General features: G+C 38.3%; 1 protein-coding gene across 2 annotated transcripts; it reads right to left on the bottom strand.

Moving 5' to 3' along the window:
* Positions 1–97078: 97078 nt before the first annotated feature.
* GLRA3 (glycine receptor alpha 3) lies at positions 97079–280152 on the bottom strand. 2 transcript variants are annotated; one of them, XM_070292284.1, is made up of 10 exons: positions 280067–280152; positions 243906–244033; positions 232807–232874; positions 191766–191989; positions 175475–175557; positions 135841–135978; positions 133477–133691; positions 116525–116668; positions 114283–114327; positions 97079–97357 (listed from the first exon to the last, which is right to left on the bottom strand). In XM_070292284.1, the coding sequence occupies exons 1-10, from the start codon at positions 280135–280137 to the stop codon at positions 97079–97081; spliced, it is 1395 nt and encodes a 464-aa protein (XP_070148385.1). In that variant the 5' UTR covers positions 280138–280152. The 2 variants fall into 2 exon arrangements, with proteins under 2 accessions (XP_070148385.1, XP_069435542.1); XM_069579441.1 differs by lacking the exon at positions 114283–114327 and having other exon boundaries at positions 280067–280137.
* Between the last annotated feature and the right edge of the window lie 8206 nt (positions 280153–288358).

Raw genomic sequence — 288358 nt, 5'->3', positions numbered from 1 at the left:
TGGCTCAATTAATGGAAATAGATTTGTGGCGCCTCCACATAAATCCAAGGAATTCTAGAAACCAAGCCAAGTCAACCACTATAAGTGGGAGCCAATAATAAGTGAAAATAGCTCCTTAGGCCACTAAGTACTACTTGGCATTGAATAGCAATAATTTGATTTATATTGCCTTTATGTTTTTACAAAATCAAAACTCCTTTTTTAAAGAAAAAAATTTTTTTTCAAATATACTAAGGGGAACCATGAACAATCTCTTTAGCCAAGGAAATCTTGGGAAAGGTGTTGTGCCAAATTATTCAAGGATAGGGTAGAAGATTTTTTTTGCCTTTGTTTCATGTTTTGATCTCAATAAGCCATTTGTTTTCCCTTTTCTAGGCATTTAGGTAAAAAAAAGATTTAACTATTTCATAATAGATAATGTCCCCATCTCCCTGAAAATTTCAGACACTATTACTTTTCAGTGTAATTCTTAAAATCCAAAATGCAATTTGGATTTGCATATGCATTTTAAAGGGCTTCCCAGGCGGCTCAGTGGTAAAGAACCCACCTGCTAACACAGAAGACATGGATTTGATCTTGGTCAGGAAGATCGCCTGGAAGAGGGAATGGTAACCCACTCCAGCATTCTTGCCTGGGAAATCCTAAGGATGGAGGAGTCTGGTGGGATATAGTCCCTAGGGGTGCAAAGAGCTGGACATGACTGAATCGGCTTAGGACATGCGCATGTATTTAAAACAAGATGATGAGGGGTAGATGGAAGCAACTGATATCAGGACACCCTTCACAAATCCTCTTCTATCTTCCAGTTGACTCCTAGTTGATTTTAAGTGCATTTTGAGGAAACATTAAATGTAGGTATTATTTTATCAGTGATATAGAAGCAGAGAGAAGACCCCCTCCAAATATTTAATATAAAACCTAGAAAAACATTTTGTTTAATCAGGGTAAATAAGATGAAATGCAGTGCACTGGACTTTAAGGAAAAAGTAAAAGTTAAGATTTATTTAGGTTTAAGCTTTTTGCAAGGAATGCTGTATTAATAGATAATTGCTTATTATCTAAATAATTGTATTATTTAGGTAATTGCTAGGATTTCCTTTTTTAAATGTTAACGTCATCTTAGTCAAAGTGATGAACGTGCACAAATTTAGAAAATAGAGAAAGTAATGAATAATTATAAACAGCTTCTTGTTCCAGTGTTCCAGTTTGGCATCCAACTCTTTTCCTCAGAGGAATGTATTGTCAAATCGTTTAGCTATTTTTAGCCTTATTCATGGGCTTCCCTGGTGACTCAGATGGTAAAAAAATCTGCCTACAATGCAGGAGACCTGAGTTTGATCCCTGGGTTGGGAAGATCCCCTGGAGAAGGGACTGGCAACCCACTCCAGTATTCTGGCCTGGAGAATTCCATGGGCAGAGGATTCTGGCAGGCTACAGTCCTTGGGGTCGCAAAGAGTCAGACGGACTGAGTGACTTTCAAAAAAAAAAAAAGAGCTTATTCATATATATTATACTAGCTGATATTAAGGGTGAGAGAGACAACAGATACTGACTTCCCCTTGTGATATTAGGGATTTAGATCTGTTATATAACATCTAGTATCTGATTAATTTGAAAGAGAAAATGAGAAAAATAATTCTAGTACTTTTGTTTATTGATGCTTTTGAACTGTGGTGTTGGAGAAGACTCTTGAGAGTCCCTTGGATTGCAAGGAGATCCAACCAGTCCATTCTGAAGGAGATCAGCCCTGGGATTTCTTTGGAAGGAATGATGCTGAAGCTGAAGCTCCAGTACTTTGGCAACCTCATGCGAAGAGCTGACTCATTGGAAAAGACCCTGATGGTGGGAGGGATTGAGGGCAGGAAGAGAAGGGGACCACAGAGGATGAGATGGCTGGATGGCATCACCGACTCGATGGACGTGAGTCTGAGTGAACTCTGGGAGTTGGTGATGGACAGGGAGGCCTGGTGTGCTGCCATTCATGGGGTCACAAACAGTCGGACACAACTGAGCAACTGAACTGAACTGAACTGAACTAGCATGCAACAATGAAGAATCTGTACCATTTAAACACCATGTGCCCAACACATCATTAATAAAATGTGTACATTGTTGGGACCTAACAAATGCCATGATAGGCTTCAGGGACTAAGGTAGGACTCACGGGAAAGGCTGAGTCATTGCCCAGTAAGGTCATCCCTGCGGATGCCAGGACTTGTCTAATCAGCATACTCCCCATAACCTGGTTTGAGTTTATCAGGACGTAAAAGACATCCCCCTGCAGCCAATAGCCAATTAGTAAATACCAGGAAACCCCTGCAGCCAATGAAGACTAGCCAATTAGTAAATACTGGGAAACTCCTGCAGCCAATCAGCCCTTGCCAACTCTTTGTTCTAAAACCTATGAATACTGCTGTAAATCTGGGCTCGGGGCTCCTTGCTCCATTCCACTGTGTTGGATGTGGTGGGAGCCCTAGCTCAAGCTAGAAATAAAACCCCTTCATGCTTTTGCATTGCTGTGGATGTCTTATTCTCTCAGTTTTGGGGACTCGGACTCTGGGCATAACATTTGGGGGCTCATCCGGGATCCCTTTAACTGGAAGAATAACACTCTCCCGGTAGAAGGGGTTTCCTCACTAGGAGGAAAGATATTTGAACATCGGTGTTAAGTCTGATTAAGTCCAGCATAAGGCCGAGGCCCAGCATACGCACTGGAAGGCAGCTGGCTCTTGTTAGGCCTAATCAGAGGTGAATTAGTTGTCCTAGCCAGTGTAAGACTGAGGCCCAGTGAGCGAGCTGGAAGGCAACTGGCAGCCATCATAAGACCGGGGCCCAGCATTCACGCTGGAAGGCAGCTGGTTCTGTGATGGATTGGGAAGGAACATCTCTCCCGACTCCAAATCTGGTGGGCAGTGGACGCCCTTCGGTGAGATAACATTGGGAAGCAAGACAGCAGTAACCTGGGATAGACCTAGTTCTGTGTTTTCGGCCGATATTTGTTTGTCTTCTGTCTCTCGCCTTTCTTTGTGTGCGGCGCCATTTTTGTTTTTTGTGTGTTCATTGTGAGCTCCATCATTATGGGTCAAAGCTCTTCCACCCCTTTGTCTGTAATAACTGACCATGAAGATCGGGAGAGTCAGAAGAAGAAGCCGATACTCCAGGAATCCTCTTTATATCCTAGCCTGATTGACTTAGACACTGAAATCTCACCTCCCCCATATATGCAGCCACCCTTGCCCCTGCAGGTACTGCAGGTGTCATCCATAGAACAAAGGAGGGACCCAGAACCCTTGGCTCCGCCATGGGAAGGGGGGCTGGCCCAAGGAGCTCGTGGAAGGACTTGAAGGGGCAGAGACTTGTCTGAGGATGGAAGCCGGGAGGCTCTTTCATCCACTGTTCAGGCATTCCCTGTCCGGGTGGGGCCAGCAAATCCTGGTGGGGAGCAAACATACCAGTACTGGCCGTTTTCTACGAGTGATTTATATAACTGGAAAACTCAAACCCCTTCTTTTTCCAAAAAACCCCAAGGTCTTATTGATCTCTTAGATTCTATCTTGTTTACTCACAATCCTACTTGGGATGATTGTCAGCAGCTGTTGCAGGTGCTCTTCACCACGGAGGAACGGGAGTGAATTCTATCGGAAGCATGAAAACATGTTCCAGGAGTGGATGGAAGACCCACCACGCAGCCCCACCTAATCGAGGAGGTGTTTCCTTTGATGCGACCAAACTGGGACTTTGAACGCACTGAAGGTAGGGAGCATCTCCGAGTGTACCGCCAGACTCTGATGGCTGGCCTCCAGGCAGCCGCCAGGAAACCAACGAATTTGTCTAAGGTAAATTTGATAAGGCAGGAGCCAAATAAGAGCCTGGCAGCCTTTTTAGAGAGGTTAATGGAGGCTTTCAGGCAGTATACGCCCATGGACCCTCAGGCTGATGAGTCACGCGCAGCAGTCTTGCTAGCCTTTGTTAATCAGGCAGCTCCGAATATCAGGAGGAAGTTACAGAGGACAGAGAGGCTAGGAGAACAGTCAATACAGGATCTGGTGAGGGCAGCTGAGAAAGTGTTTAATAACAGAGAGACCCCTGAGGAGAGGGAGGAACGAATTAGATGGGAGGAAAGGGAATTTAGAGCTAAGGAAAACTGAAGAAATCAGAAAGAGCTGGCTCAAATGTTCTTTGCGGGGACGAGACTGGGACCTGATTCCCGGAAGAGTCAAGACACCCAGCCGAAAGGAAGGGAGAAACCAGCCAGACCAACCCTAAAGAGAGACCAATGCACCTATTGCAAAGAGCAAGGGCACTGGAAAAATGAGTGCCCCAAGAGAAACCTGAAAAAAAGGACTGTAAGAAAAGAAGAGTCTCCCTTGGGTACCCACATTTTATATGCAGGAGAAGATAGTGATTGGGGGGGTCAGGGCCCAGCACCCCTCCCCGAGTCCTGGGTAACTATTAATGTGGAGGGGAAACCGGTCAGCTTCATGGTGGATACGGGAGCCCAATACTCGGTCCTCTATCAAAAATTCGGGCTGACGTCCAAGAAGACTAGCTTGGTCCAGGGAGCCACTGGGACAAAAAGATATTACTGGACTACTAGATGAAAAGTGGACTTGGGAGCCCAACCGGTGTCCCACTCATTTCTGGTGATCCCGGAATATCTGGGCCCTTTATTAGGAAGAGACCTATTATCCAAAGTCAATGCGCAAATTCACTTTGACTCTGGAGGGATATCAGTCACAGACGCGCTTGAACAAAAAATCCATGTTTTATCCCTGGCACTGAGAGATGAATACAGAATATATTCACCAAAACCCCCTGCAGCTGTGGACCCGGCTATGCTACAATGGATCCAAAAATACCCTCTGGCCTGGGCCGATACGGCAGGAGTAGGACTGGCAAAACAAAAACCTCCTGTCATTGTTGAATTAAAAGCAAATGCTACCCCTGTGAAGATAAAGCAGTACCCCATGAGTCAGGAGGCCCGGCAAGGAATCACGCCACACATATAGCGTCTCCTGAAGGTAGGGATTCTTAAAAAGTGCCAGCCCCCATGGAATACTCCCCTGCTGCCTGTGAAAAAGCCCGGGGGAATGGACTTTAGACCTGTCCAAGATCTTCATGAAGTCAACAAGTGGGTGAGTGACATTCATCCCACTGTCCCTAACCCATACACCCTCCTGAGCGGCTTGCCACCAGGCTACATCTGGTATACAATCTTGGACTTAAAAGATGCCTTTTTCATTTGCCTCTGTCCCCCCAGAGCCAAGAGATCTTCGCATTTGAATGGATTGACGAAGACAGTCAAACTGTAGGACAGCTGACCTGGACTCGCCTTCCACAGGGATTTAAAAACTCACTGATGTTGTTCAATGTGGCTCTAGGCGAGGACCTCTGTGTGTACCGGAGTTGTCCTGTTGCAATATGTGGATGACCTCATGCTGGCCGCTACTACAAAGGAGGTATGCCTAGAGGCCACAGGTGACCTCCTTCAGACTCTGGGGACATTGGGGTACCAGGCGAGTGCAAAGAAGGCCCAAATTGCTAAACAGGAAGTCATTTACTTGGGGTACAAAATAAAACAGGGGCAAAGATGATTGACTCAGGCTATGAAAGAGACTATTTTACAGATCCCCAAGCCAACGACTCCTTGGCAAGTGAGGGAGTTCTTAGGGACTGTTGGGTACTGCAGGCTATGGATCCTGGGGTTTGCTGAAAAGGCCCAGCCTCTATATGAAGGAAGTAGAGAAAATAAGAACTGGACTTGGACTGAGCCAATGAGGCGGGCATTTCAGGAACTCTGGCAGGCATTGCTAGAAGCCCTGGCCCTAGCTCTCCCTGACCTGGCTAAGCCAGGGAGTGGGAAAGGGAGTCCTGACACAGCAATGGGGACCTTGGAGGAAGCCTGTGGCATACCTCTCTAAATGGCTGGACCTGATAGCTGCTGGATGGCCGCCCTGTCTCTGTATCATCGCGGCCGCTGCTCTCCTTGTCCATGACGCTGACAAATTGACTTATGGACAGCGCCTCCTGGTCTACACTCCCCATGCCGCAGAGGGGATCCTCAAACAGCCACCGGGTAAGTGGATTTCTAACGCTCACTTAACCCATTACCGAGCCCTGCTGTTAGATGCTCCCCGGATACACTTTCAGACACCTTGTTTTCTAAATCCTGCTACTCTCTTGCCCATCCCGGAGGAGGATGGGCCCCTCCATGACTGTGTTGAAGTTTTGGCTGAGGTAACTGCCATACGAAGAGACCTCAGTGACATACCGTTTAAAGACAGTGAGCTGATATGGTTCACAGATGGGAGCAGTTATATAAAGGATGGGCAGAGAAAAGCGGGGGCAGCCATAGTAGATGACACTGGGAGGGCTGTCTGGGCTGAGGCATTGCCCCCGGAACATCCGCCCAAAAAGCAGAACTGATAGCTGTGACACAAGCACTAGAGAGGGCGAAAGGAAAATGATCACCATTTACGCTGACAGCCGGTGTGCATTCGGCACCGTGCATATTCAAGGCCCTACATATAAAGAATGGGGGCTTTTGACGGCAGAGGGAAAAGAGATTAAGAACCTACCTGAAATACGCAGACTCTTGGCAGCGGTCCACTTGCCCTGGGCGGTATCCATAGTACATGTCCCAGGACACCAGAAAGGAGAAGATGCCAGGGCCCGAGGCAACCGTGCTGCTCATGCAGCAGCCCGCAAGGTGGCCGCTGGGTACTGCCAAGCTCATGTGCTGGCTGTAGTATTACCACCGCCGGGGATGGGGACTCTCCCCCCAAGCCCCATATACTCCCCCTCCGATTTAAGCTGGATGCAGGATAACACCAACCACCCTGCGGGCAAGGACGGATGGTATCGGGACCAGGATGACAACCTGTTGCTTCCTGGCAACCTGGGCAGACATCTCTGTACCCATTTACATCAAACCACCCATTTACGAGAGAAAAAGACTTTGACGCTTCTACAAGCAGCGCAGCTGCGGTTTCCCCGTCAAAAGAAAACCATACAGGACATGTCTGCACCTGCAAGGCCTGTCAGATGATGAGACCGGGAAAAGGACAGCACACGGGTGTAAGATACTGGGGGGAAAAGGCCAGGACAGCACTGGGAGATAGATTTTACAGAGGTAAGGCCAGGCAAGTATGGCTATCGTTACCTGTTAGTTTTGGTTGATACATTTTCTGGGTGGGTAGAAGCTTACCCCACTAAAAAGGAGACAGCAATAATAGTGGCTAAGAAGCTCCTAGAAGAGATAATACCGGCTGCCGGCATCTATTGCCTCTGATATTGGACCTGCGTTTGCGAGCAAAATTGTTAAAGGACTGGTCTCAGCCCTGGGGACCAAATGGAAGCTACATTGCGAGTACAGTCCCCAGAGCTCAGGACAAGTAGAAAGAATGAATCGGACCCTAAAAGAAACTTTAACAAAGCTGGTAATAGAGACTGGCGGGGACTGGGTAACCCTCCTTCCCTTTGCACTTTTTTGGGCACGCAATACCCCATATAAACTAGGTTTGACTGCCTTTGAAATTGTATATGGAAGTCTACCCCCCATTTGTTCAGTGTCTGAGGGAAAGACTAAACCATCTCTCTCGCTATGCACGTTCCAACAAGAGATGCTGGCTTTAAGTAAAGTGAATAAACATATGTGGTCACTGATACGAGAAGTTCATGAGGGCCAGAGTAAAGGAACAATCCCGTCCCATGATATGGGCCTACAAGTTTGGGTCTGGGTTAAGAGACACCAGTCAAAAACCTTAGAGCCAAGATGGAAGGGCCCCTATGTTGTTCTCCTTACCACCCTCACTGCCCTAAAGGTGGATGGAATTGGACCCTGGGTGCACTGCAACCACGTGCGTCGTGCCACCCCAGAGGAACAAGAAAAGGCCCAAAAAGAATGGAAGGCGATGCCGCATCCCACCAACCCCTTAAAAATGAAGCTCGTCCGCCAGCTGGCCCCAGACGAATCCCCCTGACTCTCCTGTTGGTGGCCCTCCTCCACTCCGGAACTGCTGGTGCTAACCCACATCAACCTGCTAAGATCACCTGGATGCTTCGTAATGGGCTAACCCATGAGGTGCTCAATTCGGCTACTGGAATCCCCCCAATACTTGGTGGCCAGATTTATTGTTCGACCTTGGACCTTTGTAAAAAGAACATATCAGTACAGTTCAAGTGATGATGCTTGAGACAACACTATCAGGCAATGTCTCAGAATGAAGAGGAGGATTCCTCTCCTTGATCAAAGGACAGGGGGAAATGTTGGGACCTAACAAACGCCATGATAGGCTTCAGGGACTAAGGTAGGACTCACGGGAAAGGCTGAGTCATTGCCTAGTGAGGTCATCCCCGAGGATGCCAGGACTTGTCTAATCAGCATACTCCCCGTAACCTGGTTTGAGTTTATCAGGACGTAAAAGACATCCCCCTGCAGCCAATAGCTGATTAGTAAATGCCAGGAAACCCCTGCAGCCAAAAAAAATTAGCCATTTAGTAAATACTAGGAAACTCCTGCAGCCAATCAGCCCTTGCCAACTCTCTGTTCTAAAACCTATAAATACTGCTGTAAATCTGGGCTCAGGGCTCCTTGCTCCACTCCACTGTGTTGGATGTGGCGTGAGCCCTAGCTCGAGCTAGAAATAAAACCCCTTCATGCTTTTGCATTGCTGTGGAGGTCTTATTCTCTCAGTTTTGGGGACTCGGACTCTGGGCATAATACGCATGTGCTTAGTCAGGTCTGACTCTTTGTGACACACATGGACTGTAGCCCACCAGGCTTCTCCATCCCTGGAATTCTCCAGGCAAGAATACTGGAGTGGGCTGCCCTTTACTACTCCAGAGGATTTCCCCACCCAGGGATTGAATTCCCTGCTCCTGCATTGGCAGGCGTAGTCTTTAATACTGCACCGCCTGGGAAATCCCATTAATAAAACAGACATATAAAACACTCCACTGTGCAAACTTAAAGTTATTTGCACTATCCTGAAAATAGCAAGAATTTTACCCCTTTCTCTCTCACCCTAGAAAGCATATCTAAATGGAAATGATTGTGAGTAAAATTATTAATAAATTTAATGTATTAAAATTTGTGCCTTAAGCTAAATAATTTGTCCATTGAGGGAAAAGGTTACTACCTACCTTATATCAAAAATAAAACTAATTTCAAATGGATTGTCAATCTAAATATAAGGCAATGCACTAAAACTTCTGAAAGAAAATACAACACAATTTTTTCACATCTTTGGTAGAGGAAAAGATTTCTTAAACAAGACACAAAATCCACTGTGCATAAAGAAAAATATTGAGAAATTGAACTATATTAAAATTAAAGATTTAAGGGCATTTTTATTAGATTGGATAGACTAGAAACCGATTTGCAGAAAAGATCTGAAAATTATTTATCTGACAAAGAACACAAAGAGAGAATATTGGCTATCCAAGAAATCAGTAGGAAAATGCTGAATCCCTAATAGAAAGTGGGCAAAAAATTTGAATGGGAGCATCACAAAAAGGGTTATCCAAATGGCCAAAATATTTATGAAAAAATGATCAGCCTATTGACCATCAGGGAAATGCAGATGAAAACCACAATAAGATATTACTACACACATACATGGTCAAAACTGAAATCAGATTGATTATATTCTTTGCAGCCAAAGATGGAGAAGCTCTATACAGTCAACAAAAACAAGACCAGGAGCTGACTGTGGCTCAGATCATGAGCTCCTTATTACCAAATTTAGACTCAAATTGAAGAAAGTAGGGAAAACCGCTAGACCATTCAGGTATGACCTAAATCAAATCCCTTATGATTATACAGTGGAAGTGAGAAATAGATTTAAGGGCCTGAATCTGATAGATAGAGTGCCTGATAAACCATGGAATGAGGTTCATGACATTATACAGGAGACAGGGATCAAGACCATCCCCATGGAAAAGAAATGCAAACAAGCAAAATGGCTGTCTGAGGAGACCTTACATATAGCTGTGAAAAGAAGAGAGGTGAAAAGCAAAGGAGAAAAGGAAAGATATAAGCATCTGAATGCAGAGTTCCAAAGAATAGCAAGAAGAGATAAGAAAGCCTTGTTCAGCAATCAATGCAAAGAAATAGAGGAAAAGAACAGAATGGGAAAGACTAGAGATCTCTTCAAGAAAATTAGAGATACCAAGGGAACATTTCATGCAAAGATGGGCTTGATAAAGGACACAAATGGTCTGGCCCTAACAGAAGCAGAAGATATTAAGAAGAGGTGGCAAGAATTTACAGGAGAACGTACAAAAAAGATCTTCACAACCTGGATAATCATGATGATGTGATCACTCATCTAGAGCCAGACATCCTGGAATGTGAAATCAAGTGGTCCTTGGAAAGCATCATTATGAACAAAGCTAGTGGAGGTGATGGAATTCCAGTTGAGCTATTTCAAATCCTGAAAGATGATGCTGTGAAAGTGCTGCACTCAATATGCCAGCAAGTTTGGAAATCTCAGCAGTGGCCACAGGACTGGAAAAGGTCAGTTTTCATTCCAATTCCAAAGAAAGGCAATGCCAAAGAATGCTCAAACTACCGCATAATTGCACTCATCTCACATGCTAGTAAAGTAATGCTCAAAATTCTCCAAGCCAGGCTTCAACAATACGTGAACCTAGAACTTCCCTGATGTTCAACCTGGTTTCAGAAAAGGCAGAGGAACCAGAGATAAATTGCCAACATCTGCTGGATCATTGAAAAAGCAAGAGAGTTCCAGAAAAACATCTCTTTCTGCTTTATTGACTATGCCAAAGCCTTTGACTGTGTGGATCACAAGAAACTGTGGAAAATTCTGAAAGAGATGGGAATACCAGACCACCTGACCTGCCTCTTGAGAAATCTGTATGCAGGTCAGGAAGCAACAGTTAGAACTGGACATGGAACAACAGACTGGTTCCAAATAGGAAAAGGAGTATGTCAAGGCTGTATATTGTCCCCCTGCTTATTTAACTTCTATGCAGAGTACATCATGAGAAACACTGGACTGGAAGAAACACAAGCTGGAATCAAGATTGCTGGGAGAAATATCAATTACCTCAGATATGCAGATGACACCACCCTTATGGCAGAAAGTGAAGAGGAGCTAAAAAGCCTCTTGTTGAAAGTGAAATAAGAGAGTGAAAAAGTTGGCTTAAAGCTCTATTCAGAAAACGAAGATCATGGCATCTGGTCCCATCACTTCATGGGAAATAGATGGGGAAACAGTGGAAACAGTGTCAGACTTTATTTTGGGGGGCTCCAAAATCACTGCAGATGGTGATTTCAGCCATAAAATTAGAAGACGCTTACTCCTTGGAAGAAAAGTTATGACCAATCTAGATAGTATATTCAAAAGCAGAGACATTGCCAACTAAGGTCCGTCTAGTCAAGGCTATGGTTTTTCCAGTGGTCATGTATGGATGTGAGAGTTGAACTGTGAAGAAGGCTGAGCACCAAAGAATTGATGCTTTTGAACTGTGGTGTTGGAGAAGACTCTTGAGAGTCCCTTGGACTGCTAGGAGATCCAACCAGTTCATTCTGAAGGAGATCAGCCCTGGATGTTCTTTGGAAGGAATGATGCTGAAGCTGAAACTCCAGTACTTTTGTCATCTCATGTGAAGAGTTGACTCATTGGAAAAGACGCTGATGCTGGGAGGGATTGGGGGCAGGAGGAGAAGGGGACGACAGAGGATGAGATGGCTGGATGGCATCACTGAGTCGATGGACGTGAGTCTGAGTGAACTCTGTGTGTTTGTGATGGACAGGGAGGCCTGGCATGCTGCGATTCATGGGGTCGGAAAGAGTCAGACACAACTGAGCGACTGAACTGAACTGAACTGACACACATACCAGGATAGAGTTGTCAAATTTAGCAAATAAAATATAGAATTCCTAGATGTAGGTTAATTTTAGATAAATAGTGAATAACATTTTTGATGCACGTATGTCCCTTGCATGTGTGCTATGCAACTTTTTGTGACCCTATTGACTGTAGCCCACCAGGTACGGAGTGGGTGGCCATCCCCTCCTCCTTCCCAACCCAAGGATTGAACTCGCATCTTTTACATCTTCTGCATTAGCCAGTGGGTTCTTTACCACTAGCGCCACCTGGGAAGTCACATATTTCAAATGTAAATGGAAGTCCTGTGTTTTCTCTGATAACACTAATAAGAAAGGCTAAAATATAAATGATTAGTCATATCAATCGTTGATGGCAATGTGGAGCCTCTGGAACTTTCCCACAGTGCTGTGTGGAGTGGCAATTGGTGCAAGACTTCTTGGGAAAACTCATAAGGAATTATGTATTTAATTCAAACCCAGTAAGTCTTAGGACTCAGCAATCCCTCTCTAAGGAAAACAAAATCATATGTACATGAACATTCACCACGCCATTCTTTGTATCAGAACTATTTTCAAAAAGGAAAACAAATAGATGTTTATTAATAATACAATAGACAAATAAATTATATTAATATAGTAATATAAAGATACGTATGCTTCCCTGGTGGTTTAGGCAGTAAAAAATCTGCCTGCAATTCAGGACACTCAGGTTTGATCCTTGGGTCAGGAAGATCCTGTGGAGAAAGGCTTGGCAACCCACTCCAGTATTCTAGACTGGAGAATCCCATGGACAGAGCAGACTGGCAGACTACAGTCCACAGTGTCACAAATAGTTGGGCACGACTAAAAGCAACTTCAAACAGCGCAGCATGTAGAGCCTTTTAACTTGTGTCCATTTCTTTGTACAGGTTACTTCATCAGTAAAAATTTTTTTTTTTTTAAATCATTCACGAAGTTAACAATTTGTTTTGAGTGGTAGAAAATTATTTGTCATACACTTGACAAATGATTTACCTGGTTCATTGTGATGATGTCTTTGAGGTGAGCCGCTGGGAAGCACTTGACCCTCTGTGAGAGAGGGCTCTCACACTCTTCCTGTCCCAGCAGGGTGAGGGGAAGAGAAGCAGAAGTGGCTGTTCTGGGCAAACACTCACAGATGCACGTGTCAGCTTGTGGAAAATAACTGTTCCACAGGTTCAGGTCATTCTACTGTAAATCTGTCTCCTTCAGTCTATCTTAAACTTTACTCCCTCTCTGGTGTGCTCTCTCTAGCTCTTGTCCTTTGTCTGAGTTCCTAGCAGTTGGCTGGGGCTTTGGCTTCGCTTTGAGGCTTAAATGGTTCCCTTTTGTCTGCCTTGGCTTCATAACTCATTCTTGTTAGTACTTAGGGTAATCCGAATTGATACCTACACCCCTCCTCCATCCTGTGCCCTGGGATGCTGTCTTTCTGGGATGCAGTAAAACTAAAAGTATCACCATGTAGAGAAGGAACATTATTACCCAAAATATTTTAATGATGGAAGAAAATCTATGATATAATTGTAATTTGTTATTGTTCAGTTGCTAAGTTGAGTCCAACTCTTTGCGACCCCTGGGACTATAGCCAACAGGCTCCTCTGTCTATGGGATTTCTCAGGCAAGAATACTGGAGTGGGTTGCCATTTCCTTCTCAGGCAGTCTTCATGACCCAGGGATCGAACCCTCATCTCTTGAATTGGCAGGTGGATTCTTTACCACTGAGCCACTAGGGAAGACCCTGAGTTGTAATACGGTACCACGTTTTTATTATTGAACATTTATATAGTTCCCAGGTTTTATTATAATAAGCACATCAAGAAATTTCTTTACACATAAATCAATATATATAGTTATTATCATTGCCTTAGAATGTATACCTACACTGGCTGAATTGAGGATCAAAGTGCTGTGAACATTTTTGAGCTTCTTAAAATATACACATGTTTAATTTATTTTCTAGATTCCACCAGCAACATATGAGTCTCATTAATGCCGAACCCTACCAGATTGAGTTGGACCATAAGGCTGAGTACCAAAGAATTTATGTTTTCAAACTGTGGTGCTAGAGAAGACTCTTGAGAGTCCCTTGAACAGTAAGGAGATCAAACCAGTCAGACCTAAAGGAAATAAACCCTGAATATTCATTGAAAGGACTGATGCTGAAACTGATGCTCCAGTATTTTGGCCACCTGATATAAAGAGCTGATTCACTGGAAAAGACCCTTATCCTGGGAAAGACTGAGGGCAGGAGGAGAAGGAGGCGACAGAGGATGAGTTGGTTAAATGACATCAACTACTCAATATGCCTGAGTTTGAGCCAACTCCAGGAGACTGTGAAGGACAGGGAAGTCGGGTGTGCTGAAGATCATGGGGTAGCAGAGTCAGACAGAACTCAGAGACTGAACCACAGTGACTAGATTGAGTATTGCTTTTTAAATTTTAATAATTTCACACATGAAGATGGTATTTTATTGTTTCTATTTTTATTTCTCTGATAATCATGCTTTGAAGTAACTTCTGTTTATAGCACATGAAAGTCTAAGCCACTGGAAAGATTCAATCTGAAGCCGCCTTACTCAAAATGATATATTTAATGAGAATCTTTTCTAGTGTTTTTGTTTTTTAATTGTATTTACTAGGATGGTTGATTGGTAATTTTTATCTGGAAGTCTGGACCGAAACCATGTCCCATTTCTTCTGATGTTCTATAACTTTATGGCATTGCTTTTTCTTTTTTAAAAATTCATTTATTTTTAATTGGAGGATAATTATAATATTCTGTTGGTTTCTGCCATGCATCAAAGTGAACCTGCCGTGGATTGTTAATGACTTTTCATTTCTTTTGTGTGCAGAAGAGAACTCAACTATCTTGTAAACATAAGACTGACCGGTTGGGAGCCCACTCTCTGTCAGTTCCGCGTGGCGCCAAGCCCGTGTTTCTTGCCCCCTTGCCTCTCCTGTGAGAGTCACCCTAAGGACTGCCTTCCCCTACTGGCACTAGTTCTTCCTCGTAACAGCAACTGAATCCCATTTGCAGCTTTTCCAGAACTTGCAGAACTAGCTCCATCACATCTCGTATCACTAACTGATCCACCAGGAATTGGGGTGCCTATCCACCCTCCAAGGAGTTCGCCAAGCTCAGGGAACCACCATCAGCTGTCAGCAAGTTCCTCTTCTTAAGAAGTGTTGCTTCACAGAGCTCCTCCTGTAAATCTCTACATTTCAAAAAGCTTAACCTTTCTTCTTGTTTCCCCAGCAGTAAGGTATAAGCCGTTTCTTGCAGTTATCTCCTCTGTGGTTACCTTCCAATTCCCTTTTTATCCTTTTGTTAACTAGTTAATGACTTTCTATCTAGTTAGCAATTCTGTATATTAAATTATTTTCCCTTTAAATAACTGGTGAGATTTCTTTCACTGGACTGGACCTTGGCAGGGGCAATCTAAAAAAGGCAGTCACAGAAAATATGATCATATTCTCTTTATTGAAAATAAACATTGTATTGCAGAAACCAGCACAACATTGCAAAGCATTCTTCAATTAAAAATAAATTTTAAAAAGGGTAATGCAAGTGAAAATACTTTTAAAAAGAGAAAATGAAGGGCCAGATGCCTACTACAAAAAAGGGTCAGAGAGTTAACATTTATTAATGTGTAGAAAACTTTAGGTTAAGTTTGCATTGTATAGTTTAAAGCATGTAAAATATGAAAGTATAACACCTTTTAAAGTTCTGAAGATTAAAATGGCAAAACTAAATTAGGAGTTTCATTGGGTTCCCTGAACTGAATTGCATTTTCCCCAAATTCACATGTAGAAGCCATAACATCTGGTGTGATGGGATTTGGAGATGAGACCTTTGGGAGGTAATTAAGGTGAAATGGTATCATGAAGGGTCCTCATTCTAGAACTAGTACCTTTTTAAGAAGAGACACAGGGAGTTTGCTCTCTCTCCCTGCCATGTGCATATACAGAGAGAAGGCAGCTGTCTGTAAGCCAAGAAGAGTTTTCACCAGAAACTGGCCTTGCTGGCACCCTGATCTTGGACTTCCCAGCCTCCAAAACTGTGAGAAAATAAATTTCTCTTGTATAAGTCACCCTGTCTATAGTATTTTGCTATGACGGCATGAGTAGACAATTACAGCAGAAAATGTTCTACCTCATTGGAAAGAAATTATTAAAATTTGATGGTTTGGAAATGAAGCAATGAATGAAAATGTTTTTAGGGAGAAATCCAAAGTGGGGAAATGTTTTTACACTCATTGGCTCAGAGGAATTCTGTGGTCTGGGATGTCAGAAATCTAGGAGATTCTTACAACTGACAGTCATTAATTGAAATCACTGTGATATTTTACTCACTTATAAACCTATACCATTGGCTTTCTGATACGGTCTTCCAGGGATTGTGCTATATTTTCTCAGACTCAGTCTTACTCTCTCAAACAGTCCACCTCAGTGACCAAGATGCTGTAAGAAATTATTGAAGAACATATGGAAAGGGGTTGCTTTGATCAGAATCTGACAGAGGCTGCAGCTGCAGTTTCTTCAGCACTGTGCCCTACTTGGCTGAGCCTTGAAAAAAGAAAGCGTTGGTCACTCGGTCGTGTCCAACTACAGGCAACCCTATGGACTATAGCCCACCAGGCTCCTCTGTCCAAGGGATTTTCCAGATAAGAATACTGGAGTGGGTTGCCATTCCATTCTCCAGGGGACCTTCTTGATCCAGAGATCAAATCAGGGTCTCCTGCACTGGGGACAGATTCTTTATCATCTGAGCCACCAAGGAAGTGGCTGACTTAGCCTTAATTTGTCATATTTTGGTATTTTGAAGGGCATGATCAAATTTTTTGGATTTGAGAATGCTTACCATTCTGGGAAAGAATTTTAGGTCACAGGACTCTGAAAGGCAGGTTAGAATAACCTTTTCTCTGACAGTTAACATAGCCCATCATGTGTTAAGAAAAGAACAGGAAACAGAGCACACAGAAAGCTGAAAGAAGCATCTTGGGGGTACCATTTATTACCAAGTTAACAACGTAGGAATAAGGCTGCAAAACCTCTGCAAACCTGCAGAGGGGAGAAACATAAGAGAGCAAGTCCTGGAGTAAGATGTTTGGTTAAGGAAAAATAACATATAAATGAGATAACCGTTAAAAAATGAGCAAACACTTATCAGTACACATTGAGATGTGCGCCACATTCTGGGTTCTGAGAAAGAGCTGACATTTCAGCCTCTGGTCTTCTGGGGTGGGGGGTGGGGCGTGTTCTGTGGCTATGGTAGGGCAAGTAGAGCAGAGAGAGAATGTGAATTTGTAGCTGTGATTATCCTCTTTGGCTTTTCATTTTTATAGTTAAATCCAGGTTAAGAATAAACAACTTTTATGGCAGAAAGCGAAGAGGAACTAAAGAGCCTCTTGATGAAAGGGGAGAATGAAAAAGCTGGCTTAAAGATCAACATTCAGTGAACTAAGATTGTGGCATCTGGTCCCATCACTTCGTGCCATATAGATGGGAAAACAATGAAAATGGTGAAAGACTATTTTCTTGGGGTCCAAAATCATTGTGGATAGTGACTGCAGCAATAGTGACTGCCATGAAATTAAAAGATGCTTTTGCAACTTTGAAGAAAAGCTATGACAAACCTAGACAGCGTGTAAAAAACAGAGACATTCCTTTGCTAACGAAGGCCCATATAGTCAAAGCTATGGTTTTTCCAGTAGTCATGTATGGATATGAGATCTGGGCCATAAAGAAGGTTGGGCACCAAAGAATTGATGCTTTTGAACTATGGTGGAAGAGAAGACTCTTGAGAGTTCCATGCAAGGAGATAAAACCAATCAATTCTAAATGAAATCAACCCTGAATTTTCATTGGAAAGACTGATGCTGAAGCTGAAGCTCCAATACTTTGGTCCCCTGATGCAAAGGTCCCATTCACTGGAAAAGACCCTGATACAGGGCAAGATTGAAGGCAGGAGGAGAAGGGGATAACAGAGGACGAGATGGTTGGATGGCACTACCAACTCAATGCACATGAGTTTGAGCAAACTCTCAATTCAGTTCAGTTGCTCACTCATGTCCTACTCTTTGCAACCCCATGAACTGCAGCACTCCAGGCCTCCCTGTCCATCACCAACTCCTGGAGTTTACTCAAACTCATGCCCATTGAGTCGGTGACACCATCCAACCATCTCATCCTCTGTTGTCCCCTTCTCCTCCCACCTTCATTCTTTCCCAGAGCAAACTCTGGGAGATGGTAAAGGACAAGGAAACCTGGTATGCTGCAGTCCATGGGGTCACAAAGAGTCAGACATGACTGACAGACTGAACAACAACAAAGAATAAAAATATAGTGCAATCTGCAATGCTATACATTTTTTCTAGCATCTGAGCTAAATAAGGTGGTTTCCCACTTTTTTTTTTTTTTTAAGAAGAAGGCTATACTTAGAGCTATCATTTCACAAATCCAGAGATGGAGAGATAGAGAAATAGAATGCTGGGAAAATAATAAAAGCATTTATATAGTAGTACTTTGTGAAAGCTTAATTTTTTTTGGAATTACGTAAAACTAATCTTTGTCTTATTAAATCTTTCTCAGTGCTCCTTCATTTGAGATCTTATAAGTCACAGTCAGCACACATAATATGGTGTTTCTGCAACAACTGTATGGCAGTTACTGGCAGAGTGAGTTATCAGTATCCTCTTATAAACTATTAACAGATTCACAGTATGGCATCACTTGTTCTCAATACAATACGTGAATGAAGAGGTCTTGAGTTGTGCCAGTTTGTGTCCATGAGCAGACCACCCACCACTGTCCCAAAACCAGAGTGAGAAAAGGAGCAAACCCCAGGGTCAAAAGACAATGAGTAGCTAGGAAAGATTCAAGCTTTCCTTCTATAATTGAATGTTCTATTTGCTAATCTATCAATGATCAAGCATTGGCTCCTGGTTGGAAATTATCAAGAAACTCTATCCAGGTTTTGGAAATCTAAGTAGGAGGGTAGGATTACATGGATCAGGGAATGTATAAGTTAATACAAGCACATAAATGTCAGGCCTGACCAGCAGCTGGTTATCTGAAGCAAGTCAGCAAAATGTATTTTACTTATTGAAAACCTGTGTGACTCATGAGCCCTCTTAAATGAGATTATTAGCTATTTCTCTATATCTGATCTACAAACATATAAAGTGAATTGTGTTTCTCCTTATTTCTTTATTTGCTTATTTATAGTAAAATTACACAGACAGATGCATAAAAATGAGGGAAAATAAATCACCTGCAAACCCAGAAAGTAATCTACTATTCTTTAGTTGATTTTCTCCAAGTTACTTTCATATACATATTCGTATAACAGAAATCTTGGTGAAAATATAATTTTATTTTAGTAGTTTATAAATTATTGAATTAAAAATTTATTTCAATTTAATGACTATATAACATATACCATAACTATATATATTACTATGGTGTATGTAGGATATATTCTGTAATAATTATAGGCTATAATTTAAATAGTCTTTTTTAGTAAACAAAGCTTCCATTTTGCTTCTATTAGAAACAATAGTTCTACAAATACCTTTATCCTTTTTTTTATTTTACTTTACAATACTGCATTGATTTTACCATACATACATGAATCCACCACGGTGTACACGTGTTCCCAATCCTGAACCCCCTCCCACCCTTCTCCCCATACCATCTCTCTGGGTCATCCCAGTGCACCAGCCCCAAGCATCCTGTATCCTGCATCGAACCTAGACTGGCGATTCGTTTCTTATATATTATACATGTTTCAATGCCATTCTCCCAAATCATCCCACCCTCTCCATCTCCCACAGAGTCCAAAAGACTGTTCTATACATCTGTGTCTCCTTTGCTGTCTTGCATACAGGGTGCTCAACATCACTCATTATCAGAGAAATGCAAATCAAAACCACAATGAGGTACCATTTCACACCAGTCAGAATGGCTGCTATCCAAAAGTCTACAAGCAATAAATGCTGGAGAGAGTGTGGAGAAAAGGGAACCCTCTTACACTGTTGGTGGGAATGCAAACTAGTACAGCTACTATGGAGAACAGTGTGGAGATTCCTTTAAAAACTGGAAATAGAACTGCCTTATGGCCCAGCAATCCCACTGCTGGGCATACACACCGAGGAAACCAGAATTGAAAGAGACATGTATACCCGAATATTCATTGCAGCACTGTTTATAATAGCCTTTATTCTTTCACTTTTGGGGCTTATAGTTTTTACTTGTTACCAAAGACAGCAAACATGAAAGTCCTATATGGAAATAAAGGCTGTGGCTTGGAAAACATTACTGTAGTAATGGGATTAACTGATATATATGTTATACATAGGATATATATGTTAGCTAGAATTTCTAATGTATTTTTCATTAAATGACCTGGTGCTTTTTAAAATATGAGTTGAAAGAATTATAGGACAAAACCAGGAGTCACTTCAGGCAGATTCTACTTCTCAGCTTCAGTTTCTAACTCTTTATAGTTCCCCCATTTGCTTCATGGAGCCCTTGGAATACTGACCACCTTGGAAACTGAAAATAGGGCTGGGGTGGGGGTGGGGGTGGGGTGGGGGTGAGTGTGAGAGTTGGGGGAGGGGTGGAGTCTAAATGGTGGTTATTTTGGATGGGATACTAGTAGGCTCATTGAATAAACTTAAGGTGACTTGGAAAGATAAAGAAAATGAACCTCAAGAAATTCCAGTGAAGGTAGAGAGAACCTGAGATAAGAAAAACAAATTCTGGGACGTTTTTCTTCAGAGACTTTTAGATTTCATGACCAGAATGGTGTGAAAGGAAGCACAAAGAAGAAAAGGAAGAAGACATTATTAGTGGCATTTTAGCATCTCCAACTGCCATGAAAGTATGTGGTGTAGAAAGGAAGCCTATTCTGTCTAAGTCCAAGAGAAATTAATTTTGATTCAGTGGGGACTATTTAAGACAGACATCTGGCTACTTCATAGTGATCTGAGACCAACAAAATCTGTTTTTCCCAATTTTTCACTAGCTCAATTTGAATCAAATTGCCAAAATGTTATTTTATGAATTTTATTGGTTGACTTCAACTCTAAGCTAAATATAAACATACTACATCTGTTGAACCTCAGTTTGGTCTTATTTATAAAATACATATGCCTCATATATATTAAAAAAAATCTTCCAGTAACTGAATTTATTAAGATAAGTTGAATTTATGGACTAGGTTTTTCCAAGAAGGGTTTCCATGGATTTTTGAAAATAAACTTAAATGTGACCACAAAAATAGGACATTAGTAAGATATTCTTCCTGGTCCTCCTTTTACTCTTTCCAAAACAAAAATTGAAACTTAGTTTGACCCCTTGTACCATGGTGTTTGCCATGTACTCCAAAACCAATTATCATCACAAATAAAACATTCACTAAAACAGCTGCCATGGAAAACTGACTTTGAATGAGATGTTCCAGAGTTACGTCTTATCCTTAGCATCAGCTAATACTTGATCCCTTCACAGGGTGTTTGGTACTCTAATTGGCTGCGTGTGTGGCTGCGTGTACGTGTATACACACACACAGCCACAAACACACATACACACATATATATACAATTTTTAGTAAAGTGCAATAATATTATTTAACATAATATTAAGTAACACCACTTTGTTACCTAAATGTAGTTTTTAATTTTTTATTGAAGAATAATTGCTTACAATATTGTACCAGTTTCTGCTGTGCAACAAACGTGAATCAGCTATATGTCTCTGTGTGTATATATGCATATATATATATATATATGTGTATGTATATATATATATATATATACACTCCCTTTTGAGCCTCCCTCCCATGCCACCCATCCCACCCTTCTAGGTCACAGAGCACCAAGCTGAGTTCCTTGTATTATACAGTGGATTCCTAGCACCTATCTATTTTACGCATGGCAGTGTATATATGTTAATGCTGCTTTCTCAGTTCATCCCACCCTCTCCTTCCCTACCACAACCGCAGCTCATTATTTACACCTGCATCTCTATTCCTGTCCTGCAAATAGGTTCCTCAGCACCGTTTTTCTAGAATCCACACGTGTGTGTGCACTGTTGTGTCTGACTCTTTGTGACCTCATGGACTGTAGCCCACCAGGCTCCTCTGTCCATGAGATTTTCCAGGCAAGAATACTGGAGTGGGTTGCCATTTCTTCTCCAGGGGAACTTCCTGACCCAGGGATGGAACCCACCTCTCTTGAGTCTCCTGTGCTGGCAGGCCGATTCTTTAACACCCAGCCACCAGGGAAGCCCTGCTCATGATTTTAAACATTGTTCCAAACTTTACCACAATTTAAATGTGGCTCAGGGAGGCAAAAGGTAATACAGGACAGTTTAACCCATGTGGACCTTGTCACTTTAAAATCCCTGGGATGTCCTGTGATACCTTCCATAGGCCATCATCTCTATGTGACTGTGCAGTAACAGACACCAGTGTCACAGAGGAAGGAGAAGAGCGCACATGAAATCCTCATCAATTCTAAGGAAGAATACATTGGAATTTCATAGCAAATGGCTGCAAACAGTCAAATTTCCATCTTAATCTTCCTGTGTATCTAAATGCTTGTGTAGTCTAAAGGTTTTCAAGTTATTAGATACTCTTCCCTAATATAAATTAGCAGAGATTTTAGGGGTTCAAAGTAAATGAATAGCTAAGCGCAATAAGAAGTCCTAAGGTAGATAAAATGTTTCTCTCTAAAGAAAGAAATTATCTTTAAAAATAATATTTACCTGAAGTCTGTTATCTTGTAGGAAATTCTTTTCATCTCCTTTCTCTCCTTTCTAGATCAGGAAATTGCAAACACTATCAACCAACTGGGAAGACATTTCTTTCCTTTGAGCAAGTCCCTCCTCCTCCTGCTGCTGCTGCTGCTAAGTCGCTTCAGTCGTATCCGACTCTATGTAACACCATAGACAGAAGCCCACCAGGCTCCTCCATCCCTGGGGTTCTCCTCCTGCAGCCCTTGTCAGTCTCCTAGCTAAGTGTCCATTGTTGTTATTGTTGTTGTTGTTTGCTCACTCCGTTGTGTTGTTTTTGTTCAGTCTCTCAGTTGTGTCTGACTCTGAGACCCCATGGACTGCAGCACACCAGGCTTCCCTGTCCTTTACTATCTCCCAGAGTTTGCTCAAACTCATGTCCGTTGAGTCAGTGATGCCATCCAACCATCTCTTTCTCTCTCACCACCTTCTCCTCCTACCCTCAATCTTTCTCAGCATACAGTTGCAACAGTTACATCAGGTGGCCAAACTACTGGAGCTTCAGCTTTAGCATCAGCCCTTCCAGCGAATATTCAGGGTTGATTTCCTTTAGGACTGACTAGTTTGATCTCCAGCCAAGTATCCATGGCTACTCTTATTTGTCCATCCTTATTGTTCTCTAGGACTCTGACCTTCCCCTAATCTGGATCAATTCCCCAGCCTTCATTTTTAAGACTTATATTTGTGATAATGTATGTGAAAGCATTTTGTGCAATTGTGGACCCATAGTTTTGCACAATTACAGGTGTGTGTGTGTGTGTGTGTAAGAAAGGTTCATGGCAGTCATCTTTTTGAAGGCAGTAACTAGGGGATTTATCTTGGAGCTGTGTGTGCCTGGAAAGTACTTGATTTTACTGACATTTCATGTTTATCTGTGGCAGATTTGGGAAGGCTATTGGAGCATGTGGAGGGACTAGAGGTCACAATGATCCTCTCCTAAATTAGTGAGAGTTTTCTTACCCAAAAACAAGTGTTTTAGAGTTTGTTGAAATTTATCTAAGCCATTGATATGAAACAGGAGATCAAAATTTGAATATTTGACAGTAAGCATGAAAAGAATGATAGAAAACATATTGGTTAGCTTTCAGACAATGAAAATTGACTTTTTTTTTTCTTAATAGAACAGTAGAGCAATAACATGGGTGACATTACTGTTTAATTTCTCATCTGTTAGTATTAGCAGTGTGTCTCACAATTATATTCATTGGAAGGACTGATGCTAAAGCTGAAGCTCAAACACTTTGGCCACCTAATGTGAAGAGCTGACTCATTGGAAAAGGCCCTAATGCTGGGAAAAATTGAAGGCAAAAGGAGAAGAGGGCAACAAAGGAAGAGATGGATAAGTAGCATCACTGACTCGATGGACATGAATTTGAGCAAACTCTGGGAGACAGTGAAGGACAGAAGAACCTGGTGTGCCATAGTCCATGAGGTTGCAGAGAGTCACACATGACTTAGCGACTCAACAACAACAACAGCAAATCTTACAGTTATAGCAGGTTCCATATGTAAAGACTCCTTTTACTCAGCTGACTTGTGTGAAATGATGGCTCCGAGTTATAGTGGAGACTGTGTTCCCCATCTGTGCCTCCATCCTGCCCTTCCTTTGTTGTGCAGCTGCTATGTAATTTGAGTCTACTCATCCTCTCTCCAACTCTAGGGGTGAGCCCTGATTGTTCCAAGACAACCAGAGCAATCCCAGGTCCTTTCCCCATGGAGATCCTTTCAGAAATCCATTGATTCAGACCAAAACCAATCCTCACATGGCTCCAGAGTTCAGGGTTTGAATCAGAAGTTAGCATCTTATGAAGAAGGAACTGATTAGAATTGAGCTTGGAATTGTTTTCCAGAATTTGCATACACTTCTTCATTAATATTTACAGGGGTTTGTGCACAGCAGTCTATAGTTTTGTGATTATCTTTGCTTCAAAAAGAAATTGTGATACAGAGAAATTAAGCAGTTTTTTTCAGTTTAATCCATAATTATGTAGAGTTAAGAAATTAACGAAGAAGTTGTACAGGAAAATAGAGAGGAAGAGTTGAAATACACACAGTAATTTACATGGGGCGAAAAAAAAAAACCAGAAATGGTATGGAAAAAGTTTCTCTTTTTACAAAATTAAAGAAAAGCATCTGGGTTAGATCTTATGGTTGAAGAGAGAACATTTATGTCTCTAGTCTCATTTTAATGCCTCAACTCCACAATAATTACTTTCCTTCAAAATTTAACATATTGAAGTGAAAAGGAGCACACAGAGTCTTAGCTGAAAGCTGGTGCTAAGAAGGATAATCAGTCAAATGATAAGATGATGAGCTTCTTAATATCTTTTTTATTATTCCAATTTTTAAAATTTGTCATGTTCACATTTTATGAGTGAATAAAAATGAACAGTACTTTTTCTTCTCTAGTAAGCTGTTATCTGATTGTAAGTTATTTAAGGAATCCTGGCTCAGAGTGATATTCCTCCCCAGACTGAGGGTCTAATCCAGGAGAATGTTTCTCTAGTAAACGGAAGAAACCTGGACAGGGGGCTGCGGCTACGACCTACCACCAGGTCAGCTTCTAGTTTTTATTTTAAGCGCATGACTAGAGACACAAAGCTGTGTTGTGTGTCACTAGCTGATGGTCATTCTGTTGCTAGAACTTTCCATCCTGCAAATGTCAACATTAGAGTGCCCAAAAGTCCCAAGAGATTTCAGAATGAGTTGCCAATTAAAGCTCAGCATCTGTGTGGGTTAACAAGAGAGGAGACACTCTCCAGAGTACTAAAATATGGGCAGTTTGAGACAAGGAGACATGTGGCATTATCAGTCTTTTTTGTAATTACAAAATGTTGAGTCTCTGTTTGCAGCTGACATCCACATTGCTACAATTTTCATAAGACAAATTGTATTATTTGAGATATTTTTCTTTACCCTACAGTGCCTCTAAAATACAAGGCATTAATTTTCAAAAGACATTAAGACTACTCATGTTTGGCTATATGTAATAACGAATCATCTTATTAATATTAATTACAAATAGTTTCCTGGAAAATTACTAGTTATCTGTTGTATTCAAGGACATTTGCCACTTCTATACTTTAAGCCTTGAAAGACACTGTTATTTGCATATAAAAGCTCATGATAAAATGCATGTATCAGTATTATTCTCTAGGTAATGCAGATGGCACAATTCATATCTCTGACCTTGACCAAAAAGATTTCATTGTTTTATTGCTCATGATTGTAGAAGTATTCAGGTGTCTGGTCTTCCTTAATTCAACCTGTTTTAAAAAATTGAAGTATAGTTGATTTACAATTTTTACATATACAGCAAAGTGAGTTAGTTATACACATACATGTGTATACACACACACACACACACACACACACACACACAGGCTTCCCTGGTGGCTCAGATAGTAAAGAATCTGCTTGCAATGAGGGAGACCTGTGTTTGATCCCTGGGTTGGGATGATCCCCTGGAGGAAGGCATGGCAACCGGCTCCAGTGTTCTTGCTGGAAAATCCAGCGAGAATCCCCTTGGACAGAGGAGCTTGGCAGACTACAGTCCACGGTGTCACAAACAGTTGGACACGATTGGGCAATTAAGCACAGGAAATAGGCAGATATTGCTGCTGCTGCTAAGTCGCTTCGGTGATATCTGACTCTATGCGACCCCATAGACGGCAGCCCACCAGGCTCCCCCGTCCCTGGGATTCTCCAGGGAAGAACACTGGAGTGGGTTGCCATTTCCTTCTCCAATGCATGAAAGTGAAAAGTGAAAGTGAAATCGCTTAGTCATGTTCGACTCTTAGCAACCCCATGGACTGCAGCCTACCAGGCCCCTCCATCTATGGGATTTTCCAGGCAAGAGTACTGGAGAGGGTTGCGAGTGCCTTCTCCAAGGCAGATATTAGATATTCTTTTTCAGATCCTTTTAAAAATTTTTTATTTTATATTGGAGTAAAGTTGATTTACAGTGTTACATTAGTTTCAAGTGTAGAGCAAAGTGATTCAATTATATACATATATGGGCAAGTATCTATTCTTTTTCAAATTATTTTCCCATTTGGTGTATTACAGAATATTGAGCAGAGTTCCTTGTGCTATACAGTAAGTCCTTTTTGCTTATCTATCTTATATATAGTACTATGGCACCCCACTCCAGTACTCTCGCCTGGAAAATTCCATGGACGGGGGAGCCTGGTGGGCTGCAGTCCATGGGGTCGCACAGAGTCGGACACGACTGAAGTGACTTAGCAGCAGCAGTCCATCAGTGGGTGAATGAGAAAATAAGTTTAATCAATACATACTGTAGAATACTTTCTAATCACTAAAAAGAAAATAAGTAGATCTATCTGTACTGAAAATACACACACATAAATACATAGAATATATATATATATATATATATATATTTAGAATAAATATATATATATTTGGTGGCTCAGTGGTAAAGAATCCAACTACCAATTCAGGAGACACAGTTTGATCCCTGGTCCAGGAAGATCCCCCTAGATAAGGAAATGGCAACCCACTCTAGTATTCTTGCCTGGGAAATCCCATGGACAGAGAAGCCTGGTGGGCTACACAGTCCATAGGGTCATAAAGAGTTGGACACAACTTAGTGGCTAAACTACGATATATACTTTTGGGGACTGGGAGAATAAATGCTGGAACTACTGCTTAAGGACAAAAGAGAAGTTGCTAATTGATGACCATTTATCTCTCAATCTGTCCACTTTTTCGTGGACAATCTTGGTAGTAAATGTCCTGGATTTAGTGGGCAGTGTTGCTATTCCCCCAGATTTCTTGGATACCCTTTTAAGTCTTCTCTGAGGATGGGGATTGTGCCCTGAGATCTGCATTCAATGGCCAGGGTCCCCCATGAGAGAGCTGCTCTGGGGCCTCTGGAGCAGATTTGCCAGCAGATGCTGTGAGCAGAAGTACCTGGAAGCTTCCTACTCTTCACCCAGACTACTGGTAACAGTGGCTGTTGAGTAGGAGAGTTCATGAAAGCCTGGCTTCCTCACCTCTGGAATACCTTTTGAGGTGTCACTTTCATTCCTGTTGGTCTCTGGGATCAGGCTAAAGCTTATCCAGTGGTGGGACTCATGCCTGTGGTCCCCTCTGTGCTTGGCTTCCCCTTTTTACTCTGACCTGTTTCCCTCATCTCCTTATCTACCCATCTCCCCCAGGTGTCCCTCCTTAAGGAATCCCTTGCAAGTGAATCCTGGTCTCAGCATGTGCTTCTGGGGAACCAGACCTAAAACCCTCTCCACTCACATGCTGGTCCCATGCAAGAGCTGCTTCCTGCTAGCCTGCCTTCGCTAAAATATGGTAAGACCTTAGACAATTCCAGATCTCTTAAAATATTTAATAAGAGAAAACAAAAGTAGTTAATTCAGAGGAGACGGTGCAATTCTATCTTTCAAAGTATATGAACATTGTTGCCTACCAAGACAAGTTCCAACTTTAGATGTTAGCCTTTTCATGATATAATGCCAAGTTCTCATGAAACGATGATACGATAGGACTGCTCAGACCAAGATGCTGGCCTCGCGCCTTCCTTTCTGGAATTGCTCAGCCAGTGGATCAGACATAGATGCCTTAGGCCCTTTCTTTGGGCTTTCTCAGCTTTCTCTGCCAATTATGCTTTGGTTTTGTACCATTGTTCATCAGGAACCAGTTTACAGCATTTAGTATCAAGCAAGTGCCAACCAACAAAAGTGGATAATGGAATTCTAGGCTTTGACCCAGCACCTTTTCTTTTCTTCCCAGGGATGAGAGATGCATGGTTAAGAAGAACCAATTTCATGAGTAATTTCTCAGCTCCATCTGGTGACTTTTAGTAATCACAAGGTGAAAGTGTGAAATGAGATTAGATTGTAGGAAAAACAATTTTTGTTGCAGCAAGTTTGGTGGTCTCTGCTGACGCTTCTTTAATTATTCCAAACAGCTTTATCATGATCCTATTTGATAGAATACAAGCTAGCACAAGAGCTTGTAGCCTGTATAACACGCTTGAGACTAAGCCAAATATATAATTAAAGTCGTTTCATTCTATGGGATTTCCATTCTATGGAAAATTTCTTTTCCACCGAATTTGTAATTTGGGGTGTTTTGCAGTCACTACAGAAATTGTAGTGTATACAAATTGTGCATTGTAACCTATTGTCAGTTGCCACCTATTTTTTAAGGTAAAAGGTAAAGGTATACAAAAAGGTATATAATACCCCAAAGGTAAAAGTATACAATTTCATGAGCTTTGAGAAATGCTTATACCCATGCAACCACAACCTTATCAAGGTAGAATGTTACTATTTCTGGAAAATTCCCACATGCCTCTTCTTGGAGAGTTACCACCTCTCCTCACAACCAGAGGCAACCAATGTTATGTTTGCTTGACTCAGTTGTTGTTTATACCATTAACTAATTTTGCCTGCTCTAAAGCTGCAAATCAATGGACTCATATAGTACATACACTTTTGTATCTAGTGTTCACTTAACATAATATTTTGGAGAGTCTTCTATGTTTTTGAATGTAGCAGCAATTCGCTTCTTTTTATTACTGAGAAACCATCCATTAAATGAAGATTCTAACATTTGCTGGTGCAATATGTTGTTGATGGACATTGGGGTTGTTAAGAGCATTTGTCTATTATGAATAAGCCTGCCACGAACAGTTTTTGTGGATGTGTGGTTTCATTTCTTTTGGATAAAAATATAGGAATGCAATGGCTGGGTCATACTCTACATATTTAATTGTGTAAGAAACAGCCAGGTCTTTCCCCAAGTTTATTGTATCATTTTACATTCTTACCAGCCATGTAGAAAAGTTCTGATTGCTTGCAACATAGCATAAGATGTCAGGATTTCCATTTTAGCCAATCTCATAGGTGCATGGTGATATTTCACTGTGGTTTTAATTTGTATCTCTCTGATAAGTAATAATTTTCACTCCTTCCTAAGTGCCTTTTAATCATTTATAAATTCTTTCTGAAATATCTATCAGAAGGCTTAGAAAATGGAATTACTTGTCTTTTCAACTATTGAGTGGTAGAGGTTCTTTATGGGCTTTCCCAAAGGCTCAGTGGTAAAGAATCCACCTGCAATGCAGGAGGTGTGGGTTCGATCTCTGGTCCAGAAGATCCCCTGGAGGAGAACATAGCAACCCACTCCAGTATTCTTGCCTGGAGAATCCCATAGAAAAAAGGAGTCTGGCGGGCTATAGTCCATGGAGTCTCAAAGAGTCAGACATGACTGAAGTGATTTAGCACACACAGTACAGGGGTTCTATAGTCTGAATATAATTTTTTTTCACTTTTGAATTTTATAACTATGTTTACAAATTCTGTGGCTTGCTTCTTCATTTGATTAATAGAACATTTTGATGAAAATATTTTAATTTTAATAGTTTTTAAATCATTTTTTGCTCAATGTTTACTGCTTTTTATGTCATACTTCAGAAATCTTCACCTACCCGTAGTCAAAAAGACACTCTCCTATGGTTTTCTCCAGATTTGTGTCTTTAGCCTTTATGCTTAGGCCTATGATCCATCCCAAATTAATTTTTTCTGCTTGGTATGATGCCTGAGGCTGGAGGTGAAGTAATTTTTTTTTTAATTTTACTATCCTTAGAGGATAGTATTTCAACACTATTTGTTGATAAAAAGTTTCTATAATTTCAGGATAGCTGACGACAGCAGTTGCTGCTTTGGTCCCTGTCTTCCAATACTTCTTCCTCAAATACCACAGAAAAATAAAAGGATTTGAGAAAACTACCTCCTCTCAAACTTGAAGACAGAAAATGCTATCCCACAACATAACTGGAGAATTTAAATGCAAAATAGTAAAATTCTAGTGAACAGTCTGTCCTTTGCTTATCCTGCTTTAAAGTTTTGTGGCAAGAAAAAGCAGGCCAAGAAACTGTGGGAAGAAACCAGGGAGAAAGAGATGGTCCTAGAATTGACCTTAACCATCACCAAAAAGAGGAATGTACTCTGAGTCTGAAGAAAATCAAAATACAAAATGAAGGAGTTTCCAGGACTTCCCTGGAGGTCCAGTGGTTACAGGTTTGACCCCTTGTCAAAGAACTAGACCCCACACACTGTATGATGTGGCCAATAAAGTAATTAATTAATGCACTTACTTTATTTTTTAAAAATGAAGGCATTTCCTGGTAGACCAGACATGGAAGAGACGTAAACATATGCATGAAAAAAATAAAATTAGAAAATAAGCATTTTGTAAAGTGACCTTTGAAGCACAGCTTCTAGAGAGGAAAAATGTCAAACCCAAAGGGAGAAACAGCACTTCAGAGTTCAGTGGTGAAGGAGGAAAAAGCAAAGACATGAGACAGCAAATATCAGAAAACAAGCCATCCCTCTCCCCTCTGTCAGAATAACCCACTGAAGAATTTCGACTTTGCCTCACTGAATGAAGTTAATACCTGTGAAGCAGGAATCTTGCAAACCTTTCCAGTGCTATAGACATGAAGAGAAAAAGAAATAAATCCTTACAGAATTTTGAAAAATTAGAAAATGAATTCCAATACACCTTGATGAGGGACAATTCTCCCCTCTAAAAAGAATCATGAAGCAGAGTCATCCAATAATCCCTCAGAATGGTAGATGACTTTATAGTTTGCAGACCGAAAGGGATTTACTATTTAGTACTGCTATGGTCTGAATGTTTGTGTCCCCTCAAAATTTAGAAATTGAATTCCTAATCTCCAAGGTGATTAAATCATAAGGTAGAGCCCTCATGAATGAGATTAGAGCCGCATAACCAGTCAATCCTAAACGAAATCAACCCTGAATATTCATTGGAAGGACTGAAACTGAAGTTCCAATACTTAGGCCACGTGATGCAAAGAGTTAACTCACTGGAAAAGACTGTGATGCCAGGAAACATTGAAGGCAAAAGGAGAAGGGGGAAGCAGAGGATGAGATGGTTAGATAGCATCACTGACTCAATGGACATGAATCTGAGCAAACTTGGGGGAAGAGTGAAGGACAGAGGATCCTGGTGTGCTGCAGTCCATGGGGTCAAAAGGAGTTGAACATGTCTTAGCAAGTGAACAACAACAAATTTTGTGCTTTAAGGAAATGGACGTCTTCTTCCATGATATGTCATGGTTACTAGATACTAAATACCAAATATTCTTTCTGGCTTACTTCACTCTGTATAATAGGCTCCAGTGTCATCCACTTCATTAGGACTGATTCAAATGCATTCTTTTTAATGGCTGAGTATATGTACCAAAGCTTTCTTATCCATTCATCTGCTGATGGACATCTAGGTTGCTTCCATGCTGTGATGAACACTGGGGTACACGTGACTCTTTCAATTCCGGTTTCCTCAGTGTATATGCCCAGCAGTGGGATTGCTGGTCATAAGGCAGTTCTATTTGTAGTTTTTTAAGGAATCTCCACACTGTTCTCCATAGTGGCTGTACTAGTTTGCATTCCCACCAACAGTGTAAGAGGGTTCCCTTTTGTCCACACCCTCTCCAGCATTTATTGCTTGTAGACTTTTGGATCGCAGCCATTCTGACTGGCATGAAATGGTACCTCATTGTGGTTTTGATTTGCATTTCTCTGATAGTGAGTGATGTTGAGCATCTTTTCATGTGTTTGTTAGCCATCTGTATGTCTTCTTTGGAGAAATGTCTATTTAGTTCTTTGGCCCATTTTTGATTGGGTCATTTATTTTTCTGGAATTGAGCTGCAGGAGTTGCTTGTATGTTTTTTAGATTAGTTGTTTGTCAGTTGCTTCATTTGCTATTATTTTCTCCCATTCTGAAGGCTTTCTTTTCACCTTGCTTATATTTTCCTTTGTTGTGCAGAAGCTTTTAAGTTTAATTAGTTCTCATTTATTTTTGCTTTTATTTCCAATATTCTGGGAGGTGGGTCGTAGAGGATCCTGCTGTGATGTATGTCGGAGAGTGTTTTGACTATGTTCTCCTCTAGGAGTTCTATAGTTTCTGATCTTACGTTCAGATCTTTAATCGATTTTGAGTTTATTTTTGTCTATGGTGTTAGAAAGTGTTCTAGTTTCATTCTTTTACAAGTGGTTGACCAGTTTTCCCAGCACCACTTGTTAAAGAGATTATACAGAGTGAAGTAAGCCAGAAAGAAAAACACCAATACAGTATACTAACACATATATATGGAATTTAGAAAGATGGTAACGATAACCCTGTATGCGAGACAGCAAAAGAGACACAGATCTATAGAACAGTCTTTTGGACTCTGTGGGAGAGGGTGAGGGTGGGATGGTTTGGGAGAATGGCATTGAAACATGTATAATATCATATATGAAACGAATCGCCAGTCCAGGTTCTATGCATGATACTGGATGCTTGGGGCTGGTGCACTGAGATGACCCAGAGGGATGGTACGAGGAGGGAGGAGAGAAGGGGGTTCAGGATGGGGAACACGTGTATACCTGTGGCAGATTCATGTTGATGTATGGCAAAACCAATACAATATTGTAAAGTAATTAACCTCCAATTAAAATAAATAAATTTATATTAAAAGAAATAAATACCAAATATTTTCTAACAGTGGTACCGAGTTTTTCTCAATGAAAATCCAGACCAAATATTAAAAGAATGGCCAGAAAAGACTTTGATACTGGAACTAAAATTCAAGAGGAAATATCACACAGATGAGGACAACAAGATTTTACATAAAATAGACTGGGAAGACTTCCACCTAAGAGAATTTAGAAACTTGTGCTACCACTAAAATTTGAAAAATATTCATATTTCAAGGAAGATGCAAATCTAGGTTGCAAGTGATAAGTCACTGTAAGTATAATATTGGGAATTGCAATATGACATTTTCAAAGGCAAACCAAAGAATGGTTTTCATATTGTCTAGGAGGACACGACTGAGCGACTTCACTTTCGCTTTCCACTTTCATGCATTGGAGAAGGAAATGGCAACCCACTCCAGTGTTCTTGCCTGGAGAATCCCAGGGGCAGGGGAGCCTGGTGGGCTGCCATCTACGGGGTCGCACAGAGTTGGACACGACTGAGGTGACTTAGCAATAGCAGCAGCAGGAGGACATGAATGTTTACTAAGAATTTGTCAGCATTATATAATACAGACATAACAACAGTCTTCTCCTGTTTGGAGGACACAAATATTCAAGTCATTAAGCAATATGCCCTTTGAGGAAGAAAGGCAGTTTAACACTGTCATGTTTCCTAATTAACTGTTCAGTTCAGTCACTCAATCACGTTCAACTCTTTGAGACCCCTGGACTCCAGCACAACAGGCTTCTCTGTCCACCACCAACTCCCAGAGCCTGCTCAAACTCATGTCCATCAAATCAGTGATGCCATCCAACCGTCTCATCCTCTGTCACCCCCTTCTCCTCCCACCTTCAATCTTTCCCAACATCAGGGTCCTTTCCAATGAGTCAGTTCTTCACATCAGTGGCCAAAGTATTGGAGTTTCAGCTTCAGCATCAGTCCTCCCAATGCATACTCAGGACTGATTTCCTTTAAGATGGACTAATTTTATCTTGCAGTCCAAGGGCCTCTCAAGAGTCTTCTCCAACACCATAGTTCAAAAGCATTCATTCTTCAGCACCCAGCTTTCTTTATAGTTCAACTCTCACATCCATTCATAACTACTGGAAAAACCGTAGCTTTGACTAGATGGACCTTTGTTGGCAAAGTAATGTCTGTGCTTTATGATGTGCTGTCTAGGTTGGTCATAGCTTTTCTTCCAAGGAGCAAGCATCTTTTAATTTCATGGTTGTAGTCACCATCTGCAGTAATTTTGGAGCCCTTAAAAATTGGAGAAGGCAATGGCAACCCACTCCAGTACTTTTGCCTGGATAATCCCATGGATGGAGGAGCCTGGTAGGCTGCAGTCCATGGGGTCACAAAGAGTTGGGCACAACTGAGCGACTTTACTTTCACTTTTTACTTTCATACATTGGAGAAAGAAACAGCAACCTACTCCAGTGTTCTTGCCTCGAGAATCCCAGGGACGGCAGAGCCTGGTGGGCTGCTGTCTATGGGGTCGCACAGAGTCGGACACGACTGAAGCAAAAATAAAGTCTCTCACTGTTTCCACTGTTTTCCCAACTATTTACCATGAAGTGATGGGACCAGATGCCATGATCTTACTTTTCTGTATGTTGAATTTTAAGACAACTTTTTCACTCTTCTCTTTCATTTTCATCAAGAGGCTCTTTATTTCTTCTTTGCTTTCTGCCATAAGAAATGTAATTAAATGTTTTTAATAATATATATTTATATAAATATTATTATATTTATATATAATATATATAATTTTAAGTTAACATAATTAACTGTTACTATTGTCTAAATGATGTGCAAACATAAGAAACATCCATCTTCCCACTGTTGATTCAACATGTATTCAACCACCAAAACGACTACACTGTAAGAAATTGAAGGTTTGGTTTCTCTTATCACTGCAACATCAGTGCCAGGACACTGTCTAGAAACTAACAGGCACTCAATAAAATTAGTTTTTAAAAAAGAACACAAAGAATAACACTCAAGCGCTCTTGTTTTCATCTTTTTACCTCCATTACCTGGCATCTGGTAGCAATTCAGTAAATATTCATGGAATGATCCTAACCTGGTTTCCTTCAAATGGTGAACTAGAAACTGTAAATTTAAAATAGGGATATACAATAAAATGTCAGGGGTCATTGGCCAAGAAAACCATGTTTTGATAGGAGCCCTAAAATATGACTTTATTCTGAATAATGCACTGAACTTATGCTACTAATGCTTTTTGATAATTATCTAATTTAATCTTTGTTAATAAAGGCCTACTTATTGGTAGAAATTATGTTGATGAAGGTTTCTACCCCTCAACTGTACATCTAGTAAAATCTAGTGTTTTCATTAATAAATCTGATGTGTTTTGCAGCTTTAATAATAAAAGAGATGTGGATTTTGAGTGATCGCTCCACTCGTGTGGTTGTATGAACCACATAAAAGCTAATTGTTCTACAATCTGTATGTTCAATTTCTGCTTCTCTCAAGTTCTACACTTATCAGTCCTGCAGACAAAGGGAAAATTTCACTTCCATTCTTTATGAAACACACCAGATGAGCCCAATGTGGAATTTGCTATCTTCCTCCCAATCATTCTTCAGGGTCTAGTGTCCCCAAGCCAATTCATGGCTTCAACAACTTCCCTAAGCTAATAATTTTCAGCATCTTTTAGCTATTTCCCTGAGGATTACCCTTCACTGGACCTGGAGTAAAACATATTAACAAGGTAATGTGGTACAAAGTCAAGAGATGTCAGATGTAGGAGTTGATAACTCCTTGTTCCTTCCCAATTTAACATTGACTCTTTATAAAAATCTCTCTTGGAGAGTGGATCAATACCTGAATTCATTTAGTTGCCAAATACATATGGAAGGACTGTACTTAACAGTCAATTGCAAAAAACTTATTAATGAAGAGGAAAATCCCTAAATTCTCTTTTGATCTGTGGGTTTGTGTGAACAAAACTTGGGTCTGCTTGCCCACACACAGTAAAGCCAATGTACTGACATTTTAAGTTGTGATGAAGGAAAGTACAGCATTCATTGCAGGTATGAATACAAGGAGACCAGGATAGCTAGGTGCTCAAGAAGCCTGAACCCTCCAGTGGACTTTGGCAAAACATTTTTTTTTAACTTTTTATTTTGTATGGATGTGTAGCCAATTAGCAAAGTTGTGATAGTTTCAAGTAAACAGCAGAATAACTCAGCCATACACATGGAAAAGAAATGCAAAAAAGCAAAATGGATGTCTGGGGAAGACTTACAAATAGCTGTGAAAAGAAGGGAAGCGAAAAGCAAAGGAAAAAAGGAAAGATATAAACATCTGAATGCAGGGTTCCAGAGAACAGCAAGAAGAGATAAGAAAGTCTTCTTCAGAGATCAATGCAAAGAAATAGAGGAAAACAACGGAATGGGAAAGACTAGAGATCTCTTCAAGAAAATCAGAGATACCAAGGGGACATTTCAGGCAAAGATGGGCTCGATAAAGGACAGAAATGGTCTGGACCTAACAGAAGCAGAAGATATTAAGAAGAGGTGGCAAGAATACACAGAAGAGCTGTACAAAAGAGATCTTCACAACCCAGATAATCACCAAGGTGTGACAAAGCTAGTGGAGGTGATAGAATTCCAGTTGAGCTCTTTCAAATCCTGAAAGATGATGCTGTGAAAGTGCTGCACTCAATATGCCAGCAAATTTGGAAAACTCAGCAGTGGCCACAGGACTGGAAAAGGTCAGTTTTCATTCCAATCCCAAAGAAAGGCAATGCCAAAGAATGCTCAAACTACCGCACAATTGCACTCATCTCACATGCTAGTAAAGTAATGCTCAAAATTCTCCAAGCCAGGCTTCAACAATACGTGAACCGTGAATTTCCTGATGTTCAAGCTGGTTTTAGAAAAGGCAGAGGAACCAGAGATCAAATTGCCAACATCTGCTGGATCATGGAAAAAACAAGAGAGTTCCAGAAAAACATCTATTTCTGCTTTTTCTTTACTATGCCAAAGCCTTTGACTGTGTGGATCACAAGAAACTGTGGAAAATTCTGAAAGAGATGGGAATACCAGACCACCTGACCTGCCTCTTGAGAAATTTGTATGCAAGTCAGGAAGCAGCAGTTAGAACTGGACATGGAACAACAGACTGGTTCCAAATAGAAAAAGGAGTGTGTCACGGCTGTATATTGTCCCCCTGCTTATTTAACTTCTATGCAGAGTACATCATGAGAAACGCTGGACTGGAGGAAACACAAGCTGAAATCAAGATTGCCGGGAGAAATCAATAACCTCAGATATGCAGATGATACCACCCTTATGGCAGAAAGTGAAGAGCAACTAAAAAGCCTCTTGAAAGTGAAAGAGGAGAGTGAAAAAGCTGGCTTAAAGCTCAACATTCAGAAAACGAAGATCATGGCATCTGGTCCCATCACTTCATGGGAAATAGATGGGGAAACAGTGGAAACAGTGTCAGACTTTATTTTGGGGGGCTCCAAAATCACTGCAGATGGTGACTGCAGCCATGAAATTAAAAGACACTTACTCCTTGGAAGGAAAGTTATGACCAACCTAGATAGCATATTCAAAAGCAGAGACATTACTTTGCTGACTAAGGTCCATCTAGTCAAGGCTATGGTTTTTCTGTGGTCAAGTATGGATGTGAGAGTTGGACTGTGAAGAAGGCTGAGTGCCGAAGAATTGATGCTTTTGAACTGTGGTGTTGGAGAAGACTCTTGAGAGTCCCTTGGACTGCAAGGAGATACAACCAGTCCATTCTGAAGGAGATCAGTCCTGGGATTTCTTTGGAAGGAATGATGCTAAAGCTGAAACTCCAGTACTCTGGCCACCTCATGTGAAGAGTTGACTCACTGGAAAAGACTCTGATTCTGGGAGGGATTGAGGGCAGGAGGAGAAGGGGATGACAGAGGATGAGATGGCTGGATGGCATCACTGATTCTATGGACGTGAGTCTGAGTGAACTCCGGGAGTTGGTGACGGACAGGGAGGCCTGGGGTGCTGCAGTTCATGGGGTCGCAAAGAGTCGGACACGACTGAGCGGCTGGACTGAACTGAACTGAACTGAACTGACACATGCATGTATCCATTCTCCCCTATGCTCACCTCCCAGTGAGGATGAAAGTGAAAGTGTTAGTTTCTCCGTTGTGTCTGATCATTTGTAATCCCATGGATTCTAGCCAGCAGTCTCCTCAGTCCATGGAATTCTCCAGGCAAGAACACCGAAGTGGGTTGCCATTTCCTTCTCCAGGGAATCTTCCTGATCCAGAGTTCAAACCTGAGTCTCCCATATTGTAGGCAGATTCATTACCATATGGCAAAGCATTTTTTAAAGCCAGGTGAGGGAGGGGGGTTTCAGGGTATATGATCAGCTCATGCACAGTTCTCTGATTGGTTGGAAGATGTGGTAACAAGACAGTGTCACACTGGGGTCAACATTATCAATCCTTAATCTCCCATAGGCTTGGGGGCTACCTGCTCATGGTCATCAAGTAGTTAATTTCTTTCATTGGATGGGAATTTGAGCATCTGTAAAACAACTCAGGAAATGTGCATCAGATACTACTAGGTGGGTACTTCAGAGAGGAGCTACAGCCAAGGATATGGGGGAGGAGGTCTGTCCCCCTAGGGTTCTGCTTGGGTACAGGTTTTCAAATATTTTTGCAATTTCCTCTTCCCTGATGATGGAGTCTTCTCATGTTGAGGACCAAAGAGGACTGTTTCCTCTAACTTCTGAAATCTGACTGTTCCTTCAAGGCTTACTCAACCTGTCATGAAGCCTTACTGAATTATTCAAATCTTCCCTGGGACTTCAATGCCAAAAGTAATCTCTACCAATTAAAAGACACCAATCATATACCACTTCTTGGATGTTAGGCTCCTGAAGGCAGGGTTATATGTGCGTAACTCTAGGTGCCCCACAGCTGCAGAAAAAGAATTTATACAAAGGAAGAATTTATTCAATGCACTGAATAGTTTGGTTTTTGTGTTTTTCCAGGGATGGCCAGATGGTTTTTGTTTCACTGTGGTTATACCTATCTTTTCCTGCATATTCCTTTCTATAAATTCTATAATTCTTTCTATAAATTCTGGCTTGAATTTATTTGTTGGATAGTTTGTGAGATAGTGCCGTGGTTCAGAGGGAGGCAGGCTGTGCACATAGCATCTACAACTGGTTGTTGCCATTGTTGTTTAGTCACTAAAGTTGTGTCTGACTCTTTGCAACCCCATGGAATGTAGTTCATCAGGCTCCTCTGTCAATGGGACTTCCCAGGCAACAATACTGGAGTGGGTTGTTATTTCCTTCTCCAAAGGATTTTCCCAACCCCGAGATCGAACCCCAGTGTCCTGCATCTCCTTCTTGGAAGGCAGATTCTTTACCACTGAGCCACAAGGGAAGCCCTCTAAAACTGGAATTTAGCATAATGGTCTGTCCTTAAACAGATGGAGCTGCTGTGTCATAGTTAGGAAAACTGCAACAGAAATTCTGTCTTTGACTAAACTCCAATATGATTTTTGGAAGCGGAAGACTGTCTCAAGTTGTCCTAGCCCCCGGCACCACCTGGAGCTCCTGCCTGGAAAAGCTTAAAGCCACCAAAACAATTTATCTTTGTTCCAGCTCACACCTGAGGATAGGCCCCCAGAGCACTTATTAACAAAAACAAACAAACTGACTATAGTCAAGTCTTCCTCTGTCCCTTTGAGATACATATATATATATGTCTCCCCTACAACCACAGGTGTCGTTTTCAAGGACTTGAAAGCCATTCCTTTGAAATGTAATCATCAGGAAGGATGGGGCCCCTGTCTGCTCTTTGTGGGAAGACAGAATCTCAACTTCAATAAGTGCTAGCTGGAAGGCACAGCTGGCCTCAAGGCAGCCTTGACATTGACCTCTTACCCATTTTTAAATAATGTTTCAATTCCCTGACTCCGCTTGGGTCTCTGCTTATCCCTACTCCACTCCCTCACTCTTCCTTTAAAATCCCCAGTTATCTCCTCACCAATCCAAGTAGAGCTAAGCTTACTCTTCAGTCTTTCCAACTGCAGGAGTTATCACTATCGAAGATGTTTTTACCATCTTTAACTAGTATCTGGCTTTGTCTTTGACAGGCAGCTGTTGTGCAGCTTGTGGAAAATACTTTGCTGAATTGCTTTGTATGGTTAACTGTACAATCCACTGAGAGTCCACTTTTTGCCCTCTATGTATTTCATAGTCTTGTAAATACTGTTTGCAATTAGCACAGTTTTAAATCTGTCCTTACCACTACTATTCAGACACTACTAGTCTAATTAATCTTTCTAGTTATAGATTTGTAGAACTCTCAACTATTGGATGTAAAAATATTTTCTCTCCCCTTTAGTGATCAGCAGAATTGAGTTATTCTGCACATGGCTTTAAGATTGGTAAATACTTCCTCATTTGGAAGCCAATTGTTTGTGTTCAAAATATGCAGATTATTTGTTGCAGTTATGTGGTAATTAGAGTGACTATTTCATGTCTGATACCCAATAAGAAACTATTGCTAATGTGATCAATGGAGATTTGTTCTGCTAACATAAACACATGTATTTTGCAATTTTTAATATGACCCAAGAAAAATATATCTATATAGTATGTATGTAGGTCTGTATGTTTGAGTGTGTTTTGCTTTAGTGAGGAGGTAAGCAGAATAGAACTTGTTAAGCTTTAAGATTTACCATAATAACAGATGTTATTTATTAATTTTATACTGTGAGTATATTATATACATTTATGTACATCATACTTAGTCATTACAACAGAAAAGTAGGCAGCACTTTTCCAACTTCAAAATAAAGGCAGTGAGACACAAGAGAGGCTTGTAGTAAAGAATTTAAACCTAAATCTGTACTCTTTCTACTATCCCTCCGGACTAACCTATAGTCAGTAGTTTGAAAAGTAAAAACTTTTTGTTGAACTGTTCTCATGAACTTGCTGGCAGAGTCCACAACATTGAAAAACTATAAAGGGAAATCCCTGACTCAAACTTAGGAACCAAAAAAAAAAAAAAAAAAAAAGCATTTATTAGCTGTTGCTTAACAAACAGAGCCAGAATAATTTCAAAAAATAATTTAACTACATTCTATGATGACTGTTTATTCCAGATTTAGAAATCCAGACAACTGTGGAGAAAGGTGAAAACTTGGCTGTTTTGCACACATAGAATGAGTATGTTGTATACTATTTTTTAATGTTGCAAAGAACTTTCCTAAGAGGCATGTTAAAATTAAACAAAGGAAAAGACAGCTGTGCCAAAGGAAATTGGTGAGAAAATAAAATAAAAACAAAAATATCATCCATAAATAGAAGTTAAATATTCAGCTTGTTAAGTTTTGACTCTTTTATGGTCGGTAATTTATTTTCTTCTCAGATATGGTGCTACAGTACAAATAACTCTGCCTTTTTTTTCCCAGTGTGTTATTACTTACGTTTGCCTCTGCTGCGGCTTACACGTCTCTGTAGTTAAACTTCACTAACATACTGAGAGCAGTAACAAATGTTCCACACCTAATAAAAAAATAGTTTGCTATAAGCTGTCCCTGGGACTTCCCTGGGGGTGATCCAGTGGTTCAGACTCTGTGCTTCCACTGCGGGCAGTTTGGGTTCAATCCTTGGTGGGGAAACTAGGGTCCCCATGCAGCAGTTCAGCCAGAATAAATAAATAGATAGGTACACAAATAAAATATTCTTGAAAGACATAAGAAACAACTCAATTTTTTTAAGTTGTCTTATCCAAAGAATTACTAGTCTTATGAATAAAATATATATTATACCAGAGTTTGTCATAACTTTCTAAGGTCAAGTGTGACATAAGCATTTTTTTCAAGTCAGGAACTGAATTTTATATCTCTGAAGGCTTCTAGATGAGACCACTAGATGGGACTTAATCTTAAAGATCATATTAAAATTAGAATCCCTAATAAGAACTCTCTTAGACTTTAGAATTAAACATAATTCAGCACAATTGTGGAATTTCTCATTTTGGCCTTTGTTTTTCATCGGCCGTCTTAGGTTCATCATCTGGAACTCTATACATTAAACTGGTGAAAAATAGATTGCTAAGAGAAAACATGAACAGAATTTTAGTAAGGTGCGTGAGAGTGAGAACACTCAGTGAGAGTAACCCAAAGGAGTGATTAGAAGTTTGGTGGTTTTTTTTTTTTAATCTTTATTGAAAATGTTGCAATAGTATTGTTTCTGTTTTATGATGGTTTCTTTTTGGGGTGGGAGGGCCTGAGGCATGAGGGGTCTTAGCTCCCCAACCAGGAATCTAACCTTCAGCCCCTGCACTGAAAGGCGAAATTTTAACCACTGGACCACCACGGAAGTCCCAGAAGTTGTGTTTGTACACCATCCTAGGCTAGAGGAAGTAAATGGGTTTTGAGGGTTGGGAATTCTGAGTAAGCACAAGTCATGGGAAGACACCCAAGAAAAGTATAGTGAACAAGGATCATTTAGCACTTGTAACGCAGACCCATCAGAGTCTACTGGTGAGTTGAGCTGTCTTTTTCCTGGTACAGGAAAGAAATATACCTTTACAAATGGAAATTTCCTTTACACAGGGAAAACTTGTGCCCCATTTTTACAGCTCTTCCCCAGTTTCATGGTTCTCATTGGCTTTAAGCTGAAAATAAGTGAAAATGTGAAAATGTTAGTCATTCATTCATGTCTAACTCTTTGTGACTCCATGGACTGTAGACAGCCAGGCTCCTTTGTCCATGGAATTCTCCAGACAAGAATACTGGAGTGGGTAGACATTCTCTTCTCCAGGGGATCTTCCTGACCGAGTGATCAAACCTGAGTCTCCTGCATTACAGGCAGATTCTTTACTGTTGAGCCACCAGGGAAGCCCTGGCTCAAAAAATCTATATGCTACAGAGGCAAATTTTGTGGTGGGATATTCTGGTACAGTTCAGTTCAGTCACTCAGTTATGTCTGACTCTTTGCAACCCCATGGAGCTGCAGCACGCCAGGCCTCCCTGTCCATCACCAACACCCGGAGTTTATTCAAACTCATGTCCATTGAGTCGGTGATGCCATCCAACCATCTCATCCTCTGTCATCCCCTTTTCCTCCCTCCTTCAATCTTTCCCAGCATCAGGGTCTTTACTGACTAAACAACAACAACAATCTCTTTAAATAACCTAGAAAATCCTATTGGTTGTTGTTTTATCTTTTTGCACATAAAGGCAGAGCAGTAGAATGACTGATGAGGGAGTCTTATATCTGTCAATGTTCTTTATTGCAGGACTCATGGACGTCATGGCAGCTTGGCTTTGGATGTCTAACTTTGGTTTGAGACAAGAAATATAACTGCACTTTTTTTTTTTTGCTTCTTGTATAATAATATTTTTTTCATTTTCTCTGTTAATAGGAAGCTTCTGCTTAGTTTCATAGTTCTTCATCAAATGCTTTTTAAATTTCTCATGCTTTGTATCTTCTTATTGTATTTTCTAATCAACCTTTAAATTGAAATCATATCATTCATGGTGAAAAAACCAAAAAGCTGAAATAATTTCCACTACCAAGAAGGTTATTTTTTCAGTCTTGTTTCCTTCCTCCTCCTTTCTCTGCCTCCTTCTCTCCATTCTTCTGCTCACTTCTTTCCTTCTTTCCTTATTTCTTTCCTTTCCCCATCTCGACACTTTTTGAATATATTTCAAGTACACACACACACACACACACGCGCACACACAAGTCTGTCAGTCACGTCTGACTCTTTGCAACCCCGTGGATTGTAGCCCACCAGGCTCCTCGGTCCATGGGATTTTCCAGGCATGAATACTGGAGTGGGTTGCCGTTTCCTTCTCCAGGGGATCTTCCTGACCCAGGGATCGAACCCAGGTCTCCTGCACTGTAGGCAGATGCTCTACTGTCTGAGCTACCAGGGAAGCCCATATTTCAAGTACATTGAATGTTAATGTCTTCTGGACTTTTGACTTTGTCCCCTCCCTCCCTCAAGGAATCTAATTTCATCTTGAAGAGTTCTCCCAATTGTCCTGTTTCTCATTGCTCTCTTATTCAGCACACGTTATAACTAAAAGAAGTCAGGATTAGCATTGTATGTGATATAAATTAGCTGGGTCCTCTAACTTGATTACTTAAAATGTTCTCAATTATCTCTGCTCTTGACTTTTGTCCCTCCTGTCCTTGACCTTATTTTACTTTCCTTGTCCTATGAAGTTATATGTAAACATATTTTAAAGAAGACAACTTTATTTTTAAACTTTCTCATTGTTGTGGTTTCTCAAAAACAGAAACAAGCCCTGGTCTAAAAGCCCTAGTTGGGCAGTGTGTGGACTCTTTGTTACCCATGGATTGCAGTGTGCTGGGCTTCCCTGTCCTTGGCAATCTCCTAGAGCTTGCTCACACTCATGTTCATTGAGTCAGTGATGTTATCCAATCATTTCATCCTCTGCTGTCCCCTTCTCCTCCTGTCTTCAATCTTTGCCAGCATCAGGGTCTTTTCCAATGAGTCATTTCTTCTCATCAGGTGGCCAAAATATTGGAACTTCAGCATCAGTCCTTCTAATGCATATTCAGGGTTGATGTCCTTTAGGATTGACTGGTTTGACTCCCTGCAATCCAAAGGGACTCTCAAGAGTCTTTTCCAGCACCTCAGTCCCAATCTCCCAATTCAACCCTTCCCCCTCTCATTTTCTAGCTTTCTTATTTCTTCTCTCTCCACCTTTGCAGAATAATGTGATTTGTTTACAGTGTGTTATATAAAGCTTCTCTTTTTTTTAAGGTCTTCTTCACATATATATATTCTTCTTTTTCCAATACTTATTTCTGGATTTTATTCAGTGGGATATATTTGACTTTATGCTCTCAGATTTCATACAAATGCAGTCTTATAGACCACAAAGGAATAATTATTAATTATATAAAGTGACTTTGCAGGAGGGAAATACTTAGATACCTAAGTAGAGCTTTTAAGGACCTTCAAGATATAATGTACACCACTTTGTCATCTTTTTAGCAATTCTCTTACAGATAAATTTACTGTACATTTGAGGAGATGGATAAATATAAACAGAAGATAGAGATTAACCTAACTCAGGTTGACTAAGAAAAAGAAGGGGCACTTAAATTGGTCTTTAAGGGATGACTGAAATTTCAGTAACTCCAAGTAGATTAGTACTATCCCAGGTGTGAAAAACTATATGAGCAAATATTGTATGACGTTTTGTCAAGATATCAAGTTTCCTGGTATGGTTTGTTATCAAGGTAGTTGTAGAGGTTGGGTAAAGAGAAATATTTCTTGCTTTGGGTTGGTCATAAAAAGCCTTGAAAACATGCTGAGAGGTTAAGACATTACTCCATTGTCTCCAGAAAAATCATCAAATATCTAGAATGAGGAGAATGATACGATTAAATCTGTACTTTGAAAAAAAAAAAAAAACGCTCTTTTCTTAAGCCCTTGGTTCAGTTCAGTTCAGTTCAGTAGCTCAGTAGTGTCCAACTCTTTGCGACCCCATGAATCGCAGCACACCAGGCCTCTCTGTCCATCACCATCTCCCAGAGTTCACTCAGACTCACTTCCATCGAGTCAGTGATGCCATTCAGCCATCTCATCTTCGGTAGTCCCCTTTTCCTCCTGCCCCCAATCCCTCCCTGCATCAGAGTCTTTTCCAATGAGCCAACTCTTCGCATCAGGTGGCCAAAGTACTGGAGCTTCAGCTTTAGCATCATTCCTTCCAAAGAAATCACAGGGCTGATCTCCTTCAGAATGGACTGGTTGGATCTCCTTGCAGTCCAAAGGACTCAAGAGTCTTCTCCAACACCGCAGTTCAAAAGCATCTTTGAACTTTTGGCGCTCAGCCTTCTTCACAGTCCAACTCTCACATCCATACATGACCACAGAAAAACCATAACCTTGACTAGATGGACCTTAGTCAGCAAAGTAATGTCTCTGCTTTTGAATATGCTATCTAGGTTGGTCATAACTTTTCTTCCAAGGAGTAAGTGTCTTTTAATTTCATGGCTGCCATCACCATTGCAGTGATTTTGGAGACCCAAAATTAAAGTCTGACACTGTTTCCACTGTTTCCCCAGCTATTTCCCATGAAGTGATGGGACCGGATGCCATGAGCTTCATTTTCTGAATATTGAGCTTTAAGCCAACTTTTTCACTCTCCTCTTTCACTTTCATCAAGAGGCTTTTTAGTTCCTCTTCACTTTCTGCCATAAGGGTGGTATCATCTGCATATCTGAGGTTATTGATATTTCTCCTGGCAATCTTGATTCCAGCTTGTGTTTCCTCCAGTCCAGCATTTCTCATGATGTACTCTGCATATAAGTTAAATAAGCAGGTGGACCATATACAGCCTTGACGTTCTCCTTTTTCTATTTGGAACCAGTCTGTTGTTCCATGTCCACTTCTCACTGCTGCTTCCTGACCTGCATACAGATTTCTCAAGAGGCAGGTTAGGTGGTCTGGTATTCCCATCTCTTTCAGAATTTTCCACAGTTTCTTGTGATCCACACAGTCAAAGGCTTTGGCATAGTCAATAAAGCAGAAAGAGATGTTTTTCTGGAACTCTGTTGCTTTTTCCATGATCCAGCGGATGTAGGCCATTTGATCTCTGGTTCCTCTGCCTTTTCTAAAACCAGCTTGAACATCAGGGAGTTCACAATGCACATATTGCTGAAGCCTGGCTTGGAAAATTTTGAGCATTACTTTACTAGCATGTGAGATGAGTGCAATTGTGCAGTAGTTTGAGCATTCTTTGGCATTGCCTTTCTTTGGGATTGGAATGAAAACGGACCTTTTCCAGTCCTGTGGCCACTGCTGAGATTTCCAAATTTGCTGGCATATTGAGTGCACCAGTTTCACAGCTTCATCTTTTAGGATTTGAAATAGCTCCACTGGAATTCCATCACCTCCACTAGCTTTGTTCATAGTGATGCTTTCCAAGGCCCGTTTGACTTCACATACCAAGATGTCTCGCTCTAGATGAGTGATCACACCATCATGATTATCCAGGTGGTGGGGATCTTTTTTGTACACTTCTTCTGTGTATTTTTGCCACCTCTTCTTAATATCTTCTGCTTCTGTTAGGTCCAGACCATTTCTGTCCTTTATCGAGCCCATCTTTGCCTGAAATGTTCCCTTGGTATCTCTAATTTTCTTGAAGAGATCTCTAGTCTTTCCCATTCTGTTGTTTTCCTCTATTTCTTTGCATTGATCTCTGAAGAAGGCTTTCTTATCTCTTCTTGCTGTTCTCTGGAACTCTGCATTCAGATGCTCATATCTTTCCTTTCCTCCTTTGCTTTTCGCCTGTCTTCTTTTCACAGCTATTTGTAAGTCTTCCCCAGACAGCCATTTTGCTTTTTTGCATTTCTTTTCCATGGGGATGGTCTTCGTCCCTGTCTCCTGTACAATGTCATGATCCTCATTCCATAGTTCATCAGGCACTTTATCTAGCAGATCTAGTCCCTTAAATCTATTTCTCACTTCCACTGTAGAATCATAAGGGATGTGATTTAGGTCATACCTGAATGGTCTAGTGGTTTTCCCTACTTTCTTCAATTTGAGTCTGAATTTGGTAATAAGGAGTTCATGATCTGAGCCAGTCAGCTCCTGGTCTTGTTTTTGCTGACTGTATAGAGCTTCTCCATCTTTGGCTGCAAAGAATATAATCAATCTGATTTCGGTGTTGACCATCTGGTGATGTCCATGTGTAGAGTCTTCTCTTGTGTTGTTGGAAGAGGGTGTTTGCTATGACCAGTGCACTTTCTTGGCAAAACTCTGCTGCCTGTAAAAGACTATGCAATTTATTTATGTACTATGTTTATTTTCTGTTTTTTAGTGTGAACAAAAATTTTTTGTCTGAGTTTTAAAAATGCTTCCACATAGCCAGTACATGCATAGTTCAGAGAAGATACTCAGGAAATATTTGGTAAATAAGAGAACAAATACACACTTTGGGAAGTTAATTCTGGTGATAAGGTGAAGGGCATGCACATACACATTGTCGGGCGATCCTGATTTTATTCAGTCTCCAGCTGGACAGGTTCACTTACTCTTCAACTCACATCCTGCATTTCCTTCTTGCTAATCCTCTCCCTTTTACTCATTGGAAAATTTTTAACGGCCCAACCCTGCTCATCACCTGCTTGATTCTCACCCATGGGAAGGAATAGCTTGAAGCTTGTACACCTGGGTCGATACTTTTTTTATTTTTTTGCCTTCTTAGGGAAATTACTGTACCTATGTGTGAAATGTGCACAGGAATACTACTTCATAGAATTTCTATGAGGCTAAAATGAGAAGTCTTATAAAATTCCTAGGAAAGTATCCAGCATATTATATTATTGTTGTTTGGTCGCTAAGTCACATTTTGTGATCCCATGGACTGTAGCTTTTCTGTCCATGGGATTTCCCAGGCAAGAATACTGGAGTGGGGAATACTCCAGAATACTGGAGTCCCCTTCTCCAGGGGATCTTCCCAACCCAGGGATTGAACCGAGGTCTTCTGCATTGCAGGCAGATTCTTTACCAGCTGAACCACAAGGAAGTCCAATAATACTGGAGTGGGTAGCCTTCCCTTCTCCAGGGGATCTTCCTGACCCAGGAACCAAACCAGGGTCTCCTGCATTGCAGGTGGATTCTTTACCAACTGAGATATCAGGGAAGCCCTGCATTGCACTACTTTACATTTAATCTTCCTAACATTTTATTCTTTCAGTATTATCAGGTTGAGCAAAAAATTCATTGTGGTTTTTTCATAAAATCTTACAGAAAATCTCAAATGAAACTTTTGGCCAACCCAGTATTTACTGAGACCCTACTATCTAGGTTCATTCATTTCATTCATTTCAGTCACTCAATCGTGTCTGGCACTTTGCAACCCCATGAATTGCAGCACACCAGGCCTCCCTGTCCATCACCATCTCCCGGAGTTCACTCAGACTCACCTCAATCAAGTCGGTGATGCCATCCAGCCATCTCATCCTCTGTCATCCCCTTTTCCTCCTTCCCCCAATCCTTCCCAGCATCAGTCTTTTCCAATGAGTCAGTTCTTTGCATGAGGTGGCCAAAGTACTGAAGTTTCAGCTTTAGCATCATTGCTTCCAAAGAACACCCAGGGTTGATCTCCTTTAGAATGGACTGGTTGGATCTCCTTGCAGTCCAAGGGACTCTCAAGAGTCTTCTCCAACACCACAGTTCAAAAGCATCAATTCTTCTAGTAATGGAGATAAAATATTTTCTCTACCTCATGAAATTTACAATACCATAGAATAATATATACTTTTTTTTTTAGCAACTTACTCTTATTACTAATGTAACTGCTTTAACTATTTGCAAAGAATTCTCTGGAGAGCACACCATGAAATTTCAATAATTTCAATAAACCTTGCTGGGTTTTTATCTGAAGAACAACACAAGAAAGTTAGATTGTGTTCTTACCAATTTTTTTTGCATCTATTTGCTGCCCTTGTTATGTAGATTTCAGGTCTTCTGGGCTACTATATCAGTATTCAGTGATACTGGTTTTGCATTCTCATTGTTTTTCAGTCACTCAGTTGAGTCTGACTCTTTGTAACCCCATGGACTGCAGCACAACAGGCTTCCCTGTCCCTCACCATCTCCTGGAGCTTGCTCAGACTCATGTCCATTCAGTCGATGATGCCATCCAACCATCTCGTCCCCTGCCATCTCTTCTCCTCCTGCCTTCAATCTTTCCCAGCATCAGGGTCTTTTCCAGTGAGTCAGCTCTTCGCATCAGGTGGCCAAAATATTGGAGCTTTAGCTTTAACATTGTCTTTCCAATGAATATTCAGGGTTGATTTCCTTTAGCATTGACTGGTTTGATCTCCTTGCAGTCCAAGGGACTCTCAAGAGTCTCCTCCAACACCACAGTTTGAAAGTATCAGTTCTTTGGTGCTCAGCCTTCTTTATGAGTGTGAGATTATTTTGGCTTTCATTAATCAAGTCTTAAAATTATTTGAATAAGAGTATTAGATCTAATTCTGTCAGAGGTGAGTTGCTCTTCTTATTCTAGTTGCTATGTTAACATATATGTTGCTTTTGTCGGACACGACTGAAGCGACTTAGCAGCAGCAGCAGCATATTATGTGAATTTATGCATATACATATTTATACTGTATGCTTATTATTTGCTATTTCTTCATTAAATTATGAGCTACTTGAGAACAGGTACTCTATTACTCATTTTATAAATCATTTTAGCTTTCTTCAAGATGTCACATTTGAAGTAGATGGTCATTTCCTCTTAGAAGTTGTTGATAATTAAAGATGATAGAAAATTTATTTTTCTCTTACTTGAGAATTCATATTTTAGCTATGTACTTGGAGTAAGGAACATGAAGATGGATATGATTGTTTATTCTAAAATTTGTATTTCTCAATGTTCATTTGAAATTTAAAATCTTAAGATCACAATTCCCATTTATTACATTGTATTCTACACAATAAATGTGCTTAATTTCTATATATTAGAAATTCAGAAAGCCAATCAAAATTGTTTTAAATTTAGATTATAATAAAGGAGAATTATTATCTAACTTTTAATACAAGATGAAATATTCATTTCTGTTCTTTTAACCAGGTTTTAACACAAACAAACTGTGCTTTGAAAAATATTATTATACAGTAGTATTAATAGCTCAATTTTCTTAAGTTACCTTTAAGTAAATCCAAGTTAGAGAAATATTCTGATACTTGAATGGTACTTTTAAAGCAAGTGCAATAAAAATCTACAAAAAAAAAGTAATGATTAGGTGTTTTTAATGATGGCAATGTATCAGTTCAGTTCAGTTCAGTCACTCAGTCATGTCCTACTCTTTGCGACCCCATGAATCGCAGCATGCCAAGCCTCCCTGTCCATCACCAACGCCCGGAGTTCACTCAGACTCGCGTTCATCGAGTCAGTGACGCCATCCAGCCATCTCATCCTCGGTCGTCCCATTCTTCTCCTGCCCCTAATCCCTCCCAGCATCAAATACATCTTCTGAAAGTTGGCATAAATATCTGTTGTTCTATGAGGAAGTTAATGAAAAACCATATATGAAGACTTTTTTTTATCAAACACTTATTTAAATAGTTAGAAAAAAAGTTGTCTTAAAAATAAGTTCTGTTAATTGACTTCTCAAAATTATATATATATATATATATATATATATATATATATATATATATATATGCCTTGTGTGTATATATGTATCTGTGGGTATATCTGTATATCTACATGTATTTCTTTTGTGAGCTGGTCTATGATTTTTGCCAGACCTTGAAAGAAATTCCAGAACCTCTGCCTTAGATGAAGCTACAAAAGTTGCAAAAATGAAGAAATGTTCAAAACCAATATTTAACATCTGTGTACAGAGATTGAGATGGCTAATTGAAAAGAAAAAAATTAACTGATTAGCAAAGCTGGTGAAAGTAGACCAGATATTTTGGATATTCAGTTATTGTGTCCTTGATTTTCTATTTTGCTTGGAAAAGAAGAAAAGTACAGGACCATAGGAAAGAAAAGACATATGAAACAGAGAAATCAGTAAGCTTATGTGAAAACACCTTTCTTATAAAATGGATTCCTGTTCAATCTAGACATAACAGAGAGTTTTAGGGCAGCAAAACGTTTTTAACAGCAGTAATGGATAAAATTTGACAGACCTCTTTACAATGAGAAGCTGAAAATACTTTTTTTATAGATTAGATGAACACTTAGAATTACAACAAACACCCATTTTTACAATAAGTACCCATTTTTGAGAAGATACCAACTTATTTGTGGGCATTCATGCAGCAATAAACTTTGCTAGGAATTATATATCATAGTTTAATCAAGCATTGATACTAATGCGGGGAGGGATAAATTCAGAGTTTGAGATTAACATATACAAACTACTATATAGAAAATAGATATCAACAAAGATATACTGTATATCATAAGGAACTAGACTCAATATTCTGTAATAACTTATATGGGAAAAGAATCTGAAAAAAGAGTGGATATATGTATAACTGAATCACTTTGCTGTACACCTGAAACTATTAACATTGTAAATCAATCATACTCCAATATAAAATTTTTTAAATGTAAATTCATACTAATAAACTTTTAATTTTATGCTATTAAAAATATAAAATATTTTATCAGAATTAAACATTCTAAGACCTATTTTCCACCTCTCAAGAAAAAGTCTACTCTGATTTCCCAGGCAGTTCTAATCAGGTGGGTCTGCTTGGCCACCTTTGTGCCTTCATTGCTTTTATTTCAAGAACGCTTTACTGAGTGTGAATTGTTTATCAAGCATTAATTAGATGCTAAACTTCTGCCTTCAGGGAGTTCAGTCCAGGGCAGACAGAGGAGAACCACAATTACAATGCATTGCTGTAAGTGTGAGAAAGGAATAATGAGGATAATTGCAGGGATCTGGGAACCAAGAAGAGAGAAATTCAGTCCCCAGATGGAGGATGCTGTGACTGGTAGTGGGTGTGCCATGAGGAGGGGGCAGACTCTGGTAGGTGATGATGCCTGAGATGAGTTTAAGGAATCAGAACACCTGGCCAGTTCAGAAAGGGAGCAAATTTTCAGGAAATGGAAAAATACACAAATACAAGGTGGTGTGAAGTGTATGGAAAATTTAAACATGGTAAGAATGACAGGGACGTAGGGCATGGCTAGTGCAACTGGAGCTGGAGAACTGGGGAAGTCGGACCACAATCTACCTAAGTTATTCTGCTGAGAAATTGTTGTGAGGCTTCCTGTTATGTTCATGACATTTTCCACAGCCTTAAGTGTGACATCCAGACCTCACGACCTCTCTCTCAGTGTCACGTCACTGTTTATCACTGGGACCCCTCTCATCCCCATCTTTCTGCTTCCTCCCATTGGTACCTGAAGGGCATCCCTAGTGGCTCAGAAGGTAAAGAATTTTTGTGCAGTGCAGGAGACCTGGGTTTGATCCCTGGGTTGGAGAAGTCCCCTGGAGAAGGGAATGGCAACCCACTCCAATATTCTTGCCTGGAGAATTCCATGGACAGATAGAGAAGTGTGGAGGGCTACAGTCCATGGGGTCACAAAGAGTTGAACACAACTGACTGACTAACACGGTTGGTTATCCATTTTAAATATAGCAGTGTGTACATGTCCATCTCAAACTCTATAACTATCTCTATCTCCCATCCTTCCACTTTGTTATCCCCCATTCTTTCTCCTTGAAAACCCTAAGTTCTTCTCTAAGTCTGTGAGTCTGTTTCTGATTTGTAAATAAGTTCATTTATATCATTTCTTTTTAGATTCCACATAAAAAAATGATATTATATGATATTTCTCTGTCTGACCTACTTCATTTAGTATGATCATCTCTAGGTCCATCCACGTTGCCACAAATGGTATTATTTCATTCTTTCTAATGGCTGAGTAATATTCCATGGTATGTAGGTACCACATAGTCCTTATCCATTCATCTGTCGATGGACATTTAGGTTGCTTCCATTTTAGGAATCTCAATAGTCAACTTGCCCAGATACTGGGCTTTGTTGTATTTGAAAGGTATTAAACTGTTTGGAGAATACTTTTTTTTTTTAGTATTTAAGTAATTTATTTATTTGGCTGAGTCAGGTCTCAGTTGCAGCATGCAGGATCTTCGTTGTGGTCCATGGACTATCTAGCTGTAAGCAGATGGGCTCCAGAGTGCTCAAGCTCTGTAGCTGTGGTATGTGAGCTTAGCTGCTCTGAGGCATGTGGGATCTTAGTTCCTTGCCCAGGAATCGAGCCTGCATTCTCTGCTTTGTAATGTGGATTCTTAACCATCGGACCACCAAGGAAGTCTTTGGAAAATGCTTCTTTTGTAAAGGTTTTTTATTTAAGTCTGTAGGCTTATTGGGATCTCCAAAATCTTAAATCTAAAATGTCTCAATAACAACAACACTTACTTTACATTTCCATTGTTTGCCACCAATGCTAAACTACCCTGGAGCAAAATCATGTCGTGGGCAGAACAGAGATGAGGTGAGTAGAAGGAAACGCGAAGGAAGCAAAGCACATTCATCCCATCCTGTACATCTTACCAAGCTGTGCTGACGAGGCTGTGGTGCTGGGAGGAAGGGCACAAGGTCCCAGGGTGTTGACCTTTTGATAATAGAGGTGGAAGTTCATGAGGGAACAACAGAGTGGAACTATAGCAGGAAATACTTCAAAACCAGAAAGGGCCGGAGCTGTTGCCATAAAGCAGAGCAAGAAAGTCAACCATGAAAAGGAAACATTAAATTCAACTGAGAAGCTCAGGAAGGGCAATGTCAGAGCAGGATTACTAAAGGCACCCACAACTTCCCTGAATACTTTAGCTTCCTTTACAATCAGTCAATGATATTACTCAATTGTTTCTCTGTGTTTCATCGGAGGAAAGATTTATGAGAGAAAATAATTAGATGGTATGGTACTCCTTGGGCTTCCCTGGAGGCTCAGATGGTAAAGAGTCTGCCTGAAGGATGGGAGACCTGGTTTCGATCCCTGGGTTGGGAAGATCCCCTGGAGAAGGAAATGGCAACCCACTCCAGTACTCTTGCCTGTAAAATCTCACATATGGCGGAGCCTGGCAGGCTACATGGGTTCGCAGAGTCAGACACAACTGAGCGACTTCGCTATATATGTATGATACTCCTTAAAGATGGTAGGACGAAAGGTATACATTGCTAGCTGGGATGATATCTCTTCTGGTCTTTATATAAGGAAAGCACATTGACAAAATTTAGATTAGGTCTTGATCATAGCAAAGGCTTTCCTGGTGGCTCAGATGGTAAGGAATCTGTCTGCAACGCAAGAGACCTAGCTTCAGTCCCTGGGTTGGGATGATCCCCTGGAGAAGGAAATGGCTACGTACTCCAGAGTTCTTGCCTAGAGAATTCCATGGACAGAGGAGTCTGGTGGGCCACAGTCCATGGGGTTACAAAGAGTCTGAGCCTCTAACACTAAACACTAACTAATAATAAGCATATGCAATAGAATGAAAGCAAAACAAGTTCTATGTCTTAGACTTTTGAGCCTAAAAGCCTATGCTGAAATTTAAAATCGAAAGTCAAAAGACTGATCCATGGGGAGAAAGTATAATGATGAATACCAGAATGATTGTGTTGAAGGCTTTCATCTGAGTTCGAATCACCTGGGATTTTGTTAAAGTGTGGATTCTGGTTTGGTAGGTGTGGGCAGGGCTTGAGCTTCTGCATTTCTCATAAGCTGATGGCCTTAGTCATAGATGACTTTTGAACAAGATGCTGAAGAAAAGCTCTTGGAGAGACTTAATTGGCCTACCTGGGTGTCAAAATTGTCATGGGTGTCTTTGGACTTGCATTTTTCCAAATGAATTTTAGAATTAGATTATGTAGTGAAGGTGGCAGAAAATGCTATCCTAAAATATGCCCGTTGGCATAGGGATTATTTTGAGCTAAAGGCACTTGAAAAACAGCAGTTATCCTCTTTCTGCCTGAAACTGGAAGCTAAAACTCCGATATGAGGTTTGCCTTCTCTGTAACAGGAGAAAAGAAACATTCTTATCACCAGAGAAGCTGAATTGAGCCCTAGAAAAATCTGTGCAAATAGACTTTGAAGCATAATTCTTATTTTCCATTAACCTCCCTATACATTTTAGCTACTTCTTTCTTTTTGTTTTTGGCTGCTACTCTTTGTTTAATACATCATGGCAAATAGACGGGGAAACAGTGGAAACAGTGGCTGACTTTATTTTTCTGGGCTCCAAAATCACTGCAGCTGGTGATTGCAGCCATGAAATTAAAAGACACTTACTCCTTGGAAGGAAATTATGACCAATCTAGACAACATATTAAGAAGCAGAAACATTACTTTGTCCACACAGGTCTGTCTAGTCAAGGCTATGTTTTTTCCAGTGGTCATGGATGTGAGAGTTGGACTATAAAGAAAGCTGAGCACTGAAGAATTGATGCTTTTGAACTGTGGTGTTGGAGAAGCCTCTTGAGAGTCCCTTGGACTGCAAAGAGATCCAACCACTCCATCCTAAAGGAGATCAGTCCTGGGTGTTCACTGGAAGGACTGATGTTGCTGAAACTCCAATACTTTGGCCAGCTGATGCAAAGAGCTGACTCGTTTGAATAAATCCTGATGCTGGGAAAGAGTGAGAGCAGGAGGAGAAGGGGATGACAGAGGATGAGATGGTTGGATGGCATCACCAACTCAATGGACATGGGTTTGGGTGGACTCCATCACCCATGGAGTTGGTGATGGACAGGGAGACCTGGTGTGCTGTGGTTCATGGGGTCGCAAAGAGTCAGACACGACTGAGTGACTGAACTGAATACATACATGTTTGGTTCTCGTTGCTCCTTCTTTGGGTCTTTATTTTCTTATGGGACTGTGATGTACATGAAAATATCTGTATATTAATACTTTTCTCCTGTGAATTTGTCTTCTCAGGGCCAGTCTAAAACTCTAAGAGGGTCCAGGGAAAGTTTTTCACCCTCTTTCAGTAGCTTCGTGAATAATTCACTGGATATTTTGATTGGAGTTACATTTGATTTGTAGATATAGTGAGTAGAAATGGAAATATATATAACATTAAATCTTCCCACTCTATTAATGGCTTTCTTGAATTATCTAAATTTTATTTATGTCCATCTGTGAGATTTTGTAATTTTTCTGTATAGCAGTTTTACATTTCTTTTAATAATTTTTTCCTCTAGAAACACCATGTTTGTTGCTACTATCACAAATAGAATCTTTTTATATTATTGCATTTTCTAACAGGTTATTGAATCACAATAAACTGTGGAAAATTCTGAAAGAGATGGGAATACCAGACCACCTAACCTGCCTCTTGAGAAATCTGTATGCAGGTCAGGAAATAGCAGTGAGAACTGGACATGGAACAACACACTGGTTCCAAATAGGAAAAGGAGTATGTCAAGGCTGTATATTGTCACCCTGCTTATTTAACTCAGATGCAGAGTACAACATGAGAAACGCTGGACTGGAAGAAACACAAGCTGGAATCAAGATTGCTGGGAGAAATATCAATAACCTCAGATATGCAGATGACACCACCCTTATGGCAGAAAGTGAAGAGGAACTAAAAAGCCTCTTGATGAAAGTGAAAGAGGAGAGTGAAAAAGTTGGCTTAAAGCTCAATATTCAGAAAACGAAGATCATGGCATCTGGTCCCACCACTTCATGGGAAATAGATGGGGAAACAGTGGAAACAGTGTCAGACTTTATTTTGGGGGCCTCCAAATCACTGCAGATGGTGACTGCAGCCATGAAATTAAAAGACGCTTACTCCTTGGAAGAAAAGTTATGACCAGCCTAGATAGCATATTCAAAAGCAGAGACATTACTTTGCCAACTAAGTTCCGTCTAGTCAAGGCTATAGTTTTTCCAGTAGTCATGTATGGATATGAGAGTTGGACTGTGAAGACAGCTGAGCACAGAAGAATTTGAACTGTGGTGCTGGAGAAGACTCTTGAGAGTCCCTTGGACTGCAAGGAGATCCAACCAGTCCATTCTGAAGGAGATCAGCCCTGGGATTTCTTTGGACAGAATGATGCTAAAGCTGAAACTCCAGTACTTTGGCCACCTCATGCGAAGCGCTGACTCATTGGAAAAGACTCTGATGCAGGGAGGGATTGGGGGCAGGAGGAGAAGGGAATGACAGAGGATGAGATGGATGGATGGCATCACTGACTCGATGGACGTGAGTCTGACTGAACTCCGGGAGTTGGTGATGGACAGGGAGGCCTGGTGTGCTACGATTCATGGGGTCACAGAGTCGGACACGACTGAGTGACTGAACTGAACTGAACTGAATGGGTTATTGCTGGTGTGTAAAACATCACCCGCTTCTCCATATTGATCTTTTCCTCAGAATTCATGCAAAACCCTTTAGTTTGTTTTAACGGATGGTTTACATATTTTTTCAAAATTTTTCTATGAAACCAAGTGTTTACTTCTGACAGTTCTGTCTCTTCCTTTCTTCTCGCCTACCTTTTATTTCTTTAATTAAAGAATTTCTGTTTTTAACTGGTGAGGAATTCCAATCTGATGATTTTTGTTGATATAATCACAATAGACATTGTTGCTCATTCTTCTCTTAATGGGTGATATAGCTATTAGTTCCTAGAAAAATTAAAATTATCTACTTCAAGAAACTTTCACCTACCATTTCCACTGCCAAGGATGCTGTTTTGTTCATATTCTTCTCAATTCTTTCTTTTGGGTCATCCATGCCAAAGCTGAAATCTCACCTGTGAATAATTCATGACTCTTCCATGAATAATAATACAGGAACCCATGATAAGAACTAAGTAACTTAATCAATTGAGGGGTCATGTATTGGCCTCAACCTGAAAGGCACAGAGGTGATTGTGGCTTTACTCAGACTGGTATTAAAGATTTCCTCTTATTCTCTTTCATTTCTTAAACAAATTAGTTCAGGGTTGTAAACATGACCGCAGCTTGCTTTTTACGTTTACCAGCTCCTTGAGATGGGAACTTTTTCTCTGTTAAGGTATCTGATTCTGATTGCCTTCTTTGGGATTAGGTGCTCATCCCCAAGCCAATGACTGTTACAGGGGAAGAGATCCCATCCTATCTCCATGGTAGGTGGAATAGGCACCTTGGCAAATAGTCTGTCCAAAATTTTTCAGCACCAAGAATAAATAGCTCACAAGTCATGTTGGATAGACCAAGATATCTGAGGTCCACTAAACTTGATCAGAGGTATCTTTCCTGACACCAGCTCATCCTTTAATTTTTTCCTTAAGCAATCCCTGAATCTGGAAGATCCTCTGGAGAAGAGAATGACCACTGCAATCCAATATTCTTTCCTGGAGAATCCCATGGTCAGAGGAGCCTAGTGGGCTACAGACCATGGGGTCGACAAAGAGTTGGACACGACTGAGCGACTAACACTTTCATTTTCCCTAAGATCTTTATGACCTATATATCACTGGTCCTGATTTGGAATCTAAATTTAGGCATATGACCTGAATTAGAATGTAAGCTCTATGACAAAAGGGACTTGGAGTTCCTTGTTACCTATTGCATCTCCAGGGTATGTGCTGATGGGTGCTACATGGGATGAACTCAATAAATCTTTTGTGAAAAAGAATGACTTCCGTAAGTTCAGTTCAGTTGCTCAGTCATGTCTGACTCTTTGCAACCCCATGAATCGCAGCACGCCAGACCTCCCTGTCCATCACCAACTCCCGGAGTTCACTCAGACTCACGTCCATCGAGTCAGTGATGCCATCCATCCATCTCATCCTCTGTCATTCCCTTCTCCTCCTGCCCCCAATCCCTCCCTGCATCAGAGTCTTTTCCAATGAGTCAGCGCTTCGCATGAGGTGGCCAAAGTACTGGAGTTTCAGCTTTAGCATCATTCTGTCCAAAGAAATCCCAGGGCTGATCTCCTTCAGAATGGACTGGTTGGATCTCCTTGCAGGCCAAGGGACTCTCAAGAGTCTTCTCCAACACCACAGTTCAAAATTCTTCTGTGCTCAGCCGTCTTCACAGTCCAACTCTCATATCCATACATGACTACTGGAAAAACTATAGCCTTGACTAGACGGAACTTAGTTGGCAAAGTAATGTCTCTGCTTTTGAATATGCTATCTAGGTTGGTCATAACTTTTCTTCCAAGGAGTAAGCGTCTTATAATTTCATGGCTGCAATCACCATCTGCAGTGATTTTGGAGCCCCCCAAAATAAAGTCTGACACTGTTTTCACTGTTTCCCCATCTATTTCCCATGAAGTGGTGGGACCAGATGCCATGATCTTCGTTTTCTGAATATTGAGCTTTAAGCCAACTTTTTCACTCTCCTCTTTCACTTTCATCAAGAGGCTTTTTAGTTCCTCTTCACTTTCTGCCATAAGGGTGGTGTCATTTGCATATCTGAGGTTATTGATATTTCTCCCGGTAATCTTGATTCCAGCTTGTGTTTCTTCCAGTCCAGCGTTTCTCATGTTGTACTCTGCATCTGAGTTAAATAAGCAGGGTGACAATATACAGCCTTGACATACTCCTTTTCCTATTTGGAACCAGTGTGTTGTTCCATGTCCAGTTCTCACTGCTACTTCCTGACCTGCATACAGATTTCTCAAGAGGCAGGTTAGGTGGTCTGGTATTCCCATCTCTCTCAGAATTTTCCAAAGTTTCTTGTGATCCACACAGTCAAAGGCTTTGGCATAGTCAATAAAGCAGAAAAAGATGTTTTTCTGGAACTCTGTTGCTTTTTCCATGATCCAGCAGATGTTGGCAATTTGATCTCTGGTTCCTCTGCCTTTTCTAAAACCAGCTTGAACATCAGGAAGTTCACAGTTCACGTATTGCTGAAGTCTGGCTTGGAGAATTTTGAGCATTACTTTACTAGCGTGTGAGATGAGTGCAATTGTGCAGTAGTTTGAGCGTTCTTTGGCATTGCCTTTCTTTGGGATTGGGATGAAAACTGACCTTTTCCAGTCCTGTGGCCACTGCTGAGTTTTCCAAATTTGCTAGCATATTGAGTGCAGCACTTTCACAGCATCATCTTCCAGGGTTTGAAATAGCTCCACTGGAATTCCATCACCTCCACTAGCTTTGTTCCTAGTGATGCTTTCTACGGTCCACTTGACTTCACATTCCAGGATGTCTGGCTCTAGATGAGTGATCACACCATTTTGATTATCCGGGTCATGAAGATCTTTTTTGTACAGTTCTTCTGTATATTCTTGCCACCTCTTCTTAATATCTTCTGCTTCTGTTAGGTCCATACCATTTCTGTCTTTTATCGAGCCCATCTTTGCATGCAATGTTCCCTTGGTATCTCTAATTTTCTTGAAGAGATCTCTAGTCTTTCCCATTCTGTTGTTTCCCTTCCACAGGCATGGCTTAGCTTCATTGAGTTAGACAAGGCTGTGGTCCTAGTGTGATTAGATTGACTAGTTTTCTGAGTATGGTTTCAGTGTTTCTGCCCTCTGATGCCCTCTTGCAACACCTACCATCTCGGGTTTCTCTTACCTTGGGCATGGGGTATCTCTTCACGGCTGCTCCAGCAAAGCGCAGCCACTGCTCCTTACCTTGGATGAGGGGTATCTCCTCACTGCCGTCCTTCCTGACTTTCAGCATGAGATAGTTCCTCTAGGCCCTCCTGCGCCCATGCAGCCACTGCTCCTTGGACGTGGGCTGGCTCCTCCTGGCCGCCACCCCTGACCTTGGATGTGGGGTAGCTCCTCTCGGCCGTTCCTGTGCCATCACAGCCTGGCACTCTCGGCTGCTGCCCCTGACCTCGAATGTGGAGTAACTCCTCTTGGCCGCTGCCCTTCGGGCATGGGGTCCTCCAGCTTCTGCCCCTGACTTCGGACGTGGGGTAGCTCCTCAGCCGTGCTTAGTGTGCCGGTCGCAGCTGAAGATGGGCAAGTCATGGTGGAGAGGTCTGACAGAATGTGGTCCACTGGAGAAGGGAATGGCAAACCACTTCAGTATTCTTGCCTTGAGAACCCCATTAACAGTAGGAAAAGGCAAAATGATAGGATACTGAAAGAGGAACTCCCCAGGTCAGTAGGTGCCCAATATGCTACTGGAGGTCAGAGGAGAAATAACTCCAGAAAGAGTGAAGGGATGGAGCCAAAGCAAAAACAATACCCAGCTGTGGATGTGACTGGTGATAGAAGCAAGATCTGATGCTATGAAGAGCAATATTGCATAGGAACCTGGAATGTCAGGTCCATGTATCAAGGTAAATTGGAAGTGGTCAAACAAGAGGTGGCAAGAGTGAACGTCGACATTCTAGGAATCAGCAAACTAAAATGGACTGGAATGTGTGAATTTAACTCAGATGACCATTATATCTACTACTGTGTGCAGGAATCCCTCAGAAGAAATGGAGTAGCCATCATGGTCAACAAAAGAGTCCGAAATGCAGTACTTGGATGCAGTCTCAAAAATGACAGAATGATCTCTGTTCGTCTCCAAGGCAAACCATTCAACATCACGGTAATCCAAGTCTATGCCCCACCCAGTAACGCTGAAGAAGCTGAAGTTGAACAGTTCTATGAAGACCTACAAGGCCTTTTAGAACTAACACCAAAAAAAGATGTCCTTTTCATTATAGGGGACTGGAATGCAAAAGTAGAAAGTCAAGAAACACCTGGAGTAACAAGCAAATTTGGCCTTGGAATGCAGAATGAAGCAGGGCAAAGACTAATCGAGTTTTGCCAAGAAAATGCACTGGTCATAGCAAACACCCTCTTCCAACAATACAAGAGAAGACTCTACACATGGACATCACCAGATGGTCAACCCCGAAATCAGATTGATTCTATTCTTTGCAGCCAAAGATAGAGAAGCTCTATACAGTCAACAAAAACAAGGCCAGGAGCTGACTGTGGCTCAGATCATGAACTCCTTATTACCAAATTCAGACTCAAATTGAAGAAAGTAGGGAAAACCACTAGACCATTCAGGTATGACCTAAATCAAATCCCTTATGATTATACAGTGGAAGTGAGAAATAGATTTAATGGCCTAGATCTGATAGCCGGAGTGCCTGATGAACTATGGAATTAGGTTCGTGACATTGTACAGGAGACAGGGATGAAGACCATCCCCATGGAAAAGAAATGCAAACAAGCAAAATGGCTGTCTGGGGAGGCCTTACAAATAGCTGTGAAAAGAAGAGAGGCAAAAAGCAAAGGAGAAAAGCAAAGATATAAGCATCTGAATGCAGAGTTCCAAAGAATAGCAAGAAGAGATAAGAAAGCCTTCTTCAGCGATCAGTGCAAAAAGAATGACTTAACTCTAAATAATAAGAATCCATAATTGAGAAGAATAACCTTCTAATACTGAGATGACTCAATATTTTAGTCTTCTGAATCCATAATTGAGAAGAATAACCTTCTAATACTGAGATGACTCAATATTTTAGTCTTCTGAATCCATAATTGAGAATAACCTTCTAATACTGAGATGACTCAATATTTTAGTCTTCTTTTTTTTTTTAAGTTGATAAGAGAAATTAGAACATTAGCTTTTTGGTTCTCTTTTGAAAGATAATCTGTTGACAGTTAGATGTCCACTCTTGGCCTAGGAGAGCTATGACTGTCACCATGAACTTGAATAAATGAAAGGCTGATCTACATGCATAATTTTTAAGTTTTATTATTTTTATAACTATATCTTGCTTTAAACGCAGATATTTAAATATATGTGTTTACGTATATGTGTTCTTGCTGTTATCTTCAGTATGCTAACTTCTCTAAAAGCCTTCATTGTCATGTCTATAAAAATGGAGTCTTAATGCCCACTTCATAGAATATCATGAAGATTAAATAAAACAATGTATTTTTAAAAACTAAGTGCAATACTTTGCAATAGTGGGATTTTTTTTAATGATCATTCTTATTGTAATTGTTTCTTGCCTTTTGATATATCGTGTATTTGGGGGGGTATAATTTGTTTCAACCATGATAGAGGTGGCTTCCCACATAAACCATCTTTGATATATAATCTTTGGCAAGTATAATGCTTATATATATAGCATTTCTGGTATAATCCTTTGTATTTAGGTTAACAGCTTCTTTTATATGGCAATTTTAGTATATGTGCTGCAAACTGAGCACTAAGAATCATATTGCAGAGGACATGATGACTAAGCAGAAAAGAGAAAAAAGAGTTGGGGTCATTTTATTCTAAGATGTCAGTGCTCAGTGGCAGGCATTCAGGCCTCGGGAATTTGGATGTTCACGTGGGTGGTGGAGGACAGGATACTAGGAACTGAATTTCCATTTCCCATCATCCAAATGTCATTCCTTTCATCTGGCTCATAAAATGTTTTCTAGGGCTATTACAAATCAACATATTAAGTGGGTTTATCATTAACAAATCAACATATTAAATGGGTTTATCATTAAAGATATTGGCTTACATGTAGCATCATCTAAAAATACCAAGCAAAACAGCAAACAAAAACAAGGGCAAATTGTTTCAAGTAGCAGCAATAGTCTGAGCTGCCCGAATCTGCTTAATGGATAGTTTCATTTTGGAAGGGCCACTCCTTCACCTGAGCCAGATACATTCTTGCTCCCAGATTCACCACTTAGCTTTGCCCTTCTAGAACTTTCCAAATGAAGACATAAAAGTAGGCTGAAAAGGGAGTTCATCCAGTGGGATGAGATATCATCATGGGATATCAATTTTACAGGGAGACCTTCCTGGATGTGAAAGTCCTACAGGAAGGTGAAAAATACCTGGAACCAAAAGCTAGAGAGGCACACAGTATCGAAGGCCTAGCTTCAGAGCAAAGACCTGCTGGACAACAGAGACAATCAGAGAAGCAGGTTAAGATGTTCCAGTCTATTCCTCAAAACAGATTTTGTTGTTTTTCCAGGTGGACCAGCGGTAAAGAATCTGCCTGTCGATGCAGGAGACAGGTGGTCTATCCCTGGGTTGAGAAGATCCTCTGGAAGAGGAAATGGCAACCCACTCCAGTATTTTTACCTGGAAAATCCCATGGACAGAGGACCTTGGGAGTCTACCGTCTATGGGGTCACAAAGAGTAGGGCATGAACTGAGTATGCACACAGACACACACACAAAGTGTGCATTGCAAGAATGACAGAGACATACCAGCAGGAAGCAAATAAAGGAAGTCAGACGGAAGCGTATAGGGGCTATCGGTCTGTAAGTTCTGTCATTGGTGCTATGCACCTATTGTTTGATTTTCCAAAGTTAGGATTTCCTATTTTTCTTTTTATCCTTATTTATCTCTAGCCACTTGGGTGCTTTCCTACTGCATAAGGGTTTGATGTATCTTCATCACAAATTTCACGTTTTCTCCTGGTCTTTTCTTGTTCATTCACTTTATTTCCTGCTTTTCAGTTTAGAGACTTTTCTCATTTTCTTTTATTCCGATGCTTATCCGGATGTGGGTTTCCTGTTCATCGTGACCTGTGATGCCCGTTTCAGCCTGTTAAGTTTTGTCTGTGTGATGACTCATTTCCTGGATCATGGGTCAAGGATAGGTGGATTTTTCAAACCCTGCAGTGGGCAGTCAGAGGAACTGAGAAGTAGTGTGAAGGGCCCTTGGGGTGGATGAAAGGGAGAAGCTTCTGCTAAAGGGGGAAAGTAACTGTTTTCCAAAACCTTTGGCTCTTACGTACTTTTATCCAAATCCAGCCTGGCTGATCATAATTTGTTTGAATTCATGCATTATCCTCCTAAGCGGCCTTTCTGTGACCACTTTTTGTAATTCATCTATCAAAAAGAAGCCTGATGGTTTTTTTTTTTTTAAAACAAAGCAAGTGTGGCTCTCCTCCAATAACACGTTTTACTTGCTTTCCATTATCTAAGAGAAAACCCTCTTATCTCTGTGAAATCCAAGCTTGACTATCAGGATCTTCACAGTTTTACCCCACCACCATCTTTCTAACCTGTGAAAGTGAAAGTCACTCAGTCGTGTCCAACGGTTTGAGACCCATTGACTATATAGTCCGTGGGATTCTCCAGGCCAGAATACTGGAGTGGGTAGCTTTTCCCTTCACCAGAGGATCTTCCCAACCCAGGGATCAAACCCAGGTCTCCTGAATTGCAGGCAGGTTCTTTACCAACTAAGCTATCAGGGTAGCCTTCCAACCTAGAATCTCACCAAATCCATCACCCTTCTTTCCACTCCATGGACTTGGACTTGCATCCAACAGAACTTCTCCAGGCCACTTGTGCTAGTTTCTAATCTTTCAACATCACACTTGTTCCCTAAACCCAGGATAGCTTTCTTCTATTTCCTCACTTCATCTTTTTTCCCCTTATGTTTATTTGCTGATTGATTTCTGGCTGCACTGGGTCTTCACTGTTGCTCTCGGGCTTCCTCTAGTTGTGGAGAGCAGGGGCTACTCTTTTGTTGTGGAGTACAGGCTCTAGGAGTGAGAACCTCAGTAGTGGTGGTGCAGAGGCTTAGTTGTTCTGTGGCACGTGGGATCTTCCTGGATTGGGGATTTTGAGCCCGTGTCCCCTGCATTGGCAGGTGGATTCTTAACCACTGGGCCACCAGGGAAGTCCTTCACTTCATCTTTTAAAGCTCAAAGATCGCCTCTTCTTCCCGCACTAACTATTTGAAATATTTATTCACATTTACTGTGTTTTCTTCATACCTTCTCTGACAGTTGCTCTCACCCTCTTATCCTTCTCATCCTTCTCTTTCTTCCTTGCCATTTCTTTCTTTCAACTGTTGACAAAAATAGTCAATCTATAATTGATTATAATAGGAATAGAAATGAGTTTTATTTGAGTCAAACTGAGGACTATAGTTTGGAAGACAGCCTCTCAGATAACTCTGAGGAATTGCTCTGGAGAAGCATGGTTTTCAGCACAGTTTTAGATCTTGTCAGAACACAGAACATCAAACAAGTCAGGTGTACATTCTTTCAAGTTTTCATAAGAATAAAAAAGCATATATACAGCGAGTCAGTAAGACCAGTATGACATATGAGAAGGGAGTTTTATCATTGAAGGAGGACCAGCATTAGTGACCCAGAAAGGGAAGCATTTAATTTTTATTTTTAACATGAACATTCTTTGAAAAAGTGAAAGTAAAGTCATTCAGTCATGTCCGACTCTTCGGCGACCCCATGGACTGTAGCCCACCAGGCTCCTCTGCCCATGGGGTTTTCCAGGCAAGAGTACTGGAGTGGGTTGCCATTTCCTTCTCCAGGGGATCTTCCCAACCCAGGGATCAAACCCCGGTTTCCCACATTGTAGGCAGACGCTTTACCGTCTGAGCTACCAGGGAACATTCTTTACTTCTGGTCAATGCACTCTTTCCTTTAATTAAAGTAGGGGTACAATGTATGTTTGATAGCCCACAAAAAGGCAATTTTAGTTAGCTAAAAATTCAAATTAAATCATTAAAAAACAAAATTAGTTCCCCATACCTGAAAATGTACAAATTGCTTTTATAATGACAGATATTTTTGGAGCATGTGCTCTGCCAGATGGTGTGTTAAATGGAAGCCTGTGATCCCCAGCCTCAAGGAGCTCACAGTTTCAGTGCAACTCATCATTTATTACGTGTTGTCTGCCACTAGTTGTAAACTACTTGCAGGGCAGGAATTGACCTGTTGTTTTCACATTTTCAGTAACACTCAGTACAGTAGAGCCCACAGAATAGATTGCCAGAAATATTCCTGGCAAGAATAACCAAAGAAGTTAATGGAGTTTTTAAAATAAAAAGTTTTTTTCTCAGACTCATAGACTTAGAGAATGAGCTTATGGTTGCCCATAGGAGGAAAGAGGGGAAAGGATATTCAGAGCATTTGGGATGGACATGTACACACAGATATATTTACAATGGATAACCAACAAAGACCTACTGTATAGCACAGGGGACTCTGCTCAATGTTACGTGGCAGCCTGGATGGGAGGGGAGTCTGGGGGAGAATGGATACGTGTAAATGTATGGCGGAGTCCCTTGACTGATAGTTCACCTGAAACTATCACAACATTGTTAAACAGCTGTACTCCAATACAAAATGAAAAGTTAAAAATACTTTTTCTAGCTGTATTATGTATTTAATATGTCTTTCTAATCAATTTGATAAAACAGACAAAAACAAACACAAACACTATCATTTAGGTCCTGAACTGTGCTCGTACATGTATGATCTCATTTATACTTCACAGCCCTCTGAAAAAGGGCACTATTACCCTTATTCTGTAGTTGAGGAAGCCAAGGTATAAGTGGCCACTTACAGAAGACTTTAGCTCCTGAGATCGCAGTCTTTTGCTCTCTCAGTTGTCTCCAGGATGTCTTCTGGCTGTTGTTCAGTCACTAAGTCTTGCCGAACTCTTTGAGATCCAGTGGACTGCAGCACACCAGGTTCCTCTGTCTTTCACTATCTCCCAGAGATGCTCAGATTTATGACCACTGAGTCGGCGATGCTATCTAACCGTCTCATCCTCTGCCTCCCTCTTCCCCTCTTCTGGTCTCTCTTTGTTATCACTGGAACTATTGAAAACAAAGTACTTTGTCATGTATGTACGTTAAATCTCAAGCGGCCTAATACTCATCTAATGTATTGTGATTTTTTATGAAAGAAGAAATGTCACATCTCAGAAAGAAAAAAGGAACATGGAATGTTATATTACTAAACACACAAATCATTTTAAATATTGAAAACAAGAGTGCATAAACAAGGTCCTATTATAGAACACAGGGAAATATATCCAATATCCTGTGATAAACCATAATGGAAAAGTATATGAAAAAGAATATATATATATGTGTATAATTGAATCACTTTGCCATACAGCAGTAATTAACACAACATTGTAAATCATCTATATGCTGATAAAATAAATTTTAAAAGAATGTGTGATAAAGCTCCCTTAAGGTGTAGACCAGAGTTATTGGTTTCTTGAGACCATCTCAACCTGGTACAAAATGTTCTTACTTTAAATTTCGAACAGGTTCACAGTTAATTTCACATTTGTCACCTTGCTTTAAGTAATGAGCTTCTGGAGCCTTACACCCACTGGGTGTGTCCTAATGATGAGGAAATGCCTAATGAAAGTACAATGAATCTGTACCAATAGAGGTTGGGTGTTGCCAAGGTACCATTGCAGGAAGATTGGTTTTACAATTTATTCTGCTGTTATACTCTTCTTTAATTTGGTCTACATGCTGCTAGAAAGTTAAACAAATGCTATTAACACATTTTTAGCCTGTTTAGTGCTTGCATATACTGATTTAAATCTTAAAAGGAAACACATTGCTTCAAACATATGGAAAGATGTTTCTGCTGCAAATATTAATATTCATAAATATTATGAGTAAAGGCAAATGTATAATACAAATACAAAATACAGTATGAAAATGCCTATCTTGCTCAACTTTATAATCAGTGTTATAGTAAAATTAATATAAATATACATAAGTATATGTCAAGCAAGGCTTCAACAGTATATGAACCGTGAACTTCCAGATATTCAAGCTGGATTTAGAAAAGGCAGAGGAACCAGAGATCAAATTGCCAACATCTGCTGGATCATAGAAAAAGCAAGAGAGTTCCAGAAAAACATCTAATTCTGCTTTATTGACTATGCCAAAACCTTTGGCTGTGTGGATCACAACAAACTGTGGAAAATTCTTCAAAAGATGAGTATGTCAGATCACCTGACCTGCCTTCTGAGAAATCTGTATGCAGGCCAAGAAGCAACAGTTAGAACTGGACATGGAACAACAGACTGGTTCCAAATAGGAAAAGGAGTACATCAAGGCTGCATATTGTCACCCTGCTTATTTAACTTATATGCAGAGTACACTATGCAAAATGCTGGGCTGGATGAAGCACAATCTGGAATCAAGATTGCTGGGAGAAATATCAATAACCTCAGATATGCAGACGACACCACTCTTATAGCCGAAAGTGAAGAAGAACTAAAGAGCCTCATGAGGAAAGTGAAAAAGGAGAGTGGAAAAAGTTGGCTTAAAACTCAACATTCAGAAAACTAAGATCATGGCAACCGGTCCCATCACTTGATTGCAAATAGATGAGGAAACAGTGGAAACAGTGTCAGACTCTATTTGGGGGGCCTCCAAATCACTGCAGATGGTGACTGCAGCCAGGAAATTAAAAGACACTTGCTCCTTGGAAGAAAAGCTATGACCAACCTAGACAGCATATTAAAAAGCAAAGACATTACATTGTCAACAAAAGTCTGTCTAGTCAAGGCTATGGGTTTTCCAGTGGTCATGTATGGATGTGAAAGTTGGACTATAGAGAAAGCTGAGCACTGAAGAATTGATGCTTTTGAACTGTGGTGTTGGAAAACTCTTGAGAGTCCCTTGGACTGCAAGGAGATCCAACCAGTCCATCCTAAAGGAAATCAGTCCTGAATATTCACTGGAAGGACTGATGCTGAAGCTGAAACTCCAATACTTTGGCCACCTGATGCGAAGAACTGACTCATTAGGAAAGATCCTGAAGCTGAGAAAGATTGAAGGAGGGAGGAGAAAGGGACAGACAGAGGAGGAGATGGTTGGATGGCATCACTTACTCAGTGGACATGAGTTTGAGCAAGCTCCAGGAGTTGGTGATGGACAGGGAGGCCTGGTGTGCTGCAGTCCATGGGGTTGCAAAGAGCTGGACACAACTGAGCGACTAAACTGACTGACTGGCTGATATGTAAGTATTTATATATCTATTTAACATACAGATTATATGCTATAAGGCTGAATGAGGTGGGCATTTTATATTATACTTTTACCTTTCTTGAGGGCCTACTATGCTTGTCTCAAATATGTTCCCCATTTTACTTGTTCAGAAATATTTATGGAGTGTAACTAACTATTAGCTGATGTTTTAGTCACAGGTATACTGATATAAAAAAAAATTAAGTTTGACCTCAAGGAACTTAGGCTTCCTTGATAGCTCAGTTGGTAAAGAATCCGCCTGCAATGTATAAGACCCCAGTGTGATCCCTGGGTAGGGAAGATCTGCTGGAGAAGTGACAGGCAACCCATGCCACTATTCTGGCCTAGAGAATTACATGGACTGTGTAGTCATGTGCTTGCAAAGAGCCGGACACGACTGAGCGACTTTCACTTTTTAAGGAACTCAGGAAATTTGGCAAGATAGTCAAGAAAATAATGATAACATAGAGAAAAGCAGTTTTAACAGATATATACATTGAGTATTTCGGAAATCAAGAAAAAGAGACTCAGAGAAAAGCCTGTGTTTACTATTAAACATATTCAACATGCTTCTATAATTCATCTGATATCATTTTCCAAGGGGAATTTAGAATTGTAAGATGATAATGACATGATATTAACTGCACATATTAGAATGCCAAACTCAGAATGACAGGTATAAAAATGCCCTGACGTCTAGTAATATTTGGAAATTTGTAAGTAATTTAATATTTTTGGAGCTAAAGATATGTATAGGTCCCAGGTGAGAGAGACGGCTGGAGTAGTAGGATGTCAGTAACAGAGTTCCAGTGGAAAATTTTAAGCAGTGATGTGACATGATCAAAGTGTATCTTTCTTTTTTAGAATTAACCTTTGGGACTGGTTTAGGGGTGACTAAAACCTGCAATATGGAAATGATTTAGAATCCATATGAGAAAAGATCAAGATCTGAATGATAATCATGTCAGAGGGAATAGATACAAAATTACTAAACCACATAGAAATGAATAAATCAAAGAGTGGATGGTGAGAATGAAAACATTTCCGATAGCTTGAACATTTAGGGCACCATTTAGTGATGCTTATGAGAGAGAACGCAAGAAGTTGCATAGTTTAGTGAAGTCTGGCATTATGCTGTGTGTTCAGTCGTGTCTGACTCTCTGCAACCCCATGGACTGTAGTCCGTCAGTTCTTCTGTCCATGGAATTTTCCAGGCACAAAAATACTGGAGCCAGTTGCCATTGCTTACTCCAGGGGATCTTCCAGATCCAGGGATCGATTCTAGGTCTCTTGCATCTCCTGCCTTGGCAGGCAAGTTCTTTACTGCTTGCGCTACCTGGGATGCCCAAGTCTGGCATTAGAAATGAGTTTAATGTTAGTTTAATGAATTTGGAACCCAGGTCAGGGAACTGCGCTGTCAACAATGATCTGAGAGTAGTTATCACATGGGTGATAGTTCTTTTTTTTTTTTTTTTTTTTGGATGAAATTTTCTGAGAATTACACATAATGTGAGATGAAAAGAGAGTTAGGATTGAAGACAGCTGCCATTGAAAAGTCCATGAAAATCAAGGATTAAAATGTCTATTAGGTTTGACCATGTTAAAATTGCCTTTGGGAGATAAATTTAGATAGAGTAAGTGGAGCTAGCACCAGATATGAGTGCGATATAGATATTAATTACTGATATATAAAAATCATTCTTTAATATCTTTTATTTTAAAGCAACCTGATGCCACTTTAATAAATGAGAAAATTTATGAATAAATATGGCAATGCTATTATTTTATGTCTTGGAGATCATTGTCATGCTCCATGTAAGTAATTGAATGACTCTCAAAAAATATTTATCATATGGGAACAAGAAGTTTTCCAAACTTTTATCAGCATTTGAGTGGTGAATTCACCATTGGCTGATTTGAGGAGCACCAAGCACTCTGTTTTGAAGATACTCTATATTACAGCAGGAAGCTTACTTCAAAATCCAAGAGTTCTCAAGATTAGGGAGGATTAGTATTAATGGAGGATTAGGGAGGATTAAGGATTAGGGATTAGGGAGGAATAGGTCTCTTCTCCAATGGAAGTAAAAATTTCCCAGAAGAACAGCAAGTTTCATCAGTGTTCCTTACCAATGAAAAAGTTAATAGATTTTCTAGTGGATGAGGCTTTTTTTTTTTCAAACCATAGAATTTGAGTAGGATTGCTGGTTGTGTTTATTTCTCTTTGTTTATTTATTTATTTGCTGATGTGTTTCTTGAGTTCAGCTCTTATTTCTCTTCATGAAACATCCAAGAGCAATAACTGTGTTAAAAGTCTTAATTTATTCCATTTGGGTGTTTTTCCTGATGTTTTAATTCTTTGTTCTAAGCATATCTTTTCTTAGTTGACTTTTGTATCTGTTTTCATGGAAACTTATTTTCTCACTGGATATTCTGTATACTTAGACTCTTTCATCATTTATTTGTTCTGGTTTTTCTGATTTTGGATATTATATCCAAACAGATACATGGAACAAATCTCTCACAGGGAAAAAAAAAAAAAAACTTTGCAGTCACTGTAATAGCATGGCAAGAAAGTGCAAGGTGATCAAAAATAAACCAAAAGATTGAATCCTAAAAATTTAAAGTATAAAGTTTATAAATAAATCAAAACCTAAAGTAACCAGTAACTAAGTAATAAGACTTAATTAATGGGAAATAATTGGATTTACTTTTCTGGACTTAATGTTCAAGAGGAAAAATAAACTAAGTATTTATGTTTATGACCTATATACTTTTGGATCTCTAACAACAACAACAAATTTTAGGATAATTATCTTTCAGTATCTAAATTCTCATATTTTCAAACAACATAATTTTGCTTTCTTACTGTATTATACTTGTTGTTGTGTGACTAAGTCAAGTCCAATTCTTTGAGACCCCATGGACTATAGCCCACAGGCTCCTCTGTCCACAGGATTTTCCAGGCAGGAATACTGGAGTGGGTTTCAATCTCCTTCTCCAGGTTATCTTCCCGACCCAAGGATCAAACCTGCATCTCCTCCTGAATTGCAGGCAGATTTTTTACCACTGAGACACCACGGAAGACCTTTCTTACATTAATGCTCAACTTTAAAAAGTTAAATAACAAGAAATCTCATCCTCCAAGCATAAAAATTGCCTGCAACTTAACTATGTCATGTATATAGAGTACGTGTTTAGTAATTTATGAAATAATTTTAATACATGACAATCTTATTTCACTGCCTTAGAATGGTCATACCAAGTAGCAGTGGATATATTTACACCATGGTCAAAGTCTAGTACATCCTCAGGATTCAATAAATATGTTTTTAAGAAGCTGAATGTATTACAGTCTTATAATTTGACTAATAATGCAGATATGACTCAATCCCAAAGAATATGAGGAGCACGATGACTGCATTATGTCCAGATCACCCCTGGTAAGACATGTGAGATCCACAAGAGTTTAGATTGTACTCATCAACTGCTGCTGCTGCTAAGTCGCTTCAGTCGTGTCCAACTCTGTGCGACCCCATAGACTGCAGCCCACCGGGCTCCCCCATCCCTGGGATTCTCCAGGCACGAATACTGGAGTGGGTTGCCATTTCCTTCTCTAATGCATGAAAGTGAAAAGTGAAAGTGAAGTCGCTCAGTCGTGTCCGGCTGAAGCCTCTATTTAACAAGGAAAACAAAATAAAACATAATTTTCAAAAATATGAGAAGGTTAAGAGTCACTATTATCAGAGATCTTACCTTTTGAACACAGTATACCCATATTGAATGCATTTCTGAGATGTGTGTTCAGTTGAATCAAATTTTGAGCTGCTATTTTTAGCCTCTTGTTAACTGAATTGACTGACCTTTTTAGCCCAAACAGTTGAGCCGTGTTTGCTTGTAGATGGCATTTTTACCAGCTATTCTTGGACTGAAAAGCACTCTGCACTCTGTGGCCTCAGCAATTCTGTTTATTGTATTTCTAAATGCTATAATAAAAAATCAACAAGTGCTATTCTGTTTATACAATGAACTATTATTTTGCCATAAAAAGAAGTAAAATATTGATTCATTCCATAACATGGATGAATCTTGAAAACAGTGCTTAGTAAAAAAACTCAGACACCAAAGGTGTCTAAGTGAATTAAATCTAAGATTTAATTTAATCTAAGATTTAATTTACACAAAATGTTCAGAATATGCAAATCCACAGAGATAGATCACTGGTTGCCAATTGGTAGGGGAATGGTGGGAGGAAATGGGGGAATGACTGATAGCAGGTATGGGATTATTTTTTAAGGCAATGAAATGTTCTGGAAGTAGATAACGATGGTGGTTACATAACTATGAATATACTAAAAACCACTGAGTTGTACAGTTCAGTCTGTGGTATGGGAAAGATATTTCAATTAAATTTTATAAAAACTAGCTAGAGCTTTACCTTTCAACTATTAAGCACTGGTTCACTCAAGTGTATCTTTAACCTGTTTTGCAATTTATCCTTAAAATGTGTTTTTCCTAAAGGTAAATATGTGAGGTGGCAGCTCTGTTAACTCGACTGTGGACCTCCTTTTACAATGCATACGCATATCAGATCATCCTGTCATAGGCTTTCTATACTTCAGTAAAGCTGGTGGGGAGAACAATCTAATGAGACAAAAGAAAGACAGAAAACTGCAGCCAGAGCAGAGAGGGTTTGGAAAATATAGGTAAATGAACAGTAAGTAGCCTGGTGAAAAGTAATATATGAAGGAAATAAAAGATTATTTAGGGATTTCTTCTATGCTTCTAAAATGCCATCTTAATTATGACAGCATAGATCACTTTCAGAGAAGGCAATGGCAACCCACTCCAGTACTCTTGCCTGGAAAATCCCATGGGTGCGGGAGCCTGGTAGGCTGCAGTCCATGGAGTCGCTGAGAGTCAGACACAACTGAGCAACTTCACTTTCACTTTTCACTTTCATGCATTGGAGAAGGAAATGGCAACCCACTCCAGTGTTCTTGCCTGGAGAATCCCAGGAACGGTGGAGCCTGGTGGGCTGCCATCTATGTGGTCGCACAGAGTCGGACACGACTGAAGTGATTTAGCAGCAGCAGCAGCAGACCACTTTTATTTTCTCATATTAAAACTTCTCTACTCAGGAACTTCCCTGGTGGTCCGGTGGTTAAGAAACTGTCTTGTAATGCAAGGGACATGGGATTGATTTCTGATTGGCCAACTAAGATCCCACATGCCACGGAGCAACTAAGCCCACTCATTGCAACTAGAAAGGCCATGAGCTGCAACAAAGATCCCACTGCTATGACTATGGCCTGATGCAGACAAACAAATAAATATTAAAACAAAACAAAACAAAACAACTTCCCTGCTCAAATCAGAAACATCCAGGGCACATTAAAGCAACAACAGCAACAACAACAACAAAAAGAATGTATTTTTCTTGTGCTGATCATAGTACTTAAGTGGTATGAATTGGAAACCCTGTGGTCAGGCTGTAACAGATGCAATTTGAGGAAAAGTTCAACTTAAGGAGCACCCCAAGAATGATACTGGTGGTAGTTTTGAGTTATCAGGACCTGTTTCAATAAGTGCTATGAAAGATGTAATGTATGGTGAAAAAAATAGAAGTGCTCTATTGAAGCGACCAAGGTGGGAGTTTTAGTGGACAAATGTGTGCCAGAGCTAGACTTGGTTTGTGTACCACATCTATGGAAAAACAGCTCCAAATTCGACAGTTAACTCTGTTTGAAGGCTCTTCATATGTACGAGACTGGATCAGCAAAGGGCCATGCAATCCCTGACATCTGATGTTATTTCCAAAAGTTTTTACCAAGTCCCATTTTATGTTGGTGACATGACTGGTGAAAAACAGGATAAGTCCTCCTAAATGAATGTTTTACTTCTCTTAAAACTGGTGATGGAATGATTTATAAACTTTTCCTTTACCCATAAATGGTTGCATCTCACCAGTGACACTGTTCATCATTTAGAATACTTTCGGGTTTCACCCCCTTTCCTAAAATAAACCTTTATGTTTTCTTGTCTTACTTGTTGTGACTTCCCTGGTAGCTCTGCTGGTAAAGAAATTGCCTGGAGGCAGGAGACCCTGGTTCAATTCCTGGGTTGGGAAGACCCATTGGAAAAGGTATAGGCTACCCACTCCAGTATTCTTGGGCTTCCCCTGGTGGTTCAGCTGGTAAAGAATCTGCCCTCAATGCGGAAGGCCTGATTTCAATCCCTGGGTTGGGAAGATTTCCTGGAGAAGGGAACGGCTACCCACCCCAGTATTCTGGCCTGGAGAATTCCATGGACTGTATAGTCTATGGGGTTACAAAGAGTTGGACACAACTGAGTGACTTTCACTTTCACTTACTTTTATATTGGTGTATTGTTGCTTTACCATGTTGTGTTATCACTATGGAAAACAGTATGGAGGGTCCTTTAAAACTAAAAATAAAGCTACTTTATAACCCAGCAATCCCACTAGTAAGCATATACCCAGAGAAAACCATAATTCAAAAGACACACACTTCAAGTGTTTATTACAGCACTATTTACAATAGCCAGAACATGGAAACAACCTAAATGTCCATGGACTTTATTTAATATTTTATGAATTTGTCTTGGATAGGACAAGTAAACATTTTGCTGTATATTGGGTCCTTTTCTGGAGAACTCCAAATGACTGTTATTCTTACAGTCTCCTTAAACTTTTCTTACACACAGATTATATGTTCTAGCATTCCTATCACTATATTAGATGACTCTTTTATATTGGCCACAGCTAATGAAACAGGCTTGGTTACCCAAGCCAAATTTGGCCAATGTAATAAAGTGGATAACAGATTAAGACCTAACAGAGATGCAAAGTTCTGCCCACTTGAAGCAGACTATATTGGAATGTGATGGTCCCAACCATTAAATTCTTGGTTTTGTGGAGTTTAACTAGGGGACCTAGTCAAAACTAAGAGGGGAAAAAAAAATCTAGTATAATCAAAGCCAGTTTTTCCAGCAGTCATATATGAATGTTAGGGAAGAGCTGATGCTTTCAAATTGTGGTGCTAGAGAAGACTCTCGAGAATTCCTTGGACTGCAAGGAGATCAGACCAGTCAATCCTAAAGGAAATCAACCCTGAATATTCATTGGAAGGACTGATGCTGAAGCTGAAGCTCCAATACTTTGGCCACCTGATGCAAAGAACAGACTCACTGGAAAAGACTCTGATACTGGGAAAGATTGAGGGCAGGAGGAGAAGGGTGCAGCAAAGGATGAGCCAGTTGGATGGCAACACCAACTCAATGGACATGAGTTTGAGTAAACTTTGGGAGATAGTGAAGGACAGGGAAGCCTGGTCTACTGTAGTCCATGGGTCGCAAGGAGTTGGACATGACTGAGTAACTGAACAACAATGACTGAGGAGCTTAGTAATTGGTAATGACAACCAGGAGGCCAAATAAGGAGATTAGCAGTTGATAATGGGAACAGAAACTGGCCGTGTAGAGACATGACAAGTTTGAAGCAGCTACTACACATGGAGAAAAAGCAAGGGGAGAATAACTCAGTCATTATTCATGGAAGCAGTTGAAATAAATTAGGAGTATGTTTGAAAGCCAGAGCCTTGGAATAGTGAGCCACAGAGAGTAGGAAGCAATGAGGAAGCTGTGAGGGTGTGACCAGCTGGTGACAATTACCAGTGTTCCAGTGTGTGTTTTGGATGGCTTCTCAAGGTCTGGGAATACTGATTTAGAAGGCAATGGCACCCTACTCCAGTACTCTTGCCTGGAAAATCCCATGGACAGAGGAGCCTGGTAGGCTGCAGTCCATGGGGTCGCTAAGAGACGGACACGACTGAGCAACTTCCCTTTCACTTTTCACTTTCATGCATTGGAGAAGGAAATGACAGCCCACTCCAGTGTTCTTGCCTGGAGAATCCCAGGGACGGGGGAGCCCGGTGGGCTGCTGTCTATGGGGTCGCACAGAGTCAGACACGACTGAAGCGACTTAGCAGCAGCAGCAGTATTCATTTCTCATTCCACAGATACTTATCAATTGCTTCTGTGCCAAGTGCATATGCATGAACAGGAGAGAGTTCTTAGCCCTGTGGATTTATATTCCAGCAGCATTGGATTATTTTTATAATTTTCTCCATATTTTTATAACAAAACTGTGTCACCTGAATTAATACAAATGTGCCTTTTTTCCTTTCAGTCTGAAGGAGTCTAAAAACATGTTATCACAGAGGGAACTCTGCTCAATATTATGTGGCTGCCTGGATGGGAGGGGAGTTTGGGGAAGAATGGATGTGTGTATATGTATGGCTGGGTTCCTGTGCTATTCACTTGAAAATATCACAACGTTGTTAATTGGCTATACTTCAATATAAAATAAAAAGTTAAAAAACAAAGCATTATGGTTATCAGTGGACTTTGATTATACAGGTTAGCCCTATTCCTGCAGATAACTGACAGTTTAAAATCATAAATTACTTACAAAAATATAAAAACCATGTGAAAGTAAACTCTAAAATTATAGCAAATAGGAAGGAGAATGAAAATAAATTTATAAGACGTTTGTATTTCATTTTCATAAGCATTATTTAAAGTTTTTTTAACAAATAATAATGTATTAAGTTTTCATGATAATTCTATTAAAATATCTAAGTTTTACAGAAGAGGAAATAAGGGGAAAGCAAAGTTTAAAATTTTCATCTAAGATAGATGGTGCTGGTAGTTCCACGGACAATCACTAAATGGTGCAGCCAAGTTTTTAATCAGATAGTTAGGCTCCAGTGTTTGTGTCTTAGCTACTTTTTCTGCTACCTTTTAAAACATCTGTGGTAGAATACCCTTTGTGTCTGAGTAACTACATTTATATGGATATGATCCTTCTCAAAGAATACTCACCTCGTATCTCATTAATTTTCTGGAGCACAGGGTTTCTATTCAGTCTTTAACATACATATCTTCACAAGTATCTCTACATAAGGTATTATAAATATTATGGGAGGATGAAGTGATAGTACTGTTAGTAATGTTGGTCACCAATTATATCAGAAGGTAATCATTTTTCTTCCTTGAAATCTTCCCAGAACCATCAATCACTATAGAAGCACACATTGTCACACATAATAACATCATGGTGAATCACAGTAATTCTCAGAGGGAAGTGCATATTAATTTCTTCTATTCATCAGAAGCTCTGAGTCATAGGGGCGAATGGACATATCACAGCTAGCCTCTGGGTACTATGGCAATTCCTCTGAAAGATGACTTGTTTGTAATATAACACCTTTAAGAAAGTTTTTCATGTGATTCTCACCTTTGCTACATAGTAAATCTCTACTGGCTCAGATACAGTTATGTTTTTGCATCTCCTTTAGATTGTTTTGTTCTGTGGAATTATGCAAAATGGTTGAAAATATGCAAATGATTGAAATCCATACACAATACCAGTTGACCTCACACTGTCTCTTCAATTTACAACAGTGCTGACACAGAACACAGAGGATTATGTTCACAGTAAATTACTTACATACATGTTTTGAATATCATCTGTCTTCTCATTTTTCTTTCAGTTTATTGAATTTTGATGGAATTCTCCAAGATCCCCAAAGTTACCACAGATGTTTTTGATATATACTTAGGAGGCCCTTGGAGTAACGTTTGTTGAAACTTAAAGATGAACAAATCCCACTGAAATTCACTAGTGCAAAATGATTAAAATGTTTAAAATGCTGCAGGTGGCTTTCAGATTTATTCCCTGAGGTATGAACTTGTTTCCAAGGCAACCTCTTGCAAATGGTAGTAAATGTCTTATTGAGTTGCTTTTTCACCTGTTCCCCTGGTTTGTATATACCCCAAGCACATTCTGTAGAGTGCTGCTGACAGTTTCTATCCTGCTATATTTATGAATAAATTATAGCCCCCCCAAAGAACTAAGCACAACTGTCTAGGAGAAAATTCTCCTGGTTTTATTTTCTGTGAGAAAACAATAAATAGAGGATCACATTGATTAGGAATAGTTTCACTGATTGAAAAAATCTGGATAGAGTCAGAAGGAATTTAGAATAAACCAAAAGGAAACACAAATTCAGCAATTGTAGTGGTAACAATATACAAACTAAATCATACTAAATAATCTGGATAGTGGCAAATGATTGTTGATAATTTGGGGAACAGTGTGATTAACAGACTAGGTATGAATTAAAGTTCACCTTATAATAATATTATTTGGGGAGGGCAAATAGAAAACTATTTTAAATTTTAAGTGTTTTTCTATTACATTGTTTACTATAAAAAATTCATTATTATATTTAGTGGGTCAGATTCTCTTCTACTCTCAACTTCCCAAACTCAAGGTATGTATGGGACCATAAATTCTGAACGTGAGAGACATCTAGAGCACTAAAATGCCTTCTTTTATCAACTACAAAAACATAATTTAACTCCAGCTAATAAGAAGGACATAAGCATAAAGCATAAATATTTTTCCAGTAGTTGTTTCTAGGTATGAGAGTTGGACCATAAAGAAGGCTAAGGGCTAAAGAATTGATGCTTTCGAATTGTGGTGCTGGAGAAGACTCATGAGCATCCCTTGGACTGTAAGGAGATCAAACTAGTTAATCCTAAAGGAAATCAACCCTGAATATTCACTGGAAGGACTGATGCTGAAGCTGAAGCTCCAATACTTTGGCCACCTGATGTGATGAGCTGACCCATTGGAAAAGACCCTGATGCTGGAAAAGGTTGAAGGCAAAAGGGGAAAGGGGAGCGGTAGAGGATGAGATGGATAGATTGTATCACCAACTGATAAATTTGAACTAACTGTGGGAGATAGTGGAGAACAGAGAACCTGGGGTGCTTCAGTCCATGGGGTCACAAAGAATCAGATACAACTTAGTGACTGAACAACAGCAACAAGCATAAAGCAAATTAACTGCCATAGACTGGATTGGTGCTTATTTCTATTCTGAATATTTATATTTAATTTTTAAAGGGAATTATTAGGGAAGCCAGGTTAGGAGCATTCTGACAGCTCATTATATGCCTCAATTTCTACAGTAGCCAACGTTTGGTACTTTGCTATAGTTCATTAATTTATTTATAAAGCAATTATATATTGGTTGATCACTTACTAGATAAGTACTTGATGTTAAGGTTACAAAACAGAGTGAAGTAAGTCAGAAAGAGAAAAACAAATATCATATATTAACACATGTACGTAGACTTTAGAAAAATAGTCCAGATGAACCTAGTTCCAGGGCAGGAGTAGAGATGCAGACATACAAAATAAACATGTGGACCTGGGAGTGGGAAGGGGATGATGGGATGAACTGGGAGATTAGGATCGACATAAATATACTGCAATGTGTAAAATGCAGAGCTTGTGGGAACCTGCTGTAAAGCTCATTCAGCTCAGTGCTCTGTGATGACCTGGGAAGGTAGGATGGGGCGATGGGAGGGAGGCTTAAGTTGGGGGGGGGGAATATATGTTTGCATATAACTGATTCATTTTATTGTGCAACAGAAACTAACATAACATTGTAAAGCAATTATACTCCAATTTAAAAAAAAGTCTCTACTTTTAAGAATGCAGTTCTATTGGGGATATTAGAAGATTTATAGTTGCGTGGTATTAGAGATATGAATTAGGGAGAATGTGTGTGTGTTCTGTTGATCCTGATCTTCATTTCTAGACTTTTAACTCCATCAATAGATTGTAAAAAATATTAGTCTTGTGTATAAGGAACAGCTTGCTCATGGCTTCATGTGTGGAGTGACACTAAGATTAAAGAAAGGTGCAGAGAGACACATCTAACACTAGGTAGTAGGCTGTGATTTTTAGCATCTATACCAAAGGCCAAACCACACGGTTTGGGCCTCGAGTACTCTTTTTTCCACACCTCTTTTGTTGTTGTTATTGTTCGTTTTTTCATTAGCAATGACTAGAGAAAATTAATCTGGCTCAGAGGCAACTGGACTGCTTCTTGACCACTCCCAAGGTTTAGGTAGCTTTTACATGGGTCGATGATCTCTTTTCGTGTGGTACATATAAAGCAGGAAACCTGAATATCATTAATCTCCCCTAGATTCTAAAACCTGGTGGTGACATAGGCAGGTATAAATTTTGAAGAAGCAGATAATGTATTTATCTTGAAATATTTCAGTGAAACTCAATCTGACTTTATTGTGATGGCTTCTAACTTGCCAGAAGAAGTCATATGAAAAATATTATATTCATTGAAAATTCTTGTGATTTATTTCAACCATGACTATGGCTTGATTTATGTGCTTGCTTTTCAGGTTTTGGAAATGGCAGCTAAGCAACAATATCGTAAGGAAATTTTCTTAGTAAATGTACAGAAAGTAAGAGTAAACTCATAGTTTCAGCTTTTATGCTGACCATCAAACAAGCAATAAAAATGTCATAGATTTATTGAAGAATAATACATACTTAAAGAAAGACATAAAGGTGAGTAATAAAAAGCAAAGAGGTTCCTAGTTTAACTTTCAAACATTACGTCAATTCAAATAATTTCATGTTTGCTTTCTTTTTCCGATGCATGTTTCTACATATTACAGTTTCAGCAGGTTTAGCATGGTATTTCAAGGCTGCTGTCAATTCCTATGTTTTTAAATTATTTTGAAATTGGAGTAAGTCACCTATAATTTTTTCCTTAAATTAAAAATTCACCATGTAAAAAGTTGACTTGCAATGTATTTATTTTTCTTTGGGATGTCATAGAGCAGAGATGAATAAAGAGATTTTATCTAAATGCTTTTCACACCCAGGGATTTGTGCATGAGATGAATGTTTTTAATGTCTAATTAAAATAGCCTCCTTTTTATTATTAAATTGAAACTGAAATTACAAATGAAATGTATCCATATATTGAAAGCTAGAGAGAAAAAGTAAAAGGAAAGATGTAAATTAACAAGTTTTTGCAGTTTAAGGAATATGATTGGGACACTGTTGCTTTTTTGAAAGTATAGATTTTAAATCCTGCATTGAAACAGACAAATAATATGCCTCATGACTGAACTAAAACTAGGTCATCTTGAAAATGTATTTTAATTTTCCATAGATCATTTCTCTTAAATATGTGATATGTGGGCCTATGACTTCTACAGTATGAGTGGCCAGGTCACTCAAAGAAATTAAACCAATCATGTCAGTGTTTTAAGATGGAGTTGCTTCATATGCTGGGATAGTATAGAGACAGAGTAAGAGCTTTCGTCTTCTTTCCTTTTTTTTTTTTTTGTCTCTACATGTACCATTTCCCGGTGCTACATGGGGCTTCCATGATGACTCAGTGGTAAAGAATCTGCCTGCCGGAGCAGGAGACCCAGAAGCATGCGTTCAATCCCTAGATTGGGAAGATCCTCTGGAGGAGAGCGTGGCAACCCTCTCCAATATTCTTATCTGGGAAATCCCATGGACAGAGGAGCCTGGCGGGCTACAGTCCATGGGGTTGCAAAGAGTCAGACATATCTGAGCAACTGAGCACACATGTAGCATTTCCAACTGTCTGGCATCCAACCAATTGTGGAAGAGTGAGATGACATGAAACAAAGCACACAGAAGTGGAACTTGAAATGTAGATGATGTGAGACCCCTACATATGTTTTCTTGTCTTCAGATTTAATATATATCCCCAGTGGTGCTGACTCTGTATTTATACTCCTTATATTAGCTCAGGAGCAACTGCATGGCTTCCAGCAAGAATCCCTGATAAAACTGGAATGGAGTTGAAATTGCAAATAGAACTACCTTATGACCCAGCAATCCCACTGCTGGGCATACACACCGAGGAAAACAGAATTGAAAGAGACACATGTACCCCAATGTTCATCGCAGCACTGTTTATAATAGCCAGGACATGGAAACAACCTAGATATCCATCAGCAGATGAATGGATAAGAGAGCTGTGGTACATATACATGATGGAGTATTACTCAGCCATTAAAAAGAATTCATTTGAATCAGTTCTGATGAGATGGATGAAACTGGAGCCGATTATACAGAGTGAAGTAAGCCAGAAAGAAAAACACCAATACAGTATACTAACACATATATATGGAATTTAGAAAGATGGCAATGACGACCCTGTATGCAAGACAGCAAAAAAGACACAGATGTGTATAACGGACTTTTGGACTCAGAGGGAGAGGGAGAGGGTGGGATGATTTGGGAGAATGGTATTCTAACATGTATACTATCATGTAAGAATCGAATCGCCAGTCTATGTCTGACGCAGGATACAGCATGCTTGGGGCTGGTGCATGGGGATGACCCAGAGAGATGTTATGGGGAGGGAGCTGGGAGGGGGGTTCATGTTTGGGAATGCATGTAAGAATTAAAGAGTTTAAAATTAAAAAAATAAAAAATAAAAAAAAGAAAGAAAAATAAGGTTTCTCTCTGTGACTCTGGAATTTCTCTTTAGCATCTGATACTCATTTTAATTTTAAATTTCTTTCATGATATAGGTGTCTCAGACTCTATAGTGAAATTGTCACTCCAGAAAGATATTAATGTTTATCTTAGAACTTCTGATCAGAGCAAACCAGGGTCTTCTTATCTCCATGTGAAGATCAAGAACAAGGACCAACTGAGAGGACAGGTCTGGGATCCGAAATTTAGCCATTTCTGTAGTTACTGGGATCCGAAGCATGGAGCAAAATCACCTGTATCTTTAGGCTCCATTTCATCACTTGCAACATAAGGGTTTTGAATAAGTTATCCCTCAAAACTCTGCTTAGTAAAGCTGTTAAAGAACAGGATTATACTGATTTGTACAATTTATTTTCAGTCTATATAAATACACTCTTGTATGAAAATCTTGCCCTAAATACTCAATGAAGTGACATTTAAAATTCCCAAACCAATGGGAGGGAGCCATCTTGTGGCTTAGACCCAGAGCAGCTTACATTTATAAACGGAAAGAATGTATATTCTTTGAAAATATAATAAATAACAAATATATATATATGTATAATAATAAGTACATTATGAACATAATCTAAAGTCTTCATTTACAGGAAATTTAAAGAAAATTCTGGATATGGAGTAATTATTCTTTAAACAATTCTGAGAACTTATTTGAAACCAAGGGTACATAGGGCCTAGTACAAGATGGTTGTGATTTATTTTCTTATTTAGCAAAGACAAGTCGGTATGTACTGAGTTAGTAGTTGTAATGTTTACTGAAGATGCCAAAGGTGTTTTGGCCATTTCACTTAGGAAATAATGGAGAATAATGATATTAAAACAGACAATTATAAGTTACCTTTATATTCTGTAATTACTTTTCTGAGTCATAAAAATCAAGCACATTGACCAGAGAGTTAATTATGCTGATAATGGCATGTGAGCTTGTCATATTTTGTTGCTTAAGAATACAATGTATAACACATATTAAAAGGCATACATGTTTATCATAAATAATACCAATGTAATATAAAAGGTAATACAAATATGTTAATAATATTAAATACTATCACATTAATACTACTTCTTAAATTTCCCTTTTAGAAACTATATTGTCTGTCAGGTGAATAAATAATATGAATATATTTTCCCTAGGTGTGTTTCTTTAAATAAATAAAATAACATTTTTTATATATCCCAGTATTTCCACTAGTCAACTTTGCAGACAGTATGAAAAAGACATTTTTAACATAACCAATTTAGCATCAGCAAATAGGTTCTGATTTTTCAGACTCAAAGTATATTACAAAGACTATATTATTTCTAGTTATTTCTCATGCTTCCTCTTTTTCATTCAACGTGGAAAAATGGAATCAATATATGAATTAGAAAAGTATTTTAATTTATTAAATGCAACACATTAAGTTCCTTAATTTTAGAAAAGGTTGAGTCTTGTATAGAGATTACTTATTGCTCATAAACAGTACTGACATGAAGTGTGCATGAAATAAGCTTCTGATCCATGACACATGGTTCCTGCAAATGTTTTCTTTCTTGTTTTGCTCCTGAATGTGGAAGCAGCTTTCCTGCTCACCGCCACTTGGGGTTTCCACTGCCTAATCAGGAGGGACTCAGGAAGATTTGTTGATGATGATGGGAACAAAGAAAGACAGTATTACTCAGAGATAATATTACCAACAGGTAGACTTCTGGTATTTACTAAATATGAAGTAACCAATTAAAACATTATTTCTTTCAAGGGATGCAATAATCCATTGTCAACCTCCTAGCAGCAATTTCCTAGCAACTAAAACAAAACAAAACAAAAAAAAAAAACAAAGAAAAACTATACTGTTGGAGTTTCTACTCTGTTTTAAATAATTTGGAAATTGAATTCCCTTGCTTTCTTATTTACATTTCATTCCATATTTTTTGACTAGTCACTTAATAAATGCAAGCTTGCACTCACAAGAATGATCTTTCATAGAATAAGTATTTCAAGCTAGGTCATTCTGTACAAAATTAGTTTTTTGGAGAAAAGTAACTGTTTCAAAAAAGACCCTATAAATCTATAAATATGATTACTTCTGTAACTATTTAAAAGAGCCTAATTTATTTATTTACTCTGAAGAAAATGAATCTGACATTATCTCAAAAGAATGATTGATTATTTTTTGGATGGCTTAAACAGAGACCCATTTGGAAGACCAGGGGCCATGAAGCTAGAAAAGCAGATGTTGTCATTAGATTTCTAATTAGTATACCTTGTTTGGAGAATAGTCTTTAGGCCGCTAATGCCTCTTGTCACATCTAGGACCATGAGTGAGAACAACCCCAAGTTCCCAGTGTCCTGAGTGGGCTTTTCAGAGCAGCACACCACTGGGGTAAAGACTACTTACTGAGAAAACTTAGTAAGACAGCACACAGGGTCAAATATAAGGAAACAATAGCAAGATAGCTACATATTTTCACTGTACCATGGTTCAGTTAATGACAGTCTCATTCCAATTTAATTTTTCCATGAACAGGTAATTAGCAATGGAAACTGTACAAAGTTAGAAACAAGAAATACATATATAGAGGGAAAATAAGTTGATCAGGAAAGTAATTGTCAGCAAGAGTAAACTGGAATAAAATACCAAGAAAAAACAAACAATTCAGTGGTACTGAAAATAGAAAATATAAGAGAATAATAATATTTTAAACCATGAAATACACATTGATTGTTTTAAGTTATAGTTTATCAATAAGTTGTGCACATGATGCTTATTCATGTACATTTTGGTTAAATGTCTTTCACCCAGGTATATCTCTAGCACTTAATACTTAGAGATGACCTTGCTTGAGTCTATGACATGAAAGAATAAACAGGGAGTTAAACTATAACTTATGTGGCCTTCAGGGTCAAAGAACAAAATGATCATTAGCCGTTGAGTAATTAAGCAACAGTAATCAATAACAAATCAGTAACTAAAACTAATACTCTTATCTATAGATTTTCCACCAGAAAAGTAAAACATGTCACTCTGAGACGCCAGTTGAGAAACCATCTGGGGTCGGTTTTCCGACCCCAGGATCATATCTTGTTTTCAAGATTATGAACTGTCCCCTCTGGACTGGTTCCAAGAGTCACATGCCTTATAGCATCCAGTTTATCAATAATTATAAATTTATTTTGCAGCCCTTGCTGGGGCCTGCTTTTCTTTTATTCTTCCTGTCTCCTACAATGACAGCATTTCAGTCAAGAGTTTCCACTGACACTGTGGTATGAACCATTCAACTGCGACTCAAGAAGTTAGTAAAGGCCAGGTCATTAAGGAAAACACAATGCCAAAGTAGCAAGCGATTTCCAGTCCATCAATTTTCCTGAACCTTGGGCATTCCATAAACATAAAACTACATTTAAATTACAAGTACTTCGAAAATGAAAAACCAATTGTCACAGATCATATTGCAATAATTTCTTAATTTCTGACACATTAATTTTCTTTATTTCTTTGCCAACTATTGTATTATCACTAAACTCTAGCATCACCATATGGAGGAAAACACCACACCAAAATTCTAAAAATAGAAAAGACCAACATTTTATTCTGAAATGGTCTCTATGGGCAAATTAAATAAAAGTGGTTTATTCAACAAAGAGATTTTAAGGAAAAGACTTTCAAACAAACACAACTTATTAAAAAATAATGTGAAATAATTTTTCTATATAGTCATACATCTTCTCTCATTCTATTCTAAGTTGAAAAGTTCCATTCACCAGCCTCTTTACTGTACTTTTTCTGTAATGATATACATATATTCAGTCTTCTCTGAATGGTGTATTACCAAGTTTGTAATCTCTGTATAATAACTTCCATCAGAAATGCAGAAAACATGACCCTTTCATAAAACTCAAAAAAATGGGACAAAAGAGTTATTCATATTCTTGAAAAGAGTTAATTTTTATTGTTTCTGATCAAATTATCTATACTTACATGATAAATATTATATATTGTACATGAGTTAATGACTCTGATTTGAGAATTTGTAACTTTCAGAATTGAACTAAAGATCATACAAAGAGGAACAAGCTGATAAAACAATGCATACAATTTTAAATATATTTTCAGCATAGTTTCCTGAAAAATATGACATCATCTGGACAGGAAAGTAGACAGACATCAGACTCAGGAAGACGCATTTTAAATCTACAGAAAAAAATAAATAACACCATAGAATAGCTGTACTTTTTTTGGTAGTCTTTTAGACATCTTGGCTCAGGAATAATAAACCACTGTATATGACATTATAATAGTACATTGAAAATATATGGCACATTTTCTTTTCATTTTGTTTTCCACAGCAGGTTATATAATATTCATAGAAAGGCAGTCTAGTTCCATCTTTCCCAAGTATCATAATCTATCTTACATTAAAATACAAATTTAAGGAAAAGCCATTGCATAATTCATAGAGATGAAGGTGAAGGAGTGCAAAATTATTCAAGCATGTTCATTACAGTCTCACTCTGAACCTTTCCTGACCTTTGATCCACAGGGTCTTACTCTTCATTTACATTACAAGCCAGACTGAATAATGAATATGTAGTGGGTTTGCCTGAAGACACCTTGGCTAAAACCATCCCAGAAAATAAAAAATCAACAATTAAAACAACTTCATTCATTAAATTTTTATTATATTAATAGCTTTGCTCTGAAAATATTCAGTTCAGTTCAGTTCAGAAAATATTATGTTTCACTGATACAGTGAAAGTGTTAGTCACTGAATTGTGTCTAACTCTTTGAGACCCCATGAACTGCAGCCCATCAGGCTCCTCTGTCCATGGGGTTCTCCAGGGAAGAATACAGGAGTATGGGACTTCCTTGGTGGTCTGGTAGTTAAGACTCCCAATGCAGGGAACCCAGGTTTGATTCCTAGTCAGGGAACTAGATCCCACATGCCACAACTAAGACATGGTGCAACCAAATTTTAAAAAAGAAAAGAATACTGGACTGGGTAGCCACTCTCTTCTCCAAGGGATCTTTCCGACCCAGGGATCAAATCCTGGTCTCCTACATTATAGGCAGATTCTTTACGTCTGAGCCACAGGGAAGCCCCACTAGGGTTTTGTTTTGTTTTTTTTTTTAACAGATTCATATCATGAAATACATTGTTAAACACTTAATTGAAAATCATTGCCACATTATAGGAACACATTTAAAGTTACTACAAATGATTTACATAGAATTTTATCAATTTCTATTTATTGACAAAGATAATTTTAAATTTCATTGTTTTATGCACCTGAAGCATCTCATTGTTGAACACAAGTGTATCAATAATTTACTTAAATTAGAATAAAGCTAGTGATAGGGGATTAAAAAGGAATATTGATGAAGCCGCCACACAGGAAGTAGATAGGAAAAAACACATGATGCACTGTGCTTAAGGGGATGGGGGAGACTTAGTTGGAATATATGAAGTCAAAGTCATTTCTTGATAAACTTTTTTTTTAAATCACTTAAAGCTGTGTTACAGTGGAAGAGGCTGCATTCAGGGTAATGAATTCTCTGCTGCTCTAAGTGTGTCACGAGAATGTGGATAATTTTGTACCAGGAATGTACCAGAGATGGTGAAGATTCTGACACTGGAAGGAAAGGTGAACTGAAACAACTCAAAGGTTTATTTTTAATTTTTAATTATAAGGATACAAATGAGGAATAATTACAATGAATATGAAGAAAGAAACATTATAAAACACTCAGTGATAAATTGAGTATTATATGAAAAATAGGTTTGTGTATGTTCATGTCAATTGTTCTCACTTGTGGAACTCTTGTCAATAACCCAGAATTCCATACTTACTCTGAATATACTGAATTCAACACTCACAACAATGCCAGGTACCTAGAAGGTACTTCAGGAATGTTTGTTAAACCAATGATTGAATTATAAACTCTCACATTGAACACCAGCATGTATACATGTTCAAAAATGTGTGTAAAGGATATTAAGGTACAGCCAGGAATCAAAATCACTATTTTTTAAAATAATACTCTACCACCATCAAAACCCTTTTAGTGTGTTTTATACGTAGTACTAGTCATTACTGATTGTCTTTTGGAAGAACTGTTTGGCAAATATTTAGTCATTCTTCAAACACAGTCCAAGCAGTGTTTTAGAACTCTATCATTAATAGTTGGAGAAAAATTTGACCCACATAGCTTTGTTCTTATGTTGTTGAGCCAAAATATTCTGGTTTCATAAATAAGAGATGGCCAAATCAAATGACTACACTGTTCGTATTTCCCACCAGAAATCACTGATATTACAAAACACATCACAGAATTAAGAGCATCTTCCTAGAAAAGCTGACTTTCTTTGCATTTCCAATTTGAAGACATTTATCCCACAGCAGCAATGATAAGTGTGTGTGCACACACACGTGTGTGTTTGTGAGAAGGGAAGGAAAGAGATGAGGGTAACATAAAAATGGTGGAAGGAAAAATGAGTAAGAGTATCCTAGCAACTGGCTCAGGATTCTGTTTTTAGGCTGATTTCTGATAGAAGCTTCTCCAGAATATTTTCCCTGCCCAAGTTATTTTCAAATCCTTGGGGGCTGTATTTTACACATGGACTCTAGGCATCCTTGTTATCACAGAACATGTGCTTCACTTTTTTAGGTAATTAGAACAACAGCCGTTTCCTTATGGAAGTTGAGGATATTTTAAGAGGAATCGTGGCTGGGATAAAAGTTTAATTTTAAAGTTATTAAACTGACACAGTTCCTTCCTACTGTGTCCTACTCATTTACTCAGAGAGTTTATATAGCAATAAGAATAAAACTAGGTTGCTATATTTTATCACTCTTTGTTGGGCCTTCCCTCGTAGCTTAGATGGTAAAGACTCTGCCTTCAATGCAGGAGACCCAGGTTCAATCCCTGGGAAAAGGGAATGGCTACCCACTCCAGTATTTCTGCCTGGAGAATCCTGTGGACAGAGGAACCTGGCAAGCTACAGTCCATGGGGTCTCAAAGAGTCAGACACGACTGAGTAACTAACATTTTCACTTCACTTTTCATCACTCTTTGTAGTACTTGAACCAGAAAATAAAAACCAATGCATCTGCTGAGGAAGGCAGATCAGATATTATGGGTATTTTTATTTGTATTCAAGCAAAGGGAAACCTGTGTGTTCATATACACTGTAGTTTATGAAATATTTAATTGAAAAGCACCCCACTGTTTTCCAGACACAAACTTTAATTCTTATCATTTTTTAGCATCCTTCATTAAAGAGATGAGATGGTGAACTTCGAGGTCTAAAATACACCATGGAAACTGAGATGGTGACTGTTTGTTTAGTTAAAGGTTGTTACTCACTGATCACTGGGATGGACAAGATTGTTTCTGCACTGTTATGAATGGTCCCAAGAAGAGGATACAGTAAGGAATTATGTAGGCATTGTGGAGAATAAGATTTGGTTGCCATTATATTCAAAATTTCAGTCTTTTTTGGAATTCTAAGCCTCATGGTCTTACCTTTCCACTGCCCATTGTTCAGGAAGGTTCAGCTAAGGAAAGTGGGCTTGTCAAAAAATATTGGAAAAACTGCACCAGAAAATCCTTTAGTTTTGCTTCAGCAAATTAGACAGTTCAGGATACAGCTTTAAGATATATTGAAATTTGTCACTAAAAAGTTGTGCAATTTTTGCAACTCAATTCTTCTCTGAAACGCACATGACAGTGGCAAGTTTTTGTAGTCTGCCAGAGCTGACGATGGTGCTAAAAGTTCCAATACCTCCATAATCGCATGTAACTCAGTCCAAAAGCCAAGGGCAGGCAATAAAATGATCTAGTTTAAAAACTGAATACCCAAATGAACAAGCAAAATGTCATTACCATATTTGTGCTTGATAAGTAAATATAACCCAAAAGACAAATTTACAATTACACAGGTGCAGAAACAATTCTTTGAGTCACTGAGACAATTTCCAACTAATCCCTTAAATGAACTAACATAAATATTAATGCATAGGCTCAGTTTCATTGATGATATTTTCCTTGGATAGACGGTTAAAATTAAAATGCCTTGAGGTGGAACCTATACTTATTCTCTTAATGTGTTTCAGTCAAGTTCATTACCTTGAAGTCTTTGCCTTGTCAGCATTAATGAGTATGGACAGACAGACTATATAAAAGTCAGTGCCGTGTCCTTAGGGTGTTTTGCTTTTCTTTACTAGGTCAGCATCAACTAGATGAGAAATACAGATGGTATATGCTCGTAAATTTTGAGAACTTTTCCTGTTATCTATGTTTCAAGGTCTGTGAAATCTATTTAGAGTTGGAGACAGGACCTCAAAGATTAATAATGATTCATTGGTCTAAGAACTGTGGCTTATATGCCTTCTGAGTTTCATTCTGAGAGGGCTCTACCAGGTTGTTAGGGGACATCTGTGAATGTCAGTGTTGCCCACTTCCTATTTATTTAATATTGAAAGAATTTTCTATGTTTAATATTGGCAAGTCCCATCTTTCCTTGAGTACTTTTCATGGAATGTGTACTTTGTAGATGAAAGAACGATTTAGCTGCCAATATAACTCAGTCTTCCAAAGTGAAGCAGGTTGAGGTATATCATGTTAAGAATAGAAAAGTATATTCTTAAAAACAGCGTGAAAGACATTCAGAAAAGGGAATGTATAGTATGGAGGATACACTTATTTTTCTCTTAAAATCTTAAAAACTACATGAGTTGCACAGAGTGCTAAAACAGTTAACAACTTTCTCTCTTCCATCAAACATGCAGCCTCATTTGCTCACTGTTTTGCCCTAAAATTTCCATTATCTTCCATAAGATCCTGGGAATTTATAAGCACAATGCATGTATCCATATTTTAGGGATATATAGATTGAAAGCATCTGTAATTTAAAATTAAAGTTGTTAGAATGAATATACCTATAGAATAGAAATTGACTATAGGATAAGTAGTCAGAACAGTCCCTTAAATTCAGCAGCTGCGAGTGGCATAGGCTCTCCAGGTGAGTAAGTGTTCTGGAGAAACAACCAAAAAGTATGGAGACATTTTAGAAAACCTTGGCTTTCTGCTTCTACAGCAACTTTCTGGAATCTGTTTTAAATAGTAAAGAAAGCTCTAGGTCCTCACTATAATTAAACTCCAATTCTAATAGCTGGAAAAGAAAAAGATGTTATACAGTATATGTCAAGGTATCAATACAAGGTTTCCTAAAATTCACATGCAACCACAGATTTCAGTGGTTGAGATACAAAATTAGAAAAAAAGTGAAGCAAACTGCATGTAGGAAAATAACAAACTTCCTAATGTGACTATTTCAAAATGCTTCAGAATATCCATATTAGAATTTCAACCTATGTGTGGGTACTCAGGGCATATGCACACATTTTAATTTGCACATCATTAACAGATTTGCAATTGGTTTAATTTGAAATATCAGGGTTTGACACAGGGCTCATTTAGGCAAATACTGCCTTAGGATGCTAATTACAATAAAGTTTCACCATTTTAAAGGGTATCTAGGAGTTCATTTTAAAGGGTATCTTCGGGAGTTGGTAATGGACAGGGAAGCCTCGTGTGCTGCATTCTACGGGGTCACAAAGAGTCGGACATAACTGAGTGACTGAACTGATCTGAATTGAGGAGTTCATTGAAGGGGACAGGTTCCTTTAAACCTTTTGCATTCAGATATATTTGCGATGTCACTGTTACCATATGAGTGAAACATCAGAGTATTTTATTTATTTATTTATTGGCTGTACCATGTGGCATGTGGGATCTTAGTTACCCTATCAGAGAGTCTGAATCACTGGACTGCCAGGGAACTGCATTTTAAATTAAAACAAATTTTTTTCAGAGTATTTTCTCTGCATAGGGAGACAATGTTAAATATATATACCTAAGTAAAATTTAATTCTTTTGAGAAAGAGAGATTTCAACCATATCAACACCCTTGTGGCTAGTATTTTTATATTCCAAGTTTCAAGCTTTTAAAAAAAGATACTTTTAATATTCTCAAATGTAAAAACAAGTGATGTTCATAAATTTCTTTAGGGGCATAGGTTCATTGCCTATGTCTATGTATGTCTAAGCAAACACTGTACATTTGCTTCTGGCAGAATTCATATAATTTAAGCAATGATGAAGAACTTTAAAAATAAGATGTATTAAGTATAGAAAAATGTGTTCAAGTATTTCAGAGATATGTTGAGACAACACATAGTTTATCATCGATTCAAACCCACCAGCTTATCCTCAGAGAACACGAACAACATATCTACCTTTAATCTACCTTTAGTACAAGAATATATTTCCATGATTTTGGTTCATAAACACTCGGTGAAGAAGGACATGTTTAACCTCGAGATGCAGAGTCCTCAAAATAAAGTACATAGTAGTATCTTCTGCTGTGGCATTTTCATTTAATGGCAACCCTTTTTTCCCCCTAATTGTACTTTAAAGTACCTACAAAGTAAGAAAATTTGGTGTTTTAGTAGCAAAAAATGCCAAATATGCATTATTTTTAAATTTACTTTTTTAAAAGTACAATTAGGTAGACCAAAGTCCAATAATATTGAAACATTTTAGCTTTAAATGGCAGCTCTTGCTTTTAGTTTAATAATAGTTAAAGATCAGAAAATAGTAGTGTCTTGTTCAAAAGTGCCTTATTTATCCCTCTTAAATCTGAGTTAGTTGTTTTTTTCATGATTAAACCTTTCTCCCTCAGTAATTTGGCTTGCGTTTCCATCTAGAGAATCTGACCAGTAATTAAACATTTTTAAAAAGGATTATAGAGCTTTTAAAAAATACAATATTTATGACAAAAATAATCCAAAAAATAGCAAAACTGGAAAAGAATCTGTCTGGTTTAATTTAACCCCAAAACTCTGTCATATATTTTCACTTAATTACACTGCACGAAATGAGTTAATGCCCCATTGTAGTTGAAATAATTCCATGGGGTTGCTGATAAGTTTTAAGTAAAATTTTTATTTAGAATTATTCACAACTAGTGGATCTCTTATAGATTGAAACTATTAATTCAGAAATACAAAACAATCAATTCTTATTTATAGAAGTGATTTATTTATATAATTTAGAATTAAAATCTTCCTTATATTTAGGGCTAGGATTTGGAACGCATATAACTTTGATGGGAAGTCTGTTCTTATTTTAAAAATATCTCCCTAAATCTATTTTCACTTTTATTAAATTCATTTTTACCAAAATGTAAATACTATAATCCCATTGAATTTTAAAGTCTCATTCTAAACTAAAATATAAAAGTCTTACTGAACTTTGTTCAACTATATCAAAACAATAAACATAATTACTTACAGATGATTAAGCAACTATTAAAAGTCTAATAAAATAAAGACGCTGGCTTGAACTTTTTCAGTGTTTGGCAACAAAGAAAAATACATAGCTATAACACTTTTTAAAAACAATTATGTTTTTAGTATATCTATATTCATTCACAGATATATAAAGTTAAGAAAAGTAGAGTTTATGTATAATATGATTGCTTTGGCCATTAAAAACATTTCCAAAGAGGGAAATTTGATATTTTAAACAATTAAATTTAGTACATAAACAATAAAAGTTTCTTGCTTTAATCTTCTGATTTTAATTTTCTATTACTTAAGTTGGTTCTATAGCATTCGTATGTACAATTTCGTACTATTATTGAGTGAATTTGTCACTTAACTATCTATTTTTCTATTTTGTAACTACAAGTATAAGAAAATATTTTAAAGCCTAAAGCTACATTTTAAAAATCTTCAACATTTCCTGTTTTTTCTATTTAAAAGTTTTCTGTGCAAATTTTACTTTTGTGTTATTTAATACTGAATTGAAAAATCAAAGAATTTCAAAGCAGTTTTCACATGTACTATTATGTGACATCATATTACATACAAACACATTGACAATAATATGTCCACTTGTAAAATTTACTGTGACAGAACAGATAATCTTAATGAACTAGAATCCCAATAATACATATATTTTGTATTCATTAAAGGAATCATAACTGCCTCATGACTTTGCATAGCAAGTCATAATAACACCTTTCTATATGTCACTTGAGCACAATGGTCATCATTTGTATACCACACACACACACACACACACACACACACACACACACACACCCTTATGGCAAAAACCTTCCCTCTGAGTTGACACACTGAATTTGTACACTTGCACACTCCCCAAGACTTAATCTTGCTGCTGATGAATATCCTCATGCCTAAGGATTTTATAGATAACCCAGTAGAAAATATTAAAAATCAAAAAGGCTAATGGGAAGCAGGCTCGTGAGATGGTGTCAATCTTCTTGGCCCGGTCGATAAAGACCTTCCTCATCTCATCTGGGCTCTTCGGCATTACTTGGACAGGATGGTTGGGGCCCTTTGGAGTCACACCTTCTTTGGTTTGCAGACACGGCCCCATTCCATAAGCTGTGAAGCTGAACCGGCTTTCCCTTATCTCATCATCCTGTCATAAGAAAAATAGAAGCACTGAAGTCATAGAATCAGGCAAGGCATGTATAACAAGTGCTTCAGAACCATTACTGAGGCTTTATAATGATAAATGGTAACATTATTATAATGAAAAGATAAAGCATATCAAGGTGAGTTGACTTTTGTTCCTATTCAAGTTTTAATGATTTATCCTGCTGTATCACATAGATGAGTCTATTCCATAAAACTCTCAAGTGTTATGTTTTAATGGAAAAACTAAATATTTCGGTATTCTCTACATATTGCCAGACCACCTAAATAAACTGGACAAGAAAAAATTCTATGTGGCTAATAAGTTATCCAACATCTGTTGGGTCACTGAAAAAGCAAGAGAGTTCCAGAAAAACATCTACTTCTGCTTTATTGACTATGCCAAAGTCTTTGACTTGTGTGGATCACAACAAACTGGAAAATTCTGAAAGAGATGGGAATACCAGACCACCTGGCCTGCCTCCTAAGAAATCTGTATGCAGGTCAAGAAGCAACAGTTAGAATTGGAAATGGAACAGACTGGTTCCATATCGGGAAAGGAGTACGTCAAGCTGCATAGTGTCACCCTGCTTATTTAACTTATATGCAGAGTACATCATGAGAAAAGCTGGACTGGATGAAGCTGGAAAGCTGGACTCAAGATTACTGGGAGAAATAACAATAACCTCAGATATGCAAATAACAACACCCTTTTGGCAGAAAGTGAAGAAGAACTAAAGAGCCTCTTGATGAAAGTGAAAGAGGAGAGTGAAAAAGCTGTCATAGGGTGATGGTGGCCTCATATAATGAGTTTTGAAGTTTACCTTCCTCCGTGATTTTCTGGAAGAGTCTGAGTAGGATAGGTGTTAGCTCTTCTCTAAATTTTTGGTAGAATTCAGCTGTGAAGCTTGCCCTGGGCTTTTGCTTGCTGGAAGATTTCTGATTACAGTTTCAATTTCCATGCTTTTGATGGGGTCTGTTAAGATTTTCTATTTCTTCCTGGTTCAGTTTTGGAAATTTGTCCTTTTCTAAGAATTTGTTCATTTCTTCCAACTTGTCCATTTTATTGGCAAATAGTTACTGATGATAGTCCCCTATGATCCTTTGTATTTCTGTGTTGTCTTTTGTGATCTCTCCATTTTCACTTCTAATTTTGTTGATTTGATTGTTCTCCCTTTGTTTCTTGATGAGTCTGGCTAATGGTTTGTCAATTTTATTTATCTTCTCAAAGAACCAGCTTTTGGCTTTGTTGATTTTTGCTATGGTCTCTTTTGTTTCTTTTGCATTGATTTCTGCCCTTATTTTTAAGATTTCTTTCCTTCTACTAACCCTGGGGTTCTTCATTTCTTCCTTTTCTAGTTGCTTTAGGTGTAGCTGCTGCTGCTGCTGCTGCTAAGTCGCTCCAGTCATGTCCGACTCTGTGTGACCCCAGAGATGGCAGCCCACCAGGCTCCCCCATCCCTGGGATTCTCCAGGCAAGAACAATGGAGTGGGTTGCCATTTCCTTCTCCAATGCATGAAAGTGAAAAGTGAAAGTGAAGTCGCTCAGTCATGTCCGACTCTTAGCGACCCCATGGACTGCAGCCTACCAGGCTCCTCCACCCATGGGATTTTCCAGGTGAGAGTACTGGAGTGGGTTGCCATTAGGTTATTTATTTGACTTTTTTCTTGTTTCTTGAGGTAAGCCTGTATTGCTATGAACCTTCCCCTTAGCACTGCTTTTACAGTGTCCCATAGGCTTTGGGTTGTTGTGTTTTCATTTTCATTCGTTTCTATGCATATTTTGATTTCTTTTTTGATTTCTTCTGTGATTTGTTGGTTGTTCAGCAGTGTGTTGTTCAGCCTCCATCTGTTGGAATTTTTAATAGTTTTTCTCCTGTAATTGACATCTAATCTTAATGCATTGTGGTCAGAAAAGATGCTTGGAATGATTTCAATTTTTTTCAATTTACCAAGGCTAGATTTATGGCCCAGGATGTCATCTATCCTGGAGAAGGTTCTGTGTGTGCTTGAGAAAAAGGTGAAATTCATTGTTTTGGGGTGAAATGTCTTATAGCTATCAATTAGATCTAACTGGTCTATTGTATCACCCTAATACCAAAACCTGACAAAGATGCCACATACAAAAAAAGAAAACTACAGGCCAATATCACTGATGAACATAGATGCAAAAATCCTTAACAAAATTCTAGCAAACAGAATCCAACAACATATTAAAAAGATCATACATCATGACCAAGTGGGCTTTATCCCAGGGATGCAAGAATTCTTCAATATCCACAAATCAATCAATGTAATACACCACATTAACAAATTGAAGAATAAAAACCATATGATTATCTCAATAGATGCAGAGAAAGTATTTGACAAAACTCAACATCCATTTATGATAAAAACCCTCCATAAAGCAGGAATAGAAAGAACATACCTCAACATAATAAAAGCTATATATGACAAACCCACAGCAAACATCATCCTCAATGGTCAAAAATTGAAAGCATTTCCCCTAAAGTCAGGAACAAGACAAAGGTGCCCACTCTCATCACTACTATTCAACATAGCTTTGGAAGTTTTGGCCACAGCAATCATAGCAGAAAAAGAAATAAAAAGGAATCCAAATTGGAAAAGAAAAAGTAAAACTCTCACTGTTTGCAGACAACATGATCTTCTAAAACCCTAAAGACTTCACCAGAAAGCTACTCAATGAATATAGTAAAATTGCAGGATATAAAATCAACACACAGAAATCCCTTGCATTCCTATACACTAAAAATGAGAAAACAGAAAGAGAAATTAAGGGAAAAAATCCATTCACCATTGCAACAAAAAGAATAAACTATTTAGGAATATATCTACCTAAAGAAACAAAAGACCTATATATAGAAAACTATAAAACATTGGTGAAATAAATCAAAGAGGACACAAATAGATGGAGAAATATACCGTGTTCATGGATCAGAAGAATCAATATAGTGAAAATGAGTATACTACCCAAAGCAATCTATAGATTCAATTCAATCCCTATCAAGCTACCAACAATATTTTCACAGAACTAGAACAAATAATTTCACAATTTGTATGGAAATACATAAAACCTCGAATAGCCAAAGCAATCTTGAGAAAGAAGAATGGAACTGGAAGAATCAACTGCCCAACTTCAGCCTCTACTACAAAGCCACAGTCATCAAGACAGTATGGAACTGGCACAAAGACAGAAATATAGATCAAGGGAACAAAATAGAAAGCCCAGAGATAAATCCATGCACCTATGGACACCTTATCTTTGACAAAGGAGGTAAAAATATACAATGGAGAAAAGACAATCTCTTTAACAAGTGGTGCTGGGAAAACTGGTCACCACTTGTAAAAAAAAAAGAAACTAGAACACTCTCTAACACCATACACAAAAATAAACCCAAAATGGATTAAAGATCAAAAAGTAAGGCCAGAAACTATAAAACTCCTAGAGAAAAACATAGGCAAAACACTCTCCAACATAAATCACAGCAGGATCCTCTATGACCCACTTCCCAGAATATTGGAAATGAAAGCAAAAATAAACAAATGGGATCTAATTAAAATTAAAAGCTTCTGCACAACAAAGGAAACTATAAGCAAGGTAAAAACAAAGCCTTCAGAATGGTAGAAAATAATAGCAAATGAAGCAACTGACAAACAACTAATCTAAAAAACATACAAGCAACTCCTGCAGCTCAATTCCAGGAAAATAAACTACCCAATCAAAAAGTGGGCCAAAGAACTATACAGGCATTTCCCCAAAGAAGACATACAGATGGCTAACAAACACATGAAAAGATGCTCAACATCACTCATTATTAGAGAAATGCAAATCAAAACCACAGTTTACCATTTCATGCCAGTCAAAATGGCTGCTATCCAAAAGTCTACAAGCAATAAATGCTGGAGAGGGTGTGGAGAAAAAGGAACCCTCTTACACTGTTGATGGGAATGCAAACTAGTACAGCCACTATGGAAAACAGTGTGGAGATTCCTTAAAAATAACTGGAAACAGAACTGCCATATGACCCAGGAATCCCACTGCTGTGCATACACACCAAGGAAACCAGAATTGAAAGAGACACGTGTACCCCAATGTTCATTGCAGCACTGTTTATAATAGCCAGGACATGGAAGCAACCTAGATGTCCATCAGCAGAAAAATGGATAATAAAGCTGTGGTACATATACACAATGGAATATTACTCAGCCATTAAAAAGAATACATCTGAATCAGTTCTAATGAGGTGGATGAAACTGGAGTCTATTATACAAGTGAAGTAAGCCAGAAAGAAAAACACCAATACAGTATACTAACGCATATATATGGAATTTAGAAAGATGGTAACGATAACCCTGTATGCAAGACAACAAAAGAGACACAGATGTAAACAGTCATTTGGACTCTGTGGGAGAGGGCAAGGGTGGGATGGTTTGGGAGAATGGCATTGAAACATGTATATTATCATATGTGAAACGAATCGCCAGTCCAGTTTCGATGCATGAGACAGGGTGCTTTGGCTGGCACACTGGGATGACCCAGAGGGATGGTATGGGGAGGGAGGTAGGAGGGGGGTTCAGGAAGGGGAACACATGTACACCCATGGTGGATTCATGTCAATGTATGGCAAAACTAATACAATATTGTAAAGTAATTAGCCTCCAGTTAAAATAAATAAATTTTTTTAAAAAGCTGGCTTAATACTCAACATTCAGAAAACTGATATCATGGCATACAATCCCATCACTTCATGGCAAATAGATGGGGAAACAATGGGAACAGTGTCAGACTCTGACACTGAGCGCTCCAAAATCACTGCGGATGGTGACTGCAGCCAAGAAATTAAAAGACGCTTGCTCCTTAGAAGAAAAGTTATGACCAAACTAGACAGCATATTAAAAAGCAGAGACATTACTTTGCCATCAAAGGTCCGTCTAGTCAAAGCTATGACTTTTCTAGTAGTCATGGATGAATGTGAGAGTTGGACTCTAAAGAAATCTGAGCACCAAAGAATTGATGTTTTTGAACTGCGGTGTTGCAGAAGACTCTTGAGAGTCCCTTGGACTGCAAGGAGATCCAAGCTGTCCATGCTAAAGGAAATCAGTCCTGAATATTCATTGGAAGGACTGATGCTGAAGCTGAAACTCCAATATTTTGGCCACCTAATGCGAAGAATGGACTCATTTGAAAAGACCCTGATGCTGGGAAAGATTGAAGGCGGGAGAAGGGGACATCAGAGGATGTGATGGTTGGACGGCATCACCAATTCAATGAACATGAATTTGAGTATGCTCCAGGAATTGTTGATGGACAGAGAAGCCTGGCGTGCTGCAGTCCATGGGATCACAAAGAGTCGGACATGACTGAGCCACTGACCTGAACAAAAGATGTATAAGTAATTGACTTTTGAGTAAATAAGTCTGAAGTGAATGCTGATGACCCTATGTACACGTAGCTGTTGTAATCTTACAAAAAAACTGGAAACTGATTTTCTAGTAGTCTTTATAAAGGCTGTTCATTTATACTGCCAATAGTTTTCACTTATGTGGGATTGTTAAGGGTAAATAACTGTTTTCTTTGATTTTCCTTTTTCTTTATGGAGAAATAATTGACACAGAACTGTATAAATTTAAGGTGTACTGTGTGATGGCTTGACTTACATACATTGTGAAATGATTACCACAGTAGGTTTAGTGAACATCTATCATCTCATATAGACTAAAAGAGAGAAAAAAATTATCTTTGTGGTGAGAACTCTCAGGGTCTATTCTGTTAAAAACTTTCCTATATGTCACATGTGCTATATCTTACAGCAGTGTTAACTACAGTTGTGTTGTACATTATGTCCCTAGGGCTTATATATTTAAAACTGGAAGTCTCTACCTTCTAACCCTCTTCCTCCACTGACCATCTGTTCTAGAGAACTGAGTATTTTCAAACCTTCAGAGAGCTCCCCACATAGACTCTAATCTCAAAACAGAGAAAATCCTCTTCAGATTTAACATATGTCATGAACAGCTATATGTTTCTCATCTGTGTCTTTCCAGCGAACTGTGAGTAAGGGGTTAATGCCAGGCCTGGCTGTTGAGGACTGCAGAGAAATACTAGTTCTTCCAGCATCATTTCCTTGGAAATAACAATGGCCTTAAGGTAACAGGAATGAGGAGTGTGTGCCCTGTGCTGTGGCTCCTGCCCTGGGGGAGCTGTGTGGTGGCCCAAAGAGTGTGGGGCCAAAAACGCTCTTGAGTGGCTGCCCCCACCCCCACTCCCGAAATGGAGATGCTGTGTCTGGTGTGTTGCCTGCCTTGTCTGCTCCTAGAGGATTGAGTAAACACAATATCAGGTTAAAGTCTATTGTGTCTGGAGGGTCTGACTGACAGTTTGAACCCAAAACCTCAGCGGTGATGACAGAAGGTGATTTGGCTTTCAGATCCTTTCAACCTCAATGTGGCCCAAGTTTCTGGGAGGGAGTTCTGATGAGAACTTGACCCTATCCTCCCTGAGTTTGAGATAGCAAACCCTGCAGGGAAAATACTGGGGATAAATTGTACTGTTGGGAGGCGGATGACACAGCTGTATGCCCCATTGAATTGGCAGGAGGGTGACCATTGAGAGAAAACCAATGGGAAACTAAGTTATAAAACAGGGGAAAGTGGCTCAAGATACAACTGATAACTGATAATCTCTGTGCAACTTGGCTTCCCAGGTGGCTCTAGTGGTAAATAACCTGACTGCAGTGCAGGAGACATAAGAGATGCGGGTTCCATCCCTGGATCAGGAAGATCCCCTGGAGGAAGGTATGGCAATCCACTCTAGTATTCTTGCCTGGGAAATCCCATGGATAGAGAAGCCTGGCAGGCTACAGTCCACGGGAGTCTCAAAGTTCATTGCAGCACTGTTTATAATAGCCAGGACATGGAAGCAACCTAGATGTCCATCAGCAGATGAATGGATAAGAAAGCTGTGGTACATATACACAATGGAATATTACTCAGCCATTAAAAAGAATACATTTGAATCAGTTCTAATGAGATGGATGAAACTGGAGCCTATTGTACATAGCGAAGTAAGCCAGAAAGAAAAACACCAATACAGTATACTAACGCATATATATGGAATTTAGAAAGATGGTAATGATAACCCTGTATGCGAGACAGCAAAAGAGACACAGATGTATAGAACAGACTTGTGGACTCTGTGGGAGAGGGAGAGGGTGGGATGATTTGGGAGAATGGCATTGAAACATGTATAATATCATATATGAAATGAATCGCCAGTCCAGGCTCGATGCATGATACCGGATGCTTGGGGCTGGTGCACTGGGACAACCCATAGGGATGGTACGGGGAGGGAGGAGGGAGGGGGGTTCAGGATGGGGAACATGTGTATACCTGTGGTGGATTCATGTTGATGTATGGCAAAACCAATATGATATTGTAAAGTAATTAACCTCCAGTTAAAATAAACTTTAAACAAAGAAAAAAAAGTCAGACATGACTTAAGTGACTAAACAAAAATTAATAATAATAATAGAAGGAAAATAAATTAGATTCCTCAAGCCTTATCCTCTGACCTACACTCTGGTAGACATGGTGATTCAGGGACTCCCCTAGGCCTGGGTTCCCAGGTGCAAAGAAGGAGGGTATGTATGATTTGGGCAAAGAAGGAGGGTATGTATGATTTGTGGAGAGGTTTACCCTAGCAGTTGACATGCTGGGTTCCACTGATGGGAAAAAAAAAAAAATCTGGGCCATTCAGAAGAAAGACCTTGGCCAGAGGAGAATCTATCTATCAGCTCTCATGAGGTGACTTTTAAAACTCAGACTGAAAAGAATGAAAATTGACAGGATTCCTATGAAAGGTTTCCTGGCAGGTTGTCACCAGTCGGGAGGAAGGAAATGGTTTCAAGTTCCTGCAGCTGCTTCCCTTAAGGAACCCCATTCAATCTGCTATTTTCATCTCAGAAGTTAATCCAGTGATGCCAATGCAAATGCAAACAAAAGGGGCTGACAGGGTGGCTGAATTGACTCCATCTGCAAAGACAGAAAGAAGTCCGAAGGCCAAGTTCTCCTTGCCCAGTTCTGAGTGGGGTCCCAGGCTGTGCCATGGTTAACACAGAATAGCCGTGGGTGGTAAACACAGCTCTTTGGAACTGTGGAAGCTGGTGTACCATGTGCAGTCAGACTGTTGAAAAATGGGAAGATGATATTAAGAATAATATTGATAAGCTGGTGGGGCACAGTGATGCTGGGTTTGTAGGCATCATGGTCATAGCAGATATGGACACACAGATAGGAAAATAAGGAAATAAGATATGTCCACTGGGCTTCCCTTGTAGCTCATGGACAGAGGAGCCTGGCAGCCTACAGTCGATGGGGTCGCAGGAGCCAGACACGACTTAGCGACTCAACCACCACCTAGACATATCCCTGATAGCTCAGTTGGTAAAGAATCCATCTGCAAAGCAGGAGACCCTGGTTTGATTCCTGGGTTGGGAAGTTCCTCTGGAGAAAGGGAAAGGCTATCCACTCCAGTATTCTGGCCTGGAGAATTCCAAGGCCTGTATAGTCCATGGGGTTGCAAATAGTTGGACATGACTGAGCAACTTTCACTTTTCCTTTCAAGATATGTCCAGTAGGTCGCATCAGCCAAAGACTAAATGTATTAATATAATTGGAAAGGATGTGACCACGGATGAAGGACCTGGCCATTTTCTGTCTTGAGCCTAATCTTGGGCTATTGTTCCTTGTGCCTGCTGTGTGCAGTCATATCCAGCTCTCTGATGGCTGAACACTTGAGTTCACTAAAGAAATCCCCCCAACAGCCTCTACCAGGATAGACATGGCAAAAACTGTTTAGGAGTTTCATTATAGGAATTCCAGGGTAGAATTAATTAGGTGATAGAGTCCCCATCTAGTTGCTGGCTCAGAAGGGAACTATGTGCCAAGGCGATGTCTTAGATTGGCCTTTGACATAGTCATGGTGGTGTCCAAACCATGAGGCAATGGATATAACATGTCCCTCTGTTGACCACTGAAGCCATTGATGTAGTCAGAACTTGTCCAGAATATTAACAAGATTTAAAAAAAAATTGCTCGGGATTGCTTTTGGGTTGAATCTCCCGAGGACAAGTGCTAACACAAAGCTGACAGATGGAATGCCACTAGGGTCTTTGCCCAGGGCTCTTGGAGGAGTCAACTGACTATAGACAAAATAGGGCTTCCCTGGTGGCTCAGACGGTAAAGAATCTGCCTGCAGTGTGGGAGATCTGGGTTCAATTGCTGGATTGGGAAGATTCCCTGGAGAAGGGAATGGCTACCCACTCTAGTATTCTTGCCAGAAGAACTCCATGGACAGAGGAGTCTCACAGGCTACAGTCCATGGAGTCACAAAGAGTTGGACACAACTGAGTGACTTTGAGACAGAGAGTCCATATTTGGCTTTGCTTACACTATAACAAAAGCCACAGCTGAAAATACTATTTATGGCTTGAAACAGGTACTTTCATATCAGTCTGGGCCCCTAGAATCGATCTCTTTGGATAAAGGAGCACATTTACAAATGGTCAGTGTATAAAATGGCCCAAGAGCACAACATAGTAAGAGTATATCAAATTCCATCAGCTCACAGAGTAGTGGTTGAAACAGAAATTAAAACCTTGCTACTAGGGACTTCCCTGATAGTCCAATGGATAAGACTCAGATCATAAACAATAGAAGCTATATTGAAACAAATTCAATAAAGATTTTAAAAATGGCCCATGCACAAAAATAAAAATCTGAAAAAAAAAAAAGAAAGAAAGAAACACCATTATCACTAAATACAGGATGGTCAGGACATGAACGGTTGCCTGGTTGGGTCACTGGATGAGTACGCAGACCACACAGTGACAGTAAGAAGCAAACGCCTTTAGAAAGGTTTCTGGTTTCTGGTAGTGGACATGTATGTGTTTGGCAGTAAGGGGTCGGGGGATAGGAAGGCTATTACTTAACTCTGTCCCACCTCACAGGTTTCCCTTTTCTATCCTTTTGTATCACCTGATATCGTGGTTTTGGGTCCACAACTGTCTTTTCCAGTTGAACGGCTCATTTCTACTCATCATACTATATGTATTTATTTAAACTAGAAAACCATTCATGCTCTCTGTGGAAGAGGGATCTAAACGTCCTATGTGCTTGAGTAGCTGAAAAGTCTCCCACTTAGATGAAAACACTTCATCTGCTGTCTCTCTTGCTTCTTATCCTATTGAAGAGCTGAGCAAATGCCATATGAGATCAAAGCTTATTTCTGTCTTGAAAGTACAAATGCCTCCTCAAACCTGTAATCAGAGCTATGGAGCTGCACTGACAAAGCTACTTTACTTTGGATATTGATTTTAATAGAGAATGACACCTTTGAAAAATTGAAACTTCAACATCATCATGCAGCACTGGCCTGGCATGAAAGCTGGCCACAATTTGTAACATGACCATATTTTATGTGCATGCAATAATGACAGTCCAGGCCAGGACAAGACTTCTCACACTGAGGTCCATGCAACAGCTGTCTCAGAATCATCTGGAGTGCACAGATTTGCACTCATTAACATTTAGGTTGACTCTGTCATCTGCATTTCCAAATTCTCCAGGTGATCATAATGCTCAAATATGTAGAAACAAAAATTCCCAAAAGACACAATGCAGCTATCCTAGTTAGCTAGAATTCATGGTAATGTAACATTTTTTGAATTCCTCTAACACTTTCTAATTTAAATTTAAAGTGGTAGTTTATGAAAAACATACTCTGTAATGACATTTGATGCTTTTGAATTCCGGTGTTGGAGAAGACTCTTGAGAGTCCCTTAGACTGCAAGGAGATCCACCCAGTCCATCATAAAGGAAACCAGTCCTGGGTGTTCACTGGAAGGACTGATGCTGAAGCTGAAACTCCAATACTTTGGCCACCTCATGCGAAGGGTTGACTCATTGGAAAAGACCCTGATGCTGGGAGGGATTGGGGGCAGGAGAAGAAGGGGACAACAGAGGATGAGATGGCTGGATGGCATCACTGACTCGATGCACATGAGTTTGGGTGAACTCTGGGAGTTGGTGATGGACAGGAAGGCCTGGTGTGCAGCGATTCATGGGGTCACAAAGAGTTGGACACGACTGAGGGACTGAACTGAACTGAATGACATTTGGGCTAGTACTGAGGTATTATTTTTTAACAATTCTTGTTTTTAAGTAAGGCTGTGTCTAGGAGAGGCTGTATGTGAGCCTATTTATGTGAACTATATCTTCATTCATTTTTAAATTTATGATGGACCAAAGAATTTTTTAAGAATAGAATTTTGACAGTCACATTTTATAATGTAATTTGGTGCTGCATTGTTTTCAAAAGCATCTGGGATATGATTTCATTAACAAATATACCACTAGTGGCTTTTCTATTAATTTTGGAGGTGAAGAAATAGAAATATTCCATTTCAGTAAAAATATTTCCCTTGTTAAAACCTGTCATTCAAACATTTACCGGGGGCTTCCCAGGTGGCACAGTGGTAAAGAACCTGCCTGCCAATGCAAGAGATGCAGGTTTGATCCCTGGGGAAAGCAGGTCCCCTGAAGTAGAAATGGCAACCCATTCCAGTATTCCTGCCTGGAAAATTCCATGGACCGAAGAGCCTGGTGGGCTACAGTTCATGAGGCTGCAGAAAGTCAGACATGACTGAGCAACTAAGCACCTAACTAAAAAGTACATCAAGTTATTTTATGACAACTAATTTTTCTGCTTTGTAAAACTCGGTCAAAAGATTATCCTGTGTTTATGTATGTTTACAAGTGCAGTGATATTATTTATTCCAATTAGCACTCAAATATTTTTTTGAGATAATTCAATTTTCTGGAGTTACCTTCAGCTTGGCTTTCTAATAGAGTGAAGGGCACAAAAGCAAGGTTTAACAAGCATCTAAAACTTTTGACTCACTATAGGTTAGCTAGTGTTTAAAGTTCATGAAATTAAGCCCCTTTATAACTCAAAATATAGACAATAATAAAGATTAAATAGAATGAGTTAAAAATGAACTAAAGAACATGGCTGATTCAAAAAGTAAAATTGAAGAAACAGCTTAGTTTATCCACAAGTCAATCGTCTCAATATGCTTCAAGCAAGTTAGGATAGGCAATAAAAAATATAAAACATCATTTTGTTGGTGTATAATTCTTTCTACAGAAGGACCTGTTTTCACTAAATATGGAAATGAGAAAAATGTTTCAGTAATTAAGCAACAATACCATACTGTGAAACATTCTCAGTGCTTTTCCACTTTATTTAGAGAATTATGCCAAAGATTGACTCATGTAACATGCATATTATAACTAGAATTATTACAGAAAGAAAATTCATGGGCAGATATAGTAATTCAGTTGAATTTCTTCATCTTTATCATCAAACATGATATACTATCATATATATGAGAAAAGAATTAATTTCCTATCCTCTTCGTAGTTTTAAAATAGCAACAAAAAAATCTTATTTGTTTGCTGGCATGGTGAAAGCATGAAGATTGCTAGTGAGTAATTACAAATCATTAATCATATACAACAGCCTGAATGATGATTAATTATGACAATTGTTGTGAGATACAACAGCATTAAATATGTTATTTTCATCCTTATGTTTTCCCTCTAGTGGATACCTTTGAGATATTCTTTATACAATGAAGATGCTAAGTAAATTATCCTAAAGGTTGTTTTGTTTAAATAACTTTCTGTAACTTTTAATTGTCAAGTAGGAAAATGACAGAAGAAGGAAAAGTAAATTGATATTAATTCACATTTATATGATTTCAAAGTATGTAGATTTTTTTAAATGTTTTTTAAATTTTTTTGAAAATTGCTAATTAACAAAACAATGGCTTGTTTTTGTTGAGAGAAATAAGCATCACTTAGAAAATTTTAAGGCAAGGTGAAGTATGTGAATGACTTAAAAGTTGTTCTCTAGAATAAGTGTCAGCCTAAAACAAAAATCCTGTTTAATACATCTGTGTACATTTCTGTATCACCCACCCATATATGGAAGGCTTAAAAGAAGACAACTATGTATGATGTTAAAAATACTTTAGACTTACAAGTCAATTGTCAATATAAAACTCCTTGAAATTTAGCTCCCAGGAGAACCTTGCATTTATTATAAATGACATATGAATTAGCTGGGCTTCCCAGGTGGCTCAGACAGTAAAGAATTAGCCTGCAATGCAGGAGACCCAGGTTCAGTCCCTGGGCCGGGAAGATACCCTGGAGAAGGGGATGGCTACCCACTCCAGTATTCTTGCATGGAGAATCCCATGGATAGAGGAATCTGGTGGACTACAGTCCATGGGGTCATAAAGAGTCAGATACAACTGAGCGACTAACACTTCCACTTTCATTAAGTAGTTATAAATTAGCCAAATTTATGCTTGGTGTATTGAATTTAGATTCAGAAATGGTTTGGAGATTATTGAATGGTAAAATATAAGCTTAAAAGGATGAATATTTTAGGTGAAACTTTATGAAAATATGATATGTATACATACATAGGGGAATTGAAAAGTCAATGAAATAATATTTTTTAAAAATCTGTATATCTGTTTCTAACTTAATGTTCTAGATTCTTTCAGTGCCAACTTATCATCATAGGGTGACATAAGATAATATTTTACTGTAGCATATATAAAAAGCGGTGTGCCTATTTTATTTAACTGTGTGATGGAAGTCACTATATAGCATGTGAACTTAAGTAGAGACTATATTATTGTACTGAATATTATTTTCCTAAACAGATATTTCAGAGGGGATAGAGCTCTAAGAAATAGTTGTATTTAACATACACTCGGAATACTTGTTGCAGGAAATAATCAAATTTTTATAATTTTTCTTTTACATAAGAAGAAATTTCTAACCCCTGTGCATCAGTCATTCAAGTAGAATTTAGTTTGAAATTGTTGAGAAACTACTTTTTTTCAAGTATATATCAAATACTTACCTATTGAAAGAATATCTTCTATTTTAGAATATAGCATAAACTGACCTCCAATGGAAACTTTCTAAAATAATTCCGTGTATACAGGTACTACATTGCTTCCAACCGTGAAGCCTCATCCCTTCAACCAAAATAGTATACTTATAATTGGGCTTCCCTGGTGGCTCAGTGATTAAGAATCTGCCTGCAATGCAAGAGATCCAGGTTCCATCTCTCAGTCAGGAAGATTCCCTGGAGAAGGGAATGGCAATCCACTCCGGTATACTTGCCTGGAAAATTCCATGGACAGAGGAGCTTGGTGGGCTACAATCCATGGGGTCACAAGGAATCAGACACAACTGAGCAACTAACACTTTTTTTACATTTTTCATATTTATATCTGTCCTAAATTTATATTTCATATTTATATTTATATTCTAGACCTCACAAAGGGTATTAATACAAGGCAGAAAAATCAATTATTTGTTATTCTTAATAGTTACCTTGAGTTATTTTTTAAAGTAATACAGGACATAAACACATACATAAATGAGTTTTTGTACAGATAATCAATATGTAGTCAATTATTTTAAAAAGAAAACAAGCAAAAATATACACTTGGCAATTAGTTTTTGAATCTAGAATTTGTGGTCCATTCTTATTTCATTTGCATACACAAGTAACAATTAATATACAAGAATAAGCAGGAATATATACCAGAACACCACGCATATGTATTTTCGCTCAGCAAACTTTCATTATTACACTGCAAAGCAAAAGCTGTATGAAATGCATTAAAGCAATCCCATATCATCCATATTTCTCAACAAGTTACATATGTTCAGAAATATTTCAGCATGTGTTTAAACCCTCTAGGACTAAAGGAATGATATCATACATGGGAAGAGCAACTTCTAACCAAAATACTTTTGTATCATGCATACACCCACACACACACACACACACACACAGCACTAGGGATAAGCATTTATGGCAAGGTGCAGTGGTGTGTGATTGGCACACAGCAGGCTAGAACAGTGTGGGGTGGGGAAATTTGGATACAAGTGCGAACGTGTATTCTTTCACAGTGTACAAAAAGGATCCCTTGTACCTTCAGGGGAAAAGGTAAGGCATAAAAGATCACATGCAGTGCCTAGGCCAAATGCTAAACCAAGTTAAAACTTTCCCTGGAATAATATGTTCATCAGTGAAGTTTTCTATAATGGGGCAATTTTATTTACTGCCTCTTCTGCCAAATTAAAATACTATGAAAAACATGCAAATCAGTACTTATGAAAAGAAAGGATATTCAATTAATTTTTAGACTTATCTTGGTTATGTTAATTTAATGATTTAGATTGCTTAGACTGTCATTAAGCAAAGTACATACTTTTTTTTTTTAATGATGAATTCATTTGGCCCAGAGGACTATTAGGTTGAGAAAAATTGTTTTCAAAAAGTGAAAATGATCAACCTTAATTATCATCAACCTGAACGATAATTAGAATGTTATAAAAATAAATGTGATGAATATATTTCCAATCAAATGTATTTGCATTTATTGTATTTGTAAAATGTATTTGCATTTTCTTAAATAATATAGTTAGTTTATTTTTTAAAAAATAAGTATTTATTGACTGTTAGCAAAGGAAATCTATATTTTCATCAGAGTTATTTTTGTACTGTTTTGTCAGGCAATATCTAATTGAATATATATTTCATACTAACATTCCTTATATACTGTTTGGTTACTGAAAATTTAAATACACACCTCTCCCAAAGAGGCAACTATGTGTTATTATGAAAATTCAAGGCAATGAATTTTTAAAGAAAATGAGTTAGGATAATCACATAAAACTAATTGGATCATGTGAATTTTTCCCCCAGGGATGAAAATTGAAGAAGTAGGTAGCTACAGTGGGAACAACTATGAAATTTTAGTAGAAAAGAAAAATAGTTGAGGAAGTATTATAATATAGGAATATATAACATAGGAATATAATTAATAACTGCTTTAAATAATCTTTGGTCTAGATACTTGTTATGAAATAAAGATCACTTCACTGTTCCTCTAACAGTAGTCTGTTGTGTGTTCACCTAGTTATGTCTATTCTTAACTGAGATTTGTGGTGAAAATCATCTGGAGAGGTATTTTTAATTACACTTTATTCCAGAAATTTTAATTTAGTAGACTGTACTGTTTGGATATGATTTCCCAAGCTAAATGCTCAGCTTTGGGTATATTTAAAATTTAATTAGAGTGAATATTGTGGATCTCCAAGCCAAATTACTAATATGCTCTACTGTAGATTACATTTCTAAACACAGCCATTCTAATTGGAGGTGTGTCCTTGTTATCTATTTTAAATCAAACATTTCTAAGAATGCTGAAATCAAAACCAAAATCATTCATTTACTCTAAAGAATCTCAACATATATTAACATTAAAAGTAGTTTCTAAAGATACATAAATTGGATAAAGCATTTTATTTTTGACTTATTTTTAGGTCTCTATTTTCTGGCAAGAGGAGCTGTTTTTAGAACTTATTTGTACAAATAAATGTCCCATCTATTTTGCAACTACTTTTGTCAAAGTGTATGATTATTTTCTCTGCAGAGAATATTATAAGATACATGTGATATTTCTGTTTAATATATATTTTTTAATTATTTTAACCAAACAAATAACTCTGTTCATAGAATGAAAGATAACATTTCAATTTTTTTTTTTACTGAGTGAAGAGAGACAAAGGGAATTGTTAGAAAAAGAGAATATCCTTAGCTGAAGGGGATTGATGGTTGTTCAGCTTTAAGTGTGCAGGGGTCTGTGTTTCCCCACCCAACACTGCCTGAGTGCAGAGGATGCTGTCTGCTTTTTTTTTTTTTAACTGATGACCGCATTCTTCTACTTAGAGTTAAGAAAATGAATTTACCGTGTCTGAGAAACGGTAAAACTTCTCCAATGCAAAAGCTTCTGTCTGTGGGAAGGTAAAGTGGACCAACAGGGATTGAGAAACCAGAGAATCAAGTCATAGATGGTTAAAATATAATAGCACAATTGGCTTTCATTGCACAGATCATCTTAACAAACGTATATATCAATTAATAGTTTCTCACATACACAAGCTATCCAGCCCCAGAGTATGAAGTAAAAAAAAAAATGAATTTCTTTACTGCACTATATCTTAATTACAATATATGTTCACTGAGTATTTCATATGGTGATTAGAAATATAATCAGATGTTAATGTTTTTGCACTTTGACACTTTAGAAAAGTGCCAATCACTAGAAAAATTAATCTTGCTGTCTTTCGGTGAGCTAAATAATAAACGGTGTCAAATATCTTTATCCCAATACACTTAGAGGTGGTAAAACTGAAAAAAGAGTTGGTATGGATTTTTTTAAGGAGGAACCAGAAATGAATGTCTAAGCTTGTAGAGCATTGGTGGGTGCAGAAAAGGTCTGAGCTCTCATCTCCCCTTGGAACACCACCTGCGTACGACTCCTCATTTCTGGTGTTGGCAGCACGTGGCTGATACATCCTATACTGAAGGAAGGAGGAGAAAGGTAGAAAAATGTAAAAGAAATGTGAAAAAGTGAATCAAACTGAGAGGGGGAAATAAGTATTGCTTTACTTTTGATTCACGATGTTGGAAGGAAAAATTGTCTTGATGAGTCATTCAGTGGGGAAAAAAATGACCACACCTTCACTCCTGGGATACGGAATGCTCTGTCTCATCACAGTGTTTCAGCCTGTGCCAGGCATCATGAGAAAAAGGAGCAAATGAGAAGTAAGGGAGGTTAGAAAGAAGTGGAGGGGTAGAGGAGAGGGCAGAGTGAGAAAAGTGTAAGGACACCCGCAGACTAGGAGAGGTTGGGGGCAGGAGATAAAGTTAATCTCTCCACGAAAATATATGTTAACATATAAATGATATGCTTTAATGTTTATTTTAAAAAATGGTCAAATACAAGCTCTGGCATTGTTTTTCTGTCAGCCGTCTTACCCAGAGTATTGCAATGCTGAAATTTCTCCCATGCTACAGAGTCACGGGATGTTTACTGGAGCAGGTGATGATTCTGAGGAGTCAGTTAGACACTACTGAATAAATTATAGCTTCAGATGTTTAAATTGAGTAGACTCAGCACTGAGAGATCATGGCTTAGGGATTTTTAAAACATTTTATAAATATATAAATTACAGTCAGTCCTTCAGAAATTCCTTAAAAATTAAATTCTTAAAAATGCATGCTATATATAAACCAGACTATTCATTTTAAGATTTGAGCATGTTTCGACTTAACTATCTCAGTATATTGGGTTCTGGTCACAGTTTTCCCTGTAATATATGACTTTGCCATTTCTCTATAGCTTGAGACCATTTGCTTTTTTAAAATGTCAGCTGGCACATTCACATTAAAAGTAAACTCAAAGATAGGTTGGCTGATAGAAACTCTTTCAGAAAAGGATAAGGGTTGATTGAAATTATGTGCATATAAAGAGAGATGACATTATAAGTCTTATTAGAGGGGAACAACCTCATCCTGTACATCCAAATCCAATTAGAAGATTGTTTCTACAGTTTCCTGTGGTCTCCCAAGGATATTCCTGATTTATCAGGTGATAGCAAGGCAAAAATACACCTTACTGTGTTTCCAGTGGGGATCCAGAAGAAATGTCTCAAAAATACAAAAATACATATAAAAAAGAGACCACATAGCTTTATGTGAACATCAGAGTATTATAAAATAAATAGATAACATTTGATAAAAAAATTCAAGGAATTAGTTCAAAAAAAGAAAAAAGTAATAGCAATAGTTTATGACTTGTGTCAAGTAAAGCCATCAGAAACATTACAGTGATGCAAATAAGAAATGATAGATTTTACTAGTTGAAGCAAAAAATGATGTTGTTCCAGGACAGATATTAGAAAGCAGTCAATAAAGCTCTCATGTCACCAGATCTGCTGTGTAAAGTATTGTAAAGCAGCTAGATGTTATTATTTTCTCCCTGAAGCAATTTTTGACAACGTAAGTTTCAGTTGGACAAAATCAAAGAACAGTCATCTCTTTGAGTTTCTGTCTCCATTTTCTTTCTGTACATCCCTATTAAACATAACAAATTCACTTTCCAGGGAGAATTGTATCCCAAGGAACTTCATGCATTTAATCACTTACCTTACTCCTTCTCTTTCGTCGAAATCTCAGAAGTTCTTTGTGTTGTCTTGATACAAAATTTACCGCTGCATATTCCAGAAGTGCTGAAAACACAAAAAGGAGGCACACTGCCATCCAAATATCAATAGCTTTGACATATGAGACCTAATCAGGAAAGAGAGAGTGAGAAAAGTGACTTGTTACCTCCATGGAGAACAAAAATGGACATCTGTTCCTAAATTATACCATTTATATACTAGTAATTTTTTACTTAAAATTTTTGCAAGTTTTATGTATTAGTTGTACATTAAAATGTGTATTTCTTGCTAACATTTTTTTTTTCAAATGAAGCACTAGACCAAATATATGATGAAAGAAAATAAGATGAAATGTAATTTTATCTTCAGGGTAAGATAGTATCATACTTGAAAAGTATGCAGTAACATTGAAAGATACCTGCAGAGTAGCAGAACGCTTGAGAAAGTCTGAAGCAATATTGAGATATAGAAAATACTATTGAACTTGTAGCTTCATATTTTCTTAAGTAAAATTTATTTTTTACTTTAAAATAATTTTAAACTTACAGACATGTTGATGGAACAACTGGGAGTAAAAAGAACTCCCAAGTTCAACAGTTGTTAATGTTTACTTACATTTCTCTCCCCTCCCTTAATCTCGATCTCATGTTTTTCTCCCTGAATTATCTGACTATAATATGCAGACATGATGCCCTGATACCTATGTGTTTTTCTAAAAGGACACTCTCCTACACACACTCAGTTGACCCTTCAGGGCTCAGGATAAATTTTGCCAAAATCTGATGCAGAATCCTATGACATCTGTGCTTACCTGAACACACTGCACTGTAATTGCTTATTTCTTGTTTTCTTTTTGTTTAGAGTGTGAACTCTTTGAGGACAGATGGCATTCATTTTGTTCACCACCACAGTAGTGTCTGACCGATGTGTGCATATTTGCTGACTGAATGAGCAGATAAATGAAGGTGCAAAATGTTAAAACACCAGAGAGGAGGGAGCCATAGATATTGATTCATGTGGAAATTCCCTATCTCGAGTGATGCTCTGTTAATACCTTGAAATGAATTGATTTTCTTTTAAAAAGAAGTGTCAACTTACACCACTTCCAATGGTGTCAATTTACATGTGAGATGTGCCAACATGCAGGCCCTTTGCAACTCCTCCTGTATCTTAAATGTGATTTCTGCTGATCAGAAAGAACTCTACCAAGCAGAGATGTATGCCCTCAATTTATTCCATGGTTATGCTAATTGTCCATATGTTTGTAAAGCGTAGATTTAAATCTCATGAGTTCTGCGATTGTGTCAGAAATTTCTGGCTGCCCTCAAATGCATATGATCCCAGAAGATGTAATACAGTTTTTTTCCTTGGGAAAATAGGACTCATAAAGTGTGTGTGCATTTTTTTCAACAACCTGGATCTATAATGACATGAACCAAGAGATCAAATAAGAAATTTGGTTTTCAAATGAACCTGACAACTGTTTTCCTATGACAATAGAACTATGCAAACATCATCTATGCAGCCCACATTCTGCTTCTTGTGATCAATACTTGATTGCTGAGACTGAAAAGTCAACTCTCCTCATCCTCTTCTCTGACTCCCACCAACTTCAATTCTCTCTCTCCTCCATCCTCACTGACCCTCCAAAGCCAGCAAGCACAGGCCCTGGAAGGCTTGGGACTCTAGCACTAGTAACTTTAAAATAACACAGCAGTGGGCCTTCACTGGTGGTTAAGTGGATAAGATTCTGTATTTCCAATGCAAGGGGCATGGGTTTGATCCTTGGTCAGGGAATAAGATCCTATATGTCATAAAGTGTGGCCAAGAAATAAAAATAAATAAATAATTTTAATTATTCTACCTGTTTAAAAAAATAAATAAAATAAAACAGCAGTTTCCTCACCAACACATTGACAACATATTCATGACATACGACACTCATCGCCTGTGATTCTGGCACCACCTTGTTTCCACCCACTCCTGCCCCTGTCCTTTGTGGCAGCCTCATTCTAATCCAGCCAATCCCCCTGGACCACCTTGCCATGGCCCCATCGTTCACTGTGCTATTGGAAACTTGACCTTATTTTAAGTAACAATCTCTCCTGGGTATTATTCCTTGGGTACAGGAGTATGAGAAAAGGAAGCGTAATGTTTGCTGACTAGACACACTAGTCAGGAGGACCGTTGTCTTAGAAACCAACCCAAAGCCATGTGTGGAAGACTGCTTCCTTCCTGAAGCTCGTTCTTCCCCTGGCTCCTTGATCTGCATTCTCTGGTTTCCTCCCTCCATCCCACCTGATTCGGCTCTCTAGGCCTTTCCTCTTCTTCCTGAGATCCTCAGAGACAGGGCCTGGGCCCCTTCTGTTCTCACACTGAAAGTTCTCACTTTCAGCCCTTAACTATTACTTTGGATCCAATTTCTCCTTTGCACTCAGGGCCTCCCATCTCCGTTTCCTGACTAAACCTCCCCCTAGCCAGTTTCTTTAGTAGCCTTTGGATGTCTCATGCTCTTCACACTTCATTTGACTGAAAAAGAAGCTAGGAATCTCTACTGGACTCAACCAGCAAACACACACAACTGCCTCTTCCTCCTCATTAAAGGCTAGAATCTATTCATCTCCAAATCTCACATCAAAAAACCAAGTCTGGGAATCCTGATGCTGCTGCTGCTGCTAAGTCACTTCAGTCGTGTCCGACTCTGTGCGACCCCATAGATGGCAAGCCCACCAGGCTCCCCTGTCCCTGGGATTCTTCAGGCAAGAACACTGGAGTGGGAATCCTACCTTTTAGCTATTTCTGAAATTCATCGTTTTCTGTCCTTTCTTACTGACATCGTATTGCGTATTGATCTCAACCACCATAATCTGTTTCTCAGTTTCTCTTAGGGCTGAAGTTACAAAGATAGTAAGACAAACAAGGTATATCTTTTTTTAAATTGGGGTACTATTGCTTTACAATGTGGTGTTAGTTTCTGCTGTATACAACAAATGAATCAGCTATGTGTATACACACATGTATTCCCATCTGGGACCTCCCTCTTACCCCTCATCCCCCTCTAAGTCACCACAGAGCACTGAACTGAGTTCCCTGTGTTATTGGAACCAACATTCTAGAGTGGGGAAATAAACAGCGAAAATAATCACATAAATAAAGATAAGAGAACTGCAATAATGAAACCCCTGTAAGGTCATGGGAAAGGGACAGTGTGACGGGGGCTGTTAGGTGGGTACAGTTCCTGAAGGCCTCTCTGAGGGTGTGATACAACGACCATCTCAGGCCACTTTCTTACTTGCCCATCATTCTTCATGTTTCTTCCCCTAGTTCTTGGCAAAGAGACCAATGGACAAGCTCCATCCTGCCTCAGCAGCTTTGAACTCCCTCTTACTTCTGTCTGAAACACTCCTTCCTCTATGGAAACCTTGTTAAATCCTTCAGACTTTGGCTTAAAAGCCGTGATTTCAGGGAAACCTTCTCCAAATGCTCAGCCCTTCTCACCTTCTTACCTCCACTTTCCTCCTTGAACCCATCTCTCAGATGACTCATTGCAGTTGTAAAGATATTCATCTGTGGGTAGTTCTTACAAGGTGACTACTGGAGAGCATCATTTAAATGCCACCCCCCCTTCAGCTAATTACTCTGTTCCACAGCCCCTAAGGGCCATTTTCCTAAAACTTTGGGTGGAGGAATGAAAAAATGAATATGTCCCTGAGGATTTCAAGGTGAAATATCTATACTGATATTTTAGCAAACTATGTGTTGACAGCAAACACCAAATAATTAATCTTATTATTGGCCTTGCCCCACTGTATCCTCATTATCCATTTACATATCTTTCTCCTTTTAGACTAATGTATCTTGTGAGTTTAGGCAAGGGCCAGGTCTTATTCACCTTTGTGTTTCAAGGACCTAACACAGTGCCAGTTATATGACGGGCTCTCAGATAATATTTAATTGATTGAACCCTGTGGAGTGATTTGCAATCACTGGCCATTTATTATTAGAGAAATAATTATAATAACTAGCATGCCAGGAATGTTCTTAGGAGTGTCTGTAGAACTACTGAGCATTCTTAGTAATGGTCCGAAAGTAACACTTTTAATCCGCACAACTATTCCTCTTTTAAAGGTGAGGAGACCGAGACATGTGAAATAACTTGTCATTATATACACTCAGTTCAGTTCAGTTCAGTTCAGTAGCTCGGTCATGTCCGACTCTTTGTGACCCCATGGACTGCAGCATGACAGGCTTCCCTGTCCACCACCAACTCCCAGAGCTTGCTCAAACATGGCCATTGAGTCAGTGATGCCATCCAACCATCTCATCCTCTGTCGTCCCCTTTACACTACCCTGTGTAAAACAGATAGCTATTGGGCAGCTGCAGTATAACACAAGGAGCTCAGCTCAGTGTCCTGTGATGACCTGGAGGGGTGGAGTGGGAGGGAGGTTCAAGAGGGAGGGAATATATATGTAAGTATAGCTGATTCATTGTTGAATCATTGTTGCACAACAGAAATTAACACAATATTGTAAAGCAATTACAGTCCAATAAAAAAATAATATCACATAGCTACTGCTATACACTGAATATGGTCCTTCAAAAATCCTGATGTTGAAATATACCTCTAAGGTGATGGTAATAGGAGGTGGGATCTTTGGGGAGTGGTTAGGTCATGAGGGTAGAACCCTCGTGAATGGGATTAGTGTTTTTATAAAAAGGACCCCAGAGTGTGTGTTGCCTCTTCCATTATGAAAGAACGCAGCCTGTAGATTGCCATCTATGAACAAGGCAGTGGGCTCTCACCAGACACTGAATCTGCCAGCACCTTGATCTTGAACTTCCCAGGCTCTAGTTTCTATTGTCTATAAACCACCTCATCTATGATATTCTATCATAGAAACCTGGACAAACTTAGGATGCTACTAAGTTGCAAAGCTAGGATTTGAATACAGGTCATCTGGCTAAAAAATCTGTAAATCAACTACTATTCTACATCACCTGGTTATTAGGCTCCTTCTATTTAAGCTACCACCATAAGTTAACAACGGTGAGCACACTAAATAGAAATAAGTATCTGTATCTTAATATTCCAGGCTCTTCAATTTTTACATGATAGTTAAGGGTTAAGTCATTACATAGTATACACATTGGAGGGTTCTGTATGTTTGCTGATCCTAAAATCCGACAATAAACTTCCTAGTAGACAACGTAGAAAAGGAGTTGTGAGAATGTAATTACCACATTAAAAACCAAGTATTTGCTCTGCAGAAGCGAAACTCTATCAGGGAAACATTTTATCCTTTGAAATACAGTGAGAGTCCCCTCAACAATATTCTTACATTAGTTCGGGTGAAGTGTTTTTATGAGACAGTTGTCTACTTGCCACGTGATATTCTGGGAAGAGATCAGCTTGATAAATTATCACTTGAATGTACAGATAGCTGGGTTACGGCAAAGCCTTATCTTTTTCATGTTAAAAAATTAGTTTTATAATGTGAGGAAGGAATATATAAGCATCATTGATTCTACAGACTTCTTAGATCATGTGTTTTTTTTTCCAGAAAAATTGTCTATTTATTTTAATCTGAATGAACTTTTTGGCCAACCCAATACTTTGCAATGTCATCATTAGAAAACAGAGAAAATCTGCTTCTGGAGTCCTGAAAAGATGCATATTGGATTTTATCATTATTACTTATCCTGGTTATAAGGATTGGGATCTAGTCCCCTTGACCTTGGGAAGCATTCATGTTCAGGAAACTTGCCTAAGCATGAATTTCTTTATATCTTTTTCCAATGATTCAAAGAAGTGGGCATAGGAGGATTCAAGCTAGGATTTGATAAGAATAACAAACAACCCCAAATCTCACTGGCTTGAAACAGCAAAGCTCAATCTATGTCCACTCAGAGCTGATGGAGACTCTGGACAAGCGTCGTCACACTGTGACCTCAGCTCCTAGTGTGGTCACTCTCTGGAACACTGGTGGTGACCACAGCAGAGGAAAACTAGGGCACAGGTCATCTCACATTTGGTAATAAATACTCCAGGCCAGAAGAGGCACAGATCATTGGGCTCAAAACTCATTGTTTATGTGTTTGTGCCTGTATGCTCAGTCATGTCAGGTTCTTTGTGACCCTATCGGCTGCAGGCGGCCAAGCTCCTCTGTCTATGCGATTCTTGAGGCAAGAATACTGGAATGGGTTACCATTTCCTCCTCCAGGGGATCTTCCAGAGCCAGGGATGAAACTGAGTCTCTTGCCAGAACTATTTACAGTCAACATGACAAGAACAGACCTGGGAGGTGCAACCTCATCGTGTGTCTGGAAGGAGACAAAGTTCATAGGTGGCAAAGTGAGTGGAGGTGGGGAAGGGTCTACTCTGTGCTTCTGAAAACAAACAAACAATAAAAAGGATTCTGATAAGTCCAGCATTGAAGACAAGTGTGGACTGTGATCTGCTCACCGTGATATCTTGAAGGGAGAACTAGAGCAGCTTTCAGTTCTGTTCAGTTCAGTCTCTCAGTCATGTCCAACTCTTTGTAACCTCATGGACTGCAGCATGCCAGGCCTCCCTGTCCATCAGCAACTCCCAGAGTCCACCCAAACCCATGTCCATCAAGTTGGTGATGCCATCCAACTATCTCATCTTCTGTCATCCACTTTTTGTCCTGCCCTCAATCTTTCCCAGCATCAGGGTCTGTTCAAATGAGTCAGCTCTTCGCATCAGGTGGCCAAAGTATTGGAGTTTCAGCTTCACCATCAGTCCTTCCAATGAATATTCAGGACTGATTTCCTTTAGGACGGACTGGTTGGATCTCCTTGCAGTCCAAGGGACTCTCAAGAGTCTTCTCCAACACCACAGTTCAAAAGCATCAATTCTTAGGTTCTCAGCTTTCTTTATAGTTCAACTCTCACACCCATACGTAACCACTGGGAAAACCATAATCTTGACTAGACAGACCTTTGTTGGCAATGTCTTTGCTTTTTAATATGCTGTCTAGGCTGGTCACCATCTGCAGTGACTTTGGAGCCCCAGAAAATAGAGTCTGACACTGTTTCCACTGTTTCTCCACCTATTTGCTATGAAGTGATAGGACCAGATGCCATGATCTTAGTTTTCTGAATGCTGAGTTTTAAGCCAACTTTTTCACTCTCCTCTTTCACTTTCATCAAGGGGCTCTTTAGTTCTTCTTCACTTTCTGCCATAAGGGTGGTATCATCTGCATATCTGAGGTTATTGATACTTCTCCTGGAAATCTTGATTCCAGCTTGTGCTTCTTCCAGCCCAGCCTGTCTCATGATGTATTCTGCATATAAGTTAAATAAGCAGGGTGACAATATACAGCCTTGACGTACTCCCTTTCCTATTTGGAACCAGTCTGTTGTTCCATGTCCAGTTCTAACTGTTGCTTCCTGACCTGCATACAGATTTCTCAAGAAGCAGGTCAGATGGTCTGGTATTCCCATCACTTTCAGAATTTTCCACAGTTTATTGTTAGCCACACAGTCAAAGGCTTTGGCATAGTCAATAAAGCAGAAATAGATGTTTTTCTGGAACTCTCTTGCTTTTTCAATGATTCAGCAGATGTTGGCAATTTGATCTCTGGTTCCTCTCCCTTTTTTAAATCCAGCTTGAACATCTGGAAGCTCACGGTTCACGTAGTGAAGGCTGGCTTGGAAATTTTTGAACATTACTTTACTAGCATGTGAGATGAGTACAGTTTTGCGGTAGTTTGAGTATTCTTTGGCACTGCCTTTCTTTGGGATTGGATTGAAACCTGTTTCAGTTCTGTGACCACTGCTGGGTTTTCCCAATATGCTGGCATATTGAGTGCATCACTTTCACAGGATTTGAAATAGCTCAACTGCAATTCCATCACCTCCACTAGCTTTCTTTGTAGTGAGGCTTCCTAAGGCCCATTTGACTTCACAATCTAGGATGACTGGCTCTAACTGAGTGATCACACCATCGTGATTATCTGGGTCCTTAAGATCTTTCTTGTACAGTTCTTCTGTGTATTCTTGCCACCTCTTCTTAATATCTTCTGCTTCTGTTAGGTCCAGACCATTTCTGTCCTTTATTGAGCCCATCTTTGTATGAAATATTCCCTTGGTGTCTCTAATTTTCTTGAAGAGATCTCTAGTCTTTTCCATTCTGTTCTTTTCCTCTGTTTTTTTGCATTGATCACTGAGGAAGGCTTTCTTATTTCTCCTTGCTATTCTTTGGAACTCTGCATTAAAATGGGTATATCTTTCCTTTTCTCCTTTGCTTTTTGCTTCTCTTCTTTTCACAGCTATTTGTAAGGCCTTCTCAGACAGCCATTTTGCTTTTTTGCATTTCTTTTTCTTGGGGATGGTCTTGATCCCTGTCTCCTGTACAATGTCATGAAGCTCTGTCCACAGTTCATCAAGCACTCTATCAGATCTAGTCCCTTAAATCTACTTCTCACTTCCATTGTATAGTTGTTAGGGATTTGATTTAGGTCATACCTGAATGGTCTTAGTGGTTTTCCCCACTTTCTTCAGTTTAAGTCTGAATTTGGCAATAAGGAGTTCATGATCTGAGCCACAGTCAGCTCACAGAGCAGCTCTGTTAAAGGGCAAAACTCACTGCTTTAGAGAGAGCAGCTGTTAAGTAATGAGAAGACGACAGAGGGGGCGAAAAAAAAAAAACAGTGCTGATCTTTAACTCCACATTTGTTCAAACCATGTCAGGTCAGAGTTCAGTAAAATTAGTCATAAGCAGGTTACAAAAGAATCCAGATAGGGCTCTGAAGCGTTGATTTAATCTACTTAATCTAGCAGAGATTATTCAGATTATAAAGACAGGCAGGCTGCCAGGTAAATTTAGGCATGTGAATGGTGTGCTTGTACCACACAGGGTCTCAAAAAAAAAAAGAAAAAGACTGTGCCTCCAAGTACGGACCACACCTCAGGCTGTATTCCTCTTTGATTCAGAGGAAGAGATGGCTCGCACGTATCTCAGGCAATTCTTCATAAATCAATTTTGTAAGGCAAGTTTTTGGTGAAATAATTAAGTAGCAACAATTTTAGATTATATTTCTTTACAAGATCATTGACTGAGCTAAACTATATGAATGGCACCATCTGCTGTAGTTGAGAGGCTTCTTGTCAAGATACATAACTTTATCTTACCATGCATAGAAATGATCAAATGGATAGCCTTAGGACAAATACTGTCCTGGTGGTAGATGATAAGACATGAATGGGTAAATATTGATTAGACTATAAGCCAGACTACTAAGTTATAGCAAATTATACTTACTAATTTATAAGTTATAACCCAGACTACTATTAATCAAGAATTTCTAGAAATAGAAATTTATAGTGCACTTATAAGAAGCACAGCTTTGAAGGATAAGAAACTGATTAAACCAGAAAGTGGTGTGAATCTCCAAATCCAATGCAAACCAACACACAGGCACTCTACAGGGTTAATATCCCAGGACAGTGAGCATTTTCTCAATTCTTCTCTCAGTTCAAATTTGCTTTTTATTTGAGAAAGAGGTATAACAAACATCACAGTATATTGCTTTTGATTAGCTAAAACAGTCCTTTCAGTAGGGTGATTCATTCTCCATTGGATGATGACCAATCCTGGTAAATTCTCCCAGTTCCTGTGAATTGTCGAATCGATGAGTAATTCTGGCTGTGGAATGGGCAAGTGGCTCAAAGGATTTTTTCTGAGTTATGCTGAAAAATTCCCTGCCTGTGTCATGGCTTTTATCCAAGGAGGGGAGTAGGGGGGTGTTTCAGGTCACATTGGCATTTATTTATCTTTCGATCTGTAAAACCCTAATTGTAGTACACTTAATCCCTCATTTCTTCCAGTGTAAAAGCTGTATAAGAATTTTGAATATTGTAATGCTTATAAGAAAAAATATTATATTAGTTTCAAAATTATTTTGAGTTTCATTTAAGACTAAAAACCAGAGAGATGAAGGAAAAAAAATAACTTTTTTAAGTGTTAAAGTAAAATGAAGCAAACGGAAAAAAAAAATGAACTGTCTGCAGAACTGTGTTCTTGGAATTCTAGGTGGTGAATCACGCAGATTTTGTGAACTCTGATGTTTATCATCCTGGAGGGCAATTCACAACTGCAGAATCCTACACGTTACGTTCATACTAATTATGATCCTCATAAACTTAGTAAATGAATGATGCTTTGCATAGAGTCTTTATTTGCCATGTAAAGGCTTTTGCTTTAAGAAATGAAATGTATCAGAGAGTCATAATGGCAGAACTGCATTATATCCTAAGTCATGAACTTGACAAATCTTTCCAATCACCAGATGAGAAAAACACAATTAAAAAGGGTAAGGTATTTTGAAAGGTAACTCTGACTTTTGCTTCAGTTAAGGGAGCTTTATTGCCATCTTTTCTATAGGACATGATTCTTAAGACTAGCAAAAAAAATCTAGATGTTGCTAGAAATGCTACTTAGGTGCACATTGTTACTGACATTTGTTAATATTTTTTTGTGTGTGACCTGCTTAAGGAAAGTCGAATTACATTTGTGACTTCTCTCCCCTGTGCATTTTTGCACTGAAAGTTTTGTATTTCTAGAACATCATCTTTATTATACCTAAATACCTTTCCAATCCCTTTTCCCAACACCTCAAGATCTGACATTTTCATATTTAACTTCAACCAGAAATCAGGAAGACAGATAAAACTTATAAGCTATGTCTAACACTGATTTGGGGACCAAATTCTTTATTCCCTTGGCAAAGGGGGAGTTTTACATCAGATTTTATCTGTCGGTGGGGAGGGTGGGCCATGGTATGGACTGTAGGATTTATGTGAACACAGTAAAGAGAGTTTAAGACATTAAATAGGGTAAAATTGGCTCCAAGTTGCATAAACACCTTTTGTTTGTAAACTTAGTTTGATGTTAAAGCTCCTGTATTATATCATTTCAAACATTTTTAAACTTTGTGATTTGATCGTGTGTTTTCTCCCAATTGTGCCATCAGATTTAAGAACTTATGTCACGGCTCTGTCTCTGTGTCATCCACAGAGGACCTGCTTGATAATTGCTAAATTCAACTGAATGAGACCTAGTAAGCCTATTAATTGTAGGCACTAAGATCAAATATAGAACCAGAGACAACTATCAATTTCTATTCTTACTCTGGGATCTACCTATGTTTAGGAATTACTTATTTACTGAAGACAGAAAAAGCAGTAATAAAATTGAATAATATTCATATGTGATATATCTTTTGCTTTTAAAAGAAAGGGCAGGAGTAAATAATTTTTAAAATTTTTGCACCTTTTTTCTTTCTCTTTTTCCTAAGGAATAAGGCAGGGAAAAAAAACTATTAACATATTCAATGAAAATACTTTTAAATTAAATATATTACATCAAATACTGTATTATAATCTTAAATATACTTAATAACTATTGTGTCATGTTAATGAATTAAAAATGAGCCCACTTGTATCATATTTGTATTGAACTTGATTGAAGTAACTTTTGTTAACTATACTTTGAATAGATACTAGAGTATTTTTTCAGAAGATTTTTTTTCTTTAATGTGGACCATTTTTAAAGTTTTTATTGAATGTGTCACAATACTGCTTCTATTTTATGTTTTGGTTTTTTGGCCCCAAAGCATGTGGGATTGTCACTCTCCCACCAGGGACAGAGCTCACATCCCCTTCATTGGAAGGTAAAGTCCTAACCACTGCACCTCCAGGGAAGACCCAATATTAGAATCTTATATTCAAATAGTGAGAATCAAAACATTATCGACAGTAATAGTTATCAATAGGAAAACCTGATTACTATACAACCCATCTCCCCATTTAATTACTGCTGATATTTACAATGTACTCTCCTTTAAAACTGCAGGGTAGTTTTTATTTTTTTTTTTAGAAGAATGAGAACTAATTAGAAATGGCAATAGTGAATACGAATACTTCATTTTCCTTCCCATCCCCTGTCTTTTCAGTGTAATGCCAATAGACCTCCGTGTGCCCACATAATCACGGTATCCAATTATAAATATCTGTTAGATTTATTTTATGTAATCATCATAATCACTTCTATAGTTGATGATTTCAAGAATAAAAGTTAATATGAAAGCTATTGTAATGTTTTTTAAGAACCATCATTTTTATTATACTGCAAGGTAGATACATGCAAATATTTAATACCTTTTTCATTAATTTGGTGATTCTCAGGGGCACATTTGATTCTTCATAAATAAAAAGTAATTCAACTGAGTTTCTACATTCTTTTTGGAGGGACCAAAAATGGCATATTCTTGCTTTTTAAGTTAACTACTAAGCAAAGTTTAAAACCTCACATTGTCTTTAAATATCTGCATGACATTTACTCTATAGACGTATATCATGTTCTGAGGATAAAAATATGTAAAAATTTTGAGGCTATCCTCTCAAAAAGCTACTCCCGGCGGGTTTCACAGACCGGAGAAGGGAAGATACCATTGTATACCTAGACTTTCCTGGAGTTTCCTAAAGCAATTCTTTCTAGAATCATAGTTTATAAATTAAAATTATATTTTGTTCCTCTTATTATTTTCTCTATTTCTACCCATCTCAATACTGAATAAAAAATATATTGAATAATTTCCTCAGTGTCAAGATCTTAACAACATATTAATATTAATCAAATATATACTAAAAATAGTTTAATGACTAACACTACTCTCTCTTTCACCTGGGTTAAAATCTAATTCTCCCAAGGAGTATTGCTTTTCCACATCTAAAAAAAAAAAAATTTACAAAATGTTGGTAATCTCAAAGAGCTTGTGAGAAGGGTTTTGAGGTAAGTGGGTCTAGGCTGTAACTAAGCTGTATAACCTTTTCTTGTGCATGGTGGAGACAGAGTCCTAGAGGAAAAAAAGGAGGGAAGACACTTTGAATATACAGCATATACACTAAAATATACTTTGAATATACTTCCTCCTCTTTCTGGACTTTCATTTGCTCTTAGAAGAATCATCTCTGGGCTGCTTCCCTATCAATCTGTAGTTCCCTCCTTGAAGTCTTAGGTCTGGATGTCCCTGGTCAGAACTTTGAAAGTTCTGACTTTTTGACAATTCAGTGTGGCTATCATACACATCTAAAAGTTAACAGGCTTAAGCATAGACCTCTTTGACCTTCCTCATGAGTAAATATTACGACTACATGCCATTACCCAGCTGAAAGCCACTTTTGACTCCTGATTTTCCCTTAATCCTCAAAATTCAGTTCAGAAGCAAACCCTGTCTCTTTCACCTGCAAATATACTTTCTCTTAAAAAAAAAAAAAAAAAAAACACTACGTCTTTCTAACTCCACCTGCGATGCTTCATCTCTGCAGCTACCAACCTCGCCAGATCATCCTCGGCTCTGAACTACCGTTTTCATGGTAGCTCCTCTGCTTCCATTTTTACCTCTTCTATCTGATCTTCACATAGAAATGAGACTGATCACTCCTCTCAATAAAACCCTTCCAAAAGCCATCCAAAATAAGCGTTATGCTTACCAAGTTTTATAAAACCCTCCATGACATGGCTCTGTGATCACCACCATTTTCCCCCATTCATTCTACTCCAAATAGATAATGTTAGGAAGTATTCCTAAAGTTTTCTAACTTTGAAAAATCGCTGGCAGTAGGATGCATTGTCACCTCTTCTACTCCAAGCTCCAAGAATGAATCACAGGAGTTTTCTTGCTTTGGGCTATCATACTCCTGATTTATGACACTGTTGAGACCAGTGCAACAGGAAATTTCAGAGAGGAATCTCAGTTCTATAGTTCATGAAGTGCTGGCTCAAGTACATTCTCAGAGATTTTCTACTTTGACTTTTACTTGACATATTTCCAAGCTCTTTCTTATCTACAGGAGATGTACTGGCACAGCGCCTGACAAAACACTTAGCAATGATCATAAATTAGTGATTTATCATTTCTTCCTCCCATGTCTGATAATCCCCTATTGTTTTCCTGAATTTAATTTTGTTTTCCTCCTTCCTAGATTTCGTCAATAGGAGAATGGTGGATGTTTCCATGGCAAAATTTTCAGGCATCTGAGGGTTCTTTTGGGAGGGTGAGAATAGCAGGTCTTAAGGGGCATGGTTTCACACTTCTATTCCTAAATCCAGTGTGAGCCCTTGCCCTTTGCCTTTCCAAATCACAATATCAGGAGTGCATTTTTTTCAAGAGACATTTTACCCTTTTGAATGATCTCATTCAATAGGAAAATTTTTGTTTATTCTCAGACTTCAGCATATGCCATCCTGAATTCTAATGTACATAACTGCTGTACATCACCTGTGCCTTAAATACCACAAAGGCTAAGATAATTACTGACTCTTAAGATATCTGTTTGTGAATCAATTCTTTTTTATGGGTCAAAAATAAATCTGCTATCATACTTCCAGTGTCTCTATGATCTGAGAGATAGACTTTGTATACATCTACGTATGTAATGTAACTGACTTCATACTTGAAAATTTATTCCTTCCTTGAGATCATGATGAAATTAATGCCTTAAAAAATTTCTTGAGAAAAATAATGAAGTCATGTCAGACCTTTCTCCTTTAAAAAAAATTCATGTCTCCATTCTGTTTCTTTTTAATTTATTGCTTGCTTTATTTCTGCTCCATCCACCCACCCCTTCATGCTCTCCTAATTCTGCCTTAATCTCTTTATCCAAATGTGTTTATGCTGTGCCTCATAGAATCTGTAGTTTCCTTAAACAGATCATTAAGTACCCCCACTTTCTGGATAACAACTTATGGAATGAATGAGCTTTCATTTCTGTTTAGCTCAGTGAGGAAAATCAGTGAGTAAACTGGTAATTTCATTTACAAATCGACTATGAAACTTCAGTTATTACTCAGAGCCCTTGAGACATTTATACGTGTATAAATAAGCACCTAATCTTACAAGCAGATTTACAGTTTTCACTTGGACAATATTTTATAAAACACTAGTTGCTATGGATCATTTTGAAAATACAATTATATGTTAATAAAAGTAAGCCTTATTTTGAAAGACAGCCATTCAGTCTTAGCAAGGCAGAGTGAGCATTGCTAAATATCAATTTTTTCAATAGTAAGTAACATTTTTAATGATAAAATATTCTGCCATCAGCTTTTATTTATTTAGATATTTAGCTGAATAAATTAGTTAGAGATGCAATTCATAGCAAGGGGTAAAGGAAGCCGTGACAGCAGGTTTATAATTTACTTGGCATGGTGGGAAAGTAGCGTCGAACATGCAAGAAAAGTTAATACGATTTTATTACATTAGTGTACATCGTTGTAATGAAAAGAATAGTGGAGCTTGTTGGAGGCCAGACAGGATTACTTAATTTAGATAGTAGAAATTTCCTTCTTAGGAACCACTTAGGAAAAGAAAATAATTTTCTGTTGCTATGCTGCTAAATGGATAAAAAGGACTTCTATGTTTTATTTCACCACATCTTTAAAAAAACAGTACTGGGTCTTTTACAAACCTCATACAGGAATAGGTTCAATTCTGGCAGCTCAGCACAGACTGAAATATTATGTATTAGATAAGTTTTTCTTTTTATTGACCTATGGCTGCTCAAAAGCCAAAGCAAACACATGTACAAAAAAAGTAAACACTGTATTTGGCCCAGGGCATTTTCTACGTAGGGCATTTGACTACAGGCATCTTCATACAGTACTTGTGGGAGTATAATTGTTATAAATTTTTTCTCAAGGGTAATTTGGCAATACAGATCAATGCATAGAGCTATCAGTGCAACAATTCCAGTTCTAAGAATTAATACTAAGAAAATAATACAAAATGCATGTAGAGTTATATATTCATGTATGTGTATGTGTGTGTACACACTTGCACATATATATTCATGTATATAACAATCATTATATAAATATTCATTGTTGTGTTAGTCCTAATAGAGAGTGCATAGATTATCATGGCACATCTGTACAATGGAGTCATATACCGCCCTTTAGTTACTCTATAGATTCAACTTACATGCAAGTTTGATATACTTCTAAATATTTAAAAATCTGTAGATAATAAATTCTATCGAGCATAACAGTATTATTGATGTTTAAATAATTGGGGGTCATAACACAAACTATGGATAAGAGATATTGTTTGGTAGAATTTTTTCCTTCACCTATGTCTCCATTTTATAATTTTTTTTCTGCTTGATTATATATTACTTTAAAAACTGGTGATGAATACAGTTCTTCCTCAGTTTATGATGGGGTTACCTCCAGATAATCCCACTGTAGGTTGAAAATAACCTGAAGTTGAAAAGGCATTTAATACCCCTAACCTATGAACATCATAGCTTAAGCCAGCCTACCTGAAACATGATCAGAACACTTAGTAGGCAAAATCATCTAACCCAAAGCCTGTGGGCTCAGATGCTCAGTCGTGTCTGACTCTTTGCGATGCCATGGACTGTAACCCACCAGGCTCCTCCATCCTTGGGATTCTCCAGGCAAGAATACTGGAATGAGTTGCCATTTCCTCCTACATGGGATCTTCCCAACATTTTATAATAAAGTATTGACTATTTCATGTAATTCATTGAATACTGTACTGTCAGTAAAAAATAGAATGGCTATCTAGGTACAGAAGGGTTGCGAGTGTATCCACTGTTTACCCCCCTGATCACATGGCTGATGGGTGCTGTAGATGCCACAACCCAGCATCCTGAGAGCAGATACCATGCAACACTGGCCCAGGCAAAGATCAAAATTCGAGGCTGGAGGTGTGGTTTCTGCTGAATGCTTGTCACTGTCACACCATACAAAAATCCAAAAAATTTAAGTCGAACTGTCACAAATCAGAGACCAACTGTAAACGCACTGAAAAAGATCTGGCAAAAATAATGATGCACATACAAATGAGTGCACGCACGTGTGTCTGCCCTTTCAGGGCACTCACCTTTGGTAAGGAAGCCCGTGATCCTGAACTCTGTGTGGTCATGGTCAGCACAGTGGTTATTCCCAAGGCTACCCGGGCTGGGGCAGCATCCATGTTGATCCAGAAGGAAACCCAGGAGAGAATGACAATCAGGAGGCTTGGAATGTACATCTGGATCAGATAGTAGCCCATTTGTCGTTCAAGATGGAATCGCACTTCTATACATGTAAACTTTCCTAATTGGTTGCAAAATAAATGCAGCAATTGGTTAAAAGAGGTCTTCACTATTGCATCAAAGGTCACAATGTTGCTTTCTCAATAGTTTTGCCCTAAACACTATAATGTTATAATGAAATGGGATCCTAAGTCATATATGCAAATTGGTTTCTGAAAAATATTTTTTTATGTTGGCACCTAGAAACAACATAATAGGAAAATGTGTTATTTCAGGAAATAATATATAAAATTATTATTTCACATTTTATTAGCACTTCATAGTTGTCTAGGTACTAAAAGGTCTATGATTTTATGTGATTCATGTCTGCTTTTGTACCTTCTTTTAAATACTGTACCTTGAGGTTCTAGCCAGGATAATTAAGCAAAAAAGTAAAAGGCATTTAGATTGAAAAGTAAGTAGCAAAACTATCTCTGCAAGCAGAAGCCATTTACTTTGTATTTAGAAAATCCTAAAAAACTCATTAAAAATCTATTTGAGCTGAAAAGTTCAGCAAGGTTACAAAGATACACTACCAATATAGGAAAAGCAGTTGTGTTTCTGTACACTAGCAATGAACAATCCAAAAATTAAATTGAGTAAACAATTCCATTCATATAAGAACCAAGTAAAATAAAACATTTAGAAATAAAGTTAACAAAAAGTGCAAAACTTATACAATAAAAAATAACAAAACAGTTGAATAAAATTAAAGATCATAAAAAAGGTCATTGTGTAGCCATTAATCAGAAGACTTATATGGTTAAAATTGCAATATTTCCCATCCAGATTTACAAATTTATTGAAATTTCTATCAAAATCCCACCTAGTTTTTTATGTAGAAATTGACACGCTGATCTTAAAATTAGTATGAGAATGCAAGAGACCTACAATAGCCAAAATAGCCTTGAGGGAAAAAAAGAACAAATTTGGTGAACTCACAGTTTGTAATTTCAAGACATGCTGCAAATTTACAATAATTACAAAGTGTGGTACTGTATGATCATTTATGGTCAATTGATTTTTAAAATAGGATTAAGACTATTCAATAGGGAAAGAATGATCTCTTTAATAAATGGTACAGGGCTTTACTGGTGGCTCAATGGATAAAAAGCCACCTGCCAATGAAGGAGACAGGGGTCCAATCTTCCAATCCTGGAAGATCCCACATGCTGTGGAGCAACTAAGCCCACACAGCACAGCCAAAAATAAATAAGTAAAATTATGTTTTTAAAAAAGAGGCTAAAGTAAAATAAGAAATAAATGGTACAGGAAGAACTTTGCTTTGGGTAACTTTCTGGAATTTTTTTCCAAATATTTTCATTCCCCAGTGGGTGGAATCTTTGGATATGAGCCCGTGGGTATGGAGGACTGGCTGTACAATGAAAGTCAGGTCACATTTCTGAAAGTGTTGAGCCCGAAAGGAATCATAGTTACTCTAAGGATGTTAGTGGAAGGGCATTCACTCACCACATGGGAGCAATATTTCAAATGTGGGCAGTTTAAGGGAACTTGTAAGAGTATTAGGAGTTAGAATAGATATTACAGGAGTATCCCATGCCAACTGGGAAAGGTGAACAGATAACATGAGTGTACAAGTTTTGCAGTCCTTGATGTTGATAAATGCATCTGATATTTATCCTCAAAGGTAACAGGCTACTGCATCAGTGTGAGTGGTAAGTGCTTAGTAAGTGTCTTGAAATGCACAACATTGTGGCCAAAATAAAAAATTAGGCAAGAGCAGCCTTAAATATATATATATATATATATATATATATATATATATATATATATATATATCTTTCCTTTTGTTAGCAAACACAATGTTTATGACCCAGGGAAAGTTGAAAAGTACATTTTGCTGCTCACATAGAAATTAAAGGAACTTTTTGGAAAAGAGCATTATTATTTAACTATAGGTGTTTCAAAAAGAGAAGTTATTTAAATATAACTGAACTCCAAGCATTTCTTTTGTTCCATACAAAGCAATTATATAGCAACATGCAATGAGTCAAAACTTCTGCAAATTTCAAAGATGTCCATTTTCTGCTCGATGACTATAAAAAAATTCAGCTATAAACTGCTGAAATAATTAGCCTAGCACTATAAGAAGCATCTGGAGAGCATATAACTACAAGTCATAAGTGAAATAAAGAACACTCAACCCCTACCTGTGTTGTAATGTTTAGTGCAGTATCGTAAATCTTTCTCTTCTTTCAACAGAAACTGGGGTAAAGTGAGTCCTTCTGCCACTTGTACAGGTGCCTCATCTTGCCATTCAAATATGAGGTCATTCATTGTGTACCCAACTAGACAAAACATAATAAAAATATTTAGAATGTAAAGGGCATTCAAAGATGAGAAATTTTAACAAATCACTAGTAGATTTCCCATAGAATGAGAAGACCAAATAGTGTCATCTTAACTCTAGTGACTGAGCTATGCATTGCACAGTTTCAGGCTATTGAAGTCTATTCATATGAAATGTTTATCAAATAACGTAAGAAAATGTAGTAAGCTAATAATAAGTATAGCATATACATCCTTTCCTTAGGATAGGCAGATACTGCATTCACTCAATGATTCATTTTGTTTCCAATACATTAGGTCTCCCTCACCTTTCCTCAAAGTATTCAGGGCCCTTTCAAACAAAAGCTGAAATTGTCACTGGTTAGGAAATGACCTGAACTGTAACATCCAGGGAGGGAATGCACAGTGCTGATCCCTTTCTTGGTTTAATCATTAACTGCTTTCGCTTATCGCACCTGTTTCTCTGCCCCGAGTCCCAAAGTGGACAAAAGAGTATTTTAGATAGAAATGTTTGCTATCCAGTGTACAAAAAAAAAAAAAAAAAAAAAAAATCCACAAGTTTGTGGAGGGATTAAACTCTTGTACATGCAATGAATCAATTAAGAACAGAATTAAATAATGTATTTTATAGTAAGCCAGAATGTTTTAGTAAATTAAAATGCCCTCTGTCTGTAGAAAGAAAAGAAAATGAAAGTGAAGTAGTTCAGTTGGGTCCAACTCTTTGCGATCCCGTGGACTGTAGCCCACCAGGCTCCTCTGTCCATGGGATTTTCCAGGCAAGAGTACTGGAGTGTGTTGCCGTTTCCTTCTCCAGGGGAATCTTCCTGACCCAGGGATCAAAGGGATCGGACCCGGGTCTCCTGCAGTGCAGGCATATTCTTTAGCAACTGAGCCACCAGGGAAGCCCTCTGTCTATAGTAGTAGTATCTTTTTCTTCCCTGTGAGTGAGAAGCTGTTGAAATGTACACGTGAAGGCTGTTGCAGAGAAGGAGTCAATGTGAAATGTAACCTGTGGGGGAAGATGATTGCCAGCATTCACAACAGCCCTGGAGGCAGGCCTCTGAACTAAATCAATCAGTTCAGTCCAGTCGCTTAGTCGTGTCTGACTCTTTGCAACCCCATGAACTGGAGCACACTATGCTTTCTTGTCCATCACCAACTTCTGGGGCTTGCTCAAACTCATGTCCATTGAGTCGGTGATGCCATCCAACCATCTCATCCTCTGTCATCTCCTTCTCCTCCTGCCTTCAATCTTTCCCAGCATCAGGATCTTTTCCAATGAATAAGTTCTTCCCATCAGCTGGCCAAAGTATTGGAGCTTCAGCTTCAGCATCAGTCCTTCCAAAGAATATTCATGACTAATTTCCTTTAGGATTGACTGGTTTGACCTCCTTGCAGGGCAAGGGACTCTCATGAGTCTTCTCCAACACCACAGTTCAAAAGCATCAATTTTTCAGTGCTCTGCTTTCTTTATAGTCCATCTCTCACATCCATACATGACTACTGGAAAGACCACAGCTTTGCATAGATGGACCTTTGTTGGCAAAGTAATGTCTCTGCTTTTTAATATGCTGTCTAGGTTGGTCATAGCTTTTCTTCCAAGGAGTAAGTGTCTTTTAATTTCATGGCTGCAGCCACCATCTGCAGTGATTTTGGAGCCCAAAAATTCTCCAAGCCAGGCTTCAAAAGTAAATGAACCACGAACTTCCAGATGTTCAAGCTGGATTTAGAAAAGGCAGAGGAACTATGACTTGACTCGACTTGACTATGAGGGCTATTCCATTTCTTCTAAGGTATCTTGCTGCAGTCATAGATATTATGGTCATCTGAGTTAAATTCGTCCATTTCAGTCCATTTTAGTTCACTGATTCCTAAAATGTTGATGTTCATTCTTGCCATCTCCTATTGGATCACTTCCAATTTACCTTGATTCACGGACCTAACATTCCAGGTTCCTATGCAGTATTGTTCTTTATAGCATCAGACTTTACTTCCATCACCAGTCACATCCACAGCTGAGTGTTGTTTTTCCTTTGGCTCTGTCTCTTCATTCTTTCTGGAGTTATTTCTCCACTCTTCTCCAGAAGCATATTGGGCACCTACCGACCTGGAAGTTCATCTTTCAGTGTCCTATCTTTTTGCATTTTCATACTCTTCATGGGGTTTTCAAGGCAAGAATACTGAAGTGGTTTGCCATTCCCTTCTCGAACTAAGTCAAGGGGGTCAGAAAAAGGAAGCAAAACTCTAGGTGAATGAAAACAGCAAACACGAGAAACTCCCTAACAAATTCTCTGCTAGTTAATGTTGTAGACAGGAGGCTGTGTGTGTGATAATAATAAAAATAGCTGGTGATGCACAGATTAGACTGAACAAAGTGATGTGTCTGGAAGGAAACTGATCACCTTCCCTCCTCCCACAATACCTGGAATAGGATGTCCCTGAAAGAGCTGAATTACATCCAGCTGTGGTGGTGGCAACTGGAGCCTGACACCTACCCCACTCACCCGACCTGTGTGCACCCCTCAGAGCATCCACTCCACTGGACATGGGGAAGGTGGTACCAAGGGCATCCGTGGTGAGAGAGTCTGCGTAGACTGTCTGGGATCCTACTATCAAACTTTTAGCAGCAGCTGCCGCCATGTGATAGCTTATTATGGAGCAAGTGTGATTTGGTAGAGGTTGTCAAGTCCTCCAGATTGAAGGGGACATACATGAATTCTGGTTCCCGAACACACATGAGAACCTGCGGGACTGTCTTCCAGATGACTGGACTTAGCACAACAAAGACTCGCTTACACTGGGATATATTTCACTGAACCCTGCAATGAATGATTTGATGGATAACAATAGAAGGCTTTCAATTTTATTTGTAAGTCTCTTGATATAGCCATTGTAAATATCATTTTACCTAGAGAGGAAATAGATGCACGTTTCTCAAGGATCAAGAGTTAGCAAAATATACCTTGATTCTTATCTAGGTAAACAGGTACCTTATTCTTTCACACATGCAATCCCTAAAGACAAAATATGTGATACATTTCCCAACTTAGATAAATGGAGAAATGAACTGAAACCCGGTTTTGTTTTTTACATTCTAAATTTGTCTTAGAGTCTTCTGTGAAAAGAAGGTAGCTCTCTGAAATTCCCTCGAACAGAAGCTTTAGTTAGTCTCTGATGCAGTTTACAGGCAGCACACATAACTCGCTCTTATAATAATCAGCCACACTAGGTAACTTAAGGCTTGGGTATATCCTAACCATGGGGCTTTCCAGGTGGCACAGTGGTAAGGAATCCACCTGTCAATAAAGGAGACACAAGAGACTTGGATTCAATCCTTGGGTCAGGAAGATCCCCTGGAGAAGGAAATGGCAACCTGCTCCAAAATTCTTGCCCGGGATATTCCATGGACAGAGAAGCCTGATGGGCTATAGTCCATGGGGTCGCAGTCAGACAGGACTGAGCACACACACGCTCTCCACATATCCTAATCAGAGTATGCTATTTCCTTAAACTATTTAAGTTTGAAGTCAGAAGGAAAATAGTGAGATGGCAAGTTTGGTTGGGGGGGTAATACTTTTGTTGAGTAATTTGCTGGGTGTTCAAGGAAAATAACTGAATGGTTATTTTGCCTCAATAAGCGTTCAAACGTAACTTTAAAAAGATCAAAACTTTTCCACACAGTTCACAGTGTTTTAGCATCCTTATGTTTTTGGCTGGCAGAACTTTATACAATTCTGGGAATTGCCAAGGTGAACAGACTGGCCAATGAGTTCAAGTCTGTGAGTTGGATTGACTTGTATCATAATGAGTTTCACAAGAAGGAATACTTTACTGAGGGACCAAAGACATTAACTCTACATTCAGCCAACAATCTCATAGCGGATTTGCAGGGAAGCATGCAAACAAATGACTCAGTGAAACCAAACACTTGTTTCTTCAACAAGTATTTATTGGGCACTGGCAATATGCAAAAGCATCCTACTGGGAATGTCGAGCATTATTACCAGGTACAAAGTAAGTGTTGTGGTTGAGGTACAATGTGCTATGTGCCTTCAGAAGAGGGGTCTATGATATCCACTTAAACCTCATTTGAGTTGGACCTTGAAGAAAAGCAAGACCTGTATATAAAGAACATGAGAAAAAGTGAGACACGCATGCAAAGGAAATAGTATGATTGGTTGAAAGAAACCACAAACTTCCAAGGTTTATAAAAGGAATAGCAATAGAAACAGTTTGCATGAGGAAGCATATGGAATGAAAAGATGAATTCATGTAAGATCATATAAAATTTAATCTCAAGGTTGAAAAGTTTGATTTTTTAAAAAATTTCCTGTGGGTAATGGTAACCAACTGGAATCTTTTGAGCAGGGGAGTGACGTGACAAAAACTGCTTTAGAAACATTACTCTAGTAGAATCTTTTCATGGGATGTACAAGATTCAAACTGCTTTCATACTTATAAGACATTATCTGGCCTTTTTCATTGTATTGACATTTGCCCAGATGATTAAAAAAGAAAACGATAAGCAAAACTCCTAGTGTTCAGCATAGTTAAAAACAGTAGCACCAAACTGTGCTAGCGGTTTTTGTATTCTTTACGGCCACATCTTGCATTATAAATATTACCACTTTTATTTAAGAATGCCCCTAAATCCTAGATAAAAACAGTAACAATCACAATCTCATTAAACTTTGGCCCCCATGTCAATGTCCTTTCAATATTCTGTGTTTTAAAATGGAAAGTATGGATGAAACACTTCAGCTGCACACTGTAAACACAATGGTTGTTTTAAGGAAAAGCACTGGTGTGACTGATTTGCAAGTAAGTAGGCTGGTTTTGCTTGAAATCCTATTTGTACTTGAAAAAATAAATGACTGGCAAACTGTGGTTATTAACCTAGAGGGATGGGGTGGGGAGGGAGGTGGGAAGGAGGCTCAACAGGGAGGGGACATAGGTATACCTACAGCCGATTCATGTTGATGTTTGGCAGAAACCAACACAATATTGTAAAGCAATTATCCTTCAATTAAAAATAAATAAATTTAATTATTAAAAGCTGTGGTTATTACAATTAGCTATGTGATCAAACATTTTCTTGAAAATAAAAGAAGTAAGTGAACCTCGCATGTTGAGGGAAACAGACACTATTTGTTGTCAATGGTGGATTTTGAGCTTTTTATTCAACATTAGACTTTTGGTAAAATTGTTTTTCCATCCCCTAAAAATTTTCTTCGGATGAGCTCAATGGTGATATTAACAAATGTGACTTTTCAATATTGTATAATGTTATGTGTTAATGTTTGGAATATCTGAGTAACTCATTAAGCCACTGTTTTCCAAATGATCAAGGCATAATTTTAAAAATCATGCATATGGTAATGTTACTCTTTCCATACATCTGTAAAATAGATAGCAAATGGGAATTTGCTGTATGCCTCAGGAAACTGAAACAGGGGTCTATATCAACCTAGAGGCGTGGGGTGGGGAGGGAGATGGGAGGAAGGTTAAAAAGGGAAGCGACATACGTATACCTATGGCTGATTCATGTTGAGGTTTGACAGAAAACAGCAAAATTCTGTAAAGCAATTATCCGTCAATAAAAAATAAATAAATAAGTAAAATCATGCATAGATAAGAGATCCATTTAATATTCAAGATGGACACACAGATTTCAACTTATAAGAGTCTGAAGAGTTCATTACAAGTATATAGTGAAATGATTCATACCACTTTGAAAAATATATATGCATTTTTTCAGATTATTTTGCTGAATTTTACTGTACACTTGAAACTAATACAATGTTGTAAATCAACTGCACTTCAACAAAATGAATTCACTGCAGGGGTTTCCGATTTCACATTGCAACCAACCTTTAAGAAACTACCACCTCTAGAAACTGAAAGACTTTCCCCCATGTTACAGAATTGCCTTCTTTTTAGAGGTTGCCTAGTACCCTATTGTTATGTATATACTACATTTTCTTTATCCATTCATCTGTCAACGGATATGTAAGTGGTCTCCACATCTTGGCTATTGTGAACAGTGCTGCAATGAACACAACAGTACTAGTATTTTTTCAAGATCCTGATTTTAACTTTTACAATAAATGTCCAGAAGTGAGACTACTGGATCATATGATAGTCTTATTTTTCACTGTTGCAACCCATGGATGAAGCTTGAAGATATTGTGTCTAGCGAAATAAGCCAGTCAAAGAAAGGCAAATAAGGCATGATTTCACACACATGCAGTATCTTAAATTATCATATTCATAGAATCAAAGAATGGAATGGTGATCGCCAGGGGCTGAGGAATGGAGAAATGAGAAAAATCAACAAGCATAAAGTTATAGTCAAACAAGATGAATAAGCTCTAGACAACTGCTGTATGACATTGTACTTCAGTCAACAATAATGTATTGTACATTTAAAAAATCTGTTAAAAAGGGAGATCTCTTGCCTCCTTTGTCAAAGATAAGGTGTCCATATGTGTGTGGACTTATCTCTGGGCTTTCTATTTTACAAAGGAGGCAAGAATATACAATGGAGTAAAGACAATCTCTTTAACAAGTGGTGCTGGGAAAACTGGTCAACCACTTGTAAAAGAATGAAACTAGATCACTTTCTAACACCGCACACAAAAATAAACTCAAAGTGGATTAAAGATCTAAATGTAAGATCAGAAACTATAAAACTCCTAGAGGAGAACATAGGCAAAACACTCTCAGACATAAATCACAGCAGGATCCTCTATGATCCACCTCCCAGAATTCTGGAAATAAAAGCAAAAATAAACAAATGGGATCTAATTAAAATTAAAAGCTTCTGCACAACAAAGGAAAATATAAGCAAGGTGAAAAGACAGCCTTCTGAATGGGAGAAAATAATAGCAAATGAAGCAACTGACAAACAACTAATCTCAAAAATATACAAGCAACTTCTGCAGCTCAATTCCAGAAAAATAAACGACCCAATCAAAAAATGGGCCAAAGAACTAAATAGACATTTCTCCAAAGAAGACATACAGATGGCTAACAAACACATGAAAAGATGCTCAACATCACTCATTATTAGAGAAATGCAAATCAAAACCACAATGAGGTACCACTTCACACCAGTCAGAATGGCTGCGATCCAAAAGTCTACAAGCAATAAATACTGGAGAGGCTGTGGAGAAAAGGGAACACTCCTACACTGTTGGTGGGAATGCAAACTAGTACAGCCACTATGGAGAACAGTGTGGAGATTCCTTAAAAAATTGCAAATAGAACTACCTTATGACCCAGCAATCCCACTTCTGGGCATACACACCGAGGAAACCAGAATTGAAAGAGACACATGTACCCCAATGTTCATCGCAGCACTGTTTATAATAGCCAGGACATGGAAACAATCTAGATGTCCATCAGCAGATGAATGGATAAGAAAGCTGTGGTACATATACACAATGGAGTATTACTCAGCCGTTAAAAAGAATTCATTTGAATCAGTTCTGATGAGATGGATGAAACTGGAGCCGATTATACAGAGTGAAGTAAGCCAGAAAGAAAAACACCAATACAGTATACTAACACATATATATGGAATTTAGGAAGATGGCAATGACGACCCTGTATGCAAGACAGGGAAGGAGACACAGATGTGTATAACGGACTTTTGGACTCAGAGGGAGAGGGAGAGGGTGGGATGATTTGGGAGAATGACATTCTAACATGTATACTATCATGTGAATTGAATCGCCAGTCTATGTCTGACGCAGGATGCAGCATGCTTGGGGCTGGTGCATGGGGATGACCCAGAAAGATGTTATGCGGAGGGAGGTGGGAAGGGGGTTCATGTTTGGGAATGCATGTAAGAATTAAAGATTTTAAAATTTAAAAAATAAAAAACTAAAATTTTAAAAAAAAAAAGGGAGATCTCATGCAAAGTGTTCTAAACACAATATAAAACATTTTAAAAGGTATGTTTGCATTCTTGAGAAGGTGAAGAAAAAACTCTCATTCTTCCTCAGTGTTTCTTCAGGAAGTCAGAGGTAATACTTTAGTAGACTATTTTGTCAAAATAGGGGAAAAATATAGAGAGAAGGGAGAATAAGAAGTTATAGAACTTTTCAATTTCAAGCCTAAGTCACTGACACATAGCTATGCCTCAGTTCTTTGCTGACATAGACTGTCAGTAGAGTAGACTTCTCTGACCATCTTATAAAATATTTTTATTCAGTAAGTCTTTCCTGCTTATTTTTTCCATCGAACTTTTCTCTACCTGACAGTCGTGTCTCTTTGTGACCCCATGGACTCCATGGAATTCTCCAGGCTAGAATGCTGGAGAGGGTAGCCTTTCCCTTCTCCAGGGTATCTTTCCAACCCTGAGATCGAACCCAGGTCTCCTACATTGCAGGTGGACTCTTTCCCAACTGAAGCACCAGGGAAGATCTGACATGGTAAATGGTCACCAACTTTTTATTTGGTTTGTTTCCTATCTAAATTCCTAGAATTTAAACTTTATAGAAGCAGAGGTTATTCTGTTTTAATCACTGGCATGTTTTTTCAGTACCTAAAATAGTATGTAGCATGTACCAGGAACTTGAATATATATATATATATTCACTGACATATATACACTACCATGTGTGAAAAAGCAGAAGAGCTCAGCTAGGTGCTTGGTGATGACCTAGCGGGGGTGGGATGGGGAGATGGCGGGGAGAAAGGCTCAAGAGGGAAGGGATATATGTAAATATATTTATACTATGGCTGACTTGCATTGTTGTAATGCAGAAATCAACACAACACTGTAAAGCAATTATTCTCCAATTAAAAATTTAAAAAATTGAAAAGGGTTAATTACTGTTACAGAAGGGTTTCCCTGGTGGTTCAGTGGTAAAGAATCTGTCTGCCAATGCAGGAGATGCCAGGTTGATCCCTGGGTCAGGAAGATGCCCTGGAGAAGGAAATGGCAACCCACTCCAGTGTTCTTGCCTGGGAAATCCTCTAGACAGAGGAGCCTTGTGGGCTGCAGTCCCTAGGGTAGCAAAGGGTCAGATACAACTTGGCAACTAAACAGCAACAACTGTTATAGAGACAGAAAGACTGATCGAAGGAAACAAAGATAAAGTTTAGGAAGATATCTAAGCATGTATAAACATGAAAAGTTCTGCCGCCTGCATGCAGCACTGTAAGAGGCAGGGGGTCTAGAGCATCAAGTGTAACATAGCCATGTGAATGTCTGTGGGTTGGGGTAAGACATAGGTGTAATCTTGAGGGATTCAGAAAAAGTTTCTGGAGCCTGAACTTCTTCAGTGGTACCTCTGGGGCTAGTCAAGAGTGGGCAATGCCACAAAAATGCCCAATGTTCAGCGTTTGGTGGTTTGTTGATACCCATAGGAGTAATTGTCTATTAGCAGTCTGTCTATTAGCTGACTGATACTCAGTCTATCAGTAATAGTCTGATAGATTTTGGTTCAAGACTCCCATAGACCCAAGTCATGAAAGGTAGCAAATCATGAAAAGATATGGAGGAAACTTAAATTATATAGCATGTATGCTATATAATTCCAACTCCATGACATTCTAGAAAGGGTAAAACTATGGAGGCAGTGAAAAACTCAGTGATAACCAGGGGCCTGGGGCAAGGAAGGAGTGAATAGGCAGAACAAAGAGCATATCTAGGGCAACAAAACTATTCTGTGTGTGTGTGTGCATGCTCGGTCAGTCATGTCCGATTCTTTGCAACCCCATGGACTATAACATGCCAGGCTCCTCTGTCCTTGGAATTTTCCAGGCAAAAACATTGGAGTGGGTTTCCTATTCTATACAATACTATAGTGCCATTTCCTATTCTATACAATACTATAATGGAATACAAGTCATTACAGACTTGTCAAAACTCAGAGAATACACACCATCAAGAGTGAACCCTAGTGTAGGTCCATGGATTGTAATAAGTGTATCTCTCTGGTGTGGGGTGTTGATACTGGCAGAGGATGTACTTATGTGTGGGGTCAGAGACATATACAAGAAATTGTTGATTTTTGTTCAATTTTGTCATGAACCTAAAACTGCTCTTAAAAAGTCTATTTCTCAAAGAAGTTGTAGCTGTTAAATTGTTCATTTTTATATGAACACCAAGTGACTGAACTATAATTCTGTGTGTGTGACAAAGCTGATGTTGAACCAAAAATTGTATTTCATCAAGGCATAACATGTTGTTCTATTTACTGTTTTTCATCAGCTAAATTTTTTTTAAAAATTTGAACATTTGAAGAGTTACTTTATAAATCATTTTATATATTCTGCAATGGTATTAAACTTTCAGTAAATAGATTCTCCAAATTTTTGTTGTATTTATTCAAAATCAGTCAGTAATGTTTAGTCAAATTATTTTACAAATGTAACACTAAAATTTTAGATTCTGAAGCTTTTTAGCAAATGGAAGTTATAAATATGATGCTTATAAACAGTAACACATTGAGATTAATCCCTACAACAGAAAGAGAGAAACACTGAGGTCTCAAAAGTTGTACAATATTTATTTTTTATGTATGTAATAAATCTATTTTGGAACATGTTATGTGAAGATTATATTGATGGGCTGTTTGTTTTTAACTGGATAATTTATATTGAAATTCAATGGAATTCAGAAGGCATATTTTCCAGCAAGTAAATTAGGTGGAGAATTTGAAAAGATTCCTAAATAAAAACGACTAGTTTGACTGAGTTTTGTCCTATAAAAATTTTTTTGATGACAGTTACTCATTGAAGAGAAAGGCAATATCTGTTAATATATATGGGTTGAACTAGTTAGCTATTAATATTTCAATACAAAGAAATTGAGTTCTAAAATCATCAAATACTTTAGCCATCTCAACTATATGGAGATTATTTTCTCAATAAGACCATTATAGTCTATACAGTAGGGTCCACCAATGGCATCAACAATTACAAATTTAGTACAAAAATTGCAGCTTTAAAGATGGCTCCAAATTATTTTGATTTGCTTTTATATACTTTGTATATTTCTTTAGGAAGGATTATATTTTATACATTAGAACTATAGTCATCTTCTAATATAAAAGACATCAGTTAATAGATATTACAAAGATACAGTAACTTAAATACTTGTAGTGCCCTTCATTTATCCTCATGAGCACCCCCATTTTGATGATAAATTACAGGGTCACCCTGATGATAAGGAGAAAGATAGAGATCGAGCTGGATGTAATCCAGCTTGAAATCTCCTGTTCTTAACAAACAGCTGGAATTTTAAAAACGAAAGGAAGAAAATGCTCACATTTGGCAGGTGCTGGCAGTCTTTGGCCAGGAGAGATGTTACGCCAGCAAATTTTACTGACCTGATATGTGTGACTGCCATGTCAAAATGTATTTAACTAAAACATTATAATTCATAATGTGTACATTTCATTTGAATAATTTTACTATAAACCAGACTGTTACATGTGGTTTTAAGTTCTTAGGCTTGTTAAATTATTTTCACTAAACTTCCCTGGTATAAATAACCTATAATGATTATTCTGGGCTTCCCAGGTGGCACTAGTTGTATAGAATCCACTTGCCAATGCAAGAGACTTAAGAGATACATGTTCAATCCCTGGGTTGGGAAGATCCCCTGGAGGAGGGCATGGCAACCCACTCCAGTTATTCTTGCCTGGAGAATCCCATAGACAGAGGAGCCTGGCAGGCTACAGTCCATAAGGTCACAAAGAATCAGACACTACTGAAGCGACTTAGCACGCATAACCATTATTCTACTAGTATTTTGATTACATTTGTCTTTGAAGACCTGAAACACTTTATCACAGATCATCTGTGTAACCTTTCTCCCTTTCTCTCTTAGGATAATGTTGGGAAAAAAATTCCTGACTCCTAATCTGTCTTCTCAAATGACAATAACTTTGTTCACATTTTTCATATTTTACAATTTTCCATATAAACAAACTACATTTTTCCTCTCAGGTATCTTGGAATTTATATATTTTTCCTATTCTTAATCTTTTTACTTACTTTTAGAACTTTAAACGTTGCCGAATGAAGCAAAAGATAGCTGATGTTTTATATGCAATAGAAGCCTACATGTGAAAAAAAACTTCTATCTAAAATGAAATGAAACTGGAGGATATAAAATGAAGAAACTCAGGCATGTATCCTCAGAAAGGAACTTAAGAACTGAAAGACTGATTTTCTGCCAAAGTCTGACTTACAGAGATGGAGACTTACCTCCTGACCAACAAACATCCACCAAGAATGTCTCCCCATCCCCAAGACAATGAACTTCCTGCTTGGACTCTGCCTGGACTTGTCCCTCTTTGCACTCCTTGCCCATAAATAGACTTCCAAGAACAGAAACCTCTATGGACGTGCTTGGAACTTGCTACAGCATGGATTTCTCGAATTGCATTTCCCCTGCTATTCCCAATAAACTCAATTTCTGGTCATTTGAGCTTGCTTTCGTTTACTTCTTTACTTAGGTCAATATCTATAACATCAAATTTACCTAAGATGAAAGTGACATTTGTGCAGAAAAGTATCTGAATAACAGGAAGAAAATGACTTTATTCTTTTTCTCCTCAGATAAATTATGTAGTAAAATCAGCACTGACTCATAAAAGATAGATTTACAGGAGCCATAAATACAGTTGTGAGAACTTGCAATAATAAAATTTCAACTAAATTAGTATGTTTACAAATGGGATGGACTTTTGATGGACTCATCATACCAAGAGGTGTTGAGGGCTTTACAACTTAAAGTTGCATGTGTCTTAAATAGCTCATCACAAATGAACCAGAAGTTTAAAGCTTTACTCAGTGAGCAATATCTCTATATTATTTTAGATAATTAATATTTGTTATTTAACAAAACTTTTTGTTAAATTATTCAATTTTATTGCAATCCATGCTACCAGAGTATTTTTGTGCTCTAAGTCACTAGTTGCTAGCTGAATGCTGATTATTTCAGGTAAACGTGAAAAACTAATTTTAAGAATTGAGGATTTTTGCATCCAGAGGATTATATTGTGGCTATTTGCTAGTGGAGATGAGAGAAACAGTGATCATTACAGGCTGAGAAGGAAGGTTTAATTACCATTGAGAATGTCAACTACTTCCAGAGCAATTTTTAGAAGACTGACCCAGCCTGTGAGTGTCCAGAAGTCTCCAGTGGAGGTGTGGGTCGACAGTGGACGGCTGCAGGGTCAGGAGCACTGAACACAACAGTGCACGCACAGGTCCTTTTGAAGGAGGTCGCCATTATCTTTATCACCCCTACCACAGTGTGGTCTCAGTCAAACACAGGGAGGGTACACAACCTTGCCCATCAGTAGAAAATCGGATTCAAGTTTTACTGAGCATGGCCCTGCCCATCAAACAAGACCCAGTTTCCCCCACAGTCAATCTCTCCCATTAAGAAACTTCCATAAGCCTCTTGTAAGGCCTCCCCAGACAGCCATTTTGCTTTTTTGCATTTCTTTTCCATGGGGATGGTCTTGATCCCTGTCTCCTGTACAATGTCACGAACCTCAGTCCATAGTTCATCAGGCACTCTATCTAGCAGATCTAGGCCCTTAAGTCTATTTCTCACTTCCATTGTATAATCATAAGGGATTTGATGTAGGTCATACCTGAATGGTCTAGCGGTTTTCCCTACTTTCTTCAATTTGAGTCTGAATTTGGCAATAAGGAGCTCATGATCTGAGCCACAGTCAGCTCCTGGTCTTGTTTTTGTTGACTGTATAGAACTTCTCCATCTTTGGCTGCAAAGAATATAATCAATCTGATTTCGGTGTTGACTATCTGGTGATGTCCATGTGTAGAGTCTTCTCTTGTGTTGTTGGAAGAGGGTGTTTGCTATGACCAGTGCATTTTCTTGGCAAAACTCTATTAGTCTCTGCCCTGCTTCATTCCGCATTCCAAGGCCAAATTTGCTTGTTACTCCAGGTGTTTCTTGACATCCTACTTTTGCATTCCAGTCCCCTATAATGAAAAGGACATCTTTTTGGGGTGTTAGTTCTAAAAGATCTTGTAGGTCTTCATAAAACCGTTCAACTTCAGTTTCTTCAGCATTACTGGTTGGGGCACAGACTTGAATAACTGTGATATTGAATGGTTTGCCTTGGAGACGAACAGAGATCATTCTGTCGTTTTTGAGATTGCATCCAAGTACTGCATTTCGGACTCTTTTGTTGACCATGATGGCTACTCCATTTCTTCTGAGGGATTTCTGCCCGCAGTAGTAGATGTAACTGTCATCTGAGTTAAATTCACCCATTCCAGTCCATTTTAGTTTGCTGATTCCTAGAATGTCGACGTTCACCCTTGCCATCTCTTGTTTGACCACTTCCAATTTGCCTTGATTCATGGACCTGACATTCCAGGTTCCTATGCAATATTGCTCTTTACAGCATCGGATCTTGCTTCTATCACCAGTCACATCCACAACTGGGTATTGTTTTTGCTTTGGCTCCATCCCTTCATTCTTTCTGGAGTTATTTCTCCACAGATCTCCAGTAGCATATTGGGCACCTAATGACCTGGGGAGTTCCTCTTTTGGTATCCTATCATTTTGCCTTTTCCTACTGTTCATGGGGTTCTCAAGGCGAGAATACTGAAGTGGCTTGCCATTCCCTTCTCCAATGGAAAGATATAAGCATCTGAATGCACAGTCCCAAAGAATAGCAAGAAGAGATAAGAAAGCCTTCTTCAGTGATCAATGCAAAGAAATAGAGGAAAACAACAGAATGGGAAAGACTAGAGATCTCTTCAAGAAAATTAGAGATACCAAGGGAACATTTCATGCAAAGATGGGCTCGATAAAGGACAGAAATGGTCTGGACCTAACAGAAGCAGAAGATATTAAGAAGAGGTGGCAAGAATACATGGAAGAACTGTACAAAAAAGATCTTCATGACCCAGATAATAATGATGATGTGATCACACATCTAGAGCCAGACATCCTGGAATGTGAAGTCAAGTGGGCCTTAGAAAGCATCACTATGAACAAAGCTAGTGGAGGTGATGGCATTCCAGTTGAGCTGTTTCAAATCCTGAAAGATGATGCTGTGAAAGTGCTGCACTCAATATGCCAGCAAATTTGGAAAACTCAGCAGTGGCCACATGACTGGAAAAGGTCCGTTTTCATCCCAATTCCAAAGAAAGGCAATGCCAAAGAACGCTCAAACTACTGCACAATTGCACTCATCTCACATGCTAGTAAAGTAATGCTCAAAATTCTCCAAGCCAGGCTTTAGCAATACGTGAACTGTGAACTCCCTGATGTTCAAGCTGGTATTAGAAAAGGCAGAGGAACCACAGATCAAATTGCCAACTTCCACTGGATCATCAAAAAAGCAAGAGAGTTCCAGAAAAACATCTCTTTCTGCTTTATTGACTATGCCAAAGCCTTTGACTGTGTGGATCACAAGAAACTGTAGAAAATTCTGAGAGAGATGGGAATACCAGACCACCTGACCTGCCTCTTGAGAAATCTGTATGCAGGTCAGGAAGCAACAGTTAGAACTGGACATTGAATAACAGACTGGTTCCAAATAGGAAAAGGAGTACGTCAAGGCTGTATATTGTCCCCCTACTTATTTAACTTCTATGCAGAGTACATCATGAGAAACGCTGGACTGGAAGAAACACAAGCTGGAATCAAGGTTGCCAGGAGAAATATCAATAACCTCAGATATGCAGATGATACCACCCTTATGGCAGAAAGTGAAGAGGAACTAAAAAGCCTCTTGATGAAAGTGAAAGAGGAGAGTGAAAAAGTTGGCTTAAAGCTCAACATTCAGAAAACGAAGATCATGGCATCTGGTCCCATCACTTCATGGGAAATAGATGGGGAAACAGTAGAAACAGTGTCAGACTTTATTTTGGGGGGCTCCAAAATCACTGCAGATAGTGACTGCAGCCATGAAATTAAAAGACGCTTACTGCTTGGAAGAAAAGTTATGACCAACCTAGATAGTATATTCAAGAGCAGAGACATTACTTTGCCGACTAAGGTCCGTCTAGTCAAGGCTATGGTTTTTCCTGTGGTCATGTATAGATGTGAGAGTTGGACTGTGAAGAAGGCTGAGTGCCGAAGAATTGATGCATTTGAACTGTGGTGTTGGAGAAGACTCTTGAGAGCCCCTTGGACTGCAAGAAGATCCAATCAGTCCATTCTGAAGGAGATCAGCCCTGGGATTTCTTTGGGAGGAATGATACTAAAGCTGAAGCTCCAGTACTTTGGACACTTCATGCGAAGAGTTGACTCATTGAAAAGAGTCTGATGCTGGGAGAGATTGGGGACAGGAGGAAAAGGGGACGACCCAGGATGAGATGGCTGGATGGCATCACGGACTTGATGGACGTGAGTCTGAGTGAACTGCGGGAGTTGGTGATGGACAGGGAGGCCTGGTGTGCTGCGATTCATGGGGTAGCAAAGAGTCGGACACGACTGAGCAACTGAACTGAACTGATAAGCCTCTTGAAAGTGAAAGTGAAGTCGCTCAGTCGTGTCCGACTCTTTGCAACCCTGTGGACTGTAGCCCCCCAGGCTCCTCCGTCCATGGGATTCTCCAGGAAAGAATACTGGAGTGGGTTGCCATTTTCTTCTCCAAGGGAATCTTCCTGACCCAGGGATTGAACCCAGGTCTCCCACATTGCAGGCAGAGGCTTTAACCTCTGAGCCACCAGGGAAGCCCAGGATAAGCCTCTTATCCTTATCCATAAGAGGGCAGACAGAATGAAAACCACAATCACAGAAAACTAATCAAACTAACTGCATGGACCACAGCCTTGTCTAACTCAATGAAGCTATGAGCCATGCTGTGTAGAGCCACCCTGGACGGACGGGTCATGGTGGATAGGTCTGAAAAAATGTGGTCACTGGAGAAGGGAATGGCAAACCACTTCAGTAGTCTTGCCTTGAGAACCCCATGAAGAGTATGAAAAGGCAAAAAGATATGACACTGAAAGATGAACTCCCTAGGACAGCAGGTGCCCAATATGTTACTGGAGAAGAGTAGAGAAATAACTCCAAAAAGAATGAAAAGGCTGAGCCAAAGCAAAAATAGCACCCAAATGTGGAAGTGACTGGTGACGGAAGGGAAGTAAAGTCCGATGCTGTAAAGAAAAATATTGAACAGGAACCTGGAAAGTTAGGTTCATGAATCAAGGCAAATTAAGTGAAGTAAGTGAAGTCGCTCAGTCGTGTCTGACTCTTTGCAACGCCATGGACTGTAGCCTCCCAGGCTCCTCCATCCATGGGATTCTCCAGGCAAGAATACTGGAGTGGGTTACCATTTCCCTCTCCAGGGGATCTTCCCGACCCAGGGATTGAACCCAGGTCTCCTGCATTAAAGGCAGACACTTTAACCTCTAAGCCACTAGGGAAGATACTGCTGCTGCTAAGTCACTTCAGTCTGGAAGTGGTCAAATAGGAGATGCCAAGAGTGAACTTAGACATTTTAGGAATCAGTGAGCTAAAATGAACTGGAATGGGCGAATTTAATTCAGATGACTATTATATCCACTACAGTCAGCAAGAATCCTTTTGAAGAAATGGAGTAGCACTCATAGTCAACAAAAGTCCAAAATGCAGTACTTGAGTGAAATCTAAAAAATGACAGAATAATCTCTGTTCGTTTCCAAGGAAAACCATTCAATATCACAGTAAACAAACTCCATGCCACAACCACTAATGCCGAAAAAGCTGAAGTTGAATGGTTCTATGAAGACCTACAAGACCTTCCAGAACTAACACCAAAAAAAGACATCCTTTTCATCATAGGAGACTAGAATGCAAAAGTAGGAAGTCAAGAGATACCTGGAGTAACAGGCAAGTTTGAGCTAGGAAACGTGAAGCAGGACAAAAGCTAACAGAGTTTTGCCAAGAGAACACACTGGTCATAGCAAACACCTTCTTCCAACAACGCAAGAAATGACTCTACACATGGACGTCACCAGATGGTCAAATTTAAAATCAGATTGATTATATTCTTTGCAGCCAAAGATGGATTAGCTCTATACAGTCAGCAAAAACAAGGCTGGGAGCTGACTGTGGCTCAGATCATGAACTCCTTATTGCCAAATTCAGACTTAAATAGAAGTAGGGAAAACTGCTAGACCATTCAGGTATGACCTAAATCAAACCCCTTATGATCACACAGTGGAAGTGACAAATAGATGCAAGGGACTAGATCTGACAGACAGAGTGCCTGAAGAACTATGGACAGAGGTTCATGACATTGTACAGGAGGCAGTGATCAAGAACATCTCCAAGAAAAAGAAATGCAAAAAGGCAAAATGGTTGTCTGAGGAGGCCTTACAAATAGCTGAGAAAAGAAGAGAAGCTAAAGGCAAAGGAGAAAAGGAAAGGTATACCCATCTGAATACAGAGTTCTAAAGAATAGCAAAGAGAGATAAAAAAAGCCTTCCTCAGTGATCAGTGAAAAGAAATAGAGGAAAACAATAGAATGGGAAAGACTAGAGATCTCTTCAAGAAAATTAGAGATACTCATGGAATATTTCAAGCAAAGATGGGCACAGTAAAAGACAGAATGGTATGGACTTAAGAGAAACAGAGGTGCTTAAGAAGAGGTGGCAAGAATACACAGAAGAACTATACAAAAAGATCTTTATGACCCAGATAACCACAGTGGTGTGATCACTCACCTAGAGCCAGACATCCAGGAATGCAGAGTCCAGTGGGCATCACTATGAACAAAGCTAGTAGAGGTGCTGGAATACCAGTTGAGCTATTTCAAATCCTCAAAGATGACGCTGTGAAAGTGCTACACTCAATATGCCAGCAAATTTGGAAAACTCAGCAGTGGCCACAGGACTGGAAAAAGTCAGTTTTCATTCCAATCCCAAAGAAAGGCAATACCAAAGAATGTTCAAACTACTGCACAATTGCATTCATCTCAAATGCTAGTAAAATAATGCTCAAAATTCTCCATGCCAAGCTTCAAGAGCACGTTAACCAAGAACTTCCAGATGTTCAAGCTGGATTTAGAAAAGGTAGAGGAATCAGAGCTCAAATGGCTAACATCTGTTGAGTCATAGAAAAAGCAAGAGAGTTCCAGAAAAATGTCTGCTTTATTGATTATGCCAAAGCCTTTAACTGTGTGGATCACAATAAACTGTGGAAAATTCTTAAAGAGATGGGACTACCAGGCCACCTGACCTGCCTCCTGAGAAATCTGTATGCAGGTCAAGAAGCAAGTTAGAACTGGACATGAAATTACAGACTGGGTCCATATTGGTAAGGTTTAGGTTTAGTCACTAAGTTGTGTCCAACTCTTACAACCCCATGTAGCCTGCCAGGCTTCTCTGTCTATGGGATTCTCCAGGCAAGAAAACTGGAGTGGGCTGCCATTTCCTTCTCCAGGGTATCTTCTCGACCTAGGAATTGAACCCAGGTCTCCTGCATTGCAGGCAGATTTTCCAGATTGGTAAAGAAGTACATTAAAGCTGTATATTGTCACCCTGCTTATTTAACTTATATGCAGAGTACATCATGTGAAATGCCAGGCAAGATGAAGCACAACTGAAATCAAGTTTGCAGGGAGAAATATCAATAACCTCAGATACACAGATGACACCAACCTTATGGCAGAAAGCAAAGAAGAACTAAAGAGCCTCTTGATGAAAGTGAAAGGAGTGGGAAAAGCTGGCTTAAAACTCAACACTCAAAAAACTAAGATCATACTATCTGGTCCCATCACTTTATGGCAAATAGATGGGGAAACAATGGAAACACTGACAGACTTTATTTTCTTGGCTGCAAAGTCACTGCAGATGGTGATGGCAGCCATGAAATTAAAAGATTCTTGCTCCTTGGAAGAAAAGCTATGACCAACCTAGACAGCATATTAAAAAGCAGAGACATTACTTTGCCAACAAAGATCCATCTAGTCAAAGCTATGGTTTTTCCAGTAATCATGTATGGGTGTGAAAGTTGGAGCATAAAGAAAGATTTGATGCTTTTGAACTGTGGTGTTGGAAAAGACTCATGAGAGTCCCTTGCACTGTAAGAAGATGAAAACAGTCAATCCTAAAGGAAATCAGTCCTGACTTCATTGGAAGGACTGATGCTGAAGCTCAAGCTCCAATACTTTGGCCACCTGATGCAAAGAGCTGATTCACTAGAAAAGACCCTGATGCTGGTAAGATTGAAGGCAGGAGGAGAAGGGGACTACAGAGGATGAGATGGTTGGATGGCATCACCAGTTCGATGGACATGAGTCTGAGCAAGCTCCAGGAGGTGGTGATGGACAGGGAAGCCTGGGGTGCTGCAGCCCATGGGGTCACAAAGAGTCAGACACAACTGAGCGATTGAAGTGAAGTGTGTCCAGACTACTCACATCAGTTCCAAGAGTAATTTTGGAAAAATTTATGAAACTGCTGTTAACTTAGGGGGGAAAACCCACTATTCTTAGACAATGCTCTGAATTCTATTGGTGGTGTGTGTGGCTTCAGTCGTGTCCAACTCTGTGTGACCCTATGGATTGCAGTCCACCAGGTTCCCCTTTCCATGGGATTCTCCAGGCAAGAATACTACAGTGAATTGTCATGCCCTCTTCCAGGGGATCTTCCTGGCCCAGAGATCGAACCTGCACATCTTATCTCTCCTGCAGTGGCAGGTGGGTTCTTTACTGGGTTTTTTATTAGCACCACCTGGGAAGCCCCTATTGATGGCATATTTGTATCGTATTAATATATAAAGAGCATATTGCAGAAACTGCTCACATTTATGAACTCATTATAACTGTATTTATTATTTTAAGTCAAAACTTCTCCAGCAGACCTAAGGACTGGCAATGATATGAGTCCTTACTCCTAACAAGTGATAACAATTTGATAGTGGGTTTGGCTGTTTTTTTTTTTCATTTTGTTCCGTTTTATAGATTTGCATATGGACTCTCTTTCCACTCTGATGCAGAAGGCAAAGAAATCAACAAATGTCTAGGGACTGGCTACCACAGGTGGGTATTTCGTGAAAAAGACATAAGCTTACTTGGGACTTAAGAGATTCCAGAAATTTGATTAAGCATTCTATAAATGCCTTAGAGACTTTAAAATTTCCTGGAATGTGAGCAGGATACGTACAACATGACACAAGCAACCTATGGCCATAGCTGTCCCAGAGGGAAAAATGTGAATTTGTCAGCCACTGGCATTGTCATCGCCACTGGTCCTGAGTTTTGACCTCAGTATTGCATTAAAAATGCTTCTAAAGACCATCTCACCAGTGTATTCATGTAAACTATTTAATCACATTCTTGTGTTCCATTAAAAAAAAAAAAGATTATTTTCTCCAAACTTTCATTGCATATTGTTTTCTTTCTTTCATATTTTCATTTTCTTGTGTTTTAGTTTGGCTTGTTTTTGTCTTGATTTTCATTATAGATAATTCAAGTTATAATTTTTTTTCATTGTTTTTTTTTCTCAATTCCTTTTTATAGATACACCATGGTTTGTAGATGTGATGTTTTTAATGTTACATGTCAGATCTATGGTCTTGCATATTTGAAAAATGTATGGGATTCGAGAATTGAGGGAACCTTTGTTGTCCTCTAATGCAGTTCACTTATCTTACAAAACTGAAAACTGAATATCTGGAAAAATAATAGATCTACATAGTTTACGTAGTTTCTTAATGAAAGACAAAGGTACAGTGAATTTTCCTGAATTTGTTCTCTTATATAGGTAGTAGCAATGCATTGCACAGTTTAAGAAGTTATTGAGATTAAACATGGGACAACCTCTGGAGAAGGGACACTCAAGTTTTGAAAAAGCATACTCTGGAAAGATCATTTGGAGTAGGTGGCAAATAGGAGGGCTGGAGGAACTGGGGTTATTTGGGGAATTAATTAAGCAAGAAAGAAAATTGTGACACTCTGAGCTATAAATAGAAAGTGGTAGGATGCAAGAAAAATGATATAACACTTTAAATTGAAGGTGATTTTGAGTACTCCTTTTATTTCTAATTGATGGATAATTGCTTTGGAATATCGTGTTGGTTTCTGCCATACATCAACATGCACCAGACATAAGTACACATATGTCCCTTCCCTCCTGAACCTCCTTCCCATCCCATACCATCCCTCTAGGTTGATCTTGAGTATTCTAAAAGGATTACTGAAACTCCTATCCATTGGGATGGCTACCAAAAAAAAAATGCAGATAACAACTATCGGCAAGGATGGGAGTAATTAGAACACTTGTGCACTGCTGATGGAAACATAAAATGGTGCAGCTATCATGGAAAATGGGATGACTGCTGCTGCTAAGTCACTTCAGTCATGTCCGACTCTGTGTGACCCCATAGACGGCAGCCCACCAGGCTCCCCCGTCCCTGGGATTCTCCAGGCAAGAACACTGGAGTGGGTTGCCGTTTCCTTCTCCAATGCAGGAAAGTGAAAAGTGAAAGGGAAGTCGCTCAGTTATGTCCGACTCTTCGAGACCCCATGGACCGCAGCCTACCAGGCTCCTCCATCCATGGGATTTTCCAGGCAAGAGTACTGGAGTGAGGTGCCATCGCCTTCTCCGAAATGGGATAACAGTTCCTCAAAAAATTAAAAATAGTGTTAGCTTATGATTCAGAAATTCTACTTCTGGATATATAGCCAAAATAATTAAAAGCAAGGTCTTGAAGAGATATTTGTACTCCCCTCTCATAGCAGGGAGAAGGAAATGGCAACCCACTCCAGTATTCTTGCCTGGAGAATCCCATGGACAGAGGAGCTTGGTGGGCTACAGTCCACGGATTGCAGAGTCGGACATGACTGAGCGACTTCACTTTCATAGCATCACTATTCGCAACAGCTAAAAGGTGGAAGCAATCCAAGTATCCATCAACAAATGAATGAATTGCATGTATATCACATGCAAAATGTGGCACACAATGGGATATTACTCACACTTGAAAATGAAAGAAACTCTCATACTTTCCACAACATGGATGAACCATGAGGGTATTATGTTAACTCACAAGACAAATACTATACGATTAACATATATGAAGTATCTAGAGTAATCAAATCCATGGAAACAGAAAATATAATGGTGGTTTCCAGGGGCTGGAAGGAGGAGGAAATACTGAGTTGTTTCATGGGTACAAAGTTTGTCTCACAAAATGAAAAAATTCTGGAGACTGGTTGTATAGCAATGCGATATACTTAACAATACTGAGCTGTACATTTGAAAATGGTTAAGATGGTGAATTTTAAGTATGTGTATGTGCATACCTGCCTAGGCACTCAGTCATGTCTGACTCTTTGCAACCCACTGAACTAGAGCCCACCAGACTTCTCTGTCCATGGGATTTCCCAAGCAAGAATACTGGAGTGGGCTGCCATTTCCTCCAGGGGGTCTTACCCACCCAGGAATCAAATCCATGTCTCCTATGTTTCCTTCATTGGCAGGCAGATTCTTTACCACTGAGCCATCTTGGAAGCCTTTATGTTTGTGTATTTTACCAAATAAAAATTAAAAGTTCAAAAGAAAAACTCCTGAAAGTCTTAGGCAGAAGAAGAATGAGGACAGCATAGCTTCCAGAAGACCGTAGTGGCATCATGGCATGAGTTAAAAGTAGAGCATGGGTAAGATGATGGGTTAGCCTCAAGGCATTCACTGTATGTAGAGAGGGCACTTGTTCCACAGAGCTAATTGATAATCTCCTTAAAGAGCTCACAGCAAGGAGGGGAGGGTGGGATCAATTGGGAGAGAAAGATTAACATATATATATACTACTAGAGTACACCAAGGCTGTATATTGTCACCCTGCTTATGTAACTTATATGCAGAGTACATTATAGGAAATGCCAGGCTGGATGAATCACAAGCTAGAATCAAGATTGCCAGGAGAAATATCAACAACCTCAGATATGCAGATGATACCACCCTAAAGGCAGAAAGCAAAGCCGAACTAAAGAGCCTTTTGATAAAAGTGAAAGAGGAGAATGAAAAAGCTGGCTTAAAACTCAGCATTCAAAAAGTTAAGATCATGGCATCCAGTCCCACCACTTCATGGCAAATAGATGGGGAAAAAGTGAAAACAGTGACAGATTTTATTTTGGGGGCCTCCAAAATCACTGCGGACGGTGACTGCAGCCACGATATTAAAAGATCCTTGCTACTTGGGAAAAAAAAAACTATGACAAACCTAGACAGCATATTAAAAAAGCAGAAACTTAACTTTGCCAACAAAGACCCATCTAGTCAAAGCTATGGAGAAGGCAATGGCAACTCACTCCAGTACTCTTGCCTGGAAAAATCCCATGGACGGAGGAGCCTGGTAGGCTGCAGTCCATGGGGTCGCTAGGATTTGGACACGACTGAGCGACTTGACTTTCACTTTTCACTTTCGTGCATTGGAGAAGGAAATGGAAACCCACTCCAGTGTTCTTGCCTGGAGAATCCCAGGGATGAGGGAGCCTGGTGGGCTGCCGTCTCTGAGGACGCACAGAGTCGGACACGACTGAAGCAACTTAGCAGCAGCAGTCAAAGCTATGGTTTTTCCTGTAGTTATATACGGATGTGAGAGTTGGACTATAAAGAAGGCTGAGCGCCGAAGAATTGATGCTTTTGAACGGTGGTGTTGGAGAAGACTCTTGAGAGTCCCTTGGACAGCAAGGAGATCAAGCCAGTCAATCCTAAAGGAAATCAGTCCTGAATATTCTTTGGAAGGGCTGATGCTGAAGCTGAAGCTACAATACTTTGGCCACCAGACGTGAAGAACTGCTTCATTTGAAAAGACCCTGATGCTGGGAAAGATTGAGGGCAGAGGGAGAAGGAGGCAACAGAGGATGAGATGGTTGGATGGCATCACTGACTCAATGGACATGACTTGAGCAAACTCTGGGAAATAGTGAAGGACAAGGAAGCCTGGTATGCTGCATTCCACAAAGAGTCGGACAGGACCGAAGGACTGTTCTTACACAAGAACAATGTGTAACATAGGTTGCTGGTGGGAAGCTGCTGTAAAGCAGAGAGAGCTCAGCTCAGTTCTCCGTGATGACCTAGATGGGTGGGATAGGGATGGGTGGAGGAGGAGGTTCAAGGGGCAGGGGGATATATGTACACGTATGGTTGATTCACTTCATTGTACAGCAGAAACTAACACAGTATTGTAAAGCAATTATATTCCAATAAAATAAAGAATCCATGGTTTAAATATAATTACAGTGGGCCACCTTAACTGCTCTAGGTAAGACATGCACACATGATTATCTGTGGTTAAGAGAAAGAAAGAGAACATTATCTTAATTTTCATCATAATTTCTGAGAATAATAAATTACAAACAAAAAAGACAATTTCAGGGAGCCTGGATGTAGTGGCAGGGGTGGAACTCATAGGTATTATTAAGGAAATATAATAGGTATTATTAAGGAAATACAGTGATAGTTATTATTAAGGAAATATAAAAATATAATTGGATAGAGATTGACTTGTGAGAAAAGGTGGTCAGAAGTAGGCTGAAGAATTGCAAAGCTATCATGAGATTAAAGCTGAGAATATATTCAAGTTTATTAACAGGTAGACTGTGCATTAAAAATAAAGGAGCTTAACACCAAACCCACAAAATTCTGGAGAGGTTAAAATTTAGTCTGTGAGTAGGGAAGTTAGGAAGCCATCCATGGTCAGCAGATGCCAATAGCGTCATAAAGGAGAAGCCATGCTTATTAACATCATGTCATGATCTTAGGACCAAGTGTGCTAGAATTGTCAGGCAAATGTATATATTGAATGAATTCTTATGTTATCCTTATGAACAAGGATTTCAAAATACTGTTAAGGACAATATGTGTAAGTGATTTATAACTGATTTAAAGAGCAATTGTTAATTTTTTTCTTCTGAGTAGTACCCCATCTAGAAGAATATCTCTCGTGCATTGTTGAAGCATTTTATCAGACCAGCCCTTTTCAGATTGTATAATGGTACGTTGCTCAATTCTCTAGACTATTAACTAGAAAAGATACAGATCATCAGGTAAGGATTATGGGCTGAATCTAACATAATGATGATTAACTGGGGCAAAGGCAAAGTTGTAATTAGTCAAGTCATCCAGTTGGGTAGACGTGAAACAAGATACATAGAACTTACTTGTGGTATCCACAGTAGCTGATGTAGATGTGGCCTGGGTCAAGAGTGTTCTGCAGCTCCCTGTGATCTCAGATCTTAGACTGCACGTCACAAAATGATTGGCATTGTCAGCCAAGGTGGAAGGGGGGTGGAGGGATGCGCGTTGGTGGGTGGGGAGGAGTACACTTTGGTTTACGTGCATGCTAAGAGGCTTCAGTCATGTCCAACTCTTTGCAACCCTGTGGACCGTAGCCTTCCAGGCTCCACGTCCTCGGGATTCTCTAGGCAAGAACATTGGAGCGGGTTGCCATGCCTTCCTCCAGGGGCATCTTCCTGTCCCCAAGATCGAACCAGCATCTCTTACATCTTTTGCATTGGAAAGTGGGTTCTTTACCGCTAGAGTCACCTGGGAAACCCACAACTTGGTTTAGGCCAATTGTAGTACAAGGGAAGACATTCAGGGGAGGAGAAATAGGCAGAGGAAGGAACTCTAAGCCCTTTCATCTGAGAAAGCAAGTAAAATTACTGGGTATATTTAACTGTAGAGCTAAATTATGTATACCATAGTCACACACTATAAATATTTTGAAATTGTCAGATAGAGTTCAAAGTGACTGAATGAATGCTGCTTAATGCAAGTTTGTGGGCTATTAATTCACATGAATTTGCTTTGTCTACTTCTTAATTGTGTGACTTTGGGAAAGTCTCTTAAGCTTTGTAAGCCTTAACTTGCTGATATTTAAATGGAAATAAAACCTAGAAGGCAATGGCAACCCACTCCAGTACTCTTGCCAGGAAGGTCCCATGGATGGAGGAGCCTGGTAGGCTGCAGTCCACGGGATCGCTAGGAGTCAGACACGACTTCACTTTCACTTTTCACTTTCATGCATTGGAGAAGGAAATGGCAACCCACTCCAGTGTTCTTGCCTGGAGAATCGCAGGGACAGGGGAACCTGGTAGGCTGCTGTTTATGGGGTCGCAGAGTCGGACACAACTGAAGTGACTTAGCAGTAGTAGCAGCAATGCTAAATCAGATAAGTAATGAATATAACGAAAGTAAAAGAGGAGAGCGAAAAAGTTGGTTTAAAGCTCAACATTCAGAAAACGAAGATCATGGCATCCGGTCCCATCACTTTATGGGAAATAGATGGGGAAACAGTAGAAACAGTGTCAGACTTTATTTTTTGGGGCTCCAAAATCACTGCAGATGATGACTGCAGCTATGAAATTAAAAGACACTTACTCCTTGGAAGAAAAGTTATGACCAACCTAGATAGCATATTCAGAAGCAGAGACATTACTTTGCCGGCTAAGGTCCATCTAGTCAAGGCTATGGTTTTTCCTGTGGTCATGTATGGATGTGAGAGTTGGACTGTGAAGAAGGCTGAGCGCCGAAGAATTGATGCATTTGAACTGTGGTGTTGGAGAAGACTCTTGAGAGTCCCTTGGACTGCAAGGAGATCCAACCAGTCCATTCTGAAGGAGATCAGCCCTGGGATTTCTTTGGAGGGAATGATGCTAAAGCTAAAACTCCAGTACTCTGGCCACCTCCTGCGAAGAGTTGACTCACTGGAAAAGATTCTGATGCTGGGAGGGATTGGGGGCAGGAAGAGAAGGGGACAACAGAGGATGAAATGGCTGGATGGCATCACGGACTCGATGGACGTGAGTCTGAGTGAACTCTGGGAGTTGGTGATGGACAGGGAGGCCTGGCGTGCTGCGACTCATGGGGTCACAAAGAGTCGGACACGACTGAGCGACTGAACTGAACTGAACTGAATGAATATAAAACCATTGTGACGTTATCTTTTTGAAAGATTTGTAACTACATGGTCTTTATTATATTGTCAAACACTCAGAATATCTAATAATTAGCAAAATTCAAATTACAAATATATGGACATATTAGAAGAGTTAAATAGAATATGTTAAATAAATGTGTTAAATAGAATGGAATATTTAATGTTTAAGTGGGAACTGATTTTCCAAGTAGCTAGTCAGTTCATTAGTGAATATTTTTGTCTTGCGAAAACTTGCTTTCTAACCACCATTGTAACCACAGAGGCTTAAGTAATAACTACTCAGAAAATAAGAACAATTTGTATCTCTAACTAGCCAGGCAAAAAGCATAATATTATTTTGAATAATATTCACACTTTTTTAAAATTGTGAAAGAGCTTGAATAACAATAGAGATTATTAGGAAATAACTGTAACCAGTTATTTTTTAAAAATTAGTCTTAACATAAATTCCAGAGTAACCAGTCTGAATCTTATCAGACATGGTTTCGAAATGAATCTGAAAAATTAAATAGCAAAGAACTCTAATCTATTTTAGATATATCTATTTGAAAACCTCATGAAAGCATATTTCAAAAGCTTCTCAAAATTTCAGTCAGTAATTTTTATTCATTTTAACTCTTATAAATAACTTTTACTATAATTTTAGGGACTTAAGCTGTCCTTTGCAGAAAGAATTCTTTCATCAGTGAATTTTTTCCTCATATTTTCTTTTCCAAATTGAATAATTAAAATTTCTTTAACTTCTCTTGTGATGTTTTCTTCTTTCATTATCTACATTGTTCTTTAGATGTGAAATGCAGAATTATACTGTTTATTGGATATAGTGATAGCTTATGTATCCTATGCCATACTGTCGCCAACTACAAATTGGCACTTACCATCAGTTCAGTTCAGTTCAGTCGCTCAGTCGTGTCCGACTCTTTGCGACCCCATGAACTGCAGCATGCCAGGCCTCCCTGTCCATCACCAACTCTCGCAGTTCACTCAGACTCATGTCCATCGAGTTAGTGATGCCATCCAGCCATCTCATCCTCTGTCGTCCCCTTCTCCTCCTGCCCCCAATCCCTCCCTGCATCAGGGTCTTTTCCAATGAGTCATCTCTTCGCATGAGGTGGCCAAAGTACTGGAGTTTCAGCTTTAGCATCATTCCTTCCAAAGAAATCCCAGGGCTGATCTCCTTCAGAATGGACTGGTTGGATCTCCTTGCAGTCCAAGGGACTCTCAAGAGTCTTCTCCAATACCACAGTTCAAAATTCTGCGCTCAGCCTTCTTCACAGTCCAACTCTCACACCCATACATGACCACAGGAAAAACCATAGCCTTGACTAGATGGACCTTAGTCGGCAAAGTAACATCTCTGCTTTTGAATATGCTATCTAGGTTGGTCATGACTTTTATTCCCAGGAGTAAGCGTCTTTTAATTTCATGGCTGCAGTCACCATCTGCTGTGATTTTGGAGCCCCAAAAAATAAAGTCTGACACTGTTTCCACTGTTTCCCCATCTATTTCCCATGAAGTGATGGGACCAGATGCCATGATCTTCGTTTTCTGAATGTTGAGCTTTAAGCCAACTTTTTCACTCTCCTCTTTCACTTTCATCAAGAGGCTCTTCAGTTCCTCTTCACTTTCTGCCATAAGGGTGGTGTCATCTGCATATCTGAGGTTATTGATATAGGCACTTGCTATTTACCTCTGAAAGAAAGTGTTAGTCACTCAGTCGTGTCTGACTCTTTGTGACCCCATGGACTATAGCCTGCTGAGGCTCTTCTGTCCACAGAATTCTCCAGGCAAGAATACTGGAGTGAGTTGCCTTTCTCTTCTCCAGCGGATCTTCCCAACCCAGGGATTGAACCCGTATCTCCTGCACCTCCTGCATTGGCAGGTGGATTCTTTACCACTGAGCCACCTGGGAAGCCCTCTACAAAGATTAAATCATGTGTTGCTGCAGCTGCTGATCTTCAACACCCATTGAACGGAGTTCAGGGTGGAGAATGGTAATGAGGCAATCTGTGCTCAAGGAAAAACTGGCAGAACAGGTCTGCAGATAGATATTTTCAGGCGCCGATTTTATGAGCCCAATTCTCTTATTTCCTCATAACTAGAAAAGCACTACAATCCTTCATGGAGATGACTGCTTCTTGTGACTAACAGAAACCTTCTATAAAAAAATATGTGTTTGATTGCATGTATTCCCTCTTCACCAAAATCACATACATACTCATTCCCCCGCTGCCCCTTTGGCTCTTTGGAACAGCATCTCAGAGCTATCTGATATGTATTCTGGGCTAAGTCCTCATTTTGTCCCAAATAAAATTTAACTCACAACTCTCATGTTGTACATTTTTTAAAGTCAACACAGTCTTTTAATGAACAAGAAAGCTTTATTATGACTCAAAGAAAGTACTATCCAATATTCTTTCAAGATTAAAAATATCCTCCATTTCTTTTTTTAACTAGGGGAAAAAAAACTGCCCATTTAGAAAGTTTATTTATGACATAAATGAAAGCTGAAAACTAAATCTTTTTTTTTTTCCTTACCCCTATTTCTGCACGTTGCTTTGCACTGTAAATTCCTTAGGGGCGTAGTCTAAATTATAAAATACCTGTGTTTCCTTCCCTTGTAGATTAGCTACTTATGAAGGAAACAAGTAAGATGCTTTTATAAGCAAAACAGCAATATCAATGAAAAATTATTTTTAAAGATAGCCCTAAGTTTTACTTCATACAGTCAATTAAAAATAAATGAATCATGTATTGAATCTTGAACTTCAGTAAACTAAACTAGTACATCTCATTCTGAGAAGCAAAGTTAGTGATCACTTTAATATTTAGTTCAGCTTCACTAGAAATGCCACTCAGTTTTATATATTGCCAGCAAAAATCAGGGTGCAAATTATAGCTTATTTTAAAATTAAATAAAACTCTTAGTGAAAAGCAGGGCTTCATTGTAGAATGCTATATTTTATTAGGCTTCTACTGATGTAAATTTTGGAAAATGCAAATTGTCAAAGTAACTGGCCTGTATTTTCTGGCTGGACTTGGAGAGTAAAAAAATGACTACTACAAAGAAGGAAAAATAAGCTAACACAATTTCTTTTCAACCCAAAGCAAGCATTTACTGTATTTATTTCAGAATTCTCTTCTGAGGTTGAAAGAAGGATATTCAAGACCAGAAGAAAATGGTATGTTAAAATTTGGGGTAAATAAAAGCAGTTGGGTAAAACTCTGTTGAGATTTGAGGAGTAAGTAGACCATGGCAGTGGTCTCCAACCTTTTTGGCACCAGGGACCATTTTTGAGGAGGACAATATTTCCACAGACCAGGGGGAGGAAGAGATGGTTTGGGAATGATTCAAGCTCATTACATTCGTTGCGTACTTCATTTCTATTGTTATTACATCAGTTTTGCCTCAGATCATCAGGCATTAGATCCTGGAGGATGGGGACCCCTGGACTGTGCGACAGGCCTTTAGATTTCATAAAGGAAACATCTGACCTTGGGCCATATAAATGGACCACATTCTTCCTTTATTTCAGTGGAATTCTCAGTGATAGGATTCAGCATTTCAGGTTAATCTAAGGGTAAAGTTTCCATTTTTCCTTTTGATACTCTCCATGGGGTTCCCGCAGCAAGAATGCTGGAGTGGTTTGCCACTCCCTCCTCCTCACCATACAGTTGCGCTCATTTCACATGCTAGAAAAGTTATACTCCAAATCCTTCAAACTAGGCTTCCACAGTGCATGAACCCAGAACCTCCAGACATATAAGCTGAGTTGAGAAAAGGCAGAGGAACCACAAATCAAATTGCCAACATTCATTGGATCATAGAAAAAGGAAAAGAATACAAGAAAAACATCTACTTCTGCTTTATTGACTATGCTAAAGCCTTTGACTGTATGGATCAAAAAAAAAAACTGGAAAATTCTTAAAGAGATGGGAATACCAGACCACTTTACCTATCTCCTGAGAAACCTATATGCAGATCAAGAAGCAACACTTAGAACCCTACATGGAACAACTGACTGGTTCAAAATTGTGAAGAGTAGGACAAGGCTGTATATTGTCATTTTGTTTATTTAACATATGCAGAGAAAAGTCGGACATGACTGAGTGACTTCCCTTTCACTTTCACTTTCACGCATTGGAGAAGGAAATGGCAACCCACTCCAGTGTTCTTGCCTGGAGAATCCCAGGGACAGGGGAGCCTGGTTGGCTGCCATCTATGGGGTCACACAGAGTCGGACACGACTGAGGTGACTTAGTAGCAGCAGAGTATATCATGCAAAATGCCGGCTGGATGAACCACAAGCTAAAATCAAGATTGCGAGGAGTAATATCAACAACCTCAGATATGCAGATGATACCCCTCTAATGGCAGAAAGCAAATATGAACAAAAGAGCCTCTAGATGAGAATGAAAGAGGAGAGTGAAAAAGCTGGCTTAAAACTCAACATTCTAAAAACTAAGATCATGGCATCTGCTCCCATCACTTCGTGGCAAATAGAAGAGGAAAAAAGTAGACGCAATGCCAGATTTTATTTTCTTGGGCTCCAGTGTCACTGTGGATGATGACTGCAACTATGAAATTAAAACACACTTGCTCCTTGGAAAGAAAGCAATGACCAAATTAGAGAGTGTATTAAAAAGCACAGACATCACTTTGTCAACAAAGGTCCATATAGTCAAGCTATGTTTTTTTAAGTAGTTGTGTATAGATGTGAGAGCTGAAAGAAGAATTGATGCTTTCAAATTGTGGTGCTGGGGAGCATTCTTGAGAGTCCCTTAGACTGCAAGGTGATCAAACCAGTCAAACCTGAATATTCATTGGATGGACATTGAGGCTCCACTACTTTGGCCACCTGATGCAAAGAGCCAACTCATTTAAAAAGACCCTCATGCTGGGAAAGATTGAGGGTGGAGGAGAAGGGGATGGCAGAAGATGAGATGGTTAGATAGCATCACTGACTCAATGGACATGAACTTGAGCAAACCCTGGGAGATTGTAAAAGACAGGGAAGCCTGTCTTTACCCCATGTTTCAGTCCATGGGGTAGCAAAGAGTTGGACACGTATGAGCAACTGAACAACAGCAACCTCTAAATGTAGGTCTTTCTTAAGAGTTGGTTCTTCTTTGTGGGTTTGCTTGCATCTCTATACTCTCTCCTTTAGAAATTTCATCTTGTTGAACTACTCTGTAGATGGCTCATAACAGTACATCTTCATAACACAGTGAGCTCAGCTCTGTGTCTGTGATGAACTGGAGAGGTGGGATGGGGCGTGGGAGGGAGGCTCCAGAGGGAAGGAATATGTGTATACTTATAGCTGATTCACCTTGTTGCACAGCAGAGATCAACACAACATTGTAATATAATTATCCTTCAATTAAAATTATATTACAAAAAACAGTACATCTTCAGTGCTAACTCCTTCCTTTGGCTTTTTATGTACATTTCCCAAATCACAAATATATTAAGACTGGATTTATCAATATTCCTCTTAACATTTACTTCTCATTCTGTTTTTTTCTCTGTCAGTATTTCCAAAATGATTCTACTTATCTAAGCTCTTTGTCTCTGACTAACTGGGCAATCAGAGACTTTGCATCCACTTTGTGGCAGAAGAATGATTTTAAGCTAAAGGCACCTGGAAAACAGCAGGTGTGAGAAGGGCATTTTAATCTCTCCTTTTCTTTCTGAAAACAGTAGATTAAAAACTTCCATGTAAAGATGTACTCCTTGTACTAGGAGAAAAAGAAACACTCTTCAACAGGGGATCAAAGCCAAGAGAATTCTGTACAGATCTTGTTAAAATAATTCTCATCTTCCTTTCGCTTCCTCACATAGCATTACTTTTCCACAACTGCTTCTCGCTTTTCTTTGTTTAACCTGGTATAAAAGAATTTAGGCTTTGCCACTTCCTTGACTATTCATTTCCTTCTGTAAAACTTGTATTAAATAAATGTGTATCCTTTTCTTCTGTTCATGTTTTATTTCTGCTTAATTTTCAGGCCAAGGCTGAGGAGCCTAAGAAGGTAAAGATAACATTTTGCTTCCTCTACAGCATCAATCTGTATTGTATATACCTTCCATACTGCTCCTCTTTGCTCCTACTTTTATTCTTTTTATTGGAATATTATGGAACCTTCTTAAATAACTTGATTCATCTGTATGAGAGAATCTTCAAGAGCATAATATTAACCAACTCATGTTCTTGCTCCTAAATCTTCCACAGCTCCTCACTATTGGATAATATTTAGTATTCTTAAATTAATAATTAGGGAACCAGTCTGTCTTAGACTATTTTTCATATGTTTTTTTTTCCTCCATACTCTCCATGTACCTAATTTTGCAACAAAGATACCTGTCTTTAGAATGCCTTCTAGGTAGAGTTAGAAATCAACACTGCTAGGAATCCTGTATTGCTTCCTACTCCCAACTCCAACCTCCCATTCTTATTGCTAAATAGCTCTTCCAATTAAAACTAAATTTTTATTTTCCTTTCATTCAATTTATCCACGGGTGTGATCAATATTTAAGTTGAAAGTGAAAGTGAAGTCGCTTAGTCATGTCCAAGTCTGCAACCCCGTGGACTGTAGCCCACCAGGCTCCTCCATCCATGGGATTCTCCAGGCACGAATACTGGAGTGGGTTGCCATTTCCTTCTCCAGGGGATCTTCCTGACCCAGGGATTGAACCCAGGTCTCCTGCATTGCAGGCAGATGCTTTAACCTCTGAGCCACCAGGGAAGCCCTATATTTAAGTTAATAAAATGTAAATATTAATTGAGTAAATTAATATATTCACATTAATTAACTTATATTAATGAAATTAATCCACTTACTTATGTAATGTATTTAAATTTAACAAGAAGATGTTATATTATATTCCTGCTAAATTTTATTATCAAAGAAATAGGTATTTGCACTTCCTTACTTTAAGAGAAAACCAGGGTGCAGGGTTGGCAGCAAGTCCCCCTATGAAGTAGGCATGCCCTCTAGTGGCAGATTCACCACACTACAGGCCTGGACTCTCATGCCACCAATTCTGAAGTTCCAGCTGCAGTTTTTTTCTAAAAGAATATGTCAAACAGGCATTTTTTTCTAAATATGATTTTTCACAAAATCACTTTTCACAAATAATATTTTTCACAAAAATATTACATAATGTCGCCTTTGTGCATGGCATTAAAAACTTAAAACCAACCAAGTTTGGGGTAATAAACAGATAAGTTTAAAGAAAGAAAAGGACCTAAAATTTTCATGTGTTAATATTTTGGACAGAAAGAAGGACATTTCTGAGGGAAACCTGACAGAAGGAGATTTCTGACAGAAAGAAGGTCTTTTCTGGGAAAGAAACTTGACAGAAAGAAGGTGTAGTTTGTACTTATCACCTCAATAAATTGGGGTAAATATACTCAAAGTAACGATTTACACAGGTGGAAACATGACAATAACAACAGTTCTGTTGTGTGTATGAGAAATAACACATAACAATGTTTGGATTCCAGCACATGCTTCATTTTAAAAAGTACCATATTTTTCAATGTTAGCATCCATTTTACCATTGATGAATATAAAGAGAATAGATATTTCTTAATCTTCAAAAATGGCATTTCTAGTTTGAAATTTACTTTAAATGGCAATATAGAGTGTATAGAATGTAAGAGAGATACCAATCCATAACAGGTGCAAAATAACATGTCTTTTCAGTAAATGTCAGAAAAAAACTAAAAAACAAATAATATATATCATCCATATTATAAATCTACTAATTTTTACATGTTTTTTCCTAGAATATTTTTTGGGAAAAAAAAAGAGAATTCAGATAGAAACTAGATAGGAAGGAGATTTCTGACAGAAAGAAAATGTTTTTCTGAAGAAACCTGACAGGAAGAAGGTGATTTCTGACAGAAAGAAGGACGCTTCTGAGGGAAACCTGACACAAAGGAGGAGATTTTTGACAGAAAGAACGTCTTTTTCTAGGAGAGAAACCTCACAGAAAGAGGGTGATTTCTGACAAATGACAGAAAGAAGGATGTGTCTGAGGGAAACCTAATGGAAAGAAGATTCCAGACAGAAATAAGGGTTTGTTTTTTTTTTTTTCTGGGAGATAAACCTGACAGAAAGAAGACAATTTCTGACAAAAAGGACATTTCTGAGGGAAATCTGATGGAAAGAAGATGATTTCTGACAGAAAGAAGGATGTTTCTGAGGGAAACCTGACAGAAAGAAGGAGATGTCAGACAGAAAGGTCTTTTCTCAGAGAGAAACCTGACAGAAAGAAAGCAATTTATGACAGAAAAAAAGGACGATTCTGAGGGAATCCTGACACAAAGAAGGGGATTTCTGATAGAAAGGAGGTCTTTTCTCGGAGAGAAACCTGACAGAAAGAAGGCCATCTCTGAGGGAAATCTGATGGAAAGATGGAGATTTCTGACAGAAAGAAGGGTATTTCTGAGGGAAACCTAACAGAAAGAAGGAGATACCTGACAGAAAGAAGGTCTTTTCTCAGAGAGAAACCTGACAGAAAGAAAGCAATTTATGACAGAAAAAAAGGACGATTCTGAGGGAATCCTGACACAAAGAAGGGGATTTCTGATAGAAAGAAGGTCTTTTCTGGGAGAGAAATCTGACAGAAGGCAATTTCTGACATGACAGAAAAAAACGAAGTTTCTGAGGGAAATCTGACACAAAGAAGGGTATTTCTAACAGAAAGAAGGTCTTTTCTGGAATATAAACCTGACAGAAAGAAGGCACTTTCTGAAAGAAGGATGTTTCTGAGGGAAACCTGATGGAAAGATGGAGATTTCTGACAGAAAGAAGAGTGTTTCTGAGGGAAACCTAACAGAAAGAAGGAGATATTGGACAGAAATCAGGTCTATTCTGGGAGAGAAATGTGACAGAAAGAAGGCAATTTCTGACAGAAAAAAAGGACGATTCTGAGGGAAACCTGACACAAAGAAGGGGATTTCTGACAGAAAGAAGGTTTTTTCTGGGAAAGAAACCTGACAGAAAAAAGGAGATTTCTGACAGTAAGAAGGATGTTTCTGAGTGAATCCTGACTCAAAGAAGATTTCTGACAGAAAGAATGTGTTTTGGGGGGGATAAACCTAACAGGAAGAAGGGAACTTCTGACAGATAGAACATTTCTGAGGGAAACCTGATGAAAAGGAGTTTTCTGACAGAAAGGTCTTTTTTGGGGAAAGAATCCTGACAAAAATAAGGCAATTTCTGACAGAAAGAAAGACATTTTTGAGCGAAACCTAACACAAAGAAGATTTCTGACAGAGTATGTTTTGGGGGAGAGAAACCTGACAGAAAGAAGGATGTTTCTGAGGGAAACCTGATGGAAAGAAGGAGTTTTCTGACAGAAATGTCTTTCCTGGGAGCAAAATCTGACAGAAAGAAGGCAATTTCTGACAGAAAGAAAGACATTTCTGAGGGAAACCTAATGGAAAGATGGAGATTTCTGACAGAAAGAAGGGTGTTCTGAGGGAAACCTAACAGAAAGGAGATATCGCACAGAAAGAAGGTCTTTTCTGGGAGAGAAATGTGGCAGAAAGAAGGCAATTTCTGACAGAAAAAGAGGATGATTCTGAGGGAAACCTGACACAAAGAAGGTGATTTCTGACAGAAACACGGTCTTTTCTGGGAGAGAAACCTGACAGAAAGAATTTCTGACAGAAAGAAGGATGTTCCTGAGGGAAAACTGCCAGAAAGGAGATATCAGACAGGAAGAAGTTCTTTACTGACAGAAAGAAGGACGTTTCTGAGGAAAATCTGACAGAAAGAAGAAGATTTCTGACAGAAAGAATGTGGGTTTTTTTTTTTTGGGGGGGGGGGACCTGACAGAAAGAAGGACATTTCTGAGGGAAACCTGATGAAAAGAAGTTTTCTGACAGACAGGTCTTTTCTGGGAGAGAATCCTGATAGAAAGAAGGCTATTCTGACAGAAAGAATATTTCTGAGGGATACTGAAAGAAAGAAGATGTTTTCTTCCAAAAAGAAGATTTTTCCTGTGAGAGAAACCTGACAGAAAGAAGCTGATTTCTGGCTGAGAGAGGGGCTTTTCTGAGGAAAGCTGACTAAAAGAAGGAGATTTCTGACTGAAATAAGGTTTTCTTTGTGAGTGAAACCTGACAGAAAGAAGGCAATTTCTGACAGAAGGAGGGACTTTTCTGATTGAAGTAAAAGTTGCTCAGTCGTGTCCAACTCTTTGCAACCCCATGGACTATACAGTCCATGGAATTCTCCAGGCAAGAATACTAGAGTGGGTAGCCTTTCTCTTCTCCAGGGGATCTTCCCAACCCAGGGATCAAATCCAGGTCTCCCACATTACAGGCAGGTACTTTACCAGCTGAGCCGCAAGGGAAGCCTAAGAATACTGGCGTGGGTAGCCTATCCCTTCTCTGGCAGATCTTCCTGACCCAGGAATCAATCCGGGGCCTCCTGCATTGCAGGAGGGTTCTTTACCAACTGAATATCAGGGTAACCCTTTCTGATTGAAACCTGATAGAAAGAAGAGATATGCCAGAAAGAAGGACTTTTCTTTGATGGAAACATGATAGGAAAAAAAAAGGAGATTTCTGACAGAAAGAAGGATTTCTTTGTGATAGAAACCTGACAGAAAGATGATATCCATAAAAGCTTCCTTGGTGGCTCAGATGGTAAAGCATCTGCCTGCAATGCAAGAGACCGGGGTTCGATTCCTGGGTCAGGAAGATCCCCTGGAGAAGGAAATGGCAATCCACTCCAGCACTCTTGCCTGGAAAATCTCATGGACGGAGGAGCCTGATAGGCTACAGTTCATGGGGTCCCAAAGAGTCGGACACGACTGAGCAACTTCACTTTCACTTTCACTTATTTTATAGAAACCTAACAGAAAGACGGAGATTTCTTTCTGTCTTTCTTTCTGTCTTTAGACAGACAGAAAGTCTCTTCTAGGGGAACCTGAGAGATAGGAGATTTCTGACAGAAAGAAGGACTTGTCTTCGAGGGAAATCTGACAGAATGAAAGATTTCTGAGAGAAAGTAGGACTTTTCTGAGTAAATTCTGAGTGAGGTTTGTAGGAGGGAATTCTGAGTGAAGGAACTTTATACTTATTTCAGTCTTTCTGTCAGGTTTCCTTTGGTGAAAGGAATCCTGCTTATAGTTGAGTATGAGGGAATTTTTACACCTTGAAATTGAAATTGAATTTTGAGAAAATGAGATTTGAGATATTATTGTGAAGAATGAGATTCCATGTAATTCTGGGAGAAAGATTGAGAGTCAGGGAAATGTGAGACATAGAAGGAGATTCCAAGAGAATTCTGAGAGTAAGCAGAGTGAGGAAATTCTGAGAGAAAGAAGAGGGTCTGCAGAATTCTGAAAGAATCAGAGGTAATTTTTAGAAGAATGATAACAGAAATTACTTTGAGAAGTTTGGTGAAAGGATATCTGAGTGAGGGAGGGTTTGATTTCATTATCCATGAGAAAGAGTATAAGGGAATTCTGAGAGAAGGAGGGTAAGATGGTATTCTGAGAATGATGTTCAGCGAGTATTCTGAGAGAAATCTATATCTACTATTGTTTTTTAATATTAAGGAAAACTTATGTTATTCTTACTTACAGCTTTCCAGTTGCATTATACATGTTTGTACATCCATCGGAAAATTCTTGAGATCCATTGGACAGGAGAGTGTTAATGTCAACCTGAAAGAATTCAAAGTAATCATTTTATAAAGAAATTTATTATATCATGTTAATATTCTATTATTCAGGATACAATGGAAAACAATGCTGTTTAGGTTGTGGCTAACATCTACTCAAGAAAATTTGCTCCAGCTTGTATATATAGTGTGAAATAACTATCCTTTAAATAAATCTAGTTTTGGAGGGAAGAAAAGCTGTATATATAAACATCTAATCACAGTTATTTATTTTTATATTTATGCTTTCCTTTAGATAGTACTGGAGATATCTAAGAGTGGTCTCTATTTCCAGAAAAGACCCTTTTTAAAAAGATATTTGAGAGTAAGCTTTATAAAATTGATGCCAAAGCCCCAAAGACAAAATTCCCCCATATCATAGAGAAAACATCATTGAGGCAAGTATTGGTTGACCAAAAAGTTCATTTATGTTTTTCCATAAGATATTACCAGAAAACCCAAACAAACTTTCTGGCCAACCCAACAGATCCAAGGTTTGGAATCTGGATGTGAAAAGACTGAGTGCCAGAAAGTAATTTCATGTGACATCTTTTACTGTCTTTGTAACTACACTGAAGATCTTCTCAGTGAACATCCAGCAGGAAAAAAATCTCTGGATCTAGAGGACTCCAAAATTCTCGTTATTAGGGCTTCCCTGTTGTGGAATTAGAGCATTTCACCACATTGTATTAGGTCCACAAAATAGCCCTCTCAAACACGTGTGACATATTCTGTGTTCAGCAAACAAACTTTTGATGTGACTTCACACAAAGTGAGATGACATGATGGTGAACCCTACTTTTCCTCATGTCAGAATGTATTATAATGTTGACTTTCCAGGTAATTCACTGCTCGATTTTTTTTTTTTCCTTTAAAGAGTACATGACTTCAGGGATTATCTATCTTCATGAATTACCAATAGTTTGTAGTTTCTGGATATGAGAAAAAGAAGTCCACATCCAAATAAATCCAAATTTATTCAAATGAAGTTCTTTTCTAAGAAATCTCTGCGGCTGCTGCTAAGTCACTTCAGTCGTGTCCAACTCTGTGCGACCCCATAGACGGCAGCCCACCAGGGTCCCCCATCCCTGGGATTCTCCAGGCAAGAACACTGGAGTGGGTTTCCATTTCCTTCTCCAATGCGTGAAAGTGAAAAGTGAAAGTGTCGCTCAGTCGTGTCCGACCCTCCGCGACCCCATGGACTGCAGCCTACCAGGCTCCTCCATCCATGGGATTTTCCAGACAAGAGTACTGGAGTGGGGTGCCATCTAGCCAGCCCCTTTTATTGAAAAGCTTTCCCACTGAAATGCAGTGTATTAGTGGACATTGTAGGCTGAGTCATTCATCTAAACTCTGTGACCATTCTGGAGAGAGGTTGTGAGCAATATATTAGTTAATCTGTGAAATGCTCAGTCAAGTGCTTGACACCTAGTAAACAATCAGCATTAGTTATTAAGGATTACTAGTACATTCTCACTACCCCTCCCCATTTCCTCCTCCCCCAAATTATACAGTATGCACACAAAGATGACAGGATTAAATCACTTATTTAAAAAATTAAGTTTTAGCAAAAAATAACCATCAGCTCTACTAAATGCAACCACATTCTCTGAAGTAGCATTTTTATGTGGGCCATAGACATAAAGCTATAATGATGTACATCTGACAGTGAATACTCTTGGTAGGGTCCCAGTGACGTCATTTGAGAGGCATAAGCTGACAGAGAGTGAAGCTGCTGAATGTTTAAGAGTCCCAGGGGATCATCTGACAATTCATTCAAGTTAGAGTCCACAGCACACTTAAAAGAACCCACAGAATTGATTCTTCAAAAGCAAGTTTTCTCCTAACTCAGCTAGGTTAAGTGATCCTGCATTGTGATATTGTCCATCTGCAAAATTCTCTCTTCAAAAGGCAGTTGTAAAATCTGCTGGACACAATGTTCTCTGTCTTGTGAAAAGGTTTATTAGAAGTATATGCACAAGTACAATTTGAACGTACACTCATTAATTTCCCAAACATCCAAGACTCTCTAGCCAGCCAGTTTCAAATATTGGCTTAGAGAATTACTTCTGTGACCTTTTGTATGGAAGTAAATAGCATTCTTAGAATCTTTTCCAGGCTCTCACCATGCATGTGATGTCAAATTCATATCTTTGGTATTTTTCTGGCGTAAAATAAAAAATGGACATTGCATAATTCTTTTTTTTTTTTAAAAAAAGATACTTAGAAGGAATTATTTGGCAATGAAAAACACTGTTTGTAGGATTTCTGTCATAAATCATACCCTGAATAAAAATCCATTTGTTGACTTTCTTTTTGTTTAAGGTATAATACAATAGCTTCTTTAACAGCACAGGGATGAAAAAATGTGTCACCTTGGTGAGTGTGATCCTGCATTTCTTTATTAAAACATATAAATTAAAGATTTGTCCTGACCACATCAAAAGAAAACTAAGTCAAGATGTAATTAATCACATTCTACGGTTTAGGAAATACTGTGTAAGAGAGGACATGGCGTTCTCTTTTCTGAAACAAGACACGCAAACAGGATGTGTGTTTCTTTCATTTTCCCTTAAAACATCTTGGCTCAGTTAAGCAGCAATGTCAAAAAAAAAAAAAAAAGACTATGACTGTAATCTATTCTAAACAATTCACCTCATTAAAATCAAGGTATTACCAATTTCAAACAAGCATTGCTTGTTTGCCCAGAGTATGTGGTCCCAACCATTAATTTAAGTATTTTGTAAAATGGCTTTTTGACTCCACTTTAGGCTTTATTTGCAAACAATAAGCATTTTATTAGTTTTTAATATTTCTAAATGTACTGTTATAAGGACAGTTGCCTCAACTATAAGCATTGAAATATTATCTGTAATATCATACTAGGTAATACTTTTTGCTTACTGTGTGGTAGGCACTGTTTTAAACACTTCATATATGCCTTAATTCATTTATTTCTTAATATGAATTTACAGGTAAGTGATGCTACCTTTACTGAGAGATGAGGAGATTAAGACTTAACTCTCCTGATATGTAAAGCAGAAACTGATAGAGCTGAATCAATAGATCTGAGAGTCTAGCTGTAGATTCTATGCCTTTAACCTTTAAGTCTACTGCCTTTCAAGGGCATTAGAATGCTTTTCATGAAAATGAGTTCTCTAATTAATGACTTTGAAAATGTGCATTTCTGTAACATAAAAAATGATGATTTTCATACACTATATGTTATTAAGGTAAAAGACATATGCGGTTTGTTCAAAAAGAGAAAGATAAATATCATATATTAATGCATGTATATGGAATCTAGAAAGATGGCACCCATGAATTTATTTGCAAGGCAGCAGTGGAGAAACAGGCACAGAGAACAGACTGACAGACACAGGGAGAGGGGAGGAGAGCGTGGGATGTATGGAAAGAGTAACATGGAAACTTACATTACCATATGTGAAATAGATAGCCAATGGGAATTTGCTACATGGCGCAGGAAACTCAAACAGGGACTCTGTATCAACCTAGAGTGGTGGGATGGGGAGGGAGATGGGAGGGAGGTTCAAGAGGGAGGGGACATATGTATATCTATGGATGATTCATGTTGATGTTTGACAGAAAACAACAAAGTTCTGTAAAGTAATTATCTTTCAATTAAAAACAAATTTTTAGAAAAATTTTTAAAAGCATCAAGTGAAATAAGTTTGCTTTTTTATTTAAAAATAGATGGGAAATAGTGGTAACAGTATCAGACTTTATTTTGGGGGGCTCCAAAATCACTGCAGATGGTGACTGCAGCCATGAAATTAAAAGACGCTTACTCCTTGGAAAAAAAGTTATGACCAACCTAGTATATTCAAAAGCAGAGACATTACTTTGCCAACAAAGGTCCATCTAGTCAAGGCTATGGTTTTCCCTCTGGTCATGTGTGGATGTGAGAGTTGGACTGTGAAGAAGACTGAGCACCAAAGAATTGATGCTTTTGAACTGTGGTGTTGGAGAAGACTCTTGAGAGTCCCTTGGACTGCAAGGAGATCCAACCAGTCCATTCTGAAGGTGATCAGCCCTGGGATTTCTTTGGAAGGAATGATGCTAAAGCTGAAACTCCAGTACTCTGGCCACCTCATGTGAAGAGTTGACTCGTTGGAAAAGACTCTGATGCTGGGAGGGATTTAGGGCAGGAGGAGAAGGGGACGACGGAGAATGGGATGGCTGGATGGCATCACTGACTCGATGGACGTGAGTCTGAGTGAACTCCGGGAGTTGGTGATGGCATGCTGCGATTCATGGAGTCGCAAAGAGTTGGACACGACTGAGCTACTGAACTGAACTGAACTGAACTGAAAGTTCCTTCCTGGTATTTGACGGTTAATACAATCATGCTTCTGCAGTATAAACAGTACAGCTGGATGTCTTGGTGTGCGCTTGCAGTAAAGGAAGCAGTAGATAGTACTGAACTGCCAATAATGTGCTTATTATCTAGTGATGAGGATTTACCATTCCCATTTCACAAGTGATAAAACCAAGGCTTAGACTGACAATTCACAAAAGTTCACAAATTTGCTCATTTATGGATTCTGGAAAAGACCAGAATTTAAACTTTTGGGGGTTTTATTTTCTCTTCAGAAAGATAAAAATAAAAGCTTTAGTGCTAATTGTATGCCTGGCACTATCCAGGTGATTTACATAGATGATTGCAAATATTTTCACCATCATGCATGTAAGAAGAAAAATGACCCTTTCACAGGTAAAGAGACTTGTCCCAAACCACAGCCGGTAAGTAAATTTACCTCCTGTTGGGTCTATTGAGAATGGAAGGCTCTGACGATACTTTCTCCTGAACCATTTATTTCTCAGGGTTGTTTGCGTAGCTGCTAATTCTGAGAGATGAGATCACATTCCCGTGGACAAAGAGAAGGCTTGCTTGCTGCTTGCTATGAAAGCAGTGCATTCCCCAGTCTCAGTGTCCACAATTGTGTGGCAGATCCCTGGATGTGTTGTGTCCATCTGTGTCTGCTGTGTTGTTCCCAGGAGACTGGAGGACCATGCAGAAGTTGGGCCAATGTGCTGAGGCACCTGCTGCTTGGCTGTAGTGAGTAATTCACTCCTGTCTCTGATCCCAGGGACCTGTGTTGGCAGTCAGTACCCATGAAGTACATACTAAGCTAACTTTGTAAGTAGAATAAAGCCAAATCCCAAACTTGACAATCCAAAATCATGTGTCTTGTCCCAACACCTTCACTTGAAACGCATTTCACTCCAAGAGGGAGGGAATATATGTTTACATACAGCAGATTCACTTTGTTGTGCAGCAGAAACTAACACAGTCGTAAAGCAATTATACTCCAATTTTTTTAAAAAATTGACATAAATGCAAAATTCTTCTCTTGCAAGTAAATGAGTAAAAATCATGTTTAAAAAGAAAAAAATTATCAACATAGTTAAAAATTATAATTGAAGTTATTAATATAGTTTACTTGAAATTTATCAATGTAATTCACAGATGTCATTTAGAAGCTTGACAATTACATAAAACATATGGAAAAGAGCTTTGCCCCACCCATCCCTACCCCCAGTTCAGTTCCAGCTCCTCAGAGGCAACTTTCTTTGGAAATCTGTTTGGGACTTACATTCTGTATCTAAATTGCTATCACATTATGCTGGATTTTTTAAATATGTGAAGTTTCCTATTAATTTGCTACAAAGGAAAATAAGAGTATATTTCCTTTATATCACACTCTATGTACACTTAACGTTCCAGCAGAATTCAGAATTTAGTTATGTAAAAATTAACAGTGAAATTAATATTCAGTGTTTATGTGTTGTGAATATGCAGAATATGCAATTAGTGTTCATAGTTAAGGTTAGTTGTTTGCCATAATTACAGTTCTTGGACAGTGCTTGTTTACCCTAGTGTTAATAATTGTCTTACTTTAATGATCACTTCAGTTTTTATTCCCTACTATTACTTCAAACTCAACAAACTGCTTATCAGAACCAAGTCCTTCTCAGTGATTAAACAGAGCAGACAATGGATCTCTTCCTTATTTTTCATAGAGGTCTCTATTTCTTTTCAAGTCAGATATCGAACCTCCGTATTGATATTCCACTTTTCATATCCTTTCTTTCCTATTTCTCAGTATCTAGATTCTGCTGCTTGGCAGATTCTCCATTTCATCTTTCAAATATTCCAGTAATGTTTTTTTTTTTCCACTTCAGTTTACTATCTGTACTTTTTTATGCTCTGAATGACTTCATTTCTCCTTTCCTGAAAGTTTCCTATTTCATTTCTGTCCAGAGATTTCTTTTCATGGTCTCTTCTGCTTCTTGCATTTTCTCTTGAGTAATTTTTTCTCTTTAATTTTCTTCTTTTTGCTCTTTATTTCCTCTGCATGTTTATTTTGACCTCTGCTTCTTTTTTTAATTACTGTTATTATTATAGGATGTCCTCCAATGTCTGTTTATATTTAAGAATGAGGTAATAAAAACTAGTTGGAATTCAATGAGCAGAAGATGATTCATTGAGTAATGGCATGATTCATCCATCATAGGATGGCTGCTCAGATTTTTCACTGGTGGTTCCCCAACTGTCTGTAGACCGTTCCTCTTAGACATTCTGCAGAGAACAGGCTACACCACTCAGTGCGCAGACCTCACACCATCCTCATTTTCTTGATGTGACGCTTCTGACAGACCCAGCTGTGCCTGTAGTCCCTACTCCAGAAGCTCTTGGAACAACCTTGTTGGAGTTTTCTGTCCTCCTGCTCTCTGCCCAGATCCGAAGGCATAAAAGTAGATCCTAGTCCGAGAAACATGGGCAAGAAAGTGAAGATAAAGGGCTCACTGTTGTTCCTGTAAAGTTTACATTAGATTTTTTTTTTAATTTTTAAAGACTTTTTGATGTGGACTATTTTTAAAGTCTTTTATTGAATTTGTTACAATATTGCTTCTGTCATTTATGCTCTGGTTTTTTGGCTGAGAGGCATGTGGGATCTTAGCTCCCCAACCAGAGATTGGACCCACACGCCTTGCACCAGAAGGAGAATTTTTAACCACTAGATTGCCAGGGAAGTCCCTCAACTCTTTGTTTTTTATGTCTCCTTTCTAGCCCCCTCTTTCTGATGTCCTAGCTATCTCAAATTTCTAAAAATTTGAGGACATTATTTTCTTCCTTTTAGGTTCCCCCATTTTGTCTTAGGTTTTCCCTATCTCTGTGAAGTCAGTTTTCACAATTGCATTCATTTTCAAGCTTCCTAAAATATCTTATCATTCATCTGTCACTCTTATTTCCCATTCCTCTCATCTTCCTGTGTGTTAATGTCATTTCATTTCTTGTTCAGTTTATTTCTTTGTTTTAGTGGCTTTAAGGAGGAAGTACAGAGAAATTGTAAATTCAATAGGTCAAGTTTGCCAGGACATTCTTCTTTCTTTGAACAAGCAAGAAAGCAGATCGCTCATGAAACATCACAGGTGCTCCATTTGTAAATCAAACACGATTTTTTTTTCCCAAGCACAACTTTTGTTAACAAAGAAACTGCTTGCCATTTGAAATTTCTAAGTCCTGTGAAATTTCCAAAAACAACTGAAAAAAACATGAATTTAGTCTTTGATCATGAGAGCTAGGATAGAGCAAACAAAAACTAGATGCCAAGAGACATCGTCTGCTTCATCTGAACTCATACTGAAAGAAGAAAGACGCAATTCTGAATTATTCTATAACTTTTCTCAAAATATTAAAAGAAATGTGGGCAATATATAATGAATGGCACCATTTTCCAAGTCCATTAAGACTTGATATAAACAACTAAATAGGCACAATCATACAGGATACAATAACACATTGTTATTTCAAGAAATCTAGATATTATAATTTTGCAAAATGATTTTCCAAGCTACTTGGTGATATATTCTTGCAATTTAACAAATTATGTCTTCCACAAAGTTTATTTTCAAGTTAATGGGAAAAGAAGTAATTTTGATTTGTTTATACCTGTTATGGATCCCCTGGTAACCATCACAAAGCCACATCACAGAGGAGTCAAGGATCATGAGTTCAGGTTAAAAGCCTCTGTCACTTAAAATATATGTATTTAATTCATAAGTAAAATATAACTCTTACTAAAAAATTCAAATAATATAAACTTACATACAGGGAAATTTATAACTCATCTTTATTTATACCTAAATTCTAAGGTTCTTTTCCATAATTGGTTATTTTTAACAAATTGTGGGTATCCTTCTGAACTTCTCATATGGAATTAGATATATGTGTATTTTTTATATTTTTTTACTTTTTTCAGTTAAGAGCACAATTCTAATTTTTTATTTGTAACTGGAGGATAATTGCTTTACAGTGTTGTGATAGGGAGTCAGCCATATGAATACATGTATCCTTTCCATCTGGAGCCTCCTCCCAATTCCCCCACCCCACTCCTCTAGGTCATCACAGTGCATGGAGCTGAGCTCCCCGTGCTATACAGCAGCTTCCCACTAACTACTTACTTTATACATGTATATAGTAAGTGTATATATGTCAATACTGCTCTCCCAGTTTGTCCAACTCCCCCCAGATATATGTGTATTTTTACATACACTGTTATGCTTAAATATATAGAATGTTTTAAACAAAAATAAGCATGAAACATTTCTAACCTTAAGGATATTTTGAAGGCATTTTCTTATTAATTCATTTAGGTCTAGATCCTGAAGAGTATTTCATGATTTGGGGCTATCATTTTGTTCTGCTTTGTTCTCATTAGTGAACATACAGGGTCTTTTGTTGCTGTTTCAGTGGTGCAGTGTGTATCTTTGTAAATGTGTCTTGTTGTACACATGAACACATAAATAACATAAATTCCTAGAAGCAGAATTGTTGGGTTGAAGGATAAATGTATTTTACATTTTTCTATAATCCAACAAATCATTTTGCAGTTATCTGCCTACAAAAGGGTATTCAGTTCAGTTCAGTCGCTCAGTCGTGTCCGACTCTTTGCGACCCCATGAATCGCAGCACGCCAGGCCTCCCTGTCCATCACCAACTCCTGGAGTTCACTCAAACTCATGTCCATCGAGTCAGTGATGCCATCCAGCCATCTCATCCTCGGTCGTCCCCTTCTCCTCCTGCCTCCAATCCCTCCCAGCATCAGAGTCTTTTCCAATGAGTGAACTCTTCGCATGAGATGGCCAAAATACTGGAGTTTCAGCTTCAGCATCATTCCCTCCAAAGAAATCCCAGGGCTGATCTTCTTCAGAATGGACTGGTTGGATCTCCTTGCAGTCCAAGGGCCTCTCAAGAGTCTTCTCCAACACCACAGTTCAAAAGCATCAATTCTTCAGCACTCTGCTTTCTTCACAGACCAACTCTCACATCCACACATGACTACTGGAAAAACCATAGCCTTGACTAGAGGGACCTTTGTTGGCAAAGTAATGTCTCTGCTTTTGAATATGCTATCTAGGTTGGTCATAACTTTTCTTCCAAGGAGTAAGCGTCTTTTAATTTCATGGCTGCAGTCACCATCTGCAGTGATTTTGGAGCCCCAAAAAATAAAGTCTGACACTGTTTCCACTGTTTCCCCAGCTATTTCCCATGAAGTGATTGGACCAGATACCATGATCTTCACTTTCTGAATGTTGAGCTTTCAGCCAACTTTTTCACTCTCCTCTTTTTTTTTTCTTTTTGTTTTTAATTTTTTAATTTTTTTATTTTTTAAATTTTAAAATCTTTAATTCTTACATGCGTTCCCAAACATGAACCCCCCTCCCACCTCCCTCCCCACAACATCTCTCTGGGTCATCCCCATGCACCAGCCCCAAGCATGCTGTATCCTGCGTCAGACATAGACTGGCGATTCAATTCTTACATGATAGTATACATGTTAGAATTCCCATTCTCCCAAATCATCCCACCCTCTCCCTCTCCCTCTGAGTCCAAAAGTCTGTTATACACATTTGTGTCTTTTTTCCTGTCTTGCATACAGGGTCGTCATTGCCATCATCCTAAATTCCATATATATGTGTTAGTATACTGTATTGGTGTTTTTCTTTCTGGCTTACTTCACTCTGTATAATCAGCTCCAGTTTCATCCATCTCATCAGAACTGATTCAAATGAATTCTTTTTAATGGCTGAGTAATACTCCATTGTGTATATGTACCACAGCTTTCTTATCCATTCATCTGCTGATGGACATCTAGGTTGTTTCCATGTCCTGGCTATTATAAACAGTGCTGCGATGAACATTGGGGTACATGTGTCTCTTTCAATTCTGGTTTCACTCTCCTCTTTCACTTTCATCAAGAGGCTCTTCAGTTCCTCTTCACTTTCTGCCATAAGGGTGGTGTCATCTGCATATCTGAGGTTATTGATATTTCTCCCAGCAATCTTGATTCCAGCTTGTGCTTCTTACAGCCCAGCGTTTCTCATGATGTACTCTGCATATAAGTTAAATAAGCAGGGTGACAATATACAAACTTGATGTACTCCTTTTCCTATTTGGAGCCAGTCTGTTGTTCCATGTCCAGTTCTAACTGTTGCTTCCTGACCAGGTATTCGACAGCACTAAATATTACATCTCATTAATTTCTGCCAATGTAATTATAAAAAGTTCTCTTATTTCTTATTTGGCATTTTCCCTTACAGCAGTGTTATAATTCCTGCTTCAACTGTCAAGCGTAATTTAGAAAATTCAAGAGGAGAAGAAAAGTCTATCATATTTGCTCATATTTCTGATGACAGTCTCCTTTCTTCTTTCTTGATGCTTCAGTGCGTCTTCTCTTATTGGTTCCTTTCTGTTTAGAAAACTTCCTTTAGCTGTACTTTCAGGGGAGATCTGCCCACCTACCTGCCTCCTAAGTCACTTCAGTCATGTCATGTCCCATATTCTTTGCAACGCTGTGGACTGTGACACATTAGGCTCCTCTGTCCCTAGAATTTTCCAGGCTGGAATTCTGGAGTGGGTTGAAGTGCCTTCCTCCAATTTGCCTCTCTTACATCTCCAGGATGGCAGGCGGGTTCTTTACCACTAGTGCCATGAGGGGGAGAAGGCAGTGGCAATCCACTCCAGTACTCTTGCCTGGAAAATCCCATGGAGGAGCCTGGTAGGCTACAGTCCATGGGGTCACGAAGAGTCAGACACAACTAAGCGATTTCACTTTCACTTTTCACTCTCATGCATTGGAGAAGGAAATGGCTACCCAGTCCAGTATTCTTGCCTGGAGAATCCCAGGGACAGAAGAGCCTGGTGGGCTGAGGTCTATGGGGTCGCACAGAGTCAGACACGACTGATGTGACTTAGCAGCAGCAGTGCCATGAGGTCTATTTGTGACAAATTCTCTTAATTTTCCTTTATCCAAAAATGTCTCAATTTCCCCTTCATTTTCACCAGGTGAAAGTGAAAGTGTTGGTTACTTAGTCGTGTCTGACTCTTTGTGACACCAGGCTCCCCTATCCATGGAATTCTCCAGACAAGAATACTGGAGTGGGCTGCCATTTCCTTCTCCAGGGGATCTTCCCAACCCCAGAATGGAACCCAGCTCTCCCACATTGCAGGCAGGCTTTTTACCAACTGAGTTGCCAGGAAAGCCTTTCACCAAGTACAAAGGTCTGTAGTCAAACTTATGAAGTTTCCAGTAGTTATGTATGGGTGTGAGAGTTGGAGCATGAAAAATTCATGCTTTTGAATTGTGGTGCTGAAGAAGACTCTTGAGAGTCCCTTGGACTGCAAGGAGATCAAACTAGTTAATCCTAAAGAAAATCAACCCTGAATGTTCATTGGAAGGACCGATGGTGAAGCTGAAGTTCCAATACTTTAACTACCTGATGCGAGGAGCTGACTTACTAGAAAAGACCCTGATGAAAGTAAAGGGTGAGGGCAGGAGAAGAGGGTGGCAGAGGATGAGATGGTTGGATGGCATCATCAACTCAATGGACAGGAGTTTGAGCAAACTCCAGGAGAAAACGAAGCCTAGTGTGCTGCAGTCCATGGAGTCGTCAAGAGTCAGACACAGCTGAGCGACTGAACAACGAGATGCCAGGGGTACCAGTTCCTTTCCTTCAGCACTTGAAAAATGCATGTCTTCTTTTTGGTTTCTATGATTTCTGATCAGAAATTAGCTAGCATTTCAATTGTTCTTCCCCTACAGGTAAGGTTATGTTGTTCTCAATATTATCTGTCATTTTATTTAGTTTCAGAAGTTTGCGTGTGATGTGATTTGGTATTAATATTTTTGGGATTTAGGCAGTATCTTGAATTCATAGATCTATGCCTTTTGCAAAATATATACATTTCACCCATCAATTCTTTTAATATTTTTTGTAGCTCTATATCTTATTCTCTGTCTCCATCGGAGACTCCAACGACACGAATGTTAGATCATTTGTTATACTGCCACAGGTCCCTGAGGCACTGTCCTCCACTGGCCCAAAATCTATCATTTCTCAGTTGTTTAGAATGTGTAATTTCATTATTCTTAGAGTTCACTAGTTCTTTCCTCCTTTCACATGGAATAAAAACATGTGAAAATCATACATATTGGGATAAGGAATTAGCATGATTTACAAAACAGCTTTGTATAAAAATGTTTTCAAAATCACTAAGGTACTAAGATTAAATTTTCATTCCTGTTGTTTCTATTTTATATTATTTCATGGAAAAGATAACAACTATCAAGACCTTTTAGAACTAACACCCAAAAAAGATGTCCTTTTCATTACAGGGCACTGGAATGCAAAAGTAGGAAGTCAAGAAACACCTAGGGTAACAGGAAAATTTGGCCTTGGAATATGGAATGAAGCAGGGCAAAGGCTAATAGAGTTTTGCCAAGAGAACACACTGGTCATAGCAAACACCCTCTTCCAACAACACAAGAGAAGACTCTACACATGGACATCACCAGATGGTCAACACCGAAATCAGATTGATTATATTCTTTGCTGCCAAAGATAGAGAAGCTATATACACGCAGCAAAAACAAGACTGGAAGCTGACTGTGGCTCAGATCATGAACTCCTTATTGTCAAATTCAGACTTAAATTGAAGAAAGTAGGGAAAACCACTAGACCATTCAGGTATGACCTATATCAAATTCCTTATGATTACACAGTGGAAGTGAGAAATAGATTTAAGGGACTAGATCTGATAGATTGAGTGCCTGATGAACTATGCATGGAGGTTCATGACACTGTACAGGAGACAGAGATAAAGACCATCCCCATGGAAAAGAAATGCAAAAAAGCAAAATGGCTGTCTGAGGATGCCTTACAAATAGCTGTGAAAAGAAGAGAAATGAAAAGCAAAGGAGAAAAGGAAAAATATAAGCATCTGAATGCAGAGTTCCAAAGAATAGCAAGGAAAGATAAGAAAGTCTTCCTCAGCGATCAATGCAAAGAAATAGAGGAAAAGAACAGAATGGGAAAGACTAGAGATCTCTTCAAGAAAATTAGAGACACCAAGGGAACATTTCATGCAAAGATGGGCTCGATAAAGGACAGAAACGGTATGGACCTAACAGAAGCAGAAGATATTAAGAAGAGGTGGCAAGAATACACAGAAGAACTGTACAAAAAAGAGTTTCACAACCCAGATAATCACGATGGTGTGATCACTCATCTAGAGCCAGACATCCTGGAATGTGAAGTCAAATAGGCCTTAGAAAGCATCATTATGAACAAAGCTAGTAGAGGTGATAGAATTCCAGTTGAGCTATTTCAAATCCTGAAAGATGATGCTGTGAAAGTGCTGCACTCAATATGCCAGCAAATTTGGAAAACTCAGCAGTGGCCACAGGACTGGAAAAGGTCAGTTTTCATTCCAATCCCAAAAAAAGGCAATGCCAAAGAACGCTCAAACTACTGCACAATTGCACTCATCTCACATGCTAGTAAAGTAATGCTCAAAATTCTCCAAGCCAGGCTTCAGCAATACATGAATCGTGAACTTCCAGATGTTCAAGCTGGTATTAGAAAAGTCAGAGGAACAAGAGATCAAATTGCCAACAACCGCTGGATCATCAAAAAAGCAAGAGAGTTCCAGAAAAACATCTATTTCTGCTTTATTGACTATGCCAAAGCCTTTGACTGTGTGGATCACAAGAAACTGGAAAATTCTGAGAGAGATGGGAATACCAGACCACCTGACCTGCCTCTTGAGAAACCTATATGCAGGTCAGGAAGCAACAGTTAGAACTGGACATGGAACAACAGACTGGTTCCAAATAAGAAAAGGGGTACGTCAAGGCTGTATATTGTCACCCTGCTTATTTAACTAATATGCAGAGTACATCATGAGAAATGCTGCGCTGGAAGAAACACAAGCTGGAATCAAGATTGCCAGGAGAAACATCAATAACCTCAGATATGCAGATGACACCACCCTTATGGCAGAAAGTGAAGAGGAACTAAAAAGGCTCTTGATGAAAGTGAAAGAGGAGAGTGAAAAAGTTGGCTTAAAGCTCAACATTCAGAAAATGAAGATCATGGCATCTGGTCCCATCTCTTCATGGGAAATAGCTGGGGAAACAGTGGAAACAGTGTCAGACTTTATTTTTTGGGGCTCCAAAATCACTGCAGATGGTGACTGCAGCCATGAAATTAAAAGACGCTTACTGCTTGGAAGAAAAGTTATGACCAACCTAGATAGCATATTCAAAAGCAGAGACATTACTTTGCCAACAAAGGTCCCTCTAGTCAAGGCTATGGTTTTCCCAGTAGTCATGTATGAATGTGAGAGTTGGTCTGTGAAGAGGGCTGAGCACAGAAGAATTGATGCTTTTGAACTGTGGTGTTGGAGAAGACTCTTGAGAATTCCTTGGACTGCAAGGAGATCCAACCAGTCCATTCTAAAGGATATCAGTCCTCGTGTTCTTTGGAAGGACTGATGATAAAGCTGAAACTCCAATACCTTGGCCACTTCATGTGAAGAGTTGACTCTTTGGAAAAGACTGATGCTGAGAGGGACTGGGGGCAGGAGGATAAGGGGATGACAGAAGATGAGATGGTTGGATGGCATCACTGTCAACAGACATGAGTTTGGGTGAACTCCAGGAATTGTTGATGGACAGGGAGACCTGGAGTGCTGCGATTCATGGGGTCGCAAAGAGTCAGACATGACTGAGCAACTGAACTGAACTGAACTGATCCCTGATATTGGGCAGATGAACTTAAAATCAAGTATATCCATTCCTGGTGAGAAGAAAAGTTAAAAAATAGAAAATAGAGAGGTAAAATCTAAGGAAATAACTTTCAGGCTATAGATCCAATGCCTAGTTTACCTTGACACTTTGAAAGTATGTTACTGGTGATACACATATTTTTGAAGCAATTGCCTATTTCTATAAATAGAGCATATTGTCTCTTCTAAGAAATATGATATGAATTCTGATCCTAACCTTCCGTTCTTTTTAAAAATATTAACTAACTGACTAAAAATAATTATGGAAAATAAAGATAAATTCAGAGAAAATTAAGATAAATTAATTTAAGAAATTTGAGATAAATTAAGATAAAATTAAAATAAGTAAGAGTCATTTTATTTTAGAATTTTTTCAAATGGAGCAAAGTTCTTCAAGTAGTTTAGTGTAAGTACCTATTTACTGAGTTTATACTTATTTGATATTAGGTATAAATAGCAAAACTGAATTTGAATGAATTCTAAAGTTCAACTGTCAAGAAATGTTACTATTAATGTTTATATTTTGATATTATTGCTATGTTTTGGTATTAGCTTTGAAAGGCTACATGGTCTTCTGAGAAATGTATAGTAAATAACTAAAATGTAAATTAGATCTTTTTCTAAAGACTGACCACAGAAGTTCAAGGACATCTTTAAAAAATACATACACCTGATAAATAATTTATGGGAAATGGATCCCAGAGAAGCAAACCTAAATATTACCTCATGTATAAATATTTAAAGGAAGTATGCATACATTAAAATATAATCACAACATATGATTCAAACTACATTCAATTTACCTTTAAACCACCCACCAGTCTGGCTGATGTAAGAACCTGGGTCATTTATTTTAAAAAGTGGATTTCCAAGAATTACTCATATAGTTCCTGGATCTGGAACTTGGTGTCTTAATGTTGATTAAATATCTTTGGGAAATGGTATATCATAGGAACTTGAGTGGAACAATGAAAGCACTTACTCAAACATTTCAAAACACTCACTAAAAGCTAAAAAACAAACAAACCACTACTCTGTTTCACTGAAACGCTCACCTTATTGAATAAAGAACATTCCCATTCTTGAAAATCCGTAACAATTTGTTGTCTGTAGTCACTTCATGAAAGTTGGCTCCCTTTTCATTGGCAAAGAACAAATCAGGTTTCCAAATGGAATCCAACATGGAAGGGTCTAGGTCTAAGGAGTCATCAGGGTATTCACTATATGCAAGACGTGGGTCGTTCCATTTCTGACGAAGAAAAATATTCACTCTGTAATCCTGTGACAAAACAAAGAAAGAGGGGAAAAGGCCTGTTTTTAAAAGCTTTGAATTGTATTTGTTAGTCTTTCAGCTTCTCTGAATTATAGCAAAAACTGCTGACATCCTTGTGAGATTTCCATACCCCTCAATCCTCAGTCATTACCACCAAGAGTCTCTAGTTCTGAGGCTTTGCCCATGTTTCTACATACCTCCAAAGAAAAGGCCACAGAAGAGTATACTTTTATCATGCTTATATTTTGCTGTTCCATTCTAATTTTACTCTCTCAAATAAAATACTGAATTGCTATTGGACACTCAGAATAAAATATTTTAGAATCACTTCTTTTAGTAGGTGTCTGTTCAGAATGCATTTAGAAAAATTTTCTTGAAAGCTGCCAATTTTGTAAAAATAAACATATGTATGCCCCATTTTCTCATATTTAACATATCACAAAGGTTCTATGAAACTGGTGAGTGGTAAAAATAAAAGGTGGTTTTGGAATAATAAAGGAACGTTATTGCCAGTAATCCTTTAAGATTTGACTTATGAGATTTCCCAATTAGATCTTTCATAGTTATTAATGAAAGAAAAGTCAAAGATTCCAATCAAATTCTTGCTTATAGTTTCCAGACTAAGGTTCAGTTCAATTCAGTCCTCAGTTGTGTCTGACTCTTTGTGACCCCATGAACCACAACACGCCAGGCCTCCCTGTCCATCACCAACTCCTGGAGTTTACCCAAAGTCATGTCCATCGAGTTGGTGATACCATCCAACCATCTTATCCTCTGTCATCCCCTTCTCCTCCTGCCCTCAATCTTTCCCAGCATCAGGGTCTTTTCAAATGAGCCAGTTCTTCGCATCAGGTGGCCAAAGTATTGGAGTTTCAGCTTCAACATCAGTCCTTCCAGTGAATATTCAGGACTGATTTCCTATAGGACTGACTGGTTGGATCTCCTTGCAGTCCAAGGGACTCTCAAGAGTCTTCTCCAACACCACAGTTCAAAAGCATCAATTTTTCGGTGCTTAGCTTTCTTTATAGTCCAACTCTCACATCCAGATAAGACTACTGGAAAAACCATAGCCTTGACTAAGGTATAAATTGACAAAGATTGACAACCATGTGTTTGTGTTGTATTTGTACATAATACATAAGCAATACCTATGACTATAAAATTTTGAAATGAGCAAATAAACATGCAGAGTTAGTACGAGCATAAGTAAAATGAACATTTTTAAGAAAGCGTCATTTCCATGGAAGATAGCTAAGGCTGGAGATATTAAGAGAAACTGAATATCTGTTTTCATCTATTTTATCATTCTTTACATACCAAATTACGTCACCAGAATTGAATAACCAAACAAGCAGAAAAAAATGCTTCCATAATATTAGTCCCAAAGATTGCTTGTCTTGCAAATGAGGTCAAATTCAGAGTTTGAAGTGCATGTTACAAATATATATGTTCCCTTGATCATTATTTTTGCACTGGGACTCTTATATTCTAACTGGAGCCGAGGTTACACACCAGATAGTACTTTTCTGCTTTCTAGTTGCCCCATGTATCTTCCAAAGTGACAATGGAGCAGAGATCACTTCAACTTTCTACCACAAAACTCACATTGATGTGGAAATCTCACAAGCCACAAGGATGGGTCATCCTCCCCTAGCATAGGGCTCAGAGCCCAAGAAGTACAGTTTCATGGCTGGTGGTCAGTTCCCATATCCCTCACTGTCTTGTAATCCATGCCTCCACCCTAACTACCACCAAACGCATCAGTGATGGGTCTAGAGTCAGTTTGCCTCTGCCTGATCTATAAGGAAAGACTAAAACAAGGCAAGTTACGATGATATCTGTCTGGAAAAATAACTGATTATTCCCTTAAGACAGATTCTTAAGACATTTTTTTAAAAAGCTGACATATTTTTATATTGTAACTAATTTATTGACGGAGTACTCTGCAATGCTAAGAGTACTTTCAAGCTGCAGTTTATGTGATAAGGTGGTGCTAGTGGTAAGGAATCCATCTGCCAATGCAGGAGACTTAAGAGACACAGGTTTAATCCCTGGGTTGACAAGATTCCCCTGGAGAAGGGCATGGCAATCCACTCTAGTATTCTCGCCTGGAGAATCCCATGGACAGAAGAGGGTCACAAGAGGAAGGTCCATGGGGTTGCAAAGAGTCAGACATGACTGAAGTGACTTAGCCTGCCCATATGTGATACAATTTGATTGCCTCTCCTCATCTTTATGTGATTGCTTTAGTGATCAATTTGATACACACAATTGCAGCTTCTTCCAGAAACAATTTTTACTCCAAGAATGAGCTGAAAAAAAAAGACATCAAGTACCGTTCAGTTTGCTTGTAAATCACACAAGGAAAACATCAACTGTCATCTGTCACCACGGCCAAATATTTTCCGGCATCCAGTGCGCTCCTTCTGTGACTAACCAGAACCATCTTTGTTTACTAACATGTCTAGGTCTATGGTTTAGAGCCAGAGTCCAAAGCGTAACTGAAAAATGACCATTTCTTTATAACCCAGAAACAGGTTTTAACAGTCCACACAGTTCAGGTTTTGACCTGCCTGCAAATGAACGTTGTGATGGGAAGCTTCCCTATCAAACAATCAACTTCAGCTTCTTGAAAATAAACTTTTAAGCCCAAATCTTCAAGCCAATGTATCCCATCTATGCTCATCAACCTATTATATTAATTATTTTTGAATTCCGAAAAGAAGTTAAAGTGTAGTCTCTCAGTCATGTCCAACTCTTTGCAACCCCATGAACTGTTGGAGCCCTGCAGCTCCTCTTGTCCATGGAATTCTCCAGGCAGGAATACTGGAGTGGATTGTGAGTCCCTTCTCCAGAGGATATTCCCAACCCAGGGATTGAACTCAGGTCTTCCACATTGCAGGCAGATTCTTTATTGTCTGAGCCACCAGAGAATCCCTTATGAATCCTGGTCATATGTGAAAATGTGCAAAGACAAGGGTATAAAACAGCATATTCAAAAAACACCACTCTAAAAGAAGAGTAACTCAACTTGTTATACAGGTAACTCAACTTGAAATAAATTGCTTATAACAAAAGATCATAGATCAAAGAAGGAAACATCTTCGCAAAACAGAGACAAATAAATGCGTATGCAGCCTACGGAGAAAAAAAAAGTTACATGGATTTACTAAAGTCAGTTTAGAAATTCAGTCATTCCTTGGATATACTTAAAGACTAAGTATCTTTGGTGTTTTGGGTGCTTTTCTGTTTTATTTATTTATTTTTATTAACAATTTTGTGTTAGTTTCAGGTGTGTTTTGTTAATGGGATTTTCCCTGTTCTCCTGGCTCTGCTTCTTTAAGGGAGAAAATGTAGAAAGGTCATATGTGAGTTTTAAAAAAAAAAAAATGAGGTAATACATCATGAGACTAAAATCAATATTTTTATCTCACATTTCTAAAATCTACCCATTTAATAAATTCATTCCTAAGTCTTATAAGGCAGCTGAATTGACATTTACATGCCTGGAATCATATTTTAGGACAGAGACATTAATGATTCTTTTTCCCTAGAAATGTCTTTTGTAGTAATATATATATATATATGCTTGCAATCTCTTCAGAAGTTAATTTTATTTTTTTCATCATTTTGCATGCTATATAATTAATGAGTTATTTCTAAATGTTATACCAGTGTATTAATCTTACACAAGTGATAGAAACATTATCATTATTTCATAAATATATAAAAACTAATTTTGACATTTTGGAGTTCAAAGTTATTATTATTAGAATAGAGTGCATCATGTTATTCTAACTACTTTAAATTAATTGTGCAGGAAAATATTCTGTTGACCAAGTAAAATTATATACCACGTTTGGATTTGAAAAGAAGCATCCATTAAAATGTGGTTTAAAGTCCATATGTATGTCACATAGTAAATAATTATAGAACCACAGTACACTTTCTCTCCTAGTATTTGAAATCTTACATTATGAGCTGTAAGCAAACAGTAATTCTATTAGGTAAATATTATAATGATTAATGCACTAGGCTCAGAAGTAAATCCTCTTGCTATCAAATGTCAGCTCTCCCAGAGAATAGCTTTCTTTTTCTAGATTAGTTTTTACTGGAGTATGATCGCTTTACATTGTGCTAGTCTCTGCTGTGCAGCAGAGTGAATCAGCCATACATATACATATACTTCTTCTTTTTTGTATTTCCTTCCCATTTCAGTCACAACAAAGTGCTGAGTAGAGTTCGCTGAGCTATACAGTAGGTTCTCATTAGTTACCTAGTTTATGTCGACCCCACTCTCCCAATTCATGCCACCCACCTCTTCCCCCCTTGGTGTCCATACGTTTATTCTCTACATCTCTCTCTCTATTTCTGTTTTGCAAATAAGATCATCTATACCACTTTTCTATATTCCACATATATGCAGTATTTGTTTCATATACAGTATTTGTTTTTACTTTCTGACTTACTTCACTCTCCATGACAGTCTCGAGGTCCAGCCGTGTCTCTACAAATGATAATGCAGTACGTATACACAATGGAATATTACTCAGCCGTACAAAGGAATGAAATCTAGTGAGTGGCTTTCTACTCCCCCTGTCCCTTGTTTGATCAGTGGTGACATGGGGATGATTATAACACCACTTCCTCTGATAGCGCTCTTGTGAGCACTGGATTGATCTATGTGAAGTACTTGGAACCACACTCACTAAATGTTAGACTCTCAAAATTAACAGCCATAGTAAATAGAAATTTGCTTATATTTTCTGTCTAAATTAGTTTTGAAGTACTAGCGGCATTTTTATTTGAATTTGGAATAACTGAATTTGCCATGGAAGAATACAGGATGGATAACTGTAATGCTGAAATCTGGTGAATAATATCTTTGAAAATTTGCAAGACTATTATGATAAACATCATTAACTTTTGTATTTCAACATCTCTGTATTTTTATGTTTTCTGTGTTTATTCCATTGCCCCTCCTCTCCCTTTATATATAAACATACATACATATACACATATTAAATCTGTTTTGAGTATATAAGGCCCTTTTCCATCATAGTAAGCACAGTTTACATTTCACGTTGTGCCGATGTTACACTAGGTGCTCTGTGGATTACTTCTACCATCCTCAGAGAAAATCTATAAAGTAAGTGTTATCAGGTGTACTTAACTGCACAGGTATGGAGAGCAGAACAAAGACACATTAAGGAACTTCAGCAGGATTACAGACCTATCAAGGGCAGAGCTGTAATTCAGGCCTAGAAGTTGTGTTTCCAGTTTTAATGATGTACTTACTGACTGTGTGATCCACAGCCATTCATGATTCCCCTGCATGCAAACCAAACATTTTATAAACAAATACAGATTCTGCTCTATGTGGTTAATGATGGGGATTTTTTGGTAAGGAATTTGGGGGTTTACTGATTGACATGCTCTCTGATGGGAAATTACAAGCACTAAATCTAAGTGTGCCCAGAAATAAATAATAGTTGCCACGTTGTCATTTCTCCATAAGAGGTACCCTGATGGGAGAACAAATTTAGTAGAAAACATATCCCTATGTATTAGATCAGCTAAAATGACATATAGAATACTATTTTCATCTTCTGCCTTCAGTTCAGTTCAGTTCAGTACCTCAGTCATGTCCAACTCTTTGCGACCCTATGAATCACAGCACGCCAGGCCTCCCTGTCCATCACCAACTCCCGGAGTTCACCCAAACTCATGTGCATCAAGTCAGTGATGCCATCCAGCCATTTCATCCTCTGTTGTCCCCTTCTCCTCCTGCCCCCAATCCCTCCCAGCATCAAAGTCTTTTCCAATGAGTCAATTCTTCGCATGAGGTGGCCGAAGTATTGGAGTTTCAGCCTCAGCATCAGTCCTTCCAATGAACACCCAGGACTGGTCTCCTTTAGGATGGACTGGTTGGATCTCCTTGCAATCCAAGGGACTCGCAAGAGTCTTCTCCAAGTCCACAATTCAAAAGCATCAATTCTTAGGCTCTCAGCTTTCTTCTTCTCTGGCGTGCTGTGTGTGATTCATGGGGTCGCAAAGAGTTGGACACAACTGAGCGACTGAACTGAACTCAACTGAACAGCTTTCTTCACAGCCCAACTCTCACATCCATACATGACCACCGGAAAAACCATAGCCTTGACTACATGGACCTTTGTTGGCAAAGTAATATCTCTGTTTTTTAATATGCTATCTAGGTTGCTCATAACTTTCCTTCCAAGGAGTAAGCATCTTTTGCCTTATAGGGATGTATATGATTGCTAGCAACTAACTGAATTGACCAATTAGAAAAAAAAAAATAGTAGAGAGAAATAATAGCTTAATGTTAACAAAGCAAGTTAAGTGCTTGTCTTTCCTTTGATCCATAATTCAGTTCATTTTTAAATTCCCTGGTGCTTCAGGAAATTTCTAACCAGCAACTAAGCCTGCCCCCAACCCTTCCCTGCCTTCCTTCTCTACTCCTGTTTCTGTGTGTCTGTCTCCTCCTTCATCTTTCTCCGCCTGCCCCTCACCCACACACACGCACAGGGCACCACCCAATCTTACTACCTCTTTAGGACCTGCTGCCAAGTTTCTGTTTTGTTGTTGTGTGCAGGTGTTTTTACATTGTATTGTTATAGATTTTTTAAAAAAAGATGTAAACAATGCTAGCACTGTTGATGACTTGATATCTTTGCTTTTTTTTCTCTGTTTCCTACACACTGTCACATAGTTGAAATTCTCTCCTACCTGCACTTTTGCATCTTTCATGTCATTTAATGTATTATAGCATTTCTTGGTATTCTTATTCATCATTCCAGTGACTATATGATACCCTTTTTTTACACAAATACTTTTTCATATGATTGAATAGGATCTAGTGCATATGGAATCATGAAAGTTGTGAAAAAAACTTAAGTGCTCATTTATTTTCAATAGCCAAATAAATTTTTGCTTTATGTCTCAATAAATCTGAGCAAGAATTAGTAGTATAAAATACTTATAAAGAATCTGTGGAGCATATTATCTGAAGATAATATTTCTGAGAAGAAAGCATTTAAATGAGAAATTAATATCAAAGACACTTAAAAACTCCATGTATTTGGAAATTAAATGTTCACTTTTAAATGATGGGTTTATCTAAGAAGCCATTACAATGAAAATTAGAAAATATTTGTAACAGAATAAAAATGAAAAAAGAATTTATCAAAATTTATTGCATGCAGCTGAAGCTGCCCAATGCCACTAAACACAGTGTGGAATCTTGAATAAGGTATCAAAACAAATAATGGACACAAGCATACAGTTTTGTGAAATTTGAATAAAATCTGTACTTTAGTTAATAATACTGTATCACATATTAATTTCCTGGGCTTTTTTTTTAACAACATAGTATTTATATTCTCAGAATTGGATTATAAGCTTCAAATCTTATTCAAAAATTTTTTAAATAAAAAAATTACTTTTGGGAAACAAAAAGTTTTTAAAAAGCTAAAATAATAAGCTTTCTACACTTTTAACAGTAATATTAAATGCCAGAGTAAATGGAACTATATCAAATTTTCAGTGAATATAAATTGGAAATCTAGCATTCTGTTCAAACTTGTGGTTGTAGTTGTGGTTTAGTTGCTAAGTTGTATCTGACTCTTGCAGCTCCACAGACTGTAGCCCACCAGGATCCTCTGTCCATGGGATTCTCCAGCAAGAATACTGGAGTGGGTTGCAATTTCCTTCTCCAGTGTTCATACTTAGTCTAACTTTATTGAAGCTTTCAATGGCTAAGTCAAAGATCTCTCTTGATAAATGTCATTTTGCACTTAAAAATATGTGGTTATTCTCAAATATCTTTTGATATTGATTTTTAACATAATTCCACAGAGATAGGAGAACAGACTCTGTATGATTTCAATACCCTTAGACCATGAAATTTTTGCACCTTGTTTTCTGTCCCTGGATATGTTCCAGTGTCTCCTGGTATATAATCAATGGGAACTTGAATAGAATTTGTATTCTGCTGTTGTGTGAAAACTGTATAAATCTTATACATGTTGAAAAAAATATATTTCTAAAACAAGACTTTGAAAATGGTATTGTAAAAATAATCATCACAAAATAGAACAAGAAACACCAAATGGTATGTTTTTCTGGATCACTTGAATATTTCCCAATTGACTGTAAAACTTATCATCTAAAGTTGGGTTTATAGTGGCAATTATCACTGCCTTTCTTATTTATAATTTGATTTAATGAGATTGGCTTGACAAATTATACATTCACATACTAAATTTTGAAAAGGATGTTCTTTCCCAGGTAAAAGAGCTCAGTTGCTTTGCTATCCCTATTTTTAAAGTTATTGATGATGTTATCAAAAATGTTGTTAGGAAGTGGTACTTAGCTTGATTAAATTATTGGAAATTTATTTTACATTCATGTAATTTTTAACTTGATAAAAATTTTGCCCCAACATATCATTATTCAGTTACATTCTGCAAAAAGTAAGATGTGAATACTTAACGGTACATACATGTATTTGAGCATGTGTATGTTGAAAAGTTGAGATGGTATATATTTATTTTCTGTATGTTGAAAAGTTGAGATAGAATATAAAAAGATCTTAATGACCCAGATAATGATAATGGTGTGATCGCTCACCCTCAGCCAGACATCAAAGACTGAAGTCAAGTGGGCCTTAGGAAGCATCACTACAAACAAAGCTAGTGGAGGTGATGGAATTCCAGTTGAGCTATTTCAAATCCTGAAAGATGATGCTGCACTCAATATGCCAACAAATTTGGAAAACTCAGCAGTGGCCACAGGACTGGAAAAGCTCAGTTTTCATCCCAATCCCAAAGAAAAGCAATGCCAAAGAATGCTCAAACTACTGCACAATTGCACGCATCTCACACACTAGCAAAGTAATGCTCAAAATTCTCCAAGCCAGGCTTCAACAATATGTGAACTGAGAACTTCCAGATGTTCAAGCTGGACTTAGAAAAGGCAGAGGAACCAGAGCTCAAATGGCCAACATCTGCTGCAGCACAGAAAAAGCAAGACAGTTCTAGAAAAACATCTATTTCTGCTTTATTGACTACAGCAAAGCTTTTGATTGTGTGCATTACAACAAACTGGAAAATTCTTAAAGAGATGGGAATACCAGACCACCTTACCTGCCTCATGAGAAGTCTGTATGTGTCAGGAAGCATTTAACAGGAAGCTTCCTCTGTGCTGTTTTGGATCTGTCAGGAATCCTCTGTTCCTTATAAATTCCTGAATATTCAAGAATTAAGAGGAGAGGCAAGCCTCTCCCTGGGCTGAGAGATCCAGGCATTTCCTTCCTTAGTTTTTCTGTACAGTGATATGTACCCTCTTCCTTCTTGTGAACCATATGGTAAAAGTGATTATTTACAACTCTCTCTCTCTTTTTAATATGGATTGCTTATGTTTTGTAAGTGTGGAATTTTAATCTTTATCTTTGCTGAGAATAACTACAGTATATATGCCCACACCATGTTGATTAAAACACCTTTGCTCCATCAGAGCTCTGGTCTCCGTGTCTTTCTTTCTCTTTCTTTCTCTCTCTCTCTCAGGCTATTTCTTTGGAGCGCAGAGGCCTTCTGAGTTCACTTTCCTGCCTGGGCTTCTAAGACCCTCTTGAGAAGGCACTCTGCACCTTCACCCCATTGAGAGGGCGCCTGAGGCCTCTGTGAACACAGCAAGCCCCATATCAGGGGCTTTACTGGCTTTCTGCATAAACCAAGGAATATCAGCCTCTTTCTCTCCTTTACTTTCTTATCATCAACTCCTGACCACCAGGTTCCAGTCCATTAAAAGACCACAACATGTATTCAGGTCAAGAAGCAGCAGTCAGAACTGGACATGGAACAACGAACTGGTTCCAAATTGGGAAAGAAGTACGTCAAGGCTGAATATTGTCACCCTGATTATTTAACTTATATGCAGAGTACATCATGAGAAATAGCGGGCTGGATGAAGCACCAGCTGGAATCAAGATTGCCAGGAGAAATATAAATAACCTTAAATATACAGATAACACCGCCCTTAAGTCAGAAAGTGAAGAGGAACTAAAGAGCCTCTTGAAATGAAAGAGGAGAGTGATAAAGCTGGCTTAAAACTCAACATTCAAAAAACTAAGATCATGGCATCTAGTCCCATCATTTTATGGCAAATAGATGGGGAAACAATGGAAACAGTGACAGACTATTTTCTTGGGCTCCAAAATCACTGCAGATGGTGATACACCCATGAAATTAAAAGACACTTGTTCCTTAGAAGAAAAGCTATGATGAACCTAGACAGCATATTAAAAGCAGAGACATTACTTTGCTGACAAAGTTCCATTTAGTCAATGCTATGGTTTTTCCAGTATTCGTGTATGGATGTGAGAGTCAGACCATAAAGAAAGCTGAGCAACAAAGAATTGATGCTTTTGAACTGTGGTGTTGGAGAATACTCTTGAGAGTCCCTTGGACTTCAAGGAGATCAAACCAGTCCATCCTAAAGGAAATCAGTCCTGAGTATTCGTTGGAAGGACTGAGGGTGAAGCTGAAGCTCCAATACTTTCGCCACCTGTTGGGAAGAGATGACTCATTGGAAAAGACCCTGATGCTAGGAAAGATTGAGGGCAGGAGGAGAAGGGCATGACAGAGGATGAGATGGTTGGATGGCATCACTGACTCAGTGGACATGAGTTTGAGCAAACTCCAGGAGTTGGTGATGGACAGGGAAGCCTGGCATATTGCAGTCCATGAGGTCATAAAGAGTCGGACACAATGGAGTGACTGAACTGAACTGATGTTGAAAAACTGAGGTAGAATATATTTATTTCAGCCAAAACCTCAACAGAATTTATTCTAGTTAAAAATATGAAAAGATCAAAGTTATTTAGAGTTGTCCAATAAATATTTATTTATCATGTATTGCTAACCTGGAATTTAATTAAGGGCTGATGATACAATATTGAAAGATAATGTCTGCTCTCAATTTGTTCCATTATAAAAGACAAAGTGTAAACATAATTTTTTTCCATTAAAAGTGCTATGTTGAAGTGCACAGCAAGCTATGGAAACATAGGGAAGAGATAGCTATTTTATTATGACATTATTTTACTAAAGATGAAAACACATGGGTATGCATGGACTTCAGTTGGAATACCATATCAACAATAGAAAATAAACATATAAAATGCATTTTAAGAAATAAAAGAAAAAGTTGATAATAGGAAGCTATAATACCAGATATATTTTTAAAAATAATCAAGTAGAATAATAAACGAATGAAAATATACAATTGTTGATATTAAAGATATAGTGAATATGTAAACGCATGTAAGAATCAGTTGAAAATAGAAGTTGAATTGAATCTACAGCTAAAGAAATATCCCACATTAAAACAGACAGAAAATAATTTCTTAGTTGAGGGGAAGTAGAAAGTGACATGAATTTCAGGGAAAAATAAATATCCAAAAATCTTTGTGATGATGGTTGCACAACTGTTTGAATACTAAAAATCATTTAAGTCTATACAATTTTAGCTAGATTAACTGTCTGGCATGTGTACAGTAAGCACTTATCACCTATACTAAAAAATACTTAGACTGGCAGCAGACTTCTCAACATTAATAATGAAATTCACAATACAATGGGTCAATTTACTCAAAATACTAAGAGGAAATAATAGTTAACTTTGAATAGTGTACTCAGTAATATAATCTCAAAATTGAAGGTGAGTCAGTAAAGAAAAATATACAGTTTAATCTTGAACATTTACAAAATGGACTTCTAATTAATTTACTTTAAAAAGACAGTACAAAATCCACAGAATTCTGTTCTGAAATGCAAAAAGAAATTATGAATGAGAACTGGTCCAAGTGGATATAAATTTGACACTAGTCTTTGAATTTATGGGGTTCAAATCAACTGAAAAATTGAAAAGATATTATCATATACTAAGACTAAAATCATATGTAGAGATACCTCTAAAATATGTTAAACTCTTTCATGCAGAACATTTCATAATTTCTTGACAATGTAAATATTTAAATGGAGAGAGATGCCATGATTATAAAAAAAGATTAAATATTATGAAGTGAGCAATTCTTTCTAAATTAGTTGTTAGATCCAGTGCAACTTTTATCAAAGTCCATCAAGTTTTTTGAGGAAATTGACAAGCAAATCTTATAATTTGTATGATTATAGATTATAAGATCCAGGAATAGCCAAAACATGCTTATAAATAAAGAACAAACATGGAGAGATTTCATGTAATAGATGCTTAAAATGACTAAAATACTGTAAGAGATTATGATATTGGTGCAAAGATAAACTGATTAATAGGACTAAAGGAAGAGCCTGAAAAAATTTTCAGGTGAGAGCTGGGTGCTTAATAATTGATTCTGCCTAGGGCAAAAAGGTCACATTCTATGTCTACATGATACCACCCAAGAAAGCAAGTTTGGGTAGGTTAAAAGTTCAAGCAGAATAGTAAAACTGAAAAAATTGAAGAAAATCTAGCAGAATATTCTATGGCCTTGACGTGAGGTAGATTCATTAATAAATTCTATGATGTCAAAATTAAGAAATTCTATTCATCAACAGGCTATTTAAGGATAATGAAAAAACAGATCACAATGGAAAAAGATAATTGCCACACTGGTAGAACTTATGATTGGCCATTGCCAGAATATAAAAAGTCTCACACCAATGTATGAGAAAAAGACAAACAACTGAGCAGAATACAGACAGAAGAAGAAATGCTTCACTGGACAGAGATCACAAATGTCCAATAAATATGTGAAAAAATGTTTAGACTAATTTGTAAATAAAGATGTACTAATTAAGATATTGAGATACCATTTTAACCTGCTGGGTTATTAAAAATAAGAGGTTTGATGACACAGATTTTGGCAAAAACATAGAGCCAAATGATAGCTTATATACTGCAGCTGAAAGAAGAAAAAGTGGGAAAAATTGACACTGTAATTTTTTAATTGCAAAAACTGTATTGTAAATTTGATATGTGAATACTCAAGATACCAAAATTTTAGTTCTAAGTATAAATCTTAAAGAAATCCTTCCACTTGTGCACCAGGTGATATTAACAAAATATTTATAGCAGCACTGTTAGTGATAGTGAAAAAACAAAAACTCAAACCAATTCAAATATTCATTGGCAGAAGAATGTATATTATAATATGTCCAAAAAATCAAGTACAATATAACAGTGAATATGAATTAATACTACTATTGGCAATGAGGATAAATCTTAGAAATGTTAAATTTAGTAAAAAATAAAATAAAAGATATGTTATAGCACCACTTTTGTAAAATTAAAAACCAAGCAATGTCTCTCTCTCTCATCTACCAGCCTACCTACCTACCAATCTATCTATCTGTGTCACTTTCCATCTCTCTAATAAAATTTTGAGGACAAAAGAATTATAAACACAAAATGGTTGACAGTGGTATCCTAGGGAGACCTTAGGAGAACAGGATTCGGGAAGGGTTATATAGGTATGCTTAGTATTGGTAATGTTTCAGTTTTGAAATTTGGTGGTGGTAGAACAGTGTGTTATTAAATTATACACTGACACATATATGATTTATGTAACTACTTACCAAAATATTAATATATGAATATGAAATTAATCACTGGAAATGCTCATGTTAATTCAGGGTAAATACCCTACACATTGTAGTGTGTTTCCATTTATATACTTTCAGTTCAGTTCAATTGCTCAGTCATGTCCGAATCTTTGCTACCCCCATGGACTGTAGCATGCCAGGTTTGCCTTTCCATCAACAACTTCTGGAGCTTGCTCAAACTCATGTCCATCAAGTCGGTGATGCCATCCAACCATCTCATCCTCTGTCATCCACTTCTCCTCCTGCCTTCAAATTTCCCAGCATTAGGGTCTTTTCTAATGAGTCAGATCACATGAGGTGGCCAAAGTATGAGACTTTAACCTTCAGCATCAGTCCCTCCAATAAATATTCAGGACTGATATCTTTTAGGATTGACTGGCTTGATCTCCTTGCAGTCCAAGGGATTTTAAAGAGTGCTCTCCAACACCACAATTCAAAAGCATCAATTCTTTGGCACTCAGCATTCTTTATACTTCAACTCTCACATCCACACATGACTACTGGAAAACCATAGCTTTGACTAAATGGACTTCTGTCAGCTAAGTAATGTCTCTGCTTTTAATACGTTGTCTAGGTTCATCCATAGCTTTTCTTCCAAGGAGCAAGCATTTTTTAATTTCATGGCTGCAGTTACCATCTGAAGTGATTCTGGAGCCCAAGAAAATAAAGTCTGACACTCTTTTCATTGTTTCCCCACCTATTTGCCATGAAGTGATGGGACTGGATGCCGTATTTTCATTTTCTGAATCTTGAGTTTTAAGCCAACATTTTCACTCTCCCCTTTCACATTCATCAAGAGGCTCTTTGTTTCTTCTTCGCTTTCTGCCAGAAGGGTGGTGTCATCTGTGCATCTGAGGTTATTGATATTTCTCCCAGCAATCTTGATTCCAGCTTGTGCTTCATCCAGCTCAGCATTTCACATGATGTACTCTGCATATAAGTTAAATAAGCAGGGTGACAATATTCAGCCTTGACATAATTCTTTCCCAGTTTGGAACCAATCTGTTGTTCCATGTCCAGTTCTAACTGCTGCTTCTTGACTTACATACAGATTTCTCATGAGGCAGGTAAGGTAGTCTGGTAGTCCCATCTCTTTTTCGACAGTTTGTTGTGATGCACACAATCAAAGGCTTTGCCATAGTCAATAAAGCAGAAGTAGATGGTTTTCTAGAATTCTCTTGCTTTTTCTATGGTCCAGTGGATGTTAGTCATTTGAGCTCTGGTTCTTCTACCTTTTCTAAACTCAGCTTGAACATCTGTAAGTTCTCAGTTCACATACTGTTGAAGCCTGGCTTGGAGAATTTTGAGCATTACTTTGCTAGTGTGTGAGGTGTGTGCAACTGTGTAGTAGTTTGAACATGCTTTGGCATTGCCTTTTTTGGGGATTGGAATGAAAACTGAGTTTTTTCAGTCCTGTGGCCACTGCTGAGTTTTCCAAATTTGCTGGTATATTGAGTGCAACACTTTCACAGCATCATCTTTCAGGATTTGAAATAGCTCAACTGGAATGCCATCACCTCCACTAGCTTTGTTCATAGTGATGCTTTCTAAGGCCCACTTGACTTCACATTCCAGGATGTCTGGCTCTAGATGAGTGATCACACCATCGTGAATATCTGGGTCATGAAGATCTTTTTTGTATAGTTCTTCTGTGTATTCTTGCCACCTCTTCTTAATATCTTCTGCTTCTGTTAGGTCCATACCATTTCTGTCCTTTACTGTGCCCATCTTTGCATGAAATGTTCCCTTGGTATCTCTAATTTTCTTGAAAAGATCTCTAGTCTTTCCCATTCTATTGTTTTCCTCTATTTCTTTGTGTTGATCGCTGAGGAAGGCTTTCTTATCTCTCCTTGCTACTCTTTAGAACTCTGTATTCAGATGGTATAGCTTTCCTTCTCTCCTTTGTCTTTAGCTTCTCTTTTCTCAACTATTTGTAAGACACCCTTAGACAACCATTTTGCCCTTTTGCATTTCTTTTTCTTTGGAATGGTCTTGATCACTGCCTCCTGTAATATGTCACAAACCTCCATCCATAATTCTTCAGGCACTCTATCAGATCAAATCCCTTGAAACTATTTGTCACTTCCACTATCATCGTAAGTGGTTTGACTTAGGTCATACCTGAATTGTCACCCTGCTTATATGCAGAGTACATCATGAGAAACGCTGGGCCGGAGGAAGCACAAGCTGGAATCAAGATTCCCTGGAGAAATATCAATAACCTCAGATATGCAGATGACACCACACTTATGGCAGAAAGTGAAGAAGAACTAAAGAGCCTCTTGGTGAAAGTGAAAGAGGAGAGTGAAAAAGTTGGCTTAAAGCTCAATATTCAGAAAACTAAGATCATGGCATCTGGTCCCATCACTTCATGGGAAATAGATGGGGAAACAGTGGAAACAGTGGTTGACTTTATTTTTCTGGGCTCCAAAATCACTGCAGATGGTGATTGCAGCCATGAACACTTACTCCTTGGAAGGAAAGTTATGACCAACCTAGACGGCATATTAAAAAGCAGAGACATTACTTTGCCAACAAAGGTCCATCTAGTCAAGGCTATGGTTTTTCCAGTAAACATGTATGGATGTGAGAGTTGGACTATAAAGAATGCTGAGCGCCAAAGAATTGATGCTTTTGAACTGTGGTGTTGGAGAAGACTCTTGAAAGTCCCTTGGACTCCAAGCAGTCTATCCTAAAGGAAATCAGTCCTGAATATTCATTGGAAGGACTGATGCTGAATCTGAAACTCCAAACTTTGGCCACCTGATGCGAAGAACGGGCTCATTTGAAAAGACCCTGATGCTGGGAAAGATTGAGGGCAGGACAAAAAGTGGATGACAGAGGATGAGATGGTTGGATGGCATCACCGACTTGATGGACATGGGTTTGGGTGGACTCCAGGAGTTGGTGATGGACAGGGAGGCCTGGCGTGCTGTGGTTCATGGAGTTACAAAGGGTTACAAAGAGTCGGACACAACTGAGCGACTGAACTGAACTGACTGAATACCTGAATGGTCTAGTGGTTTTCCTTACTTTCTTTAAGTCTGAATTTTGCAATGAAGAGTTCATGATCTGAGCCACAGTTACCTACCAGTCTTGTTTTTGCTGATTGTATAGAGCTTCACCTTCTTTGACTGCAAAGAATATAATCAATCTGATTTCAGTATTGACCATCTGGTGATTTCCATCTGTAGAGTCTTCTCTTGTGTTGTTGGAAGGTATTTGCTACTCAGGGATTGAACCCAGGTCTTCCTCATTGCAGGCAGATTCTTTAGCAGTTGAGCCACAAGAGAAGCCCTTTATATATATTTAATGCAACATATTTTATGACTTATAACATGTTATTATTAACATCTTTCTATGCACATCTTATATTACTTTGTACGTAGAGTGGTAGCCCAAAGACATTTGAATTTCAATCCTCAGGACCTATCAAGGTGTTAACTTTATTTGGCAAAAGAGATTTTGTACATGTGACTAAGAACCTAGAGGTGAGTTATCCAAGGTGGGCTCAATGTAATCACAAGGATCCACAGGAGTGAAAAAGTGGCAGAGTCAGTGTCAGAGTGATCTAGTGTGAGAATGGATTGGTTTAAGATAAGGGAATGGGACCATGAAACAAAGAATGTAGGCAGCCTCCAGAAGTTAGAGAAGGCAAGGGGGTGAATTCACTCCTAGAGCCTCCAAATCATAGCCCTTCAGAAGCCTTGATTTCAGCCCAGTAAAACCCATTTTGGACTTCTGACCTCCAGAATCATAAAAAAATACATTTTGTTGTTTTAAGCCACTAAGTATGTGGCAGTTTATTACAGCAGCATTAAGATACAGATATATATATATATCCCTTAAAATCCCATACATTCTCATCCTCACTTTTTGAAGACAGTTCTAGAACAAGTTTTTTTTGTTTGTTTTTTGGGGGTGGTTTCCTTAGTCATTCAAGAAGGTAGGACATGTAAGGCAAAAAAATCCCTGGATTTATAGCCAAATGAAAGAAATAACTCAGAATGTTTTCTGTTTATAAAAGCCCTAATCAGAGGCCCTAATTTCAAATAATCAGAAAATAGCTTTTCTTTCTAAAAGAAACAAGGATACAGAGCAAACTCCCTAACAAATGTTTCTCTGGTTTAGTGTTATAAGATTGTCTAATTCAGTATTGCCAACATAGGTTACCATGCTTCACAAAGTTGGAACACAATAGGCAATAGTGGAATAATTGCTCCTAACATAAGCCCTTGTTGCTTGTACCATCTGCTCTAGAAACCTCACCACAAGGGGGATGGTCATTTGGGGCCACTGATTCTGAAATAATGGCCCATTGGGAAAATGTTTCTCCATTCTCTCTTGCTACACCAACAGGGAAGAAAGCAGTTTCATAAGAACCCTTTTGAGGCTCAGAAAGGTTATTTCTAATCTCCCCTTGGCTTCTTCATTATCCATATGTTTAGTTATACTCTAGAAAAGGGAAGAATTACTTAAAATTATAATTTTTAAGGAAACATTATATACAATCTACTTATATACAATCCTGGAAACATAAAGTTAAGGGATTGATCTTTTTTGCAAAGCAGAAATAGAGACACAGATATACAGAACAAATATGTGGATACCAAAGGAGAAAAGGGGGACTGAGAGGAATTGTGAGATTGGGATGGACAAATATATACTGTTGATACTATTATAAAATAGATAACTAATGAGAACTTACTTTATAGCACAGGGAACTCTACTCAGTGCTCTGTGGTATCCTGAATCGGAAGGAAATCCAAAAGGGAGGGGAATATGTGCATACACGTAGCTGATTCACTCTGCTGTACAGCAGAAAATAACATAACATCGTAAAGCAACTTATACTACAATAAAACTAATTTTTTTTAAAAAAAGACTGCACAAAGTTAGTACTTCCAATAGTTGCTTCCTACCTATGAAAACCAGTAATTTACGTTGATCTTTGGTTGTAAGGTCACGAGGAATCTTTGCCTTCATAGCTCCACAAGGCTCCGTTTATCCAGCAATGCCCTTCTGTCCCCAGGGTTCTCTTGCCTTCTTATTCTAACCCCTGGTATCTGCAAATTTGTATGCCCAATGCTCAGCCTTCCCACAAACTGCCAGACAGTCAAGCAGAATGTTTTCTCTCCTTCACAGCAAGTCACACCAACAAATCTACAGATGGGAGAAAATGGCATCATTTCCTGCCTTACATTTCTGCCGAAATCAGCCCCTAAAATGTTTGTTCACTCCACTTTATACTATACCAAGTAGGAAGAGGTAGTTTATATGTTTCTGCTGGTTGAAGTGACATGGACATAGAAATGTTGTCACTACCATTTCCATTCATGACCCAAATTTTCTATCAAAATTTGTACCCAACATAGAATGTGCTCTTTGTTTGTTATATTTCTACTTAATGTTGATCACGAAATTGGCATGTTAAAATTAACCGAACCCTTTACATATATTGCTTCTTAATTTTCAATTTGTATATTGAATGACATGTTGGCAGTGACTTATTATTATTTATCTTCAGGTCTTCCATTAAGTAATTGTTTCACTACTGGAAATATGACTTGGATTACAAAAAAAATCAAAGTTGGGTCTTCCCCGGCGGTCCAGTGGTTAGGACTTCGTGCTTCCCCTGCAGGGGGCCTGCGTTCCGTCCCTGGTTGGGGAACTAAGTTCGTGCAAGACTCATGATGCAGTCAAAAAACAAACAAAAAGATCAAATTCTCCTGGAAAATGAACTATCATTTGGTCTTCAGAACATCCTACTGTCGATCAACACTGTAAGTGAAAGTGAAAGTGAAGTCGCTCAGTCGTGTCCAACTCTTTGCGACCCCATGGACTGTAGCCTCCCAGGCTCCTCCCTCCATGGGATTCTCCAGGCAAGAGTACTGGGGTGGGTTGCCATTTCCTTCTCCAGGGGAATCAACACTTTAAGAGCTCCTCAAACCAAGCAAGAAATTCTAAGGAACCGCTAACAGGAAGAATACTTTTCCGAGGATAGCTGAGGGACACTTCACAGTCTAAAAGATGGGTAACAGAACCATAGAATAATAATTTTCTGAAGATCTTCCATGTTTCCTTCAACATCTAATGTAAACTATATTATATTTTATGTGTCTTTTTCTTTAAATTGTAGTCAAATAATACAATGTTTGACATCAATGCCATGTAGTATATTCACAATATAGTGTAACCATCACTCTATCTAGTTCCAGAAACCTTTGTGTCCACTAAGGGGTCACTTGTCATCTTCCTTCCCTCCAGTGACCACTAACCTGTTTTCTGTGTCTACAGCTCTGCCTACTCTGAAGACTTCATACTAATGGAATTATACAATATATGGTCTTTTGCATCTGGTTTCTTTCACTCAGCATAATATTACCATGGTTTATTATATGGCTGTTTTAAAGTGTGTTTAAAAATACACAGAAATCACCTGTTTAATTTACAGAAACCTGAAGAATCTCATTGAGATAATTATATTTGCAAGGTGATATAATTTTAAAGATATAAATGTTTCTGGAAATGAATGCCATATAAATATAAATATAAATATATATCCACAATAAACATAAAAGATGAAAAGAGCAACTATGTAAACTGAATGATTACTAACTTTCAGGCTTGAAACTGGATGCCTTAAATAAAATTTATAATTGAAAATAAATACTGATTAAAATCTGCCTTGCATACACAAGTCTTCAGGAATATATTTAACCTTGGAAATGACTAACAGTCTCACCTTGCATTTCAAGTATTTTTCCTGATAGCAGAGTCTGATGTTTTCAGAGCATTACCTAGTCACTTCCCAACAATCAGGTCTTATTTTATTGCTACCTGAAATTGGGGACTAATGTTACAAAACAGACTAACAAAGGAAGGAAGATTTATTCTGAAACTATATAGCATTAAACACTACCAAAGTAGATAAATTATGCAAATCCTTTCTTTACCTTAAGGTATTCCTACTTTAAGTATATTTAGATTTTTAGTTATACACCAACACAATTTTTACACTTATTATTTTGCAGTAATGTTCACACTTCCCTTCAGAATTTTAATGAAATTTGAACACAGCTTGGATTTGGGAAAAAACTTGGGCTGATACATAAAAACTAATACATCTTATTGACAAAGGATTTTTATTTTGTGTTTTTACACTTGTCCTCAGTAGAAAAAATTGGTCATGTAAACAAATTATTCCAATAAACAGTTTCAGTAATTTTAAATTGTTCTTAACACTGAAGCTTAAAATATAATACTTTTATATTTTAATGGATATTTAAATATTCGTGGTTTTTTCTGAAAAAGCTCCTACAACTTTGGTGAATCTTTTGATTCGTGAGGGCTTATGTTGTACATTATTTACTTTGAAATGGTAGATGTTGATTATTAAGAGAAAAAAGTTTCACTTTGGAAAAGTTTTAGTGAGACATATATTAGATGTTCAAGACAAAATTAAATTATATTTAGAACAATGTTTTCCTTCTGAGCAATCCAGATAATTCTCCACTAGCTGTTTGATGATTTGGAGATTGGCCAAGAAGCTGTGCAGAGGCTATTAACTGCACTTTAAAGCTGTAGAGGAATTAACTTCTTTTAGAAATGATTACAATTACAGCCTTATTTAGGATAGTTCTTAAGAGTAACAGATGAAGTGTTTGCTTCTTCTGTATCAAATGAAACAATCCCTTAAAAAAAATCCACAAGTTACTATTAAGGCAACTACCTAAATATTATAACACATATGCAACCCACAAAAATCAGAAAGAAAATGTAGTCAATCACTAGGTATTTTGCTTCTTGGGCAGAAAACACTATATATTTCAATATTTTTATATTTACTAATATTTAGGATGATGCTTATATATTTAAAAGTATTCAGGTGTAGAGTAACATCACAGGCAAAATATAAATTGCCAAGTTTCCATGTGTTTTCACAATTTTGACAAAATGTTTGGCAACGTGTAGGTAGGCTCTTCTATTTGAATTTGTCAGCCCAAGGACATACATTCTTTATTAAATGCAAATTCTGGAGTGGGTTTAGCACAATTTGGATGTGAGAACTTCTAGGAATACTTATTTATGATTATTACATTTCCACATCTAGCTTTTTCCTGGCTCATTTTTTTTAATCTACTGGTGTATTATTTTCCCTTTGAATTAGCTTGCTACTGATTCTTGAATACTCTCATAACTGGAAAATTATTTTTACTGGAAGTATGCATGGAATAAATTGTCTTCACTGATGCCATTTTATAGGACAAGAACAAATGCTGAGATCTCCCTCGTTTTCATTCAGGCCTTCAGCCCTCACTGCATGATTCTCAGTCTATGGCTTACTACAGACAATACCACCTCAAAGCCAAGGTGGTGGCTCTCTTCTATGGTGGCTGATTATTTTGTCTGCCTGGGCCATCCACCAGCACCATCCCACTGTGACTTCTGTAGAAATCATGTGAAAAAGGCCCAGAATAACTGCCCCAAACTTTGACCTACAAAATTATGAAATTATTGTTTTTGCACCAAGTTTTAGGAGAGTCTGCCATGCAGCAGTACATGAAATGGAGTTTGTTGTTGTTCAGCTGCTAAGCTATGTCCACCTTTTTGCAGCATAACACACTCCTCTATCCTCCATTATCCCCCAGAGTTTGCTCAAATTCATGTCCATTGAGTCGGTGATGCCATCCAACCATCTCATCCTCTGTCATCCCCTTCTCCCCATGCCCTCAATATTTCCCAGCATTGGGGTCTGTTTCATTGAGTCGGATCCTCGCATTAGTTAGCCAAAGTATCGGAGCTTCAGCATCAGCATCAGTCCTTCCAGTGAATATTCAGTGTTGATTTCCTTTAGGATTGAGTGGTTTGATCTTCTCGCAGTTGGGTAACTAGAAATGGGTGCTCTGGTGAGAAAAACTGTAAAGCACATGCAATTGACTTTGAAACCAGAGAATAAGCAGAAGTTTCAAGGGTTTTGGAGACTTATGCAAGGGCTGAAAGTATGAGGAGGAAATTGTTATTATAGGATGAAATAAAAAACCTTTATTTTGTAGCAGCAGAATGTTTGGTAATGCTGTCATCTCAGTATGTGGGAAACAGAAAATATAACTAATGAACTGTTGCATTGTTTTTAAAGGAAAAATAGGAAGAAAATATTTTAAAATTTTAAGAAACATTTTTATTAGGAAGCTTAGAAGCCAAAATTGAGTCAATGGTTCAATATCTGCATTCATATTGACCAGAAGCATATCTAAATAATTTGAGGTTAAGACAAATCATTCAGTGTTTTTAATATATATGTGATATATTGAGAAATATGATTTGAAAAATAAGAGCAGTGAAGCTTGATTCAACTGTTGACGTGGTCAGAATGGATTAAGTTTTATTACATAATCCTCAATAACTGTAGTACTAAAAATTGTCAAGGGCAAACAATTTAGCCCTAATAAGCAATAAGAAATCAAAGCCCCAGAAAAGAAAGAGGATTACAAAATATATTGCCTTTTGAATCTAATAGCCACTGGGCTTTTCACAGGGCAAGATACTGCTTCAACTGATGCAGAAATTTAAGAAGGTAAAGTATCTCTCTCCTGTTTGAAATGTTTGACTTTTCCTCTCTATTTCAAGAGTAAAAAAACGTTAGACAGGAATTCGGACTTGCAGTTTAAGCTGTTTGCAAGTTGTAAAGTCCCCATGATCGCTGCAGACGAATGACAGCTCATAGAGCCATTTCATCAGCTTTCCCAGAAGGACATGAACTCCTAGAGGAGAATTTCTGTGAAGACATCCTCTTATTAAGACACCAAGTCCTAAGGAAACCCAATCCCGTCTGAAGGAACAGAGCTGATGGGAAGGAACAATGCCACATAGGAGAGATGGCAGATGACCGGAGATCCACACTGCTGCCTCTTCCCTGTTTTTCTGCATCTTTCTCATTTCACAGCAGTGAGAAAGAACAACCTGTTGGATTGTACAAACTTCCATATATGTTGTTGAATAAAAACACTTCCTTAGGAAATCCAGAAATGAATAAATAAATCCAGAAATAAATCCTTTCTGATTTTAGACTTGCTGATTTACATAAAGAGTAGAGAGGTCCCTGTACACTTCTGATCCACCTTCCCCTAATGTTATTATCTTCTGACAATATAGTGTTTGAAACCAGAAAATTAACGCTGATACCACACTGTGCTGTGCTGTGCTAAGTCACTTCAGTAGTGTCCAACTCTTTTGCAATGTTATGGACTATAGCCGGCCAGGCTCCTCTGTCCATGGGATCCTGCAGGCAAGAACACTAGAGTGGGTTGCCATGCCTTCCTCCAGGGGATCTTCCCAACCCAGGGATCGAACCTGCATCTCCTGTGGCTTCTGCACTGGCAGGCTGGTTCTTTACCACTAGTGCCACCTGGGAAGCCCCTTGATACCATACTATCAAACCTTTTTTAAAATTTCGAGAATTCCCCCTCTAATGTCTTGCTTTTCCCTGGCTTAGGATCCATTGCAAGATCCCACAATTCATTCAGCTATCCACGAGCTCCAGTCTGTGAGAGGCCTTCAGTCTTTTCCAGGCTTTCATATCCTTGACACTTTTGAAGAATATTGGCCAGTGGTTTTATAGAATGTCCCTCAATTTTAGTTTGTCTGATACTGTCTCACAATTAGGTTGATATTGTTCATTTGTAACAAGAAATGAACACTGAAAGAATATTGTTTTTTTCCCAAGTACATGCCATCAGGGACAGTCAATGTTCCCACACCTCAGTGTTTGTAACTTTAAGCTGGATTACTTAGGTAAGTGGTGTCTGCCAGGGTTATTCCCATTAATGCTACAGAGAAGTTTATCTGTTACTGTGTGCATTATATTGGGGGTCTGCCCACCCCAAATCCTGGCTGATTTCAATTATTTGTCTGTTTTTGCTGAGGTAAAACATTTACTGTGAATAAACCTGGCACGTAAAAGAGTATCTTATCTTCTACAGCTTCATGGGTGAGGGGTGCATGGCTGAAAAATAGATGGAAAGGATGAACCCATGGGATACTAAACCAGAAAGCACACACGATTCACTTCTTTGCAGAGTGACAGACGCTAATGTTAGGGCCTTGACTGAGAAGGGGCGAAGCTTCAAGCATATGCATGGGTTGGGAGGATTTAGAAACCTCCAAGTATGCTGAGCAACAAAACTCTACTGCTCCTGTGTTTGCAAAAGCTTCTTCTGGCCAGTGTGATGAGGGGTATGCCTGTTCTCACTGGACTCTATCTCTACCATCCAACATTCCCCCCTTGATCTTATAATTAAGATTAGATCTCAGAAAGCAATCAGTTACTACCAATTCCAGAAGTTTTACACCCCAAGGCACTGCTAGATGCTCCTAATTTATATGTGCATAAATATTTATATGTGGAATGGATTCTGAGAGTACTAGACCATGGAGCGTGAAATGAAATTTTAGAATCGGTTAAATTTATTGATCTGGGTGCACTTACTGAGATTCTGGATTTAGTGTGTTAGAGCTCAGGGAGTTAGGAGTGGTTCCAATTGCTTGCTGAGTTGGTTAACTAAAAGCTAGAACCAGCAGGGATGTGTGCAGAATGAGGCTGGTATGCTATACATTTGTTAGTCAATCATCAAAGATCTCTAAAGACTTAAGAATGGAGATGTAGTCAGTTCTGTACCCTTGAAACATTCACTGATTAGTGACAGAACAGGGTCTTTTCCCATATTTTAGAAAGTTTATTGTGTGTGTGTGGGTGTGTGTGTGTGCGTGTGTGTGTGTGTGTGTGTGTGTTGGTTTCTGCCAAACATTAGCATAAATCGGCCATATGTATACATATGCCCTCTCGTTGTTGAATCCCCCTCCCACCTCCCTCAGAACAGTTCAGTTCAGTTTAGTTCAGTCACTCAGTCATGTCTGACTCTTTGAGACTCCATGGACTGCAGCACGCCAGGCTTCCTTGTCCATCTCCAACTCCCAGAGCTTGCTCAAACTCATGTCCATCAAGTTGGTGTTGCCATCAAACCATCTCATCCTCTGTCATCCCTTTCTCCTCCTGCCTTCAATCTTTCCCAGCATCAGGATATTTTCTAATGAGTCAGTTCTTCACATGAAGTGGCCAACGTATTTGAGCTTCAGCTTCAGAACGGGCTCTTTTTAAAAAGCACTGTGATGGGTGTGCTCTGAAAGTTATTGCTGTCATAAGATATGGCCACTGAAAAGGCTCCTAGAGTTTAGTGGTGAGATAGTTGCCAGGGTGACAAGTATCACTTAGTATTACTTATTACACTTAACCCCAGAGACAAAGCAGACTTAGTTTCCATAACTGGAGCAGAGTTGGAGTGCCTATTCAGAACAGGTGAATCACAGTGGTCTTTGATAGTAGACGGCTGATCACAAGGACAATAAGCTTGAGATATATGGGTAACTTACCAAGGAATATCCAACTTGCCCTAATTAATCAAAAGAACTTTAAGGCTGAGAAATAGATAATTTATTCAAGTTATTGAGACACACAAATGTCATTTAATTAGAAGACGTGAGTGAATTCAGAGTCAAGGTCCCTTGGAGAAGGACCTTTAGTACATCACAAATGCATGCTGTGTTTCTTCTACAGAACTCAGAAGCAATATATTATGAATATATGCTGAGAAACAGGAGCTACAAGGATCAATGCTTCTGAAAATGCTGGGCGACAGATCTTAGTTAACTCAATGCCTGGACATACAAAATATTACTATGTAAGCTGGTCAGAGTAGCAAGTTATGGGAGAGTCAGATAGTCATTAAATTTTGATGAGAGCTTGTCTCACATTGGTTTCAATGATTCTGTGAATTCATTTCGTTTTATGTTTTTGTTTCCTAAATGAATGGCTGTAGAGTTTATGTATATAAAACCCCATCAACTGCAGAATCCTGACATAATCTCTTTGACCTATGAAGTAAGAATTATTAAGATGAGAAAATGCACACGGAATCTTCTAAAGCTGTTTTCTTCTCAGTATAGCTAAGGAAAAGCAACATGGAATTTCTGAGGGAGCCAAAGAAATGAGTGACTCCTTCAAAGGTCTGTATCATGGTACAGCAGTGATTCCCTTCACATCTCCATCTAACTTTCCTTTCAGGCTATGGAGAAGAGACTTAAATCTTGATAAATGACAACAGACAATCTTAATTTCATTCAGCTATTACTTCCATGATAGCTGTTCTATATTTAATTTCTTTATTGGACCAAATTATTTTATATTCACTGGCACCTGGTTTATGATTGATGAATGGGATATACTTTTTCTACATTCTACAGCAGAGAACATCAGAAGCATCAGCTTGCATCCAGTAGAGATATCTTTGCTGCTTTGCAAAAACAAAATAGATCCAATCCTGCAGCCTCGTGCCATAACTAAGTCTATGAGAACATTGATCTTCCAACTTCACGAGACACCCTACTGGTCTGCTATATTGAAGATCCCATGCTGATAGAATAGGTGAGTAGAAAAGAGCAGATGCCTTTGGAAGAGCCAGAGAATGGAAGATAGGCCCCAGAATACTTCAGCAATGTTTTAGGGCATAGAGGGATTAGAGTATGACTGGATAACTCTAAAAATGAAGGACAGTGGAATATTATTCAGCCATAAAAAAGAACAATACTGGGTCATTTGTAGCGATGTTGATTAACCCAGAGACTGTCATATAGAGTGAAGTAAGTCAGAAAGATAAAAACAAATATCATATATTAACACATATATGTGGAGTCTAGAAAAAATGGCATAGATGATCTTATTTTGCAAAGCAGAAATAGAGACACAGATGAAGAGAACAAATTCAAGAACACCAAGTAGGGAGAGATGGTGGGATTGACTGGGAGATTGAGACTGACATATATATATAAATAATTGATACTATGTATACAATAGATCACTAATGAGAAGCTACTGTATAGCTCAGGGAACTCTACTCAACACTCTACGATGACCTAAATGGGAAATAAATCCAAAAAAGAAAGGATATATGTATACGTATATGCATTGCTGTTCAGCGACCTCACTTTCACTTTTCACTTTCACGCATTGGAGAAGGAAATGGCAACCCACTCCACTGTTCTTGCCTGGAGAATCCCAGGGACGGCGGAGCCTGGCGGGCTGCCGTCTATGGGGTCACACAGAGTTGGACACAACTGAAGCAACTTAGCAGCAGCAGCAGCAGCAGAAACTAACAAAACATTGTTAACCAACTATACCCCAGTAAAAGCCAGTTTTTTAAAAAATGAAGACAAGTTGTTTCCTTCCCATGAAGAATGAGAAGCAATATTGATTGATTGCACTGTTTTTTAAATTTATTTTTACTGGAGTACAATTGCTTTACAATGTGCCTGGGCCATTTCTTAAATTAATTTTTACTGGAGTATAGTTGCCGTATGATATGCCTGGGTCCTTTTGAATCATGGCAGCAACACATACCACATTGTGTATGATGTTTTGCGCCATTCATTAAGTAACCATGAGACTGCTAATTCTGAGTGATGATCAACCTGCAGCTGCCTTTACCAATCCTTCCAACACTTTTACAAGAATTTTCATCTTTGCACTGTATCCATTTCAACCTAAAATAACTAGAGTGTGCTTTGTTCTTATGCAATTTGATGTTGAAAGACAGGAGACAAAAAGAGATTTGAAATTAACATCAAAGGTTGAGATGTCTGAATCTGTTCAAACTTTCAAGTAGATTTCAGTTTTGACCAACTCCTGGGTATCCATAGAGGTGGGTGATGGAAGTGAAAAAGATGCTTACAGAAGATGAGGTCTGGGGGATGGAGGGGTTGGATGCTGCACCCACTTAGAACTAAGGCTGACCTGGAGACAGAGGACAGCTGCCAAAATCTTAGATGAATGGAGGGAGTAGAGCCTCGGTGTGTAACAAGCCTACACAGGGAAGGAGTGTGAATGGTCAAAAATAGTAGTTTCAAAGCCAAATTGAAGAGGAAGTCTGGAAGGGAAACAATGTCACTGCCTAACACCATTAAAGGGATGGAGGCAAGTCCAGAGGATAGAGGAGATAAGAGCTCAGTAGGCTAAATGGAGGAGCCTGGTAGGCTACAGTCCATGGGGTTGCGAAGAGTCGGACATGACTGAGCGACTTCACGTTCACTTTTCACTTTCATGCACTGGAGAAAGAAATGGCAACCCACTCCATTATTCTTGCCTGGAGAATCCCAGGGACAGGAGCCTGGTAGGCTACGGTCTGTGGGGTTGCACAGAGTCGGACACGACTGATGTGACTTAGCAGCAGCAGCAGGCTAAAGTGGAGGGGGGTGGGGATTCTTCACTAATTCAAAGGGGAAAAAAAAGAATGGAAAGAAGAGTCCTAGTTGGGCTGGAAGACTTAAGGAGGAAGCAAGCACTCCCAAATGTCTTCCCTACCCCAAGGTGAAAAATAAGACTTTATTATCATCTACAGAAAAACTGAATAGGTTGGACAGATGATGGCTACCCAGGACTGATTTGTGAATATCTGCACTTTATCTTTTTAGTGTTGCTATATGTTGTAAGATCAATTTTGTTCATTAAACCTCTTAATATAAATGCCATGAAGAGGAACACCATTGTTGTGAACTGTTCTTGAACTCGGATCATTTCTATGTCTTGTTAGGTGGCCAACAAAAGTGCTTAATTGATCTTGTGACAGTAAATTCTATAGAATTATAGACATTCATTTTATAGAATGTCCTCCACTAGAGAGGACCATGTGCAAATAACAGTCACTTTCCATTACAGTTACTTTCATCAAAAGCCTCTTGATGAAAGTAAAAGAGGAGAGTGAAAAAGTTGGCTTAAAGCTCAACATTCAGAAAATGAAGATCATGGCATCTGGTCCCACCACTCCACGGGAAATAGATGAAGAAACAGTAGAAACAGTGTCAGACTTTATTTTGGGGGGCTCCAAAATCACTGCAGATGGTGATTGCAGCCATGAAATTAAAAGACGCTTACTCCTTGGAAGAAAAGTTATGACCAACCTAGATAGCATATTCAAAAGCAGAGACATTACTTGGCCGACTAAGGTCCGTCTAGTCAAGGCTATGGTTTTTCCAGTAGTCATGTATGGATGTGAGAGTTGGACTGTGAAGAAGGCTGAGCGCCGAAGAATTGATGCCTTTGAACTGTGGTGCTGGAGAAAACTCTTGAGAGTCCCTTGGACTGCAAGGAGATCCAACCAGTCCATTCTGAAGGAGATCAGCCCTGGGATTTCTTTGGAAGGAATGATGCTAAAGCTGAAACTCCAGTACTTTGGCCACCTCATGCGAAGAGTTGACTCACTGGAAAAGACTTTGATGCTGGGAGGGATTGGGAGCAGGAGAAGAAGGGGACAACCGAGGATGAGATGGCTGGATGGCATCACTGACTCGATGGACACGAGTCTGAGTGGACTCCGGGAGACGGTAATGGACAGGGAGGCCTGGCATGCTGTGATTCATGGGGTCGCAAAAAGTCAGACACAACTGAGTGACTGAACTGAACTGAACTGAAGGCAGAGAGAGGGGAGTTAAATTAAGTGACATATGTCTTTGATACTACATTTACCCCTATAATCTTCTTCATTTTTCCCAACCCAAATATTTCAAAACAAAATATAATTAATCTTTCAATCTACTCCACCACAGTAAAAGGAAACCATTAATACAAGAACACATGTTCAAAGGAAGGAGAGAAATTACAGAATTATGTGCCTGACAACTCCCCGCTCTGAAGAGAGTACTCTTTCTGTTTTCTTGCATCAGTTTCTCTTTGGCACTTCCCCCCCACAGAATTGAAAATATGCTTTCAAACTTTGTGTTTCTTTTAACAATATGGTGGCACAACTGGACAATTGTATTCTTTGGGATATTCTTTATAAGAAAAATTTACCTGGGTGAATTGCACACTGTCTTTTGGGGGGATACAGTAATTATAAGTATGGTTTGTAGATGACTACATTAGGCAGAGATTTATTCTTATTTTTATGGGGTCACCAGGATGTGTAACCTTCATGATACCTTATCTTTCTGCAACCTCTCCCATAAATATTGCCTGTTTCTGATTCATGCTTATAAATGAGAGTTCAGAACACATTCATGCTGCCAGTCACTGGTTACTCATGCTTGAAATTAAAAATCTTTCAGACCAATACCACTGCTGTGTCTGTTGAGGCTTTACCCATCTCTCAAAGTAAGAAAAAAAAGGCAGTGAGGATAAGATATTAGCAGACACATTGTGGAAAAGATAGCCGGATGCTTTCAGGTTATTCTTAAAGTAAGTGAAATAGCATTTGTCTAATTATATGTTATATTCAGATTATTAAATTTATAGATACGAATGAGATAGAACTAGTCACTGAACACTATTATGGCACTCATTAAATAACTTCTTTTACAATAACTGAATTGTTTGGCAAAAAAAATTAGAGGACCCTTGACTCATTTGGGGAAAGGTTACAAAAAAAAAAAACAGGAAAAAATGGACTTTTCAAATTATACACACTTCATTCCTAGTGTCACGAAGAAAACATTACTGTGAAACATAGTTGATACCTGAAATAATTGCATCCCGGTACTTTTTATTTTTAAACATTACTCTTCAATTACCATAAGCACTATTTAATAGCTCTTATTTCTTATCATAGAGAACTTCTCTGTTGGTTACTACGAGTGAAATGACACAGAGCATACAAGGCATACGAGACGCACACAAGAGACATACACTCTAGCCAGAGGGATAAGAACTGCGCCAGCAAGCAAGCTCACGGTTTATTTTTATATAGCCACCCTGGGCAGAATGCCAGACTGTATGACCAAACTTGTTCAGTAGAGGGCATGTGCATAAATGTTATCGTACAGCAAAAGGGAGTGAAATTCCGGCTTACTGCAGAGTCTGTCCAGAGCCCTTATCACAAGAAGGGAATGTTCCCTTATTTGCAAGCGACCATTAATCTCAAGGCTGTGTCTGTCTCCTTGGCAGAACATGCTGTTTGCAAGCAGCACATCTCCACTTTCCCTATTGTGGCCGCATTAACCCTTCACTTCTCACACTGTATTTTAGCATTCTTAATGAATTCATCTATCAATACAGCTAAAAAAATACATTTTGAGAAAAGATTATAAAATTCCATGGGAAGATGTGAATTAAAACATCAAGTTCATTTGGGCAGTAAGAGCCAGCACTGTGTACAATAGTTACTTAGCTTCTATTTTAGAAACTTTAGCACCAATTTAAGATGGTGACTAGGACTCAGACTGTAAAAACAGATCATACTGCAAAACAGGGAAAAAATAATAATTTATTCACTTGTGTTAAGTACACAATAGCAAAGTTCTCTTTTTAGAAACAATACTTCTTGTTAGCCTATATATGTGTATACACATATATAGGCTATATACATATATATATGTGTGTATACACATATATAGGCTATATACATATATATATATATTTATACACACACACACACACACACATATATATGGGGCTTCACTGATGGCTGAGATGGCAAAGAATCAGCCTGCAAAGCAGGAGGCCTGGATTCGATCCCTGGTCAGAAAGATCCCCTGGAGAAGGGAATGGCTATCCATTTAGTTTCTTGCCTGTAAAACCCCAAAGACATTTATATGTGTACATATACATTCAAAAATATATTTAAGAGCTACTTTGTGCTAAGATTAATCTAGTTATTAATGATATAATTATTAATTTATCAGAGTGGACTGTGCTCCTATAGCCTATAATCAATAACAAAAAATTTTAATGCCCATAGATTTAAACAAAATATTAAGAAGGAAAAGATGAATAAAACATAAAAGTAAAGCAGATAAAATATAGGATGTCAATGAAGTCAATTTGATAAATCAGTACAAGGAGATAAATGACTTTCTAACAGAGACAAAGTAGCATTAAAAACAATCACATTTTAGTGTGTGAATACATTTTCTTTGTGTAAGTTGTTGAGTTATTGGTACTGAAGGAATCTAAAATGGACTGATATGAAATTACAGCTTATTTGGGACTCATGAATTCCTTGTAATGTACTTACTAATTGTAATCTTTAAAGACAGGAAATATGCAGCACAGAAATAAAAAGAGAAACTGATGGAAAGAATGAGGAACAGAATATCCAAGGTAATAGATTTCACAGACAGAAGAAAGGAAGGAATGAAACTTGAGTAGCATTGTTCTTAGGAGTCGATGGCACCCGCTCCAGTGCTCTTGCCTGGAAAATCCCATGGGAGGGGCATGCCTGGTGGGCTGCAGTCCATGGGGTCACTAAGAGTCGGACATGACTGAGCGAGTTACTTTCACTTTTCACTTTCATGCATTGGAGAAGGGAATGGCAACCCACTCCAGTGATCTTCCCTGGAAAATCCCAGGGACGAGGGAGCCTGGTAGGCTGCCGTCTATGGGGTCTCACAGAGTCGGACACGACTGAAGCAACTTTAGCAGCAGCATTCTCAGAAAATTAACTTTAATCATAGATTTAGAAAGCAGTGAAAATTCCTTCAGTTCAGTTCAGTCGCTCAGTCGTGTCTGACTCTTTGTGACTCCATGAACTGCAGCACGCCAGGCCTCCCTGTCCATCACCAACTGCTGGAGTTTACCCAAACTCATATCCATTGAGTTGGTGATGCCATGCAACCATCTCATCCTCTGTCGTCCCTTTCTCCTCCTGCCCTCAATCTTTCCCAGCATCAGGGTCTTTTCAAATGGGTCAGCTCTTCCCATAAGGTAGCCAAAGTATTGGAGTTTCAGCTTCAACATCAATCCTTCCAATGAACACCCAGGACTGATCTCCTTTAGGATGGACTGGTTGGATCTTCCTGCAGTCCAAGGGACTCTCAAGAGTCTTCTCCAACACCACAGTTCAAAAGCTTCAATTCTTTGGTGTTCAGCTTTCTTTATAGTCCAACTCTCACATCCATACATGACCACTGGAAAAACCATAGCCTTGACTAGATGGACCTTTGTTGGCAAAGTAATGTCTCTGCTTTTTAATATGCTGTCTAGGTTGGTCATAACTTTCCTTCGAATGAGTAAGCATCTTTTAATTTCATGGCTGCAATCACCATCTGCAGTGATTTGGGAGCCCAAAATAATAATGTCAGCCACTGTTTCCCCGTCTACTTGCCATGAAGTGATGGGACTGGATGCCATGATCTTAGTTTTCTGAATGTTGAGCTTTAAGCCAACTTTTTCACTTTCCCCTTTTACTTTCATCAAGAGGCTCTTTAGTTCTCTTCACTTTCTGCCATAAGGGTGGTGTCATCTGCATATCTGAGGTTATCGATATTTCTCCCAGCAATCTTGATTCCAGCTTGTGCTTCTTACAGCCCAGCGTTTCTCATGATGTACTCTGCATATGTTATATAAGCAGGGTGACAATATACAGCCTTGACGTGCTCCTTTTCCTATTTGGAACCAGTCTGTTGTTCCATGTCCAGTTCTGTTGCTTCCTGACTTGCATACAGGTTTCTCAAGAGGCAGGTCAGGTGGTCTAGTATTATCATCTCTTTCAGAATTTTCCACAGTTTATTGTGATCCACACAGTTAAAGGCTTTGGCATAGTCAATAAAGTAGAAATAGATGTTTTTTCTGGAACTCTCTTGCTTTTTCCATGATCCAGCAGATGTTGGCAATTTGATCTCTGGTTCCTCTGCCTTTTCTAAAACCAGCTTGAACATCTGGAATTTCACGGTTCATGTATTGCTGAAGCCTGGCTTGGAGAATTTTGAGCATTACTTCACTAGCATATGAGATGAGTGCAATTGTGGGGTAGTTTGAGCATTCTTTGCCTTGCAGAATAAAAATCCATGTGTGAGTTTATGAAGAAAAAGGAGCTAAAATCAAATTATCATTAAGAGGAATGAAAATGAAGGCAGTATAAATATTCCTCAGATGAAAACATTGTAAAGGATTGAGGTAGTAAATAAGTTTATGTCAATAATTTGAAAGATGTAAAGAAATGGACAAATTCCTCGAAAAACAAGACTTTTTCAAACTGTATACAATAGAAAAACTAAATAGTCCAATATTTGTTCAAAGAATGAAATCTATCATTTAAAATCTTTCAACAAATAAAATGACTGACCCAGGAAGCATTTTTGGTGAATTTTACTAAATACTTCTAGAAGAAATAACACTGGTTTTACACAAACTATTTCAGAGAGTAGAAGAAGTAACTCTTCCTAATTGTCTGAAATACAGCATAATATTTTTACCACACTGTTCTCTTGGCACTGTAGAAAAAAGAAATTCATAGTTCAATATCTTAAACCAGATGTTAGAAAATTAAATCCAGCAATATACAGAAGGACAATCAATTGTGATCAAGTAGGACTTAACCAAGGAGTACAAGATGATATACCGTTTGAAAATCAATTAATTTATTTGTATATATTCTATAATATTAACAGAATAAAAGAGAGAAGGCAATCATTTAAAAATGAATGCTGAGGTAGTACTGAAGAAAATTCAGTGCTTCTTCACAGTTAAAGAAAAAAACCTCAGCATCCAAGGAATGGGAAAAAACTTCCTCAATGTGATTAAGATCATTTAGGAGAAACCTAAAATTAATACTATTCTTCATTGTGAAATGTTACATGCAAACTAACTGGTATCAGAAAAAAGACAAAGGTGTCTAATCTCCATCCATTTTTTTAGCATCATATGTAAGTTATGAATTAGTACAGTAAGATAAGAGGACAAATGGAGAGAGGATGAGTAGGAAAAGGAGAAGGAGAGCAAAATGAAGTGAGATTTAAAGCATAAAGACTGGAAGGGAAGATGTACAAATCAAAGGTGTGTTTAGGAGGTATTAAATATCAAGTCTAATTTAACGCTATATAAAATAAAAACAATATGACATTGATAAGCATAGACAAATTGGTCACTGGCACAGAATTGAGAACTTTGAAACAGACTCATTCAATTTAGGAACATATATGACAGAAGTATAGTTATGGATTATTGGAAATAATTACTCAATTGTGAAGTAAATGAAAATTAATGCTTCCTGCACATCATACTGCACAAAATTCCAAGTGAATTCAAACCTACATAGGAAAGCAAAAGCCTTTTTAGGAGAAAATATAAGAAGATATCTTTGTGAGCTTAGGTGAGCGTATGTACCCAATTGGTACATACGTTGTAGAAGAGGGCTTCCCAGGTGGCTCAGTGGTAAAAAATCCACCTGCCAATGCTGGAGACACGGGTTCAATCCCTGGGTGGGGAAGATGCCCTGGAGAAGGAAATGGCAACACACTCCAGTATTCTTGCCTGGGAAATCCCATATACAGAGGCGCCTGGCAGGCTACAGTCCATGGGGTCACAAAGAGTTGGACATGACTGAGTGACTGAGTGTATACACACTCACACACACCACTCACACACACCCTGCAGAATATCCTACATATGCATATTGGAAGATAACATGCAATAATTTTGAAGGCACAGTTTTTTATAGAGGCAAAACATTACAAACAATCAAAAAGTCCAACAGATGTAAAACAGATAACTACATTATGGAATATTTGCTCAGATGAAAGTGAATATAGTAGTGTAAGCCTAAAAACAAGGATTATCTCAAAAAATATACATTTGAACCAAAAAAATGAAGTTATATGTGAGTATTACAGTATGGCGATCCTATTGACATATCCAGTCATGCAGAATGAATTTAATATTAAATTCAGGAACAAAGCTTTCTTTGGAAAGGTAAAGAAATGCGCTTTGGGCAAGAGTTCATAGTCAATTTCAATTTGTCTTTGTAATGTTTAGTTTCTTAAGATGGTGACAGTTGCATGAGCATTATTATGTTATTAATAGCTATGCAAAAAGTGCATAACTTTATTTGATAAAAATACACTTAGGAAAAAAGACAGTGTAGGAGTTTTAAAGATTCCATTAAGAACACGTAAATGACACTATCAATTTTTTATGCAATATTAGCTTAGATTTCTCTGAGGAATCTAATGATTCAGTGATTTGAAGTAACACCTACATCTGCATGATTACTATTGCAACTAAAATGCGAACCTATAATTTGTGTGGAAAATGGAAAAGGCGTACAGTCCGACCATTCGGTGAGATCACAGCAGACCATCAGACGCTTTCACCCAGTCCCACTATACGTCTCTGTAGACAGGCATCTGAAAAAGCATTATACCAAACACCTCACCCTTTTTGTTTTTATTTTGTAAAATTAATTTATTCTATGGGCTCTTGTGAAAAGCCACAGTTCACTGAGTAAATATTGACTTAAGGCACATAGCAGAGCAATTCTCTCTCCAACATATGTGTGGCAAGATGGAGAGCCATCTGTTTGCTGAAGATAGGCGGTTATACCAATATATCAACTTTGAAATACTATGCTATATACACACCCAAACTGCTGCAGAGTTATATGTGAGGCATGCTTTTTTTAAAAAGCCCAACTTACAAATGCTGTCATCCTGGCATATAATCCTTATGCACAACTCATCACAGGTTTGCAGGAATGTGCTTACCAACATGCACTTAATGCAAAGATGTTAAGCTTCACCTCATCATAACAATAAAAACAATTACTATAAATACAGAATAAATTATTATTTGGGGAATTGAAAAAAAAACAGTTATGAGCCCCTCTTGTCACCACCATTTTAAAAGACAGGATAAATGCACCTCTCTCACCAAGGCCATGCTGTAAAATGGAAGGATGACTCATGATAGTAAGCAAGTTATATTTTTAATTTAATCTTTTTTAAGATCTATGGTTTTTGACAATTGTTAAGTCATTACCTGCTGAAGAAGAAAGTGAGTTTGGTAGAATAGAGGCTGAACAAATCCTTAGAGAATCTCATTATATATAATGACATCTGACTCTGAAAAAGTGAAAGTTCCTCAGTCGTGTCCGACTCTGCGACCCCATGAACTATACAGTCCATGGAATTCTCCAGGCCAGAATACTGGAGTGGGTAGCCTTTCCCTTCTCCAGGGATCTTAGCAACCCAGGGATGGAACCCAGGTCTCCCATATTGCAGGTGGATTCTTTACCAGCCAAGCCACCAGGGAAGCCCATCTGACTCTAACAGAAGGGAAATAAGGAACTTCAGTATTTCCACTACATACATGGAAAAATTTCAATGAGTCTATCTCAAGAATAATAAAATTATACTCAAGTGAGAATGATTGGTAATGTATTATTCAGACGAATCAACATTGGGAAAGGATGAACTTCACAGTTAAAAAGAAGTTTAAACTTATGCTATTGGGAAGAAATGCACATAAATACTAAGAAAAACGAAGTTGGGGCAAGAAGTAGATGCAAAATAAGTTAAAGATTCGAATTAACTTAATTTTCCAAAAAAAAAAAAAAAGGCTAAATAAGCAGAATATCAGCTAGAGAAATTTTCTCAAAAATCAAATCATTACCTCAAATGGACTAATGTTTATTCTTAAATGGGGAGAGATACAATAGGTTAGAGACTAGATCAGAGAAGGGAGCTTCATCTAGTTGGTTGGTAAAAACACTGAGCATGGTTAAGGTCTTTGTTAAGCAAAGACATAAAGATTGGGAGAATTATTTAGTTTTATTTTAGATATGAATTCTCAGATGCAAAGATATCCATTAACAATTATAGGTCATTTGAAATTCCATCCTTTGAATGTAATACATTGTCTTAGTTGAATTCAGTTATTTACTGTAAGAACAAAAGGAAAGCACATTTTTATAAAAAATGTGAATGTTGAGTAAAACTGGATGAACGAGTAAAAATAAGTTAATATTATGGCAAGTAAAGCAATGGAATAAAGTTTAGTTGCAAATCAGCGATGTTGGAAATGATGCAATTAATACATCAAAGTAATTAGGGGTAGCAAAATAGTTTATGATTTTAAAGTAAAAGATATAACAACAAGTTCTAATTTCTTTCTATGCCTGTATAGACAGACACCATATTTCAGATACTATATTTAATGCCATTAATTTTTTAAAAAATACTAATCTGATTATGCGGATAAAAATAATGTCACATGATTCAGGGGTCTTGGAGACTAAAGGGAAAGATACTAAGGTGGACTTAGTTAATTTTATATTTTACCTCTAGGATGTTTCACTAGTATTCACTGATGCTGCTCATAACTGAAGAGGAAGATGATAGATGCTAAAAATAATTTGAAAGTGATACATTATGATAGAAGATGAAGGAATGGACAGGATTTCTACACTGGAGAAGGGAAATAAAACTGAATGTCCCTAAGAAGGTGTATTTGTAATATTTTTAAAGCTTTGGGTATAGTAGTATTCTGCAAAGAAATCTGCCTAAAATTATCAAGGGTAAGAAATTTAGCAGGTACAGTCATCCTACGCAGTTTGTGTTATAACCACTTGGTGGTAGACTGATGAATTATGTCATAAAAAGCAGAGACCTTCAGGAACATGACAGTTTTTGAGGTTTTAATGAGGAAATCTGGCCATGTTCTCTCTTTTTTCCAAATCCCTTACTCCATCCCACAAAAACAAGTCGGGCTAGAAACCTTTCCAACTATTGCTGTTGAAACTGTTTTGCTGAAGTGATCTTGCAAAAGATAAAGTATAAACATATGTCCAAGCTTTCAGGATGACACAGTGTTGGATAATAGCAATTAAAATGAGAAAGTCGCCAGGGCTAGAAATATAATTTGGAAAGTCTAGTTAGAAAAAAAAAATCAGTAGCGTTTCCTTTATCTATGAATATGATTTGAACTGGGTATGGACAAATACAGGATTATAAATCAGGGCCACGCATTCAATAAGAATCCATAATAGGTCAACTTCTGAAACAGGATTATAGTGACTTCAGGGTCAAAATAACACCAGAACCACAGTACGCTTTTACAAGCAAATAATATAATTTTCTCTGTGTTTACACATATGTACATACCTAAGAGTTAACTTATATAGTCCAATGAAGATAATTCTATGCAATTTCCCCAAAATGAATTCAGTTCTTTTCCAGTGATGCTTTTACTGTAATTACACTGTATTGAGTTTTAATAGAACCACAGAGATGGTGCTAAATGGCTAAATGTATACATGAGCAAAACAGCATTTTTAAAAGTGGTGCCTAAATAAAATCTCTTCCTGTTGAGAAAGATCTTCTATATACACATATATACACGGATGTCCACACACACAACTCCACACAGCTCCCCATAAAATAATTTACATATTAGATTATTTTTCCTTAGAAAAGTTGCTATCAAGTCATTCTGATACACGTAAAATAAGAATAATTCTCTTAATAATGGTTTTAGCTAATAAATCTTTAAGTTCTTCATATCATATTTTAGCTAAAAGCAACTCTGAAAATTAATTTGGATTATATTTGCTAAATTTAGGAATGAAGTATAACTAGGTAAATTAAGAAGCACAATACATAGTTTCAATTTTTAAAAATGTCCCTGATAATCTTAACAGATATTCAGTGGTTCATGAGTCTATCTCTGCATTTTCATTTTCCCTAAAATGCACAATGAAAACTATAGGACAAAGAAAAGACACACCATGATCTTTACAAAAAGTTACAAAATCCAAATCAGAATAAGCTGGGCTTGGAATGATAATCTGTTGGGCTTTAATAACTTGATTAAGTTCTCAATTAAGCAGTAATGAAGTCTCAGTTCAGTGTGTTTAGTTAAATTAAAGCACACACCACAAATTGCAAAATATTTACGATATTTAAGCAGATACCATATTCATTTAGAAAAGTAATCAAAATACTTAAAATAACATTTTAAACACACTTAAGTATACAGAATAATTAAACATGACATTATTTACTCCTATGCTTATTTCTGCTTATTAAAGAGCATTGCAAATGAATAATTCATATGGTAAAATTTTAGTTTTTTTTTAAATTTTAGTTTTAATGTGAGATCTAATAGTTACTGAAATGGGAGAGATCAATTGTGTTTTCACTTACATTTATTCTCTAATATATCATCTCTAAATGAAACATTATTACCTGCCTTGATTGTAATTTAATTATACAATCAATTGTATCCTTTAAAATTTCATTATATGAATTTTAGCTTTAAATTACATAACATTAGCAGAAAAAAATTGACATGAACATTATTATAAATTACTCCAGTGTGCAATTCGTTATAAAGTCAACAGGCCTACCTACCATTGTTGTCTCAGCAATAGAACCAAAGCTGTTTATGAATATGTTGCATGTGACGTTAACTGCAGGGCCTGAAAGAGAGATTAAAACAGAAGTGCTGATTGGATGCTTATCTAAAATATTTTCAAATAATTCCATGTATCTGATATGTCATTTTAAAAAAAGAATTCAAAGCATTTCATTATCTGGCTACAAACTTTGTTATTAGGCTTGATATTATATAAGCCTTGTTATTAGGCTTGATAGCTATATAAACAAAAAACACTGAAATATTGTGTGATAGGAGTTAAAATAATTCAGTTCATCTTGTCTAAGCTAGTCATATAAAATCACCAAAACTGATACCTAACCAAAAATTTCTTTTGCTAGTTTATTTTCACATAAACATAATTGAGTCTCTCAATCAGTTGTGAGAGCTGGACTGTAAAGAAGGCGGACAGCTGAAGAACTGATGCCTTCAAACTGTGGTGCTGGAGAAGACTCCTGAGAGACTCTTGGGCAGCAAAAAGATCAAACCAATCTTAAGGGAAATCCACCCTAAATTTAGTTGGAAGGACTGATGATGAAGTTGAAACTCCAGTAGTTTGTTCATTTGATATGAACAGGTGACTCATCGGAAAAGTCCCTGATGCTGGGAAAGATTGAGGGCAGAAGGAGAAGAGGGTGTCAGAGGATGAGATGGCTGGTGGCATCTCTGATGCAATGGACACAAACTTGGGCAAACTGTGTGAGATGGTGAGGGACAAAGAGGCATGGCATGCTGCAGTTCATGGAATCACAAAGAATCAGACATGACTGGACCATCGAACAACAATGTGGGACCTAGTTCCCTGACTAGGTATCAAACCTGGGGCCCCTGTAGTGGGAACATGGAGTCTTAGCCACTGGACCACCAGGGAAGTCTCCAGTTTTACATTATTCTGACAAGGTAAATAGTATCCCAACTAACCATATAATATTCTATGATCACTGTTTCTTTTCTGCAAAACATGTTCCTGAGGTGGATAATTGTTTTATGTGCTTCATATAGTTTCTTCCATATGTATCATCAGATTATCCACAAGTTCTGAAATGTCTAAACTGTGTTTCCATATCAGACTCATCACATATTCTGTTAACTCTCTCTTCCTTCAAGCTTCCTCCATTCTAGATTTATTGTCCTGGAGCATAACAGTCATTCATGCTCTCCCATCATCCTCCTATAGGAGATAATGGAAACTGAGAGACTCTACTTTGGGGGGCTCCAAAAATCACTGCAGATGGTGACTTCAGTCAGGAAATTAAAAAATGATTGCTCCTTGGAAGAAAAGCTATGACCAATCTAGACAACATATTAAAAAGCAGACAAAAGTCTTCTGTTATTTTGCTGACAAAGGTCCATCTAGTAACCGCTATGGTTTTTCCGGTAGTCATGTATGGATGTGAGAGTTGGACTATAAAGAAAGCTGAGCACCAAGAACTGATGCTTTTGAACTGTGGTGTTGGAGAAGACTCTTGAGAGTCCTTTGGACTGCAAGGAGATCCAACCAGTCCATCCTAAAGGAAATCAGTCCTGAATATTCTTTGGAAGGACTCATGTTGAAGCTGAAACTCCAATACTTTGGCCACCTGATGCAACGAACTGACTGGGAAAGATACTGGGAAACATTGAGGGCAGGAGGAGAAGGGGATGACAGAGGATGAGATGGTTGAATGGCATCACTGACTCAATGGACATGAGTTTGAGCAAACTCCAGGAGCTGATAATGGACAGGGAAGCTTAATGTCCAAGGGGTCGCAAAGAGTCGGACATGACTGAGCGACTGAACTGACTAAAGGGAAGAAAAAGCACAGATATTTTATTCCATGGTCACTTTATCCCATCATAAGAGACATATGAAGTCACAATTAATGGTTAGAAGATACATATATATAGTTAAATATGTATATATGTATTTTACTTAATGTAAGTGGTGGTAAACTCTAAAATATATACACAGTTACAGTTACAGTTTAGTCGCTCAGTCTGAGCTCTTTGCGACCCCATGGACGGCAGTAAGCCAGGCCTCCCTGTTCATCACCAGCTCCCAGAGCTTGCTCAAACTCATATCCATTGAGTCAGTGATGCCATCCAGACATCTCATCCTCTGTCGTCCCCTTCTCCTTCCACCTTCAATCTTTCCCAGCATCAAGATTTTTTCAAATGAGTCAGCTCTTCACATCAGGTGGCCAAAGTATTGGAGTTTCAGCTTCAACATCAGTCCTTCCAATGAATATTCAGGACTGATCTCCTTTGGGATGGACTAGTTGGATCTCCTTGCAGGCAAGGGACTCTCAAGAGTCTTCTCCAACACAGTTCAAAAGCATCAATTCTTCAGTACTCAGCTTTCTTTATAGTCCAACTCTTACATCCATACATGACTACTGGAAAAACCATAGCCTTGACTAGATGGACATTTTTGGCAAAGTAATGTCTCTGCTTTATGCACCGGCTGACTGAAATCTTGAAAAGCTAAAAACCAATCTTTGATACTTTCTAAGTGTTAGTTGTTCAGTTGTGTCTGACTCTTTGCAACCCCATGGATTGTAGCCTTCCAGGCTCCTCCACTTATGGGATTCTCCAATCAAGAATACTGGAGTGGGTTGCCATTTCCTTCTCCAGGGGGTCTTCCTGACCCAGGGATCAAACCTGCATTTCCTACATTGAAGGCAGATTCTTTACTCTCTGAGCCACCAAGGAAGCTAAGCTATTCTCTTTTTCTCTTGAGAACTCTAAAACTCTGCTATTTTCCTTTGCTGGTGACAGCAATGTGAATCTGGGGGATACCCTTTTACTTAAGATAAATTCTGTTGTGCTTTATTGACTCAAATCCATTGGAAGAAGGAAAACACAAATGTTTTCGTACTGGGTTAATTCACCTTCCAATAAAATGCGGCTTCAGGAACATCCACATTGGATGTAACTTCTGTAACTGCTGTTACAGAACTGTCAGCCCAATCTGACTGCAATCTCTTTGGCTGAAATTGGAATAAATAACACAGTGGGAAGACAATTTTCTTATTTTAACTTAGCAAGGACCAGGGGCTTTATTTATTTATTTATTTGGTCTCACCCTTTAGGTTAATTATTATGCATAGAATTGTAGGTAAAATTGGTGAAAAACTGGATTAGTTGAAAATTCAGTGTAGGCTTCAGTAACCTTAAGTTAATAAAGTCTGTTCTGATGCATTCCTTGGGACCAGGCGCTATTCAGTACCACCTAATGACTCCAGAAAAACTCTGAAAGGAACAGTATTAAGCACTGTGCTGGGAGGAGTGCTCCTGGGGTACATTCGTTTTCTCTCTAAAATAGCATGTTTCCACAGAAGAGCCATGATCACTCGTAGGGGAAGCGGGTACTGAGGACTGGCCCTAACAGTTGGGAGCATGATGCCTCACATCGAATGAACAAGACTCTAGGTCTTGCTTCTCCAATATGCCTCCCACCAGATGCAATAACATCTTCTTAACAACAGAAAGGCAACCTGGCTTCAAAAGCTCAGTTTGATGTGTAGTAAAGTAAATCCCAGTGCTTTCATGTCTAAGCTTTATTGTCCAGTCCATCAGTTATCAGACGTGTTCCTCCCCTGGTTATTAGTACATACAAAAGAGCAGATCTGGTTTCTATTTTTACTGCTTATTTGTTATGTGTTCTCTTCTTCAGCAGAAAGAAAGGTGAAGGGATTCGGGCACCAAATCTTAATTTCAAAAATAGAGCACTCCCTTGAAAGATATACATATATATATCCACATGATATGTATATATGCATATGCCTGAAATACATATCCATAATAGAATTAATTTTTTAATTTAAAAAATAAGATTGAAGCAATGTGAAAAAAATGTCTATTGTTTCTAAAGATAGTCTCAGGCTAGATCATAGAAATTCTACAAAGTAAAATCACATTATTTTGTAATTTACTTCGTGAACATGAAGGAGTCATTACAAGATTCTTTATCATGAGAGTGAAGTAAACCAATACAACATGGAGAATGGTTGAATGGATAGCAAAAGCTTAGAGACAGAAAAAAACAGGGATTTATTGTAACTGTTCAGATGGGAAATAGAATGACCCTGACCAAGGATAGTGACAATGGAGATAGGTTACCAAGAACAAGATAGATACACTACCATAATATTTATAAAGCAGATATTCTACATGTTAAGCTTCTGGTCCATGTCAGATCATGGCAGGTCATGGAGAAGTCTTTTTACCTTCACTGTTATTATATATTGGAAGGACTGATGCTGAAGCTGAAACTCCAATACTTTGGCCATCTGATGCTATGAACTGACTCACTGGAAAAGACCCTGATGTTGAGAAAGATTGAAGGCAGGAGGAGAAGGGGACAACAGAGGATGAGATGGTTTGATGGCATCACCGATTTGATGGATATGAGTTTGAGCAAGCTCCAGGAGCTGGTGAAGGACAGGGAAGGCTGGTGTGCCCCAGTCCATGGGGTCACAAAAGAGTTGGACACAACTGAACAACTGAACTGAACTGATTATATATACAGCATTAAAATGTTGTATAGAAAATGATGCTCAGAGAAGACTGTAGAACTTCTATTGCCATTACAGACAGCACCTGTTTAGCAGTTGTTGGTCAATTTGTTACTTCTGTGCCAAAGCAAAAGCTATTACATCCATCTGATATACCTGTATGTTTAGCAACAGAACAAATAACTGCTATATGGCAAGTTGCGCTTTAAAACTGTTCACTACATTAGCCATCACTGGCCTGAAAAGCAAATGACAGTAGCTGCAGATGTTTTCAGCAGCATGTTTTCTTTTAGATGTTTCTTAAATAGAATGTGGCTTTTAAGCTCAGAGGTGGACCAAGGCAAAATGGCAAAGTACAAAGCAAAGCCTTGGCAGTTACATTATTGTGATTCATGTTGGGGAAAAATTGTTCACCAGGCAGATACAGAGCAAACAAATAGACACACACACAAAAAATCCAAGTGTTCATGAAAATGACTCTAAAAATTTTTAATATAATGTTGCATTAAAGTCTCACCCTTATTAAAGATATAAGAAAGCAATCAAAAGATTAAATTTTTTAAAAATCTGTTTAGATTTTGTTTTTATGTTTGTTTTTATTATATATATAATAGTCATGTCATGAGGAAAGATATTTTATTTTGATTGACAAAAGAATATTTGATGACTTTAAATCCATATTTTCAATTATGTTTCAGATACTAGAAAAAAGGTTTGAAAAGGATGGCCTGGATTCCATTTATTCTTCCCCTTACCTTTTATTCCTGAAAAAATGTAGCCAAAAGCCATTCACTTGGGCAGTGCACAATAGGCTTCAAGTTGGGGATGGCTGCGGGGAGTGTGGTCAGCTAGAGCAGGGTGAGGAGGATTTCACAGCACTGGGTGTTGAAGCCTGAATGAGGCAGCCAGGTGTGGGATATTAGAACCAGAGAAGGGTGAGGAGCGTGTCCACATGGGGGCATCCTGGCAAGGGGAGTAACCATCTGAACAGGACTCTCAGGCAGGAGAGGGAGTGGCAACAGACAAAGGAGATTCGTTATATACTGATCAAACATGTAATCATATTAAAGACAATGGGAGTCAAGACTTCCCAGGTGGTCCGGTGGCTAACACTCCACGCTCCCAATGTAGGGGGCCCAGGTTTAATCCCTGGTCAGGAAACTAGGTCTCACATACTGCAACTAAGAGTCCACACGCCACAACCAAGATCCAGTGCATTAAAATAAAGAAAGATGACATTCTAACATGTATACTATCATGTAAGAATTTAATCGCCAGTCTATGTCTGACGCAGGATGCAGCATGCTTGGGGCTGGTGCATGGGGATGACCCAGAGAGATTTTATGGGGAGGGAGGTGGGAGGGGGGTTCATGTTTGGGAACGCATGTAAGAATTAAAGATATTAAAATTTAAAAAAAATAAAAAATTAAAAAAAATAAAATAAAAATAAATAAATAAAACAAAAAAAAAAAAGAAAGAAAGAAAATAATGGGAGCCTTACTGTCAAATGAAGGAGTTAAAGCATGGAAATTCAAAAACTAGAATAAATGTATGGTAGTATAGCTATCAGCGAGAACACATGGTTTTCAATAGATAGAGATATAAATACACAGATGTAAATTAACATGTGTGTGTGTGAATATTTACATGTATATGTGTGTATATAGGGACACATTCTATCAGGAATCCACTTAGCCAGTTAATCAAAACAAACATCCTCAGTCATGGTAAAAATTTACAAGGTCCAAAATCTAATAAGGTGCAATTAGAACACAGCATCTTTTCTGTGATATTCCTGTCAAGATGCATTATCTAAACTGAATCATGAGGAAACATTGGACTATTGCAAATTGAGAAACACTCTGTTAAATAAAGGAATAATATTTTTTAAATGCCAAGATCATGACAGAGGAAGGAGGGTCTGTTCTACCTAAAGGAGACAATGAGAAATGACCCATGAAACATAAGACATGAGTCTAAACTGGATTCTTGTGCTATGGAGCCATTATTTAGATAATTGATAAAATCTGAATGGGAGCTCTAAATTAGATGGTAGCAATATATCCCCTTGATAAGGAAATGGCAACCCACTCCAGTATCTTTACCTGGGAAATCCCATGGACAGAGAAGCCTGGCGGGCTACAGTCCAAGGGGTCTCAAAGAGTCAGACACGACTGAGCACAATATATCCATGTTAATTTGCTTGTTTCAGTGATCAGACTGTGGCTATCTAAGAGAATATTCTTATCTGTATGATACACCCAACCATTGGGGCATCAGGTCAACAACTTACTTTCAAGCAGTTTGGGGAAAAAATAGTCTGTGCTAGCTATACTTGCAAATCGTCTGTTAGTCTGAGATTGTTTTAAAATAAAAAAAGGGAAATAACCACTACAGAAAGAATATATTAAAGAATAATCAAACAAAATCTAAAAACATATGGTGCAGAATTTAAATCTGTGAATCTTTCAGGTGTTAGTCTACAGTTCTAGAAAGATTTATTATTAGGGATTTTTCTTGTTAAAATGACCTTGCATGATATAAAAATGCAAATAGAATATACAGCTTTTTCAAAAGAACAACTGTGAATTTTATTCAAGAAAAGTAGTGTCTGGATGGATAGGAATAATTAAAATGGATACAGAGATTCTAACACTTTCCCTGAAAAAAAAAAATGGGCAGAAATGAGTACTGGGTACGTATACCATTCTGGGGATACAATGTGTTATAGCAGAATAGACTATATGAAAATTGGATTTATGAAATGGGATAAAAGGATTAATACAGAGGAATATCACAGATGAAAAGACAGAAAACACAAAGACATAGTGAAGGCAACAGTGTTATTCCTGGATAAAGGGAGTGGTCCCTGGAAACAATAAAAAAACACCAATGCGGTAAATGTCCAGGGGGAATACACAAACAGGTGACTGCTGGCAGTCCTTGCTGCCTGGATCCAGATTAGATTTAAGGTTATAAAGACCAACTGAGGGCCTAAACCAGAGAGTCAAAGAAAAGAAATAAAATCTAGAAAAAGCAAGCAAAAGTCTGGTGAAATAATATTTTATTGCCTATGGACATCCTCTTATTTGCTATTTGATTGCTTTTTATCTGTTAAACTGGCTTCTAGTTTCAAACGACTCCTGGAAGCTTCTCTTTCAAGAAGGAAGATTGAGCATGGTTGTCTTACTTTCCGAGGACATAAAAATGATCTTAGTGAATAAAAATGAGACTAGACATATCACACCAAAGAGAATGACAGGAAAGTCAGCATTGGTTGAATGATATAAAATATAGAGGGCAGAAGAGATATGAAACAGAGAAAAGCCTAAATAAGTGATGATTAGAACAACATGGAGAAGGAAGCGAACACGCTAAGAGGCACAAAATTCAAAGTCACCATCAACAGGAAAGGAGGTGGGGCATTAGATGGAGTAGCAGAGGGCATGGATACCTGTCCCAAAAAGCTCCCTGCCCCCATCCATCGTCCCCTAGAGCAGGGCTGGCCTGGGGTTTCCATGGGTTTGGAGGATGCACTTTTTTTTCTCCTTTTTGCAGACATAATTTATGAAGGTGATTGGAAATATGAGTCTGTAAGCAATGCTAACTTTTTAAGTGTTTTCTTTTTCCAGCTTTATTGAGATAAAATTGACACACAACATTGTATAAACTTAAAATGTATTAATACAATGTGTTGATTTGGTACACTTATATACTGCAATAAGATTATGACTTTAGCATTAGCTAACACCTCCATCATGTCACATACTTACTACTTCATTTTGTGGTAAGAACATTTAAGATCTACTCTATTAGCAAATAGTATGGATGAACTTGGGCTTCCCTTGGGGCTCAGTTGGTAAAGAATCTGCCTGCAATGCAATGGGAGTTCTGGGTTGGAACAATCCCCTGGAGAAGGGAAAGGCTACCCACTCCAGTATTCTGGCCTGGAGAATTCCATGGACTATATAGTCCATGGGGTCGCAAGGAGTCGGACACAACTAAGCAACTTTCACTTCACTTCATGTCATAGATGAACTTACTTGCAAAACAGAAAACACGGACACCAAGGGGGATTGCGGAGGTGAGATAAACTGGGAGATTGGGACTGACATATATACATATATACACTACTGATACTATGCATAAAATAGATAATTAATGAGAACCTAATGTATAGTACAGGGAACTCTACTCAGTGCTCTGTGGTATACTACAAGGGAAGGAAATCCAAGGAAGAGGGAATATTCTTATATGGACAGCTGATTTACTTTGCTATACAGTAGAAACTAACATACCATTGTAAAGCAACTATACTTCAAAAAAAATTTTAATAAATTAGAATGTACTTCAGGAAAAAAATTTTAAGTATATAATACAGTACTGTTAACTATAACCTCAAGGTTATGCATTAGATTTCCAGAATTTATTCAACTTCTCTTTACAAAAAAATAAAGATTGGGAAAAAAAGAGTTCCTGACAGTACCTCAAAACTAAAGTCATCTCTATTCTGGCATTTGGAGAACCCCAGACCAAAGCCTAGCAACTCAGCCCTCAGCTGAAACAAAGCTGTGCCCAGGACAGAACCATCTCTGTCACATGTCCTTTCCCTGAGAGAGAAATAGCACAAAGCCACCTCCTTGCACACACACAGCAGACAGAACACGTATCAGCACCCAGGCAAATGGACTTGGTCCCTCCTAAACTACAGAGCATTTCTATTACATGCCAGAAAACTAACAACTGAAAGAGAGTGAACAAGATGAATAAATATTGCTCCTGCAGGAAGAGAAATCATTGGCCAAAAAAAAGCAAAACAGAAGAGGCGGAATGCAAGAACGGAGGCATCCAATTAGCAGTCGAGTTAGTGCAAAGGTCATAACACCTTCTTTGTAAGAGGCCTAAAAAGCCATCAGAGATTAAACAGATGCTCACTGCAAATTACCAATTTTCCTTTTGGAGTGTTTGCCTCTAAGAAGTAGAATTGTGCCAAAGGACTGTTGAAGCTATTCATCACTAATATTTTTGGACAATTTAGCTTTTACCAAGTTCAGGTACATGATATTTACTACTGTCATAAAACAACAAACAGATAAACGTATAAAGTAGCACCTGCCTAGCAACTTGGAGCACCATCTTTCTGTAGTTTGTGTGGCTTCTGCCTGATAAACTGTGCCTCTTCCATTTCTGCTTTTCCCTAAATAGAAAGTTCTACAGGAAACGTTTCAAATCCCAGGAAAGAAGTACTAGCATCTACCTATTATTTTTGCTTTTCAAAATGGAAATAACTGCTTCTATACACATCACTTCTTCTGCCTAAGACCAAATTTTTGAAATAATGATTTGTACAAAACTCTGATTTGTTTTGAATGATTAATTTAGTGAGATACGGAGCTTTATTTGCCAATTCTTTTTTAGCAGACTCCCAGATTATTTCTAAACCCAATTATAGTTATTAAATGCATTCTTTATAATAGTTCAAAATCATTATATTCAATAGGTCTAAGACATAACAGATTTCATACTCCGATTATGGTAAAGGCACAGAGTCTTTCTTGGAGAAACCTGATTCTCAGAAAGGTTTAAGATGAATTATGACTATCCTGGAGGGAAAGAGAATAGTTGATTAACCCATGGAAGGAAAAAAAATAATAATCTTAGTAAGTTAGACGCCTAAGTGTTTTAATGTCTTTAAATATTTAGTTTTACAAATAGCTAACATTTATATTTAATTATTTACTAACATAATTTTCAATGGAAGAGACCATCCTATCTGTGCTCAGGACCAATTTAAAGTAATTTAAGAGAATTATTTTGTGTAATGCATCTTAATAACATTTAAAATATTTAATCTCAAGTAAATCAAAATTTTTTAAATGTACTATATCTTAGAGAAATTACACAAAATCATACAAATAAGTATCACAATTTTGTTTAAAGAAAAATGTCTACATCTAGGGTTTTTATTGATTGTTAATTAGATTGAATATTCTTATTTAATTTTTGCAAATTGTCTGAGAATGTCTCTACCGAGATTATTTTGTTTTCCTCTTACAAAATTTATAAATTACTGAGAGGTCAAACACACAAGTTTTTCCCAAGAATTTTATATTTTAAAAACATTTTCCTATTGCCTAATCATCTATCTAGGTATTTTCTAAGAGTTTTCTTTTGTCACCTTTCTGCTTTAAAAAAAAATTATTTTGTATGGGGGTATAGTTGATTAACAATGTGACAGTTTCACGTGAACAGTGAAGGGACTTGGCCATGCATATATTCAATACATGTGTTCATTCCCCCACAAACTCTCTAAAGGTTTTTTTTTAACTATGTCACCGTGACCATCACTTCATAATGTATAAAAAACAGAATCATGAAGCTGTACACTTAAAACCAACGTAATGTTGTACAATCCAAAGAAGACAAAGTATGATAGCTATTAACACCAGAATATATTTCTTCTTTGACCAACATGGTGCTTGGAGGATTACTGGAAATAAGTATTAGAATTCGGGGGGGAATCAATTTGGAAATTTGTCTTGCTTAATCATATATATTGTAGTAAGCAGAACAATTACCTTTAAAATTGGGTCTGATTCTCGCATCATACCCCGACGTCCTCCCCATTAATTTATCTAGAAAGTCAGAAGGTGACATTGGGGCACTTCGAGACCTTGCACTGTCTGTTTCCTTTGTTGCAACCAAACTGAAAATGAGAGAAAAAAAAAAAGATTTTTATCAAAAAGTCTTCCTAACAGTTGTTACCTTAAAATGTAAAATTAAAATGCAAAGCAAAAAGTACCTTTGAAATCAAACCCCCAAAAAGGTCCATATACTGTAGAATGAATATTATCATGACAGGTGTTTATAGATTTACAGTCAGGATTTACAAGTGTTCACATGTATTTAGCAGTGACAATATTTGTGTTAAGTCTGGATACAAAGCTACTCCAAATTGTTAGGCTTTCAAAATGTGTATTTACCCAAACTTTATTTCTGATTGCAATGTTTAGCTAAAATTACCCTTTGTGATTCAAGCATAAGAAAATGTGAATGTTCAGCTGTAAAATACAGCTCCTATAGCTTTTATAGAGGGAAAACACACTACCTTTTAGGTTTTGAGAATTTTTCTTAACAGCAATAAACTTCTGCCCTAAATATTAAACAATACTGTTCTTTTCATCAATCAGAATGAGTGCTTCCTACATTAGTAACATGTTCAGTTAAATTTATTCTGCTTTCACTTTGTGTCTCTCTTATACAATACATTTTGTTCAGGTCTAGAATGTGTGCATGGAGATTGAGAAATTACCATAAATGTGGTCTGTGTACTTGGCTATTATCCAATGAGAAGCTGTGTCTGGGAAAGGTAGAGGGTTATTGCATTTTTTTCATTCAAACATGTTCCTTAGACGCCCACAAGTGACTGCACCCCCATCCAGCTCCTCGTTTACCTAGGCTAGTCCCCAGAAGGTCTGGGCCTGCTTGCTAGTGTCAAATGAATCTTTTTATTTACAGAGCTTTGCTCTGAAAGTGAAGCAGACTTTCTGAGGACACATGTTTGATATATATATAAATATATTTGACCTGATGTTACTTCCTAGAGGTTGTCAGTCATCACATCCTCCCAGCTCTGTCACTCAGAGCATTATCAAACTCTGAACCTTTGTGGTCACTCTCAGAAGTATCAAGTTATTAAATTCCTCCTGCCAGAATTTCCAACAAGTAGTGAAAATGGGCGTAGAACCATAACCATTAAATTACCTACTACAGTCATATGAAAAGTGAAAGTGAAGTTGCTTTGTCATGTCGGACTCTTTGCAACCCCATGAACTGTAGCCTACCAGGATCCTCTGTCCATGGGATTTTCCAGGAAAGAGTACTGGAGTGGGTTGCCATTTCCTTCTCCAGGGGATCTTCCTGACCCAGGGATCGAACCTGGGTCTCCCGCATTGTTTGTATTCAGTAATTAATAAACACAACTGTAAAATCTAATATCAATGATAATGTGAGAACAATATTTATGAGAGTATAGTATCACAGCTAACAGCACCTATTAACTCTTGTCCTGTTCTAGAGGATGTATCTAGTTCTGGACAGTCTAAGTCAGTTACCTTCCCAATAACTGTCTTTCTGTCTCTCTTGCTTTCTCTCTAAACAGAAGCTTCTTCTCTCCCTATTCTGTTGCCTCCATATTACTTTGTAATCCTTTATCTCTGATCACTTCTGGTCAGTTGAACCCCTTGCCACGGTTATCTCTGGAAAGTTTTTTCTAAGGTCACAATAATCATCATGAAAAGAAAAATAAAAAACCTACTCTCTTCTCAATAATTCTAGAACTTTCCCCTACCACCTGGCTTTAAGAAACTTTTGCCTGTCCTTCAGCATTTGCTCATTTTCCGTAGCCCAAGAACAGTGGGCAGGAAAGGGCATTTTGGGGGCTCTCCTGACTACATACTGTTGCTTCTAAACTATTCCCTGGGTTTCTTTTGCAACACCCTTCCTTCCAGTTGTCAGAAAATAAAATTCTACATTTTTTACCAACAAAAAAACCCAGCTTACCTGGATCTCGATACTCTGCCCATCAACTTTTAAAAAATAATACCCTGAACTGGCAAGCACTCACATTTTGCATTTGTGGAGAAGGTTGTCATAGGTTATCTGGGTCAGCTCTGTATGCAGTGACATGTAGCCTTAGAAGAGAAATGCAGTGGTATGTTTGATTGTGAGTGGAAGAGGAAAGGCCGTGTGGCCACAGAGGCAGACATCAGAGCGGTGTGCCCATAGCCAAGGAATTCCAGTGATCAACAGAGACTGGAAGAGGAAGGCACAGATTCTCCCCTAGTGCCTCTGAGGGTGGGCGGTCCTACTCACATCTTGTCTGGAGCCCAGTGAACTCATTTCAGACATCTGGACTCCAGAACTGTGAGAAAATAAATTTCTGTTGTTTTAAGCTACCCAGTTTGACTTGTTAATGGCAGTCATAGGAATCTAACAGAAGCCTTCTGGTGAATTTTTTTACTCTACTTTTCAACTGAAGAATTACTCTTTGGTTCTTCCTGCAATTCATTTTCTTTATTATTTGTTTTAATTGGAGGATAATTACAATAGTGTGATGGTTTTTGCCATACATCACCATGAATTGACCACAGGTACACACATGTCCCCCACATCCTGAACCTCCTCCCTTCCCCCTCCCTCCTCCCCACCCCACCCTTCCAGGCTATCCCAGAGCACTGGCTTTAGGTGCCCTGCTCCATGCATCAAACTTGCACTGGTCATCTATTTTACATATGGTAAGGTACATCTGTCAATGTTATTCTCTCAAATCATCCCACACTCTCCTTCTCCCAGAGTCCAAAAGTCTGTTCTCTACATCTGTGTCTTTCTGTAGTTTCCATCTCTCTGGTATTTTGTATTTGGTGAGATACTATTGTCATGACTTTCTTTCCAGTTCTTTGGGCATGGTATCCTTTAGTTCTTTGAAAGTACTTTAAAAAGCTGATTTTATGTCTTTGGCTATTATTTGACTTTTCTGAACTAATTCGGTAAAATCTACATTCTTTATAATATATGACTGTGGGAATATCTGTTTAGTTCACTTAGAGACCAACTAATAATTCGACAGTGATTTTTTTTAACTCCTAGGGCCAGTAAGTCTCCCAGTATTTTCTGGGGGCCCTAAGCTCACGGGGCCATTCTTCAACATTGAGTCATGCAGTTGATGAAGCTGCTGTAGCCTTACTTCCTATTTGCACAAAAGACCCAAAGACCCTGGAGGGAGCACAGAGTCTTCTTGGTATTCATTTGCTAGGGCTCTCTTAACAAAGTACCACTGGCTAATGGTTTAAACAACAGAAATTAATTTTCTCACAGTTCTGGGAGCTAGGAATCCAACATCAAGGTATTGGCAGGGTTAGTTTCCTTCGAGAGTCTCCCTCCCTTGCTTCTAGGTGGCCATCTTCTCTCCGTGTCTTCACATGGTCCTTCCTCTCTGTGTATCTGTGTCCTAATCTCTTCCCAGAAGGACACCAGTCACATTAGGTTGGAGTCTACCAATATGACCTCATTACACCTTAATTATCAACAAATAAAGTCACATTCTGAGATACTGGGAGTTAGAACTTCAACATGCAAATTTTGGAAAGATGCAGTTCAGCCCACTATACTGGATCTCATGACCACAGACATATGTGTGGACTTCTAGATGCCCAGGAATATATGGGACTTTTCAAAACCCCTAGGGATATTTATCATTCCGCTGCTTTTTCTTTCAAGCTTCTTGGTTAGGCTGTTGTTTACACTTACTGATCTCTACTGCCTCAGGTACCTGTGAAGTTAAGAAATACACAAACATCTTCAGGAAAAAGCAAATGGAGTCTCCCAGAAAACCTCCAGACAGGTAAAATCAGGGCAATTTCCCAAGAATATGATTTTAAAGAAATTCAAACTCCATTCTGTCCCCTCTGGTAACTACCAGGCTGCTGTTCTGACTGTGACTGTGTGCTATTGGCTTACAATGCTACTAAGGAGCTCAGGAAAAAGGAAGGGAATACGGCAAGTTACAAGCCAGAAATCCCATTGTTCTTACCAAGGTTCAGACGTTTTCCTTGATTAAACTACTTCATGGATTACTGCAAGTCTCTGATTAATTACCAGAGTTCTGAAAAAGCTGATTGTCACTTTTTTTTGACAGTTTTCTCATTGCTTTCATGGACGAAGGAGTTTACAGAAGTTGGTATTCCATTAATTTTGCTATCACTGTTCTGACACTGTCTTCGCAGATTTCTTTTTGTATTTGTTTTATTGTATTTATGAGTTAAAGAACCACCATGGATGGAGCTCACAGTTCCATCCATCTTTCTCTGCTTGGTACTTACTTGTGTTTACTCCCATGGTAACAGCTAATTCCCATAATACTATTTTGTAGAACTCTCTAAAAACTCTTTTCTTGTAAGTAATGTAAAGATTTGTTTTTAAAAGAAAAGATACAGAGTTTACCTTTTGGGTTGCCCCATAATTAATAGTCAACAATTTTAATTAACTAACAGTAAATATTCTACCAATAAGAGAGAAGAAAGAGGAATGAGAAAGAGAGAAATATCAACATGAGTTAAATATCAACATGACAAATGTTAATTGATCATTTTCAAAATTTGGCTACCTATATTTTCAGATATATTAAGTATTATATAGCACATTAAAGAAAGAAAACTGTGAAGGGCAACAAATGTAATTAAGATTCATACTGCATGCTTACACTTTTAACAAAATAGAAGCAATTTGATTTTTTTAGGCAGATAAATGCTAAATTTTAATGATAATTGCTTGCATTCATACAGTACCTACCTTCCAAAAAAGTCTGTCTTTTCCTAATACCTTTTATTAACCTACTTATAAAATAATTTTTTCAAATGTTACATCTAACATTAATCTTAGAATAAGAGGCTGGGAAGAAGATGGAAGAGGAGTAAGATGGGGAAATCACAAGCCTCCCCCCAAATACATCAAAAACTCATCAAGATACAGAACAACTCCTACAAAGCAACCTCTAGGTGACAGCAGAAGACCCCAGGCCTCCAGGGGGACAGGCTAAGCTCCCTGAAATGAGAACACAGGCACAAGTCACCCCCAGCAAGAAATCAACACACACCACCCAACCAACGTTTCCCTCCAAGGGCAAAAATCAAAAGGAAGAAGTAACACAACCCTAAAGCCTGGGTAAAGGAGACCCCAAGTGGAGCAAGTTAGAAAGAAAAAAAAGATTAAAATACAAAGAAATACAGCACAAATGAGAAAGCAAAGTAGAAACTCACAAGACCAAATAAATGAAGAGGAAATAAGTCATCTCCCTGAAAGAGAATTCAGAATAATGATAGTAAAGATGCTCCAAAAAAAAAAAAAAATGATAGTAAAGATGCTCCAAAGACTTGAAAATATAATGGAGAAAATGTAAGAAGCATTTAACACAGTTAATACAATCACCAAGGACATAGAAGAAATAAAGAATAAGCAGGCAGAGATGAACAACACAATTACTGAAATTAAAAATACTCTAGAAGGAACCAGTAGCAGAATAACTGAGTCAGAGGAACAGACAAGTGAACTGGAGGATAAAATGGTGGAAATAACTGCTGAAGAGCAGAATAAAGGGAAAGGAATGAAAATAATTGAATAAAGCCTCAGAGACCTTTGAGACAGTATTAAATGCACCAAAATGCAAGTTATAGGGGTCCCAGAGGAAGAAGATAAAAGAAAGGCACTGAGAAAATTTTTGAAGAAATTATAGTTGAAAACTTCCCCAACATGGGAAAGGAAATAGTCAATCAAGTCCAAGACGTGCTGAGAGTTCCCTACAGGTTAAACTCAAGGAGAAACACATTGAGAGACATATTAATCAAACTAACAGAGATTAAGCACAAAGAAAGAATATTAAAAGCAGCAAGGGAAAAGCAACAAGTAACATATAAGGGAAAACCCATTAACAGCAGATCTTTCAGCAGAAACTCTACAGGCCAGAAAGGAATGGCAAGATATATTTACTAAGTACTAAAAGAGAAAAACCTACAACCACGATTACTATACCCATCAAAGATCTCATTCAGAATTAACAGATAAATCAAAAGCTTTACAGACAAGCAGAAGTTAAGAGAATTCAGCACCACCAAACCAGCCTTGCAACAAATACTAAAGGGACTTACATAGCCAGTAAACACAAGAGAAAATAAAGACCTACAAAAACAAACTCAAAACAATCAAGAAAATGTTAATAGGAACATACGTATCAATAACTACCTTAAATGGAAATGGATTAAATGCACCAACCAAAAGATACGCACTGACTGAATGGATACAAAAACAAGACCCATATATATGTTGCCTACAGGAGATCCACTTCAGACCTAGAGACACATACAGACTGAAAGCCAAAGGATGGAAAAAGATATTTCATGCAAATGGAAAGCAAAAGAAAGCTGCAGTGGCAATCCTTATTTTCAGACAGAATAGACTTTAAAATAAAGAATATCCTAATAGACAAAGAAAGACACTACATAATGATCAAGGGATCAATCCAAGAAGACATAACAATTGCAAACGTTTATGCACCCAACATAGGAGCACCTCAATACATAAAGCAAACACTAACAGGCATAAGAGGAAAAATTGACAGCAACACAAAATAGTAGAAGACTTCAACACCCTACTTCCATCAATGGACAGATCATCAAAACAGAGAATCAATAGGCAAACATAAACCTTAAATGAAACATTAGACCAAATGGATCTAACTGATATTTTCAGGACTTCCCATCCAAATGCAGAATACTCTTTCTTCTCAAGTGCACATGGAACATTCTCCAGTATAGACCACATCTTGGGCCACAAATCAAGCCTCACCAAATTTAAGAAAATTAAAATTGTATCAGGTATCTTCTCTGACCACAATGCTATGAGACTAGATACCAACTACAGGAAAAAAATAGCAAAAAACACAAACTCATGGAGATTAAACAATACGTTACTAAATAACAAAGAGGTTACTGAAGAAATAAGAAAAGAAATCAAAAGATTCCTAGAAACAAATGGCAATGAAAACAGGGTGACCCAAAACCTATGAGACTCAGCAAAAGCAATTCTAACAGGGAGGTTTATAGTGATACAATCATACCTCAAGAAGCAAGAAAAGCATCAAATAGACAGCCTAACCTACATCTAAAGCAGCTGGAAAAAGAAAAACTAAAAACCCTCAAAGTCAGCATAAGGAAAGAGATCATAAAAATCAGAGCAGAAATAATTGAAAGAAATGATGGAAACAATAGCAAAGATTAATAAAACTAAAAGTTGGTTCTTTGAGAAGATAAACAAAATTGACAAACCACTAGCCAGATTCATCAAAAAAAAAAAAAGGAGAAAAATTGAATCAATAAAATTATAAATGAAAAAGGAGAAGTTACAACAGACAACACAGAAATACAAAGGATCATAACAGAATATTATGAGCAACCATATGCTAATAAAATGGACAACCTAGAGGAAATGGACAGATACTTACAAAAGATCAGCCACCAAGACTGAACCAGGAAGAAATAGAAATTCTGAACAACCCAGTTACAAACACTGAAATTAAAACAGTGATCAAAAACCTCCCCCAGAACAAAAGTCCAGGGCCAGATGTCTTCACAGGGGAACTCTATCAAACATTTAGAGAAGAACCAATGCCTATTTTTCTAAAACTCTTCCAAAAAATTTGCAGAGGAAGGAACACTTCCAAACTCATTCTACGAGGCCACAATCACTCTGATACCAAAACCAGGAAAAAACAACACAAAAAAAGAAAATGACAGGTCAATATCATGATGAATATAGATGCAAAAATCCTCAACAAAACTATAGCAAACAGAATCCAACAACACATTAAAAAGCTCATACACCATGAGCAAGTCAGGTTTATTCCAGGATGCAAAGATTCTTCAATACACACAAATTAATCAACATGATATACCACACCAACAAACTGAAAGATAAAAACCATATAATCATCTCAATAGATGTAGAAAAAGCCTTTGACAAAGTCCAGCATTCATTTATGATAAAAATGCTTCAAAAAATGGGCATAGAAGGAACCTACCTCAACATAGTAAAGGCCATATATGAAAAGCCCACAGCAAACATAATTCTCAATGGTGAAAAACTAAAAGCTTTCCCTCTAAGATCAGGAACAAGGCAAGAGTGTCCACTCTCATCACTATTATTCAACATAGTTTTGGAAGTCCTAGCTATGGAAATTAGAGAAGAAAAAGAAATAAAAGGAATCCAGAATGGAAAAGAAGTAAAACTCGCACTGTTTGCTGATGACATGATACTGTACATAGAAAACCCAAAAGAAACTATCAGAAAATTACTAGAGCTAATCAGCAAATTCAGCAAAGTCACAGGATACAAAGTCAATACACAGAAATCATTTGCACTCCTATATACTAACAATGAAAAATCAGGAAGAGAAATTAACGAATCAATACCATTCAGCATTGCAATAAAAATAATAAAATATCTAAGAATAAATCTACCTAAGGAAACAAAAGACCTGTATATGGAAAACTATAAGACACTGATGAAAGAAATCAAAGATGATATAAACAGATGGAGAGATAGTCCACGTTCCTAGGTAGGAAGAATCAATATTGTGAAAATGACTATACTACCAAATGCAATATACAGATTCAATGTGATCACTTTCAAATTACCAATGGCCACAGAACTAGAACAAAAAAATTTACAATTCATATGGAAACACTAAAGACCTCAAATAGCCAAAGTAGTCTTGAGAAAGAAGAATGGAGCTGGAGGAATCGACCTTCCTGACTTCAGACTATACTACAAAGCTACTGTCATCAAGACAGTATGGTACTGGCACAAAAACAGAAATATAGACCAGTGGAAAAGACAGAGAACCCAGAGATAAACCCACGTACCTATGGGTAACTTATTTTTGACAAAGGAGGCAAGAATATACAATGTGGCAAAGACAGCCTCTTCAATAAGTGGTGCTGGGAAAACTGGACAGCTACATGCAAAAGAACGAAGTTAGATCACTACCTAATGCCATACATAAAGGTAAACTCAAAATGGACTAAAGGCCTAAACTTAAGACCAGAAACTATTAAACTCTTAGAGAACAACATAGGCAGAATACTCCACGACATAAATCAAAGCAAGATCTTCTATGACTTACCTTCTAGAGTAATGGAAATAAAAACAAAAGTAAACAAGCGGGACCTAATTAAACTTAAAAGCATTTGCACAGAAAAGGAAACTACAAACAAGGTGAAGAGACAACCTTCAGAATGGGAGAAAATAATAGCAAGGGAAACAACTGATAAAGAATTAACTTCCAAAATATACAAGCAGCTTATACAACTCAATATTAGAAAAGCAAACAACCCAATCAAAAAGTGGGAAAGGGAGCTGAAGAGACATTTCTCCAAAGAAGACATACAGATGGCTAACAGACACATGAAAAGATGCTCAACATCAGTCATCATCAGAGAAATGCAAATCAAAACTACGATGAGATACCACTTCACACCAGTCAAAATTGTCAACATCAAAAAGTCTACAAACTATAAATGCCAGAGAGGGTGTGGAGAAAAGGGAACACTCTTGTATTGCTGGTGGGAATGTGAACTGATACAACCACTGCAGAAGATGGTATGGAGACTCCTTAAAAGGCTAGGAATAAAACTACCATAAGACCCAGCAATCCTAGGCATATACCCTGAGGAAGTCAAAACTGAGCAAGAAACATGTACCCCGATGTTCACTGCAGCACTATTTACAATAGCTAAAACATGGAAGCAACCTAGATGTCCGTCGACAGATGAATGGATTAAAAAGCTGTGGTACATGTATACAATGGAATACTACTTGGCCATAAAAAGAAATGCACTTGAATCTGTTCTAATGAGGTGGATGAAACTAGAGCCCATTATACAGAGTGAAGGAAGTCAGAAAGAGAAATATAAATATCATACACTGACATATATATGGAATCTGAAGAGATGGCACTGATGAATTTATTTTCAGGGCAGCAGTGGAGAAACAGACACAGAGAACGGACCAATGGACAAGGTGGAGGAGAGGAGGGAGAAGGGGCGATGTATGGAGAGAGTAACACAGAAATTTACAATACCATGTGTAAAGCAGATAACCAATAGGAGTTTTCTGTGTGACTCAGGGACCTCAAACAGGGGCTCTGCAACAGGCTGAGGGTGGGGTATGGAGGGAGATGGGAGGGAGTTCTTGGAGGGAGGGGACATGGGTGTACCTGTGGCTGATTCTTGTTGATGTATGACAGAAAACCACAAAATTATGTAAAACAATTATCCTTCACTTAAAAAAAAGTTTAAGGGTTAGAATAGAATAAGAACATTAAATAAAAAACTTTTCATCTCCTATCAAGCAATCATTTATTGATTGTACTGGGTTATTATAAAAGTTTCATATTTGGACTAATGTGCAGAATAAGACAGTGAATATTTCCCAGTAGTTAGAGATGTCCACTGTATATTTTTTTCTCTAATTATTACCCCACATTCAAGCTAGTGGTCAGTGCTAACATGCTAAAGACATATTATATTGTAGTTTGTATAGTGTGTCATCACATTACTTAAGAACCCCAGGAATTCTGCACCCCTAGGGGAAGATAACAGGATTACACAATCAGCATATAATATTTTTTGTGGTTAATGTATGATTCCACTAATGGTTATTTCTGCACTTGACTTTTAACATAGAGAAATATAGAGTAGCAACTGTATGCTGTGTTCTACTTGCTTCCTCTCTGTACGTATCTGAATAGAAGCAAGATGACTCACCACCATCTTACCAGATAGTAACTGAGCCTCTTCCACAGAACACATACACACACATTATACCTGCACTGTCCCAAATTCCCGGTGGAATATCTTAAACTCTATTACCAAGAACTATCTGCTCTCACCCATCTCAAATTATTTGAATAATTAAATAATAAAACCAAGATTATTATCTTTGGATAAGATGAAATTATTTTAATAACGGAATACTAAAACCAAGAATATTATGTTTGAATAAAATGAAATTATTTGAATAAATAATGAAATCAAGAATACTATTGTTTGAATAAGATGAAATAGTTCTTGATTCTTTTAAGATTAATAAATTATTGTTTTAATCTTATAATATTAATTTAAATTCATTTTAATTTTAATCTTTTACTTCTAAAGATTCATAGTTTTAACTCAAAAGGAATTATCAGCAAAATTACATTGATTAATTTGGCTTAAAAGCATTTCTACACAGGCTATCCCTTCGCTTCTGAAAGTGATGGAGGCTGTGCATATGGGTACAGCTTCCAGTCACCTACTATTCTTGCTCTGATATATTTTTTCTAGATCTTTCTTCCAATTATAGTAATATCTGAAAGTAATATCTGAAAAGCACTGTAGACTGTAGCAGACTGTCTTCAAAGAACTGTAATCATTTAAGAGAGCTGATGGTAATAAATATATGCAGGCATAGTGTGACACTCCACATGACCAATCTGGGATCTTAGTTTAATTTTTAAATAGTCAACATCATCTCTATATACATATTCAAAACTATGCTTCTTAAGTTATTAAAACTCAGGGTAGAGGGAGCTGCCATATGATCCAGCAATCCCACTATTGGGCATATATTTGAAAGGATATACACACCCTAATATTGATTGCAGTGCTGTTAACAATAGCCAAGACATTGAAGCAACCTGAATGTCAACAGAGAAATGGATAAAGAAGACGTGGTACATACATACAACAGAATACAACTCAGCCATTAAAAATAATGAAATAATGCCATTTACGGCAACATGGTTGGACCTGGATATTATAATATTAAGTGAAGTAAGTCAGATGGAGAAAGACAAATAGTATATGACATCACTTATATGTAGAATATTAAATAATGATACAAATGAGTTTATTTACAAAACAAAAGCAGACTCACACAGGTAGAAAAAAAAACTTATGGTTACCAAGGGGAAAGGGATGAGGGAGGGATAAATCAGGAGCTTGGGATAAACATACATCCTACAATATAAAAAACAGATAACCAACAAAGACCTACTGTACAGCACAGGGAACTCTACTCAATATTCTGTAATAACCTAAAGGGAAAGAATACATACGTGCATAACTGAATCACTGTGTTGTACACCTGAAACTAACATAGCATTGTAAAGCAACTATGAAAAGTGAAAGTGAAAGTCGCTCAATAGTGTCTGACTCTGTGCGACCCCATGAACTATAGTCCATGGAATTCTCCAGGCCAGAATACTGGAGTGGGTAGACTTTCCCTTCCCTAAGGGGTCTTCCCAACCCAAGACCTGAATTGAATCTAGGTCTTCTGCATTGCAGGTGGATTCTTTACCAGCTGAGCCACAAGGGAAGCCCAAAATAATCCAATATGAAATAAAAATATTTTTAAAAAGAAAGAAACTCAGGGTAAGGGGAGGCAGTAAGAAGAAATCTAAGATGTATTTAGAATGAATTTTGGATAGGAAACTTTTTTCTTTGGTCTAAACCTCATACTTTCAACACAATTGTTGTATTTACAGCAAGTTACTAAGTTGTTAGCAAATCACTCATGATCAATACTGTTGAAGGAAGTATCTCCGGATATTTTAGGAGTCTTCTGTTTATGAAAAATCTCTGCACTGCCTGCCTCCCACACTTGGCTTATCTTTTCTATGCTGTACCAAATACTAAATTTACTATTAACTTTCTCAGAAATTCTATGTGGTCTCATACACATTCACATCAATGAACACTTTTTCACTTAAGAATCTTATATATTCTTATTTTTATAATGATATGCCACTTGAAGTTCAGAGACTTCAATTTCTTAGAGACTGACAGAAACTTATTTTCTTAGGCATTAAAATCAAATATCAAAATTCATCAAAAAGATAAGTCTCTTTCCCTTCTCTTGTATTCCCTCCCTTCCTCTTCAATGAGACAAGAAAGTAAAATATATCCAAGTTTGGAAAACAGAAATAACCACTAAATACCACTAAATATAGATATTTTAAAGATGAGTATCAGTTCAGTTCAGTCGCTCAGTCGTGTCCAACTCTTTGCGACCCCATGAATCGCAGCACGCCAGGCCTCCGTGTCCATCACCAACTCCCAGAGTTCACTCAGACTCAAGGCCATCGAGTCAGTGATGCCATCCAGCCATCTCATCCTCTGTCATCCCCTTCTCCTCCTGCCCCCAATCCCTCTCAGCATCAGAGTCTTTTCCAATGAGTCAACTCTTCACATGAGGTGGCCAAAGTACTGGAGTTTCAGCTTTAGCATCATTCCTTCCAAAAAAATCCCAGGGCTGATCTCCTTCAGAATGGACTGGTTGGATCTCCTTGCAGTCCAAAGGACTCAAGAGTCTTCTCCAACACCACAGTTCAAAAGCATCAATTCTTCAGCACTCAGCTTTCTTCACAGTCCAACTCTCACATCCATACATGACTACTGGAAAAACCATAGCCTTGACTAGACAGACCTTAATCGGCAAAGTAATGTCTCTGCTTTTGAATATGCTATCTAGGTTGGTCATAACTTTTCTCCCAAGGAATAAGCGTCTTTTAATTTCATGGCTGCAATCAGTTGCCTGCTAAAATGCACCTTAAAATTGAGAGGAAAATGTGAAAGCTGTAGCTAGGAAACGTAATGTGGGTTTGAGACAAGTCTTGGCAGCTGGGGTCACAAATCTTTGTGCATCTGTTTTCCTGAGTTGGTTTGCACAGAAGAAAAAGCGACCTGTGGGGAATAAATCATGCTCAGACTCCCAAGTAGAGAAGGTTTGGGGTATATAAGAGAAAGACAGTTGGACATGTATTCTTTGGCTTTAGAAACCAGTTCCATGGGATTACAATTCTTAATGGGGGCAAAAAAAATATATCACACATCATTACTTGGAAGTTTCTGAGTTGTCAGAACAAGCAATTGACACTTCAAGCCTCAGTTTGAAAAATAAAACCCAGAATGGGAGAGATGAGCCAGTTCTTCCCAGTTCTTTATGGTTTTAGTCTCTTTACAGCAGAACTAAAGAGAAACTGAGACATCTGAGAACACGTGGAGTTTTGAGCATTTTGCACTAAGGCATCATTCCGTCCTAAAGAGAAAGCACTGTTTGCTGTGATGACACAGGAAGTTTAGAAAATCTGGAAAACTCAGCAGTGACCACAGGACTAGAAAAGGTCAGTTTTCATTCCAAAGAAAGGCAATGCCAAAGAATGCTCAAACTAGCGCACAATTACAGTCATCTCACACACAAGCAAAGTAATGCTCAAAATTCTCCAAGCCAGGCTTCAACAGTTCATGAACCATGAACTTCCAGATGTTCAAGCTGGGTTTAGAAAAGGCAGAGGAACTAGAGATCAAATTGCCAACATCTGTTGAATCATCGAAAAAGTGAGAGTTCAAAAAAAACATCTATTTCTGCTTTATTGACTATGCCAAAGACTTTGACTGTGTAGATTACAACAAACGTGGAAAATTCTTCAAGAGATGGCAATACCAGACCACCTGACCTGCCTCCTGAGAAATCTGTATGCAGGTCAAGAAGCAACAGTTAGAATTGGACATGGAACAACAGACTGGTTCCAAATCGGGAAAGGAGTACATCAAGGCTGTATATTGTCACCCTGCTTATTTAACTTATATGTAAAGTACATATAAGAGAGTTAAATACTCTCATGATGCAGAGTACATCATGAGAAACTCTGGGCTGAAGGAAACACAAGCTGGAATCAAGATTGCAGGGAGAAATATCACTAACCTCAGGTATGCAGATGACACCACCCTTATGGCAAAAGGCAAAGAACTAAAGAGCCTCTTGACAAAAGTGAAAGAGGAAAGTGAAAAAGGTGGCTTAAAACTCAACATTCAGAAAACTAAGATCATGGCATCTGGTCCCATCACTTTATGGCAAGTAGAAGGGGAAACAATGGAAACAGTGACAGACTTTATTTTGTCGGGCTCCAAAATCACGGCAGATGGTGACTACAGCCATGAAATTAAAAGACGCTTGCTCCTTGGAAGAAAAGTTATGACCAACGTAGACAGCATATTAAAAAGCAGAGACATTGCTTTGCCAACAAAGGTCCATCTAGTCAAAGCTATGGTTTTTCTAGTAGTCATGTATGGATGTGAGAGTTGGACTATAAAGATAACTGCTCACTGAAGAATTGATGCTTTTGAAGTGTGCTGTTGGAGAAGACTCTTGAGAGTCTCTTGGACTGCAAGGAGATCCAATCAGTCCATCCTAAAGGAAGTCAGTCCTGAATATTTATTGGAAGGACTGATGCTGAAGCTGAAACTCCAATACTTTGGCCACCTGATGCAAAGAACCAACTCACTGAAACAGACCCTGATGCTGGGCAAGATTGAAGGCAGGAGGGGGAGGAGACAACAGAGGATGAGGTGGTTCAATGACATCATCAACTCAATAGACATGAGTTTGAGTAAGCTTCGAGAGTTGGTGATGGACGGAGAAGACTGGCGTGCTACAGTCCATGGGGTCGCAAAGAGTTGGACACAACTGAGCGACTGAACTGAACGATTGAACAGATTCTAGAACATCTTTGGAGATTCAGAGATATAAATAAAAATTAAAAGAATACTGTGATCTTAATTCTTACCATTGTGAGCAATGTGCCAGTGAAATATGATTATCATTTTAAAGTGATATTGTTTCCCCCTGCATTTTGGTGAGGCCTGGGATATTTTAATTAACCTAACTCTGCTTATTTAACTTATATGCAGAGTAGATCAAGAGAAACCCTGGGCTGGATCAAGCACAAGCTGCAATCAAGATTGCCGGGAGAAATATCAATAACCTCAGATATGCTGATGACACCACCCTTATGGCAGAAAGTGAAGAGGAACTAAAAAGCCTCTTGATGAAAGTGAAAGAGGAGAGTGAAAAAGTTAGCTTAAAGCTCAATATTCAGAAAACTGAGATCATGGCATCTGGTCCCATCACTTCATGGGAAATAGATGGGGAAACAGTGGAAACAGTGTCAGACTTTATTTTGGGGGGCTCCAAAATCACTGCAAATGGTGACTGCAGCCATGAAATTAAAAGACACTTACTCCTTGGAAGGAAAGTTATGACCAATCTAGATAGCATATTCAAAAGCAGAGACATTACTTTGCCAATTAAGGTCTGTCTAGTCAAGGCTATGGTTTTTCCAGTAGGCATGTATGGATGTGAGAGTTGGACTGTGAAGAAGGCTGAGCGCCGAAGAATTGATGCTTTTGAACTGTGGTGTTGGAGAAGACTCTTGAGAGTCCCTTGGACTGCAAGGAGATCCAACCAGTCCATTCTGAAGGAGATCAGTCCTGGATGTTCTTTGGAAGGAATGATACTAAAGCTGAAACTCCAATACTTTGGTCACCTCATGAGAAGAGTGGACTCATTGGAAAAGACTCTAATGCTGGGAGAGATTGGGGGCAGGAGGAGAAGGGGACGACAGAGGATGAGATGGCTGGATGGCATCACCAACTCGATGGACATGAGTTTGAGTTACTCCGGAAGTTGGTGATGGACAGGGAGGCCTGGCATTCTTCAATTCATGGGGTTGCAAAGAGTCAGACATGACTGAGTGACTGAACTGAACTGAACTGAACTGAACAATAAAAATGGAGTTGCTTCCTGATCTTTCAAGCACAAGATTCATATAATTATGGTATCATTTTTTTTCTCATAACAACTTTTCTAGCAAGATATTATTACTTGTGTATTACAGATGAAGAAACTGCAAGGTGTTTTCTCCCCAGGCCAGTCAGATATTGAATTTATAACCCAATATTTTAAGTCAAATTAAACTTTGCACTGAAAACACTAGACTCAGTTCAAAAGAAAATGAAACAAAACCATGCATTAGAGAGCTAAAAACACAGTGGAAAAAAATCATATGGCTAAGATCTAAGACAGGTTTCTCTGGTGGGTGACTTAGAGGTAAAGAATCTCCCTGCCAGTGCAGGAGACATAGGAGATGGGGTTTGATTCCTGGGTGGGGAGTTCCCCTGAAGGAGGCTATGGCAGCCCACTCCAGTATTGTTGCCTGGAGCATCCCATGGACATAGGGACCTGGTGGGCTCCAGTACAAAGAGTCGGACACAACTGAAGCAACTCAGCACAGCACAGCACAAGATCTAAGACCAAGTAAACTCATAGAAGTAAACCAGGTATTTTAGTGATGGCAGCAAACTTCAGAGTATCAGCTGAGTGGTTAGCAATCTGTGCACACATTTTGAAAGCTTTATGGATTTTAGGGACATAAAAAGGAGTGAATACCTATGAGTTGGTTTGAAAGCACAAAGAATTACAACTGTTGAGTAAGAAAGAATCAAAAGTACAGAGGTCTTAGCAGGAAGCTAACCATCCCTTGAAATCCTCACTATTTCTGAAATTGGAATAAAATAGTCACAGATTGCAAGCAGCCTAGCTCTCTAATAAAAGCAAACATAAAGCAAACTCTTACTATTCTCACACAAGCTTGTTTCTTTTCCATTCTCCCCAGATTTTGCTAATGGCAACTCCATCTTTACATTTTGGGGGAGGAAAACCTTTGATAACTCGACTGTTCTTGGATTCCACATATCATATTCATATCCATCCAGTTTGTCCTACTTTCTAATTTTATCAGTAATCCAACCACATCTCTATCTTCTTCAGCTCCTTTGGTACAACCTTCCAAACTGTTTACTCAAATTTTTTGACACTCTTCTCTTCAAGGGTGGAGCTTAATCTTCCTCCTCTTGAATGTTCCCTATGCAAAGCAACTGCTTGATGATGCGAATCCTGTAATTCAATCATAAAATGTGTTGCTATTTCCACTCAGCTCTCTTTTGGATTATTTACTCTTCCTCAGCCACTCAAGCAGCTACATGGAAGAAAATAAGAGTTTCTATCAAGTGGATTCACCAACTCACCAGTTATCTGACTGAGACACCTTGAAATCAGATTCTCTACTTCAGTCAAGCCTTCACATAGCTACAACCAAAGTTGACATCTTGACAGTAGCCTAATGAAAGATTCTTACCTAGAATATCTGTTAATACTTAAGCTGTTCTTGAATTTCTGACCCATGGACTAAATATTCATTTTTCTTTCAACCCACTACATTTCAGGATCATGTGTTACACAGCAGTAGGTAAGTGACATCAACTCTTAGCTTTCTGGTTTGAGCAACCAAATGGATGGAAACACCATTCACCAATATAAGATAGTGTGTAAATGGAGACCAACTTTGAAAGTTGTGATAGTGGGTTCAATTTTGGACCTGTTGAATTAAAGTATGGTTTTAAAACATCTAAGAAAAACTTACCCAGTATAATAGGTCATCTCCATTGAGAAACAAAAATTTGGGATGATTTTTGCTGGATGGTTCCTTTGAAGAGTTTTAATAAGCATGCGGGCATCTAAGGGCCCTCACACTTGCCACTTCTTCTGCTAGGGCAGTTTCATCTAGAATCTACCATTTTGCTCTTTCATCACCTTCAAGTCTTCACTCAAAAGGTCTCCTTGAAACTGTCTTCCCTTCTGCATATATACGCTACTACATGAGCTTCCCTGATGGGTCAGTGGATAAAGAATCTGCCTGCAATGCAGGAGACTTGCAGAAAACCCAGATTCAATCCCCTGGGTCAGGAAGATACCTTGGAGTAGGAAATGACAACCCATTCCAGTATTCTTGCCTAGGAAAATCCCACAGACAGAGGATCCTGGCAGGCTACAGTCCATGGGGTTACAAAGAGTCAGACATGACTGAGTGACTAAGCATACTACACATATGAAAAGCAAACAATAAAAACCTACTGGATAGCACAGAGAATTCTGCTCAATACACTGTCATGGGCCATATGGGAAAAGAATCTTTAAAAGCATGCATATGTACATGCACGTGTACAACTGATTCATTCTGCTGTGCACCTGAAACTCACCCAACACTGTAAATCAACTATACTCCAATAAAAATTCATTTCAAAAAAGAAAATGTCTTCCCTTCTCACATAGTCTCTCTTGCCTTTCTGTTTCTCTTTTACTTTTCTCCATAAAATATATCATGAGCTAAAATTACTATTTATTCCCTCTTAATTTAATGTTTTCCTCTATTAGAGGACAACATCATAGGGATCAGAGCAGGAATTTTTGCTTACTTACTACTGTATCCCCAAATCCTAGAACACTGATTGGTAAATAGGAGATATTATATAATTTTTTTTGGAATAAATGAATAAATAGTACTTGAAATATGTCATAAGATGGATAAACTATATACATAACCAAGAAGACTTGGAACTCAGTAAGCTTTCAATAAATCATATAATGTGTTATTATTTTCACAGACATTAGGTCTTCAAGAGAGCAGTTCAAGTAAGGATATGTTTTCCCAATGATGCTATCTGCTAAAGTCAGTGATTCAGCTCTTTCAACTTTACTGTAGCTCCAGAGAGCAATAAAAGCACCCTTTATTTGATTTAGAATATTGCTGTCTCTTTGGGAAGTAGAGCACATAGAGCCTTTGTCCAGATGCTACTTTGTATGTTCTTTCAAAAAAAAAATATGTCCCTTGAAAAGATCAGGCGCAAGCTCCAGCAAAAACTTCTGAAGATTATAGTTCATGCTCTTACTCCCTTTAAATACTCTTGGTAAATCATTTTATTTAACCTGAGAAGTGCAAAGTTGTGAATTGGGCATTTACAATAATTAAGTTTAAAATTATAAACTTAAATCTTTAGTTTTATACACATATATCATTACACGAATCACTGTAGGCATAAGTGTTTCAGTAAAAGTACACTGAATTTCCCAAATACCAACAAAAGCACGTTTTTAGGAATCTAAGAATAAATCAACAAAAAAGTTTCAAAAATTTGATAGAAGAGTAAAATGAACAGCTTGCCAAGTTAAGACAAAGAGGATTTGTTCTTCTGTATTTTATTTAGTATGTAACATATAAATGTATGTATGTAAACAGACAAGAAAGGAACACGTAAGTAATCAAGATGATTAGAGATTGCTCCAAGTTCTCAAGAGAAACTAGCCAGGATGACAAAACAAAATAAATGAGAGCAGCCATGCTGGATGGCACGGTGGATGAAGACTTTCTGAGAGGCTGAAATGTGAGCTGAGTGGGAGCAAAGGCAAGGAGGTCTCAGGCAGAAGGAACAGCTTCAGACCACCAGCACAGCAACAACCAACCATATATTATTAGCAAAAATAACATCAATTTGATCTATTTCATAGCATGAATATAAACTACTTTCAGATGGTTAAAGCTCTAAGTATAAATATGTAAATAATGAAATGTATATTTTTAAATAGTTTTAAGAGCAAGCGTGTGTATTTATTCCCGCTTTCTTGTAATATTTTTTAAAATAATACCAAATGTACCAAAAGAGGTATAAACTTTAATTACAAGACAACAGGAAGGAGATATCAACAAATAAGAGATTCCTACAAGTTCTGCAAGATGAGAAAAGAGGAATAAATAGAGAGACAAATGGAGAGACAGAGGTGAGGGAGAATTTTCAGAAATAGGTAAAAACAGAGTGAAGTAAGCCAGAAAGAAAAACACCAATACAGTATACTAACGCATATATATGGAATTTAGAAAGATGGTAATGATAACCCTGTATGCGAGACAGCAAAAGAGACACAGATGTATAGATCAGTCTTTTGGACTCTGTGGGAGAGGGCGAGGGTGGGAGGATTTGGGAGAATGGCATTGAAACATGTATATTATCATATGTGAAACGAATCGCCAGTCCGGGTTCGATGCATGATACAGGATGCTAGGGGCTGGTGCACTGGGATGACCCAGAGGGATGGGATGGGAAGGGAGGTGGGAGAGGGGTTCAGGATGGGGAACACATGTATCCCCATGGCAGATTCATGTGAATGTATGGCAAAGCCAATATGATATTGTAAAGTATTAGCCTCCAGTTAAAATAAATAAATTTTTAAAAAACATATATTTTCAAAGTGAATGAGCCCACTGAGTCCAAATAGAGAATTATGGTAGACCTATCATTGAAAAATTGCCAAACATTAAGATTTAAGACACAATCCCAAAGGAATTTGAAAGAAAAAGGAAAACACAAAAGAATGAGACAAGACTAGCTTTAGGCAAATGGGCATTTGTATATGCTACCAGACAACAAGAAAAAGCCGGCAAAGTTCTTGCTGGCTTGTTCTTTCATTCCATATACCCAATCCAGTATTACAGCCAATCTATGGATCAAAGGAGAAGTTGTTAAGCAGCCACAAATTCAAGGAATGGAGCAGTATACCTGCATAAATGTTCCCTTGAGAAAATCATGGAGAAGATACTGCAGTGAAATGAGGGAGTAAACCAGGAAACAGAACCGTGGAAGGAGCTGACACAACTTAGAAAGTAGCTGTGGGATTTCTTCAGATGAGTTCTCTGTGAAAACCATCAGGAAACAATCTCATTTTTATTGGAAGTAAGAAATTTAGGAAGGTCGTTTTGCTATCAGGCTCACAGGGGCGTGAAGTTTAGAATAGGTGCATAGAATTCAGAGTGTGAGGGAAAAGAAAGTGAGTCTTTCAAGAAGCATTTCTTGTAACTAAAGGCAAAGGAAACAAAACATAAAGCAGTAATAATAGAAGAATATTGTTCAGGTTATGGAAGAGGCCTTCAGAATAAGTAAAACACATTTAAAACTGATTGTTCTTAGGAAGGACAATTAATTGCAGTGAAGATGGGATGGACATGGGCTATGAACAATGTTTCAGCTCTCTGTCCCATCTGATTTTTAATCCATGAGCAAATTATATTTGGAAAAAAAAGATTATAGTAAAGGATTTTAAAAATACAAGAATTTGTTTAAAACTTGTCATGGACAAGGCAAGACAAAAAAGGAAGGCTGATGCATTCAGTACCCACACTTACTTTTTCTCTTTGTTAGATGCTGAAAAATGTACAATATGCCTAGCATTGTTTGGAGGCTTTGAATTCAGCAAAAACCAAAACAGACCAAAATCCTTTATTTCCGTGAGCTTATATTTCAGCAGACTGGGACATAATTAACAAAAACTATTACAAAGTAGTAGATTCTTTACTATTTTGAAAGGAAGGAAAATTTAGAACAAAGCAAAAGATAATCAGAAGTGACAGGTCTTGGGGGACCTGGGAACATTTTACATAGAGTTGTTAGGGTAAGCTTCGCTGAGGAAGGGTCGCTTTATCCACGTGTTGAAGGAGATCACGGAGGTGGCCACCTGAAGCAAAGTATCTATTCCAGATAGAAAGAGCAACCAGTGCGAAGGTCTAACTAAGCCAGGGACACACTTGATATATTCCCAGAACCAAAAGGGACCAGAATCAAGTTAGAAGGAGGGGATAATAGCAAGAAATCAGATCAAAGGATTAAATGGAACAACAAACCATTTGTGAACTTAAGAGTCTTTATAAGGAAATTGCTTTTACTCTGAGTGAAATGGAAATTGTTAAAGCAATGGGTAGGAACATGGAATGGCTTGCCTTTCATTTGTGAAGAATCACCATGACTGATCTATTAAATCAGACTAGAGCGGGGCCCAGATGTTTGGCAGAGATTCAGTCAGATTATCATCAGAATTCAGGTGATGGTGGCTCAGACCAAGTTGTCATATTGGAGGTGATGGAAATTGGTCACATTTTGGATGTATTCTGAAGCTTGAGGTAAGATGATTTTCTAACAGATTAAAGAGAGTAGTCAAGGAGAAGTTCATATTTTTGGCCTACACAACTGAAGAGATTCGATGAACTGAAATGGGGGAAACAGTGAGTGAAGCAAGTTTACAGCAAGACGCCGGGGACTGATTTTGTAAGAACATCTTTTTTTTTATTGTTGAAAAGTGCTATAGACAAATATATGATATGTGAAGCCTTGCGACTAGACGAGGTGACCAAGGAAGTAAGTACAAATGGAAAGAGAAGAGATGGGGAAGGAGAGAGGAAAACAGCAATGCTGTTTAAATGCAGTCTATACAATACATTGAAAGGCAGCATAAACAGTCATTGTAAGAGGGAACTTCATGGTCTGTACTTAAATTACTGACACATCTTTCTTATGAGCCACCACTATCTGATGTACCGTTGTTGGCATCAATAAAAATTTAAGATCACCTAGATAGCTATCAATGTGTTTTTTCTTAAATCTCTAATGTAATCCCACTTCAGATTTGTACAGCCTTAATAAAAATAAGGTTATTGTACATAAAGTGTTTAAAGAAATATCATTGAGTGAAGCAAATAGCAAGTACAAAATGATAGTTATTATTCAAATAACTCTCAGGATCCAAGAGACTTCAAATTAGCATCCTCTCCTCAGCTCCTCAAAATACGAAACAACTCAAGAAATTTTTTCAAAAAGAGTAAAAAAAATTGGGATCAAATTGATGTTACAAAGATGACTTGGCGGAAATTATCTGATATCCAAAGACACACTGGCTTCTTAACATTGAATTGAAAATGATGCCTCCGTGTCCCACATCACTCAAAGCCCCACGTAAAAAGGACAAAGACGGGCACCAGGCTACACTTGCCCAGATTTTCCTTCCAAACTCCTCAGATAGAAGACTCAGTTTTCTCCTCTAGGGTAGAATGAATAAGAAGATGGTGAGAGGTCAGAACAAATTCTCGATGGGACCTCTCACCTCCTGAAAGAAAACACATAAAGTGGGCAAACTGTATAGCTGCTCTAATTAAAACTTTTTTCTTTAAAAAATGTAAAAATCACTCTGTGTTTCTTTATGTGCGCATTAGTTCAGTTCAGTTCAGTCGCTCAGTCGTGTCCGACTCTTTGTGCACATACATTTATATAAATATATGGAATATGATCTGGGGGAAAAAAAAAACACACCAAATCATTTCAGTCATTCATCTAAGGAAAGGACTAAGGGCAGCGGCGACCAAGGTGGGGGAGGGTGTTGATTTACCTGAAATATTTGAATTTTCACACTGAAAACACAAGCATGTATTACTTAAGTAACATGAATTCACATAAACACCTGGAAACTGGTTTTAACTAAGTGTCTATAATGATTAAATTCATAATTATAAATACAGATGTGTGGGTTTTGAACATCAATTGCTACAGAAGTTGCATACTTAAGCATTTCAAAAAAAATGCTAATTACATTTTAAAGTCCAATAGCAAAGTTCAATGGAAAATATGCTAGCAACATCACCTTTTGTCAAATCAGTGAAATACCACTTGATTTGTTCAAGCCAATCATGAATCTCAAAAATAATGTTGACCCTCTCTTCCTTCTGAGAATAAGTATTCTTTCTTTTCACTCTGACTTATCCTAAAAAACTTCCTCCTTTAGCCTGATTCTAAACCCTAATCTCTACAAACGATCTTTCGAAACCCTCTTATTCAAATTGTGTCCACTTAACACACACACACACACACACCCAGAAGGCATAAAGCACTTCACCACCTCTAAACATTATTTTTTGCAACTGAAAAATGACCAGGGATTTTTATCTGACTCCGGAGTATGGTGCACTCTTGGACGATAAAGCCAATAAAGACACTGAGTCATCAACAAAACCAAAATTAGAAAGGTAAAATCTCCTTGGAAGAACAGACTTAATTTTCCTTCAGTCAGGAAAGACTCAGGGCACCCTAGGAGTTTCAATGGTAATCCTTCAAAACCCAGAATGTGCCCCAATCACTTGTTTGTCTTAAAGAAGTTTATTAGTTATTTTGCTTAAATGCCATGTCCTCCACACTGCCTTGATTAGCTTAACTGAGTGGGAACTGGTCTCTTCTCCACTGGATTCTTACAGGCCATCTGTTCTTATCAATCACTGGTTTCCACTGTGGACGTCTGACACTTTCATGCCATGATCTATCTCCCCTGCTAGCTGGAAACTTCGGGTTTGAGGCAGAGACTGGATCCCATCACTCATCATCTCACTGGAACTAAATCAACAATTACACTAATACACAAGTTCACAGGCTTCCCTGGTGGCTCAGTGGTAAAGAATCTGCCTGCCAGTGCAGAAAGACGCAGGTTACATCCCTGGGTCAGGAAGATTCCATGGAGAAGAAAATGGCAACAACTCCAGTATTCTGGCCTGGGAAATCCTGTGGACAAAAGAGCCTGATGGGCTGCAGTCCATGAGGTCATGAAACAGCTGACATGACTTAGCAACTAAACAACAACAGCTCAATTTGATAAAGTGTGAATATTCTGAAATTCAATCCAAGAGTATAGTGTTTCTTATATTCCAAATATACCTCAACCAGTTTAACTTGTCCAAACATCACTGCATGTGGTTTCAGAACTATTTTTCTAGTGATAATTAAGAAGTGATTACATCAAACCAATGTAGGGGGAATGTTAAGAACTGTATTTCTCTTCTGAATCTTATTTGACAAAACTCTTATTAGACCTTTAAAATGTGGATAAAACTTGTTTTATAAAATTTCATTTTAGTCTATGTCAACGGTACCCAAAATTTCATAAAAATATCGTAAAAGTAAGGGGTAAAATCCCACCAGCCAGAAGTGAGTGATACAGAAATCATCCTTTTACTTGAGATGTTTAACTGAGTTATACTTACAAAAGAAATGATACAGCAGAAAGAGTACTGCTTGATTTTGAACTGATCGTGCTTGCGTCAATGAAGGCTTACTAATAAAATGTGTTTTTATAAATCCCCATATTAATCAGATTGAGGGCATAAAAGAATGATATTTTAAAGCATCAATCTCTGGGTCTCTGAATCTGAAAATAAACGTACACAGAATATTAAAACGGAGCCATACTCAGGTTTTTCCATAATAATATTGAACCAGCAGAGCACTGACTTATTCAGGTTACGGTAGCCATTCCCTTTTGTGTGACTACCGATGTTTATGTTAATGTCACCTTTCAGTGGAATGTGTTCTGACTTAAGCATATCTGAATTATTGGACACTTTTCTTCCGTGGTGAGGGAAGCCCTACATTTACCTGATTGTTACATTCCTTTAAGGACAGAGAAATGATGCAGAATGAAGAAGGGAATCAACAATACAGCCAAAAGGAGTTTACAATTGAAAGTGGTGAGGAAAGGTAAATAGAGTGGTGAGTATGTTGTTGTTCAATTCCCTCTAGTGAAAATGAGACTATATATCAAGGTTTTATTGGATTATATTTTTTTCAAAATTAAGAGAGGGTGTACACCCATGGCTGATTCATGTCAATGTATGGCAAAAACCACTAAATATTGTGAAGTAACTAGCCTCCAATTAAAATAAATTAATTATTTTTAAAAAATTAAGAGAGGGAAGATCTTAGCAAGATACAATCAGTGATTGTACCTTAAATCAGTTGGTTACCTTAAATTAATTAGTTATATCAATTAGTTAAAGCTAATATTCAGCTGAGGTTGTATACATACATTCTTCTCCCCTTTTTTCACTCAGCCTCATCTCCAGTCTTTCTTTCCCTTTCCATCAATCATTTTGGGCAAAACATTTACAGTTTCTCAGGAAACAAAAAGATTATAAAAGCTTCTGGATTATAGACATGATTTCCTTTTCCCATAAGAACATATGTTTTCCTTTAATCAAGCATAACAAGATCCCTGGAGATAATGCCTCATAGGAGAAGACTACCTATTTTCAAGATGTAAAAGAAAAAGGTCAGAGATGTGAGTGTACAAACCTACACTGTGCATGTATAGCTCTCTGAGAAGAGCAGAAAGTTTGAAAGTGGGTCTCTTTCTTAGATTTTTTTTTATGAAACTGTTAAAACTTTTACTGTGATTTTAACTGAATGAGTCACATTTCACCTTTTAAAGAAGGGTATGATCTTTTCTTTTTCTACTGTAGGAGAACATAAATCACTGTGCTTTTTTGGAAAAATAAGCAGTTCATTTGAATTAGGTGATGTGGGTTCTGTCTCTGGCTTTGCCACCTAAATGAATGAGGCCTGAATAAAGATCATGTCCTAAGTGGGGGATGCATGTAAATGGAATCTAGGGTGGTACTGACGAATCTGCTCACAGAGCAGCACTGGAGATGCAGACATAGAGAACAGACTTACGGACAAGGGTAGGGGAGAAGAGAGGGTGAAATGAATGAAGAGCAGCGTGGAAGCATACACCCTAGCACAGGTAAATAGACAGCCAATGGGAGTTAGCTGCACGACTCAGGGAACTCAAACTGGGCTTCCGTAATAACCTAGAGCGATGGGAATGAGTGGGAGGTTGGAGGGAGACTCAAGAGGGAGGGGACATATGCACACCTATGGTTAATGCATGTTGATGGATGACAGAAATCAATATTGTAAGCCCATCATCAGTCAATTAAAAAAACAAAGATCATGTCCTAGAATTCATCCCCCTCTTCTGCAGGGTGAAGGGGGCTTCTGCTGTAGTAGGCTGGACCGACCCTTCTAAGAGAGCTGGGAGCACAGCCTGCCTTGTAGCAGAAGTAACACGGACTTGGCTCTAGTCTATGTTTTGTAACCACCAAATCAGCCTAAACCTGTCTGCTTTGTTGTTCATCTTTATTCCAGACTAATGACCTTGTCTCCTACTTCAAAGAGAGGACTGAGTGCTCAGCCGCTGAATTACAAAATCTTAGTTCCCGTCTCTACTGTCACATTCTGCACCTAATCCCAGCGAAAAGCCACCCTTCAACTACCGCTCTGAAAACTCTTTCTTTTCATCTCATCAGTGACATCGCCTCTTCTCTTCTAAACCTTCTTGTGTCTTTGTAAGTATTTCCTAATCTACTGACTTTTTTCTCCAAGATGTAAGCAAGCTCAAATTCCCTTTCACTGTAAACACAAAATTAAACAAACAAATCAGGAACTATCAATCTCACTGTGTCCACTGTTACTTTCCCTTGTTATAGCCTCTTGCAGATAAGGACTGACATATTTACACACTCGATACTATGTATAAAACAGATAACTAATGAGAACATACTGTATAATACAGGAACTCTACTTAAGGTACTGTGGTGACCTGAATGGGAAGGACGTCCAAAAGGGAAGAGATATGTGTATACGTATGGCGGATTCATTTTACTGTACAGTAGAAATTAATACAACAATGTAAAGTCACTATATGCCAATAAAAATTAATTTTTAAAAAGGGAATCTTTTTGCCTTTTTCTTTAACTCACCATTCATGTTATGATAACATATTTGCACATGTACTTTTGTACCTAGAGTGTTCTTGAAAAGGTGACTAATAATCTTCTGTACTTCTTTTTGTTTTTATGGCATTTGATATCATATTACTGATTATTCTTTTATTTCCAAACAGACTCTAGGGTGAAAATTTTTATTCTTCTTACATGTAAAGCACAGCTCTATCTCTATGTATTTGTATCTATATACCACACATGAGCAAATATATAATACATAGTGATATTATAATTTCATGCAGTCAATTAGAAAGTCTAAAAATATCTCTTAAAAAGCTCTTTAGGAGGCAGTGATGGGAAAAAAAGGTTGAGAAATAATGCACTATACAATAGAAATTTCAATTTCTCATGGTAATAAGGAGAAGTAAATCCATTATTTTTCCACTAGGTGCTGACAATTTTTATCTGTTTTACAACTTCTTCTCAGAGCAGGTAATGTCTTCCAAGCCATCTTATTTGATTTTATATCCTTTGTGGTGTCTAAAACACAAGATTCCCTTCTCACTCCAAGTAATAACACAGATCTAAATAAAATTCAAATCTAAAATTATAGATAGACGACAGGTGTGTCATCTCGGTATTTATTCGTTGTTTATGGAGCATCTACTCCATGCATGACATTGAATTAAATATTATGGTAGTAAAGCAAGATCAAAAACAATCCAGTCCTCATGGGACTAACAATTAAGAGGGAGAGACAAGACCTGCATGAAAATCTAAAACATACATGTGAAGGTGATGTGCACACACACACACACACCCGCACAAAGGTATATTATAGAAAGTTGAGATTCTGTTGCTCCAGCACATTGCACTCTTCCTAGAATGTAGTAATTGCTGAATAGATGTTTATAATGCTACAAAGAAATTCTAGAGCTATAGGCACTCTAGACCTGGAGCATATAAGCATGATGCAAGGAGCAACCACATGGAAAAGGCTATCGATTCAAAACATGCCTCAAACAGAAAACACACTCTCCAAGGGTCATTTTCAGTAAAGAGGCAAGCATTAAAAAAAGAAGAAGAAAAAAATACACAAATATTGGCAGGAAGGGGGAACCACACGTGGCAAGAAAAAGTTTCCTATGGCCAGGAGAAAATAAAATGATATTTTGTTTTTTATTTATTATTAAAATGGCTTGATAAATATTTTCCTTTTCAGGTAAAGAGGCCCTTATTGCTCGAAATTTAAATGTTCACAGGATGACTACCTGTTGTAGATATTTTTGAGATATTTTCAAATTTAGGTAGGATATTGAGTGAACTAGTTATCTCTGATGTTAGCCCAACCATCCTATGTTGGCAGTGTTTGTAAAGTAGGATCAGAAATATCTGAGTTTATCATTCCTAATTCGTTATTTTTGTCTGTATGCAAATTTTGCATGAACTCCTAGGAATTCTTCATCATTCGCATTAGAACTTATTCCATGCAACAAACTATTTCAGAGGATGTTGATAATTTTCCATTTTATGATATTCTTAAATTTTCCACTGAGGTTATTGCCTCTGTGTATTAACTTGTCTGAGAGGTAACTGGTAATACTTCCTTCTAAAAACATCTCTAGTGTGGAGATTCTGAATTTCAGGAATGCTTTATAGTGAGGCTGCTTATTAACTATTTTACTATTGTTTCTTCTTCTGCCAACGTCTAAGGATTTCAAACTTTGTTTCCTAAAGTGTGTGTGGCTGCCTTGCAGTTGTTAGAACAGCTTCATTTTCTGTGGCTGAACAGCTCTTTCTATTCATACACTTTCTGCTTGTTACCAAACAGTTGGTCCTGTCTTAGAATGCCTGCCTTCACTCCAGAACCAGTTCTCTGAAGGTGACTCACTTGTCTCTCTCCTTGATGTATTTTCCTAAGCAAAACAAAGCTATAGCTTCCTTCTAGTGGAGAAAGACAAACCATGTTTCAACATGGACATTTGCATGCACGGGAGTTCATTTTCAATAAAGTACGGTTAATCCAAGTATCAGGATAGGAGAAGAGTTTTGGAGAAGAGTTTAAGAGACAGATTTGCTGGGAAAATCAAACAGGCTCCATGTTATATTCTTCATGAAGTAAGGGAAAGTTAAAGATGCATCTTCATCAAAATAGTTTCTTTAAAAATCTCCTCAGAGAACTTGAGTGGGTAAAATATACCATACATGATTGTGGACTAGTTTATGAGGTTAGTTGAAATTAGAGCATTGATTCCCTGGTGGCTCAGACAGTGAAGAATCTGCCTGCAATGTAGGAGACCTGGGTTCGATCCCTGGGTCAGGAAAATCTGCAGAAGGGAATGGCTACCACTCCAGTATTCTTGCCTGGAGAATCTTCCCTGGACAGAGGACCCTGGAGGGCTACAGTACATGGGGTCACAAACAGCTGGATATTACTGAGTAAATAACATACCTACAGAGCATTTGAAGGCTCTATAGAAAAGTGATAAACATACGCTATCGATAAAAGCAAGTCCTTGGGATCAACAGTATAAAATTATGATAAATCTGTTTATTTGTCACTTATGATCAGTCCCACCACCACAGTTTAGCTCAGAACTCTCTCTGAGTATTTCTCTGTGCCTGCTCTAAATGTTCTGCGGTCATTTCAGATAAACATTTTTTCTGTGTTTTTTTTTTTCTTTTTTGCACACAGTGTGATCACCTTTGTAACAATTTAACTATTTAACCTATAGTTCAAGCAGGGTCTCTGCATTCTCAGCTGACAGCAAGATAGAACAGATCTACTGCCAGCATCTCAGACTCTAAACACCCAAACCCAGTTCACTGGCATCCTTTCTTCCAACAATCCAAATCCTCTACCTGATAGTCTGTTTTAAGAGAGATCATATTTTGATGATAAATTCAAACATGATCTCCAAATTCTAAAACAAGCAGACTGTCATTGTCTTCTAGTAGTTTTGTCATTGTTCTCTGTCTACACATTATAGTTTTTACTATTCCTGATGGTTATGAGCAATCTTCTGATTAATTATAATTTTGAGGTAAACACTACCTCTGAGAGAGAAGGATTTGTAGAGCTTTTTTGAGCCAAATTACAAGGCCATTCCTATAATGATAACTATTCAGTTATAATTAAATTATTTGCTTCTAAATTTTATCCATATTCCATTATGAAAGGAAGCTGTAACTCCTCTACCTTTCAGCAGGTTTATTATTGTAGTGAGCTCTATAGTTGTTGCTAGCAGATATGAAATTAAACAATGAACTGGAGATATTTCAACTGAATTTGACCATCACCATTCCCTCAGCATACTATAGGACTGTATCATAGGAATGATTTTACATTCCTATACATTTCCTAGTGATAGGAAATGGAATAGAAAATAGAATATTTTCTTTATATCTCACTTCTGCCCATTGAACAAGCATCTTATAAGATCCATCACAAGTACCAGTTCTCTGGAGAACTTCCCTGTTTCACAGTCCCTAAAATGTTGTCACTTCTGTTGCTCGTTTGTCACTTGGGCCTTTGTATTTTCTTTCCTTCTAGGGTCTAAGTTTCACAATGGAAAGGTGATAATTTCTTGATCACCCGTGGCTAAACTGTACCTAGCACAAACATGTGCACAGAATGTGGTGAAAAATCTTGCTGAATTGCTTAACATTACACATTAAACACATACTTGGTGATTGACTGGCCTCAGTATATCAAGGGATCAAGGGAGAGAAAAATTATATACAAGAGGAAATATTTTACAAGCTGTTTCCTGAATTGGCAGGGCAAACTGCTTGAGGCATTGACTAAAGAACTGGGCCATGAGCCTTCTATACTTAGGAAAATGTATGATTATTTATAGAAACAAAGGAAAAAAGCATATATTATGTACAGAATCCTGCTACAGTACCTACATACAAGAAATTATCATAACAGTAGGAGTTTATTCCTTAAAGTACATTTTTCTTCAAAGTCTTACATAAGAAAATAGACCCAACATTAAAAAGAATTTTCCCCATCTTCCAAAACATACCAAAAGAAAAAAAAAAAAAAAAGACATTCTATGCCAAAATGTTTTTCTTAGACTTTGAAGTCAATCAAGAAAATATTTTATTTGTGATTATCATAAAGCCTGAAATTCATGCATTCAGTTTTTGACACAATATACCATAATTTATCCAAATAGCAAGTCTGTGTTGCTATCAAACTACCAAGATGAAAAACAAAATTGCATGTTATGAAAATAATTAATTTAGATGGAATACTTTTGGCACTTTTCTTGCTTTTGGAAATTGCTCTGCAAGCTCTTCATAATCATCACTTATTTACATTTCAAAGAAAGCTGAACACTGGTGTTTTGTTCTTTATTTCACTAGTATGAGAACTAGAATTCAAAAGCCAAAGAAAATTTTTTTTCAAAAACAGCAATATCTGAGCAAAGGGTGAAAATTTTAAAAACTTCACTACTAGGAAATTTAGATTTCTTACGTCTATTTCTGACTTGTATTTATTAAAAGAATTGTCCTCTTTAATAAGTCCCTTTTAAGCACTATGTTTCTAATACCTGGTGTATTCTGATAATGAATACGCCTAATTGTACTATAGTAGTAAAAATTTTTGTTCTGCTGATTGCCTTAATAAAACTCATTTACTAAAATGTATAAATTATGCCAAAGTAAACACTTCAATTGCATCTGTGGGTTTGCAATAATAGTCTAAGAAAGTGCTATAAATGTTTATAATAATACTTCACTGATAAAATTTTTTACTAGTAATAGCAATAGGAAGTTTCATATATTACTAACAGAAACGTAACTAGGTACAACTGTGTCAGAAAACTTGCAGTATCTACTAAAGCTAGACATACTCATATCCATCCTCCTTCTGCTGCTGCTGCTGCTAAGTCGCTTCAGTCGTGTCCGACTCTGTATGACCCCATAGAGGGCAGCCCACCAGGCTCCCCCTGGGATTCTCCAGGCAAGAACACTGGAGTGGGTTGCCATTTCGTTCTCCAATGCATGGAACTGAAAAGTGAGAGTGAAGTCGCTCAGACGTGTCCGACTCTTCACCATCCCATGGACTGCAGCATACCAGGCTCCTCCGCCCATGGGATTTTCCAGGCAAGAGTACTGGAGTGGGTTGTCATTGCCTTCTCTGAATATCTATCCTATATTACAGCAATTCTTTGCCCAGTGAAACTCTTGGACCCAACTCACATAGTCCCCAGAATGCACATATTCACAGGTACTCACCAAAAAAAGCAATCTCAAGGAGGATCATAGCAGCACTAACCAAAAACTTTTTTTAAATACCCAAATATTCCTCAGTAGGACAAGGGATAAATTGTTATGTCTTCATATAATGGAATATGCTGGGCTGGGTTTAGTAACTCAGTGGTGTCCAACTCTTTGCAGCCCCATGGGCTGGAGCCCACCAGGCTCCCGTGGGGATTCTTCAAGCAAGAATACTGGAGTGGGTTGCCATGTCCTCCTCCAGGGGCTCTTCCTCATCCAGGATCGCACCCAGGTCTCCTGCACTGCAGGCAGATTCTTTAAAACCATTTGAGCCACCAGGAAAGACCAAGAATACTGGAGTGGGTAGCCTATCCCTTCTCCAGGGGATCTTCCCAACCCAGGAATTGAACCAGGGTCTCCTGCATTGCAGGTGGATTCTTCACCAATTGAGCTACCAGGGAACCCCTCACATAATGGACTACCATACAGAAATGAAAATAATTTATTGCTACTTGCTACAACATAGCTAAAACACATACACTTCATAAAATAAAGCAGACCCAAATAAGTATTTATAGAAAGCTCAAGAGCAGGAAAAATTTTTATTGTTGCATAAGTCAGGATAGAGATTATCTTCAAGCAAAGTAATGCTTAGGAAGGGATATGGTGGTAAGAGGGAGCAGGGTGAACACTTCTGTGATACTGAGAATTCTGCTTCTTGATCCATGGTCTCTTTACATGGGAGTGCTACGTTTGTACCACTTTATATAGAACTTTGCTATTTTTGTACTTTTCTGTATGTATTCATAATCTCAATTTAAAAGTTTTAAACTAAACAAAAAAAAAACCACTTCTACTAGTATGCTATTTAATTATGACTATCTATGGTTTCTGGTTGTTGTTCTTACTTCCAAGTTTCCCTGGAAATAGTATTTTTAAATTAAACAGATATATTTGTGAACTTAAAAAAATACTTGTTTGAATTTATTTTTTCCTTTACTTGTTTTCCTTTTTTGCTCAATACCTCACAAATAGGCTCAGTGAGCAGAGTAGAAACGGTATTTTATAAGATATTTCCAGTAGAGGGAGCTTTACTTTCAAAAGGAAATTTCTATAGGAAATTTTCCTTCAAGGACCATCACTGAAAAATTAAAATATTTGATTTTTTATGTATGATTAAAAATTCTTCAGAGTGATGAGCTACTTTTATCTAAGAGAAAAAAGAGACAATTTTTATTTGATTTGTGAAAGAAAATGATGAAGAATATATGTATTGCACAAACTTCTATACTGGATATATCTTTTTTGAGTGATTACATTTCTGAAGTATTCATAAGAAGGATTTTAAATTAAATTACTTAATATTAATTAACAGGGATTCTTTCTAAGAATATATTATAGCAAATATCATGGTGATTTTCTACTATACAAATTTGACCTCATCAATCAAAATATTTTAGTTATCAACATTAAATTTCCTAAATCTAAGTATCAACTAGGCTCTTCAGATTTCTTTGAGAAAATAAGTATGCATATTATCATCTCAGATACTAAAAGATAATTATAATAAAATAATCAGCTTATCTTATGACATGAATTTTCCACTCTTTTCTATAAAATTTACATAAATGTAAAAGCTCTACATTCTTTGCTTTTATCACTATATATGAAATTTGTACCAGTTGTAAAGTTACAAAAATTTACTATGTTAAAATATTTTTCACTGAAAATATTCTCATTTACAATGGTTCAACTCTTTACTTCAGGAAAAATTAGTAATTTCAGAAATATAGTAGACTTCACAATTAGTTCCTGGTTCCTAAAGGTAGTTTTTGTGAGATATGCTATATTTTTCAAGGTGCTTAAAGATGAAAAATTGACATAGCAACCCAGAGAGAATATTTACATACATCAAATGGAAATCATTATACATGTAACTTAGCACTCAAATTTTTTATTTCAATCTTTTTGAAAAGCTTGTGAACCATAAAATGGAAATTTTAAGGTAATTATAATAGTAAAATAAATTTTACATTGGCTTATATATTGTTTCATTAACAATGGGGTTAAATTAGCTGATCTTGTGCTTAGTGTCTCTTCTCTTTTAATTAAAAAGAAAAACAGCCTACCAAATATGACTGGAGATGATAAGAAAATAGCACATCATAGAACAATTTTGCTGTTCAGTAGGCTTTATTACTTTCTACAAAATGATTTTTCTTGGCATAGAACATACCTAGTGATTTATTTATCACTTTGTCTCCATGAACTAAGTTCTTTAGGAAACAGTACTTTCAAAACCTTTATTATTTTATTCATTTAAACTTAACCTCTGGATATATGAATAATATTCAGAATTTCTCTCACCACTAAATGCTTATGTTCTGGATATTTTTTGTCTTCTAAAATGTACGTAATGTTCCACTTTTAATAACTAAATGTTTTTTAACTTTCAAAACGAGAGTAACACCCAGAATTTATAATTCACTTAGAAAAAAAAAGAAACTATAAACGCAATTTGAGAAGGAAAATCCTAGGCTTTGGAAATATTTTTTTCCTAGGGTAACCTCAGTTGCAAATAACAGAAGATGCCAGCTAATAAAATACATTAATTAGTGAAAATAAAGCAAAGTTACATATTTCAGAGGTCTCAAGAGACAGACTGCTAGATAGAAACCAGACTGTTAGATAGAAAACAATACTATTTAAGGGACACTTTCAACAAGTCAACCTCGAGTTGCATCCTTGGTTTCAGCAATGACAAGTGGTTGTAAGGCTTGAATGAGTTCTCCAACTGTTAAATACAAGTGGACTCACCTGAGTAGCAGTGCTGCTTCCCAGAAGTAAAATCCCGAAACTAAAGTCCGAAAGTGTCTCACGTAGGCCATGATACGGAGGGATATATTCACGGCTCTGAAATGAGTCTTATCCAAGGCATGGGGAAGCCGTGAATGAGCCGGGAATGAGAGCGTGCTGCCTGACTCCGTGTCGTGTTGGCAGGGACCAACGACTGGAAAGCTTCAGCACCTGAGACAGCTCCCCACGGTCCAAGGAGACCCTCTCTTTCAAACTCTTGAAATTCCCTTTCGACACCTTCTCTGAGCATTGAGCTGCGGGGAGATTCACGGGATTATAAATGTGCAGGTGATTTATACAGTGACCGCGCAATAACGGATGAGAGATATCTGAGGTGCCTAGGTTCTGGGCAGCAGTTCCTTGGAGCTCTAGCGGCAAAGGAAAAATGCTAGTCCTTTCCTGACTCAGACTCAACGACTGGAGGAGAAAAAACAGCAACTGCGGAACAGGAATGCGTCTGCACCTGCTCCAAGCGCCGCCCGCTGGAATCCCACTTTCCACCTTTGGGTAAATCCCGAGCCACTAGCGCGGCAAAGGGAAGCGGGGGCGGCGCCAAACGACACCGCCTTGCCAGCCAATCACAACTGCACAGCGGGGCAGAGTGACGGGCCACTCACGACGGAAGGCGGTGCTTAGCTAGCCGTACTTCAAAAAAAGCATTGAGTAACTGGTGCAGAGCCTAAAGCGCGACTGGAGGGAATTGGGGGAGGGAATCCTCAGCGCTGAGAACTGAAGGAGTCAGCAGCCTTTATGGATTAGGTAGCAGAATCGCACTTTGAGGGACCCTCCATTTTTGCCTTCCGGGAGAAGGCACAATTTAGTAATAAAAGGTCTTTTCGGATGTGACCCTGTCTCTTTGACCTTACATCAAAATGCAAGAGTCAGCAGTAAACCCAGACCCTTGGAAAGGGCTAAGGAAGAGCAGAGAACGTGGTGCGGAATCAGTTGCTTCTAGAATCGTCTCACAACCCTGGCCAGCTTCTGGCTGAGAAGCGTTGCTGACTTGTCAGTTGAGTTTCCTTCAGTCACAATAAGGGTCCAAAAAAGGTGAAGCTGGGAAATCTAAAGAGATGGCTACTAGTGGGGAACAACGCTACACACCATTTTTCTTATGCATTTTCCATGTCTAAACATTAACTTCAAGTGAAAGGGACAACTAGGTCATATGGTACATCTTTTATTGTCTCATCTTTCTCTTTCCTCTCCCCTCCATGACTATCTTTATAGGAACTTGGATTGGAAGACTGGAAGGAGAAAGAGTGTGTGTGTGTGTGTGTGTGTGTGTGTGTGTGTGTGTGAACTGGTGTTGTGAACACACACCACACGTGTGTATGTATGCAAGTGTGTGTGTGTAAGTGTGCACATGTTTCTGTGTTTGTTCATGCATCTCAAAATGATGGGATTTTAAATAATTAAAACATGTTGTTAGAACATTATAGTGGCTTTTATTTACTATCAACTAGGGTCAAAATTACTTTAAAGCAGCGACGTTACTTTGCCGACTAAGGTCCGTCTAGTCAAGGCTATGGTTTTTCCTGTGGTCATGTATGGATGTGAGAGTTGGACTGTGAAGAAGGCTGAGAGCCGAAGAACTGATGCTTTTGAACTGTGGTGCTGGAGAAGACTCTTGAGAGTCCCTTGGACTGGAAGGAGATCCAACCAGTCCATTCTGAAGGAGATCAGCCCTGGGATTTCTTTGGAAGGAATGATGCTAAAGCTGAAACTCCAGTACTTTGGCCACCTCATGCGAAGAGTTGACTCATTGGAAAAGACTCTGATGCTGGGAGGGATTGGGGGCAGGAGGAGAAGGGGACGACCAAGGATGAAATGGCTGGATGGCATCACTGACTCGATGGACGTGAGTCTGAGTGAACTCCGCAAGTTGGTGATGGACAGGGAGGCCTGGCGTGCTGTGATTCATGGGATCGCAAAGACTCGGACACGACTGAGGGACTGAACTGAACTGAACTGAACTGTAGTGAATCAGCTTATTGGATATAATGTCATATAAGAGGGTGGCTAGAATCCCCATATTACTTGTTTTTCATATCATCGTGATTACTTCCTTCAAATTACTTGTAACAACCTACTGTTTCCCTCATTTATTTGTTTGGCTTTTGCACCAGAGTGAAGTAATGGCTGTTATTTAGTATAGCAAGTAGTATATAGTTGATAAACAATATTTGTTAAATGTATCCTGCTGCTAAGTTGCTTCAGTCGTGTCTGACTCTGTGCGACCCCATAGACGGCAGCCCACCAGGTTCCCCTGCCCCTGGGATTCTCCAGGCAAGAACACTGGAGTAGGTTGCCATTTCCTTCCCCAATGCATGAAAGTGAAAAGTGAAAGTGAAGTCGCTCAGTTGTGTCTGAACTCTTAGCGACCTCATGGACTGCAGTCTACCAGGCTCCTCCATCCATGGGATTTTCCAGGCAAGAGTACTGGAGTGGGTTGCCATTGCCTTCTCCTAAATGTATCCATGATCATATTAGAAACATGATACTTTTAATTAGTAAGCAAATAAGCTTGTTACAGCACATTGGTTAGTAGATTAACTTTGATTAAATAATTAGAAATGAATCAAAGTGGGTTGTAGTGCCTTGCTTAACATTTGAGGATTAATTTACCAGTTATTTAGCAATTTCACTTGTTGCCTATGGATTTTTATATTGTTCATTCTTAATTTCTATAAAGTCAAAATAAATTTTATGCAACTACATATGTGATAGCTATTCTTGTAAATTTTACTCTTTTGAGACTAAAATAGTCCTGATTTTATGGGTAGGTGACAGAGTATGTTTGCAGGGGAAAAGAAAAAGCATTTTATGGCTGATGAGTAACTGACCAGCCCATTCATGTAAAATTAAGCTGGATTCTGATATGGCCAAGTCTCTACTCTTCTTCAAGTCTTTATTATATCCTTCTTGCACAAACAGATTTTATTTCACATTGGACAAGACATGGACTTTTTGAACTAAATGAGATATTAATCATATTTAATATCTTCCTTTTACAAGGAAGTAATTATAGCCTAAAGTGGTCAAGTGATGGTTACTAACCTTTGAAATCAGCAAGTTGACAATATCAAACTTGAAATTGGTGCTTCTGGCCCATTGTCCACTATTTTGCATACTATCACAGAGCTATCTTTAATGTTGTATTTTCACTATTAACTACAGAAAAGTAGATCGATTTTGATGTAAAGATAAAGCTTTTTTCATATGCTCATTTGTTACTACCAATGAGCTAAAATATACATAATATTTTGTACATATTGCTAAAATGACCTATTTAATGAAAACTTTAGTTTTTGAATAAATAATATTTTTTCAATGTAGTATGAGGTTAAAAGCATTTACTGAGATTTTATCATATTCAGTAGAATTAAGTCATTCTATCATCTCATCAAAAGCTTATAAATGAGTGAAATGTCAGTTTTTAAACTTATAAAAAGCAATGCCACTTTTAGAATAATTAGAACAGTCATTTCTTTGAATTAACAGTCTCTGGGAAGATTTAAAAAGTCTTAATTTAAAAAATCAATCAGAAAGTCACTTGTTTAATACAAATTAGGTAGAGGGAAATTAATCTTATGGTGGCAATAGATATCACCTCCAAGTATGTGTGTCTAGTGAATTTATCTTTGCATAGAGATCTACCTACTGAACGGACTAATTGTGACTGGCTAGCTGATCAAATGACCCTCTTTTTTTTTCTGAAATACTACCAGAAAGATCCATTGATTTATATCCATTTTTTTTTGTTCAGTCCACAAGTTTTTTCACATAGATCTCAGCAATAGTCTCCAAATAGTTTCCCTTGTTTGATCTCTTAGTCCCCTTGATTAGCCCTCCATTGTGAATACTAAGGGGTTTTTGTTTGCTCTTTGTTGGTTTTACTAAATCAAATGATACCTCTTCTATTCCTAAAACACTTGCAACACCTTTCCATTACAGATTGAAATACACATTCCTTTTCACAGCTGGTTCTAAAAGGCTGACAATCTCAGCCTCACTGTTCACTGGTGCTCTTTTTCCCCATAATGCACTAGTCACATGAGCTGTTTCTTATCTCATGATTTCTCTACTTAAAACTTCTTCCTTTGGACTTCCTATGTCCAGTCTCTTTCTAGCCATTAACTCACAGTTTAAATATCTCTCTTTCTCTCTCCTTTCAATAAAATTTCCTCCATTCACTTTTATATCAGGATTTATTTCCTTCACAGATCAAATTATAATTTGTCTTTGTTTAATTCTGAAAGATGGGGAACTTGTATTATGCCTGGCACATGTCTGGCAGATATTAATGATCAAGAACTATTTGTTGAAGGAGTGAACAAAGGCAGACACTTTCTCTGCTCCTTAGTTCTTTCTTTTCTAGATGTCATTCCTACTAATCTCTTTTAACCTATGCTTTTTCCAGAAAATTATTTAGATTATACAGCCAGACATACTCTTTGGCCATCTAAAAGTAACCTTTGAGTTTATATGTGTGTCCTTGGTTCACTCTGAGAGTGCCTTATTTATAAATAAGACAATATAACCCACTCTATTGTGATATTTACTTTTTAACTCTCAGACTGTCATCTTTTCTCCAAATTATAGTGATAATTTGCCATAATCCCCTAAATGACTTTAAATATTGAGATATTTGAAGCACCTAATTGACTTGATTTGATTTAGGTCATACCTGAATGGTCTAGTGGTTTTCCCAACTTTTTTCAATTTATGTCTGAATTCGGCAATAAGGAGTTCATGATCTGAGCCAAAGTCAGCTCCCGGTCTTGTTTTGGCTGACTGTATAGAGCTTCTCCGTCTTTGGCTGCAAAGAATATAATCAATTTGATTTTGGTATTGACCATCTGGTGATGTCCATGTGTAGAGTCTTCTCTTGTGTTGTTGGAAGAGGGTGTTTGCTATGACCAGTGCGTTCTCTTGGTAAAACTCTGTTAGTCTTTGCCCTGCATCATTCTGTACTCCAAGGCCAAATTTACCTGTTACTCCAGGTGTTTCTTGACTCCCTACTTTTGCATTCCAGTCCCCTATAAAGAAAAGGACATCTTTTTTTGGGTGTTAGTTCTAAAAGATCTTGTAGGTCTTCATAGAACCATTCAGCTTCAGCTTCTTCAGTGTTACTGGTTGGGGCATAGACTTGGATTACTGTGATATAGAATGGTTTCCCTTGGAAATGAACAGAGATCATTCTGTCATTTTTGAGATTGCATCCAAGTACTGCATTCCAGACTCTTTTGTTGACTATGGTGACTACTCCATTTCTTCTAAGGGATTCCTGCCCACACTAGTAGATATAATGGTCATCTGATTTAAATTCACCCATTCCAGTCCATCTTAGCTCACTGATTCCTAGAATGTCGACTTTCACTCTTGCCATCTCCTGTTTGACCACTTCCAATTTGCTTTGATTCATGGACCTGACATTCCAGGTTCCTATGCAATATTCCTCTTTACAGCATCAGACCTTGCTTCTATCACCAGTCACATCCACAACTGGGTATTGTTTTTCTTTGGCTCCATCCCTTCATTCTTTCTGGAGTTATTTCTCCACTGAGCTCTAGTAGCATATTGGGCACCTACTGACCTGGGGAGTTCATCTTTCAGTGTCCTATCTTTTTGCCTTTTCATACTGTTCATGGGGTTCTCAAGGCAAGAACACTGAAGTGGTTTGTCGTTCCCTTCTCCAGTCGACCACATTTTGTCAGAACTCTCCATCATGATCCGTCCATCTTGGGTGGCCCCACATAGCATGGCTTAGTTTCATTGAGTTAGACAAGGCTGTGGTCCGTGTGATCAGATTGGCTAGTTGTCTGTGATTGTGGTTTCAATGTGTCTGACCTCTGATGCCCTCTCTCAGGGCCTACCATCTTACTTGGGTTTCTCTTACCTTGGACGTGGGGTATCTCTTCACATCTACTCCAGCAAGGTGCAGCCACACTCCTGACCTTGGACTTGGGGTAGTTCCTCTCTGCTGCCACTCCAGATCTTGGATGTAGGATAACTCCTCCCAGCCGCCGCTCCTGACTTTGGGAGTGGGGTAGCTCCTCTCTGCCACTCCTGCGCCACTTCTACTGCCTGAATCAAATTCCTATTATACAGTGGAAGTGAAAAATAGATTTAAGGGACTTGATCTGATAAGAGTGCCTGATGAACTACGGGCAGAGGTTTGTGACATTGTACAGGAGACAGGGATCAAGACCATTCCCATGGAAAAGAAATGCAAAAAAACGAAATGGCTGTCTGAGGAAGCCTTACAAATAGCTGTGAAAAGAAGAGAGGCAAAAAGCAAAGGAGAAAACAAAAGATATACCCATTTGAATGCAGAGTTCCAAAGAATAGCAAGGAGAGATAAGAAAGCCTTCTTCAGCTATCAATGCAAAGAAATAGAGGAAAACAATAGAATGGGAAGGACGAGAGATCTCTTCAAGAAAATTAGAGATACCAAGGGAACATTTCATGCAAAGATGAGCACAATTAAGGACAGAAATGGTATGGACCTAACAGAAACAGAAGATATTAGGAAGAGGTGGCAAGAATACACAGAACTGTACAAAAAAAGATCTTCACAACCCAGATAATCAAGATGGTGTGATCACTCATCTAGAGCCAGATATCCTGGAATGTGAAGTCAAGTGGGCCTTAGGAAGCATCACTACAAATCAAGCTAGTGGAGGTGATGGAATTCCAGGTGAGCTATTTCAAATCCTGAAAGATAATGCTGTGAAAGTGCTGCACTCAATATGCCAGCAAATTTGGAAAACTCAGCAGTGGCCACAGGACTGGAAAAGGTCAGTGTTCATTCCAATTCCAAAGAAAGGCAATGCCAAAGAATGCTCAAACTACTGCACAATTGCACTCATCTCACATGCTAGCAAAGTAATGCTCAAAATTCTCCAAGCCAGACTTCAGCAATACATGAATCATGAACTTCCAAGATGTACAAGCTGGTTTTAGAAAAGGCAGAGGAACAAGAGATCAAATAGTCAACATCTGCTGAATCATCAAAAAAGCAAGAGAGTTCCAGAAAAACATCCATTTCTGCTTTAGTGACTATGCCAAAGCCTTTGACTGTGTGGATCACAATAAACTGTGGAAAATTCTGAGAGATGCGAATACCAGAACACCTGACCTACCTCTTGAGAAATCTGTATGCAGGTCAGGAAGCAACGGTTAGAACTGGGCATGGAACAGACTGGTTCCAAATAGGAAAAGGAGTACAGTCAAGGCTGTATATTCTCACCCTGCTTATTTAACTTCTATGCAGAGTACATCATGAGAAACGCTGGTCTGGAAGAAGCAAAGCTGGAATCAAGATTGCCGGGAGAAATATCAATCACTTCAGATATGCAGATGACACCACCATTATGCCAGAAAGGAAAGAACTAAAGAGCTTCTTGATGAAAGTGAAAGAGGAGAGTGAAAAAGTTGGCTTAAAGCTCAACATTCAGACAACCAAGATCATGAAATCTGGTCCCATCACTTCATGGAAAATAGGTGGGGAAATAGTAGCTGACTTTATTTTGGGGGGCTCCAAAATCACAGCAGATGGTGATTGCAGCCATGAAATTAAAAGACAATTACTCCTTGGAAGGAAAGTTGTAACCAACCTAGACAGCATATTAAAAAGCAAAGACATTACATTGTCAACAAAGGTTCATCTAGTCAAGGCTACGGTTTTTCCAGTAGTCATGTATGGATGTGAGTGTTGGACTGTGAAGAAAGCTGAGCACCATAGAATTGATGCTTTTGAACTGTGGTGTTGGAGAAGACTCCTGAGAGTCCCTTGGACTGCAAGGAGATCCAATCAGTCCGTCCTAAAGGAGACCAGTGCTGGGCGTTCATTGGAAGGACTGATGTTGAAGCTGAAACCCCAATACTTTGGCCACTTGATGTGAAGAACTGATTCATTTGAAAAGACCCTGATGCTGGGAAAGATTGAAGGCAGGAGGAGAAGTGGATGACAGAGGATGAGATGGTTGGATGGCATCACTGTCTCAAAGGACATGAGTTTGAATGAACTCCAGGAGTTGGTGATAGACAGGCAGGCCTGGTGTGCTGCAGTTCATGGGGTCACAAAGAACTGGACACAACTGAGAGATTGAACTGCACTGAACTGAACTGCCTTGATATTTCATTCTTTCTCTGAATGTTTGGTTTGAAGTAGACACAACTTGTAAAAGTACTTCCAAATATTTTCCTTAAGTAGTTTCTTCACTAACAATACAAGGTTTATAATGTGCA

This window comes from Ovis canadensis, chromosome 2 (genome assembly GCF_042477335.2).
Source record: "Ovis canadensis isolate MfBH-ARS-UI-01 breed Bighorn chromosome 2, ARS-UI_OviCan_v2, whole genome shotgun sequence".
In the NCBI taxonomy this organism is placed as follows: Eukaryota; Metazoa; Chordata; class Mammalia; order Artiodactyla; family Bovidae; genus Ovis; species Ovis canadensis.
This window is presented reverse-complemented; position numbering and strand designations above follow the sequence as displayed.

What these genes read in the sequence shown, in the direction of transcription:
- GLRA3 (XM_070292284.1), bottom strand. Translation starts at nt 280,137, where the DNA reads ATGGCCTACGTGAGACACTTTCGGACTTTAGTTTCGGGATTTTACTTC. An exon ending in GACGAAAGAGAAGGAGTAAG is followed by an intron (nt 114,328 to 116,524) that starts GTAAGTGATTAA and finishes ACCTTCCCACAG; the next exon opens with ACAGAAGCTTTTGCATTGGA. An exon ending in TTTACCGTTTCTCAGACACG is followed by an intron (nt 97,358 to 114,282) that starts GTAAATTCATTT and finishes TTCTTATGACAG; the next exon opens with GATGATGAGATAAGGGAAAG.